General features: G+C 41.9%; 1 long non-coding RNA gene across 1 annotated transcript; it reads right to left on the bottom strand.

Annotated features, from left to right (window-relative positions):
• Positions 1–930: 930 nt before the first annotated feature.
• On the bottom strand, positions 931–126100 carry LOC141573706 (uncharacterized). Its single transcript, XR_012499727.1, has 4 exons — positions 125682–126100; positions 116532–116753; positions 92204–92251; positions 931–1063 (listed from the first exon to the last, which is right to left on the bottom strand). It is a non-coding gene; the product is annotated as an uncharacterized LOC141573706 (long non-coding RNA).
• Between the last annotated feature and the right edge of the window lie 117693 nt (positions 126101–243793).

The raw sequence follows: 243793 nt of genomic DNA, 5'->3' as shown, positions 1-243793 counted from the left end.
TGCTGCCCATGAGATTTGGTCAAATCCTCTCTTGCCGTTCGACTCTCTTTTTCTTTGAGATGCATTCAGGCTAATAAGAAGCAGTTGAGAATTTTATGGCCTGTTGTATTTGTTTCCAAAAGGACAGTTGGCTTTTTGACACGTTTCGAATTTATCATCAACGTATAGCCAGACACATATTATACGCTTTTCACAGGCACTCTGATCCATGAGCTACATTCTTTAGGTAATCATTTAAATATCCTTATTTCCCTGAGGGAGTTCTGACACTCTTCTTGAACTTAGATGATATAAATCAAAGAAAAGACTTTATCTTGTCACCAGCCCCCCTCACCCTCACCCCCACAACAACACTACTTTTGCTTATTTGAAGTATATTAACTAAGATGCAGAGAAAGCAAGTATATAGATGACATCTCCTGCAAAGACGGCCGGCCACCAATACTTTCTTCCATCAAGATGTGGGGTATGTGTCCCCTCCCTCCTTGAACTGGGATGCTGTGACTTGCTTTGACCAACAGAATTGGTGCAAGTGACATTGTGACAGTGCTGGCATGCATGCAAGCACCACGTGAACGGAGAAGAGCCACCCTACTGACCCCTGCCCAAAGTCCTGCCCCACAAATTGGGAACCAATAAAAATAGACCTTGTGCTAAGCCATGAATTTTGGGGTGATTTGTTATGCAGCCATAGATATGTGAAGCAGCAAATGTGGCTAGGGGGACATGCCATAAAACGTGAGTAGATTTGGGGGTGGGGTATAGTTTCTCATCAAATAAACCTGTCATTAGGAGTGCCAGAAAAATTAGTGTTATCAGTTGACCTTCCTGGCATGTCTGTCAGGGCCCTTGATTGAATGCAACACACCAACGGGCTGATGCGGTTGAACAAAACTTCTTGGGTGATAAATATCCTACCAGATGAGCTCCCTTCCTCCTGGCTCGGAAACAGGTATGAGAGAAATGCAGAGCATCTGCTTCTTTATAAAAGGTAGGCTCTCCCATGTGGCCGGCAGCAAAATAACCAAAAGGATGACATCTCTGAAGTCCTGTTACATTCTTCCTGAAAAAAAAAATCAGGTAAGGCTTCAAAGTGTTTTCCTTATTTTTCATAAGAGACCAATGGATGAATCTCAAAAAATGGAGTCCTGGCCATAGAGTTGACACTTTGGGTGAGATAGGGAGTTTGGGTGTGGGGTTCGGTAGGGGTAAGGGGCGGGGACTGTATCTCTTGGGCACAGACTAGCTCACCCCACCCCCCAGCCCCACCAGCAGCGGTATCCACACTATGCATCGCAAGAGCCTTCGCTGTGCATGACATTGGGGAGGGGCAGGGCAGTGCAGGGTTCAAAGCCCCAGTGAGCCGAGTCCTTGGCATCACAATCTTCAGGATCTGTGGGCTGCTAGAGACTTGGCCTCGAGAACAGTATCCAATAGACGACAGGCCTTCGAGAAATAGTGTTGAATGAATGACTGAAGGAACAAATGGTTTTCAGCCCATGAACCTCTTTTTCCCATAAAGAGCAGGTCACAGGAAGGAGTCCCAGAGTCACTGACTGGTAGAAGACAACCAGACGTCTGTGTGGCCATCTAGTGCAGGGGGTTGGGCCCCATCCCAGACCTGCTGGATCAGAAACTCTGGGGTGGGGCCCAGAAGTCCACGTGCTAACAACAGGAGACTTTCACTCATGATAAAGTTTGAGAACCACCCATCTAGTCTCAACTCCTCATTTTATAGATCCAGACAAGGGATAAGGCGGCCTCAAAGTCACACGGCTAGTTAGAAGCTGGCAGTAGACCTAAGGTGACCAACCAGCTAGATGTGCCCAGATCTGCGGGGTTGCCCAGGTCACATGACTTCCAGCACTAATGCAAGGAACCTTCTGGGCGAGTCAGGACAAGCTGGTCACCTTATTAGAACCCTAGTTTCCAAGTTCCCATCCAGAACTCATTGCTGCCATGTAGCTAATCTAAGTGACCAGGGCCCATGTGCCAGAGAATGGCTTGAGAGCTTTGAATGTATTAACTCAATCCTCTCAACAGTCCTACGAGGTAGGAACTATTATTATCTCCATTTTATAAAATACAGGCATATCTGGGAGATAATGCAGGTTCAGCTTCTGACCATCGCAGTAAAGCAAGTCATGTGAATTTTTGGTTTCCCAGTGCATATAAAAGGGATGTTTCCCTATCCTGTAGTCTATTAAATGTGTAATAGCTTTATGTTTTTAAAACATAAAGGACATACCTTCATTAAAAAACCCTTTGTTGCAAAAAAACACTATCATCTGAGCCTTCTGAGAGTCACAGTAGTAACACCAAAGATCACTGATCATAGATTACCGTAACAAATACAGTAATCATGAAAAAGTTTGAAATACTGCGAGAATTACCAAAATAGGACACGGAGACACGGTGTGAGCAAATACTGTTGGAAAAATGGCACCAACAGACTTGCTCAAGGCTGGGTTGATACAATCTTCAATTTACAAAAAACATAGTATTTGTGAAGTGCAATAAAGCAACATTCAATGAAATGAGGTCTGTCTGTAGAATAGGAAGGCCTGGAAAGGAGAGGAAACTTGCCTAAGGTCACACAGCCAGGAAATGAGGCTCCAGAATCCCAGCTCTTAGCCATCAGTCTCATATACTCTCTTTTTATTAGAGAGGATTCCCAGCTCCTCTTCCACTTTTTTCTTTTTAATCCCATCCCTTTGTTGTCATAACACTTTTCACAGTTTGCAATTATTTTCACAATTTGTCAGTCAGCCTCTCTACCAGTAGAACTGGAGCCTGAGAGAAGGGTCCACCACGTGACCTTCCTTGCACAGAGCCAGGCATGGAGGGGCTGAGAGCAGATGTGTTGAATGAATGTCACGGGCATGAAATGCATTAGGCTGACCGAATGATCAAGGTGAATTCCCAAAAGAAAGAGAATAAATATCTACCATGTCTCAGCCACTAGCCCCGTAAAAAAGTGGGCCAAACTTGACTTTCAGGAGGGATTTTTTTTGACCTGATGTGTTTATTTTCAAAATGTAAATCTGATCCACCTCTAGGGGGTAGGCATCTGCTGCCTGTCTTAATTTATATTTCCTGCCCACCCACTCTGGCAGGCATTTGAGTTTGTAATTAGGATCCAAGGCTTCCTCCAACACAAATTCATTTACTCTCTGTAATAAGCCTACACAGTAGGTGTTTCCATCTACACTTTATCAAGAAAAAACTGGGGCTTAAGACATAGAAACAACCTAAAAGTCCATCGAAAGATGACTGTATAAAGAAGTTATGGTATATTAATACAAGGGAATATTACTCAACCATAAAAAAGAATAAAATAATGCCATGCGCAGCAACATGGATTGACCTGGAGATCGTCAGAAAGTAAGCCAGAAAGAGAAAGACAAATACCATATGATATCACTTATATGTGGAATCTTAAAAAATGAGCCAAATGAACTTATTTACCAAACAGAAACAGACTCACGGATAGAAAACAGACTTATGGTTACCAGGGGAGAAAGGGGGTGGGACGGGATAAAATGGGAGCTCAAGATTTGCAGGTATTACCTACCACATATAAAATAGATGAACAACAAGTTTCTATTGTATAGCACAGGGAACTATATTTAATATCTTGCAGTAACCAATAATGAAAAAGAATATGAAAAGGCATATATGTATGTTTGTGTATGACTAAAACGTTATGCTGTTCACCAGAAACTGACACAGCATTGTAAACTGACTATACTTGAATTTAAATCGATCAATCAGCTATGAGTTTCAGGGCTGTAAGAATTTGGGGTTGGAGAGGAAGGAGAATGGTCTGGAAATGACAACTAGGATCAGGAAAAACACCAACCCCCACCTCCTGGCCCAGAAATGTAAGAGGTGTGAGAGAGAGAAAAACAAACAAACAAACAAACAAGCATCAGCCATTAACTTTCCCTGGAATTAAGATAAACGGATACTTGGCTAGACAGTCCTCCACACCAGGGGTCAATGAACTTTCCCAGTAAAGGGCTAAAGAGTAAGTATTTTCAGCTTTGTGGGCCACTGAGTTCTTCTTGCAACTACTCTCCTGGGCCACTGCAGCTTAAAAGCAGCTGTAGACGGTATGTAAACGAACAGGTAGAACTATAGTCCAACACAACGTGATAAACAAGAACCAGCTGCAGGAGGCCTGCAGGTAGAAATGTGCTAACCTCTCACAAACACTGCTGAAGAAGGTCCAGCTGGGAGAAGATCTAGTGAACAAAAACAGGGCATGTTTATCTAAAGACCAAAGATTAAAAAGGATTTAAATTTAGGATCCTGGTTGCAAGCAGAGCCCCCATGTAGAGTTGGAAAGGTTGCACACTGCACAACCCCAGGGAGCACTATTCACATAGACCTCAATGTCAATGACTACCCTAGAAGCTGGGCAGGGCATAATATGAACAGCCACATGAGACAGTCCTCATTGTTACAACAGTAACTACGAGGATTGTATTCTAAAGAAACGCTTGAGAAGATATCCCAGCTTGAGACAGCCCTCCCCACTACTTCTAGAAAAACAGTAACTACTTTTATTGAGCATCTGCTTTGCATCATGTATAATACTTGGGAATATATAAATATTATCTCAGTGAAACTCCAGCAACCCTGTAAGGTGTATATCTTCCTCATTTAGCTTTGAAATTCAAAAAAGGCTAAGCAGTTTGCCCAAAGTACTCAGCTAGTAAATACCTAAACTGAGGTTTGCCTGACATCCAACTCCTTCTATTCCTCCCTCTCTCCTTTCATATTGGTTACAGGGCTCTTGAAGGACGACCTAGTAAAGCATGGATTAAGAAATTTTCTTCTGGAGTCCTAATTAAAAATAATTACGTATCTTAAAAGACACTGAAAATATGGTGGGCACGCCAACAAGTAAGAGAGTTCTTATTATATCAATGTCTTTATGGATTTGGATTCTGTTCAGAAAAGCTCAGACTCAGAAGGTAATTGCTGGCAGCCTGCAAAATCCATCAGCCCATAATTAACATACAACAATTACTCTAATTGCCTCAAACAACATTTCTATGTTTTTAATTGTAGAGCAATTTGCCAATCTCATCAATTGACAATTCATATTTTAAACATGTAAAAGACAATGGGTCTTTATTTCCTTTGAGGCAACTGAACGCGTTAATCGAAATTTTAAAACACGTTTTCTTCTCTCTGACCACAGGACCCCCTTCAGATGGTTCTGATTGCAGTTTCTTCTGACCAAAGTGTATTTTCTCTGGGTAACTTAATCTTACTTTAGCACTTTAATGCATTTCCCTAACAATTCACTTAGACCAGATCCTTGTTTCTCTCTAGACACCCTGAGCAGGGCTCCTGTTGACTTCAAAGGGAAAAGAGTGGGTGCAGGGGAAACTGGGAATCTGGTTCCTGGTTCAAAACCCCTCCACATGCTATAAAAACTCACTGGTGTCTTCCTGTGCGTTAAGGGCCAATTAATATATGTGAGGGAAGCCTTTGTGTGAAACCACCCTGGCAACTCGTGAACTTGCTGGAAAGCCCAGCAGCTAACGGAAAACAAAGTTTAGTGGACCCGGTTCCCATACAGACCCCCCTCTTTGCTCATGGGGAGGGAGGGGGAAGAGTAAGGATTGCCTCAAAAGGCAGAAAGGCAGTACAAACTGCCATCGATTTTCTCTCTCTCTCTCCTTCTCTCACTCTAGGTCTCAGTCTCTATCTCCACTGCATCCATAAGCATTTATAACCCACCATGCACCAAACATTGAGCTAGGTGTCAAAGATTAAAGAAGAGTTCATCACTCAAGCATCCACCCCCAACCCCAACTGTGGCAGTCACCTTCTCCTGGAGTATTGGGGAAGGAGGTGGTATGCCTTAACTCTGCAGCTCAGGCAGCTGACTCAGCTCCCACAGTGTTACAGAATATTCCCTCCCTCTGGGCAGCTGACTGTCACCCGAAGCTCCAGGGCTTCAGCCCCACCAGGGGGGTGCCGCTTCTCTGCATGGGCATTAGTGGAGGAGAGCAGCAGGAGCAAGATGCCTTTACCTCATCCCTTATCCCCTCATCGCACACACAAAACCGCCTCCACCATCTGTACTAGGCTCTGAAAATTTAGTGGTGGCCCGCACGTATCTGATGGAAATTGGACAAAGTGTTTAATAACGTCAAACTCTTCATAGCTATTTACATGACTGTTATATAGAGCAGGGGGAAGCAGAGAAAGTTCACACCTTGGCAGGGGTTTCCAGCCTGGCCTTATCTTTCAGACTTCTGGGCACTCTTTTCCCAAGACCATGTCCTCCAGACACGCCCCTTAGCTTTTGCCCCTGCCCAGAGGAGCTCAGCTCTGGCTGCATATTCCCTGCAGAGCTCCCCTTGGACCAATCAAATCAGAACCTCTGGATATAGAGCCTGGGCATCAGTATATAATTTTTCTCTTCCCAAGTGACTTAACTGTGTAGCTACGGTTGAGAACTGCTGCCCTAGGAGAGGTCCTGTCTCTCCATCATGCTGCGGGGCAGGATGGGAATGGGGGTGCAGTTCCCAGAGCTTGAATTATTCAGTCTAGACCAGAGTTTGCAAATTGGAGGCCCACCCACAGGCTGGGTCCAGCCAGCAGATGTGTTTTGTTTGGCCTGCATGGGGTTTAAGAAAAAATGGAATTACTTGCCAACATTTATTAATGGGAATATATTGCATAAAAACCTGGATAGCTGGCTTCTTTTGGAAAACAGGACTCTCTGGCCATTCTGGGTCTGCATTCCTGTGTGACCACGATTGGCTGGAGAGGAGGAGACGCCAGGCTCCAACATGCAGGATGCACTCTCTACCTCACCAACATCCTCACCATGGTCCTCACCACTCCCTAACGCCTCTCTCTCTCATTTCCCCTCCTGGCCTCTGTGGCTCTGACTAATGCAGGAGGGAAGGAAGCCCTGTCTCTCTTTGGAATATCTCCCCTGTGAAATACAATAGAAAGACTGTCATCCACGAGATAAGGGTGGTGATAAATCCACAGAGATTCCTGGATTCACAGAGAATTAAGGAAGAGAGTTTTTTCTATACATAACTTAATCTACACAGGCCCCTGCCTACAATGGGAGAGTGCTTAATATTATTTTCACAGAGTGGGGATGGTTTGAGGCCCACCCCACCTCCACCCTTACCTCCACCTCCATTTCTTTGTTTAATCACAGGCTTGGGCTTGCATAGAAAAAAAAATCCCACCCCCAGACTCCCTACCCATTCAATGATACATACTTACTGTTTATCAATGCCCTAGGCAGGGCCAGGTGGCCCCACACCTGTCTTCCTGGGGCAGTATTTCTCAATGTGTAGCAGATTCCTGTGCCCCACCCTAGGCTCACTGAATCGAATCTCTGGGGGTGGGGCCAGGTATCCACATTTGTCAAGTGACATTTTTACTCAGTAAGAATCTTAGTAGCACCTAAGGGCGGCACTTACTAAGTGCTTTATTTATATTCTCTCTTCTAATCTTCACAGACAACCTTAGGTGGAGTAGTAATAGCCCCACCTTTACAATGAGGAAACTGGCACAGAGAAGTTAAGTAACTTGCTAAAGGTCACACAGTCAGTAAGTAGAACTGGGATTCAGATCTTCCATTCTAGTTGATAAACCACTGAGTTTTGAAAGGCAGGCAAGAGGAAGATTTATGGGCTCCCAGCCCAAGCAGGTCAAGGAGCAGGGGCAGAATTTTGTCCATTTACAAATAGAAAGCACTGGCCTTGCTTTCAGGAACTTGCAAGTGTTTGGGGGTAGAGACTAGATAAAAGTGTATTACTCGTAAGAAATGATAGCATATGATGAGATGACAAAATTCCGTGTCCACAGGATCTGGTCTCTGCCCCTCCGACAGCATCCTCCCCCCTGTCCAGCCTCCCCGCTGTCCCCTAGTCTTTGCACTGGGACTTGGTCTGTGTTGTTCCCTATCTGAATGCTCTCCTCTTACATCAAGGTCAGCTCGCTTTCTCCTTAACAGGCTAGAGAGTAACTATTTTAGGCTTTGGGCACCACCCATCCTCCCTTGTAACTACTCACCTCTGTCATGGCAGCACAGAAGTGGCTGTGACAATATGTAAGTGAATGGACATGATTTTGCTCCAGGAAGCCCTTATGGACTCTGAAATGTGAATTTCCTATGATTTTTTTATGCATCACAGAGTATTTTCTACTTTAAATTTGTTTCAACCATTTCAAACATAAACCTGTTCTCAGCTAGCAGGCTGCAGCAAAGCAGGTAGCAGGTGGGGGCTGGCCACGGGCCTTTGCCTGCCACCCGCCTTTGCCTGCCACCCCCTCCCTTAGATCTGCTCACGGGGACTGCCTTCTCTTGCCTCAAACTCAGCTTCTCAGAGAGGCTTTTCCTGATGCCTCCAGCTCAAGGTGCCCCCTCCCTCCTCTGTTCATACCTCCTCCATCACCTTTTAAAATGACTCAATAACACTTACTACTATTTTAAGATTTTCTCATTCATACATTAGTTTATGTGCTCACTGGGGGAGGTCTCCCTCTCCTAGAATACACATTCCGTGAGGGCAGGGGGCTGGTCTGTGCTGTTGGCTGTTTCTTCACTGTCTTAACAGCACCCGTTGGCACTCACAGGGTGAGAACTTGGAGTAACAACAACTAGACAGAACTCTGCAGGAGTACAACGCATAGCTCCTTCGATGGGTCTCCTGCAAACCTTTCATTATGCTGGGCTCAGAGGCTACAGAGATAAAATATCACCCGGCCACTGCCCACAGGAGTGGTATCTCACAGAAACAACAACAACAACAACAACAATAACAACCTGATTTCTCTTATCTAGAATAGAACAGAGTTTCCTAAATACCAAGGATTTGAATGGGATGTGAATTAGGATGGCTTCCATTGAATAATGTCCATAATTCTTGGAGTTGGGCACACTTATTTTTTTCAGAGAGCAAAAATTTCATCTTGAGCTAAACTAAAGGTTTCTACATTTCCTTATGAAAAGCTGAAACAACCAGGGCTCATGATTTTCTCTTATGTAAATAAAAATAAGAAGCTCTTAAATGTTACGCCTTGTCAGGGTGTGCAGGAAACGGCTCCTTTCGCACTGGCCCTGGCACGTACATGAGAAAACAAATTTGAGCCGTTAAGAAGTTTGTAAGCAGGGGCCACCAGGCCCTGGGATCGCAGGAGAGGTTTCCCCGGAGCCTCTGAGGGTCAGCCAAGCAGCACAGATGGGCGAGCACTGTGACGTTCATCTGCTTGAGGGAAGTTTTCCTTAAGCCACAATCTTTCAATTTTAAGCAGCAAATTTTCCTTCCCACTGAGGACCCACGGGAGGGGCCTCTGTCTGCCCAACTGCAGATTGAAGGTTGGATGAGAGTGGACTTTAGCATCTCGGGGTGTGTGACCTGGCAAAGACTAAACACACGATGGTCGCCAGGCCCCAGGTGCTGCTAGTCCCCTGTGGACTCCACCACACGGCATTTTCAGGCTGAAGGGAGTTTTGTAAAGAAAAATCATAGCCAGGTTCCACCCCCGAGGCCCAAAGCTGAGGCGGAGTGCTGGATGCTGTCTCCTCTGAGGGTCTATTTCAGACAACGAAGTCCCAGAGGACCGTGTGGGCACTAGGACAAAGGCAGCAATGCCCAAATGCAGGATTGCAAAGTTAAGATCTGCCGTCTGCTTGACAGAGAGCCCTGTAGCATTAACTCAAAGCACTAACTGTGCTTCATTCATTACATTAATCATAAGTCATTAAAATGATTCAAGGATCACCTTCTTGTTCCTTAGCACCTAGAGCTTTAATAGAGCTTCTGCTTTAATAGAGCTTTTGCTACAGACAAGGCACTAGGCTGATGGATGAGGGAGTGGGTGAGAATGTAATACAGATGAAGACAGGAGGGTCCCCCCAGGTTGGAGTTCCCCACTGAGTGAAAGGCTCTACGTGTTGGACAAAATATTTAGGTAGATACTTAAAATTGGGGATTTTTAAATGTGAGTTTCATCATCATTGGAAAATAATCAAGGAAACTTCTCTGACTGGCTACCAAGGGTTATTGCTTATCCAGTGTATAATTTGCCTTACCTTGTCTAATTCTCACAGGCAATGGATAGGTTCTTTTTTGGCCCTATTTTATAGATGAGACAACCAAGAATCAGAGATGTTAAAGAAACAGGTGCTGGTTCACACAGCTGGAAAATTGCTAAGTTGGAGATGGAACTGAGGGCTGTCTAAAGGCCATCTGCCTGACCACTAAGCCTCTTTTGATAGTGCCCTCCTGGTTTGGCCTAACCCTTAGGTAAGGATAAAGGTCTTTACTCACTGTAATCTTCTTCCTTAACTCCACCCCTTAGCCTTACTTCCAAGAGCTGTGATTTTACCATTAGGGAGATTCACTCCTTTGGGGGAAATCTAGGTCTCCTGGTAAACTATAAATATCTCCCCAGAGGAACCATCCTTCATGAACTGCTCAGCGTCATATTGGTAAGAGAAACATGGAAAAGATGGGCTGGGATGTAGGCACAGCTTAGAGAACGGCCTTCAGAGGAGTCTCTTGTGAAGTTTGCAGTTTGGGGTTCCTGGTGCATTTGACCGTAAGGGAAGGGAGGGGAGTGTGAGCAGAGATGAGCCTTTGCCTTCTCCACACTGGGCTTCAGGCCACCACCAGCATGTTCTCTTCTTCTTCCCGGAACTCAGCTACGCTATGTTTCCCTGCGCCCCTTAGAACAGGTATGGTCTTACTTACTGAGTGCAGGTCAACGAACTATAAGCAGAAATGAAATGAGTCTAACATGGAAAAGTTTGGCCCTAAGCAAGTCACTGCCTGGACCCTTGCCCCACTCCCCGTCCAATGAACAGGAATGATATGAACAAGGAATAAACTTAGTGTATTAAGCCACTAAACATTGGGACTGTTTGTTACAGCAGACAGTTACCACAGTGCATGCCCTATGCGTTCCCTACCATCTTGCCCCTTCAGCCTGCCAACCCTTAGCTATTGTCCTCACACATCATGTGGAAATAGATGTCTATTTAGAGTTGGCTATAACAAGGTGGACTGGGTTGGATAGTGTCCCACCCCCAGTCCTTCAATTCACATCTATCCAGGAACCTCAGAATATGACCTTATTTGGAAACAGAGTCACTGCAGATGTAATTTGTTAAGATGAGATCATACTGGCGTAGGGCGGGCCCTTAACCCAGCGTGACTGGTGTCCTGACAAGATGAGAAGAGACACAGCCCGAGACACACAGGGAGAACACCACGTCTCCATGGGCACAGAGGCTGGAGAGATCCATGTACAGGCCGAGGGGTGGCAAGGATTGCCTTCAACCCCAGAGGCTAACACAAGGCATGAAACAGATTCTCCCCTAGAGCTGTTGGAGAGAGCGTGGCCCTGCTGGTACCTTGATTTATGACTTCCAGCCTCCAGAGATGTGAGGGAATAAACTTCTGCTGTTGTAAGCCACCACATTTGTGGTAATTTGCTATGGCAGTCCTAGGAAACCAGTGCACAAGGGAGTCAGCCACCACCACCTGCATTTGGCAGTGCTCTCAGGGGAGTGGGACATTTTTACAGGGAGAAAAAGGGATGGCTTTAAGTGTGCCCTGATGGGAGGCTGTTGGCGCAGGAAAGGGGGGCTGTTTAACCACATGTGGGCAGTTTACGTGGTTTGAAAGCATATTTGGGCTTTCCCTACTTAGCCCTGAGCTGAGAGTGTGGGCAAAAAATAGAGAGGCTGGAAGGCACCGACCGAGCCTTGGCTGCCCTGGGCCGCTGACTGCAGAGGCTGTGTTGTGGCTTCTGGAACTGGTCGTACAGTTAGAGGCTGTGATTCGGCTTCCTAGAGTGGTGGCTGCAGACGCTGCGGGTCAGAAGTCTATTGACATGTATGGTCTTGTCACTGTCCATTTGTACATTCAGTCCTTAAGGTGAAACCCTTCCAGCCCGGCATCCTCTGAGAAGACATCACTGATTCCCATCAGTGCCCCCTGAAGCATCCCCACTGAAGTCCTCTTCTGTGTCGAATCTTTCATCACTTTATGCCTTCTTTCTTTTCTTCCTCTCTCTCTTCATCCTTCTTTCTCTCTCCCCCTCCTGTTCCTTCTTCTTTTTCTTCATGCATTTGTTTTTTCTTTACTCCCGGAAAGGAAGTTCTTTAGGGAAAGTATCCTAACTAAGAAACTATAGAAACAAATTTAAATGATAATAATAGCTAACATTTACTGAACACTCACTAGGTGCCAGAAATGTACATTCGCATTGAATCCTTTCAACAATGCCATGAGTTAGATATTATTAGCTCTGATTTGCAGATGAGGAGAAAAAAGCCCAGAGCAATTAGACAACTGGAGTGCTCTTTGTCAAGCCTCCGCTTTTTTCTTCTTCACATTGCCTTCTAATAATTTTCTCTTTATAAAATGATAATTGCTATCTTATGATTATCTTATTCCTATTATTAAATGTATTTTAAAAAATTTCTGCAAAATATTTTCAGCACGTTTCTTACATAAGAGGAAGGTCGTATTTTTTTCATGATACGACATTAGTTAAAATGGGAACGGATGCTACTAAATGCATTCTGGAAGGAAAACGGTATTTAAACAAGGAACTTTAATTTGTAAAAGCTGATCTGAGGAAATCTCGGAGAAGAAAGCTGATAAAAAGCAGTTTTACGGCAAGCACTTTATTTGGTCATTCCAGATTTACATTCTGATTGAATCAGCACAACAAACTATTAAGCAGCATTGAAAATCGATGTGAAGTGGGTTTCTTTGTGGCTTGCCCACTTGTGAGCTGGAGTTTGACAGAAAGCAGGTACTTCATTGGAATCCAATTAGAAAGACTGGTTCCATACGACCCCAAGTTGATGACTCATAATTCACGTCCCTAATACTATCCAGTCAGGCCCACAGTCTGCCCGCTAAGGAACACAGTCATCTATTTCATATATGTACATTTTCACAGTCTTTCAGGTGACTTAAAAAAAAAAAAAGAGTTCTAGCCACTTCTCTTTCACCAGTCTTTTTTCACTGTATAGAATGTAAAATTAGGTGTGTCTACCTTTGGCAAGGAGAATCTACTAAACACATCTATCCATTAACACAACAAAAACTGCTGAGTGTATGTTATGGGCCAAGCTATGTGCTAGACACCATGGGAGCCACTAAATGGATCACACTCTGAACTCACAGTCTTGGAGAAAAGATCAAACATGTACCAAAGTCCCTAGAAGATCGTGTATGTCATTTCAAAGATGTCCTCAAATTCTTTGACATTCTTTCTATAGACTGGTGGAGGTCCCCTTCCCCTTCCCTTGAACCCAGCGTGTGACTGCTTTGGGCGATAAAGTAAGGCAGAAGCGTTGCTCTGTCAGGTCCAGCCCTGCCTTTGTAGGGCCTGGGAGCCTCCCTTTTGCTCTCTGGGAGTCCTGTGCTGCCATGGAGTTGCCCTGCCAACTACCCAGAGGCCCCCACGCTGTGAGGAGGCCCAAGGCAGGCAGTGGAGAAGCTGTGGGCAGAGAGTGAGCAAGAGGAATAGCTGGGTCGACCCAGCCGAGGTTCCAGAAACCACTGAACCAAGACAGGCCATCCCTGCCATGCCCTGACCACATTTTGGACCTAGAGACTGACGAAATATAGTAATAAATCATAGTTATAAGGCACTAAGTTTTGGTGTGGTAGCAACAGATCAGCAGAAATGCTTCATGTCAATACAAAGGGATACCTAAGAACCATGAGAAATCAGAAGAAACACTTACTTCTCGTCTTAATGACAGTGGGAGAGAACAGGGATGACTTCAAGACAGTAGTGACATTTGAATTGAGTTTGGAAAACCTTAGGATTAGGAAATTCAGAGATGAGAGGATAAGGGCAGTCCAGGCAGAGAAAATAATGCGGGTAAAGCTATGAAGATGAGAAAGTGTCTGATGCATGTGGGGAAGACTGAGTGGTCCACTCTGACAGAAGAAAAGTGGTTGTAGGAGAGGTGTGTTGGGATGTGAAGAAAAGAAAGGCTGGAATCAAATACCACATCACCAAAAGCCTTAAGGCCAGGGTGAGGAGTTAGAGGCAATTAAGTGGACAAGGTGGAGCCATCCAGGATTTGGAATAGAGAACCGATGTTGGAGGAAGTTAACCCACTGGGACTGGAAGTGGGAGATAATGAAACGAAGGAGGCCAGTTATGAAGGTCCCGCAGACGGAGAGCTGGAGGTTCATCCTGACATCTCTTTGGGGTAGAGGTGGGGTAGAAGAAGGTGTGGACTAGCAGGAAGAATAATGGCCCCCAGAAATACCCACTTCATAATCCCTAAAATCTATGAATATGCTACCTTCTGTGGCAAAAGAGACTGCAGATGTGATTAGTGGTAAGGACTTCGAGATGGGAAGATTACCTTGGATTATCCAAATGGGCCCAATTTAATCACATGCATCTTTAACGTGGTCAGACAGAGATGTGATGGTGGAAGAAGGACAAGACAGGACAAGAACTGGACCTGCCATGGCTTTGAAGATGGAGAAAGGGGGACTGTGAGCCAAGGAATGCGGCATCTTTAGGAGCTGGGTAGGGCCATCAGCACGCAGTCACCAAAAATCTGAAACTTTTGTCCTAAAACCACCAAGAACTGAGTTTTGCCAACAAGCCAGAAAAGCAAGGAAACAAATCCTCCCCTAGCACCTGCAGAAAGGAACGCAGCCCTGCCGACACCTTAATTTTAGCCTCCCGAGACTCATGTCAGACTTCTAAACTCCCAAACTGTGAAGCAATATATTTGTATTGTTTAGGCTGCTAAGTTTGTGGCAATTTGTTCCAGGCAATGATAGAAAATGAGCACAGATCTCACTTAGTGACTGATATGTGTTGAGCACCAGGAGTTGGCAGGCCTCTCACCAAACTTCACATCCCCTTACACCAAGGTTCTATTTTCCTGCTACAGGAAAACACTGGCTGCTTGTCCTGGTTTGGTCCCCCTCTACCTAAGGGATCTTCAGCAAGTTAACTAACTTCTCTGAGCTTTGGTTTCCTCCTGTTAAGTGAGGGGACTGAGCAAGAACAGTTGCTCCAAACTTTATACATACATTTTTTTCACCATGACATGTTCGATAGAGGATGTTCCCATCTGCCAGGCCTGGATAGGCATAAATTAAGTTTGAGGAAATTTCCAAAGTTCTAGAGATCACATTCTTTCCTCTCCCCATCAAGAAAACATCTCAGTGGGGCAGGGAAGGTATAGCTCAGAGGTAGAGCACGTGCTTAGCATGCACGAGGTCCTGGGTTCAATCCCCAGTACCTCCATTAAAAAGAATAAATAAATCAATCTAATTACCTACCCCTCCAGAAGAAAAAACAAAAAAAGAAATCATCTCAGAATATAAGTGATGTTTTGATACGAATAACCTTACACTTACTCCAATTTATTGAGCTTAGATGCAGGACATGACATTTTATGTATATATGTTCTCATATTTTACAACAGAGGCACAGAATTTCATCCGTACAACACAAGACATATGTCATATATTATAAATATCAGTAAGAATGATTGCTGTTAGTGTCACACTACAAATAGTAGCAGGGACGCTGGGTTAGATGCTGGTCCCCCTCTTCCTAGTACTGACATGGCACAGTTTTAGAAATGGAAGAGCAGCCTGAATTAGTTGAGGGTGAACCACTTGCAGCTGACAAGTTGGGCGGATGGTGAAGGGGAAAAGAAAGTTTTCTAAACCTTTAAAACAAAAATCAACCTCCACTCCGCCCCCTGTGCCCCACCGTCAGACCAAACCACCTAAATAAATCCTTAATATGGTAATATCTTCTTGGACTGATAATTATTTTGTTAGAAAAATGACACCCAAAACAGCATGCTAAATTTGTGAAGGGAGCAAGGGTCAAGCATCTCCTAGTAACTCTTAATGAATTTCCTACTGAAAGAGAAAGAGCCAGGTAGGGGCGGCAGGGAGCCCATCAGTACCGACACGAGGCTGGCCTGAGTCGCAGACTGTTTAATGACCCAGGAGCTGCTTATGCGGAAGAGCTGTGCCAGGAAAAGTTCTAAATCTGAACATTTCAATATTTTGAAGGCAGTTCAATCTGAGTTAGGCATCCGGACACAAAGCACATGAGTTTCTCGAAAAAGAGACATTAAGCTGTTGGCGGAAGGAAGCTCTCGTGCGGGGCGGTGTAATAGTGTGGCTAAGGGCGTGCGTCCTGGTGTCAGACATCCCAGTGTAGACGACCCCGTTCCGCCCCTAACTAGAGTCTGGCCCTGGCTAAGTTATTTACCTCTCTCAGCTTTTCAGGGGCCTCATCTGTAAGATGAGAATCACACTGCTTTCTTCACATTCTGACGGTGCAGACTGATGTCTGGTGGGGACGAAGGACGCAGTGTCAGCTCGCACTGTTGTTAATAAGACCACAGATACCTTAAGGGAGAACCTGCCTAGTGGACGAGACTGTTTCTTGCTATGCTTTATAGTAATGCAATTCCTTGCCTGTTCTGTAAACGACTAGGGCCTTTCTATGTGAAATTTCAAAACCTGCGTCTATGCTCTTAGTTTTTTCGAATGCTCTATAGTTTGGCTTTCATGTCATTTCCATCTTTAAATTCTAATCTGTGGAATGTATGAATTGAGCAGACTCTTTGAGGACAGGATTACATTGGGCACTCTTGGCCCAGCACTCAGAGTGAGGGATGTGTTCGTCATTGGAACTCTGAGGTGTCCAGGTTGGAAGACCTTCCCTCCCACTCCATAGTGATCTGGGGTAGAGAATGAAGATAAATACACCAGGGAAAGTGCTTTTGTTTTTCAGGCACACGGCATTGGTAGTTCTGAACAGATGATTGGGACAGGAGACAATCAGAATAACGCAAGGAGTCGCTGGTAGAAGTAACTCAGAGTGACAGCCTTGCTTTCTGTTAGCACCAGTGAGACTGGAATTGTGCAGAGGGAAAATGCACTGGGATGGAAAGTCAAGGGCGATGGGTTCGAATCCTTGCTTTGCCAGTCATGGGACCTTGGGCAAATCACTTGCCCTTCCTGGGCTTCCTATTTCTTTCTGTAAAATGAGGAAGTTGAACTAGATCCGTACTTCCCATTCTAGGGCACTTGAAACACCGGTGGCGTGCAGCATGGTTTAGGTAATTTTGTTAAGTGCCGACTTTAGTATTTACCCAGGAAACATACTACGTATATCAACCCCATGATTTCATGGGGTTACTGCTTAAGAAAAAGCTAAAAACATTTAAGTTTAGGAAGAAGATGCAAAAATAGACGATAATGTTTCATACTAGACACTGGTCTGATTTCCTAAGGTGCGTATCCCTGCTGATGACCAGCTGTGTGCATTCATCGTGTTATTTTCTACATGTTTATGAGGCTTTGACATCTTGGCGCCTTGCAGAGCCAGGAAAGGGCTGCCCCTATGGAGTTAGCCAATTCCTAGAGAGGGTGAACAACTTCCCTGAGAGCACACCTTTGATAATAAGCAAACCAACCAACCCTTAGTCCAAACCCTCCAGTTGTTCCCTCTTATCAGTCTTTTGCAGGCCGGGACACTATCCCCCTGCCCTAAATCACCCCGGGGCCACACACTGGACAACTAGGGACCACCCTCCATAGCCCAGAGCTCACTGAAATTACTCAGACTATCCAATCCTAAGCCTGCTCAGTTTGTCTACCCTGACTTGCCCATTCCTTCTCGGGAAAAAACCCCACAATCAAGGCTCTGGCCGCCGGTTTCCCCTCATTCTGCCTCCTGACCCACGCTCGTGTTCCCCTGCATGGTGTGCTGTGCCCCTTCCTCTCGGGAACTGTATCAAACTACTTTTCAATGGCAGTTTTCTCCTGATCTGTTGGCCTCACCATGCCTGAATATAAACAAAATCCCAGGATGTTTGAAAAACTTGTGAAAGGACACTGGTAGTTTAACTAGTTTAGAAAAACTTTTCCTTGCATCCTGCATGCCAGTTCTTTCTCTTTCTTAAATATTGTCTTACTACAGAAAGTAGGTTGGTTGCCAGGGTTCAAGGGGAGGAGGGAATGGGGAGTGACTGCTAATGGGTACTGGGATTCTTTTTGGGGTGATGAATGTTCTGGAATTAGATAGTGATGGTTGCACAACTTTGAAAATGTGCTAAAAAAACACTGCACTGTCTACTTTTAACAGGGGTACTTTCATGGTATGTGAATTATAGCTCAGGTTTTAACTTTGTCCTCTTGACCATATTTCCTCTCCTCCGTTCCTCTAATTCATATCTCTCCTGCAAGATTCCATTCAGATGCCTTCTCCACCAGCAAAGCTTCTCTGTGCATCGCCTATAGTCACTATAGTTCCTCCTGCTGTGATTTAAACACTGGTTTAAATTGGGGCAGGGAGTTAAGGAAAAGAAACCCTTGGAGAGACCCTGCTCTACTGTCCGTGAAACTTGCCACTTCATGCTTCCTCCCCTTCTCCTCCTCTGCCCCTTGATCTGAGCACTGATAGACAAATCACAGTTAGACTTCAGCAAAACAGAATCCTCAACATGTGATTTTCTGCTGCGATTTTCCCCATAGTTTTCCCTAGGGCTTCTAAATTAAAATGAAAACAAAACATAAACAAACAAACAAACAAAAAAACAACAGGAACTCTTTGTTTTCCAGCTGGAGGCGCCGTGTCTCAAAGATGTGGGGACAGATGAGTTTGGCAGTCAAGTGCGGTCCAAGTCTTATCTTTTCAATTAATTTATGCTAGAAAAGATGACTTTTTCGTGGCAAAGCTTGTGACTTTGAGAAAAGCCCGAATCCACAAATGCCCCTCTTCAGGGCCATGGTTTAAGAAGTTTCAGCAGATGTTGACTCTTTAAAAGATTAACTGAGAGCTTTGATAGCTGGTTTTGTCAGCCTGTTAATTGGCTCTTGGGGGAGAAGAAAACCAACCCCACTCCTTCTACTTATCTGTCCACATCTTGTCTACACTAATTGTCTGCTATCTTTTTCTTTGAAAGGGTACAGTAACCCCACTCATGAAAGAGGTTCCTAGAAACAGTGATTAACTGTAATTGTGCATCTAAGATAAGAAAGGACTCTCCCTAAACCTCCTTCACTCCAGTAAAGAAAGCCACAGCCAAACCATGATCTCCTTGGGGAGCCCCTTATAAGTGGAGGGAGGACTGTTTAGTGGTCATACAGTGGGTGGAGCTAAAGGAGGCAAGGAGTAGGCCAGGGTGTTCAACTCCTCCTTCCATGTGGAAGATTCTAGTGCTTCTCAAACGGTGACGTGTACACAGATCACCTGGCCGCCTTGTGAAAATGCGGATTCCAGGTCAGCAGAGCTGGGTGGAGCCTGAGATCCTGCATTTCTAACACACTTCCAGGTGATGCTGACAATGCTGGCCCAGGGACCACACTGACTAGTGAGGAGTATCTCTGGTTCCCTAAGTATCTTGAAAACTTAGATTCAAAATAAGTTTCTGTAAGTTGACACTTTGGGGTTCTTTCCTGCTGGTCCAGGTTAAATAGTAATGACCGCAATAATGATTGCAATGATGATGACTGACATCGATGGAAGGCTTCGCCTCGCCTAACTGCAACTGTTACCCTCTTATAAAAGGACCACCTGTGGATTGAAGACACTATAAAGAACTTGCTCCGGGTGTCTGCTAGTTAAGTGACAGAGCATTAACTCACACACTATCTGGCTCTACAGGTGAGCTCTTAAACATGACTGTCTCTCATTTTCTGTTGTCTTATTTTAGATTCAGTGAAGCTGGGTATGTGAAGCTTGACTTTTGTTTTCAAAAAGCAGCGTTCTCCTTGTGCTACAGGACTAAGCCAGTGGTGTAAAGATATCCATGAAATCAGACGAAAAGGACAGGCAGACAATGACACACAGGCAAAAACTCGACCGATACTGAACTGCAGGCTTAGGCTGCACTGATAACAGAATCTTTCCCTCGGTGACTTAATTTTTTTACCCTACAAGGCAGAGTCTAGATTAGGAGAGTACTGTCACCATACTGTGAGGCTTATTCAAAATTGGTGAAGAGGTAAGGAAAACATATCTATTAAAAATTTTTATGTCAAAATTGTTATCTTCCTTGAACAAAAATGAAAATGCTCAGAAAGGATAACAAAATATAATTGATAGAAGAAGAAATTTGACAAATTGAACTTCAACAAAATAAAAAAAATGTATATACTTCAAACGGCACCATTAAGAAAGCAAACAGATGAGCCACACACTTTGGGAACATATTTGAAAATCATCTATCTTCTAAAGGACTTGTATCCTTACAACTCAGTAATAACCCAATTCAGTAATGGCCAAATGATTTGAATAGACATTCCACCAAATAAGATATACGGATGACCAATAAGCACATGACAAGATGTTAATATCATTTGGCATTAGGGAGATGCAGATTAAAACCACAATGAAATACCACTTTCGCACTCACTAGAGTGGCTGTAATAAAAAAAGATAGACAATCACAACGGTTGACAAGGATGTCGAGAAACTCCCGAGAATTGTAGGTGGGAATGTAAAATGGATCAATTACTTTGGAAAACAGTATCATTTAATATCTTTCTAAAATAAAATGCATGGCTATTTCTATATGCTTCTATTTGTTAATTTCCCTTCTCTTTCTTCTTTCTTTCCCATACTATTTTATATAGGATGTGTGATGGTGATTAACTTTACAATTGAATGCAAAGATTTCTTATATTGAGATGGAGCCCAAAAGAGTTAGAGAAGTCCTGGACTTTTGAGCTGGAGATACAGGAACAGAAAAGACTATGTGATGCTTTCAATGAATATATATGGCTCTATGGGATTTGGCTGCACAATGTTAGCTGGAAATTAAAAAGAAAAAAAAAAAGAGTGTGGAAAGGTATGTTGGATATCTAAAGGGGTAAACCCAAGTAGACGTTGTTATTTGACCAGCAGTTAGCTCTCTTTCTAATTTGGGAGAAATGCCATTTGCGAGAGTTCCATCTCCTACGATAGAAGCCAGAGAGAGATGACAGATTGTCCTGCTTTCTTCTTCCCTCTGGATGCCAGGGTGAGAGCTTCTGAGCCAGAAGCAGCCACTCAGCCTCTTCTGCCCAGGGCTTTGAATTTTGATTGCGCATCACAAGAGGAATATTAACGTTCATTCCAGAGGGAGCACATTCACATCTCAGGGCCCCGGTACTAGTGCCCTCCACCTGGCTCATTGTGCTCCCAGCATTCCCCTCCCTCCTTTAGATCTTTTAGGTCTCCCCTCAGATGCCAGCTAGGGAAAAGACAGCCTCATGGGAAAGAGCTACCGCATCTGCCTGTCATTCTCTATTCTCTCTTTTTCTATATAGCACACATCACTCCTCAGAATTATGTATTTATTTTAATTGGCTATTGTTCACATTTTTCTATTAAAAATGTGTTCTCCACAAGGGTACAAACATTCTGTCTTGTTCTCCACTTTATCTCCAGAGCCCAGAACAGTGCCCAGCATATGTAACTGCTCAGTACACTTTTTTTAAGTGAATAAATAAATAGAAATAGCCCAGTGCTTGGCAGGCCAATAAAAACCCATTAAGCAGCAGTGAATTCATATTACTTCTATATTAGGTTTCCATAGGGGGAAAATTGAGTCTTGAGTGAGTGACACAAAGCATGATTTTAGAGTTCACTCCCAGCTGCGCCTTGATTCCTGTGTTAAGTTATGAAGTTATTTATTTATGAAGTTATTAGGTTATTATCTTATGAAGCATGAACATCTGGCCATGCAGGCACTAATTAAAAATGGCATCTGCCTGTAGGCCCTGACACGGTATCTGCCAACCGCCAACCTCCGCTCATATGCACGTGAAAACTAAGAAAAAGACAGAACCAGCCCTGGGGGAGGACCGAGTGGCGAGTATTAGGGGAATTTTCATCAATCCCCAGTCAAATGGTAGCGTGCTAGGAAAACAACCCTAGGTTCCACGAAAGCAAGCAGCCTCCTTCCTCAAAGAAAGTAAAAAGCACTTCCCTCAGAAATCACCGACAGGTTAAAGGAGCAAAAGCAAGGTATGCACCTAAAAGGAATGAAAGAGAGAAGGTTAGAAATAAAAGGATGAGTAAGATTTTCCTGGAAAATGCCAACAGAAAAATCACACAAAGAGGTGGCACAATGATGTTCTGACAATTTAGAATCCGAGACAAAAATCATTAACGAAACAAAAGAGACAATTTTATATGGGTAAGTGTTACAATCCACAGCAAAGACCGAACAGTCAACATGCTAAATGCATCATTTATCACAGATCCCCCCAAAAAGTGAAATGGATAGGATGGCAAGTGTCATGGGAGGTTTTAAACATTCTACATATGCTTTCACAAATCTGGTTGTTAAAAAATATAAACAGGTGGAGGGGAGAATTTGAACAATAAAGTTAGCAAGAATCAATATGTATATTTGTACACAGAAACTGTATCTTCCTCTTGGGCACCCATTAATGTTTATAAAAATTGCCTATGTGTTGGCACACTGAGAAAATGACTCCCTGAACTGAAAATACACAGGTCAAATATCCTTGACATAGTGCCATAAAGTTAGAAATGCGTAAGAAAAGTGTAAGATAGAACTCTTAGAAATTAATAAAAATACTTTCCTCTGAAATATTGAGGTAAAGGAGAAATAAAAAGTATACTTACTGACAATTTGGAAATTTAATGAAAAGAGTATTTTCATAAAACCACCAAACCCAGACTCTGACCAAAATTGCTGGCTTAAATGTTTTCATTATTAAATAAGAAAGAATGAAAATAAGTAAGGTGAGGGTTCAACACAAACCCTTAATCAAAATGACAAAACATACACATTGAAAATAAAGGAAAAAATAATAAATATTAGAGCAAAAATGAGTAGCTCTGAAGAAGAACCACCAGACAACTAATATACTACTCTGCGAGCTTAAAATGAAAAAGGTAAAAAAGAAAAATCTCGGTAAATTTTCATTCAGAAAAAAAGAGAGAAAATACAATCAACGAAATTTCAAGTGGAGACGAGCAAGGGAAAAGCAGATGCCCTGTTCTCTGTTAGTTTGAAGATTTCAAAGAAGTGAATGATTATCTGAGAGGATGTACAACTAACAAATAATCGTGGAGGAAAACTGAACGGTGTGCTAACAAATGATCTCTAAAGTAGCTTCTGAGGCCAAGTAAGTGAGGTTTCCAAACCTTTAAAAATTAGGTATTACCTGTGTTTAAGACATAAACTTTTTCAGAGTAGGATACCCTAGGGCTGCCATCGTAAAATACTACAGAGTGGGTGGTTTAAACAACAAAAATTGATTTTCTCACGGTTCTGGAGACTGGAAGTCCAAGGCCAAGGTGCTGGCAGGACCGGTTTTTGGTGAGGCCTCTCTCCTTAGCTTGCAGACGGCCCCCTTCTTGCTGTGTCCTGTCCTCACAAGGCCTTTTCTCTGGGGGCCACCTTCCTGGTGTCTCTTCCTCTTACAAGGACACCAGTCCTATTGCATTATGGCCTCCTTTAACCTTAATTACCTCCCAAAGGCCCTATCTCTGTATAGTCCCAGTGGGGTTAGAGCTTCAACTTACGAATTTGGGGTGGTGGTGACAATTCAATTCGTAACAGACATGATTGTGGACAAAGAGAGAAATCTGAAATTTAGTTATGTCTTGCAGAGAACGTACACGTGGGGTTAAGTCATCTGTAGCAGCAATAATAAATCTTTAGTACTTTGCAGTTTATAAAGCATGCTCATTTGCATTATTTCTCAGATCACTCAAATGCCACCCTCACCACTGAGGCTTCTCTGAATAGCACCCCCATGTATCACATGCTATGATGTACGTGTAGAAGTTCCCCAGTCATTGCTCTCTGACTTTATCACCTGCCTTTATTTTTCTCTTTAACACTTGTCCTCATTGCTGATTTATTTATTTAGCTGTTGCTGGTCTCCTTCATGAGAAAAGGCTTCCTGAGAGACTATGTCTGTTTTGTGCAACATTGTATCCCAGCCCCTAGAACAATGCCTGGTGCATAGCAGGTGATCAGTAAATTGTTAACACAGAAAAGGGAGTTATCATGGGATCATCTCCATTAACCCCCTGGAGGTGCTTTTAATAAATGAGGATTCAGAAGCTCCCATGGCTGCTGTCCCCAGTCTAGAGAACTATTTTCAAACACAGAAAAATGTTCCTGAACTGCTAAAAAAAAAAAAAAAAGAGAGAGAGAGAGAGATTGTAAATAATTATGCAGTGTCCCATTTCGGTTAAAAAAAGTAAACCTTTGTGCATATGTATATAAATCCACAAGCCTGCAAGGACCTACTAAAATCAAGCATGATTATTTCTGGGTGATAGGAATATGAACAATCTTTATTATTTTTCTATATTCTCTCATTTTTTTCAGTCAGCAAGTCATTTATGATTTTTGATTTTTTGTTTTGTTTTTGTCCCATCCTAAACTTCCTGTCAGCAGCCCCACTGCAGTACATCTCAGAACATCCCTCCTGCCCTGGGGCCTTCGTCTCTCCCTGAGCCTGACCCACTGCCCCTCCCGCGGCAGGGCTTTCTCTGAGGCTCGGGGTCACCCTGAAGCAGAGGCTACCACGGGGAGACTATAAAAAAAGGAGAGGCTGCCTTTTCCTGTCAGCCTCACTTCGCCCTTGAGGCTCCCTCTCCCACCTCTTGCCTAAGTCCCCTGACTGGGAGCTGAGGGTGTGCAACAGTTTTATAATCATCAAAATACGACTTAAGACGAGTCAGCTGGAGGGGTCTTTCAAGGTCCAGACTCAGATGGAGCAGAAATTCCCCTTCAGATCCCCACAACCACTCCCATCTACGTCTCTGGTGAGAAGGAACTCACTGGCATTTTTCAAATCTCGAGACAAGTGTAGTATGGATATGCCATTTCATGCAGCTCAAGACAGTGCCCTGAGAAGAGACCCATCTGGCTTCTCCAGAATGCCACAGGGGCCCCCGGAACAAGAAAAAGTGACTCTGTCTCCTATAGGGTTCACCCCACAGATCCTGGTTATAACCCTCTTAGAGGTACACGGTTCAAGCTTACCCCTCGCTGTAGCACTCTAAGGATTAAAAGCAAAATTCACATCAAGGGTCCAGCACAAGACTGGCAACTGGAGATTCCCGGTAACGTTCACTCCATCTTCCCATCTGTAGATCAGTGTGACCAAAATATCATCAGTTCCCAGTCTCTTCTCTGAAATCTTCTCACTTCCAGAATGGGGCCCTTCAGCTCTTTTATCAGTTCCTGACCTGCGTCAGACCCAAGAGTCACCTCCACTGTGCCTCTCAAGCCCTCTGCTTTACCTCCTTGCTGGCGGGCCCTGATGGTGTCAGGTATCAGCTTTGCTGTGTGATTCTGGAAGGTGATCCTTCTCCAACTCCAGGGAGGATGGAGTGCTGATTATTATGAATCAGCGGTTTTCCACCTGGGGCCATTTTGCCATGTAAGAGACATTCGCCAATTACCGAATACATTTTTGATTATCAAGACAAGGAAGTTGCTACTGGCTGGGTCTCAACTTTGAATAATATGTCAGACAGCCCCCCTAATAATGAATTATCTTGTCCAAAATATCAGTAGTACCATGGATGAGAAATCTTGCTCTAAACAAATCATGGTAATTCCATCTCCTTTGTCAGGTGGTAAAACTATGGCCTATGAGCTCAAGAGGAGGCCTGGGAGAAAAGAAGTTTTATCCCTGATATAAAAATCATGCAACAGGAAGCACTGCTATTCCTGTGGTCTCTGGACATCCTCAGGGAAAGGCGTGGTGGTTGGAGCTGCCAAGCTTTGTATCATTAATACAGAGAGGACAGCAGAGATATGGTATGAGAAACACCTAGGCACTCAGTGATTGCTGTGTCTTGGAAACAACTCTGAAACCTCCTTAAATGCTCCTGACTTATTAGTGAGAATTTTATTGTAAAACTTACTCTTAGTTCATTTCCTGTTAATGGTAGCCTAACATACCCTACTGGATGCATCACCCTGCCTGGCTGTGAGCCCCATCACTGGCCTTCCTAGTGTGTAATTCTTTGCTCTGAAGAGAAATCTGAAGATAAGAACCCATCGAATTGTCGGGCAGCCTCTCTCTCGTCTCCTGAGACCAGCACCTGGTGGGAAGAACACTTTCGCTGCGCAGCCCTGGCCCCGCTTCCTGCCAGCCTCATCAGCATGTTCTGCAGGCTCTCATTTCCAGGCTGGGTACTGACTCAGGGGTGGTAACTGGCAGCTGTCTCTCTGGGCATTTGGTAGTGAGTCCTACAAGCCGAAACCCAGAATGTAGCAGCTAGCTTTCAAAGCTGGTACATTTCAGGTTGGGGAAGCCCTCAGAACCATGTGTACCCATTCTTTCAAAGGTCAAGAATAAGCCCTCCACCCCGTGTTTGGAGAGGGTGACCGTGGACAGAGTCAGTGGAGTGAAGAAAGGACTTTCTGACTGTAGGATGTCCTCTAATTGTGAACCCAGCTCACTCCTATGACTTTAGATACTTTTTTTTTACACAATCGTGACAGGGGATAGTGATACTTTGGGTTACAATGATAAAACCCACTTAGTGTAGCTTAAGAACAAAAGGGAGTTACTGGGAAGACAAGGAGAGAGGAAGTTACACGAGAGTTACAGACGGCACAGACTGGGGAGAGGGTGATGACCAAGAGCCTCCTGGCCAAGCGGCTGAGAAGATGAAGGCCAACAGGACAGCACTACTGGTTCAGCTGCAGGATGGCCACCCTTCTGCTGGGGCCCTGCCTGGAGGGGCTGACCTTTCATCCACTGACTCAAACCCCTTCCAGTACTATTTGAGTGCTGTCATTAAAACAGCCACCTTTATTTTATAATTTATGACAGAATGAAATTAAACCTTCAAAAACAAACGAACAAAAAACCCACCGCCTCCCCTCCGAAGCATCAAAGGCTCTTTACTAATGACGGGGGCAGACGTAAAGTGGGGGCACCTAGGGGCATCTAAGGGAAGACTTTTGTCTTCATACATTTTGCCTAATGGATGCTGCTTATTGGCAGTGACTTTAAGAACAGCTTAAAGAGGAAAGTTGAGGAAGATAGTTCAGATGGAATAAAAAAAAACTGCCCCCTGCAGTTGAGGAGAAGGGAGGTTTGGGCAGAGTTAAGGGAGTATGGCATAAGGATGGAGATCTTGCTGACTCCCAGATCAGAGCCCCTGGGGACACGCTCCATTCTCCCCTCTGAGCTCCCCTCCAGCGCGCTAACCACCAACCACGTGACGATCAGAGCACAAGAGTGATCCCTGTTTATGGGGTTGCAGGTGTCAGTACAGTGCTATTCGTCCTCATGAGGATGAATCAACTACAATGAACTGAGTGTAGGGGATCTCCTTTAGTCCTCTCAAAACCTAGTGACGTTGAGAGCTTCCAAGACTCAGCAAGGCGAAGACCTTGGCTCAAGGCAACACAGCTGAGCAGTCATTTCCTATTACACCTCCGGGTCTCTCTCTTGTCCATCCTCACCTCATCCCCATCTGGCTCCCTGCCTTTGCTCCAGCCGAGCCCCTGCCCAGAATGCCATCATCACCACCCCTCTTCACAGTCATCCACCAAGGCTCAGATGAGATCCCACATCCTTGGGGGAAACACATCCGTGACCACTTTACTTTGTAGAACTTTTTCCCTCCTCTGATGCCTTAAAAAAAAAATCCTCTGAACTTTATTTTGAACATCTTATTACATATATCTTGATTTATTTAAGTTACCACTTCACATTAAAAAAAATACACACAATTCGTAAATATGTCTCAAAATAGCTCTCAGAAGGCCACCACTTGCTAGTTATGCAACTTTGTTCAATCACTCTCGGAGCATCAATTTCCTCAGCCTCCAAAATGGGGACAATCTTATCCAACCCTCCATGGCTCGCCGGGTTCTTGTGAAGATTAACTCAAATATTGTCTGGGAAAATGTTTACTGTAATTCTCTAGACAAGGGACTGGGAAGCCAAATGCCCACAGGAGTTAGGCAGCTGATATAAATAAGAGAAGGACCAGAGCAAGGCAATAGGGATTAGTGGGGACTGTGGTACCTGGAGACCACATATTTCATCTAAAGGGCACAGGTGTTGCCAAGTTCCGGCCAACTTTTGGCATGCAGGAATGAGGAACCAGTGTTGCTGAAGCTTACTTTTTGAAGAGAAATCAGATATATAAACATTTTATAACATTTCTTGATTTTTGAAACACTGTTTATGCCAAACAAAACCCTTAATTTTTCCTATCAGACAGAAGACAATATGCAACTCTGCTCTGTGTATGTGTGTATTGTTCCAAACTAGAACAGGCATCTGGATTGGACCCCTCAGTTATTTTCTCTACAGTGCTTTTCTTCAATATGTGCTTTGTGAGTCTATGTTTTTGTTGGTGTTTTGGTTTTTGGTTTTTTCTTAATAAGGCTGTAAAGTTTTTGTGGGCAATTCACATTTTCTGTAGTGAAGTACAATTCCAACCTGATTAATCTTAATAAATGGTACTTCCATGTTTGTCTAGTTGCATGATTCCTAAATTTCAGCATGAGTCAGTGTTACCAGAGTTGCTTATTAAAAATGACTTGCCCCAGCAATTCCACTCCAAGGTATATATCCAACAGAAACATGTACATATAGTCATCAGAAGATCTCTACAAGAATGTTCATAGCAGCATCATTCATGATAGCTACAAACTGAAATCAATGCAACTGTCCATCATCAGTCTTAATGAATCTAAAAATTATGGTATTATCACAATATAAAACCCCATAGCAATGAAAATTAATAAACAGCAGCTACATGCAGCAACAGGGATGAAACTCACAAATCGTAACGTCGAGCATAAGAAGCCAGACACCAGAATGTATCTAATGTTTCCACTTATATAAACACAGAAACAGGCAAAACCTAATCTAAGGGCTATAAGTCAGATAAGAGAAACTGTTGGAGAGGGGCAGTGACAAAAGCAAACAAGGCACTTCTGGGTACCGGCAACGTGGCTCATTACATGGATGTGTGGAAACTCATGGAGCTAGACACTTACCCATACTTTACTGCACGTTAACACTGCAGTGAAAAGTTAAAAGGCTAATTCCAGAGCCCCACCTCAGACTGACAGAATCACTCCCCAGTCACTACCAATGTGGATAATTAGAGGATTCCCCCTTCGAGAAAGACGCTGCATTTGAAGCAGCATGTATTTCTTCCTCCAAAGGGTTTCTCCAAGCACCCTTGGCTAACCCGCCCCGCACCTGCCTTTCCTCCTCTCTCGTATATCACCACGTTTTACTGGAAGCAAAGAGTGATAGAAAATCAAGAGGCATTATGGGTACATTCAAACAGTGGCACTTGAGGCAACAGATAGAGACAGCTCTGATAATGTGCCAGCCTGTAAAACAGAGCTAAATAAAATTAAATGTTTATGGGGTGACTAATGCGCCATATTCCCAGGGGAAAAAGTCAAGTGTGCACCGTTGCCGAATGTCAGCTGAATCTTGGTTTCTCTGGGGGAGGAGAGCTGGGTGGAGGCTAAAAGGATTTGGGACTTTTCCTGGAAGGAGAAGGGGGAGATTCTGTGACTGAGGTAGGGACAGGGAGTGACCAGCTCTATAGAAGTTTTGGGAGCTGTGCTTCCAAGCTTTGTTTTTGTCGATGCAAGAAATTTGAAGCCAAGAGATGTATTCAGGTGACAGATATTTACATTCTGTGCTCTAGAATTTAAGAATTCAGAAATAAACTGAATATTAAAGGGAAACCGGGAATGGATTCTTTAATAAGCTACAGGAAGGCTAAGATTGCATCCATCAGCTACATCTTTGAATCCCTAGTTCCTGGCACCATGTCTGGCACACAAAGATGCTCAATAAATTCATTCATTCAACACCTATTTACTGAATACCTATTCCAGCTTAGGTACCATTCTAAATAGTTGAGATAAAACAGACAGAAGTCCCTTCCAGTGGCTCTTGTCTCTCTGAGTTTAAGCCATAGTCCTCATAGGGGAGTGACCACTGTTGGCCAGTACTGGTTATAATCATATATTTAACCTGAATATCTCTAGAATATTCAGAATATCTCTGTTTTATGCACCATTCTCAAACTTGAAATAAAATTTCTTAAAAAAAAGTTTCTGAAAATTACATTATTTTTAAATGAATTCATCATGAAAAAATAACATACATTTGCGTTACTTTGACAATTTTTTTAATTAAAAAATCTAAACTTTAATTTAAAAGGAACTTCAGATGAAAAGATTATCTAGGTACCATGCAGAGTCATCCTGCAGGTTCGCCAGTGCCGCAGGTGCTCCTTACCCGGCGAAACACTAGAAAGAGGGCACCAGGGATGGAGAGGATATTTTTAGGATGGTGTCTCTCACTGGCACTTTGGTCTCAAAGCTGGGGCAAGTATGTAGCCTGTCGCCTGGGGCAGAGGGGGCAGACAGAGAAAGGGACTGGTTCCTTTCAGGAAGGCTGAAAATAGATACGTTGGTGCCAAGCTCTGGAACATTTACACGAGACAGGAAGCCTCATCTTGCAGAGGATGACTTTTGCCTGTGGAGACCTGGCAACCAATTAAAGTGGTTTTCAAGCTCTGGGGCTCGGAGTCTTCAAAAAAGAGCAGCTCAACAGACTTTAAGATTTCTGCACCAGGACTGTAGGAGCACCACTCCAAATACACAGTTCGCAGGAGTTTTGGCCGACTCCTCCTGGGTCCTAGTGCTCTTCCTCTGCCTTCTTGAGTTAAAGTGTTACTCAGGTATTTACAAAAAGGGAGCGTGATACTTGGCTGAGATCCATCAAAGTTCAGCATAATCAACTTGCACCAAGCCCTGAAACAGGCTGGAATACTGATTTAGTTAAGTCAGTGAACAGGGATTAGAGAGAACCAAGCAGAATTACAACCAGCAGCCACTTTTTATCGAGCACCTACCTATGCCAAGAGCCTTATTAGAGGCTTCCTACCATTAGCTTATGCCCATAACTCTATAAAAGGGGGTCTCATGAGCGCCCCTTTAATGATGAGGAAATGTTAAGTAGCTTGCCCGAGGTCACACAGCTACTAAACTCAAAGCCTGCTTGCCTCAGTCCAAAGCCCCATTATACAGATGTTCAGACAACAGACAGGGTGTTTCAAAGACAAGGAGGAAGACAGCAAGGCTCTGAGAAAGGCTGCTCTATCCAGGGAGTACGTAGAAACAGAATTTAAGGGTTTTTGTCTGGGATTAATTTGAGTGAGTTAAGGATGTACGTGAAACAGAGCTGTGCACAAAGCCAGACTGGCCATCGAGGTCTACATCTAACAGTGTGGGGGAATCATCAACATGGGAGACAAGAAGGCATGTTTGTAATTAGCTTCTCTGTCAGCCAGTGACATACCTGCAGTGGGCCTGCTAGCATCAGGCCACTGTTGTCCTGGGAAGAGTGTGTGCCAGCCACCTGGCGGTGCCCTGCACAAGGGCGGAATTTGGTAAGCATGGGTAGACTGTTGCTAATCCATTTCCCCTTTGTCGCTCATACAGAATGCCCATTTGGCTGTCAGTTTTAGCTCTGAAGGATGGTCACATGTTCAGGTAAGATTCAGATGTGAAAACTGTTCATCAGAGCCTTGGCTTTTCCAGATGTAACATTGAATAATGATGACGATATGAACGTAGTGCTTAATATGTGCCAGACACTATTCTAGGCACTTTTCCATGTGTCAACTCATTTAACCTCTGAGGACACCGCTATTATCCTCATTTTACAGATGAAGAAGGTGAAGCAGAGAAGTAAATGCATCCAGGACCACACATTTACCAGGTGGCAGAGCTTGAATTTAAACCAAGACAGGATGTCTTCACAATTTCAGTCTTCATGAGTCATTGAAGATCCATGATGTAGAGTCATTTGTCATTCTTCAGAGGCATGAATTGAAATTCACTTGCTAGGAGGGGCTTTGTGCCAGAAGTAAGACCCTTAGGTAGTAACTGAGCCCTGCTCAGTTGAGGAATATCTGAATCTCAGAAAAGTTCTGCTGTTTTCTAGGTAACCAAATGTGGGCCTTTTGTGGGAAAATTATATGATGCAATAGGTATGATAATTATCCCTTAAACTATAAGTAACAAAAATACCAAGTAACAGCAGTTTTTAAAGTAAAGACAATTTTCTCATAGGACAAGAAGTCTGGAGACAGGTGTTTCTAGGTTGGTACAGTGGCTCAGAGGTCCTTAGCCTGCGGTGATGTCTGTTCTCATGGCCCCACGATGGCTGTAGCAGTTCCAAGCATCATATCTTGACACCCCAGCATTCCAGAAAGAAAAGAAGGATGGGGCAAAAAATACTTCCTCTTTTTAAGAGGAAAATTATTTTCTAGAGGTTCCCCCACCTCCTTCCTGTCACATTTCATTTTCCAGAACTGTGTCATATTTCACCTCCCAGAACAACATGTCTCAACATCAGTCTTGGTGACATTTTGGACCAGATAATTCTCTGTGGTGGGGGCTGTCCTGGGCATTGCGGGAGGCTTAACAGCATCCGTTCACTAGACGCGAATAGCATACACCCAGTTACAATTATCCAAAATGTCTCCAGATGTTGCCAGTGTCCTATGGGTGTGTATGTGTGTTCAAAATTGCCTGAGTTGAAAACCACTGCCTTAGACCAATGACTGGCGAAAAGAAACGGATAGTCCTAAGGGGTTTAGACCAACCATGGTGTACGCCCTGAAAGAGCTCTGTTTAAAGGAGGAGAGGTAGTGGCTCTGGGTTTGGCAATCATTCCCCACGTTGCTTTCTTGTCATCCAAAAAAAAAAAAAAAAAGCTCCTATCAAAAGTCCAAGGGGAGAAGTGAGGAGGAGATCTCTCTCCTCCCACATCCAAGAAAGCATTCAGGGGGCATATCAGGAAGAATCCGGTCACAAACATGGGAATCTCAATGATATCTAATCTGCATCTTTGGTGGCCATGGGAAAACAATCAGGAATCAGGGTGTCCAGTCCTCTTTTTCTTTAGAAAATCTACACCAAGCTACCTTTCTTTAAGGGCATTCCTTTCTTTTCTTCTTGCCCTACCTCCCTTTCAAAAGAAGACAAACATGAATTTGTCCAGGGATATCTGGTAAATCAGGACTTCAAGAGGAAAATTCCTGTATTTGTTCCTCAGTTACATGCCTTGGACATTTAAAAATACATGTTGGTTAAACTACAGTTGACCATTTCACTCCTAATGTGAGGACAGTCATCTCATTGTAAATATGATTATTGGAGGGTGCAAGTTTTAAGAATAACAGTCAGCTTGTTTTGAGCATTTGCTATGTTCTGGGTGGCGCTCATCTCTGGACTCAGAACTTGAATCATCATCCTTTCTTGTTTTAAAGCCACTTTCAGAATTTAAAATTATGTATCAAACCAAAGTCCAAAAAAAAAGAGTCCATTTTATGACTAAACACACATATACAAACACTAAACAAAAACTACCCCAAACTTTTAAATTGGATGTTTAAAAACCATCGGTAAATTCTGTCAATTGGCTACTCAAGGTCATTTCAATCTTACACAATCTATTTTTAAAATGTCAATAGTCTTAACGTGGTAGATGGGATTCAGAACTTCCAGCTCGAAAACGCTGCTTGGATTTAAAGGGTTACAGGTGTGATTTCTCTGGGCTTTAAGAACAATTCTTCAGACCATGGTTTTCATCAAAGTCATTTACTACATTTTTGTAAACATGTTTAATAAGAAAAAATTTAAATAGTAAAAACAGTATGAAAGATTGCTCTAAACATGGAAACAGTGGAATGAATGTTATGTTTTAAAGGTTCTAACTTACGAAAACACTAATCTAAAAACACACACTGTGTATCTTACGGAAGGGAGACACTTTATTGTTTTCTTAAAAAAAATTTTTCTTCCCCCACTATCCTTTAGCAGTAAGAATGAAAGAATATTGAGAATTCTCAAGTGGGAACCCAAATTTTATTACTGAAGAGAAAACCCAGAGTCAATATGAAATTAGTTACATTAAGGGTTACAGACTCCAATGAAGGCTGAAAACTAATTATAATAAAAGAAAATTCTGTTAGTTTAATCCCCTCAAAACCCTGGAGGCATTAAAAACTTCAGGAACTGATTAATTTTCTTTTGCTCAGATACTTTATAATGATTCAGCAAAACAAAGTTATAAATACTTCAGCACTGAGTAACATTAAATTGGGAGCAGATTTGAACCTATCCCCTGAAGCCAGCTTGCCTGAGAAGAGTCAGTGATATCAGGGTATGCTTCAGTGGAAAAGTTTATCCTGAATTGATTGGAGCAGAGAAAACAAAATCATATATATATATATTTTTTTCCTACTTCTCATCATGTGCTAAGTGCATTTTCCCCCTCCTTGCAATTAAAAAAAATCTGATCCATAATATTTAATTTGAAAATAAAGTTAATCAGATTTTGTAGAACTAAAAAAAAGAACAACCCTAGGGCGAGTGCATATGTATAGACAGTCGACTCTCATTACTTGCGGTAGTTTTGTTCTATAAAGTCATAGCAAACACTGAATTAGTGAACAGCCAAAGCATTGTTCCTAGGGGAAATCCTCCCTGCGAGTCTTTGGCCATAATATTTTCATTAACCGGTCAACGCATAACCATGTTTTATGTATTTCTGTTTAAAGACATCTTATTTAATATATATTGTTGATTTATAAAATTGAACTTGCAGCCAACAGCACTGTAACTCATGTCAGAACAAACCTTATCTAACACACATATTTTTCCCTGTAGGGCACATCAGATAACACTTCGGCACTCTGCTCGGGGGCCACTTTAAACAGCAAAACCACCAATGAAAAGCACAAAAACGTGAAAAACATGGTGCTAAATGGACTGTGAAAAGAACACTTATTCGGAAGGTGGAGCGTCTCTTTCCTTAACCTCAGCTGGGACTGTGCCTGATGGCGATGCCCATTTGTCACCGCTCTGCACACGTCTGCAAATGATGGCAAGTGTGCCCCAGGTACTGATGTTGGGGTTACAGGTAGTTTATTGAGTGGGTGAGTTTACAAATACAGAATGCGTGAATAAAGAGGACTGCCTTCATGTATAGATGTAAACAAAAAAGTCTGTTCTCTGCTTCCTACAGATGGAGGAAGAGAAGCATCATCTCCATCAGTCTTTCATACAAAACCCTTGAGGTGGGAGCAGGTGGATCCTTAGGCATGAGAATGGTTGCAAGCAAGGCTGTGGAACATGAAGAAAAGGAAAGGCCAGGACCGACCAGGTGCCTAAGATACAGGGTCCTCAGGGACTGGCAAATACAAACTACCATCCTGTCCATTTTTCAGGCACATCTAAGGCTTTCAAGTCAAAGAGCTACTTACTAGATGTATGAAATTAATCAAAGCATGTAACTGCTCTGGGCCTCAGTTTTCTTACCTAAAAAATGGGACTAATTCTGGAACACACTCCTTGGAGTTGCTGTGAGGATTAAATGAGATAATTCACAAGATGACTTAAAAGCACAAATCTTTTCTGGGACAACTGGACATGTGCTAATCCCTGATGAGACGTGATATGATATACGAAACACCCAAGCCAATTATGAAGTATTATTGCCAAAAAGTGAACGCTGATTAAGCCTCCAGAGCCAACCAGGGAGGAAAGAGCAACAAAATCAACAGCTCCAGGCTTTGGAAGCAACTGGAAAAATTCAGAAAGTAGAACAGCTGATTTTTTTTTTTTTTTTTGCAATGAGGGCATGAAGAAAAGAAAGGGAAGGGGAGACCGTACTAGATTATGAATTGGAAGGGACATAACAATCAAGTGCAATACACGGAGAAACCAATTGTAAAAAGACACTTTTGAAATAATTGGGCCATCTGAATACCGACTGGCTAGTAAATGATATTAAATGATTATAGCTAATTTATTGAGTGTGATAATGATACTGCAGTTTTGTATGAAAATGTCTTTATATTTTAGAGACTCATTCAGAAGTGTTAAAGGGTAAATGACATGTTCTGAATGACAGGGATTCACTTTAAAATATCACAGAAAGAAAAAAAAAACAAGAAAGGATGGGAAAAACTACTGTTATTTGTTTTGTTAGTTACTTGACTACAATTAGTAAATCCCTCCTGAGTGATTGCTGTCTAAAGTACTTTTGGAGCCAAAGAGGGAGTTTAGCTCAATTATTCTACGTAGTTGTCATTACTTAGAGTGAACATTTTCATTTGAAAGAGAGAGATAGGTAGAAATGCGTTAAGAAACAGTTGGTAAGTAATAGCTCTGTCCCAAACCTCTGGGGCCCCTGAGATCTTTGAAGTGATTTGTCAGTTCAAACCTCATCCCGACAACACTAACCAGCTGATGTAAGCGGAGACCTACACGCTAAGGAAGAAGGAGTGTTCCAGGCAGAGGGAACAGCATGTGCGAAGGCTCTACAGAGCGCTGTGCATATGGCGGTCTGACTCTAAGTGGTTCTGAGTGACAGGAACGTGCACTTCACAGCACATACACTGATGAGAGCAGTTGCTGATGGGTTTGTTTGTTGGGGGGATGCCTTTGACTTACAGTTGCTTTTTGGCATGGGGTTGACGCTTGGAGACTGGGCTCCAAACCTCTTGCAAAGTAGGGGGCAACCTACCAAGGTTTAGAGGCCAACCTCAAAGGTATCAGATGCTCTACATCTTCTCTCCCTGCTGTACATCTAAAAATACTGTTCTTAGAGATACCCAGGTTTGGTAAAGTAGTAGTAACCAACCCAGTCCACCCTCTAAGGCTCTTGTGAGTTTATATATGAAGCTCTTCCTTAGAAGCATTTCTGCATTTTGATCTGGAGCCTACAAGGTGTGCACAGTAGGCATTTCTACTCCCAATTTCCACAGCAGGAAACTAACGTTCTGAAACAGCAAGCATCTTGACCTGAGTCACTTGGTTAATGAGTGGCCAAGCCAGGACATGAAGCTTGGTCTCTGGCCACCAGATCATTCATAAATTAATAAGCTCATAAAAACGCTTGTTGATCTCGTATGATTCTGTTTCGGTGAAAGCTGAGGTTGTAAGGTGAGTGAGACCCAGTCTTTCCCCTACAGCCTCAGCCCAGCGGTTCTCCACGTGTTGAAACACAGTGTCCAGCACGCAGTAGGCAACTGCAGACCAGCAGAGGCCCACGTTCTCCACTGCTCGTGCTTCGCCTTCATGTGTGGTTGCTAGGTTCCGCCAGGTGGTTCTGATAGTGCATATTAACAGTGAAAGCTCAGGGGTGATAAGAGAGAATTGCTTACTGGCATTTCATAATAATCCATTCTTAGAATTGCTTTAAGTAACATGTTCCAGGCCTCCTGTCTTGCTCCTTTCTTTTTTGAAAAGATTTTTCATTGAAGGGTAGTTGATTTATAACATTAGTTTCAGGTGTCCAGCAAAGTGATTCAGTTACACGTATACATACATTTATATTTTTTCTTTTCAGATTCTTTTCCATTATGTTATTACAAGAAATTGAATATACAGTAGGTATACTGTGCTACACAGCAGGTCCCCGTGCTAAACAACAGGTCCTTGTTGTTTATCTATTTTATATATAGTAACACGTGTCTGTTAATCTCCAATCCCTAATTTATCCCTCTGCTTGCCCTTTCCCCTTTGGTAACCAGAGTTTATGTCCGTGAACCTGTTTTTGGTTTGTAAATAGAATTCGCATTTTTTTTTAAGATTCCACATATAAGTGATATCATGATATTTGTCTTTCTCTGTCTGACTTACTTCACTTAGTATGGTAATCTTTAGGTTTATCCAGTCTTGACCCTTTCTAGTCCACATTTCCTACCATTGTACACAGGGTGGGGAAAAAAGGGCAAGTCTATGTTTGTCCACTATCTCAGAGCTGTCAACACCTCCCTACTTTCTAAGGCGGTGGTGGCAACGTGTTGGGTTTACAGGTCAAATCTGGCCCTCAGGTTAAATTGGGCTCACTGACACAGGATTAGGGCCGTCCCCTTTACTGGGTCTTCACTGTGTTTTAAATCTGAATTAGTCAGCAACATTGACAAACAGACAGAATTGTACACAGGGGTCCGGTTCTTGGCTTCTCTTGAACCATGGGAAGATCTGGCAATGTTAGTCCTGTATTCTCCCACAGTAACAACTGGCTGGAGTACTGAGTGGCCTCTTAGGGGACTTAAGTGCACTCCTATTTGCCACAGTCCCCACCATTCCCTGTTGCCTCCAATAGATTTTCAGGCCTAAAGGATCAAAGCCTATTTCTTTAGTGCTACATCCCTGGCCCTCCACCACTAACCCCAACCCATTTCTCGTGCCTCGTCTCCATCCCATTCTGAGCTGTATGTATGCTCTGGCAATAAGAAGATGTTTTGAGTTTCCAGAAAACAACATGATTCCTTGCAATGACCTTTACTCTTTCCTCAGTTCTGTGAAGCCATATTGATCCTTCCAGTCGCAGTTCAGGTATGGGCTCCTCCAGGAGGCCTTCCCTGATGCTTATGGTTGGATAAGGATCTCTTGATGTTCCTTAGTTGCTTGTGCCTCCTTTAACCTATGATCTGACATGATGTGCTTGGTCAGCTGTCTCCCCAGTTGGGGGAAGCTCCCTCACCTGCCCACACTCACTTTTGCACCCCTGCACCTGGTGCAGAGCCAAGCACATATAGGGCTGGGTGTCGTAGGACGTCAGCCCAAGGCCCTGAGCCCAGATGCTTCCAATGGAGGAGGCCTTGGGGTCCCAGACTGAGGAAGTGTCTTGGTGTCCAAATCCCCCTGTGAAGCCTTTCCTTTCTTTTCTCTGTGTCCCTTCTGAGAGCCCCTGGCTGTAAAGGGGAAAAAAAATCACTAGTTTGGTTGTACTGAGTACCCTGGGCTTTAGATAGGCGATAACTTTTTAACCATCAAGCTTTCTGCCTTCCTGTCTTTGCACACCTGGCTGAGGTCAAGGTGGGAGTGTAGGTCAGTCACTGGGGTGCCTTTAGGCCCTGCTGGACACAAAGCCAAGGGGAACTCTCCCTGGAAATGGTGCTCCTGGCAATTTTGGGGAGGGAATCAATTCAGACATACTAGCCAGAGGCCAAGATAGGTTAATAATTCTAATTGCTCCTTGCAGCTATTAATAATCACCAGTTATTTAGATGTGAAGTAATTAATTCAGCACCAGTTAGTGGAGGTACTTAGTGAGGAATTAAATGACTGCTGAAGGCCAGCCTTAGAATAAAGGCAGGAAACACGGAAGTCTGATTTAGAGACTGCTCTGGGGATCTCACCTGGGTGACAGGACGTTGTTCATTACTTTACAGAACGTCCTTGTAGGGCTCTGAGGGAGAAACTGACAGGGTCCTGCATACCATGAAGATCAGAGTTTTTCTCAGGCCGTGTGAGTTATGCAGCTGATCACTCTTCCCTTTGTGTGTGAATTGCTGGAAAGCTCGGAGGCAAACCTGTGACTTGCCTGCTTTAAGTCTTCACAGTATTCATTTTTGGAATAAGCCTCATTCTTATCTCCCTACTTCTATTTTTCTTTCCTTTGGTTTACCTATTTTTTTAAAAAGAGATAACTTTCCCACCCTGTTTTTTTTTTTTTTTTTACAAAAGTAATATAAGCTCTTTTTTTTTTTTTTTTAAGAAAATGTAGAAAACAGAAATACAAACTTGAAATTAGTAAAAATCATTCATAGTCACACCTGGAGAGAAACACATTTGTGTTCTAACATATTCCCTCTCCTGTCCCCATGGTACACATATTTTACAGAATGAAATCATGCCATATAGTGTTGTATAACACCGCCCACGACCTTATGCACATCTTTGGTCTTGCAGATGTCCTGTAATGTATTCAACCAACATAGGATTGTTGAATTTTAGGCTGTTTCTAAACTTCTCCTTTTATAAAAAGAAACATTTCGATAAACACTCTTTTAGCCGAATCTTTATGGACATAGTGACCGCTCTTGTAGCTCTGAGTTTTCTGGCGATTTGCCTTTGAGCTTTCCAGCAATTCACACAACAGGGAAATCAGATCAGCTGCATAATTCACATTGCCTAGGGAAAACTCTGACAAAAATTCTTAGAAGTTCTTACTGGCTTCGAATTTATGTCATCTTGCTTTCCTTAAGGTACCCCGTGGAGCACCCTTACTTTCTAGGACAAGCTGAGACATAATTAAAGAGAGAAAGTCAGACACACCTAATCTCCAGTCCTCTGCTCAGCATAACCTCCCATCAGTCAACTGGGATTAACAACGCACCTGCCTCTGCATTCAGTTTTCCCCCAGGACACCAGATACAAAGAGCAAGAGACGTTCTCTGCCCTCAAGGGGCTTACTTTCTACTAAGGGAACAGATGAGTGATAAAAACGTGCACCAAGCTACCGAATGGAAGACTGGAGACAATTTCTATCAGCAACAACATAAGGTGGTATCTGAAAAGTGCCAAGGGCAACAACTCAAGAAGGCAGGTTGGGACAGGCAGCAAGTGTTTCCTGTGCCAAGTGCTGGGTGCGAATTTGAGGATACAACGGAGGTTAAGACAATGAAGATGAAGATATTTAAGAAGCTCAAGGTCTAAAGTGGGTGAGTGAGTGAAAGAGGAGGGGGAGTCAGAGAACTTAGATCATTGCGGAAGGAATGAGTCAAGGGTACTTAGATGCAGGCACAGGATCTTCTAGAAGCTTGGAGGCCAGGTTCTTAAAGGGGAAGAGAAGACCAAAATAGCCTTCCAAGAGTGCAGCCTAAAGAATGTGGAGGAGAACACAAAAAAAGAGGGAAGAGTGTCTTAGTAACAAGCAGACCTTCCGCAGAGAGCAGTGGACTCAAAGCTTCGGCTGTGACCCACGCTTAAGAAATGCACCGAAACTCTTGACCCAGTAGACACCATGTACATCTGGCAGATAGCAGGTATGTAAGTGAAATACAAGTTTATGTATTAATTCTTTTTCTAAAACATGCAAAATACTCTTTCACCGTCTATCTGAATGTAGTAAAAGAGAGCAGGTTGTCACCCACCACGTTGTAGTTACCGCCCGCTGGAGTACACTGACCGCTGGAGTACACTGACCATTATGGGCCTAAACACTCAAGGTGCGCTTTAGTGTTTGATAAAGAAAAATTAAAAGGAGGAGTGGCTCAGACTCTTAAGTTTCTGAAACAGATCAACCCTGTCAGGGAAAGGCCCTCTTAGGGGTGTAAATGAAAGCATAGACTTCACTGTCTTGGAGAAGAGAATGAAGAGCACCTTTTTATTCTCAGCAGTTTACGAAAAGCTGCCTTGTCCTTTGTTATGGAGATCTAGTGCCTGGGGACAACTGACCGGTTTTCTGTAGTTGGCTCCCAATCTCTTTTAGAGAAGAGCTGGGCCTTTCAGAATGGCCCCTAGCAATGGCAGGACTGGGCCACGGAGTCCCTAAACTAGTCACCTTCAGGAGACTCATACTAATGATCACATCCAACCCAAAGGGCTCAGAATCCACACAGGTGGGCTGCTTGGCACAGGGTATGGCTGATGAAGTGAACTCCCCAGGACCCAGTCATCTCGGCACAGTGGGTGGACTTTGGTGAAAGAAGGCTGCTTGTGGAAATGTAAATGGAACAAAGCAGTAATAAAGCCCCAAAGGAGACTTCCATGCCCTTTCAGCAGGTGCTTGGACAGGTCAGGACAACCCAGTAATTAACATGCCACCCATAAGTCATGGTGCAGGAGCAGTCTTCAACAGCGCCCCCGTGTGTTCATGAGAAGCAATGGCAGTAAGTGATCAGCGTAGTTTCTCTGCCTGTGAAAGAGGAGTAACTCCTAGACTCAGGAAGATGTTGGGGTTCTCGGTCAGTTGTGCACATGGGGACATGTCACAAAAGAATGATACAGAACATCCTGCTATCATGGCAAGATTCATTTAAACAAAGTATAGATTTGACCAGATTTGAACTCTGAGTTTGGAGCCATTCCAGGAGCCTGAAAATGCTGATTTACAAAGAAAAGGCCAACTGATGTGAAACAGCAAGAATCTAACAGAGGATAGATAGCATTTAAACATGTGATTTTTGGGGAGCTGGCGAAAAGTGTTATGGTCATGCATTTGGATGAAAGAGAGTAAATAGAGAGAGAGACAGGAAGGGAGGGAGAGAAGGAAACTGGAAGAGGTGTAGTCATCCTCAAAGACGTCAAGGGAGAGAAGGAAGACATAATTCTAAACCTTGAGAATAAAATGAAATAAGAGAAGAAAAATCAGGGATGAACATATCCACAAAATACTCCAACAATCCCCAGGCCCTGAGGGATTAGAGTCCAAACTATGAACTCTCAGTATTATCATCAGTAAAGTGGGGCAACAACTGTCCTTATTGAAGAGGTTACTGTGATGCTAAAAGGAAGTAATGCATGTATTACTTTATACTGAGTTACTGTTCACTAGAGATTTAATGAGAACTACATAAATACTTGAAAATTTTCTGGCAGCCACATTAAAAAGGTAAAAACAGATGAAATTAATTTTAATAATATATTTTATCCAACTCAATATACCTAAAATATCATTTCAAAATGCAATCCATGTAAAAATTATTAATAAGGTAGTTTACATTTTTTATACTATATTTTGATTTTATTTTTGAGTGGGGAGGTAATCAGGCTTATTTTTTTTTTAATGGAGGTACTGGGGCTTGAACCCAGGATCTTGTGTATGTTAAGCACACCCTCTACCACTGAGCTATACCCTTGACTTTCCATACTATATTTTGAGATGTAGTGTATATGTTAATAGTTAGAGCACATCTCAATTTTGATTGGCCACCTTTCAGGTGTTGAACTGCCCCGTGTGGCTAGTGGCCACTCCAGTGGACAGCGTGGACTTAGCACATAAGAAGTATTATTATTAAGTATTACTATTGTAATTATGATCATCAGTGTTGAGTAACGGGATCAGGACTTCTCTGCAGGAGGGGCTGGCTGTGTGGGTTAGAACAGAGAAGCACCTTATTATTCTGCCTTCCAAATGTCTCCTTGCTGGGATTTCAGTGCAGTGAAGGTCCCGAGCCAGTTAAACTCATGGGTTCCAGAGTGTGGCCCATTAGGGCCCTTGGTGTGAGGCACAGTCTGTGTGAGTATCAGTGTTTACGTCATGTTTAGACATTCGTTTCTGGTATGAATTATAATTTACTTGTGATATTTAATAAAAACCAGACATCACCTCATCAGTGTTTAAACAAAAAACGGTGCTATTCATCTTACTAGTTCTGCTGAGGTCGTCTTCTGCTTTTGGGTTCAGAGGGTGCTGGTCAGGGGTGGACAGGCAGCCTACAGGGTCTTGCGCCAAATGGTCCTTGGGCCTCAACGTGTTGGCTTCTCCTTCAAGTGGGTCTCGGATGGGTCACTAGTGCAGGCAGGATAATGGACTGGGGCTGTGGAACCAGGGCCTGAGCTGGGTAGAGGGAGCCACGGAGCCAGTTGGTGTACACGCCCAGGAAAGCCAATGCTGGTGCACAGCTCGCCGTGACAGCCTGGGAGGTGCTTAGCACTTGATAAGTGTGACTGCATCTGTCCCTTCCAGCTCCCCTCTGAGGTACCCATTTCACAGAGGGGAAAACTGGACCTCAGAGAAGTTACACATCAGCTCCCTGATGGCTGAACCCGTCTCTCCCCAAGAGGATCTACTCCAGAGTCCATGCTCCTGACCACTTAGCTGTGCTGGAACTTCCTCACTGGAGCCGTGTTCTCCTTGGCATGGTCTTCTCCTGAGTTGGAAACTGACCACAAGTCTGGCTGTTATGTCTGGTCAAACTCTTTCCTCCTTCGTGAACGAAAACTACTTTCACAAGTGACAGTAACAGGCGTGTGTGTGGGGGTGGATCCAGGTTCCCCAGGTCTCAGGGGAGAGTGGGTTGGAGGCTGGTTCCAGCCCCTCCTTATTCCACCCAAGGCCACTGGCATCCCTGCTGGGAGGAGCATGATGGTGAACGCTGTTCTGTTCCACTTTCAGGATGTGGATGTCCCGTCACCCTTGAGTGCCAGCGACACTCTTGTCCTTTTGCTTTCTATTAAAAATTTTTTTTTATTGAGGTTCAGTCAATGTACAATATAAGTTTCAGGTGTACAACAGTGATTCACAATTTTTAAAGGTTATACTCCATTTATAGTTATTATAAAGCACTGGCTACATTCCCTGTGCTGTACAATAGATCCTTGTAGCTTATTTATTTTATACATAGTAGCTTGTACCTCTTAATCTCCTAGCTTACCCTCTTCCATTCTCCTCACTGGTAACCACTAGTTTGCTCTCTATTTGTGTCTGCTTTTTTCTTGTTATAGTCACTAGTCTTTTATTTTTTAGATCCCACATATAGGTGCTATCATACAGTATTTGTCTTTCTCTGTCTGATTTATTTCACTTAGCATAACGCCCTCCAAGTCCATCCATGTTGTTGCAAATGGCAAGATTTCATTTTTTTCATGGCTGAGTGTTTCACTGTGTTCTTGAATTTGCCAAGCTCCTCCCCTATCCCAGGGTCCCTGAGCTAGCCCTCTTTCCCTGGTCTCAGCTGACAATGACTCCTCCCCAGAGTAGCCTCTCCTGACACCCCAAATAAGTAGCTCTCTACCACTGTGCTCTGATTAGCTCTGGCCGTTTGTCACAAATCCATGTATTGGTTTACTTGACTGACGGCCTCCCTGGTAGAATGTAAGCTCTATGAGGGCAGAGAAGGAGCCGGTTTGCCTTATTCATGCACTTCCCATGCTCAGCACAGTGCCGGCCCCAAACAGACTCTCAGCAAGTATTTCTTGCACGGTTGAACTCATCAGGCTGGAGATCCTTGAAAATTATCTTGAAGAAGGTAAACTCTTACCTGTCTGGGTCTCAGTTATCTCATCTGTGAAATGGCCTCCAGTTGACCTCGAAGCCTCGTCCAGCTCTGAAATTCCACAGCTCTCTGATCTGACATTGGAAACGGCTGCGCCCCACCCCGTTCAGTTATTTTGCCTTTATCGCCTGAGTACTTCTTCAGAAAAGGGGGTGGGGATGTGCTAGGAGAACCTTCATTCCTTTTTGAGCATTTGGGCAGTTTTCCAATTCTTGTAATTGGGTTAGAAACCGGTAGAGTTAACTGAGTTATTGATTCTGGAGTTTCGAGTCTCTGTTGGCGAGACCAAACCCCCGAGCTGGCAGCTTGGTATTCTTTTTCTCTTTTCTGTCTTTCACTCTCTCTCTCTTTTTTTTGTCATGTTGTGAGATTACAGGCCAGTCCCTGAAACAACAATTCTTTCAGCCTATAATAAAGTTGTATTTTTAAATTTTGCTCTTGACTTTAATTGCAGCCAGGCATGAAACAAGAGAATGAGGGTGCCGTTCCAGATGAGCGTACATTCAAAATCATTCAAACTCTGCTCGGACGAGGAGAGGCAAATTAATAATGAGAACAAACAGGCCTTTGGAACCAGGCTCCCTCCTCCTCCCTTCTTTGTAAAATGGAATCCTTCTCCTACCAGTGGCAATGGAAAAAACACCAAACACAGTGTGGAAGGCGCTGGCACAGCTGGTTCTTTTGGTCTATGTGGAGCCCAATAAAGTGAGGGCTGAACTGTGTACATACTAAAACCAGACAGTTCAGCATTCATTCATTCCTTCTTTCTTTTTTCCTTTTATCCAACAAGTGTTTGTTGAACATCTATCCTGTGCCAGATTTTGGACTGGTATGGGGATAAGCCAGGGAATGAGACAGATAAAATGTCCATCCTAATACAACACATACGACTCATGATAACAACACCTCTTCTCCATACTTACTAGGTGCTTGACCCACTAGAAGTGTCTTGGATGAATTTTCTCATGTAGTCCTCACAATATCTCTAGGAAGCAGGCACTATTGTAAGTCCTATTTTAGAGATGGGGAAACTGAGGCCCAGGGGGATGGAAGCGAGTTGTCTAGGATCACGTGGCTGGAAAGGGAAGCGGCAGGGATGGCTCAGGAGGCTGAGCTCTTAAGAAACGGAGCTTAGAGCCTAGTGGAGCAAGTAGGTGAGCAGATAGGTGGTTCTAACATGGTTTGAGAAGTGATGAGATGGGAGATAGAGACAGAGCTGGCTGGAGAGGCCGGGGAAGAATGTGGTCAAAATGTGATGTCTAAGCTGAGATTGGAAAGGTGAGGAGGAATAGGCAGGCACAGGTTGTGGGGCATCGGGAAGAGCTGGAGATGCTTCAGATGAGAGAGACATGGAGGCGTGGGATAGGAGAGGGATGGAAGCTGAGTCCAGCAGGGTGGATGGGGCCACATCATGAAGGGCTGGAGGCACGGAGGGGGTGGTGCCAGGCCAAGACCTCTGTGTCCTGGAGGCAGTGAGAAAGCCCTCAACAGCCCCATCAGGTTCACTTCTTAGAATGTTCACATCTCTTATGTGGAATCATAAAAGACCCAGAATTGCTAAAGCAATATTGAAGAAGAAGAATGAAGCTGGAGGACTAACCCTCCCAGACTTCACACAATACTACAGAGCTACAGTAATCAGAATAGTGTGGCACTGGCATAAAAAAAGACATATGGATCAATGGAACAGAACAGAGAGCCCAGAAATAAACCCACAGACCTATGGTCAATTAATCTTCAACAAGGGAGGCAAAAATATACAATGGAGTAAAGACAGTCTCTTCAACAAGTGGTGTTCGGAAAACTGGACAGCAGCATGTAGAAGTTAGAACAGCCCCTCACTCCATACACAGAAATAAACTCAAAATGGCTTAAAGACTTAAATATAAGACAAGACATGATAAATCTCCTACAAGAAAACACAGGCAAAACATTCTTTCACATAAATCTTAGCAATGTTCTTCTAGGGCAGTCTACCCAGGCAATAGAAATAAGAGCAAAAATAAACAAAGGGGACCCAATTAAACTTACCAGCAAAAAACAAAAAAAACAAACAACAAAACACAAAAAAACCATAAGCAAAACAAAATGACAAGCTATGGTATGAGAGAAAATATTTGCAAATGATGCAACTAACAAAGACTTAATTTCCAGAATATATAAACAGCTCATACAACTTAACAAAAAAACCATACAACACAATCCAAAAATGGGCAGAAGACCTAAACCAGCGATTCTCCAATAAAGACATGCAAATGGCCGAGAGGCACATGAAAAAACGCTCAATATCACTAATTATCAGAGAAATGCAAATCAAAACTACAATGAGGTATTACCTCACACCAGTGAGAATGGCCATCATTCAAAAGTCCATGAATGACAAATGCTGGAGAGGGTGTGAAGAAAAGGGAACCCTCCTACACTGCTGGTGGGAATGTACTTTTGTGCAGCCATTATGGAAAACAGTATGGAGATTCCCCAAAAAACTAAAAATAGACTTACCATATGATCCAGCAATCCCCTAGGTATATATCCGGAGGGAACTCTAATTTGAAAAGACACATGCAACCCAATGTTCACAGCAGCACTATTTACAATAGCCAAGACATGGAAACAAGCTAAATGTCCAACGACAGATGACTGGATAAAGAAGTTGTGGTATATTTATACAGTGGAATACTACTCAGTCATAAAAAAAGAATAAAATAATGCCATTTGCAGCAACATGGACGGACCTAGAGACCATCATTCTAAGTGAAGTAAGCCAGAAAGAGAAAGTAAATACTGTATGATATCACTAAAAAAGAATCTAAAAAGAAAAAAGAAAAAAAGGATACTATGAACTCATCTATAAAACAGAAACACACTCGCAGACTTAGTAAACAATCTTATTGTTACTGGGGAAAGGTAGTGGGAAGGGATAAATTTGGGAGTTTGAGATTTACAAATGTTAGCCACTATATATAAAAACAGACTAAAACTTTCTGCTGTATAGCACTGGGAACTATGTTCAATATCTTGTAATAACCTTTAATGAAAAAAATATGAAAACGAATATATGTATGTATATGCATGACTGGGACACGGTGATGTACTCCAGAAATTGACACATTGTAACTGATGGTACTTCAATTAAAAAAAAAAAAAAGAAAGAAAGTTCATGTCTGTGCACAGAAAGGACTGGAGGGCTGGCAACAGAGAGACAAGTGAGGCCCAGGGAGAGGTGATGGTGGTCTGTCATAAGGCTGAGGCTGATGATGGAAAGCAGGAGGCTATTGGTTTGAGAGCATTTAGGATGGAGAAATTGTAGGACTTGGTGATAATTCGAATCTCCATTCTTCAAATCAGGCAGGAGACCAAATTTAACAGCTTTGCTGGCCTGTGATAGCTTAATAACACTCCACTTCACTTTGGGCTGTGCAGACGGGGCTACACGTGAGAAAACTAGGGAGCCCTCTCCCCTGCCAGGTCGCCTTTTCTCGAAGACCCCAACAAAGTTGATATGAAGAATAAATCTCCATCCATGTTTCAGTCTTTGCCATTGTTCCTTACACCATTTTCAATGTCCCTCCTATGAATTTCTCTGCTCATTTATAAAAAGGATCTAGCTTTTTTTTTGTTTTCCTTTTAACTGGTGGCTGAAAGGGCTTCTGCTTTGGCAGTCGAGAAGTTCAGGGTGAATTTTTGTATGCACAGTGTATGTATTAGCCTAGGGGCTTGATCTATACATTTTCCCCTTTAAATTTAGTTTTTCTCATTTCTTTCATAGGCATACATACTTTTATAGGCCCCCAATACTGTTGGGAAGAAGGGCTATATAAAATGATGAATGTGAAGGTCACAAGGTCTGCATTCTAAACCAACTCCATCTTCACCCATCATAGGTCCTCAGATTCCCTCATGAGACCCACTCTCTTGTGTTTGGGCGTCTTCTTCACAAGATCCATGAGAAGCATGAGTATGTTGTTTTGGAAGATGACTTTTTCACACTTCATAGTAAGTCACATTCATTTATTGAATGTGACGTGTCACTCAGCGGAGCACAGAACTTGGAAGTGATGGGAAATAGGACAGGAAAGGTTTGGTGGAGACCTGGAAATTAGGGATACCTTGGAAGTTAGAGCTTTGTGAAGGCCACCATGATGGCCCTGATGGGAGGCCATGGTGGGACTGGCCAGATCACCCCAAAAGAAGACAAAAGTTATTGGCAGGAGAAATGGAAAACCAGATATCTGGTCACCCAGCTTTGTTTTCTGCCATTCTGACCAAGGCTGACCAAGCCACACTTTTGACTGACTTGAATGGCAAATCCAAAATACCATGATTAGGTGAAACTGCCCACGTGAAATCACATTTAGGAGGCTTGGAAAGAGATTCCAGCTCTCTTTGGTCCAAGTATCTTCTGTTACATTTCCACTGTTGGTGGTTTATTCACTGCATCAGTTCACTGTCATTTCAGTAAGTTTGTGCTAAAATGTGAATATCCCCAGTGGTATCATACAGACAGAGGCCTTTGGGCTGGAAGGGATCTTGGAGACAACTGATGGCCACACTTGGGTATGTGATAGCCGGGGAAACTTAACCACAGGGAGGTTAAACCAATCGGGCCTGAATCACTAAGCCCGTGAGTGGCAAAACTTGGATTAGAATGCAGGTCTCTGGCTGCAAGTAGAAGCTTCCAACCACATGATTAGAGGTTACTGTACATCTGATTCCTTTGTAAAGTAACAGCTAAATAAAAGGAAACTGGAGCTCCCGAGTGAGCAGGTTTTGACAGGAAGAGACATAAGAGAGCCCAATAGTACTTGGACTTGCTTATGGAGACCCGAACCATTTTTATGAATCTGTGTTGTATTTGCGGAGAACTCTTCTTGGACTACCCCATACAATTCTGGTGGGGCCATCAGTCAAAGAGCCTACAGTTGGCCAACGCCCTACCCCTGAGGGCACATGACTAAGCCTGGCCAGTCACGTTCACCATGCCTATTTTGTAGCTATTGGTACAAGCAAGGGGTGGGTTCCAGGTCCAATCAGAGTCCCTCCACAAAATGGGATAGGGGAAGTCTTACTTCCTCTGTAAGGACTACTTGGCCTGGAACTGCAAGAAGCCCTCTTTGTCACCTTATTAGAGAGGGCCTGTCTCACTATGTCATCCACAAAAAAAAGCAGAGCCCAAAACAAGAAAGAAAGAGCAAGAATGAGAGGAAGGTAGGGAGAGCAGGAAAAAAGGAGTGAGAAACAGGCTGAGAGGGAGAGATGAAGAGATTGAGAAAAAGAATACAAGAGCAAGCAAGCATCTGGAAGAAATAATTTGAGTAACTGGATCCAGCTATGCCTGAAGCCAGTAGCACTCCAAGACTTTTCAGTTGATGGGAGCCAATAAGTACCTTTTATTTTTCCTACTTGAACTAGTTGAAGTTGAGGTTCTCCTCCTTTTAACTGTAAAGAGCCTGTTAATAATAAACTTTTTATATAAATTAACCGACTCGATTCTCTCAGTGGCCCTGCAAGGTAGACAGTACGGTGATCACCATTTTATGAATGTGAAAATTGTGGCTCAGGGATGATGAGCGATTGGCCTAAGGTTATAGAGCTTTATGAAAGCAGCCTGTGTTACTCTTTATAAGATCCTTTCTTTTTATCTGTTAAACCCTGACTATTCAAGGTTAGGGAGAAGCCTAAACACCAGCTCTGTCCTTCTGTAGCGTGGTGAGGGGCTCGCCATCCTCTTTGCTGGCTGTCCTTCCTAAGCTGGTGTGTTCATGCACCATCAGCTCCTAAGATAATGCTAAGGAGACAAGCTAACTACACGTGGCCCCGAGAAGTGGATTAGCTGAGTGGCTGAGTCTGGGCATGGAACCCTCCCCAACAGTCGGGGCAGCCTTGTCTCCAGCTTTGTGTGGGTGGATGCTGCACCAGGCGCCCAGGCCACCGTCGCCTCCTCCAGGACCACAGCAGGCCTCGGTGGGAAGCACAACCTCTGAGGTCAGCACGTGGTGCGACGAGGAGCCTGTGGTCGGCATGCGGCAACTCAAATAATAGGTTCCACCAGGGTGAGAAAGCCACAACCCGGCACGGAGGAAATGGTTTGCCAGAACTTTTTGCCTGATGTCTGCTCAGCGAGATGGCCTCTGTGGCTGGAGTGGGAGCAACAATGCCTCTGAGGTCACCAATCCATACTCTCCAGAGAATCGTGTTAAAAGCCGGGGGGGGGGGTGCTATGGCAGGGGAGAGCGCCTCGAAACCCAAGCTGATGAGGCCAGTCTCTCTTCATCTGGTTCATTTCTCCCAGCACTGCAGCGGGATCAGGACACACAGACACATCTCCCTGCTTCCGGGGCGTCGCTCCATTTGCTCAGAGAACACACCCAGGTCTGCATCTCCCTCATGAAGACACCCAGCCATGCGGACCAGCTCCTTGGAGAGCTTGGTGTGTCTCGTCTGCCTCACTTTTTCTTCCATGTTCCTGTGAACCACATGGTCCAGCGCCACAGGAAGAGAAGTCTGGGAGTCACCGTTCCTCTGACTTGAGAGCACATTTCGCCTCTGATGTCTTTTTCCTGAATGTGTTTCAGCTTTACTCTTCTGATTCTTTCCCTCCCATCTGGTTTCTATCTGACCCGAGCAGCTGTTTTTCTCATTTAGAATAACACACTTACCTCTTTCTTCTTTACATGCCGTGTTTCGGTTTTGAAATGCTTTTTCATACAGACTGAAACACATTGGGGTGTTGTTTTTCTTTTTCTTCTTCTTCAAGAAAAGAAGTACCTGTCTTTTGATTTCGCTGTGTGTAAATTCTTTCAGCAGACCCACAGAAGAACTGCAGTGAATGTCTTTCTTCCCTGCCTAGGATGCACCCCACACACCCACAATTGGCATGCTCTGTGTGCAGACAGACTCTAAGCCGTGACTAATATTAGCAAAGAACAGTATACATAACACGGTCAGCCATGTATCAAATATTTATAAAGACCCCAGGAACCTTTCTCATAATGCAAAGGGATGTGGCCAATGAGAGTTGAGCAGTTTGTGTTGGAAGTTTTTGGAAAATGAAGAATAGATGACCTTTTTCCCAAATGACAAATGCCTCCCCCTTGTCACCACCCCCTTCTCTGCCCACCTCCTGGGTTTTAAAGATAGCTGGGAAAGTGAAGCCCTGGAATTTTCTCGGCTGATTGAAGACTGGGGCGGAACACTTTGCCATCAGTGGTGGAAGAACTTATTGCCATTTTAAGTAATGTTTACATGATCCGCTACACCATAGGGAAAGGAAGATGGGGAGAATCTGAAAAAGAGTGAGGACCATATTCAAGACAGTGGCCGATTAAACAAGAGGCAGAGGGTAAGGCACGTGGATTAGAAGGAGAGTTGACTCCTAAGTCCACGAATTGTCAGCTGTGTGACCTATTTGTGCCCCTAAATTTCCCTTCCTTCTCTGAGTCTTTGCATATGCTGTTCCCTCCACATGTAACTCTCTTCCCACATTTTGTATGGTGGTTCCCTCAGGTCTCTGCTTTGATGTCACCTCCTCAAGAGGGTCCATCCCTGACCACCTATCAACGCAGGCCCACCATTTGCCTTGTTTGTTTCCATCATTACACAGGGCACCAGCTCTTGGTATGTCCTTGTCTCCTTGTTTTGTATCTGTCTCACCCTCTACAGGTCTTCATAATGGTAGGAGCTGTGGTCCTCCCTTCCCATTTAAAAAAAAAAGGCTTTTTTTCTTTGAGCAGCTTTAGATTTACAGAAAAATTGAGTGGAAAGTACAGAGAACTCCCTTTTTTCCCATCACACCTGTATCTACCCCAAGTCCCCCATTTTTCACATCTAGTCTTAGTGTGGTGCATTTGCAACAACTGATGAGCCAATATTGATACGAGATGATTAACCACAGTTCACAGTTTACACTAGAGTTCACTCTTGGTGTTGCACACTCCATGGGTTTTTTCAAATGATCAGTGACATGTGTCCGTTATTACAGGATCAAGCAGCACAGCTTCACAGCCCTAAAAATCCCGTGCTCCACCTTTTCATCCCTCTCTTCCTTGAACACCTGGCAACCACTGACCTTTTCCCTGTCTCCCTAGGTTTGCCTTTTCCAGAATGTCACATACAGTTGACTCTCAAACAACGTGGTTTTGAACTGCGTGGGTCCACTTATATGTGGATTTGTTCCCATAGTAAATACCGGAGCACTACAAGCTCCGTGATTGGTTGCATCCCCAGATGTGGTACCGTGCAGACAGAGGGACCGTGGATGCAGAGGGCTAGACCCCAAGCCCTGCATCACTCAAGCATCAACCCTGGTCTACCGCTGAAATCATACAGTATGTAGCCTTTTCAGATTGGCTTCTTCCCCTTAGCAATTTTTTCTCCCTGCTTCATTTTTAACCACTATATTCCAGGGTCTCTGACATGGGAAGTGCTCAGTGAATATTTATGGAGTGAGTACATGAATGAGACTTAAGTTGCCCTAATTTGTAAAATGGGTCTAACTTAAATGACGGTGAGGATTCACGAAAGTAACACAAGGGAAAAGCCTGCCAAGCTGACGACCCCTGGTGAGCCCTCCAGTGTGGTGGCTGCTATTTTTCACATTCTGGGGGCATAATCTGGGTCTTGGTGATGCTGGTGTGTGGATGGGGAGAGTTTCAGAGCTGACAATGTGTTTTTGAAACTCAGGCTTTTTTTCCCCCAAAGCACTGGCAGGTAAAACTACGATTTCTCCATCAGCTTCTCTATCTCAGGACAGCCACTCCTAAAATTATGGGGCCCTTGGGAAGTCTTGGGGAGTTGCCGATAGGATGTCTCTGGTCATTGTTTTCAGTGCAAGATATTTCCATGATTTGCAATTATTCTGAGAGATGTTCTTGCAAAATGGTCCTGAGGCTCTGGATTTGAAATGTTATTTCTCTTCTAGTGCATGCTATTTGGTAACGCCAGGTTTTCCTGAAGAAAATCTTCACACAGTGGTCCAATTCCGCTTCCTGTCGCCGTGGAGTGGACATTCTGATGGCTCTCCCAGTGGGAACTTGATGAGACTGGCCTGGTTGTGAAAGTGTGGCCTGCATGCGTGAAGTCTCTATATTCTCAAATGCTTCAATCATCTGCAAATTCCAGATTGCTGAAACAGCTTCTGAAATGTACAATGTGAAAAGCATCTCATAAAAGCTCTGATCCTTTTTTAAAATGCTTTTGAGAAATGAAATGTTTCTGTGGCTCTTTTAGGCCAAGACAGAAGTTGTGTCTTCAATTGCGGTGTTTTATCTATTGAATGCCATCCACTGGATGCTTGGGGACGGCCAGGTGACTATTGCACGAGTGCTCTGGCATTTTTGGGAGTGTGAGAATCATTCTTCACAAAAATGTAAAGTCCTTGTCATTTTAACCAGAGGGGGAAAAAATCCATCTTTTTGCTCTGGTAAGAAGAAAGTGATTATCCAAATTAACAGGGGGAAAACTTTAAAAACAAATTTCCTTCAGGGAATAATCTTATAATCTTTATAGGCTATTAGTTCTAATAATTTAAAATTCCAGTTTTAATTTTCCCACTTCAGACATAAATGGGATCTCTTCTTGGGACCTGATCTGCTTGAAGGTCAAATGAACTGCAAAATGAGAGTAGCTGTCTGTGGGTTAGAGCAGAGGCTGTCGAACACTATTGCCTGGAGGAATTGTCTGGTCACTGGGTGTGCATTAAAAATGCAGATGCCATTCTCCTCCAAGATTCTGACTTCCTTGCCTAAGGTATGAGATGAGGTCCAAAAATCTTCATGCATATGAAGTCCAGAAATTTCCTGGATTAGCACTGTTTGAACTAATATTTACAGAGCACTGTTCTAAGAGCTGAATGTATTCATTTACTTAATCCTCACAGCAATCCTTGGAGGTGAGTTCATTTATTATCCACACTTCATCAAGGAAGAAACTGAGGCAAAGGAGTTACACAGTTATGACCTCATTCAAGGTCACCCAGACCCAGGTGGCTAGAGCAGATCTGGGGTTCAAACTCTGACACTCTGGTGCCAGAGTCCAAGCTTTCAGCTACGTTGCTACACTGCCTCTTGTGGGTAATCACTGCTTCCTTACTGGGAATGTGGATGAAAGATTTTCTTTTCACTTCCTGCCTGAATGAAAATTTGCATGTACCTGTGAAATAGTTCAGCCATGTTGTATGTGGTGATCAGTTGACTCAAGATAACCAGGCATATAGACATAAGACCAATGAGAAAGAAATGGACACACCTATGAGTGTGTGCTAATAACAAGCACAGGTGAGGATGTGGAGAGACTGGAACCCCGGTGCACTGCTGGTGGGAATGTAAGATGGTACCGCCACCGTGGAGAGCTGTTTGGCAGGTCCTCAAAAAGTTAAACATAGAATTACCCTATGATCCAGCAATGCCATTCCTACATATATATCCAAAATAACTGAAAGTAGGGATGCACGCAGATTCTTGTATGCCAACATTCATAGCAGCATGAGTCACAGGAGCTAAAAGGTCCACCAATGGATGAATAGGTAAATGAAATGTGGTCTATGCATACAATGGAATATCATTTAGCCACAAAAAAGGAAAGGGAGATTCTGATACATGCCACAACATGGATGAACCTTGAAAACATAGGCTAAGTGAAATAAGGCAATTACAAAAGGACCAATATTGTATGAGTCAACTTACATGAAGTACCTAGGATAGGAAAATTCATAGAGACAGGAAGTTCAGAGGAGGCTACCAGGAGCTTGGTGGGTGGCAGGAGAGGATAATGGGGAGTTAGTGTTTAACTGGTTCAGAGTTTCTGTGTGGGTTGATGAAAAAGTCCTGGAAATGTAGACATTAGTGACTATACTTAATGCTATTGAACTGTATACTTTAAAATGGTTAAAATGCAAAACGAAAAGAGACAGTGAGGTAAAGGGATTCTGGATTTGATTCAGGTCCTTATTTCAGCTCTTGGCATTTTATCCAGATAACTGTCCCCATTGTCATCCACTGCACAGGCATAGCTGGGCTGACTTGAGAGAGACATCACTGAAATCCATCCAGTGTTTATCTGCCTGTATAGAATAAAAGTCATTAATGTTTAAAAACATTAAAACTATTTTAAAATCATTAAACTTTGAACAAATCCTAAGGGATACACTACATTCAGATGAAGAAAGTCCCTCTGATTCTTGTAGAGGGGTTTACCCCAGTGTTGCCATGACTACAGTGGGTTTGGTAATGACCCATTCACAAACACAGGCACCCTAGTTATTGGCTCATCCCAGGCACGTGTTATTGGAAACAGAATGTGCAACCTTGACCTCCGAAATGATGAACCCTTGCCAACCCAACTGAAAGAGCAACTTGTAGACTGTATCCAGCAAAGGGCTGTGGTTTGAGCAAAGACAAACATTACATAAAGCAGAGTTTGTTGTTCAATCCTGCTGAGGAAGAGTAAAGTTCACAAGAGCTCAGTTCAACACGTGTAACCAGATACGGACACCAAAGAATTAATCAACGTGGGCCAGGCAACAGAATGTGACTGTGCATGGGGACCAAATACAACACAAACCACGATGTTCGGGAGACGGACTGCATGACTCAGGAATGAAGGAGTGGCCTCTGGCTGATAAAGGGAGTGATCACACTTGAGAAAGATGAAAATCATATCCTGGTAGGGCTACCATGAAGGATAATAAAGCTTACGGTGAATTCTCATGAGTACTTTCTAGCACATGGTAGGTCAATAAACTCACAGTGTCTCTATCCTCTTACATAGGGCACTTGCAGTCTTTTTCAACAGTTCAATTGAAGGAGCGATGCGCTAATCTGTGAGTCAGCTTGTGTCAGTTTATGACTTGTTAATGCGAGTGTCAACATCTAGACAGTTAGCATATGCCAACCAACAGCATTGATGAGAATAGCTAATCAGAATAATTTAGGAGACCCTTCCCCCTAAAAAAAGAAACTATATAGATGTGACTTACTTTTATTTGGCTAACTACATGGACAACCCAAAAGCTGTTATTTACTTTTGCTCTGTAGCTGTGCATATGGTTTTTTTGTTGTTTAGGATATAGGGAAAGTGCCACAATGTGTCTCAAACCTCTCAAAATAGTCAGATCTCTCTAACCACCCTCAACTTCCACCTGGGCTACTGCAGTTGCCTCCTAGCTGGTCTCCCCAGGTCCAAGCCTGCTCCCCTCAATCCAGTCTGCAGTCCCGAAACTGAGTGATTTTTTTTAAAGCTTTTTTTTTTGGCGGGGTGGGGCGGGGTGGAGGTAATTAGGTTTATTTATTTATTTATCTCTTTATTCTTAACAGAGGTACTGGGGATTGAACCCAGGACCTCATGCACGCTGACACGCACTCTACCACTGAGCTATACTGTCCTCCCTTCTGGGTGATCTTTTTAAAACGGAGATCTCATCCTCACTCCCCTACTGAAAACTATCCAATGGCATCTCAGTCCTTGCTCTCATAAAGCTTTAAACATTCACTAGGTCCTGCTGGCTTTAGCTCCTCCCTGCCCTTCTTGTGCCTGGTCTTGCCCCTGACCCTGTACCACACTGCCCGCCCCCCGCCCCGGCCCCCAGCCTGCTAGCATATAGTCCCACCAGCCTTCTGTTATTCTCTGAACTCACCTAACACCTTCCAGCCTCAGAGCTTTTGCCAGTGCTAGTCCCTCTTCCTGGGATATCCTTGCCATCAGGTTTGAGTTGGCCACTTCTAACTTCACACCCCCACTGTTAGCTTACTTTCTCAGAGAGGTCTTTCTGGGGCATCTAAATTCAATACTCTCTGTACTCTTTCTCTCAGATCCCTTTCTTCCCTAGCACCTATTAGAGTTGGTAACTCTACTTTTATCTGAGTGATTATATGCTTAATGTCAGCTCTCTGCTTCAGTATAAGCAGAAAGGGGGCGATGTCTATCTTACTTATTAATGTATCTTCAGAATCTGGCAGGTAGGTAGCCTGGTGCATAGAAGTTCCTCAATAAATACTTGTTGAATGAGAAATATGTAATCATAATAAGCTTGCTGCGGTCAAAAAGAAGGCGTAGGTGGAGACATTTCATAAATGTGCCACATGCATGTTTTAGAACTCTGGGTTAGTTTTATTAGTGTCCAGATACCTTGTTAAACTAAAAAATCATGACATTGGGGGAGAAATATGATTAATTACTTAATCTTCATTCATATTTAATGTGACTTTTCCAAACAGATAGGGAGCTCTGCCAGCCTTGTGAATTAGATTTATAAAATTTGCACAGTCAAAATGTGCACAAAGCAATTCCATCATTTCTCCTGCTTTTTTCTGTTTTTATAATTCGTCAACTCATCATGACCAAGAATCAGTCCAGTCCTTGGCAACAGGAGGTGTGGGAATGAACTGAGGACGTGGGTAGCAATTGACATGGAATCCCTCAGAGCTCCCATTAGACCCATATTCTCAGGAAAGTCAATGCAAGAAGCGTAGCAAGGAAAGACGGAGGATAATAAATGTCTTTTCTGACCATTGCTTAATGTTTTTAGATCCACCTTGAGCAGGGCAGCCAGAGCTGTTATAAAAAATGACCCTCTTTATTCTTAAAGCTCTCCAAGAGAAAGAAATGCCACAATCTCCACAGGGATGAGGTAGAGATTAAATCAGATAATACAGGGAAAGGATTTAGCCAAGTGATCTCCATCTAGTACTCAATCACGCTGTCGGCAAGGATTATTACTGTTCAGCAATGCTGCGAGAGCCTCTTTCAAATCCTTAGTCTTGGAATCTTTGCTGATTATCTTAGAACTCTTGTGGCCAAAAAGTTTTTGATAAATCAAACCTAGATTCTCCTCTTTGCCATTCAGCAGTGTTTGGTACCCTTTAATACTTTCCTTACAATATCAGCTCGGAAAGTAATAAGCACCCACTTCACGCTGACTACGTCTAAGAGCACTGGAGTAAACTGCAGGGTCCCAGCAAGCAGCCAACAGCGAAGCCCAGATTTCCCCCCGTTTCCTATCCCAGCTTCGGTGTTCGGGTAATTGCATCAATCCTACACTCTGTTTCGCATCTCTCCCCAGAGCCTTAGCTGTGCAGAAAGGGATGTCCTTTAATGATTTCCTTTGAATGGCTTTCCATCTGGGGAGGAAGAGGGCCCCTCTTGTTCAAATACAAAGGAACCATCCATCCACCAAGACCTTTCTTCTCTGTTAAGCATCTCTTGAATTTCAAAGGAGGACTTGGAATTTCTCAGTCCCAATCTTAAAACTGCAACTCAAGGATTGCAGTTTATTTTCTTCGCCCTTTAAGACCAGAAAACACTACAGGCCATGAAATGAAGTGTCCCCCCCCCCCCCCCCCCCCGGTTCAAAACAAGACCAAATTCCAACCTGCTAATGCTTCCCTTTCACAGTAACCAAGCAGCGAAGGATAATCAGCTCAAGAATACACTTTCTTCCAGACAAGGGATATGGTGACGAACAGCAGCAACAGCTGTATTTTGCCAGTCAATCCTCATGTTAAAGATTTACAGTTTTCAATTCTGTCACTTGGTTTTGCCAACTGCTCCTCTTCCTGGAGCTGCCCAGTTGCTTTCCAGGCTCCCTTGAAGTGGTTTCCTAGCTATTTCAACTCCCCCTGAATGACAATGCGTCTTTAGAGACGGGACTGAAGAATGGAATTCCCTGTTTATATCCCCAAGACTTCTCTGCTCTCCCTCTTTTAAACATATGCAGAGTCACCGCAGAAACTGGAACCAGATGAAAAGAAATGCTGGCTTTTAAGGCGAGTTTGAAAAACGGTAGAGCTGGGAGCCGGCTTCGCGCTCTCGCCCCCTTCCCTTTCCGCGTTATGTGATTCATTTGCTCTAATCCATCACCGATTCATCATGCTCGTCCGTCAGAACCTTCAAAGCAAAGCCCACAGCTGCTTTTGCCATTTATCAGTGGGAAATAAAAGAGAAAGGGGGGAAAGTAAGGAAAACACATCACCAGTTCCAGGGCCTGGGATAATGGGTGTGAAAAAAGGGTGGAGGGTAAGCTTATCTAATGAAACCCAGAGCCTTTCTAGGATGTGAATTCTTGGACAAAGGATTATAGCCGAGAGCATGCCCAGCAGCCAGTGTGCAGTGAAGTTTCAGGGAGCAAGCCCCGCGGCAACAAAAGGTTTAGTGGGAAACTGGAGGAATGTGTACAGGATGATCTCCACGCTCTAGAGGGGTTAATACTCACACATATTTGTAGAAATGTGTTCCCTGGGACTAGTCTCTCAGCTTCCTTTCAGCTGTGCCACAGAACCTAGGCGGTGGGCCTGGGAAGCAAACTTTTGACCTTAATGCCCCTCCTTGCTGGCGGGGGATGGACCTCTAGTAACTCACAGTCATCATGTTCGTAAGATGTCTGGCAAGTCACCTGCCACTGAAACACGGCTGTTGAGTGTCTCAGTCTTGAACTGGTGATGCTTTCAGATTTGAGAATCGAAAAGCGAGGGCGATAGGTGTCGGTGATTTCACTTCTAGGGGTACAGTCTACGTATTTACAATCTGTGTGGGGAGAGGTTAATCTCTTTATGAGAGTAGAAGGGAGAAACAGCCTAACTGTTCACCATCAATGGCCTAAGATGTAGTTATGAGGCTGCAATGAGGAAGGTGTGCCAACTGGGGGTAGGGTCTTCCATGGAATCTCCTCCTTCTTGTGGGAAGACTTAGCAACAAAAAGGAACAGAGCACTGAGACGTGCAACAGATGGATGAATCCCAAACAGAGAAGAGTACATACTGTATGGTTTCACTTATAGTAAATTTGAGAATAGGCCAAGGTATTTTATGGTAGAAAAAAATAATCATTCTTTCTGAGGCTATAAGAGTGGGAACTGACTGGTAAAAGACGCTAGAAGGGATGACATTAATATTCTGCATCCTGATAAGAGTTTGGGTTTCACAGATGTATTCATTTGCAAAACTCAGGGAATATACACTGAAGATTTGTGCATTTGTCGAAACTCAGAATATTTACTTAAGATTAGCGCATTTTATTATATGTATATTTTACATAAAAAACTGTAAAGAAATACTGAACCCTAGGTAACAATACACTTGCTGATGTCTTTGGGTGAAAGTGTACTGACATCATCAATTTGTCTTGAAATGCATTAAAAAATACTGTGGTTTGATGGCTGGATAGAAGGATGGCAGATGGGCGGATATTTGATAAAGCGGGCACAATAAAATGTTAATGGGAAAACCTAGCTAGTGAGTATTCACAGGTAATCACAGTAAACTTAAACTCCGCTCTATTTTGAAAATGTTTATGAAGTGTTGGGGCCAAAAAGAATGATGAAGCTTTTTATGTCCTGGTAAGGTCTTATCTCCACTTTTATGGTTAATGAAAAAAAATAACAGTACTCACAGCACTCTACCAACTGCAGAGAGAAAGAAGAACAAATGCATCTGAGCGTCTGTTGCTACGTGTAAATAGAGGGGAGACGTAGAAATGGATATCATAGAGGCAGTAATCCTAGAAACACTGTCCTTAGAGAAGGTGAGGCAGGGGTGACAGGGCATATTTAAAACAAAAGGTAAATCATTTTATATATATGGATGGATTACCTATTAAAAGAAAAAAGAACCATGCACAAGGATGTCTGAAGTGTCTCAAATATTAAGGTGGACACTTGGAATTTATTTATTTTTTTTAACATCTATTCATTCACTTGATATTCACCAATCTCTCTTGTGCCAGGCCCTGAACCAGACCCTGGGGACAGGGTCAGGAACAAAAGCCAGAGGTGGTCCTTGCTCTCATGGAGCTTACGGACTAGGGGGCCTCATTAAAGGGCACGTCCATGTCCTACGGGGACCCAACCTAGCCTGCGGTGGGGTGGGATGGCTCGTGGAGGGCATTCTGCGCAGGGAGAACAGCCTGTGCCAAGACTCTGCAGTGGGAGGGAGCAAGGTGGTTCACGTCCCAGAAGGAAGATGGGAATGGAGAATCCCAGAGAACACAGATGGCAGGGGTAGGAGACAAGGAGATACCAGTGGGGACCAAGCATTCATGAACCTGATCTTTATCCTGTTATTTAACATCTTCACTTAACTTTCTGAACATCCTATGAATGCCAAGATACATTTTTTAAACTGAGTATAATTGATTTACAGAATTGTGTTAGTTTCAGGTATATAGCAAAGTGATTGTTTTACTTATACGTGTATATATCTCTACTCTTTTTCCAATTCTTTTCCATTATAGTTTATTACAGGATATCGAATATGGTTCCCTGCGCCATAGAGTACATCCTTGTTGTTTATCTTTTTTATACATAGTAGTGCACATCTGCTAATCCCATGCTCCTAATTTATCCCTCCCCACTTCCGCTTTGGTCACCATAAATTTGTTTTTTTTTGTCTGTGAGTCTGTTTCTGTTTTGTAAATAAGTTCATTTGAAGATACATGTTTTTTCTATCTGTACTTGCAATTTTTTCCCCCAAAAGTTCTAAGAGGATGTCACGGCAGAATTTGTTACAGTGATCCCCAGGAGAAATGGAGCATCACACTAAATCTCCTGGCATATCAGACGCTCACATCAACTTGTCCTTTGCACCTCAGAACACATTGGTCTGATTTGCCAGAGCCAGAGCCTGCATTTCTTTGCCTGAAGGTTTTTTCTGGCTGCCTGAGTCCTCTTTGCCCGTGAGGCAAGCAGATGGGTGTCGCAGACAGTGAATGCCCCGGAGAGCAGCCCTCGACCAATGACTGAGGAGAGCTGGGATATTCGTACCCCAGCCTCTCCACTTTGGCTCTCACCAGCCTCTCTCCCTCTCCTCAGTGGGAACTGGGGAGAGCTGCTTTTGGTGAGTTCAGTTACAGAATTTGAACTCGGTTAAGAGCCCAAGGTCTTTTGAGCTCATCTTGAGTCTCAGCAGAGGAGGGCATATTACTTGTCACATTTTCTTCTCAAGAACACAGCTGCTGTTCCTTTGATCTTTCATCTCAAAAATAGAATCGCAGAAGATACACTCCTTTAAAAATGGTCTTGGCTTCCGTTTTCTATCAGGATGGCCGACTAACACACTTCTAGCAAACGGTCCCTTTATACTATTCTCGGCACTAACACCAGTATTAAAATTATCAAGAACCAAATAAACAAACAGGTGCCAAGTAGTCTAGTGGGAATAAAAATATGACTTTATTTGACTAATGATTTCTGAAGGACTTTTCCCTTTAAATTTTTTAAACTAAAATACATGTTTGGAACAGCTAATTCTCCCCACCCTGTCTTTTACACTCTTCCCTTGTTGCTTTTGAAAAATCAGTGAAATTTTTCATGGAGATCAGATGTGAAGAAATCCATGGCAAGGTGAAATTTTATAGTCTGGACGCTGCCTTTTTATTAAGGTGTCATTTCCTTTCCTTAAGAAGAATGAGGCTGTTTTAGGGTGGGTCTCTGTGAATGACTCAAACCCAAACCCTTCTAGTTTGGGAAGTCCAAGTACCAAGATAATTTTCACGCTGGGATTACTTGTCCAGATGGTTTGAGTGCAGTTTTCTTGGCATGCTTGTAAGAGCACAGGAATTTTCAGGGGAAACCAGAGAACAGAGGAGGGAGGAGAAGAGGTGGGGAGGAGAAGCCATGGCCGAGAAGTCAGAAAAAAGTCTTGGATTCCACAAAATGGCACCGGCCAGTTGAACTGGAATCAGTCCTAGTTACATTTGGCAATGGTATCCCTCTTCCTTTTCCAAGAGCACAGACTTTCCCTCGTCACAGTGGGAATTACCTGGCTCTACTAACAGAGGACAGAGGAGGAAAGAACCAGAGGGAAATTCACAGTCTTGGTGGAGGCAATAACGGAGGTGCAGCACAGAACACCACCACCAGGAACCCTGGGGTAAACTCCTGTACACCTGGGTGGGGCACTGAGCTGGTGAGGAAGGAGGGTTGTTAAGGGAGATGTCATTGCAAAGAGCTGTGTTAGATCTGGAAACACAGTGCGAGCAGGCAACGTTCTCTGACAGCCTTAGCAGCCACTATTCAAAAACAGAAATAAGATGTGGTGGTAGCAAGAACTCTGAGATGGCCCACAAGACTCTCCTGGTGGACACACACTTTCTCCCACTCATTCAGTCAACCACTATACTAGACACCACTGTGAAAGAACTTCACAGACATAATTAAGGTCTCAAATCAGTTGACTTGGAGATAGTGTGTTGATTCAACCAGACCTGACCTAGTCACACAAGTCCCTTGAAGACAGACAGTGGCATAGATGAAAGTCAGAGAGACAGGTTTCTGCTGACCTGAGGGAAAGCAAATGTCCATGTTTGTGAAAAGCCCAAGGAGGCCATGTGGCAAAGACCGTGGGCTAGAGTGGCCCCTGGCTGACAGCTAGCAGAAAAATGGGGGCGTCAGTCCTACAACCAAGTGGGAATGAATCCTGCCAGTAACTAGTGTGCTCTGCAGAGGAACCAAAGCCCCAGATGAGAACTGCAGTCTTGACTGATGTCTCGATTTCAACCTGGTGAGACCCTGAACAGAGAATCTAGCCAGGCTGTGCCCAGACATCCCACCTACAGAAACTGGGACATAATAAACTTGTGTTGTTTTAAACTGTTAAATTTGTGGAGACTGATTACTCAGTAAGTCACTGTGGTTTGGTGTTGAAGAGGTGTTCTTCAAACATCTCTGATTAGGGGGTTGAGCCAAGATGGCAGAGTAGAGAGACTCACAGCTCACTCTCTCCCACAAATACATCAAGAATCACATCTACAAACCCACTGAATCGTACAGAACACCTACTGAACTCTGGCAGATTGTCTCTCATTTCGAAATACAAGAGAATTCTCACAAAAATCCGATAAACAACAAGTTTAGACTGTATATAGCACAGGGAAGTATATTCAATATCTTATAGTAACTTACAGTGAAAAAGAATATGAAAATGAATATATGTACGTTCCTATATTACTGAAGTACTGTGCTGTACATCAGAAATTGACACAACATTGTAAACTGACTATACTTCAATAAAAATATGTATTAAACAAACAAAAAGCCCCTAAAACACCTCTGATCAAAATGCTGGCTCCACCATTTACTTTAGTTGTATGATGTGCGACACATTAGAACACACTACCTAACTCCTCTAAATCTCTGTTTCCTCGTGTAAATCAAGATTAAAATAATGGATAAGATTAAAAGAATGTCATGAAGATTAAATGAAACAATATGTATCAAGTTCTAAATACGATGCACAGTACTTCACGAATGCTCCAAAGGCAAGCGTTATCATCAGTAGCCATGATGTGTGCAACATACAGCACATGTTGGGTCCTGTGCAAAGGGCTTTATACAATTCATCTTCACAGAAACCCCGTGAGGTTGGAATTATTACATCTATTTTAAAGATGGGGAAGCTGAGACTCAGAGAGGTTCAATAGCTTGCATAAGTTATACAACTAGTAAGCGGAGAAGTCAGGATTCAAATACAGGGCTCTTTGATTCCAAATACCATCTGCTGAACCTCTAAATATTTAAAGCTCTATTCACAGTGAAGAGGTCATAACTCTTGAGATTCTTCTTTGGAGGAGCACCAGGGTGACAGTTTGAGATTCTGGCCTGCCAAGGCTCTCAAAATAGAGCCAAAACGACTTGCAGCGCTCCAGCCGTGGTCTCTGATCTATGGGCTGCTGTCCCCGGTGTCCCCCTGCCCGCTGGGTGGGTACCTCCTGCTCACCGTCAGCCCGCAGCTCAAGTATCATTTCCCCAAGAAGGCCTTCCCTGACCCCACAGGCCAAACCGGATGTGCTTCAACACATTCTCATAAAGTTCTTCTCCTTCGTAATAGTTCTCACATGTTATCATTACATGCTATAGGAGTGGTTCTCATCAGGGGGCAATTTTGCCTTCCAGGGGACATGTGTCTGTGTCTGGAGACACATTTTGTCATCACAACTGGAGGGGGTGCTAATACCCTGAATAGGTCAGGGATGTTGCTGAACATCCTACAACATACAGCTTAGAGCTGTCCAAAAAAACTGTCTGGCCCCCAGTGTCCGCTGGGCCAAGCTTAAGAAGTTCTGTCCTGTATTTATTTATATTTTTAAAATAAAAATGAGATCACAATTACATATCACTTGCTTTTACACATTAAAAGTAACTCCCCCACATTTATTAATTCATTTATCTAATATTACTAGTTTCCTTCCTGTGTGCCAGTACATGCAGCAGAGGAAAAATCATGTCATGCCATCGTTTAACTTTCCAAACCATCATTTTTTTTTTTCAGGACTGCATATCATTAATATCAGTCAGTTCTCTATTACTGGACACGTAGGTTGCTCCTTTTCTCCCTTTCTCTTTTCTTTTTCCTTTTTCCTCCTCCTCCTCCCCCTCCTCCTCCCCCTCCTTCTTCTTTTGCTATTATAAACACCACTATCATGAACATCTTTGTTGTTTAACTTTGACACACATCCCCAATGACTTCTTCAGAATCAATATGACCCTAACTGCTTTGGAAATCACTTTGTATCCCTGAATTTAACCAAGATCACATGGCCAACGGCAAAGCCACAAACATTGCAAGCGAAAAGTGCAAGTGTTTGCTCCCTCCTAATAACACTGACGGGAGAGCCAACGCTGTAAGAGAAGAGAGACGGGACAGCCGATTCTCACTCAAGACGTGGTTCTCACATCGTCTGAACCTGCTGGGGCAGGCCAACCTTTGGCAGGGACTAACTTTATAGTCTCTTCTGCCAGAGGCTTCCCATAATTCTCAACTTCTTTCTGAGTTCCCAGCAAAGATTCTTGACATTCACAGAGAGTTAAAGAAGAGAAAGACGTGCTCACAGGCAAATTAAAACAGCAAATGCCAACTGGCTGGAAGTCATTTCTGTGTATGGAAGGTGGGGAGCCCAGTCCAAGCCCTAAGTAAACAGCTTACAGAGACAAAAGGCGAGGTTTTTTTTTTTTTTTTTTTTCCCCTGAGCACTGGAAATTCAGGAACAACTTGCATCAGATTTTGCAACCTTTGCAAGAGTTTGGCTATCACAACATAATGATTGTACTCCTGGAACGGTCTCAGGACCAATTACCAGGTTCTGTGGCCTGAAAGCCAAAGATGGCCATGAAACCAGTCCAAACCAGGTTAGATTTGGGGAATGGTTGGGAGAGAAACAGGGTAGGAATGAAGGGAATGGGGACAACACAGTATGTTTGTAAAGTTACCAGAATCCTTCCCACTCTCAGCTCTAACGATTGCCTGACTCTATGTCAACACCTTGAACTTGAAGCATTCTTTAGGTGAGCACAGGACAAAGGGACAAAGGATGTGTTCTGGTCAAACAAAGAACATACCTTGTGAATGTGGGAGGTGACTTGGGGGATCATGTTCTCAAGACACAAGGGACTGAGATGCAGGAAGAAGCCACCCAACCCCAAAGTACTTAAGTTGTGTGGTCTTCCTGGTCATAAAGCACAGGAAAGAGTCCACGGGAAGGGAAGAATGTTTTGTTCATAAAACCTAAAGCTAAGCAAACAGTGGAAAAGAATTGTAGTGTTTTAATATTTGTGCAAAAGAGGAGATGATAAATCCATTTAGAATTGACAGGAGCAGCCATGTGAAAAATCCAAAAAGCATTGCTCCAAGTCCTGAGGATAAATAATGTGATGTCTTGCCCTAGCATATTTCTCTTTCTAACTATGTTTCCTGTAATTTACTGTTAAAGTGAATGAACATTCCCTGAGTGGCTGGAGGAAAGGTGACCTGTACTTTGCGCCGCACAAAGAGACACGCCTAGGGTCAAAGCATTCCTGAAGATAACTTACACAGGCATCCGTGAGAGCTGACTGGATATGCTCTTGTCTAGGACTTTTTTGAGTCAAAAACCCCTTGAATCCACTGTTGCCCATCCCTAGTTTTGCTGTGGCTATTCCAGGGCCCTGAACCCTATTAATGGCTCAGCTTGCATTCCCTGACCTAGAAGACATTCCCAGCATCTTGTCAGTTTTATTTTCTCACTTTATGATTACTAGTTGAAATTATTTTATTTTTTTAACCCAAACTGGAACATCAGTTGTGAGATTCAAAGGAAGAAGAACTCCTCTGTTCTGCTGGCTGAAGTGTTCTCTTTGCCTAGGATACTACTTGGCACAGACTAGGGCCTCAGTAGAGATTTGTTGAGTAAATCGACACATTTCCAACCGACGTACTTTCTAGGAAGGAAGTCAGGGCTCCCTGAAGGCTGAATGCCACCTGAGCTCCTTCAGATCATCTCCCACCTTCATGTCTTCTTTCTTTTCTTTCCTTTTTACAAGTTCAGATATAAATTACAAACAGCAAACTCCAAGTTTCTTCAAGTTTTGACAAATGCTTGCAGTCATGTAAGCACTGCGGTGAACATATGGACGAGTTCCACTGCTTAGCATAATGCTTTTGAGATTCAACCTGCGGTATCATTAATTCATTCCCTTCAATTGCTGAGTTGTCTCTCCTTGTATGGAGGCACCAGAATGTGTTTAGCCATTCCCTCCATGAGGGATGTCACCTCATCTCTTCTTATATGGAAAAGTTATGCTCTCACAGTGGCTCAGAGCAGAGGCTTTGGGGTCAGTTCAACAGGGGACTGAATTCTAGGCCCAATACTTCCTCGCTGTGTGACCTTCGAGCAAGTCAGTGAAATACACTGACTCAGCTTCCGCAGAAGAATACTGGAGATAATTTATAAAAGGCATTGAGCAAAAGGATTGGCAACTAATAAATGTACAATAAATAGGAGCTCCGATCATTTTCGGGGAGGAAAGGGGAGAGGTTCTGCTCCAACTTCCCTCCCTCTGATCACCTCACCGATCTTTAGTCATTGAGTCATTACTTAATCGGTCTCAATCTCAGTGTCTGTAACTGAAAAGATGGGGGTAATAATACCAACTTCATAGAGTTGCTTTGTAGACTGAATGGGCTAACGTATATAAATCTCTTAATATACATAACTCTCCTAGCGAGGTGGTGCCTGGCCCAGAGGAGGTCATCAAGAAATGGCAGCTAGCAAATGGGTGCTGAGAGCACTTAGTTAATATGATTTCTACCCTCTTCAGGGCCTCCATGAATGAGAAAGCAGGGTGGTATAGACGGGAGAGGGAGCACGGGCTGCCTGGGTTTGATTCACTGCTCTGCCCCTTCCTAGCTGAGTGACCCTGGACAAGTGACTTAACCTCCCTGTGTCTCAGTTTCCTACTCTGAAAGTTGAGGATAATAATACCCACCTAGAGTGCTGTTCTGGGAGTTACATGAGATAACGCATGTCAAGTGCCTAGAAGAACGCCTAGTATGTCAAGTTCAATAAACGTCAGCTGCGAAGATAACCGCTCTGATGGTTAGACCTGGCCCGTGTCTCATTCTTCTAGGTCACCTGAGCTTTAGGTGTCTGTGCACCAACGCACAACAGCACAGCTTCAAGCACAATGTAGGACTTCAACACGTGCTTGTTGATCTGAATTAATCCAAATAACTTAAGTCCCATTGGGTCACGTTATGATATCAAATTTAATATGTACATTGAAATGCAACGCAAAGCTATTTTTCAAAGGAAACTATCAGAGATGAGATTCAGAAAAGCAGTTGATGTATAATTTCATTTATATCACATTATAGGACATGCTACATGAATTTATAGTGACAGTAAATCAGTGGTTGCCAGGGGCCAGAGTCAGGTTGAATAGACAGAAAACAGTCAGAGGAACATGTGGTGATACAAGTATCCCATGTCTTGATTATGATTGTGGTTACATGGGTAATTATACTTGTAGAAACAAATTAACTTTATACTTAAAATGAGTCTACTTATTGTATGTAAAAAATCATCTCTCAATAAAATTAACTAAAACTGTCAAAAAAAAAAAAAAAGGGAAAGCAGTTGAGGACAAAATTACCCATTTAAGAGGCCTTTCATTAAGAAGATAGTGTAAAATGTTTCACCTTGGCACTTCTTTTAGAGTATCTTGTCCTTGATTTTTCTGAAAGCTCTTTGACAGCTCCCTTGTTTTTTCCTCCACAGAACACACTGAATTTTTGTAATGGCATGGTTGCCGTGGAAATCAGACTTGTCTGTTTTCTGGCTCCAGGACTGGCCTGCTGTGTGACTCCAGATAAAGTGACTGCCTTCTCTGTGCAAGAGGTGGTCCATCAGCCACTTTTGCACACTGCACAGTTAAATCAACAATTCCTGCTTAGTTGCTTGATATCCATAAATGTGGGAGGTATGTGTTGGGGTGGGGGAAGGCGCTACGAAAGTTACTAATAAATTATAAAAAAGTAAGGGTTTTTAGACATTATTCAGTAAGAAGACAGGCTTATGCAGACTATGCATTCATGCATGTCAAGTTACTAAGCCCACACTGAGGTCTGTTTATTTATTCATTCATCCATTTTATACTTGTCGAGCACCTACCATGTTGCCTAGTTTTAAGACAGTCTGGGGCGTACACCCTGGGGTGGGCCATAAGGTGGGTTTCACATCACATTCTGCTGGCCACTGCGAATGGTCAGAGATGCTTGGGATCAAAACTGGTTCAACTGCAGTGAATCTCTAAACTTTGGTGGGAACAGCCAGAAAAGAGGCTCACTGTTTCTTCTTGGACTTGACATTGGAAGCAGCAGCTGGTGGCCCCCCTGCCACCCAGGGGAGACTGTCCAAGAATGGAACCAAACAGAGGACGCTGGCTCAGGAACAGAGAGGGAGAGAGAAATGAGGTCCTAGTGACAGCATCCGAGGCCTGACTCCAAGTGTAACTGAAGGCCACACTTTCTATCCATGGATTTTCCTACTGCTGTGTCCATCCATGACCTTGACAATTTTGTAAGCCATTCCATCTCCCCTCTCACCTTTTTTGGCCTATGCCAGCTTTGGTTGAGTTTTCTTATAATAAACAGAGTTCTATTTAATATTATAACCACTTAGTGGTTATGAAATCTTGGCATTACTTAACTACCCTGAGCTTCAATTTCTGTATTTGTAAAATGGGGATAAAAATTTATAACGTGTGGTTTTACTGTGAGAATTAGAAATGGTATATATAGCAATACACAAAGAAGCAAACCTTTCCCACATGTCACTTCCTGGGGCGGACTGCCTCGAGCTTCCTATGGAAACGTTCTAGGCCTCAGCACTCTCCAGCTCTCCAGCCCTGCTTCATTTCTGCAGCACTTATGGCAAAGTGATTTATACAACTGTCCCAACAAATGGCTTCCCCGAATCTGCATCTTTTGCCCTGTCATTTTTGCAGATCTCCACTGAGTCTGGGCTCTGTCATAGACTTTCTTTGGCCACTGGGATATTAGTAACTAGGATGCAGGCAGAGACTTGAGAAGTGTGTGTACACTTTAATTTTTCCTTCTGCAGAAGTGGACTGTTCCCTTTTCCACGTCTGCCTAGCCATGAGAACTTGCTGAGGCTAGTCTGCTGGAGGGATGGGAGAGACACATGGGCCAGAATGGCCTAGTTTGTTCCAACTGACCCAAGATGACTGAGCCCTTAGCTGCAAGGCAACCATAACTGTGAGTAAACCCAGCCGAGATTGGAAGAAGCAACCAGCCTACATCACTGATCTGCAGAATCAGGAGCAAAAGAAATGGTTATAATTTTAAGCAACTGAGATTAGGGATGGTTCGTTATGCAGCAAAAGCTACCTGATACACTAATATACCATTAATTGCCATATTTGCTATGTGTACCATCTCTGTCCCCCAACTAGACTGTGAGCCCCAAGAGCGTAGGGATTTTTATTTGATCTGTTCAGAGCCAGGTCCTGTGTCTAGAGTTCAATGTGAAATGAATAACATATAAAGCACCTGATGAAGTGGCACATGAGTTGATGTTGAACAAATGGGAACTATTGTAATGATCATGTTAAATATTTTTATGACTGAGCAACACAGTTTTCCTCAGTCTCTTCTGTTATTTTTCCTGCTGATATTGCCCCCAAAAAGGAAAAAAAGGCAAGCAACTCTCTTTCGGGTATAGGGTGGAAGATGAGGGCTGGCAATTATGTCAGATAACAAGCGTAATTCTTTTTCTTACCAAACTGACTTGGGACTGTGGGCATTACAGCTTTTCATTTTCTAGTTGGGGTCACCCCAGCAGCCTTTGGGGATGTAGCTGGGTTGAAATTTATGTGTGTCGGTGGAGCAAAGGGGTGTCCAGAAGGTAGACTTATGGTGGAGATAATATTCTTTTAAAACTACCATCATATTTGAAGTAATTCACTAGTTACTGGGTTATCTGTTGAATTCCTCTCTTCTCTACCAGGCTGGATGCTCCACAAAGGAAGGAACCACTCCAACTTTACTCACTGTTCTACCTGCTCTAACCATCACAGTGCCGGGGTTCAAATCTACTTGTTAGGGAACAAATCATGACCTTGTTCATCTTAAGAATGTAATTAAGCTTCCTGAACAGAGGGACTACGTCTTTCCACCAACATGGGGTGACCATGGCACTAGTGGAGCACATCGTATGTGTGCAATCACTCTCAGTTTTGTGCAGATTTTATTGAGCCATTACTCTGTGCTAGGCACTGTTCTAAGCACATGCTACATGCAGTCACTGTGGAGGAAGGGGCTATAAAAAGTCCTAGTTTATAGATGAGGAATCCAAAACACAGTAAGCCTCTCTTGGAATAGTATGACATACACTGGGCAAGTCACGCTCCGTCTGAATCTCTGTCCCTCACTTGTCATTTAAGTGGGTCAGGTTAGAGCAAGCTTCCCTTCTGTGTGTTCTAAGGAGAACTATACATCTGAGTTGTTCTAGAAGGAAAAGTAAGACTTTTGTGGTGAGCAGACTTGTGTGTCCTACCACATCCCTTTGGTCCATCTGAGCTCAGGGCAGCTGTGTGGAAAGTTCCATGCACGTTGCCAGAGTTCCGTGTCAAGTGTTTCTCTCGGTGTCTCTTTGCTTGGTTGCTTTGGAACTTTCCCTAAAGCACACAGATGCAACCCAGAAGTGCAGGGCACCTCACCTGCCAGGGACAAGCTTCAGCCAATGGGGAGCAGGAGCCCAGATAGCCTTCATCTTTACTGGGGCCACCGTGAGGCAAGTGTTCTCCAGCAATACTGAGTTCCACTGCTCACATCTGTAATTGGTTCATTAACGCATCTTGTGTTCTTTCCACCCTTTGTTTCCTGTTCCCCAGTCCCTCATTTTAATCATTGGAATCAACTCAGAAATCAGCTATACCTGAACCCAAGTCTTTATCTTTGCTTTTGGGAGAATTCAAACAAAGACGTATGGTCAAATAATACGAGAAAACACGGCACGCTACGGTCCACTGTCAGACATTCAAAATGCACATTAACGTATTCAAAGCTCTGAGAAGTCCTTCAGCAAAGTCACTGTTCCAGCTTTCTTTCCGTCGGGGATTCCCAAACTCATCTGCGCATGCAAAATTTTACTCTTAAGATCTTTAACATTTCCCAGAACGAGTGATCCACGGAATACACTTTGAGAAACGCTGCTTGTCAGCATCATCTCCAGGATCCTCGTCCTCACTTGTGTTCTTCAAGTTGTGGGGTGGACCCAGCCTTGGCTGCCAGTTCTTGGCCTGGAGCCAACAGCCAAACAGAACTCCCTGGATGAGAGATTGCTCTCAGGGTCAGGGAGCAGAACCTTCAGACAAGGCCTTTCCGGAAACTGTCTCTTCCCCTTTTCCTTATAACTGGGATGGTCAGTCTGCTGCTGGGGCCAGGAATGTTTGGCTGACTGGGCTGGGAATGCAACCGTGGGCATCCTGAGAAAACGCTCTATTTGCTGATGACGCAGGAACCCAGATGAGATGAACAGGAGATGGACGCCAATCAGCCTGCCTCCCCGCGTTCTCCCGCTAATGAGCAGCCATGGGAGAACGTAACTGGTGTGGGTCCAAGGGGGATAATTATCTCTGAAGGTGGTGCACAGAAAGGTCCTCGGGAGACCAGGCGGGTGCAGGATCCGGAAGATGTGTGTGGAAACTTGGGACGCAGTCTCCCAGTGGGGGCTGGTTGGTGGGAATGGAGAGGGCTGACCAGGAGCTAATCCATCTTCTTCTGCTGCTCAACGTCTTACATCTAACCAACAGCATTTGGGCTCTTGGATTACGGGGGATCAGGTTACAAGTATGTGAGAGACACGCTTGAAAATTTTCTCCTTTCGTTTAATAAAAATGATACCAACAAAAACAGGAACAATAATGGTAATATCAATTTCTGAATTCTCGGCTGAAGGATGCACACATACAGCTTTTTATCAGATCCTTTATGTTCTGTGATTAGTCTCTGTTCAGGTTTCTCAAGCTCAGCATTATTGATGCTCTGGGGCAGGATCATTCTTTGCTGTGGGGACTGTCCTGTGTGGATGTTCAGCAGCAGCCCTGGCCTCTATTCAGCGACAGCAGTACCCTTCTCTTCCCAAACCGTTCCATCCATGGTACTTTCAGACATCGCCAAATGTTCCTTGGGGTAGTAAAATCAGTCACAGATGGGAGCTACTGGTCTACGTTAAAGGGGCAGTGGGTGAAATGGATAAAGCACAGGTTTCCAGTTAGTCTGCCTTGGTCCAAATTCTGGTTCTACCATTTATTTAGCTTCGTGACTTTAGGTACATACTTTAACCTCTCTGTACCTCAGTTTTCTCTTCTGTACAGCAGAGGTAATAAAATTACCTATCTGATGGGGTTATGGTGAAGATTAAAGAGGTTAAGATGTGTATGTATATCAGTATTTATAAAGTGTTTAGCACAATCTGGTACATAGAAATCTCTCAAGAAATGGAAATCATCATCTTTTTTTCTTTTACTTTTTCTTCCCAGTCTGTAAACTCTTTGAGTGCAGAGACCAAGCCTTTTTATTTTTTAATTCATGATGTCCACCACAGGTATATAATAAAGACTGAAAGGAGGGAAGGGAGGAAGGAAAGAGAGGTAGCAGTTAGCAATGGAACCTCCGGTGTGAAGACAGGAGAGAGGAAGGTCGAGAACCTTTCCCAGTCAGCTGGAGCTCTCACAATTTTCGACCAGACCAGGGAAGACTCATACCAAACGCCAGTGGATGCATAAAGGCACAAATGTGGACTGACACATGCACAGGGACATGGGTGAAACTTCCTGGGGCTGGAGGTTGCCAGTGGGCTTGGAGCTAAGACATGTGACTGCCAGAAGAAGAGTAGGAACGTACTTTGTCTATTTGTGCTTCAAGAAGGACAGAAATATGACTGACTGCACATTATTTACTCCTGTATTCTAAATCTTGCGAAGTCCATTCACAGACTTGGGGTAGAACTCCCATAGAGAGGTTGAAACAGTACAGCTGAAGGGGCAAGTCTTCCACTTGCCACCCAGAACAGTGTCTCTTTTTAAGTACTAGGATGAGGGAAGAGCAGTGTCTGGCTGAACTTTCTGCAGCAATGGAAATGTTTGGTATCTGTGCTATCCAACATGGTAGACACTAGCCACGTGTAGTGATGGAGCACTTGAAATGTGGCTGGTGTGACTGAGAAAATGACATTTAATTAAGTTTAAATTTAAATAGCCACATGTGGCTAGTGCCTACCATACTGGACAGCCCAGGTCTAGAAGAAGCCACATGTGTCTAGACAGTCAGGCTCTCCTAGGACACCCTGAGAGATGGTGGGCTCACTGCTCTCAATGGAGAAGGATGTAGCATTAATTCCTATGACTCCCCACTCCTATCCACCTGCCAGACAGGCTGAACACAGTCCTACTCTGGCCCATTTTCCTCCCCTGGGCCATGAGCTCCCTGCTGTGAGGGGAGAGAAAGAGAGACACACAACAGCAACAGCGATGCCCACGACTACATTGCTACTACTCCGGCAGTCATTACAACATTCACAGAGCATTCAGCACTTTCCTAAGCAGGTCACACAGACCATCTCTTCGGGTAGGTTTACCAATAATCCCTGTTTTATAGATGCAGAAACTAAAGTACGGAGAAGTCACCCATCATCAACCAACCAGTGCACCGTGGAGCTGGGTTACTAAGTGGCTGTAAGCATAGACTTTGGGATTAAGCAAACAGTGTGAGACTGATTCAGAATCTCTTTGGGGAAGGGGTCTATAAGAAAGCATTCATGCTGGCTCCTCTGCAAAGAAGGCCTGGGGTTGAGGTTGGACGTGGAGGAGATTTTTTTTTTTCCTTTCTCTGGTTGTTGGCCTTTTAATTTTTCTTACTCTTTTGTATTAAAGGAGTCAAATTATTTTGGGATGGAAAGAGGAGTCACTTAGTGCATGAGTGGAAGAGGGGGTAAAACTCAGTGCTGCTGATCATTTTTCTAGGTTTGCATTTTCCTCCTTCTGAAGATGGGGCTCAAAGGGGACCCCACTTATGCCAGAAGTTTCCTGGGGGCTGTCAACCTTGGAATCAGGGTGACAAGCAATCTTGGTTTGCGCAGGACTGAAGGGTTTCCTGGGACACAGGACTTTCAGTGCTCACTGGGTAAGTCCCAGGCAGACCGGGAAAATTTGACAGCCCTACTCAGAAGAGGGGAAAAGATGAGCCTTTTTGGCGACTATGCGTACAGCTCCAGCAGGGAAAAAACAGCTCCCCGGCAGGCGCTATTCAGGTGGATGAGAGGGTTGCCAAAACAAGGATATGACTTATCTCCCCGGGGGTGGCTTGTTTTAAACTTAGAGGTTCAAGGACAGGGTGTCCCAAAGAAACACTACCAGTTCCAGGAAGGGCTGCATTATGATTTCCACGAGCTCTAGGCATTTCTGCTTCTGCAGGCCCCCTCCTCCTTAAAAAATATATATATATTAAAGATTACCCTTAAGGCTGCATTTGTATAAAGAGAATCCAGGCTGGATTCATCATCACACATCCACTCTTATTACATTTTTTTTCCTACTGATTTTAAGAGAAATGAAAACTAAACCACTTTCAGGAGCCCTCAAAAAAAAAAAAAAATCACGGCCCTTAGGCATTGTGTCTACTGTGTCTGATGGGCAGGTCGGCCCTGGTTCCAAGGCTTGAAAGGGAAGGAAGTTTGGAAGCACCTCGGTCAGGGATGCCTAATGTGGATGAACCTGGGTGGGAAAACCTGTGTATTCATTTCCCACCCGCTCTGACTGCAATGTACCATTTCCTCTTGCTAGGACATAGGCAGTAAACCACACCCACACGGCAGTGCCTGCTACTCTGCCACCGGGAGATGTGGCAGGTCTTTTCAGATCCTATCACAGTTGTGGCGGGGCACTGAAGTAGCATTTCCCTCATCACATCTTCAAAATTTTGGTGGTCGTGAGACTGGCTGCTTGATCATGTTACTCACTGTGTCACTAAAGAAGCTCACGTAGGATTTTGTCACAACTTTTAAATGTAAACACTGTGTCTTCATAAAATCTTTTATCATCCAACGTACTTTGTTTTATGTGTTGCAAAACCTTATTCTGAGAAGGGGTGGGCAGCCTTCGGCAGACTGCCAAAAGGTCCACGTCAAAGGAAATGTGGGGGACTCAACGTGTTCTCAAGTTCACAAATCTGGCCCTTTCCTGAGTTTCATCCCTCCAGCGAGGAAACTCTTACTCAGCTTTGCCCACGTGGCAGAGAAGTCCAGGACAGGGTTAAAGGCTGGCTGGTAGAGGGGAGACTCACACCCCAGGTGTGCAGCCTAATAAGGTGTTAATTGGGAGCCAGCTGAGCTGGGAGAGGAAGCCCAGGCAGGTTGCACTGGGCGCTTCTTTTCTTGGGCTTTGATTGCTGACAGAACACCATCAGCCCCACCTCCCGGATGCAAACAGGCTGGGTGCCTCCCTTGGCCATACTTCTTTTGCAGAAAATTCCACTGCCAGTAGTCCTGGGGTAGACTCTGAATTTCAGTTTAACGTACCTCATTGATTGATTTGTTGTAAAACTTCATCAAGGACTTCCTGTGCGCCTCGCCATTTGCCAAGTGCTTTACGTGATGATCTCATCCAGCCTCAAGACAGCTCCTTGGGGAAGGTCCTCTTATTAGTTCTATTTTTATATATGAGGCCATAGAGGGAGGCTCAAAAGAGCAAGTGACTTGCCTAAATCCACATAGGCAGCAAGTGGTGGGTGGGGATCTGAACTCAGTCTGACTCTTGTGAAAGTCTCTTCCCTTTGAATTTTTGGGTTATTTGGTTTTTTGTTTTCACTCGATAGGACTTTCTCAGTTTTAAGGATACAGCACACCTTAGCCACATCGGCTGATAAGCAGTGAGCAGAGGCAGCCTGTGAACCAGAGGCCCAAGACAGTGTCAATAATGTGACCCCACAAACACAGTGGGGGCTTTCTTTGAATTCCAAGCCCCCCAGAGTGGAGGACAACCTGTGTCACCCCCAAACCTTACTGCCCTATAATAATCACAGAGGCTGATACTAGAGATGCTGTGTGTGTGTGTGTATACTACTTATACATATACATATATACCACTTCTTTATCCGGTTATATGTCTTGGCTATTGTAAATAATAGTGCTGCTATGAACATTAGAGTGCGTGTATCTTTTCAAATTAGAGTTCCCTCCAGATATATGCCCATTAGTGGGATTGCTGAATCACATGGGAAGTCTATTTTTAGTTCTTTAAGGAATCTCTATACTGTTTTCCATAGTGGCTGTACCAAACTACATTCCCACCAACAGTGTAGGAGGGGTTCCTTTTAAGAAAGTAGATCTTAAAAGTCCTTAAGAAGAAACAATCCTGTAACTACGCATAGTGGTGGGTGTTAATTAGACTTACTGCAGTGATTATTTTGTAATACCTACAAATAGTGAATCATTATGTTGGACACTTGAAACTAATATAATGTTGTATGTCATTATACCTCAATTAAAAAAAAAAAAAAAGTCCAGGGAAAAATGTTCTCTCTGTTCCCTAGAATGGCCTAGTCAAGTTCAAGTCTTGCGCTGCTGGAACTTCTAAAGAAGTGGCTGGTTTTTCTCTGGGACACTGGAGGTTGGATGGGTTCACCGTCAGAGTTGCCCTATCCTGAGTCTGGGGTCAGCTTTCCTCTGCCCTACCTTCAATCACCCAGAAACGTCAATGCTCAGATGTAATTTCTCCTCAAGGCACCTACCCTTTGTCACCATCTGTTTATATCCCAAAGAAAGACTTGATGTTGCAAAACACTGAAATTTAGACTAAGTGGAGTAAGGAACAATCCATTCCTTGTTTTAAATCAAGTTGTCATAATCCAAAGGCAAGTTCCAACTTTAATAACAAACACCCAATGTTATGACATTTTACCTTTTCCAACTATTTATGTAGGCACAAATATTGTGTTTAAATTTTAAACTATACAGTTAACATAAAACAGTCCACTCACTTACATAGAGTAAAAATAAAGCGAGTTATGCCAACTTTGTTTCCCTTTTAGGCCTCATTCTTTAAATAGATCATTCATTCAACATGCAAGGCGCTCAATGTCAGACACTGAGTTTGGCGTGGCACACCCTAAAATGAACCAGAAACCGTCCTTGTGCTCTGAGCCCCAGAGGGAAACAGCCAGAAAAACCTGGGAGCCACTTTTACACTGACCTACGCTCTTCCATCTCTAACATCTTGAAAGAGAGCTCTCAGGAATGATGGGCTTTCCCTCTTCCTTCTCCACCAAGCCCTGTTCCTTCAAATCAAACTGTAACCAGGTCTAGACACTGTACCTTTAGAATACAATTTTTTAGCAGCTTCAGGAACTTCGGCTGTGAATCGCACAAATGGAAGTGGTGGAGACGACAGTATTTCACCCAAAGAAAGACAGCATGTGTGATGCTCAGGGCTTGGCATCCTAACTCTCCATCCCACACTCAGATGGCAATTGGATTTTAACAAGGAGTGGGGTTTGTGGTTTGGGAAATACGGCATTTTTACTGCCTTGGGTCATATTTGAAATATTTGCAGGCGTTTAAAATAGCGTAATGTTATTTTTTCCCTTGTCTTCAAAACAAACCCAGTAAGCTTTTATAAGTCATAATAACAAGCATAAAATTGGGACATTGGAAAACTCATGGGCAGAGATTCAGAAAATCCATTTTCCCCCAGGAGGAGTGTTTAGATTTGGGTGTGGAGGATCATGGGGGTCCTTCTAGGGGGCCCACCTGACCTTGAATGACTTTGGGATCCTGAAGAAAGGGGGAAGGGCTCCAGGGGCAAAAGAACCAGGATTCCACCCCCCCCGCCCCCGCCAGCAACTATTCTTCAGCGCAATGATAGAAATATGTACAGGGGCTTTGGGATTTTCTTCCTAGCCAGTTTTACTCTGGAAATTTCTTTGAAAGAAAAAATAAAAATAATCCAGAGACTTATATTTATTTAAGTGACCAATTCCCAAAACCCACTGCCCCAGAATTCTGTCCCGCGAGCCTCGCTGTCTGGGGCCTTTTCCTGCCAAAGGGCTGCAGGTGGGGACAAACACTAAAATGACCATGTGAACTGGCCTTGGATGCAATGGTACCCAGCCTTCTGTCTGTTCAAAAATTATTGTTAGAAAAATGAAGGGTAATCAGTCATTGCCCAGAAGGAAATATGTAAGTTCATATATGTGTATCTATTAATAATAGCAAAGGTATAGTAATCTGATAAACATAGAATTTAATATTTCTTGAGCATTTAGTAGGTTATACCTCCAATTAATCCACATAACACTTTTATGAAATGTGTGCTATTATGATCCCAGTTTTACTGATGGAGAAATCAGGAAGGTGAAGTAACTTGCCCAAGGTCACACAGCCGGGAGGCAGCAAAGCTGGGAGTTGGATTTAGGCAGCTGGATGCAGGGCAGGAGTTTATATTGCCTTTACTCACCCTGGACTTGTTTGTCAACCCCAAATTTCATAAATCCGTATCTCGGGTATCAGAAATTCTAAACACCTGATGGCAAAGGAAAGTGTTCAATGGGTTCCCCTTTGATGTTTGGTATTAAAAAAAAAAGATAAGTCTAATTCTCAGATGTGGAATATATAAAGAAGAGAAAATAAATGAAGAATGAATGGAACCAAGTTTTTCCTATCTCAACTCTACTGTATTCTTTCTGCAAAGAACAACAGAAGAAAGAGAAGGGGGGGAAAGCCCTTTATATGTCCCTACTTTTTGAGATAATCTTTTCAAACTTTTAAATTCTAGATCTGAGGAATCGAAGAAGCAGCAGCAACACAAAAATGTTTTCGAGGCCGGGTAGAGAGCAGATCCCAGCAGCTGTGGACCGCTCAGGGCAGGCGGAGGGCGGCTGGGCGGGAGTGTGGGAGAATCCTCTTTGGAAGAAGGACACGGGAATGCTCTCAGCATCCTGGGATAAAAGACTTGAGAAGAAAGGGGCCTCTCAATGAATGGTGCTCAAAATGGGCTGGAAAACAGGGGAAACGGGCCCTTGCAATGAAAAGCAGAGAAAGTGCCTTTTTTGTTGCTTCCCTCACCATGAAGTGCGGCTGCCCCCTCCCACTAACTTCCTCCCTGACCCCTTCCCCAGCCCATCTCACGGGGCTCAGAAAAAAGGCTTCTTGTTATGCTCCCATCTGCCTGCTGCTCATCCACATTCTTTTATCTCTGCCCAGGGCCTGGCAGTCGGGCCGGGGCTTCAGCTGCCAGAAATGTTGGATCTCACATCGAATCTTCCCAAGATGGGCATCTGAGAAACGTCAGTTTACAACAAAACTGCCTTCTCTAGCAAATACCAGAAAGCTTTCTTTGCCTGGCAAGGTCGGGAAATAATTCTCTTTTCAACTTCGGGCCAATACAAACTCTAGTCCCTGTTGGGGATGATTGATCTGACTTAAAGGGACAGAAGCCACTTTGGTTTTACACTTGGAAAAAAAAAGATTTAATTTTAAAACTGACTTAAAGATGGAAAATTAGTAATGTTTCCTTTTTATTTTTAAAATTTTCTTTTTTTGAGGGGGGAGGAGGTAATTAGGTTTATTTATTTATTTTTATTTTTAATTTTCTTTTTTTAAAATGGGGGATACTTGGGATTGAACCCTGGACCTCATGCACGCTAAGCACGCACTCTACCACTGAGCTATTACCTTCCTGCAATGTTGCCTTTTTATAGTGCTTGGTATAATAAGGAATATTGTACTGTAAGAAATTCTTAAGAACAGGGTTTGTGAATATGGTTAGAGAGAGCAATTTGAAGGGAACTTAAAAAATCACCAATAGATAACAGCTCTTGTGGTGGGTAAGTAAAAGACAATGGGTTGGGGATTAACAGATACACACTACTATATATAAAACAGACAAATAACAAAGACCTACTGTATAGCACAGCAAACTACATTCAATTACTTGTAATAACATATAATGGAAAAGAATCTGAAAATAAAATATATATGTACATATATGTAAAACTGAATCACTGCTGTACACTGGAAACTAACACTGTAAATCAACTACCCTTCAATAAAAATTAAAAAAAAAAAAATCTCTAAAAAAAAGATTATGAGGGTGGGGATGGAGCTAAGAGCATAACGGAGTGAAAGAAGAATCTCTTCAAGAAATCTCACCGATCTTTAGAACGTTCTGGAACACAGGGAGGAAAGCATTCTCCGAGACAGCCGATGGGGCCCTCACACTAAGTAGTGTTAGACAGCACAGAAGAAATTGGGAGAAAGTCTGATTTTTTTTTTTTAACTCTGCAGGAAATCTCTGCTCAAAATGATCATTTCAAGCATTGGTACATTTATCCTAAAGACTGGATCCTGGCTGTCTTGCAGAGGGAAATTCAGGCGTAGTGATGGACAGAGCTGTAAGGGTGTCCACACTGAAGGCTGCCAGTTCCTCAGTTCCAGGTCTGAAGACAGAGGAAGGCATCCAAGGGCAGTAAAGGACCTGGTCCCACTGGAAAGCCCTGTTTGCTTCGTGCCCACTCTTCTGTGGCTGTCCTTTGTTGGCTAGATTTTTATCTGGGGGTGGGTGTGGGAGGGTCAGAAGAAGAGGGGAGTTAGGAGATGGGGGTGGGAGGTTGGGGGGTGGTAAGTAGACAACAAAACCAATGCAGTGGTTGGGTGAGGCCATTCTAACTGCAAACTTAAGGTGATGGGTTTGAAGTTTAGCACAAAGATTGTTAGGTTTTGAAGCCCCTGACAGCCCTCTGCCCACCCCCATTTTTTTCTCTCCCTTTGTGAAGAATAAAGCACATACCCTTAGGTCAGCTTATTTTTCCTTTTAGCATTAGCTCTAATTCCTGAAGCCAGCGGTCTTTTAGAGGTCTTTCTAAAATAAAAATGAGACCCCAACACTCTGGCTAAAACTTCTGCAAAGGATTGGCCATCATCCTCGGGATATGGTGCAATTTTCACCATGACTCAGACACAGAGGGACCATTTAAGTTATCATCCAAACAAGGACATTTCCAAAAGTGAAAGGGAGTGTGGTGGAAATGATGCCCGGGCAACAGATAAACGCAGAGGCTGTCCCAAGCAAATCAAGACGGGGAGTCATAAATCCTGGGCCATCTGGCCCCTGCCTGCCTACCTTCTTGGCCTCTTCTCATCTCCCTCAACCCTCTGCTCGACTGTCTGCTCCATCTGGGCTGGATTCCTTCTGTTCCATGTGCCTTGTCTCCCTTCAGGGCTCTGACCCACCCTGCCTGGCACACACTTCCTTATCCATCTCACCTGGCTAATGTCTGTTCATCTTTCCCTGAGAGTCCTGCTCTGCCCATGGAGGGTAGCTCTCCGCAGCTAACATGACTCTTACTGGACCTGTTGTTTTATGTCCCATAGACCAGGGGTGATAGTCAAAATCTACAATCATTGCTGGGTAATGAATCAATGAACAAATGGATGCAAGAATGAATAATAATCTCCCCCTGTCTTAGTCAGCTAGGGATGCTGTAACAAAATAGCATATTGGGTGGCTTAAATAACAGAAATTAATTTTCTCACAGTTCTGGAGGCTAGAAGTCCAAGATCAGGGAGCCAGGATGGTTGTGTTCTGGTGAGAGCCCTCTTCCTGGCTTGCAGAGACAGCTGCCTTCTTGCTGCAGCAAGAATTGAGTTCTCTGGTCTCTTCTTATAAGGGCACTAATCCCATCATGGGGGCTCTACCCTTACCATCTCATCACAGCCTAGTGCCCTTCCAAGGGCCTTCTCTCTGAATACCCTTAGGGCTTCAACATTTTGAGGGGGACACAATTCAGTCCATAGCACACTTTCTTTCTCTATATAAATTAAACTATGCATTGAACAAATCTGCTTACTGCGTGATACGTTGCAGTGTAAATTGCTACAACAATTTCCAAGTTACTTATTAAAACCTATTTTGAAATAATTATCGTTCATAGGAAGCAGCAAAAATAACAGAGGAGCCCTATACACCTTTCACAGAATTTCCTCCAATGGTAACATTTTACAAAACTCCAGTACAAAAAAACCAAAGCTAGGATGCTGGTAGTGCTGCAATCTGCAGACCTAATTCAGACCTCACCAGTGGAGAATGTAGTATCAACGGAATCAAATAGTGTGTAACCTATTTTAAAATCACATAGCAGGTGACCTGAATTTTACAAAGAGTTGGCATGATGTTTTCTTAGATGTTGCTGCCACTAGCTAAGTGTGTCCCGTCTGGGTCATGACTGGACATAGGAATCTGTATTGACATCTTCAACAACTTCCTCATTAAATCAGTTGTGGTGCGGCACCCGGTACAGTCTGTTGCGGGGAGGGGTGCTACCTGCACATTCAGGTGGAGATGTATGTGGACACCAGAGCTTCCCATGTGGTCAGGAGAACCTCTGACAACAGCGACACCTCCGAAGTCCACTGTGTTGCTATATGCTCCCCGTCCCCAGAGACAGAGGCCGTCCTGGATAAGTAGGTGGGAGCTGTCCTGTTTAGGCCCTGGATATTCCGGATTACAGAAAAATAAAACTTATACCATTCACCAGTCAGTACGGAAATACTTCAACATTTTAACAATCTTCTCTTGTACTGGTATGTACTTATTAAGTGTCACCTTTTCAATGTCCTGTACCGAGCCTGTCCCCTAATCTCCCAGAAGTCAGGTGCCTCCTTGCACATGTCACATCCCCAGCACCAGGCTCCGGGTCGGCACAGAGTAGGCACACAAGAGTATCTGTGATGAGTAAGTGGGAATCTGTTTCGTGGAGAGCTTGCTGAATCGACACCGATTTCTCTTAAGAAGAGACTATTCATTTCTTTCCCAAAAGATGCTTTCCCCTCAAATTCCACTGGAATTTTTTTTTTTTTTTTTAAATCAAGAAAGAGGGGAATGTGCCAGCAACTGCTAGTCTAAATGGCCTAGTTATGGTGCTCACAATGCCTCCTGCCCTCCTGATTGTTTTGAAATAAGCACAGGAAATTACGTAAATTGGTAATAAGAGTCCAGCAGTTGGGATCAGGGAGGTATGCATATTTGCTTTTCCAATTTTCTGCTCCCCTACCAAGCGAACACATGGAGCTTTGACCTCCCATATGTTTTTAATGCGTGTCAGAGATAAACGTTCCAACAAGTTGGAAGCAACAGGTTGAGGGCTCCCCCTTCCCCACTTCCTCTATCTAAAGCTGCCTCAAGCAGCCTGGGGACCGGAGGGAGAGACAGCACAACCTTCTGCCTTGGAAAGTTCTGGACTCCTATCCTCTTGAGTTGATTGTTCTGGAAGTCTTCCCTGACTCGCAGGGTTGGATGAGTGGACCCTTGCCCCCAGCACCCTGTGTTGACCTCGCGGGGCACTGGCTATGCTGTCTTAGAAATCACTGTTTTCTGGTCTGTCACACACATCAGACTGTAAACCCAAGGGAGACCAGGGCCGTCCTGACCTTGTCCCCAGCATCTGGCTTCTAATCTGATCCAGGGTAGAAGCTCAGTAAGTATCTGTTCGATGAATGAATGAACGATGAGAAAGAAACCAAGGGCATTAATCAGAGCTTTAGGACAGTCAGTCACCTGGACTTCTGGCCCTCATGGGTTCCAATTCTTATTTCAAGAATCTGCAGAGATTACTGTCGCTGATCCTGTAATTCAGTGGTTCTCAGCTGGGAGTGTGCATTAGAGTCACCTGGAGGGTTTGTTCCAGTGCAGATTGATGGGCCCTATTCCCAGAGCTTCTGATTCAGTTTGTCAGGGGTGGGCTTTGAGATCTGCATTTGTAACCCATTTCCAGGTGACACTGGTGTTGCCGCTCTGTGACCCCAGTCTGAGAACCGCTGCCATAATACACAGAGAAACTGTGCTGTCACTGCATTTCTTTTAACAACTAGATTTACATTGCAGGATTTAAAAAAAAATGGCAGCATTACTACTTACAACGTAAAATCAGCATTATTCAAGTGTGATTTAAATAACTTACGAATGTGTATCTTTGATCCTGTGGTAGACAGACAGGTGGGCTTTCCAACAATGCCGATTCCATATGGAAAAGGCATGTAGAAAAAGGAGCATGGACTTTGGAGCCAGCGGGCCCTGACTTTGAATCTCACTTCACTGCTGACTGGCAAAGAGACCTCAAGCAAGTTACATGCTGTTTCAGGGTCTCAGAATAGCCGTCCATAAGGTAGGGACAGTAAAAGACTCTTTCCAAAGTTGCTAGAAAAGTAAAGACCAGAAAGTATTCCTTCCTAGCCTAAGATTAACTAGCTTATGAGACTAATAATAGTGAATTTGTACAAGCAAGGGATACTGTGCTTTTTGAAGCTGTTCAGCTCCTGAGTTTTAGGTAATGAGGATTTTATCAGAAAATTTCTCTCAATTCATTTGGTCATTGAACTTAGTAAGAGTTTAGATAAAGAAGGATATTTGTACAAGTAGAAAGGCTGTTTTATCTTACAGAGTAGATATTCAAAAAACGGCAGCTGTACAGGCAGACCTCAGAGATATTGTGGATTTGGTTCCAGACCACCGCAATAAAATGAACATCACGATAAAGCAGTCACAGATTTTTTGGTTTCCCAATGCATATGAAAGTTGTATTTACACTATCCTGCACTCTACTAAGTGTGCAATAGCTGTATGTCTAAAAAATGCAGGTACCTTAATTAAAAAGTACTTTATTGCTAAAAAATGCTAACCATCCTCCGAACCTTCAGTGAGTCACTAATAATAACATCAAAGATCACAGAACACCATAACCACCATAACAAATACAATAATGATAAAGTTTGAAATACGGCAAGAATCAAAACGTGAAACCAAGACCGGGAATTAGCAAATGCTGTTGGAAAAACTGTGCCAAGAGACTTGCTCAATATGGTGTTGCCATAAACCTTGAATTTGTAAAAAACGCAGTCACTGCGAAGTGCAATGAAGCAAAGTGCAATGAAACGACATGGTTCTGTTACAGAGAACTGAATGCAAGAGAATGAGGTACGCACAAGGAAGGTGGGTAAATCATGTGGGGGAGGGCTTCATCATCTGAGCATTCATTACTTGAGAACCTGCAGGGAGCAAGTTGTGAAGGGAAGCCGAGATCGCAGTAAGATGGAAAATTTCCACCAATGACACAACGATTTTGAAGTTAGTTCCTACTCAAATCTTTCCTTGCTTCGCATCTACTTCGCTCATCAGGTCGCGGTCTCGGTATGTTTCCCTCTCTTGCTGTCCTCTGGGTGCCCACCCAGCAAACAGGCAAACACAGTGAGAATCTACTGGAGACTGAACAGCCAATCTCACAACTAGCACAAGATTTCACAAAGTTGATGAAAAGACGTTAGAGAACTGGTCAAGATATCTAGAAATCGGGATCTGGCAGAGCTAGACAAATTTATACCCCAAGAAGAGAAAATCCGGAAGCACAATGTCTTAATGTTTTCCAAAGATAAGTATTTGGCTATCAGGGATCGGGAGAGACCTTGAGAAAATGAAGAGGCCCTCAATTAGTTTTACACAATGGACATTTTTTTGGATAAAACTGAAGTCAAACAGGAAGGGATGATTTATATTATGTTGGCATATATCTTACCAGAAATATTATGTTTAAAAAAACCCACACGATTCTTGCCTTTTCTAAGACTCAGTACACATTACAATTATGACCTAAGTCAAGGGTCCACAAACTGGAGCTCAAGGGCTAAGTCTGGCCCACCACTTGCTTTTGTAAATAAATACTGGAACACAAAAATGCCCATTTGTTTACTTACTGCCCATGGCGGCTTGTACACATGACATGCTTATACACAGTCGAAGCCTTGGGTAGCTACAGCACACATCTCTTTGCCCACAAAGCCAAAAAATACTTACTATCTGACCCTTTACAGAAAAAATTTGCTGACTCTTGATTGAACTTTTTTTAAAGTAAACTTTCCTTCTTTATTTTTACTTTTATTTTTTTAAATATATTTTTTTCTAATAAAAATGGTTTCCCTACATTCTTTGTGCTCGCATTTTGATTTCTGTTTTTGGTTGATTTTATTCTAGGTGAGGCCGGTGCCCCTTCCCCTCCCCAAATTATCCTTGGCTGATGAGGACTCTCTGTAATTCAGGACAAAACATGACTGCCCATAAAGACAATTAATTTCTGGTTTCCTAATTTAAGAGTGCAGGGAAACCAATATGAAAAGAAATATATCTATGTATATGTATGACTAAAACAATACACTGTATACCAGAAATTGACAGAACAATGTAAACTGACTATACTTCAAAAAAAAAAAAAAAAAAGAAAGAAAGAAAGAAACAGGGGATGGGATATTTCTTTCTCAAGAGATTAGCAAATAAATAGTTTTGGGGAAAAAAAAACAACCCAGGGAACCAGACTGACAGGGTTTGAGTCGCAGGACTCTTCTGCGTAGCTATGAGTGTGAGCGAGCTTTGTACCCTCTGGGTCTCAGGCTCCTTCTCTGTCAAATGGGGATAACAGCATTAACCTGGCCCAGTCAGGGAACTGAAACGAGATCACAGAGGTCAGGTTCTGACCCCGTCGCTGGCTGGCACACAGTATACACACACAGTAGTAGTTCTTGTGATTTCCATTTGCCTAATTTCTCCTTGGTTTGGAACGGCAGTTTACACAGCCTGGATTCGGAGCTCTAACTTTCTGCAGCCATTTTCTGAGCTGCCTGTGTAAGTAAGGCATTCCTCTGGCACTCTGGTTTATGAAGCCCTACTAGGAGTGGAGGCAAGTCCTTGACCTGCTCTGTTTGCAAGAGTGAGGGAGGAGTTAAGAATTCACCTTCACTTTTACAGTTGTTTCCTGCAGGCAGCTGATGTCACTGACATCCACAGCACCCGCGAGGAGACGTCTCACAACACAACAATCCATCTCCGGCAGGGAGGGTCAGCCCAACACAGCTTGTATATAAATACTCCCAGATGCTCTGACTTCGAGAGGGGCAGCGTTCGTCACCAGGAAAAGTGGACAAACCATGACAGCGGTACGGCAGGCAGTGATGGTAATGAGGGCGGTAATCGGCAGGCCAGGAGAGAGCAAGATGATTTCCCAACTAGATCACGGGTGAGGAACAATACCGGCTTTAACCCCCCAGACCTTGTCCTCACTTGCAACACACCCAGGAACGATCCTCATTAAGCTCCCCTGGTGGGCAGCTTCTAACTCAGTGCCCAGTGATCCCACCTCTGTGTATTGATGCCTTTGTGTGATCCCTTGCCCCAGAGAGTGGCCTGGACCTAGCGACTCACTTCTAACCCACAAAAGTGGCAACGGTGATGGGACATCACTTCCACGATGAGGTTACAAATGTGTCTAACACCCATCTTGCTAGCAGACTGCCTTCTAAACTCGCTCATTTTCATGAAACAAGCTGCCATCAGGAGAGACCCACATGTCAAGCAACTGAAGCCCAACAACCCCAATGAACTGAATCCTGCCAACAACCATGGAAGCGAGTGTGGAAGTCAATCAGTTACCAGTTGAACCTTCAGATGAAGTCCCAATCCTGCCTGATATGTTGATTCTAGTTTGCGAGCGACCTTGAAGCAGAAGATCCAATTAACGCACGCCCAGGTTCCTGAGCCACTCCAACTGTGCGATAATAAACGTGGGTTGTTTTAACCCTACGTTTTAAGGTAGTCTGTTACACAGCAAGAGATTACTCACACGTACTTCTGTCTTAAAACTTAAAAAGTCAGTGAAAGTACATTTCTGCTGAGGGATGGTGACAAATGAGATTGTCACTTTCTCTTTAATTCATCTAACACTGTGCCGACAGATTAATCTGCCTAAACCATGCCTCTGATAGTGTCCTTCTCCTACTGAAAACCCTTCACTAACTTTCAATGACTGAAGGAAAGAAGGTCTATTTTCCCATTTAACATTCAATGCTCACTTGGGTATCAATTTTCTACCAGGTGCTAGAACAATCTTCCTAAAACACCAATTAGCCCAAGTCAGCCTTGCACTTAAAAGTCTTTGTTGGAGTCCTGCTACCAACTAGATCACACCTGTGTCCCACAGCGCGACAATCGAGGTGTGCCATTACCTGGCTCCCCTACCTCTCTGCTTCACACTTAATGCTTCAGCAACAGAGAATGGATTGTCCTATGCAGCCAACCCGTGCACTGGACCATCTCCTGTCCCCTCCTCTCTCCACCCTCACCTTTAAGACACTGGCAAAAGGCTGCCCACTTCTTCTCAGAGCCCGCTGAGGATCGTCCCGTGGAGACGCCCCCTACTCCCAGGGCTCTCGCATTCTCTCTTGTCTCAGTTTGGAATTTGCCCTCCTTCCCCACCTGGAACTCAACCCTCTCTGGCTGGTTTCTTCTTGTTCCGCTCACACCTGAGTCCTCTGCTCAGAGAGGCCCTCCGGGACCACCTCAACTACGCGGTACCACTGCTAGTCTCTGCTGCAACACTGGGCACTCTCCCCAGGCAGTACTGCGAATGGTGATTATTTTTATTTCCTTGTTGACTTTTCTCTCTCTCCTACTGGGCCTTGAGCTCTTTGAGGGTGGGCTCCATATCTGTCTGATTTCCCACGGTATTGGCAGTGTCTAGAGCAGCTTCCATCACACACCGGGTGAGTACTGTAGGAAATACTATTTACTGACTGACTCAACAGATGGATACATGAATACATCTTCGTCTCCGTTCAAGTGACTATCTGAGTGTCTAACAGGCACTTAAAACTATTTGCTGAATGAATGAATAATGCAAGAGAGGACATTTAATCATGGTAATACTGATAAATGAAAGAAACTCACTGCATGGTTCTCCTGACCCTTTAATATCAACTCATGGTAAAGAATAGCTTCCTTCAGCTCCATTTAAATCATTCAGGGTAAAGGAAAAGAAGCAGGCTCTCGAGGGACATGCTAGAATATCCTCCGAGTGTGTGTGTATGTGTGAAAGACAGATGGAGAGATGGAGAGAGATGCATCAGCCTGTAGGTCTAACTCTCTGTCAAGGTGCCACCTGCCCACAGGCTGGGGACCAGGGGAACAGACTGGTTCTCTGGCACTCTGCAAATACACTGGTTTCCTCAAAACCAGCAGTTCAGAAGTTGGAATACCCATTTAATATGGCTTTGAAAGCAATACTGTTTTGGATTATAAAACTGATGTATGCATTGCAAAGAATTTAAAAGCTAAAGAAAATGTAAACAAGAAAATAAAAAATTATCTTTAGTGTCACCATCACGGTTGTCTAATTTTTTCCTACTTACTGTATGTGTGTTTTAGATTCCTTCCCTTTGCCGTTCTTCTTTCTCTCTGTCTTGGTCTCTCTGTCTTGTCTGTCTCTCTCTCTCTCACACACACACACACACACAAACCTGGGATCCATGTAGCATTCTATCCTGAACATTATCTCCTAACATTAAATGTGCTTTGTACATCAGCTCAATATATACCTCAATAAAAAACAAAACAAACAAAAAACATTAAATGTGTTTTGACAACAATGTTTTACAGAAGTGGATACTATGCCAAGCCCTTGTGCCAGCTGCTTCTGCTTACTGCCACTATCATTCTATAATTAATATACAATTCTACAATGAACAGATTTTGCAATCTTGCATTTCCTCAAAGTAGGCTGACAGAGGTAACATTATCAGCTAAAGGAGTATAGAATTTTAGAACACTGCGTACAGGTACGGACACGTTAATAGTGCGAGGATGAACGAGTCACGGTCCCGACCCCGTTCATGTGCGTTTTACCACCCCTCCCCGTGGATTTTCATCAATATAATTACAATGTTATTGCATAATACTTCTATAACTTCATTAGAGAAAGTCAATTAAAATCTGTTCACCATTTACATCTCTTTTCCTATAAATTTATTTTCCCTATCCATGTATGTCTTTCGGAGCATCAATATTCTAAATTAAATTAAACTTAAACAACTTGAACAACTATTGATATCATGTATGCACTTGACTGTACTTCCAATTAGAAGCAGTATTTTAAATATAATAGGCAGAGTCATTTGAGATAAATAATCAGGCTGGAATAAACTGTAGAAATCAAAATTTGTACACGAACAGCTCACTTACCCTTGGCTGATTTGCTGATCCATTTGAACTCTTTGGAACACTGAGTACCTGGATAGAAACAAAAAGATGGATGTGAGAAGCCTACATCAGGATTAAGGACTGTGCTCTAAGGCAGCGATCCTCAAGGTATGGTACAGGGACAAACCGCAACAAGGTGCCCTGTGCCTTACCCCACACCCGCCAAATCAGGTGATCTTGTCAAAGTCCAGGAGTCCACATTTTAACAAGGATCCGGCAATTTAGGAATGGCCATCAGTTTTCCTCTTTTCTCTGACTGTGTTGTGTTTTACCCACAGCAGATGGGCCTGATACGGTACACATAATCTGGGCAAGGTGGCCCTCATTCAAACAGCATCTTGACAAGGGGGACTTGCCACAGGGACACGTTTTTTCCTCTTTGGACATGAGATCTTGACTATACTCAGAAAGGGACCACGTGTTCTAGGAATCTAGGTATAATAAATATAATACCCAAATGGATAATCTTTAATTTGAGAAGATGATCCTTTCCGGTCCATGGGCAAGGCTGGTCTTTGACCTGGGGGTGATGCCCCACTGGGACAGGGGTAGGAATTGGGTGTGATGGGTGAGGAGGGCTCATGAAGGAAGGTGGAGACAAACCCTAGATGAGAAGTTAAAGGTAGAAAACAGGAGGTAAAGCCCCAGAGAAATTCTGTAACACATGCAGAGGGAAAGTGTCTTTCTAAGCAATATTCTTGTTGCTCATGTGACCCTTAAAATGTCTTTGAAAATTATTTTCCCCTCACATATTAAAAGTGAGAGACAAAATATGTCATCATAAGGGGTTAAACAGTCCTGTACTTCCTAGCGTACTTTAAGTGCTGATGCTGGTAAAAATAAAATTGGTTTTTTCACTTTTTTTTTTAAATTGGAGTATAGTTGATTTACAACACTGTGTTAGTTTGGGGTGTACAGCAAAGTGATTTAGTTATACATACATATATATTTTTTTTGGATTATTTTCCATTAGAGGTTATTATAAGATACTGAATATATTTCCCCGCGTTACATAGGAAATCCTTGTTACTTATCTATTTCATGTATAGGAGTTTGTTAATTCCATCCTCCTAATTTGTCCCTACCCATCTCTCTCTCTCCCTTTTGTAACCATAAATTTGTTTTCTGTAAGAATGGAGTACTACTCAGCTGTAAGAAAGAATGAAATATTGCCATTTATAGCAACATGGAGGGACCTAGAGAATATTACACTTAGTGAAGTCAGTCAGGCAGAGAAAGACAAGTATCACATGATATCACTCCTACGTGGAATCTAAAAAATAATACAAGTGAATTTATACCAAACAGCAACAGATTCACAGGTACAGAAAACAACTTATTCATTTTAAAATTCATCAGGCAAAGCTAAATATCACAGGGGTTTCACACATTGTTCCTTTTCTGATTCCATTCCAGTCCCTGCACAGAATTTACTATAATGTAATATATTTTAATGCTTAAAAGACTTTTTTATTAATCACTCCATCAGTTTTCTGTCTCAAGATTTTGAACCAAGTTGAAATGTAAAATCTTCGTATCTTCTGTGAATCTGGTGCTCTAAGTGTTAAACAATTTCATCTGTGTTATTATTAGAATTTTTGTACTGAATCGGTCAAAACACCAAATATGTTATAAACTTTGGTAAATGATTACAAAACAGAAGTCAAATTTTAATGCGTCTATCTTAATTAAATAAGATGGAATGAGCTTTTCCTTCCTATTAACTCTTGAATATTTCTTATTGTCCAAGTGAGACAGGATTCAGCATCAATTTAATTCCTTTTATTTTCCTCTTAATCATAATTGTAAGGACTGAAAAACTCTGTTCACTTAAGTGGGTAGGAATGGAAAGAGTTCTGTTATAGCAACATCACTCAATTCTTTAAACTCTTCCAAGTCATTTGCCAAAAATTATATGGCGATCTATCATCAAAAATTATTCTTAATGATCTACTAACTGACAACTCCATCAGATCTTTCTTCAATTTTGTTGAAAGCAAAGAACTGAGAAGGATTTGTAACCCAATCATTAGAATTACTCACTTTCTCAACACTAACAGCTAGATTTTGAATCACTCCTTTGTTTGGAGTCTTGGATTTTTTTTACCCTGGGGGAATGCACCACAGTAAGGTTCAGATGGGTGAGAGGTGGGCCTTTCTTTTGTAAAAGGGGAAAAAGGGAGTGAGAGATGGGACCTGGGGCCCCTGGTACAAGCCTAGGTGCATTCTTCACTTTGTGTCTGGTGGTCCTGCACGAGGTGTCCCCAGGAGTTTGCAGTTTGAGTGAGGCTCTGGAAGGGGAACCAGCATGTCACACATACATTCTCAGACACAGCAGTTTCAGAGGCATCTAGAGAGGAGCTGACAACCTGGAAATTATTCCTTTAAAACCATTCATGCAAGGTCGTCCTTAAAAATCTTTGTGGCAAGTATCAGAGAAATTCCAGATTCAGGCAAGAATCATCAGCGGAAGCTAGAACTGGTGGGGGAAAGTCTGATGAGGAAAAGGACAGTCACAGAGTCTCACAAAGTATTCCCCTAAAAAACATCAATTATCACTAAATACAAAAGACTTATAAAATCAGAGTAGAGAAACTGGCAAACACTGTACATGGACAAACAGGGGTCCCTACTGGTAGGATGCACTGAGAAAAACACAGCATCATTTCTCTGATATTTCCACCTGAAAAGTATACCCTGAATCTCATCTTGGGGGGACATTTAGACAAACTCAAACTGAGGGATGTTCTACAGAGTAATTGGCCTGTACTCTTAAAAAATGTCCAGACACAGAAGGTAAGGGGATACTGAGGAACTGTCCCAAGTGGGAGGAAGTCAGAGATTTGAAAGCTAAATGCAGCACGTGATCATGACTGGATCTGGATCTGTAAAGGACATTATTGGGATAATGGCTGAAATGCAAAAGAAGTCTGTGGATTAAAGCATTATTCTTTCATGGTTGTACTATGACTACATGGGAGAGTGCCCAAAAAGTTGACTATTTTTATGGCTCTGGAAAACAAACGTGAGGAATCTGAGTGAGGAGCATGCAGGAACTTGAACTGTTACTGAAGTTTTTTCTGAAAGTTTGAAATTATTTTAAAATAAATCATTAAAATATCTTATTCTTCTGGGGGACTGCAATCCCCCCAGTTTAAGGATCACTATTTTTATTTTTTTCAAGAAGCCCTGTGGACAAAGATGAAGCCTTTAGGAGACCTAAGCTGGTGTGGACACACACAAAAGGATTAAAAGTGAGAAGGTACTACGGTGTGGTAGGAATAAAATATGCAGAGACATGAGATTTTTTTAACATCTTTTTTTTTTTTTTTTGAAAAATGAAGTATAGGTGATTTCTAGAGTTTCAGGTGTACAGCAAAGTGATTCAGTTATACATATATATATTCTTTTTCATATTCTTTTCCATTATAGGTTGTTACCAGATACTGAATATGGTTCCCTGTGCCATACAGTAGATCCTTGTTATTTACTTATTTTATATTTAGTAATGTGTATCTGTTAATTCCCAATTCCTATTTTGTCCCTCCCCAACCCATGAGTGATTCTTCAAGAAGAAGGAGTGGAGAAGTTCCTTTGCACATGAGTAAGGAGATTTTTATGTTTATGCGAAGAGAGGGTAGGTAAAGAAAAGGTGAGAAACTCTGCTACAGACATTAGCAGGACATCCCCAAATCTGAGACAAAGGACATGTCACAGCATCTGGGGGAGGCTATAGCTCAAGAGATAGAGTGCAGGATTAGCATATGCAAGGTCCTGGGTTCAATCCCCAGTACCTCCTCCAAAAATAAAATAAATAAGCAAGCCTAATCACCTCCCCCAACAAAGGACAGGTCATGGCATCTGATGTTCTCATCTCATTGATTAAAATGATGATAAATAAATAAGTAAAACTACTCTTCTTCAGTGTAGTCAAAGGAATAACCTCTGTCCTGGTCAGGACTGGATTCTTCTAGTGCATGTCTAATCATAATATGGTCTGATCTCATCTGGGCTCTTGCACACTGGGATGTGCATTTCTTGATTCTTGGTCCTTTCTGTGAAGTACTTGTCTCTAACACAGTCAGTCAATTTCTGCCCCCAGCTGTGCTTCCTCTTCACTGACTTTTCAGACAATGGCCATCACGCCATGTTGCAGTTCTGCTTCCAAATACAGTTCCCTGTTTCTGTCTAGATTCTCAGCCTAAGTATTTCCTCCATAGCAATTACTTGGAATGGTTGCTGATAAATAAGAGAAGACAAGTTGGCTTTATCTCACCAACCGATTGGAAATAGGCCTCTTGGAGTCCTCTACTAGGAAAGATTTTGAAGCTTTTTCTGGGTTCAGTGGGAGAGCGAGACATGATTGATTGATGGTGCTTCTATGGCCTCTGGAAGAAAGATAATGATATGCTTGGTGTGTGGGGTGAGCCACCTCTGTGCAGGCCCCCAGGGATCCCCTCTCCTGGTATTCTTCCCCTTGAAAGTAGGCAGGACCTGGTGACTTGCTTGGAACCAACAGAATACAGCAAAGCAGCAAAGGTGATGGAATGTCACTTCAATGATTAGGTGACTGAAGACTGTGCTTCCATCTTGCTAGAAGATGCTCTCTTATTGGCTTTGATGAAGCAAGAGAGCCGCCTTGTTGGAAAGAACTGTAGCAAGAAACTGAGGGTGGCCTGTAGACAATAGCCAGCAGAGAACTGAGGATCTTAGCCCAATAGCCCTTGAGGAATGGAATCCTGCCTTCAGAAGAGACCCCAGTGTTGGTCGACACCTTGATTACATACAGGTGTGCCAGGTACCCTGAAGGAGAGGATCCAGCTAAGCATGCTGGATTCCCAACCCACAGAAACCGTGGGATAATACATGTGTGTTCTCTTAAGCTGGTAAGTTTTGGGGTTACTTGTTATGCAGCCATGGATAACTAATATATCATCTATCTGTCAGTTTTAATTTAATCACTTTAGTACATTATTCACAGAAAAATAGTAGGGGCAGCACCACACACTTAGCAAGCAGCAAGAGACGGCAGCTGAAATTAAGGGAGGAAGTACAAAAATTACCACGATCCATCACAAGAACTCAAGACACAGAGATCAGAGGCCATTGAGCAAAGAGGCAAACAGTTCTGGAGAATTCAGCCAACTTTGAATTCAACTGTTTTGCTACTCAGCTCAACGAAGTTCACAATGGTCTTGATTTCTATGATCCTAGCACTTTGGTGTGATTCCCTGTTTTTCTCTCTTCTCCACCAGAACAGAGGTTTTATAGGGACAGGCAGTGTCCCATTCACTGTTCTATTGCCTGCACCTGGCATAGTGCCTGGCACAGATGAGGCTTTGATAACTATTTATTAAATACATAAATGTTTATGTTTCACTGAATGTTGATAAATCGCAAAATACTGCCACACATTTTAGAAAAGCAAGCACCAGAAATGGTTATAATCAAGATTTTTTTTTCAGCCCATAAAGGGAGCCAGTCTTAGTATCTGGCCAACTCACTCATTTAAGGCATCTAATTCCCTGATAATGTCAGTTAAATGGGACTTTACTGTAATAAGTACCATTAATTATTCATGGCTAACATAGTGTTCAAGGTCAAGTGAGATCTGATGGAAAATCTCTTCACTGTGGAAAAATCACTTGCTGGTTGTTATCACACAACTTCCACTGCTGATATACAGAGCTTATCTCCTTCCACTATGTTCAACAGGGACCAGAGCTACTAACTTCATTTTATGGAAAATAAGGCAATTTCGTTTATCTGACTGTGTGTCCTTCTGCTGTTAGGACTCTCCTTGTTTTTGTAAAGGATATTATTTTTGTTTTTGAACTACTATTAAGAGAGAGAAGGAAATCAGTTATGGTAGGACAGAGGCAGAATAAATGAAAAATAGATTATCTGTGAAAAAGAGACATAAAAAGCAACCAAGCTTTTCTGAGATACAGCCCTGAACTGCCAATATAAGGTAACTAATACCAAATCCAGAATCTGCACTAAGGGGATGAGTTTAGCATGAGCTTGGCTGGCAAAAATGGCAAATGGTAGTGATGTCTTTATTCACTGAGAACCAGAAGTGACATTTAAGCTTCTTCTGTTGCTCTGTGTTGAGAAGGATTCTGAGGCCCAGTGGAGAAGCACTATCACTGATTAGTGACGGTACAGAGTCTAGAGCAGACCTATTAATCAGTGTATTTACAAGTCTTAGATTTCTCTAACGCAGTGCAGTTAGTCAATTTCAGGGTAAATTGCGACTCAGTGAAATCCAATTACAGTGTCTTGTTTTTATTGCAGTAGTATGATCAGACATGTTTCCAAATTCAAAAACTTTGCTCTTCTACCTTAGACTTGGTTTAAACTTACTTTCAACAGGTTATTTTAGCTTAGGGAAGGACTTCAGGCTCTGAAATGTTATCAGGTTTCCCATGAGTGAAAAACAAAGCCGACAAAAGAATGAATCATTTTTCAAAGGTGACAGAATCCACTGGGTCTGGCTTACATGTTTGCATTTCACCATAAAGCAGTACTATATGTCCACTGGTGAGCTGCTTTAATCTTAGGATAAATAAAACCTGTTGGAGCAGAAACTGGGAGCAGAGTGGTCAAAGGGTAAACAGTATTGTGAATATTATGTTCTCATATCGCACACAATTTCCTTGGGGCATCCAGCCCTTCACGGACCTAAATTAGTGCATCAAGCTTTTAGAAGACAAAATGAGCTGAAAATGCTTCACAACATTCATCAAACTTGTAATATGTAGACTGCATAAAGATTGCGTATTTTTAGACAATCTTTGCCTGTAAAACCCTTTCCCCTCACTCCACTGTGAAACATGAGGTGATCTGACAGCTTGAGAGCAGGACCACAGGTTCCCTCCATTTGGCAACTCTATGCACTACCTGGACTTTCCTTCAGTTTCCACTAAATGCATCAGCTGGGTGCAGCCTCCTGCTCCTTCCTCTCAAATGTAAGGTGTGCAGTAAATACCTCCTCCAAGGACCTGCCTGCTCTTTACCACTATGTACTAGTCACCCAGCTTGCTGAACTTCATTCATTCTTTCACATACAAATTTAACAGAACAGACAAATCCAATCATACATAATCTCCTCGAAAATAGAAAATGAGAGACTACTCCATAACTCATTTTTATGAGGCTAGTAAAACCTGGACACTAAAACTAAACATAAACAGTATGAGAGAAGACAATAATAGCCCAAATGCACTGAGGATCATAAACAGAAAGTTCTAAGCAAAATTAAAGGAGATAAAAATCTATCATTGTATAAAGAGAACACGTCATAACCCAGAAAGGCTCATTTCAGTACAGCAAGGTTGGTTTAACTTTGGAAAATCTATTAATTCACTGCATTAACAAAATAAAGGAAGTAAATTAACTCAGATGAGGAGAAAAATTACATAAAATTCAACAAATACTACTGGTAAAAATTCAAGGTTAAATTAAGAAGAGAAAGAAACTTTCTCAATTGAAAAAAAAATACCGGTATCTACAAAAAGCCTTTAACCAAACAGCAGACTCAATGTTGAAATGCTAAACACCCTTCGTTTGAAATCAGAATCAAGAAAAGAATTTTAATTGTTTTCTTCCACATTGTTTTGGAGGTTCGAGCTTATGCAGCAAAAAAAGGAAAGTAAATACATGTATAAATATTAGAAAGGAATAAACCAAACTCTCATTATCTTCAGGTGATACATGTGTCTATATAGAAAACAAACCCATATAGTCCATAAATAACTAGATAAGAGAATTCAGCAAGTTTGTGGAATATATATTATCTATACACAATTGGTGACATTTCTCTGCACTAGCAATAAACAGAAAATTTAAATAAGATTCTGTTACAATAGCAAGGTTATCTATTTTATAAAGAAATATAATGAAATAGGCGTAAGATCTGATAGAGAAAATTATAAATCGAAAGCATTTGACTGAATGATCCGGATAAAAGCACTGAATGATCCAAATAAAAGCAGAATTAATCCTCATTTATGGACAGAAAGAAGAAACAGTTTAAAGATGTCAATTCTTCTCAAATTAACGTGCAGATATAAAGTAGCTGGGGGGGTATAGCTCAAAGTGGCAGAGCACATGCTTAGCGTGCATGAGGTTCTGGGTTCACTCCCCAGTACCTCCTCTAAAAAGTAAATACATAAATAAACCTAATTACTTCCTCCCACCAAAAAAAAAAAAAAAAAAAAACAACACTTTAAAAAACTAAAGTAATTGTAAGGAAAATCTCAAAATGGGTTTTTGTTTTTGTTTTGGGAGTTTTTTTGGTAGAACTTGACAGGCTATTTAGAAATTTACATAGAAAAGGAAGAATTTACAACTCACTCCTTAAGAAGAAAGTTAACAAAGGCAGCTTCCCATAACATATATAAAGCTATCTTAAACAAGGCAGTGTAGTAGACGCCCAGAGATTGGCTCACAGAACAGAGGAAAGAAAGTCCATTTGGGATCAGTAGGGGAAAATCAGACAACTCAGTAACCGACGTTAGGATACCTAGTTATCCACATGGGAAAAAAAAAAAGTTGAATCCTTACTTCACAGCTTTCACCAAAGTCAATTTCAGATGCATCAAGGGCTTCACTGTAAAACGCAAAACTTCAAAACGTTTAGGAAGAAATACAAAAGTATATCTCCATGACCTTGGAGGTGAGGAGTGATTTCTTAAGCAAGAAACAAAAAGCACAGACTATCAAGGAAAAGATTGATCCACTTGACTCAAAATTAAGAATTTTGTTCACTGAATGACTCTCTCAAGAAGATGAAAAGATAAGCCCCAAACTGGGAGGCGATATTTGAAATAACTAGAACCAAGAAAGGATTAATAAACAAAATATATAAAGAAACACAGAGAGAACTTACCGTGATGAGTTAATCCCAGAAGCCCCTCTGAGACGCAGCGGCGGGAAAGCGGAGATCCCAGGACGAGAAGGAAGAGAAGGACTAGCATCCCAGTGAAAGGAAAGACAAGTTCAAAGGCTGTGAGGCGGAGAAAGGAGACCAGCGTGGCTGGAAAACAGAGAAGGAGAGAGAGGAAGGAGATGAACTCGGAGAGGAGGTGAAGGCCAGAACCAGCAGGATGGTACAAGGAGACGCCAATAAGGATTTAACTGAGCACACCTGGCGGCTGTGGGCAGCGTGCGTGCGCAGCTGAGATTACTTATGACCATGGGGCACCTGGAGTCTCATAGAGGAGCTTTCACAGAATCTCACGGAGGAGCCACGCAGCCTTGGTGAAGGGCATGCACTTTGGAGCCCCATCATGTGGCTTCCTATCCCATCTGTGCTCCTTCTAACCTCTTTGACCTTGCGTGAATTACTGAGGTTTCTGTGCCTCAGTCTCCCAGTCGGTGAAAACGGGTAATAACAGTGCCCACGAGGTGTTCTTAATCTTTTGTATGTCTTGACCTCCTAGGCAGTCTGGTAGAGCCTGTGGAAAATAAATTTTTGTGGGGGAGGGGAGGTTATTTTTTATTTGTTTATTTAAATGGAGGCACTGGGAATTGAACCCAGGACCTTATGCATGCTAAGCACATACTCTACCACTGAGCTATAGCCTCCCACCTTGGAAAAAATATTTTTAAATGGATAAAATAAATTACATAGGACTCCCAAGGAAACCAAATATATGAAAATACAGTTTCAAAGTATTATATTTAAATAGATATAGATAAATCCTGCTCCTGGACATATATCCAGAAGGAACCCTACTTCAAAAAGACACCTGCATCCCAATGTTCATAGCAGCACCATTTACAATAGCCAAGACATGGAACAGCCTAAATGTCCATCAACAGATGACTGGATAGAGAAGATGTGGTATATTTATACAATGGAATATTATTCACCCATAAAAACCAACATAACACTGTTTGCAGCAACATGAATGTCCCTAGAGAATGTAATTCTAAGTGAAGTCAGAAAAAGAAAGAAAAATACCATATGAGATCGCTCATATGTGGAATCTAAAAAGAAAAAGAAAAAAAAAAAAGAATGTAACTACAAAACAGAAACAGACTCATAGACATAGAATACAAACTTGTGGTTGCCAAGGGGGAGGGGGGTGGGAAGGGATAGACTGGGAGTTCAAAATCTGTAGATACTGACAAGCATATGTAGAATAGATAAACAAGATTATACTGTATAGCACAGGGAAATATATACAAGACCTTGTGGTAGCTCACAGCAAAAAAAATGTGACAATGAATATATGTATATTCATGTATAACTGAAAAATTGTGCTCTACACTGGAAATTGACACAACATTGTAAAATGACTATAACTTAATAAAAAAAGTTTAAAAAATACGAGGACAGAGAAAAAATCATCAGCATAAACACTGATAAATCTGATTTTAGGAAATGTACGTAAATATTTTGTATTAAAAAACATATAGAGACACTGTATTACTTATCAAATTGCAAGAGCTATTAAGGGTATAAGAGCTACTATAACTTGGAAGTTGTGGTAAGTGAAAATAGTATTTCAAGACATCTAGAACTGAAATGTGATACAAAAAACACAATTTCTGCAGGTAATAAAGTCACAGGTACTGCCAATTCTACTGTCTGGTTTGTTGCCTATATTCATAATTCACTTAGAGGTTACTGAAGATAAAAAAAAAAGTCTACTCTCCTCATCCGAGTTAATGTCCGAAATATATAAACTCTGTTCAGGCTGCTAGAATAGGATAGCATACACTGAATGGCTTATGAGCAACAGGAATTGGTTTCTCACAGTTCTGGAGGCTGGGAAGTCCAAGATCAAGGCATCACAGATTTGGTGTCTGGTGAGGACCAGCTTCCTGGTTCACAGACAGTCTCCTTCTCAATACCCTCACATGGAGGAAGGGGTGAAGGGTCGCTCTGGGATCTCCTTTATGAGGATACTAATTCCATCCATGAAGGCACCACCATCATGACCTAATTGTCTCCTAAAGGCCTCACCTCCTAACACCATCACACTGGGGATCAGGTTTCCACATGTGAATTCTAAGGGACACAAACATTCCGTCTATAGCATCACTGTTCTTGAAAAAGCACTACTTTTTAATAATCATGTTTACTAAAACTTTTAAAGACATTAAAAAAAAAACCAAATATATCCTGTGGTAGAAAAACATTTGCTTGACATAAGCAGCTCCTTTAGTTCAGTTTCTTTTTTCCTCTGTTAAATTCAAGTATCATTTAACTGAATGCATTCATTTAAAAAATAGAATGGAATAGTTATTTCATGTTTTTGTAGAATTCTATCAGATGCTCAGACTGTCTCCCCATCCATCCCTACGAGATAAAATGGATTATTGTCCCAATTATTCACTCCCCTATAAAAAGAGTTATATATCCATACCTTTGCCTTGGCCCTCAGGGTGAGTAAAGGGTACATCTCTGATTCCTGACTGTGGATTTAGCCACATGCCTTGCTTTGCCCAGTGGGATACAAGTGAAGGCTTGAAATGTGTCCGCATGGTTTGGCTTGGCTCTTTTGTACTTCTGCTAGTACCATGAGAGAAACATACCTTTGAAGCCACTGTCCCTCCAGTCTGGGCACCAAAATGAAATATAAGAAGCAACACCAGCAGATAGACCTGCAGGCTTGGAAGAACTTCCCCAGCTAACGCATAGAAGCGTGAATGAGAAATAAATCCTCATTTTTGAATACCACTGATACTCTGTGGTTATCTGTTATGCAGCAACAGGTAATGGATACAGTGCCCATCCAGCCATCCATTCAGCCATTCTTCTATCAGTATATGCACCTCGTAAGGTGTCTGGACCGAGGTCTATCAAATGTTAACAGTGGCTGTCAGGGAAGCACTTCTAACGATGCTGGGCACAAAGAAACTTTGGTTCTTCTTGTTGCTGTGGCTGTGGCCATTCTATTGAGAGCAGGCAGGGGTAGGAGTGAAGGGTTTCTGTTACACCAAGGCAGATAGCTTCCCCACACACCAGCCCTGTGACCTGGGCCTCTCGCCCCGCCCCCTCGGTGCCGCTCCTGGAAATCTTGAGACAGAGCGAAGGAAGGGGGGAGGGAAGAGGAGGAAACAGCTCCAGGACAGGTTCTGCCAGTTCCCGCTTGAGCCTAACGATGATCATTATTCATAAACTATAACTGCTCATTCTCTGGATTTTATTGCTCGTTAAGAGCTGAGTGTAACATCCTTAATTAGAGTCAGGACTTGGACGCCTGGGAGAGACATGGAGAACATCTGAAATCCTGAACCTAAAATAAAACTCTTCAAACAGATTATTTTTGAAAGAATAAAGCTGTATATGCTCATTGGAGAAAAATCTTTTTTAAAAAAAATTTGAGCCTGGGAGTTTGTTCTGAAACCAGTGGTTCCATAATTCAGTTTTCCTGCTTCCCTGCAAAACGCAGCCTTAGTGGGTTCGACCACATACTTGTACTCATACCCTCAACATTTAAATATACTTTTAGACCTGCTAGTGTCCTATCTCGCTTCTTCCCCAAGCACCTGCAGGGTAGGTATGATCACCTCTCACTCGAGTTAGCCAGGAGGTCTCTGCCGCAGGCCTTCTCAGAGCCGCCATGTGCTATTGCACACTGGGAACCCCAGAAAGGGAAGACAAGGCAGCATAACTTGTGGGACCCACTTTTTAAACTGTAGCATTTCTCATAGGGCTAGTAGGGGACTGCAGCCTTAGACATTCTAAAAAAACAGAACTGTTTTTCTTAGGGAGTGCTGGCAGTCACCCTACTCAGAAGGAAACCAAACAAAAGGAAAGCTGGGAAAGTCGGGTGTGTGACAGGGCTGAACCCACAGTGGGGACACAGCTGCCTTAGGGAGACACCCCTGGGGCTTTTTAAAAGATTTTCTTATTTGTCTTTTTCGTCTTGTGGTTCTTATTAAGACACAAATATTCCCGAGTAGCTGGTGCTTGCTTCTTCTGGTTTCAAAGCCGTCGGCTAGGTAGGCCCTGCGTTCTCTCAAACAGCTCAGAACAGCTTTCTCTCATCTGAGGTCTGTTGAGATACTCGCTCTTTCTTCTTCCTCGCCACCTCTCTTCCACCCCACTGTGCCCCCTCCCACAGAGACGGTGTTTGCCGAGACTGTATGCCCAAACCAGGTGGTCTCAAGGAAAAGCTGGCCAGCTGGCTTTGTGGGACGGGGCACGGGGGTGTCGCCGCCCTGAGTCCTGCTGAGCTGTGGCGCCCGGGCTGTCAGCCACCTCAGGCTCTATCTCTGCCCAGCATGAAAGGAAGCAGCCGCAGAATATTTCCCAGGTGGGGAGCTGACCCGGTGGATTACACAGGGGATTCAAAGAATGAGTTTTCGGTTTCCCCTGGAGGAGGAGTGTAAACTTGCTTCTCACTTGCTGCGAGGAAGAAGTCACTATGTTTGCTGAGGCATTTCTCCATCCATGTGACCAACCTGAAATGACCACCTGAGAGCCCTGGGTCTCCATGGGCGAGGAGGTTGCCTCCAGGGGACATCTGGCCACATCTGAAGATATTTATGGCTGTCACACGGGCGGTCGGTAGGTGGGTAATGCTACTGGCATGTGGCGCATCAAGGCCAGGGATGCTGCTAAACATCCTATGATGCACAGGGCAGCCCCCAACAAAGACTCATCCAGCCTCAAGTCATCAGGATTGTCAATACCGTGGAGGCTGAGAATTCCTGTTCCAGACCACAGTGGTTAAGTTATGTGGGCACTGGAGCCAGAAACACCAGGGTTCCAATCCTGCTCTCATCACCCACTGCCCCTGTGACCGAGGCAGACCACATCACTTGCTTCTTTCATTTGTAAAATGAAACTACTGACACCTACCTCATAAAGTGTTCAGGCTAGTACAAGGAGCAACAATGAGAAGATTTTGCCATCGTTGCTCTGTTAGAGGTGCTGAACTGGCCCCACAAAAGACAGGAAGTTGACAGGTGTGGATGGAACCTCACACACCAGGCACTGTGGCAGGTATGGCCGATGTTGGGGGAGTTTGTAGAAGAGGCAGAGGAGGAAGATGCTGCCCTACGTCTTGTTGACTCTAGAACTGTGTGGTTCAGCAGAACCTTCTACTTGATGGAAAACTTCCCTACTTGCGCTGTCAGCTGGGATGGCTCTTGGTCACACGTGGGTACTGAGCACGTGAAATGTGGCTACTGTAATCAAGGAACTGAATTTGAAATTGTATTAAGTTTAATTACCTAACATTAAGATGCTGTACCTGGCTGGTGGCTCTCGCACTGGACAGAACAGGTTTAGAAGAGGAGATGAGACAGATGTAGACCAAATACTGACAATCGATGACACCATGTGGGAGGGCACAGAGGGGGCACAGCAACGGAGGGGAGGGAGGGACCCCTCTGGAGCAGATGCTTTCATGGAAGAGACTCCTGGAAAGGTGGGCCTGAAGGGTAGATAGGCTTTTTGACTGTAGGGATTAAGGCCAATGAGGGGGGGACAAATTCCGGGCAGAGGAGGCATGAGGGCAAAGATGTAAGCATGGGGAGAAAAGCTCAGTCTGTCTGTACAGATGAAAGTCAGGTCCTAGGACAAGAATACAGCACGAAGGTGACATTTACCCGTACAGTGCCCAAAATAGGCAACATCCAAGCTAATTATTTGACAGAACATCTTCTTTTAAATCCAGGACACCTAAACATAAAACAAAGAGGAGTGACTTGGAAAATTTTAAAATACATGTTTTATGGGGCAAATTTTTACCGAATCCATCATAAACTGGGTGTCAAACCCATAGCTGTGTGACTCCAAGTCCAATGTTTTCCAGTCCACCCCACAAGAGCACCAGGGCACAGAAATTGTAGAAATAATATGAGATCCTGGAAGAATGCCAACAAATTTTGACAATTTGACAATTTGCCTCAGGCTGCTCTGGTTTTCCGGAACCCAGTTAAGGATGGATGATACGGAGGGGCAGGGGATAACTGGTACTAGGAAACTCTGTCTCAATCCAATTTCTCACAGATACCCAGACACTGCCAAAAACTTTTCCTAGAAATTAATATCGGGACGCTACCAAGCAGGACTGGCAGCGAGGGCTGGACCAAGGGCAGCAAGTGCTTTGAGGATTTCACCACCAAGGGAGGGGAAAAGAATCTTTGCAGGTGCAACCAGAGGTTTGCTGCTGGAGAGGGGAAAACTGATCTCCTAAGATAAGGAGCATTTGTAAAAGATGCCAGGCTGCAATGTTCACTAAAGGCAAATAAAGGGCTGTTAGTAAGGCAGAAATTTCTCAGGACAAGAGGAAATCACCTGTGCAAACCAAAACTAACAAAGTTTGGTTTTGTCAGCTGTGGTTACTGGCTTGGACCAAGGATTCTTATATAACTGGAAAACAACTACGGATCCCCAAACCAGGGAGATTTTTAAAGTTGCGTATCTTAAAATATTTGACTTCAGTCAACAACCAAAATTTTTGATAAATAAATTGGAAGCAAAAATTTCATATTCTGTGGACTGCCTATTAATCTTGGAAGAAAAAAAAACCATGAGATGTCTCAAAATAAATATTTGAATGTTTAAAAAGAGACAGAGATAAACCTGGAAAACATCTTTAAAACCTGAGCATATTTCTCCTAAAAGCAATCCCACAGAAGAGTTAAAATCATATTAGAAAAACAGAAACTCTATGCTTTTATCAATCTGATGAGAGCTTAATTCATGATTTTAGTCATCTGGTATTAATACAATAATTTCATAATTTAAAGGGAAATTTCCAATAACTTACAGGTCTCCACGCATTTAGGAATTAGTTTGTAGCATTTTTCTCCGTCTGGAACCTACGATAAGAACTCCAGGTAACAAGATTACCATTTTTTTACCTCCCTAGTTTACAAAGCCCTAGTCCCTTGCTGTGGTAAGACACTGGATGAAGTCAGATGTGTTTTCAAACTACTTTGCCTCTTAATTTTTAAAGCCTTGTTTATTTTAAATACAATTGAATCCATATGTCTCTGATTCATTTACACTTAACTCATCAAAATGCTGTTTCATAAAAAGCTCTTTGATGTTCAAATTGCCTTTGGAGCTATTTTTAATAAGTTGTTGTTTTTTTTAAGCTTCCCTACTTGGAAATAGAAAGTTTCCTTTCATTATTATTTAACAACTTGGGGTCCAAAGGGTTGGGTTCAGTTTGTTATTTAAATGAAATAATGTATGTAAAATGCTTCGTAAACTCTAAAGCAATTGACGCCTGCTAGTGATGAGTTGCTATTGTTATTATGACCATGCAGAAGACAGAAGATTTGAGGTTTCTCTTTCCCACAGTTGGCTGGACTAGATCATCTTGTGGCTCCCTCTTATGTATAACATTTTCTTATTCTATGACTCTCTCATTCTCAGTAACACATACAATAAACACATCAAATGACTGGTAAAGGAAGAATGGAGTCTGTCAGACAGCAAGCCACTCACACACACTGGACGTCTTTTAGTTGAGGCCTCCCTTAGACCTACTGTGTGTAATGCGCTGATCTTCACTGAGGTTCAGGATCTGGTTGGGTATCATTGACTTAAGGGTCAGGGTCTTCTGGTGTATTATTTGCACGCATTGATAGACTATGTCAGGGAAATAATTCACTGAGAAGGAAGTTTTGTGAGTAGGCACCTGGAGGCAGGCGGGGGACAGCCAACACAAGGCAGGGTCCGTTCCCCCACCCTGCGGAGGCATTCCAAGCCTTGAGGAGACTTACACGGAAAAGTTGTGGTTGTTTTCAAGAGGGGGCTCTGGGAACGTGGTCACACCATGTATTGCTCAGGGTCACATGGCAAAATGTGAGATAGAATGTGCCCCCACTTCAGGGTGGAATCCCGCTCTGCCCTGGCCTCATGGGAGTCCTCACACGATGATGAAACTGTCTGGATCACTGGGACAGTAGCGGCTCGGATTCTTTTGTCTAGTATGGGATGGCGGAGACGTTTTGGCAACACACAGCAGTCGCCTGGAGCAGCGGCATCCAGTTAAATTTGGCTTAACAGCAGCACTATTTACAATAGCCAAGACGTGGAAGCAACCTAAATGTCCATCGACAGATGACTGGATAAAGAAGTTGAGGTATATGTACACAATGGAATACGACAGGCATAAAAAAGGCAATAAAATCATGCAATTTGCAGCAACATGGATCAACCTGGAGATTGTCATACTAAGTGAAGTAAGCCAGAATGAGAAAGAAAAATATCATATGATACCACTTATATGTGGAATCTAAAAAAAATGACACAAATGAACTTATTTACAAAACAGAAACAGACTCACAGACATAGAAAACAAACTCATGGTTACTAGAGGTAAGAGGGGGTGGGGGGATAAATTGGGAGTTCAGGATTTGCAGATACCAACTACTGTATATAAAATAGATGAACAAGAAGGTCCTACTATACAGCACAGGGAACTATACTCAATATTTTCTAATAGCCTATAATGAAAAAGAATATGAAAAGGAATATATACGTATATAACTGAATCACTATGCTGTACACCAGAAATTAACAAAACGCTGTAAAACGACTATACTTCGATAAAAAAGAAAGAAAGAAAAAAGTAAAGTTGGCTTAAGCACATGTGAGCCTCCCCTGGGGTCCTCAGAAACACTCTGGGGTATGTGTGTGGCTGTCCCAGGGGTCTCTGGGACCTTATTCCTAAAGTCTAAGGAGGCCTGGGGCCATTCAGATTTCATGTGAAAATGGCAAAAACTGCCATTTTGCTTCTCCCGTCTTGACAATCATGCAAAAGGTCCTGACCACGCTAACAAAAGTGAACAGGAAACCTCTGTCTGCTGGAAGTTGACCCTGAGCCCGTGTGCGGGGCGTAGACCCAGCTTCCCCCTGCTCTCTCCACGCCTCAGCCCGGTTGCACACCAGGCTGCCTTTAGGAATTTGGAACCAAACATGAAACTCTTTACTACACAATGGAGGGACCAAGACTCTGCCCTTTCGCACATCAGTCTTTCCCGGTGAATGGCTCCCTAGCCTCGTGATTCTTGCCGTATGGAACAATTGGCCCCTTCAGTTAACTTGCCAGCCGTAATCAGTTATTTCTCCTCGCCATAAATTTTAACCATTCTTTTTTGAGGGGGAAGAAATTAAAGTAACAAAGGGAGGTGGCTATAAAGAACAGCACTGTCAGAACAGCAAATGTTTGAGTAATTTGTTGGGTCCTTGGTTTAGGGTTGACTGATTTCAGCACTAATTTTGGTTTGGAGTATTTCTTGGGACCAAGAGGACTTCTTTTAATCTGCAGTTCCAGTGAAGATTGTGACTACATGGGTGGAAGGCTGGGAAGAGAGATTTTATTATAATTCAACAACTTCACTGATTTTTGGGGGGTGGGGTGGGTGGGAGGGGGAAATCTGATATCCGCCAGCCTATCTCCTCTGTCATAAAACAAACCAGATTTCTGACAGTACCCACTGAACTTGGCCCATTATGGATGTCACCCAAGAAACCACCTGGTCCATCTAAATTGGAATAACTGCTCTGAGCATCTAATTCCACAAGGTCTCATTTGAAAAAGAAGGAAAAATTCCCCAAATGACTAATGCTTTTGGGTCTGGCAGCCGTTTTTCATTGTCCTCAAGGCACCTGGTGTCACCTGCTTGCTTTCAATTCTTCTGAGAGCCAGTGGATTTGAAATGAAAAAAGAAAATAGGGTCCCCTAAGTCCACAGGGCAAGGCAATCTACTTTCATAAAGAAAACACTGAACGTTTTCAAACATGTGGCCCACTAAGCGCCCCCTGTCAGGGTCAGATTTATGTATTTGCTCTGGAACCAAGATTTTTGTACACCAGGCACAATACTTTGGAGTATTTACAGTGTCAGCTATTTTCCCAAAGCAAACAGCTGCATCGCCGGGCTGGGTAAACCCCCCAGTCCCCAGACACAGGAGTCAGAGCCTTCTCGGGGAGCAGGTGTGCCTTAACCAGGAGGAAACCATCCTTGGGCCCAACTCCCTGAGCGTCTGAACATTTTCCCCTCCCAGAGATGCAATCTGATGACTTCTGAAGACTTTGAAAAGGCAATTCTTTTCTTATTTCCCTCTTGATAAGAAAAACTAAAAAAGGGTCCAGTTATTACAATCTAAAGGGAAGGGATGGGTGGCTTCCAGAGGAAGCCGTAGATAACGCGTGAGCTATTACAAAGGCACTTTATCGTCGTCTTCTTCTTTAAAAAAAAAAAAAAAAATTCCCCTCCCTCTTTTCTGGCAGGGAGGGTGGAGGCCTCAGTCTGGAGCAGGAATTTGAAAGGGAAACAAAAGGCAAATCATGAGGCTGCTTTCCCGCCTGGAATCCCAAAGGCTCTCTTTGCCTGTGGGAAACTCCTAGCTGGTCTCCATCAGTAGGGGTGCAACACTGTTCACGTTCCAACAGATGGGACTTTCAAAAGATAAGCAGAGGTGGCAGGAGGGGATGGAGTGATCCATTTACTTATTTATGCCACAGGTATTTACTAAGTGCCCACTTGGTATTGGGGACTGAGGTTACTTTCGTAACGGAGTCGGACATCATCCCTGTGAGGGAGCACAGGTGCCTCCTTGGATCAACCATTCCTTATCCTTTCGGGAAACAGACACTGAAAGGCAGCTGTCAAAGTGGAAATGCTAGTTGAGGACAGTTGCTGCTTTTCTACTCTGTTTACAAATCTTTGCTTGAGTGATGGGATCCAACGTAACATGGTATCATGGGAGAATCACAGTTCAATCCTCAGGGGAGCCGAGTCCGTATTCTGGCTTTGCTAGCAACTACCTGTGTTAATCATGTACAAGTGGCATTTATCCTCTGGGCCACAGTTTCTCCACAGGAACAAGGCGGGGGGGGGGGGGGGGGAGGGGAGGGAGGGGAGGATTTTGAATTGCCTTCCAGCTTCATGATTCTACAAACTGTTAAGTTTAAAAGTGAATATTCGAATAAAATGTAATGAGAGGGCTGAAGCGCTTGGCATGTGGTCTAAGCTGGATGAGGAAAAGGCAGAAAGGAGCGAGTCCTATGCACATGGGTTAATGATGCCCATTAAGAGTATGTCAGGATAGTTGCGGACCATGGAGAGGTGGGGGAACATCACAGGCAGTAGAGTCAGGCTGCCTGGGTTTGAATTCTGGCTCTATCGCTATGTAGCCTGAGACAAGCTATTTACTTTTTCCAAATCTCAGTGTCCTCATCTGGAAAATGGGTTAATTTTAGTGCCTACCGTATGGAACTGTTGTGAGGATTAAGTAAGACTGCCCATCCAGCACAGAGCACCTGAGACATAGAAATTCTCTGTACCAAGGGTCCTCACCGTGTGGTCTGGAGACCACTGAAGAGTCTTGCAGGGGGGTCTGTGAGATCAAAACTGTTTTCATGATAATACTAAGATACTATTTGCCCTTTTATTCATATTCTCTCATGAGTATACAGCGGAGTTTTCCAGAGGCTACACGACATGTGATACTATCACAGATTGAAGGAAGAAGTTAGGAGAACCCAGCTGTCTTCCTTTAAGCTAGTGATTTCAAAAAATTGCAAAAATGTAAAATAATGCCACTCTTCTAATTTTTTTGGAAAATATAGTTTAAAAAAAACAAAAACACGTAGTTTTTGTTAACATGGAATGAGCTTATTATTGCTACTTTAAACACATTAATAATTATTTAACACAATCTTAGTTTGAATTTCTCATAGCAAATATTGGTGGCTCTAACTCAACACAAACAAAAGCTATTTGGAGTTGCTATTTATTTTTAAGGGTATGGTTTTAAAAATAAATAAAAAATATATTCCTGCCTTAGTTTGCTATTGCTACACAACTGCTGTAACAAAACACCACAAACTTAGTGGATTAAAAATGCAAATGAATTATCTTCCTGTGCTGGAGGTCAGAAGTCTGAAATAGGGGAGAATCTACTTCATTGTCCTTTGCAGCTTCAGAACCTGCCTACACCCCTTGTTTTTGTGTCTTCCTTCCTCCATCCTCAAAGCCAGCCATGCAGCCTCTTCAAATCTTTCCCTCCTTTTTGTGCTCACTTTGACTTTTGTCTCTCTGATCTTCTGTCTCCTTCGTATAAGGACATTTGTGGTTATACTGGGCTCACCTGGATCATCCATAACAATCTTCCCACCTCAAGATCCTTAACTCAATCACACCTGCAAAGTCCCTTCTGCCATATTAGACAACATATTTATGGCTTCTGGGGATTAGGACATGGACATCTTGGGGGTCATTATTCAGACTAGCACAATTCCATTTTGAGTTATTTACAAATTGGATCCTGAACATAGAAACAAAAAAAGCCATTACAATTTATGATTATAGTATATATCAAATTGAATGCAGATATATCTTTTAAACTCATTTTCTCAACAGTCTTAAAGCTCTCTATAATAAAGTCTTTGCTCAATCTTTCAATCAGCAGCTTAAGAGCCCCCTCCTGGTGATGTCCTCTTGCCCTCTCTCAGGAGGGTTCCCTTTTCTCAGCATCTGCACAGAGCCTGGCCCAGAGTAAGAATTCCATAATCGTCAGCTGATATTATTTCAATTGCTTTTCCATGTCTCTCCCCCTGTCTCTAAGCCACCATTCCCTAAAGCAAGTTTCATAAAACACTTGTCCCATGAGATGACACCCCATAAAAACAGTTCTATGGTCAAAACACTTCAGGAAACACTACATATTTTATCCTCCCTTGTGGAGCTTCACGGTGTACATTAGCATATTAAAGTCTCTGAGAAAGCCTGCAGTGTTCAGGGGTGAAGGTCGTGTTAATTTAATACCGTGTTTTTCACATTTATTTGCCCAAGGAATCCCTTTTTCCTATAAAATTGATTCCATTTTAAGAAACACTACTCTAAGCTCCTTGGGGTAAGGACCAAATTGTGTCTTTCTTTGTATCTTCTGAGGCTGGCCTGTCCCTGGGAGGGGCTTGATAACTATATATATGTATGTATGTATGTGTATGTGTGTGTGTGTGTGTGTGTATAGATATAGATATAGATATAGATAAAGATATATGAATAGATTTTTTGTAGGGGGAGGTAATTAGGTTTATTTAGTTAGTTTTTTCTTTCTTTTTTTTTTTTAATGGAGGTTCTGGGTGGGGATTGAACCCAGGACTTCATGCATGCTAGGCATGCACTCTACCACTGAGCTGTACCCTCCCCCAGATAACTATATGTTATATGACGGGTGTTGAGAAAAGGAAAACAAAGTTGCTAAGATAAGATCTCTTCCCTTAAGTTGCTAAAAATGAGTAAGATATACAAATAATCATTTATATAGTAGTATGTAAATGAAAAAGTGATCTAACCCAAGATTGTTAATAAGGAGAAAATCAAATCCAAATGCTGGAAACTAACCCAAGAGTTAAACAAAAGCAAAGCAAGTAGTTGAAGCAGCCCTTTGAACTTGGTGGACTGCCCTCTCTAAAAAAGGAAATAAGAAAACTCGATCTGTGTAGCACAGACTGGAATAGAAAGAAATAGCTGTCTTCAGATAAAGAATGAAAATTATTATAGAAAAGATTAAGGCAGGATTAAAACCCCAAGTCAGGTCTCTATTGCGCCCTGAGTGATGGCTGAGAACCCAGTGCTCACATCCAATTGTGCCCGTGAACTGTAGGCAGTCAGTTTGAGGCAGGGAACCTGCAGCTTGCTGCCAAGGGCTGGACAGGAATTTTTCAATCCCAACCACCGTCATTTATCAGAAATGAAGGTTCTCTTGACATGGGAGGCAGTGGTGGCCCTGCTCTGAGATGGTGGCAAAGGCCAGGGCAAGCATGGGTGGAACCAGCCATTCTGACAGCTGCTCCGTGGCTTGCTGGGTTTGCTGGTTGTTGACTCTGAGAGTTAATTCAACCAAAGTCACAAAGGGGCAGAAGGCAGTCTTTAGTCCTACATGCTCTACGAAAGTCATGATGTGGGGGAGAAACAAACAAAGCTAGCTCAAGCAAGAAGAGAAAGAAGTTGATATGGCTCAGTGGGAGAGACAAAGGATTTGGGGGCCACCAGGAAGATATGGGTTTGAAATGCTGTCTCCATCAACCCTATGTTCAAGTTACTTAACATCTATAAGCCTGTGTCTTCAGTTGATAAATCTGAATATACCTTCTGTGTAGGGTTGATGAAAGTCCTAGAAATAAGGTTTATAAAGTGCACATAGTAGGCACTCAATAAATAATAGGATGACGTAAGTGTTTACTAGTTAATATACAGTAATATGTACTATATCAATGTAACAATAAAATATAGTAAAATATAATAAGTAATAAATGTTAAGTTTACTATAAATAAATTATCAATAATTTATCAATAAACAATGGCAGGATAACATCTACGAGTTACTACTCTTTGTTCCTCCATCCCTCTCGAAGTGTTTCTTTTTATCCCAGAACCACATTTCCCATTTGGGAAGTTGTCTGTTCTGGGTTCACTGCCTCAGGGAATAAGTGAACTGACAGAAAAGCAGATTTAAAAAATTGCACTCCTAAAGTCAGACAACAAAGAAATAGAAAGGAAGACTCACAGCATAGACTTGTGCTGACTAGCATGGCAGCTAACAGCCTTAAGTGGCTACTCAGTGCCTGAAATGTGGCCAGGCTGTGTGCTGTATGTACACACTACACACTGGACTTTAAAGACTTAGTACAAAAAAGGGATGTAAAATACTTTACCATTAAGTTTTAGAATTGATTACATGTCAAAATGATATTTTATTGGGTTAAGTAAAATATACTCTTAGTATTAATTTCACTTGTTTCCTTCGAAAAAAACGTAGCTACTAGAAAATTACATGCGTGGCTTCACATTGTATCTCAATTGAACAGCACTGGCCAAGACAATGAAGGAAGAGAAAAGATGCATGGTATAGACAACAAATTCAGGAGAAAACGTATTCCAGTAGAGCAAGGTTTTTGCCCCTGAAATTAGGAAAGAATTTCGGGAGAGGTCAGAAGTGTCAAAGGTGTGCCGTGAACGCTAAGATGCAGGTTCATTCCTTTGACCTGTATGACCTCCAACTCTAGCTTGACCCCTGGAGAGGGGATGACACTTTCCCCAGATAGGGTTTTGGGACCATGAGGCAAGGTTCCCCCAACTTTGCTAGGCAGAGTTCCGATGCAGAAGCAAGATTCCAGAAAGGGTCGTCTCAGCAAACCGGGTCTTAGCAGCTTCATCAGGTTCACCACACTCCAGGAGGAGTGCCCCTGGCACCCAGAGTGGCACAGAACCAGGACAGCATCTGCCAGATCAGAAGATGCTTTACGAGCAGAAGCAGAGGCTGGCGCAGCAGTGACCTGAACAGATAGTTAGCAAGCAGGTTCTCTTACCTGGCTACTGCTCCCATATAGCTGCTGAAAGCTCACACTTGGATCCTTCTCAGGAGGACTTCCCTTCACTGATGAACCACTCTTCCCAGAGAAGCCTGGACAGTTAGGGAGGAGACACCCACAGCATCTGCTATGTGGACAGGAGGCAATGTGGGAGCAGATGAACCTCCTCTTATGGCCTTGACACTGTATAACTCTCATCCTTAGAATTTAGCAGCAACCCTGGGGAAAGAGGGAAGATCCTAAATTGGTGGAGATTAAGCTTCTTCCACCCTTGTGGAAAGAAGACTCAAAATGGTAACCAAGGCAATATACAGAAAAATAAAATGATATTCCTTGCATATCTGGGTCATTGATGGAGACTCTGTCTTTGTTATAATGATTACTAGGGCACAGAAGGCTAATATAAATGTGGGACAAGTGAGGTGCATGTGAAAAATGTACATCTGATGACAAATATATATGATTTTCTTATAAAATGAAAAAAGAAATTACAAGGTATTGCTGCCTTATGAGCTATTGGTAATGCTGGTGAGAAATATTTACATATTCCAGGGGTTACATGATGCAATGTCCAGGTGGATATTAAATGTTCTGTAACGAATATGGCACTGACACCATAAATATCTCGTTAACAGAGTACCACAACCTATAAAAAGAATGCTGTTACTGACTTTATTCATGTGGTCACCATATTGTCTCAAGAATTTTACAAACATTTACACTTGTTTAATTCAAGGGGAAAACAATCTGTCCTGGAGGAAGTTGCCAAGAGCTCACGGGGCTTTCAGTTCTTCATGTGTGTCATTTAATGAGTCCAAGTAACAGATTTTTCTGATTGTGTTTTGTTCCCCCAATTAATTAAATCAATTCCAGTTGACACTTTTGTCCCATCCTAATTTACAAAGCATCAAGTAAGAACTTAAAAACTCCATATTCAAAATCAAAAAAGTGTCAAACTCCCAAGGTTGTTTAAAAAAAAAATCACCATTTTGCCAAAAATTTGCCAGCATCAAGTGTGCTAATGAGCTCTTCTCCCCATCCCCACCAAACTCTCTGGATCACTTAACCATTTTCTGCAAAATTTATCAGATCCCTTTGGGTCATTCACTCATTTAGTACAAGAAATGTTTCCTGAATACCTATCACATGTCAGATGCTGTACCAGGCACCAAGGGTCCAATGGGGGAACAAAAAGGTCCTGCTTCTGCCTTCGTGAAGCTAACCACAAGCAACTGTCATCAACTGGGCTAATGGAACACTGGAACTACATTAAGAACCTGGTTTCTTTCTGGTGACTTTTGCTCGAGCTAATATTTGTAGCTAGTCATAGAAACATTGAGTAATGTCTGCTATCCACCAGGGCAAGGTACTCAGGGTTTTAAAACATGCTCATGATTTTATAGCCCAATTATCCCCCTTTTACAGATGAGGAAAAATGACTCCAAGTCCACACAGCTGACCAAGATTGGTCCAAGCTTCTCTGTTTTGTAGCTTTCCTCCCTGAAATTATTAAGTGAATGGTATCTATGTGATGTCTTACTCCTCTGGTTTTATAACTCTTCTCTTATTGGTAACCTTCCCTCTTGCCTTAATGTCCCCTTGATCCTGATGTTAAATGGATGAGACAAACCAATATCTGCTGAGGAATCATGATGGTACCTAATACAGTTGGGTCTGTTGCTGAAAATCTTTCAGAACCAAAGGTCTGCATCTCTAACAAAAGACTTTTCAGATGCTGCAGCAAAAGCTGATAGTATTCTCATAGGTGAACTTGCCTCTTCTTCCTTAATTATGGAATACCTCTTCTTTAGCTGAGATGATGACTGCCCAAAAGAAAGATTACATCTGCCTTATATGGTGTAGCTATAGTGATTATGACACAGAGCTTTGACCAATGGTATCCAAAGAGAGTGCTCTGTGCCACTTCCAGGAAGTGTCCTTAATGGAAGGTGGTTTGAACTTTTATGTCCTTCCTTATTGCCTGGAATACAGACATGGAGGCTGGGGCTCAGGTAATCAGGTAGGATCATGAGGCCGAAGTAGTGTGTTGATGGTGATGGATCAGGAAGCCAGAAGTAGCCCGTGTCTGATGACCAGGGAGCATCCCAGCAGCCCTGGGCGGCTTACCTTTAGACTTTGTTTATGTAAGAGAGAATTCAGCTTCCACCTAGGTTCCTGTTACCTTGGGTTTGGTGTCACATTAATCTAGTCCTAATGAAGCAGGCACTGGGATAGGCTGGTGGTAAAATGAAAATATGGGCCAATGATTTCCCTGGTATCCTTGAATCTGGTGATTACTGATTCTCCCTACTTGTAGTATTTGTCCAAATACCGTTTTTAAGCCAGAATGAAACTTGACAAGAAACAGTTTATTAATGATTAGAATGCATTTTGACAGTCATAGTTCAGGAAAAACTCCTGCTCCTGGAAGATGCTGGGGGAGCCACCCTTTCCCCTGCCTGGCCTTGGCATGGCTTTGCCCCGGGAAGCAAGCCTACATTTGTGACAGCAGCCATCGCCTCCATTACCGCAACCTCTGGAGTGACTTACTCAGGCCCGATGAGTTATCAACTACCCTAACTGCCTCATACTCAAGATGACTTTGTGAAAAGAAGCCTAGAGGACAGAAAACAAAGAACAAATGCGGTCAAACCTGCAATTTGGAAATACTGGCACAGAACAAATTGAAGGGGGTGGGGGATGTCATCTAGGAAGAAGGAGAAAACTTAGGAAGGCGTAGAAATAATGCAGGAGACAAGTGACAGGAGCTGAGGCAAAGTCATTGCCAGTGAGAATGTAAAGGAAACAACAGTTCCATTTTAATTATTATGGGTATGAGAGTTTGTGGTGATTATTCAAGGAGGGGAAAATGTGGCTGATCCCTAATGACGTCCCACGTCAAGTGGGCGGGAGAAGGAAAGTGGGCAAAGGAAATGGACAAGGAGTACCACAAGGCAAGCAGGAAAACCAGGAGAGTGGGCATCACAGAACAGGGTGTGCTTTTAAAGAGGAGGTGGTAAACAGAGTAAAAATACTAAAGAAGTCAAGAAGGATAAGGAGGAAAGTACGTCTATTGGATTTGGCAACATGGTGGTCATTGGAAGCTCTATCCTGAGCAGATCTGGTAGACTGATGGGCTTGGAAGCCAGACTGCAGCCAACAGAGGAACTCGGCCTCTTTTTCATTCTAGAGCAATGGAAAGTGTGGGGCGAAGGGTTGTTTCTATGGAATTACGGAAACCGCTGGAACACAAACATCAGATGAAGGCAATTCTTATAAGAAGCTTGGCTTGATAACATAGAACACTTCCAATTCATACTCATGTTGTCTTTGGCTCGTTGGAAATGGTATGGATACAAAACTTCAGCATTGTGACTGCCCTCAACTGTTTGGACATCTTGACTACTACCCAGCCAGCTGGGCCAAAATCAACTGAGAAATTATGCACATGGGTGTGATAGCAACATACCAAATGTTGACTGTCCGCAGCCAAGAGACAATAATGAAAAGTTCTGCTAATTAGGCTCTGTTTATATTTCCATTATAATAGTTAATTACCTGTTTTATTCGATGATATGCTTTATTAATTATCACTGGTGCATTTGTTTCTCAACGTATTTTAAGCATCTTACAATGCTTTCTCTATTTTCTGGGTGTTCTTACCAGCCAAGAGATTTTGTTTGTATTAAAAAAGCAACAGATACCTGGAACATGATGTGTAAATTACAGAAACTACACCCCCTACCCCCCGCCCCCGGGGATCTTTCTCTGAGAAACACGGTCATAGGCTGGTCGAATTTTAGTGTCAGAAGAGATGAAATTAAAAATTTTATTAAGTGGAGCAGTTCTCACCCCAGGAGTGGGGAGAAGATATCTTGGTGGAACATGAGAACTTTATGCTAGTTACAAGACAAAATTGGACATCAGCATCTGAGGCATTTGTGTAAGGCCACTACAGTTCAGGTCCTTAAAACTTATCATATGTGGCTGTTATGACAACAGAATGCCTAGAAAATTGTATTTCTCAGAAAAAAAAAAAAAAAAAGACACTGTTGGTTTCTATTGTGATAAGTTCCAGGTTTTTGAAAGGGTGGTCGGTGGTTTGTAAGAGAATTAGGGCAATACCTCCAGCTCTGAATGGGAGAGACTGAAGTCCAGATGCAGACAAGGAATGATCATAGGATTCCCAAGTGTGGAAACGGTGAAGTTAGAACTGGAATTCCCGTCTCCTGCTTCTTCCCACTGACCTCTACCCCATCTAGTCCATGCTGGAAAAGCAGGTGTGATGGTTACTTTTACGTGTCAACTTGACTGGGCCAAACGATGCCATGATGGCTGGGAAAACATTATTTCTGGGTGTGTTTGAGAGGGTGTCACAGGAAGAGATTAGTAGTTGAATCTGTAAATGGACTGAAGGTTGTCCTCACCATTGCTGGTGAGCACAATCTGATCTGCTGAGGGCCTGAGCAGAACTAAAAAGCAGAGGAAGGACAAATGTGCTCTTTTTGCTTGAGCCCTGGGACACTGGTGAACTTATACCATCGGCTTCCCTGGTTCTTGGGCCTTTGAACTCGGAGTGAATTACACCAGCAGCTGTTCTGATTCTCTGCTGCAGACAGCAGATCATGGGACTTCTCAGCCTCTGTAACCACACGGGCCAATTCCTATAAGAAATCTCATATATACTTATATATATCCTATTGGTTCTGTTTCTCTGGAGAACCCTGATGAATACAGCAGGATATCCTAGGCTCTGGGGTCACACAGACTTCACTTTGAAGCCTGAATCCACTTTATACTTCGTTTGCCTCATCTGGGGAATGGATCACTGTACTGGGCTTGTTTTGATGGTTAAATGAGGAAGTGTACAGGAATTTTCCACTCAGTGCTTGGCACATGGTGATCACCCAACAAATGTCAGCTGCTTTTAACAACACAGATCCAAGGCTGGCTGTGACTTTGGTGGTTTGTCCCAATCCCGGGAAAAAAGGCACAGAATCCCTATAAACTGAAATACAATCCGTTTTCACCAGATTGTGATCTGTTTGCCCTTCAGACACTTGCTGCTGCTCAGTTTCAACTTAGACCCAGTCACAGCCAAATTCAAACATCACAGGCATGTGGATAATAACATACTCCCTTTTTGGTTGTTTTCCACATATGTGTATCTGACTGAATTAACTGATTGGTTACTACCATATGGGATCCTGAGACTAATTGGGGTCAAACCTCTGAGGCTGTCCAGCAGAGCAATTAGGATACAGCACTGCACTTCCATCCCATTGTGTGAATACTCTGGGCAAATCACTCAACCTCTCTGTGCCTCTGTTTCCTCATCTACAAAATGGGAATAAAAGAAGACCTACCTCTTATGTTGGGAGGATAAAATGAGATGCTGCACATAAAGTGCTTAGCCAAAGAAAACCCATCACGAGTCTTCAATGCTCGGGCCGTAAGTATGATTTGTATTTCCCATGCCAATCCTACCATCTCATTGTGGAGCTTGGTTCTAATCAGGAACAGGATATACAAATGTCACCTGCAGTTTATGGAGTCATAAAGTTGTATTAACAGCATTAGGCAGGCTGAAAGGAGGCCCAGGCTTTCTTCTCTCCTGTAGCCTGACCATTTGTAGCCAAGCAGGTTGGGATGGGATGCGGGAAAAGACCTGTATCTAGGAGTCTCTGAGACACTGAGTTTATAGGCTTGGATTTCTTACATAAACCAAGCTCTAGAGGATTAGAGCCTGAGGAAGAAGCGGTCTCTCTGGACTGTAATTTCCCATTCTCTCTGCTCTCAACCTTTCCTGGACTGGTGGTAAGAGATTTCCTGTTGTCTGACTGCTTAAGGGTAAAGATCTCCATTCTTCTTCGAGGTGCCTGTTCTAAAGATGAGGAGGATGAGAAAGAGTCAGATGTGTAAAGCAAAAAGTTCCAACCTATACTGTGTCTAAGGATCACAAAGTGAACTTGTTACGGTGTGGAAGCCTGGCTCTTACCTCCAAATGTCTAGATTCAGTCAGCCCCACCCAGCAATCTGCACCTTTTCTAACCATTAGCCAAGGGGATTTGATGCAGAATCATTCCTGAACCTCACTGTAAGAAACATTGTTCTTACCTGTGCTCACATCACTATTCTGATCAATATTCTGTTGCTCTGAAGCTTGTTGCTCAAGCAAGAAAATATTGGCTCTGGGTTTGCAGGGACTGCCTATGTTCAACCCATATTCAGTGCACCATCCATCCTCCCCAGCCAGGTCATTTCCTGAGATAGGCTTTAATATCAAGAAACACTTTCAAATCCCACTTTTAAAATCACTAACTTTTCAACCAAGAGAAGAAACAGAAAAAAAGCATCACATTTGAGAAAAAAGATACCGTTTAAGAAATGAAAAAGATTGTGATCTTCAGATGCCAAACTTACTGAGTTGGTCAGCTGAAGAACAAAAGGTATTTAAAACCTAGTGGCCAATTTGGAGAAAATTCAATTTAGAATTGATTTCTACTATGTAGACCAAACATGGAAGGAGGTAGCCTGGTGTAACAGAGAGAAGAGATATTTCTATTGGAAGACTTTGGTTTGAATCCTGGCTCCATCAGTCCAGCTATGTGATCTTAACCTCTTTGAGGCTGGTTTCCCGATGGGAATAAGGGTGTGGTCAACATTAGTGATACTGTATATAACCTGCTTAGCCCACTTATTAGTACTAGTCATGATCACTGCTACTGTCATTTATCTTTTCTCACCTTCAATCAATAAGATGGGGAACATGATGGTACTACAACTTTGTTGTAAGGGTTATTCAGTTACATAATTCATAGGCTAAACATTTAGTACATACGATATACCAGGTACTGCTCTAGGTACTTTACATGTATTAACTTATTTAATCTCCACAACAACCCTATGAGGTTCTCCCCATTTTACAGATGAGGAAACTGAGGCTTAGAAGGATCAAGTATATTACTCAAGCTATAAGGGGGTGAAGCTGGCCTATTAAAGGTGAAGAGCTCAGCTCAGTACCTGGCCCACAGTAGAGTCTCAATAATGGGTAGGATTCGTGGTGTTGTATGCAGAGAGGACCTTTCCTAAGGGCTGCCTTGGGAGTATCAGAATCATGCCTGGCTGGAGATTCCACCCTGGTCACCATGTTAGTACTGATGGAAGTTCATTCTTTCATGGAGATGGGTTCAGGGTTGCCCTGGCAGACAAAAAGAAATATCTCTGAGCTACAAGCTGCAAACAGGAGTGGACATATATTTAAATAGGGGTTGAGTCACATTCATCCCATGTGGTCCCCAAATTAATGATACCTGTCCACAAAGAAACTGAATTAACTGTCATACTTAGAAAATCTCCTTTTTAGTCCTGAGAGAATGATTATGCTGCAAAGAAGCAGTTCTTAAGTCTGGCTGGGAAAAAAGAAATCTTTTGTAAGTTATATTTTGATGGGCCAGCATGAGACACAATAAAGGCAGTGATATTTAAATTGATCAGGGACAGATGTTTAACATATTTTATGTAAGAGTTGTAGACACAGTTAACTGCCAAAACAGACTGTTTCCTGAAACATTGGACAGATGGAACTAAGAAGATGTACTCCTGAGGAGTTTAAACTCCTCAAAGTGACCCTAATTAAAAAAAAAAGTTAGCTTTGATCAAAGCACTTCAGTGATTTTTAATTCTTTTGTTTCTGTACTTGGTTCACTTTGTCACGGCTACAAAGGTATTCGGGATGCAAAATTTCTCTCTTCCTCTCCTTCTCTCTCTCTGTATGTGTTACACATGTGTGAGTATTCCTAGTTTCAAAAGCATGCTTTGTTTTATTTTCTTTCTATCATTCACTGTGGGAAAATTGAGTGTGCTGTACACATTGTTGGCTGTCTCCCCAGCATGTGCTCCCCTCCCCTCTCCTCAACAGTCCCTGATTTCCATTTAGGGATGTGGGGATCCAGGGATGTCGATTCCACTTTCAGCGCCAAATCTTGTCACTATTCTGCTGGAAAGCCTTTGATTGTTCCTTTTCTTATTCAGAGCAAAAACCCCCAAAGTCTTTCCATTGGGCTGCAAGACTTGATACAGTCCCACCCTGTTACCTCAACCTCATCTCCTACAGCTACCCGCCGCCCTCTCTCTGCCCCTTAACACTGACCCCTTGGTCTTCCTTAAACACACCAGGCACTTCTATGTCTCCAATAAACTCCCACCTCTAGGTCTTCTTTAACTCTCTGATCTATTACAATAAAGCAAGTGAAGATCGACTGAGTTGAACAATTTCTCCCCAATCCTGCGTTTTTGTTCACATTAAAAAAAAAAAAAAACTCCAAAAAATAAGATTAATTTTAAGCATTCACCATTAAATGCTTCAAGAGGAGCGTTCACCAACATTCTGCCCTGGTAAGAATTTAAGAGGATGTGTATGAAGTCTTTCTTCTTGTTTTCCTAAAGAACAATATGCAATTCAGTTGCGGAGAGAAGGCTTTGTTGAAAGCAATTGAAAAAGTTATTTACTGGGCGGGGTTTCGGTCTTGCTGCATTTACATGGCATTGGCTATTCAGCGGATATTCACTTAATGAAACTTAAAAATAAAAACATCTGGAAAGGGTGCCCACCAATGCCTGCTTCACCATTTCAGCTTTCTGGCTTGGCTCAAGTAATTTTAATGTTATGTTAACTCTACTTGGGTCTTGAAAGAATTCATATTCTATAATCTGGCCCTCTCAACTGCTCCAAGTTTTGGAAATAAGCCCATGAATTTAATGAAATACTTAAAATAATACTCCAAGAGACTTACATCTTGATAATTATGCAAGGAGCTGTACTTCAGGTATATGACATGTTTCTAAAATGACGCATTTTGCCTAGAGTCCTGATTGTTGCACTTGAAATGAGCTATGGTTACCAGGATCAAATTTAAACAGAGTTCGCAATTCACAGATGACCCAAAGTGAAATTCATGCAACTAACAGGGGGGAGGGATGGTGCTACCACTCTCTTGAGTTTGCCTTATAATGACTCTGTTTAATTTCCTGTTTTAAAGAGAGAACTTAAATGGAATTTCTTCTTAAGGGATGGTTTGGTTTAAACCTGATCCTCTCAAATGCTTCCCTAAATCCCTCCTTTGAGGATTTGGACTCCGGACTCACCTGAAGGTATCATTTCAGTTCTTGGATGAGGGACACGCTCTTCATCATTCCAGAGCAACCCGAGAAAGTCCTTCTCTGCCACAAATGGCACCAGCAAGTGTACAAAGCTCACTTTGTTCTGTGGGAAATGAAAATGTATTTTTAACAGTGCATCTTTGGACTGAGATAGGGAGAGCCTCCACCTGGACATTAACGCAAGTCAGAATCACTAACGTTCACAATAGCAGTCAGCATTGCTGTTAACGCAGTTGGTGTTCAATGTCTCTGGGCCTTGTTTCATTCAATAACACAGTATCTGCATTTGCTAGCACTCCTCATCTGGACTTTTTGCTATTAAACTCAGTTAGGAAAACTAGAGTCAAATCAGAGAGTCTAAAGTCAAGGCTTTCATACTTCTTTCGCCATGGGAGGTTAGTGGAGCAAAAGATCTCCCAGCCAATCCAACCAGGCTCTTAACCCACCTTCCACTGAAAAGACGGTTCAGTGATAACAATGAAGGGTCAGTATCTAAGCAAATTCTTTGGGATTGTGTACGTGTTGGTTTTAGCAATTCAGTAAGGAAGACTCATTTTGAACCACAACACAAAAGATACGTACAAGTGGAGTTACTGGAAAGTTACAGGCTAGACATACTGCTTATACTATTAGGAATTCCTAAACAATGTCAAATTAAGCCAGCAACCCCCACAAACTCAATTAATCTTGTGAGGCTAAACCAAGAGTAATTTAAGATAAAAAAACACCACTAGGAGAAATTGAAAATTATAGGCAGGTAAGATAACACAGTATCATGTATTCTATTCCCACAGCTCAGGGGTTCCACGATCAGAACTGCAAGTGAAACCCTGCATGGCAGGCAGCTTTCCTAGAATTCAGAATTAAAAGCCAGAGTAATCTAGTTCTAATGAATGAATATCAAGTTTTAAGAAGTCTGAATAACTAACTTCTTAAGTTACTATGAAGTAGCCCTTAACCATACATTAAAATAACAGTCCATGGAATTACAAATCATTTGGCCAGAAGCATCCTTCACTGCCCACCCCCAAATATATTAAAAGAATTTAACTTTCTATTTTGTGATAACTGTAGATTTGCATGCAGCTGAAAGAAATAGCATGGAGAGGTCCAATGAACCCTTTACTCAGTTTCTCCCAGCGGTAATATGTTGTAAAACAATAGTGCAATGTCACAACCACAATTTTGACACTGATACAATCAACGTACAGTGCATTTCCATCAACACAAGAATCTCTCATGTTGTCCTTTTATAGCCATATCCACTTGTCTCCCACCTCCATCCTCTCCTTCCACCTGGGCAACCAATAACCTGGTCTCCATTTCTACAATTTTCTCATTTCAAGAATGTTAATCAGTAGAATAATGCAGTATGTAACCTTTTGGGAAACTGCCAAATTGTTATCCAGAATGACACTGTACCATTTTACATTCTCACCAGAAATGTATGAATGGTCCATTTTCTTTACACCCTCTGCAGTATTTGGTCTCTCTCTCTCTTTTTTTTTTTTTTTAACATTTTTTATTGATTTATAATCATTTTACAATGTTGTGTCAAATTCCAGTTTGGTCTCTATTTTTAATTGTAGCCATTCTGATAGGTGTATAGTGATACTTTATCATGGTTTTAATTTGCATTTTTCTAATGGTCGATGACTTGAACATCTTTTCATGCATTTGTTGCCATCAATATATCCTCTTCAGGGAAATGTCTTTTGCTCATTTTCTAATTGGCTTTTTTTTACTACAGAGTTTGAGAATTCTTTTATAGTCCAGAAACTATTACTTTTAATTGGTGGATATAGACAATTTATATTTAAAGAAATTATATGTTAGGGCTTAAGTCTGTCATTTAAATTTTTTTCTGTGATTTTGATATCTTCATTTTCTTTTTCTTGACTTTTATGAGTTACTTGAATATTTTTCAGAATTTCATTTTGATTTTAATAGCTATTTAAACTGCTGCCTTAGGTATTACAATTATATATACACAACTTCCCATTCTACTGGTGTCATCATTATACCAGTTTAAGTGGAGTGCAGGAACCTTCTCTCTCTTTACGTCCTGTTAGCCTGTTCCCTTTTTACAATATACGTGTCTTAAAATAGTTCCTCTCCATACACTTAGAACTCCATCAGACATTATTGTAGTTTTTTTGTTTGTTTCTATCATTAAACATAATTTAGAAAACTCAAAAAAAGGAAAGTCTTTTATATTTACCTATATTTTTGCTTATAGTCTTTTCTTTCCTGATGTTCTGAGTTTATTATTTTCTTTCTCTTTAGAGAACTTTACTTAGCCATTATTTTAGTCACAAATTCTCTTTGTTAAGAGAATTGTCTTGATGTCCTTTTTATTGCTGAATAGATATAAGATTCTGAGTAAACAGTTCTTTTCTTTCAGTACTTGAAAAATGTTGTTTCACTTCCTTCTTGTCTCTGTGGTTTCTGATGAGAAATACAGTGTCATTCAAATTGTTTTTCCCCCATAGGTATCATTTCTCTCTTGTTAATTTCATGACTATTTGAGTTTAATTGTTAGAAGTTGGACCATTGTGTATCTTGTGAATTGTGGGGGGTTTATCTTGTTCAGAGTTTGCTTAGGTTCTTGAGTCTGTAGGTTTATTTGTTTAGCCAGTTTGGGAAGTTTTCAGCCATTAATTCTTCCAAGTACTTTTTAGCCCTGTACTTTTCCTTTGATGAAATGAATGTTGTATTACCATAGATTTCTGAAGCTCTGCTCATTTTTGTCAGTCTATTTTCTCTCATTTGTTCAGATTGGTTAATTTCTATTATTCCATCTTCCAGTTCATGGATTCTTTCCTCTGTCCCTTCCATTCTGCTGTTGAGTTTTAAATATCTGATTAATGTGTTTTGCAGTTCAAAAATTTCCATTTGACCCTTCGTGTGTGTGTGTGTGTGTGTGTGTGTGTGTGTGTGTGTGTGTGTGTGTGTATTTTTTTTTTTGCTGAGACTTTTATTTATAAAATTTGTTTTAATTTTGTTCATGATTGCTCACTGAAGCATTTTTATGATGGTTGCTTTAAATGCTTTATCAGATAAATCCAACACCACTACCATCTTTGTATTAACATATATTGAGTGTCTTCATTGTTTGAGATCTCCCTGGTTCTTGGTATGATGACTGGTTTATGATTAGACATGGGTATTTGGGTATTATGAGACTCCGAATCTTATTTAAAGCTTCCGTTTTGGCTGGCTTCTTCTGACAGTATAGCGCTTCCCCTTTATCTGCCACAAAGCCTTTGAGATTCATCCATGCTATTCTATATACAAACAGTTCATTCTTTAAGTAAAAATCACTGAGTAGTATTTCACTCTAGATATATATCTCAGTTTATTTACTCATTCCTTGTTGAAGGAAACCTAGTTTCTAGTTTTTTGGTGATTATGAATAGAGCTCCTATAAACATGAGTAGTTTATGATTTTCAACAAGCAGACCCCATTCATATTTTATTAAATAACATCTATATTTGGAGCCACTGTAAATGGTACTTAATTTTTTTTTTTAGTTTCAATTTTGCATTGCCAGTATATAGTTTGATTTTCTTATATTGTTACACTGCAATGTTGTTAAACTCATTTATTAGGTGCAGGAGTTTTTGTATAGATTTTTTTGTAACTTTCTACATAGACAATCATGTCATTTGCATATAGGGACAGTTTTATTTTTTCCTTTCCAATGTGCATGCCTTTTCCCTTTTATTGTCTTCTTGTATTGGGTAGGGCTTTCAGTATGATGTTGCAAAGGGGTGGTAAGAGTGGACATTCTTGCCCTGTTTCTGATCTTAGAGGAAATATTCAGTCTTTCACCAGTAAATGTGATGTTGGCTGAAGGTGTTTTTTGTAGATGCCTTTATAATGTTGAGAAAGTTCCATTTTATTCCTAGATTGTTTTATAATGTTGAACTTTTTGTATCAATTAAAATGATTATGTCATTTTTCTTCATTAGACTGCTAACATGGTAGGTTACAGTGACTCACATTCAAATACTAAACCAGTGTTGTATTCCTGAGATAAATCCCATTTGTTCATGGCATGTTATCATTTTATACAGCGTTGGATTCAATTTGCTAATATTTTGTTGAGGATTTTTATCTATGTCCTTGATATTGGCCTACAGTTTTCTGTTTTGAGAATTGCCTGTTTGGTTTTGCCACCAGGTTGACACTGGTCTGATTAAATGAGTGAGGAAGTGTTCTCTCCTCCTCTATTTTTCTGGAAGAGATTGTGTGGAATTGGTGTTAAATCTTCAAATGTTTGGTGGAATTTGCCAGTCAAACAGATGAGCCTGGAGATTTCTTTTTTATAATCTATTTTAAATACAAATTCAATTTCTTTAATAGTTTTAGGACTGCTCACATTATCTATTTCATCTTGGTAAGTTTGATAGCTTATGGTTTTCAAGGAATTGGTCCATTACTTCTAAGTTGCTGAATTTATATGTAAAGATTTTTGGTGCCATTCTATTATCCTTTCAGTGTTTGTGGAGTCCGCACTGATAATCCTCCTCTCATTCCTGATATTGCTGGTCTGTTCTCATTTTTTTTTTCTTTGTCAGTCTTGCTAGAGAATGATTAATTTTTACTGCTCTTTAGAAAGAAACAGCATTTGGTTTTATCGTTTTTCTGTATTGTTTTTCCATTTTCTATTTTATCAATTTCTGCTCTTACGTTTATAACTTATTTCCTTTTCCTTGCTTTGGATTTGTTTTGCCTTTCTAGTTTTAGTTTCTTATTGTGGAAACTTAGAGTATTGGTTAAAAACTTCTCTTCTTCCCTAATATAAGTATTTAATGCTACAGGTTTCCCTTTAAGGACCACTTTAACTGCATTCCACAATTTTTAAAATGTTTTATTTCATTTGCTTTCAGTTTGAAATATTTTCTAATTTCCCTTGAGACTTCCTTTTTGACTTATGGATTATTTAGAATAGAGTGGTTTAATTTCCAAATACTTGGAGAGTTTTTCTGCTGTTTTTCTTTTAATGATTTCTAGTTTAATTTCATCATCTATTTCCCTACCTTTTTTGGGGGGGGGTTATCTAAACATCTTCAGCATTCCACTTAAGTTTATCTCTGTGATTCTGATTTTATCTCTTAACATAAAGTGATAGCTCTAATGATTAAAGTATATGCATACTTGATGTCCCACACTTTATTTAGAAGTAATATTTTAATACTTCTTGAAGTGAAATGTGGAAACTTTACAACTATGTAGGTGTTATTATATCCACCCTTTATATTATAGTTGTGTTATTTATCATATCATATACATTAAAAACCCTACGTATGATGTTGCAACTTTTGCTTTCAGTCATCAAGTATATTTTAAAGAACCCAGTTGAGAGTTCTTTATATTTACCAGATACTTACTATTTTTTATTGCTTTTCCTTCACTCCTGATGTTTCAATTTTTTCTTCTAGTGTCATTTCCCCTCTGGTGAAGAATCTCCTTTGGCAATTATTTTAGGGCAGATGTGCTGGCAATGGATCCTTTTACTTTTCCTTCACTGAGAATATTTTTATGTTACCCTCATTCCTCAAGGATTTTTTCCCACTGGATACAGAATTCTCGGTTAGCAGTTCTTTACTTTCAGCACTTTAAAAACATGTTACTTTCTTCTTGCCTCCATGGTATTCTGATGAGAAATCAGCAGTCATGTGACTCATTGTTGTCCTCTAGGTAATGTACTGTTTTTCTCTGGCTGCCTTCAAGAAATTTTCATTGTCTTCAATGTAGTAATTTGGTTACGTTTAGTCTTGAATTTCTTTGGCTTTCTCTAGTTTGAGTCTTGACAAGCTTCTTGAATCTGTAGATAAATGTCTTTTGCCAAACTTGGGAAGTTTTCAGCTACTGTTTCTTCAAATATTTATTCAGCACTGTACTCCTCCTTCTCTTCTCCTGGGACTCTGATGACATAAATGTTAGACCTTTTTTGTTAGTGATCCAAATGTCCCTGAAGTGTTGTTCATTTTTAAAAAATTTTTTTCTATTGTTCCTCATAATTTCTATTGACCTATCTTCAAGTTCACTGTTTTTTCTGTCATTGTCAATCTGCTATTGATCTATATAAGGAGGTTTTTTTTTTTTTCTTGGTTATTGCATGTTTCAGTTCTTAAATTTCTATTTGGTTCTTTTTTATACTTTCTATTTCTTTGCTGAGACATTGTATTTCTTAAATTTATTTCAAAAGTGTTTGCGATTGCTTGTTGGAATATTTATATAATAGCCTCTACTGAAGTCTTAGCCAGATAATTCCAATATCTGTGTCATTGTGGTGTTGATGTCTGTTGATTGCCTTTTCCATGCAGTTTGAGGTTTTTCTCATTTCTTGTACGTACAGTAATTTGAATGTATTTCGAGCATTTTGAATATTATACTATAAGACTGTGTCATTTAAACTGTTAATATTTTTCTTTTAGTAGGCAATAATCAAAGTGGTTAGGTTCAGACCACTAGTTCCAATCTATGATACTGTTTCCAATATTAGTTCATCTTTTAAAGCCTTTGCAGTGCTGTTAGGATCTGTCCGACATTCATGTTACTCAGTGGTTAATTTTAGACCTTGGCCATGGTCTATCTGTTAGTTCAATTATCACAGTCTTTGGTTTGCTCAGAATCAGAATCCGCACACATAGCTCAGGGTGAGTCCATGTGTTCATAAATCACTTTATGGGGATTCTTTATTGAGTTTCTCCTCTGCAATCTCTCTGGGTGCTTTCATTTCCCTTGGGTACCTCTTTTTGGCCCTCTAGTCTGATGGTTGGGCTTTAGTTACTCTTTCTGTCACGCATATCTATGACTACACCCATGTCTGGGCTCAAGCAGCAGAGGACAGAGAAAGAATCAAATGCTACAACTTAATAGTAAAAAAAGAAAACAAACAACCCAATCCAAAAATGGGCAGAAGACCTAAACAAGCAATTCTCCAATGAAGACATACAAATGGCTAAAAAGCACATGAAAAAAGGCTGAATATCACTAATTATCAGAGAAATGCAAATCAAAACTACAACGAAGGATCACCTCACACCAGTCAGAATGGCCACCATTCAAAAGTCCACAAATAATAAATGCTGGAGAGGGTGTGGAAAAAAGGGAACCCTCCTACACTGTTGGTGAGAATGTAGTTTGGTGCAGCCATGATGGAAAACAGTATGGAGATTCCTCAAAAGACTAAACATAGACTTATCCTATGATCCAGAAATCGCACTCCTGGGCGTATTTCCAGAGGGACTCTTAATTAAAAAAGATACATGCACCCCAATGTTCATAGCAGCACTATTTACAATAGCCGAAACATGGAAACAACCAACATATCCACTGACAGATGACTGGATAAAGAAGTTGTGATATATTTATACAATGGAATACTACTTGGCCATAAAAATAATAAATTGATGCCATTTGCAGCAACACGGATGGACCTGGAGATTGTCATTCTAAGTGAAGTAAGCCAGAAAGAGAGAGGAAAAATACCATATGATATCACTTATATGTGGAATCTAAAAAAAAAGAGAAAGAACTTATTTACAAAACAGAAAATGACCAACAGATATACAGAACAAACTTATGTTCACCAGGGCGGGAAGAGGAATGGAAGGAAAAATTGGGAGTTCAAAATTTGCAGATACTAACTAATACATATAAAATAGATAAACAACAAGTTCATATTGTATAGCACAGGGAACTATATTCAGTATCTTGTAGTAACCTATAATGAAAAAGAATATGAAAATGAATATATGTATGTTGATATATGACTGAAGCATTATGCTGTACATTTTGACATGACATTGTAAACCAACTATACTTCAGTAAGAATACACACACACACACACAAACACACACACACACACACACAAAATAATCAAAAGCAATGGAGAGGGCACTTCACTGTCTTAGCATCACATCTCCAACTGTTGAAGAGAAAGGTGCCCTTCCTCAGAGTTTTGGCTTCTGCTAGCTCCAGCTACAGTTTCTGTCATTGCCATATGGGATTGCCTAGGGAACACGGTGGGAGAGAACCAAGGGAAGAAAGAAAAGAAGGTAAAACAAGATTTCCACACTGTGTCCAAGCATTAGGAGGCCCCTTTTCCTTCTCAAGCCGGGACTAGAAGGCTGCTCCTGAAGCTCTGTCTGCACCTTAGTGCTCTCTTTGGGGTTTTAGGCTGCACTGTGTTCAGGCCAGGGGATGCTGAAAGGGAAAAATTAATAAAGCCACAGCCATTTTGGTGGCACTTCAAATTCTAGTCTTCTTTCCTAGTCCACCTGTTACTAATCAGTTTTCAGAGTCCTCAAATAGCTGCTCTATGCATTCTGTCCAGATTCTACAGCTGTGTTAGACAGAAGATACAGGGTAGGGTGTGCTTATTCCATCTTATCTGGAGCAAGAACTTTAATACATGCATTTTTTGATTCATTGAACAGCTACATAAAAAGTCCGACACCACATTTGAGTATCACTGGTCAAAAGCAAGGTGGCTCAATCTCCCATTTTTTCTAAGAAAAGGACAATGATATGTTTATCAGTCTTTTTGCCATGACACAGGTACCATTAATTAAAAACTTCTGGCTTAAGATCTTAGATTCAGTAAGCATCTTAAAAACAAAACAAAACAACTACATACCTGGATGATATTACTTTAGCTCTTAGTTGAAATGTACTCAAGACAGTGATTAAAAACAGACTTTGGTTTTTATCCAAAGTTGAGAAGAGAAAAAGTAATCTAAAGTTTGCTTTGTTATCTTTTGCAACTCTGCTTTGGAGGACGTTGCTCATTTTGTTCCACGTTGTTTAAATAAAACATTCCTCTTTGAATTTCATGTAAAGAAAAGGTTCATCACATCTTATGAACTCACATGCTTCTTATATGACTTAGGCTTTCTTTGTGTCCTGCCTTTCAGGAATAGCAGAACCTCATGTACTCTTTGTTCTGGCTCTCCTTAGCTAGTATTCCTGAAACAACTGTCTTTCCTCTATTATGTTACATGGGTCTTATTATTTTATACTTATTTTATTGATAGAGACTAAGTCATAAATGACTAAGAGGCAATGGTAGGATTGTTAGCCTCCTCTCTCCTTTTTCTTTGCCATTTCTTCTGTGCTTTTTTATTATGTTCTTGAAAAACATGTAGTGTTGACTCTGGGTGATGAACACATAGGATTTTACAATATAATCATATCTATCTTGTATATTCTTGAAATTCTCCATAATAAAAAATAAAAGTTAAAAATCAATGAAATGATAACAGTGTGGCACTGGTACAAGAATAGAAAGATAATTATTGAAACACAACAGGTGGTCTTGCAACAGACCTAGCTAGCACACTGCACTCTGACACACATGTTGAAGATGCAATCATACATCAGTGGCGAATATTTTTAACAAACAGATATCTGGCAATGGGTTAGTTATTTGAGGGTAAAAAGTTTACTTTTCACTAAATATAAAATCTCAAAATCAATTCTAGATACCTCTAAGAGTTAAATGGAAAAAAGTTAAATCATAAATATCTAAAAAAGGAAGTGATTATTGACTATTTGGAAAACTTTTTAAGAACAAAAGTCAACAATCCTGAACGTTAAAGATTTTAATCACTTATTTAAACGTGTCACATTTTGTATTTTGAAAATAAAAAATACAATTAATAATCTGACAAGAAACTAGGAATAATATTTGCAGCAAATATCACTGGCAAAAGGTAAGTATTCTATATTACTGTTAAATAAATGAATAAAGTGAATAAGACTCAGGTAGATAAACAAGTATCTTGACAATTTATAAAATAAAAATGGCTAACAAACATGTAAAAGAAACATATTCTTTATTAATAAGCTACTTAAGAGAAATCAGAATTACTAGATATAATTATCTATCCAAGGACAGAAATTTAACCAAGTTATTTTGTTAAGAGTGTTAAGCTTTAAAATACTGCAAGTATGAGTCAGTAAATTCACTTCTATGAGTTTATTTCAAGGATATAATAATATAGAGGTGAATTATATACTGTACAATTATATACAGTTTATTATATATTGTATATGTAGTATACATACTATGTATACATACTATACAATTATATAAAACATATGTATTTATATACTATATATAACTATATATCATATATGAATTATGTTATATAATATATATGAATTATAGATATATGAATATAAGTATGCAATTACATGATAAAGACTTTAGAGCAGCTATTACACACAAGATCCAACAAGCAACTGCGCACACTTGAAACAAACAAAAAATAGAACATTTCAGCATAGAAATAGAAAATACAAAGAACCAAACAGAAACACACACACAACACATACACCAACATTTACTGAAGTCTTAGAAAAATCTGGAAACAACATAACTGTCCAAAGCTATAATAATGGATCAGTAAATAATAGCATATCCATATAAATCTATTTTGTAGTTAACATGAAATAATGTTTCAAAGCATTATTTTTCTCCCGGGGTTTGGAATATGCAAGGCACGGTTATAAAGTTTCTTTTTGGAGTGGTGAAAAAAGTTCTGGAAATAGATAGTGGTAATGGTTACACAACACTGTGAATGTACTTAATGTCACTAAGTTGTACACTTAAAAATGGTTAAAATGATATATTTTATGTTATATATATTTCACAATGATAAAAAGGAATTGTTTGGTGATAAAGGAAAATATTTACAATAAAAAAAATCCAGATGCTGTTTTAAAAATGAAGATGTTTGTATTCATATTGTAGGGAATCCATTGCTATTTTTCCTTTCCATTAAAATGTACTGATTCACAATCAGTGATATAGATCCAAATCATCTCAGGTGGTTAAAAAAATCTACAGATGCCCAGGGTCCATTCACTTCATATATACTAAGTCATTTTCAAGGAAAAGCTTGTTTTTACTTTATTTTAAAATTACGTTAAAAAAATAAAATCTACAATTGACTTTAATGTATGTCCCTGAGTATGAACTATTCTTTTATTTTTTCCTTTTTCAGTTTCATTAGGTAGAATTATTACAGTTTGACTGCACATACACATTATATTGTATGAACGAACGATTCTTTTAGATTATAGGTTTTTAAGACAGGAATTGAGAGGAAATGATAATTATAGTATAATTATAAATATATCCAAGGGGGAAAAAAGGCACACAAACCAAATATATATACAGATTTACCGAAAAGTCATCTGCAGAAATCCTTGTGAGATTGGGTAAAAGATGTCTCACATTTCACTAGTTACCTATTTTGTGTGTGTGTGTTTCTTCAGGTTTCCTACAGAAGTATTAGATATATAAACGGCAAAAAATTTACAGTAGGTAAATCAGTCAATGAATTCCTTTTGAAGAAGAGAGGTTTCCCAATTTAAAACCAGGAGAGTTCCCTAAATCCCAACTTCTACTACACCGAGTGTTCTTGCCTCTGCAGCCAAATGTCTTCTGTCTGTGACCAGTCAGCTAAAAAGTGAAAAAGACTATCTCTGTTGGGGTTATAAGATGACAAGTGACTGATTACCACCCCCTGCCTTGTCCTTTTCCTTCTCTGCTTTGCCCACTACTACCACTGAGTCTGCAGGCTATTTTGGTGTCAGTCTTCTGTTTAGATTCAGGGGTACACCTACACAGGTCCTTGGGGCTGCTTCTGTGGGGGTGGCTTCTTTATTTTGATTTCACCTCTTCCTTACCTTACGGGCTTAAAATTAGTCAGGCAGAGCCTCAAAACAACCAAATCCAGAGACTCAGACATCTGGCCAACACTTTGGTTTGTGTAAAATACGTTCTTTCCTCTCGTTCACTATAAAAGACCATGCCCACCTCCCTCCGACTGTCATTATACCACATCCTTTTTCTTGGTGTAAATGACTTTTTTCAGATGAGGGTTAACCATTTCCCAACTTTAATAATGCAAAGCCTAACCTGGTTTTCCATGATAATGTATCACTGTAATATTTATGGTTACATTGAAAATGATGAACTTCAAGTTTAGTTTTCTCCTTTCCTATTAGAGGACAGAGCCTCGGGTGCACAATCTGAGGGTTAACCTGTGTTCACTGCCTAGCAGCATGGCTTGCTTATTGCAAGGTGTTGGTTAGCGTTCTTGTATGGGTTTCTTAACTCCCACACATTTTTATAGAGCTGTTATAAGATGCGGGTTGGAGAAATGTCACAGCGAAAGAAAGACATTTAGGAAGGAGGAGGACTTTGTAATATTTGAGTTTATGAGTGTAGAATTTGAAGGGCAACAGGTTGGTCATGTCTCTTCCAAAACACCTTCCAAATTTAGGAGCCGGAGAGGCAGTCATTTAGGAAAGGTTTTGAGATCCAAACCAAGTGATTTTTTCGTGCTGGATATTTTCCATTTGCTCTCCAGATCGACTCTGTCTACTTCTTTACCAACCTCTGTGGTCCCAGGAGGCTGACCCTCATGGCCTCTACCCAGAGGCTCCCTTGCTCTCTGACTTTCTATTGAATGAAGCCAATCACGGATGTCATCAAGAGATCTGAGAGTGAAGTCACAGTGCTTATTTTCCTTCTTCTATCCTTGTCCCCTCCTTGTTCCTTCTTCTTCTTCAGTGGGTTTCCACTGAAGGCCCCATCTCCCATCAGGAAGCCCTGAAGTGCAGCTTGCACGCTCCTCTCCAGGTCCAGTGATTCTCAGGTTCTGCCTCCTGGCTCCTTCAAGTTTGGCCTGATACAGCCCCTCTGTAGCTAAGCACAAGGTTCTACAACACCCCTTACTGGTTTCCCTTAACCCTACCCACAGTTTTATAAACAACTCTGCATTTTTATTAAATGTTCCTCCACTGTCCCATGAGAGGGAGCCGTGTGTGTCCTGCCAAGACTCTGAGCCACACTTCTCTTGAAGTGAAGCAATCTTTTTCCCATTAAGGCTTGACTGAGGAGTGAAGCACGCCATCAGCCCACCGACTGGCAGTGATGGCTGCAAGATGAGGCCTTGCTCCAGGATCCTGTGGGATGAGGAATGCTTCACAGCAAACAAAAACCATGGGAAGCCAGATGTCAGTCAACATGCACAAAGGGCATGATGCCAGGGTTCACCCCCACCCCTCCATGATTCTTCAGATCCAAGTAGGCACAGCTTGAAAACTACTCACTCCTGAGAGTTTCCATCCAAAGCTCATACCAACATCAAATCAACCCAACATCCACCTTGAGAATATGGTAGGAGTTTTGGCTTAGGCAACCAACACAAGAGTGCGTGTTGACTATTTGTTGAACACTCTGTTACTCAAGTCTACAAACCCACCACATTTAATCTCCCCAATTCCCCATAGGGCCTATAGTATTACCACTTTACAGATGAAGAAAGCAAAGTCAGAGACTCTGCCTAGAATGACCACCAGAACCAGCATATTCACATGCAGGACTGAGGCTCAGAAGATTTAGAGACTGTTATCAGAGATCCGGCTTTGGAGATGAAAACCTTATAGTTAAGTTCTGGCTCTCCTGTTCCAACTGAGTGACCTTAACCCAACTTTCCCAAGCCTAAGTTTGCTCACCCACAAAGAAGATAAAACATTTTCTACATTTCAGGTTGATTGTGACTATTATAACAAAGTAACATGGAGGAAAGAATTCTTTACACTCTCATAAGCTATAAAAATATGATTTATTCCTGTGGTTGCCTTCTTCCTAATTCTCCTCCACCTTGAAGGTAACAAATCTGATTCCAGCCTCCATTTCCATGAGAAATCCAAAGATCGACAAGTGAGGTTTGACTTTCTCAACAGAAATGATCACAGTAATAACGGTATCAGTAAAAACAATAAAAATTATGCTTCCAATAACAACTCACATTCATTGACCACTTACTACAGGCCAGGCAGTTCACTTGGACTATCTCATTTAATCCTCAAACCCATTGTCTTTTTCTTGAATGAGAAAACCAAGATGCAGAGAGTTTAGATAACTTGCTCACAGTCACACTGCTGTGAAGACGCCTGGTCAGGATTTGAATTTACCTCTTCCTGGAAAGCTACACTTGATCTTAGCCAAAAGGCCGAGAATTGATAAAACAACATTCACTAACAGTAATCACTAATTACATGTCACAGAGCACTCAGGTCGTCTGAGATGAGATGTGTTGACTGTGAAATACACCCTGGATTTTGAAGACTTGATATGAAAAAGAAAAGGAAAATATCTCATTACTAATTGTATATGGATTACATGTTTTGGATATGCTGGTTTAAAAATAAAGAGGTTGAGAAGGGATGAATTGGGAGTTCTAAAAATTTGCAGATACTGATTACTATAGATACAATATATAAACAACAAGTTTATACCGTACAGCAAGGAGAACTGTTCAACATCTTGTAGTAATCTATAATGAAAAAGAACATGAAAAAGAATACATGTATGTATATGTATGACTGAAACACTATGCCGCACACCAGAAAGTGACACAACATTGTAAACTGACTACACATCAATAAAAAGAAGGATGCCAACAAAATTATTATTATTACTGTTTTTTACTTGTTAATTGAAGTGTAGTTAATTTACAATGTTAGTTTCAGGTGTACAGCAAAGTGATTCAGTTATACACATACATACATATACAACACATATATTTTCAGATTCTTTTCCAAGAATAGTTAGTTTATAGTTAATAGTCAGTACTTTGTTACAAGAAATTGAATACAATTCCAAGTGCTATACAGTGGGTCCTTGTTGTTTATCTGTTTTGTATATACTAGTGTTAATCCTAGACTCCTAATTTACCCCTCCCCTCCCCCCTTTCTCCTTTGGTAACCATAGTTTGCTTTTTCTATGTCTGTGAGTCTATTTCTGGTTTGTAAATAAAACTTGTATCTTTTTTTAGATTCCACATATAAGTGATGTCATATAATATTTTTTTCTCTGCCTAACTTACTTCACTTATAAAAATATATTAGTAAAACGAATTTCAACTCTTTTTACTGTTTAAAATATGTCTACTAAAAAAATTTTAAATAGCATATATGGTTTGCGTTAACCATCTACTGGACAGCACTGGAGTAGAGCAGGTCCAAGGTAGGTCACGACTCTCTGTGGGACTTTCCCTGTCACTGCAACCCCGATAGCAGTAACCAAGGAGAGGAGACTTCGGCTTTCAGTAACATTTACGGGAAGCAGCAGTAGAAGAAGGAACCACACTCATACTTGTGTGGCTTCAAGAAAGCTACAGCTTTGCAGGTTTATCTCCACCAAGAGAGAGATCTGTTTTGTGGGGCTACGGCATGTGCTTCGCTAAATGTTCTGATGGTTGATTCCAGCCTGAAGGCAAACATTTCAAAGCCTTTGGCAAAAGTAGTTTGGAGACAGGCCTCCAAGCCATCAGGCCAGCAGATGATGTTTACTTCTTGTGACATAATAGTCAAGTCAGATTTCATTTCATAGCACTTACTTTCATGTCCTGAGAACAGAAAAATCCCTTCAGAGGACCAAAACACCCCTGTACAACCCAAATCCCATTAAATAAATCTCTGGCTTTGTCTCTTTTGTGGAGAACAGTGATTCTTTTTTTTTTTCTTTTTTTTTCGTTTTTTTCTCGACAAGTCCTTTAACCTCCTGAGATGCTTCTGCATTAGCAGAAGCGCGTGTGCGTGTGTGCGTGCATGTGTGTGTTTAAACAGATTGATTATGGCCAGGTTCAAAGGTGGGCCACCAAGCTCAGTAGGATGATTTGGAGGGCCCAATGCCCTCCTGCAGCACATCTGGCAAGGGACAAAGATGGGTAGAAACATTAAGCAATGTGTGCTTTCACAAAGGGCTTTACACTTTCCAAAGTCCTTCTGCATCCAAGTTTCACTGTCACCTCCCTCCCGCTGCTGCCCCAACTCAGTGAGGGAGATCAAGAAACCGAGGCCCGGCAGTGTTCTAACTCAGTACCGGGGAGAAAGATCAGATTTGGAATCGGGGGGCTTGCACTTTAATTTTTGCTGTGCTTTTCTAGCTGTGTGACCCGGGCAAGTTACTATAGTTCTCTGAGCTTGTCCTGACTTATTCATAAAATCTGGCTAATGTAAGACTCAAAAGGCTAGATGCTGTATGAGTTCATTTATATGGCATTTTAGGAGAGACAAAACTGCAGGGACAGAGGAACAGTGGTTTCCAGGGGATAGGGCTGGACTGGGGGGAGAGTTGACTACCAAGTTTTTGCCCAAGGGAAAGTTTGAGGTGACAAAAGTCTTCGTTGTGGTGGTTACACAGCTTGGTGCGTTTATGAAAACCCCTAGACCTAACTGTACAGAAAAAAAGTGAAGTTTACCAAATGGAAATTTGAAAAGATTTAGGTGATAAACAGATCACCAGGCTAGTAAAGGTGCTTCTCCCACGGGGCTGCTCCGGTGTCTGTGTGTGCAGAGTCAACAGCAGTCACAACCTGAACTACTTCTTGATATCCCTAACTCGATAATTCTAGGTTTGCAACTGCCAAGTAGAAGTTGGAGAAATGAACCGAATTTAATTTCAACTCTCAAAAATGGTGAAATGGAAGTCGGACAAAATCCTGGGCTCTAAATGGAATGCTGGTGCGGTGACAGCTGACAATAGGCAGGAGATGGGAATCGGGGAGCGAATCCACGTGGACTTCCACACAGCGACTTCACCAGCAAGAGAACTCGAGAACCTCTTTGTCCTCCCTGCTGGCCCATTTCATCTTCCGCTGGTGCCCCCCCTTCCCTGCGCCACCACCTCTAAACTTTCTCACCAAGTTTCACACACATCTAGTTGTTTCTTGGTTATTTGTTTCGGGCACGTTGCCAGCTGGCGTGATCTACTGACTGCTACAGAAAACAAACCTCTCCTCCATTTCTCATGTGTTACCAGCCTAACAAATAAACTACTGTCTAAATTTTACACTGATTCCTGCAAACGACCCGGCCCTTTCCACACGGAATGCTTTCTGCAGGCTGGGATTTTTAAAAAGATGAAATATAACTGCCAGGCAGCAGTAGGGTCCTCTGAGCTGGCAAAGGGTATTTTTAGTCGCTAGGTTTTCATTAATTACACTGAACACTGTGGGCTATGGCTCTTGGTTTTTTCTGTCTTGCTGAGACCGAGAGCGTGTGGTTTTGAATATCATTAAATCTGTCTGAAGGGTCCCAGCGCCAGTGCTCAGGGATTTCATTGTCACGTCTTCGTTTTTAGGATGCTCTGAATTTTAGACGTGTTTGCGGTGGGATGCAGAGAGAGAATGGTTTCCCTTTCTTCCCCACAGCTTGAGTTCTCTTCTGCCTTTGCCTGGGAGATTGGATCAAGCTTTGTAGCTTCACCCCATCTACCCTACTTCATTTTAAGGGTGTGATTATCCATGCACAAAATGTAGAGTTTTAAGGTTCAAGTATCCCCCTTTGTGAATGGGAGTTGGGGATTTAAACTTGTTCTGGTGATGGTAGGGGACAGAACTAGGAACTTAAGGGAGTTGGGTTGTGGAGGCTTCTAATTGGGAAGTGACATCAAAGGCTGGAACATGTAGTGATCTCCCCATCACAAGAGGCATTCAAGAAGAGGCTGGCTGGCCACTGGCTGAGGATCCTTGAGAGACATTTTATGCATCCTCAAGAGGTTGTTGTTTTCAAAGTTCCCCCAAGCCCAGGAGTCTGTGAGTCCACATGACTGCTTCACTTGAAAAGTAAGAGGCTGGTTCATGGTGGGTGTGGAATCAACCCTTCCTGGAAATTAGTTAACACTGTACTGTGCTGAATAACTTCTGTCTATCCCTCCAGCTCTACTTTCCACCCTTCTAGATTCTTCTGTGTTCCAGGAGGCTGAAAATATCAGTTACATCCACAGGTGTCTGTGCTCTCTGGTTTCCAGGTAAGTCAAGCAATTAGGGAACCCCGGAAGGGGATTAGAGGAGGAAGGAGAGTGAGGCTGGGGTTTCGCTATGGATTTGACACACAATGGATGTATTCCCTGGACAAAGGTAGCTCTTCTCTCTCTCCCTCTGTCCCAGTCCACTCTACTTAGTCCTCATGTCTTTCAGGCTTAACAAAGAGTTCTCCTGTCTCTACCCTGAGGTACTGTCCTGCCCCCTACAGTTTCTCTACCCATGTCCCCACCTTTGCAAACTGTCCCTCTGCTAGACTCTCCTCCAGGGATTTGAGGTGGCCACCTCTCTCCTGGCAAGACCCTGAACGACACAAACATTAAACACCTACTCTATGCAGTGGAGAAGATGACACAGTCTTGCCCTCAAGTGCTTCCCGGGGTAGTTATGGAGATCACATGAAGATCTTGGGGGAAAAAGACCCATTTTGACTATGGTGGTGGCTGTTGCTAAGTGAGGTCTTGTAACCCAAGGAGATGAGAACTATGCTGAGATCCGTGAACTAACAAGACCACATCCTGCTCACAATAAGACCAACCAAGTATTCCACAAATTCAAACAAATGTCTCCATTTCTGGCTTTCTGACAAACCAGACTGACCAAATGTTCCTTCTGGACTAGTTGTTTTGGCATGGTGTTCAGACACGGCCTCTGACAGCATCGGTGTAATGACAGGGTTAACTCTGGAGGAATGACACACACTGGGGACTAGTGGTTTCTGGCAGCTGCCGGGTGACCTGGGAGGGTGGGGATCAGAATGCACGTGTTGGGGCTGGATCCCAGGATAAGGTGAGGCTCCCGACCTGTGGGACCCCCACAGCTGCCTGATCACGAAGCGGAACGAGGCTGAATTCCCTCAGGAGGGAAGCACCTGCAGGGTCGTTAATAGGAACAGAAAGTCAGGGCTCCTTCTGGGAGGAGTGCAGAGGGGAAGAAAAGTGGACTCGTGTTCAGAAGGAGACACATGATGCAGCACAAGAGGTTTCCCACCAACACCCCACTTTACGGAATCGGGCAAAGCGCTTTGCCTGTAGTCCGAGTGCAAAGACTTGTGCATGGGCAGCTTTGATTTTCCTGCTGAGCTCTTTCGCTCTTCCTCTAGACTGAAATCTGTATCAAGTCATGGATTGTGTCACATGTGGTCACTTTTTTTTTTAAACTCCAGATCTTTACAGTTTCCAATACAAAGAAGGTGTTTAATAAATAATTATGGCGTGAAGATACGCCTTCCTTGTGAGGTCACAACCCCCTTATGAGTCAAATTGCACAATTCAAGAATGAAATAATGCCACTTATAGCAACACACATGGACTTCAAGATTATCATACTAAGTGAAGTCATAAAGAAAAAGACAAGTACCATATGATATCACTTCTATGTAGAATCTAGAATATGGCACAAATGAACTTATTTACGAAACAGAAACGGACTCACAGACATAGAAAACAAACTTATGGTTACCAAAGAAGAAAGGGGATAGGGGAGAGATAAATTAGGAGTTTGAGATTAGCAGATACCACTACTATATATAAAACAGATAAGCAACAAGGTCTTACTGTATAGCACGGGGAATTATATTCAATACCCTCTAATAAATCATAATGGAAAAGAGTAAGAAAAAGAATATGTATGTATATGTACAACTGAATCACTGTGCTGTACACCAGAAACTAACATAATATTGTAAATCAATCATACTTCAATTTTAAAAAATTAAAAATTGCACAATTCTGACACCCCTTCCCTCATCCAAGTATTTTTAAGGAGTTCTACCTCCTGGGGTGAGTCTGAGAATCCTAAGGGTGTTCATTAGCAAGAGGGGACATTTTTGGTTGCTGCCCCCTACAGGGAAAACCCTGGAACATATCATCAGTCTGTTCACGGAGCTCATATTGTGCTACTGTTTTTGTCACCATCACCATGGAGCATGGCTCTTGAAAGCAAGAGGTCCAGAAATGTGGAGCAGACTTGAACCACTGAAGAAAATATTTTGGTTACCAGGAAACATGCCATGGTTAGCCCAGGAGCAGTCTCACTGGGTCTCAGAACTGAAGAAATAAAGCCTTTCTCTCCCTGACTGAAGTTCATTGCATCCTGTTCTGTCCAACATAGAAGAGCGCCAGCCCCTCCTCTTGTAGTCACTTCCCATCCCCTAACCTTGCAACCAAATACTGTTTTCTTCACAGCACTTAAGACAACTCAAACTCATTTATTTATTATCTTCTCTTTCTCTGGAATCTAAGCTTCATGGCAGGGACAGCTGTATCCCCAGCACCTAGAATGTGTTTGGTACATGGTCGGTACTCAGTAAACTTTGTGGAATGAATGAATAAATGAGTGGGTCACTTTATGGTGTTCTGGTATTATTTTGGCATATGGGTTCCCAGTAATATATACAATTCTTTACTACAGGGCTCTTTTAATATATGGGCATTCACTCATTTGGTTAAGGAGGGATCTCTCACTTTAGCCATGTGTTTGATCCATGTTTGGAACTAATCTCCCGTGAAGAACACGATCTTGGCTTTGAGGTCAATCAGCAAGCAAGTCCATCTCATTCTTTATGGTGAATTCTCCTCTGGGCTTTCCAGCCTCCTCTGATCTACCCTAGTTCTTCAGAAATACTGTGTCACATAGAACTTCAGAAGGAAAGGGGTATCACCACTTTTTTCTTCAAATTCACCTTGGTCCCTATGTCAGAAATGACTGCTTGTCTACCGAGCTCATTAAGCGATCCTTCTGGGCAGTACAGGCGCAGCACTTCCCATCCTCACGTGCAGGTCGGTGTGGTCACATGACTGAGGCCTGCCAGTGTAACGTGGGCAGAAGCGAAGTCTGTGAAAGCTCCCCTCTCTTTTCCTCTGTCTGTCTGCTAGACTCAGACCACCTGGCAGGGGTTACAGGGGAAGGTGGACCCACAGAGAGAGAGTCTGGGTCTCTGAGGCTGTCCTCCTGAAAACCAGTTTTTATAGAAGTGAGACATATAATTATTGAGTTGGCCTACTGAGATGTTCAGGTTTATCTTCCGGGGCAGGTAGTTAGCTACCCTGACTATACAGTTCCTGCATACATTTGTCCTCCAGCCCTGAGTAATCTACGAGCCTTGCAGACCAAGAGACGGGGGGAGCTCTAGCTTTTCCCAAATCACAACAAAGAGGCCTCACTCGCCTTACATCTGCTAATTCCAGAAGGCCACCCTGAGTTCTCCCCAAGAAAAGAAAGTGTGACTGGATGTTTCCACTACTACAAAGCTTCTGGCAAAGACTACGTGGAAAACTTTTTTTTTAAAGTTTCATCAAACTGAGACCTCATGGCAAATGAATCAATGCACAAACCTTCAGCGATGGAAACGCTTGTTGTGGGGAAAACTATGATAGAGTGAAAAGCATTTTTGGACCAAGAGCGAAACTACCTGGTTCCAGCCCTTATGGGTCTGCTGTAGCCAACCTCTTTCACTCTCTCTAGGTTTCCTGCGGGTACTGGAAGGATCAAGCAAGACAGAGAACTTTAAAATAGGTTCTTGTTCTCTAAACTGTGATGGGATAGGTAATTTGATTTAGCAAATCCTTTATTATGATCTGTTGGAGGGGGTTGGATAAATGAGATAAAACATACCCTCTGCCCTCGAGTGTCTTTCAGTCTACTGGAGGAAACAGATAATTGAATAACCAACTTAAACCCTAATGGGACCACATAACAGCAGACTATCAGTGATGTAATCTGGGTGTGTGAAAAATGATTAACTTTGACCTTGAGAATGAGAACAGCTCCAATAGTGTTCCTAAGAAAAAGGGCAAGATTTCTTTTCTTTTTTTTTTTTTTTTAACATTTTTTATTGAAAGATTTCTTAACATGACTTCAAAGTCATGTAAGATTTGTACACGCCCCCTGCCCCCACCACTACACACACTTCTTTGGCTTCATCTCTTGCCACTCTTTAAGCAATATTCCTGCTCCAGCCATGGCCACTTATTTTGAATTCTTAAACTTGCCATATTCTCTCCTCCAAGTCTTTATCACCCTCCTTTACCACCACTCCTTCAATTACATAATGTGTACATATCTTTCATACTTTTGCTCATGAGTCCCCTCCTCCAGGGAGCTTTCCTTGATTGCCTCACCCTAGGTTAGACACTCACTGTACCGTTTAGCATGCTGCTGGCTAAAAGTAGTAGGTAATGAAATACAATGGTATTATCACCTAACTGGCTCTCACGTATCTGGAGAGATACAGATCTAAGGTTAGTTCTGTGCAATGACAATGTCGAGCATTGGATTCAACTTTTCTTCAAGTCTCTTAGCTTTTGCCTCACGGTTATCAGATGGCTGCTGTAGTCTCACATCATGCCCTGTCACAGAAAAGCCAAGAGCAGGAAGGGAAGAAGACACCTCTCTGTGATGATCTTACTCTTCAAGGAAGATCCTTCCTATAAGTCCTCTGAAGAGCTCCCCTTCCATCTCCCTGGTCAGAAGGGCCCGTATGTACATGCCCTGGCTGCAAAGGGGGCTAGAAAGTGAGAGGATGGCATCTTCAGAGAAAGAGTCTCTGTAACTGTGGAAGCACTGTTTAGGGTTGACTACTGAGTCAGCCAAAACAGCGCCTCCCTCTGGACTTCCACAGCCCTCATCTCCCCTATGGCCCATCATTATACTGTATGTAATTGCTTACTTGGCTGTATCCACTAGCCCACAATGTTTATTAGGGAAGGACAATTTAATTGAAAGAATGAAAAAGAAACATAGCATTATTATTACCAATACTTTTAATAACACAACAAACTGAAATTACTTGTCTGTGAGGAGCTATTTTTTTTTTTTTACAACTCTGTACTGACCAGTGGCTCCCTGGTGAAATCCTAACAGACCTCCCACTTATGAAAAAAAACAAAATAAAGTACAATTCCCAAGTCTCTACCAGGTGGGAACTTGAGGTGGGGACAGAGAAGGCAGAGACCTTGAGAGCTGGTGGGAGCAGAGAGACCTGAACTGGCCTGGTGGAGACTAAACCAGACCGTGTATCATTTGGGATTCTACTGACCGTAAGAAACCGAAAACCCGGGTTAGTTTATATGATAAAGAACACTTATTTCCTCAATAACAAGAAGTCTCAAGGCAAGGTAGGTCCAGGGTTAATTCTGCTTCTTTATCCATCACTTGGCTTCTCCTAGGGTTGCAAGATGGCCACCACAGTTCCAAGCTCTATATCTCAGTGCCCACAGAAGGACATATTTTCCCCTGTGTCTCTTTTTCAGGGAAAATATACCATTTCCAGAAGCTTCCCAGCAGACTTTTCTTTATTTTTCATTAGGCAGAATGGAGTTACACACTCATCCATAAACCAGTCACTGGTATGGACGATGAGATGATGGTGATTGAATTAAACCAAGTAAGATTTATCTCTGCTACATGTAGACACCCCAGCATAATTAGGGGCTCTTCTTCAATTAAAAAAAAAAAAAAGGAAGAACTGGAACAGCTATCGGACATGCAACCAATGACATTTGTTACAAATGGCAACCTTGCAAACTCCAACTTTGGAATGAGTAAGTTTCACGAGGCTGAGTCTCAAATCACACCTGGCACCATAAAACCCTTCAAAAGAAAAGGACAGCCCAGGCCACAGTGTGTGTCAACTGGTTTCTTCCTTTGCAGTCTCATGCAGAGATTCACAGCATTGCTTTAGAATTCCTAGGCCATGGACACAGAACAATTTGTTACGTTCATAACCTCTGCGTTACTTCTTTGCAGAGGGGACAGCGGTTCTGCTAAACACCAGCAGTTATGTGCCGTCAACTATTTCAGAAAAGTAAGGCCCTGATACGCACTCTTTACTCTCATGGTTTTAGTCTGGGGCTTGGCCTCCTGCTTCATGAGTATCTGAACAGCATCTCCATTTCCATCTCATCGCTTAGAGGAAGACTTCCTAGTTCCAGATCTGGGCCTTGCTTTGCTTGGACCCAAACTGTGAGGCAACACCTTCATTAAAACTTTCTGAACCATAAGGGTGTTTTCATAACAGCTGGAAGTAAAACAGTTTCAGAATGGGTCTTGGTGCAGCTGGTCTGGAGGGACAATTAGTGTTGTTTATCTTTCCATCACCAAGGAATGGCCCAGCTCAGGCCAGGAGCTACTTCTAAGCCAGAACTTTACCTGTGGACGGACACTGAATTCTTCTCCCTGCTCATCTGGGTCCTTTTCATTAGATGTTTTGAGATTCTAAGTTAGAGGTTAGTAAATCACATCTTATGGGCCAAATCTGGCCCACCACTTGTTTTTTTGTAAATAAAGTTTTGTTGGGACACAGCCACACTCATTCAGTCATGCACTATGACTGCTTTTGAGTTACAGGGGCAGAACTGAGTAAATGCTTACAATGGAGACCCTGTGGCCTCCAAGCTTGAAATATTTACTCTCAGGCCCTTTACTGAAAAGTTTGCTGCCCTTTGAGAGGAAAAGAGCAAGTAGGAATTCTATTAGCAAGGCAGATGCCCAAACTCACATAAATAAATAGTGAACAAAAGCTGCAGAGAAGTTAACATAGATTCAGACGGTTTGGAACCAGCCACAGTGGGTCAAGCCAGGCCTTCCTGGGGCTCTGTCCAGCCCCTGATATATGTGCGCACTTCACGGGGAGCGGACATGGTGCCATGTCTCCCTGGGAAGAAGCGTTTCACTTCATGAGTGTTTGTGTTCCCGAATGTGAAACCTGGAGGTGGTTTTCTAAACCGTCCAGAGTAACTGCTGCAGGCAGGGGTGTTCTGCAATCTGACACACACATCCATCAGAGCGGTTGCTCTGGAGCCTCTGGACAGGCTGTAAAACACTCAGCCACAGACCTCCTTGGTTTTCAAACAGGAGCCCAAGAAAGACCACAGCAGAAACCTGTTTATACAGCTCCGGTTTTCTTAGTAACACAAGGCGGACATCAGACAAGTCTTCATCACTAACTGTAAGAACTGATTTCTGCAGTAACTGAGGGCAGACAGAGTTAGCGCCTTAGGGTTCTGGTTTCTTACCTTTTCTTAACCCCAAATCAAGAAATAAAACGAAGTCATGGAAGATATTAATTAGGAAGCGTGCTCATTTTAGACACAGTATTAAGTACTTTATGTATCTTATCTCATGTCATCTTCCTAAGGATACTGTGAAAAGGGTATGATTACTTTGTTATCTCCTTTTTATGGATGTGGAAAGTGTGGTCCAGCATGGTGTTTCTGAAACCTGGAAAGGTTGTTAAAACACAGATTCCAGATCCCCATCCCTAGAGATTCCTACTCAGTCAGCCCGGGGTGGGGCCTGAGAGTCTGCATTTCTAGCGAGTCCCCAGGTGGTGCTGATGATACTGGCCAGGGCCACACTGTGATGACACTGACCAAGTGTTCAAGGGAACAACCAAGTCTCATCACCACTGTGGCAGGGCCAGTTCTCAAACCCAGGTCTGAGCGTGTGATTCTCCATCCATTCTTTTAGTCATTACTAATAAACTACCTCCCATGAGCTCCAAAAAGAAGTGAGTGAAAGATACTCCAACACACAGCCAGAAAACCTCTCAAAAGTTCAACGGATACTCTTTCCTAAATGACCCAAGTCTTTCTCAATTGGGGTCTTGCATTTTTGGCCACTTTGGGAAGGGATGTTTGGATACTATACAACCACATGGCCATATAAATAATCTAATGGGCACAATCCTTTGGCCTAGAATAGGAGATCCCTCAAAATGATCAGTTCTAAGAAGTCCTTCCCAAATAACCTCACCTCCAAGCCTTTTTAATATACTTTTAGGGTTTGAGAAAGAGGTTATCACCATACATTCTTGCTCCAATTGTCTCAGCTCTATCTGTCATCCCCTCTCCTCCCATACAGAACAGAAATTGCTTAGAAGGATTAGTTTTTCCTGTCCTGATGTTCTAATGTTACACTGTGCCTGAGTCTACAACATTCAAGGTCCAATAGCATGCAGAGTATCTGGATAGTACAGTATAGTGTTAAGAATGTGGATTTTGCCTTCAAATTTTGTGTCTGTGTACATTCAGTGCTATTCACTATGTGACTTTGCTCAATTTCCTAAGTTGTCTGTTTCCCTATCAATAAAATGAGACCAAAATACTCCCAATGTCCATTGACAGGTGATTGGATAAAGAAGATGTGGTATATTTATACAATAGAATACTACTCAGTCATAAAAAACGACAATACCATTTGCAGTAACATGGATGTCCCTGGAGAATGTCATTCTAAGTGAAGTAAGTCAGAAAGAGAAAGAAAAATACCATATGAGATTGCGTACGTGTAATCTTAAAAAAAAAAAAAAGAACATAAATACAAAACAAAAACAGACTTATAGACAGAATATAAACTTATGGTTGCCAGGGGGGAGCCGGGTGGGAAGGGACAGACTGGGAGTTCGAAATTTGTAGATACTGACAGGTATATATAGAATAGATAAACAAGATTATACTGTATAGCACAGGGAAATATATGTAAGATCTTGTGGTAGCTCATGGTGAAAAAGTATGTGATAATGAATATATGTATGTTCATGTATAACTGAAAAATTGTGTTCTACACTGGAAACTGACACAACATTGTAAACTGACTGTAACTCAATAAAAAAAAAAATACTCCCATAAAGTTGCTGTGGGTATTAAATGTGTAGCCCTCAGATGTGGCATATGGAAAGACATAAAAAAAACCCTAGTTATAAATTATTACAGACATATCACATAATTACATGAGAATTATATGAGAATACAATTATATGAGAATTATAATATATATTATGTATCTCATATAATTATATGATGTAGTTATGTATTAATATTAACCAATACATCATAAATATTATGAAACATATTTCTAATTATTATGTAGCATAAATAATAATTATGAATTATAATATCAATAAATCTATTGTATAATACAATGTATACTACTTAATATACAATTATATAATTATAAGGTATATTTAAAGCTCTAGAGAATGTGTTACCTAAATGCAACTTTTAATTTAGTGTTTTAGCAGAAGGAACACACAGCAGCCCTGGCTGCATTAGTCAATATTTGTTCGCTTCTGGCGGGGATGTAGTGAGCAAGGTTTCATGCTCATTAGTCCTTCTTCTTGGCTCATATTATTTTCCTTCTGGAACAACCCCTTTTTCACTCTTCGCCTACCATGTCTCCAAATTTCTGCTTGGCTATGAGACCTTCCCAGACAATGGCCATACTCTTGTCTCCCTGAACCTACTACCTTTTGGATAAACTGTACAAATTAATATAAATGGGGGGAGGGTATAGCTCAAGTGGCAGAGCGTGTGCTTAGCTTGTACAAGGTCCTGGGTTCAGTCCCCAGTATCTCCATTAAGAAAATAAATAAATAAATAAATAAATAAATAAATAAATAAATAAATACAACTAATTACCTCCCTCCACAAAAAATCAAAAACCCAAATTAATATATACTTTCCTATTTTTTTCTATGTACAATCTTGCCCCTCCAATCAGAATATAATCTCCTTGAGAGCAATTATTCATGTCTGACTTGTTTGGTACCTTTCACACCACTTGATAAATACTTGAATATAAGCAGGGAGAAATACAATAAATTCAAATGTATTCTTTGAAAAGAAGCAGAGTCTAAATTGTGACACAGAACATGTTGAGTCCTTGCAGAATGATCACTGGCCCCATTGTACAGAGTAACCCTGCCTTCAGACCAGCGCAAGCACAAAGCGCGTTTAGGCTGCATAGCTCTAAACAGGGTAGAGAGAGAAATAATGAGGCCATTCTCCTCTCCTGCCCACAGCAACAACACAATCTGGCACACGCTGGAGACTGCTGGGATAAACGTGTCTGAATGCAGATCTTGAAAGGGGCTGTAATTCTAAACTCACCTCTTCTTTAACAAAGTTATTCTGTTTTGACATTAGGCTAGATTAAAATGTCACACGAATTTAGTGGCTGAACTCTGGATATTATAGAGATGGGCATTAGGGACAGGCTCTAGAAAGCACAATGAATTTTCAAACTATTCTTAGACGAGGCTTTATATTTTAATCCTAATGTATGACTCTCTATCTAGAAAATTTCTGACTCACTTGGAAGAGGGATGTTGAGACAGAGGATGGGAACACTGGAGGCAGTGATGGTGGGCACATGGTGATGTGCCTCTGATGCACCTGAATCCGACTCTGACCCATCTCGACTTCTTTACTAACAGTCGCAGGAGAGAGAAGTTCCGCATACGTGACAACTGACAAGCAGGGCGGTGCTTCTCAAACTTTGATGTGCACACAAATCACATGGGGATACAGTTTAAATGCAGATTCAGATTCAGCAAGTCTCAGGGAACCTGTGATTCTGCATTTCTAACATCTCAGATGATGCCCATTCTCCTGATCCAGGGACCACATTTTGAGATGCAAGTATAGGTAAAGGATGGTGGACTAGTTAATAAACGGCTGCACTGACCGACCAGCCGGTGTGCGACAGTGACGGCTATGCACTGTTCTAACGGGGACAGAAACAGGGACCCTCTAGAAATGAAGACCAGAGAAGGGATTCAGTCGACTTTATAAGAAGCATCTTGCTCAGGGTCTCTCATCAGAAATATCAGATTCACTAGTGCACTTTCCTTTCTAAGTTTGCAAGGCAATGTCTCCCAAGAAGTGGCGAGGGAAAAGGACAGAAAATGAATGTGATTCCAGGTAGTCATGGATTCTAGGGACAGATAGCCCATGTCTGACTCTCAGCTCTGCCACTCACGCATGGCCCATAATAATCAACAAATCTTTAATCTTCTATTTCAATCTTTTAATTTAATTTTTATCTTTTATTTTATTTCTTTTTTCCTTTTTCTTGGGGTGGGGAGAGGTGATTAGCTATTTATTTATTTGATGGAGGTACTGAGGGTTGAACCTCAGACCTCATGCATGCTAAGCACGAGCTCTACCACTGAGCTATACCCTACCCTCGGAATTTTAGTTTTTTAATTAGGAAATCATTCGGCCAAGAATGATTGAGAACTTGCTCAGCAAGCACCTTGGAGGCATTTCTAGGGAAAAGAAAGTGAAAAAGAGGAGAGGAGGACAAGGAGACACAATCACAGTACTTAAGAAAATTCCAAAATATACCTGGAGAGGCAAACACACACACCATGTGGAATGATTTTGTATTTCCACAGTTACATGCCAAAAAGCATCGCAAATAGAGTTATATAGAACACATAAGCTATTTGGAGAAAGCAAATGTTTAAAATGCTATCACTGGAGACAGGAAAACAGGAGGCGTCCCTAGACAAAGTCAGGGCTGCATAAACTTTTAAGAAAAGTTTCACATCTTTAGCAGGATATTGACAAGAGCTGCTGTCATATGGAAACTATGTTTTAGAAACATCTGGCAGGACTAATTTGGAGAACTGATGTGTTTTTTTTTTTTTCCCCCTCACAAATTTAACACCCAACAAAATACAATGTGTGTCTGAAATGCACGCAGGTCAGAGATTAGATCACTAAAGATAAATTACTGTCATTCCCATATGATCTCTGATGATGGTTTTAATGGGCCTTTTGGGTCATAAGCCACCATTCGCAAAGAACCCAAAGAAATTTTCATAAAGCTCACAACAGTCTGAAGGTTCTCTGTTCTGATATTTTTCTCTTAAAGGCAACTCTACAGAAGAAAACTAAGAAAAGCTTATGACTTTCATAAAATTCCTCCGTTATTTTATTTTGTGATTAAAGGTGACTGTTTTTGTGGTCCCACAGACTGGCCTGTTTCCTGCGACAGTGAGACAGACTCATGGATGCGGAAGAAGAGGGAAACAGGAGACTCAGGGAACAAGCCCTGTAGATGTGACTACTCTGGTTGCTGTGCCTGAGCCTGCAGGTGTACGTGTTCACTATTCCCTGGAGAAAAGGGCCAGAGAAGAATCACGCTTGTAGTTGATTCTCAATTTGAGTCCATCTACTGGATGGGAACATTCAATGCTATTTCATGTAAGTTTTTCAGGTTAGTGGCTTAGAGTCATTTTTTTAGTTTTATGAAGGAGAATGTCAAATTTTAATCTTAAAAAAGATTTTCACTACCTCTTCTCTTTCTAAGGTCCTGTCTTTAGCTTCTCTCTTCTCCTTCATTTGGCAATTGCCTATAGCTTCACCTGGATAGTCAACGGTACTGCAAACTTAGTTAAGCTCAACCAACATATATTGACTGAGATTCTACTGGGCGGTGAAGTGGCACAGATGACTTTGAGGTCCTTGCCCTCAAAGAGCTGATTTTTAGAAAAGCAGACAAACAACAAACAAACAAACAAACAAACAAAACCCCATTTATTTTATTTCAAAACAATATGGTAAGTACTAAGTTAGAGTTATACCCAGGACGTGATGGGCGGCATGGAGGAGGGCACCTGTCTTTGGAAGTATGAAGTTCAGTGGCGGAGACAGTATCTCGATTTAGTCCTGAACAAGCTATAATTGCAACCATTTTCACAGCTCTTACCCTACATGCCTTAGTTTCCTCATTTGTGCAAAGCTGATGATAATAATCATCTACCTTTAGGTTGTGGTGGGGATAATAGATGCATATAAGTAATTTGATCAACATTCAGAATATAGTTTAAATAACTGAGTCATACAGTGAGTGAGTGGCAGAGCTGGGGTTTGAACCAGGTGGTGGGGCTCCTGAGTCCACACTGTGAATCATGATGCTATCCTGTGACAGTGGGGAGAGACGACAGGTATGACAGCCGGAGGGAAGAGAGTGGTAAAGGCATGGATGGGTGAAATCACACAGATAGGGCTGGAGACACAGTCCCAACTTACTAGAGTGTGAAGTTCAAGGCAGAGGGTGTCAGGGGATGAGGCTGGAGCATTAGGAGGGACTGGGATACAGAGAGACTCAAACCATGCTAAGGAGCTTGACAGACATCATCCGGGCAACGGGTTCCAAGCAGAGGGTGCAGGAGGTGTGTGTGTTGATGGGGAATAGGCAGATCTCCAGTTTTGAGAGATGACTCTTGCAGTGAGGCCCGGGCAGAAAAGATGAGAACAGTATGACCTGTCAGACTGAAATTGCATCAGACTAAACAGGAGATAAATACACTGCACTAGAGCAGGGGAATAGAGATGCAGAACAGGGGCCAGCTTTGACAAATATGGAGGCTGACTGGCAGGGCTTTATGGCTGTGACAGCAGCCTTGGAGATGGCCCCTGATGCTGCCTGCCTCCTGATACTCCTGCTCTTCTGTAGTTTCCTCTTACACTGTGCCAGGGGTGGTCAGTGTGACCAACAGCATATGGTAGAAGTGGTGACAGGTCACTCTTGAGATTAGGTTACAGGAGACTGGGCCTTCTATTCTGAGCTCTTTCTCTTGGATCACTTGCTATGGGGAAAACTAGCTGCCGTGATGGGAGCTACCCTATAGAGAGACCGACATGGCAGAGGACTGAAGCCTCCAGCCAACAACCGGCAAGGAACTGAGGCCTGCCAATAACATGAGTGAGCTGGGATGTGTGTTCTCCAGTTCTAGTTGAGCCTTGAGACACCTGTACCCCCAGCTACAGCTTGACAGCTGCCTCATGAAAGGCTGAGTCAGAACTACTCTGATAAGTCTTGATTGGATGCCTGACCCTCAGAAATTGTGTGAGATAATAAATGGCGGTTGTTTCATGATGCTTAAATTTTGGGACAATTTGTTATGCAGCAATAGCTGCCTAATACAGTAACTTAAGGAATGGAAGAAACATCTGTGATGGCACAAGGCTTGGATGGCTGAGCAAACAGCAGTATCAAGAACTGAACCAGGCCCAGGGCTCATAATCTTCCTCCTCTGATGGGCTCTTCCCCATGACTTCTCCATCCTACTAATGGTACCACTGTTCTCCCACTGACCTAGGCTCATCACTGCAGAGCCAGCAGTGCCTTTTATGTAGCTGATACCAAGGTCTGAAGATACCATTTTCAAATAGTTTCCACTTCTGTCTCTCCCATTTTCTACCATTCCAACTGTACTTCCCATCTTCATTACATTTTTTTAACTACATTTTAGCTGTAAAATTATGAAGCTTCTTAATCTCCTGCCCTGAGTTTCTCCTTGCTTGATATCGATAAAAGATATCTTCCTAAAGTACCACCTATCACTGCCTTAGCAAATAAAGCCCAAATAAAGTCCAACAAAGTCCAAGCTCCTTAAGAATGTGTTTAAATCTCCCCCTTCCATCCCTAATCTCAGCCTCTCTCCGCATCTTCCCAGCATCTTATTCAAATCACAACAATGGACAAAACCTTTGCTCTTATGGTTTCTGCCTCTTGCAATGCTCTCTCCTTCTTTTCAATTTTTTAGTTCCCTGTCATAGGCCGCCTTGAAATTTACCTCTTTCATGAAAACTTTTTCTATCTAAATAACTAAGTATGACTTAGCTTTCCTCGGGGGTCCTCATGCAACTTTTGTATCTCTTTGGTGCCACCTGTATCACTTGTGCATGTATATATTCTTGCCTTTTCTCTCTTACTAGATCTTGAACAGACTGAGGTTGGGGTTATGTCATATTCATTTTTGCCTGGCATGTGGAAGAGTGCTTAATAAATTTTTGATGAGTGAATAAATTCGCTTTCATGGCTGAGCCTCCCTAAACTACCTAAACATAAGGCAATTTACCAAGATTTGTTATGCTGTTTCTTACCACCTCTTTGGTCAAAATTTTATCATCCAACTACACAAATAAACTATACGGATAGTCAAATAAATGCAAGTCACTGTATTTCACTAAGCTTAGTGCCATAATGATTTATACCAAATAGAAAGAAAAATAAAACCAATTTAGTATTTATAGGTCTAGAAAAATCAAATCTGTTGACACACATGGGTAAAATAGTTTTCCATGACTCAAAGCTGCCCTTTATAGACTCTTTCCTATGTTCCTGGCCTATGTGGGGACTTACAATTTTCATAAATCCCTCATTTTTCAATAAAAGTCCTAAGACACAGGGACTGCTATCATTTCCATTTTATGGATGGAGAACTCGAAGCTTAGAGAAGTTGAGTAATTCACCTAAAGTTGCACAGCTAGGAAGAGGGGTAGCTGGAATCTGAACTTATGATCAATGCTCTTAAAGGCTGCCCTCTGTACTTCCATTTCTGCAGGGCAGCAAATCAATTTGTACATGTTTTGGGGGTGGACGGTTGTATGCTTTTATTTTTCCAAGCATTTGCTCTAATCAGAGACAGGATCCATGAAAGAAGAGGCAGGTTTATATCTTCCTGGGCTTGCTGGGCATGTAAGAAGGCTCTTCCAGCTCTGGTGTGTCTTTACGTATTCCCCTTGATGCGCTGCTCCCAACGCAAACTCCTTTTTGCTTCTGTCCCTGCCACCCAGACTTTCCCAGAGAACAACCTAGTGTGTCAGCATCGCAGAAGACCTGGTGTCAGGACACTTGGAGCCACCTTATTTTCCTCTCTCTAGTAAAAGGCCTGAGTGTCGATGTGGAGGAGGAGACAGAGTGAGCAGGGTTCTGGCCCTTGGCTGTACTAACAGAATGTTGTTAAATCAACCACAGCCTCCAAGATTTGTCACCTTCCATAGGAAATGACCATGCCTTTTTCATCACTGTACCTTCTAGCACAGTGCCTGGCAGAGGGCTCAGAAACTGCTGAACTGTAGCTCAGAGTTCTAGGGCGGTGCTGGTCATTAGAACTGTCTGCGGAGATGGAAATGTTCATTATGTGTGCTGTCAGAGATGGCGACTGAGCACCTGGAAGCTGGCTAGGGTGCCCAAGGAGCTGATTTTTTAATTTTATTTAATTTCAATGCATTTAAATTTAAGTAGCCACATAGGGCTAGTGGCTGTGTATTGGACAGCACATTTCTTGACTATAAAACTGGAAAATAATTCACAATCTGTTTATCTTATAGGGCTGTGGTAAGGGATAAAGGAAATGATGGAAATAAAAGGCAGTATCATGTAATGAAATCAGATGACCTGGTTTAAATACCAGCACCAACCCTCTGCTATCTCTGTGACTTTCGGGTAAGTTTATGCAGCCTCCCTGAGTGTCAATTTCCTCATCTGAAAAATGGGTTTAATGACAACTATCTCTTACAGAGGGGTCAAGTGGATTAAATAAGATAATAGATAGAAATTGCCTAGCACATTACTTGGCACACAGTAAGTGCTCAACAAATGGTACCCTTTAAAAAAAAAAAAACCAGTGTTCTTGAAAGCACAGAGCTTGCATAGGGGCAATATACGATCACTGTGGGGAGGACCCTGTGGAGCCTTCCAGGGCTCCACAGTCAGGCCGCTCCCCCATATCCTCTGCTGCAGCTCCTCTCTGAAGTACCCAGGTGATAGTATCTCCTGTATATTTCCTGAGTTTTTCAGCTCTACAAACCACCACCAAAGGGAAGAAACGAACTACTTAGTGATCGAGAGCACGTGCCACCCCCCCGCCCCCAGACCTTCTGGCGCCTAGGGCTTGACAGTATTGACGGCCCTGTCACCTCAACATCCACCCATCAGAGAATTGCGCACAAGCTGATCATGTACCATGTGACCCCCTTCCTTTACCTGGCCTTTAAATATGCTTTGCTGAAACCCTTGGGGGAGTTCGGGGTTTTCTTGGGCGTGAGCCACCCCATCCTCCTTGCTTGGCCCTGCAGTAAACTTTTCTCTGCTCCAAACTCTGATGTTTCCATTTGTTTGGCCTTGTGGTGCAGCGGGCACATGAACTTGCCTCTGGTAACATTACCAGCAGGAACTGAAATGGCCCACGAATGCTCCCCTGCACTGTGCCTTCTCTGCAGAGGACGTGGCTGTGTCGGACTCTTCCCCTTTCATCGCCCCATTGTGGTCATATATTACTAGACAGCTCATGAATATGTGATACTTCAGGTGCCTCCCTGAAGGATTTCTCAGCTCCTGGTACTAGCTTGGCTTCCCTGGGTGACAGGCGTGCTGTCCCTGCCCGTGCTAGAGGCTGGGATGAGGTCTGCTCCCTAGGTCTTCTCCTGCTGGCCTCCCGACACTGGTAGTTTTCCTTGGAGGCTTTGCAGCTGAGACAGGCTCTGTCTGGACAAGCAGCGGCTGGTCTGGCTAGTGCAGCAGCAAACATCCTTGATTGTTTCTCTTGGTTTTGGCTGCTAATCCCCTTTTCTGTTTATCCCCTCAGGAGCCCAGGCTCTAGGCGTGGGCTCTAGACCCTGGAACTTTGGGAGAGGAAAAGCAGATGTTCCCGGACTGTCACTGCCACGGGCACCGGCCATGTTTGTGGTGGTGTTACTGATACAGCCCTGAGATGGCACGAGCTTCAAGTCGTCAAGGACAGGCCCTGGCCCTAGTTACTGAAGCTGTCGCCAACGTTTTACAGCTCCCCGCCGGCTGCCAGCCTGGGAAAGTTCAAATCGCTGGAAAGAAGCACCTCCTTCCTCCCAGCCTGATGCCAGAGCGAGAGAGCTGTTCGCAGTGTCTGGGAACCTCTCCCAGTTGTCACTGCTTTATGGTCTCAACTTTACCCTGTGACATCGTGCAGATCCATCTGCAGGGGGGAAGCTCTGATTTCTTCTTCAGCAAATAATTGGTGAGGAAGAAGCATCGGCAAGTGCTAACAGTTGTGGAGCGAGCCTGGAAGCCAATCGTGGCACCTTATTATATACTGACTCGTTTGTTTATTGGCTGCCTTTACTGACAGAAAGTAAGGCCCACGATGGCAGGGGTATTGTCTAGTGTGTTCATCACTGTGTCCCCAAGTCATGGCACAGTGACACTCCTTAATGGATATGTGATGAGTAAATGAATGATTCTCTCTTTACTGATGAAACTTATTAAAAATTGAAGTACAGTTGATTTATAAGATTTCAGGTTTACAGCAAAGCGGTTCAGTTATATATATGTGTGTATATAGACACGCACACACACATACACATATAATTTTAGATTCTTTTCCATTGTAGGTTATTACAGGATATTGAATACAGTTCCCTGTGCTATACAGTAGGTCCTTGTTGCTTATCTATTTCACGTATAGTAGTGTATATCTGCTAATCCCAAGTTCATAGTTTGTCCCTCTCCCATTTCTCCTTTGGTAACCATCAGTTTGTTTTCTATGTCTGTGAGTCTCTCTCTGATGAATTTTTTAAACCAAACATATAGCCAGAAAGCCCTTGACTACAAATTTGTCTGCAAAAGAACCAGAAATATTGATCTGGCAAACTCACGAAATCACTGACTCAATGATGCTCCATAACTCTTCCCCTCCCCCTCCTTCCCTCTCTCCTTCCTTATCTTCCTTCACCTGCTCACTTTTTCATTCATCTAATATTCACTGGACACATGAATAGCAAGGCTTGTAGTATACACATTGAAAAACTCATCCTGTGTATGTGAAAAAAAACCAGGGGCCTCTCTACTGTGTGAGAGATGAAGGTTTATTGGCGCTTGGAGAATCTGTTGAAAGATAGGATTAAAACTAGAGATAAAACTTGAACCAGGCAGTTTACAGCAATGTCCTAAAGATCTCCTGGGGGAAGCAAATGTCAGCAAGGAAGCAAGAACCTTGCTCAGATATTTTTATGGTAGGAATATTTCCTGGACTTAAGTCACAGATTCAAAACATGCAGCACAAACCTATTCTACTGAAAAGACAAACAAAATTCTTCTTAAATGTGAACAATACGATGCCAGCTGGTAATATAAGTAGTTGGGGGTCTGGGCTGACCAAAATAGAGAATATTGGTCCAAAGCAGGAGTCAGCAAACTACCGCCCATAGACTAAGTATGGCCCACAACCTGTTTTTATAAATAAGTTTTATTGGAAAGCAGTCAGGCTCACTTGTTTACGAATGGTCTCCGGCTGCGCTCATACTATGCAAGCACAGTTGAGAAGTTTTGACGGAGACCGTATGGCCTGCCAAGCTGAGAACATCTACTCTCTGGCTTTTGACAGAAAAAGTCTGCTGATCTCTGGTCTAAAGGAAAAGATGTTCTGATGCCAAATGAGAGCCTTTTAAAAGAAAACACTCTCCACATTGAGTTGGGTTCAGGGATGTTTATACACCTGCTTTCCCTATTGATGAAAAGTGGCCAACAGTTCATATCATGACATCATCAACCCCCAATATGTTACTGCTCTGTGTAACTCTTTCTGTAGTGTGGCCACTAAGTTAATGACCTGAAATCATTTTCTATAAACCAAACTGTTGACAGATCCAAGTATTCTTCCTGCAGGCTTCCCACTGCACTGCCCTTTTGCCCTCTCAGGCCAGAGCTGTATCAGACAATCACACACCGCCTCAAGTTCATTCTGAGGTTTGATTTGGCGTTCAGGAGCTTTAGAACCGAAGATTTCTTCACCTGTGCTTTTTTGTGATTACAGGTCTCCAAATGCCCATGAACTTGATTAAACTTGTCCCTTCTCTGCCTTCTCATTTCGCATGTGGCTTGCTTATGATTTGGAGTTACATAATTCTTGGTTTCCCAATAAAGAAATCCGCAGGTGGTATGCCTTTTTTGTTTTGCAAGTCACCTCCCTGTGTAAAAATTTGGAGCCAGGTGTCTCTCACTGAGCTCATCAGACCCAAGTGTCAAGATCTCCGAGGCCTTCCTTAAAACCCAGCCCTGACTTTTAAAATCCTAAAATAAATATTTTCAAAGAAGGGCTACAGCTTTTGGCCATTCTCTCTTCTCTTCAGAAAGTGAAAAATGGGGTCCTCCTCCACTGGTTTGGTGATAAAGCCTTGCTGGAAAGGCAATAATTTAAACAGCAGTTTCCAGACATCCATTTAATACAATTCTCACAATCCAACAGGGTTCTTGTCACCCTTCTATGAATGAGGAAATGGACACTCAGCGAGTTCCAATAACTTACCCAGGGACACACAGCTATTGAGATGCACAGACAGGATTCAAACCCATGCTCTTGCCACTCTGCTGTTCTTCCCAACAAAAGCACTGGAATGAGGACCACAGAGTTCTCGGAGATCAATACCTAGAAAAAGAGTTGATATCCTGTAGTCAGGAGGTTAGAGAATACTATTATAAATGGAAGTCGGTTTATATAGTCTTAACCAGTGTGCAATGAACAGTGATTTGGGTTGTTATTTCAAATGGAAATGGAGTTGGTGGGCATCTGGAAGGTGGTGGAAGGCCAGGGAGGGGGGACTACATTAAATTTCATTTTCATTGGAGAACCATGTATAGGAAGAAGCCAAATGTGGATGACATGGTGAGGTGGGGTCCAAGTCAGCTTTAAGAAAACAAACACTCTTTCAGTCATGGAGAGTTTGTTAAAAAATAATGGATCTCACCCAAAGATGAGGGCTAAACTGTCCTACGACACAAATCCCCCTGTCCTTGGCCCCCTTCTCCTCTCCCCTCCACTCACATGTTTACTGAGTGCTGACTCAAGGCTAGGCTTCAAGTGAGATCTTGAGGATATAAGGATAATATGACATGTATCTTGCTCTCCAAAATCTTAAGTTTAGGGCTTCCATGTTGAATCTGTTCTTCCCACTTCCCCACCTGTGGGGATGGAGAATGCTGGGGATACCAATGACATACAACCCAAGCTATTTTTAGGGTTCACAACATCACAGCATATGCCACAATGTTTTTGCCTACAATTTGCGGTTTCGTCCTAGGAAGTGCCTTCCAGGCATCTCTCTCCTGCCTCATCGTTGCTCCTTCTTACCTTCCTAACCCCTAAAACCACAACTCCACATTCAGCTTCTTTTGATCCATGGGGATACAGGCTAAGGGAAAGAGGAAGAATAATTGGCTTATTTCGGCTTTCCAAGCAACCCAAAAGCAGGGAGAAGATGCATAAATAAAATACTGCTGTAGTTAAACGCACACTCTCCCTTCAAATTACTCATCCTCATTTAGGGACCCCAAGGAGACAGGGGTAGGTGGAGACAGGTTGACATCATAAACACCTGTTTTCTAGCAGTAACTCAGAATATTTCATTAACTGTTAAAACCTTTAAAATATCTCTACTTTAAAAAAAAAATCACATCCATAGAATGTGCAACACCAAGAGTGAACCCTAAGGTGAACTATGAACTTTGGGTAATAATGGTGTGTCCTCATAGGTTCATTGATTTTAACAAATGTATTACTCTGGAGGGGAATGTAGATAGTGGGAGAGCTGCCTGTGTAGGGGTGGGGGATATATGAGAACTCAGCTCAATTGAGCTGTCAACCTAAACTTCACTAAAAAATAAAGTCTATATTAAAAAGTCATACACATTCACAAAGTCATTGGAAAAACTTGTCAAAACTGTAGAAAAGTCAAAGAAGAAGGTGAAAACCACACAGCATCCTCTGCTCCTAATGTGAGATGAGTAGGGTTAATAATTTAGTTACCATCCCTCAAGGCATTTTTCTGGCCACACTTGTCTGTGCACACATCTCCGTAAACAGGGATAGAGGTGTATGTCTATGTATGTGTGTGTCTGAATGTGTGTATATCTGTGTTTCACCCAACATGTCTCAATTAATATTGACTTACATAACTTTTAGTAGCTGCATAGTACTGCATATATGAATATGTCATCATTTACCCAACCAGCCTCTTATTTGAGAATCAGTTCGGATTTTTTTTTTTTTCTCATATAAATAATGCTGTAGTGAACATATCTTTTTTTTTTTTTTAATGGAGATACTGGGGATTCAACCTAGGACCTCCTGCATGCTAAGCACGTGCTCTACCACTGAGCTCTACCCCTCACACCCCAACCACAGTGAACATTTCTGAATGTATATCCTTTGCCTATTATGATCTTTGTCAAATCTGTGCATCTTTGCAGTCCACACCACATTTCAGGGGAAGTTACGAGTTACATATACTTCATACATACTGTGTGAGTAGTTCTTCTTTTTACAAAGTAAACTTCTAGGCAGAGAACCTTGAATAATTCTAGGTCTAACACTTCTATTAGAAAAAAAGAAGGTTTGACTATGAGATCACATATGTAATGCCTGTAGCTCGGGGCACTGAACATAGTACGTGCTCTAGATGTAATAGCTAACAGGACCATTGTTGTCGTTTCTTTTGTTTTGGTCCCAGTGTCTCTGCAGAAGACTGGAGCATGGCACAAAGTGGCCTGAACCACAGAACAGGCAAAGGGAGCCCCATTTCTATTCCTTAAAAGTTTCTGACTCTGGCTGTAATCAAGTGTGAGTTTTAGAAACATACTGGTCAACCCAAGAATGCAGCCCACCTAACTATCCTCTCCAGACCCTCAGTAAAATAGCAGTGAAACAGCAACATGCAGACTACATACTCTGTTGCTGCCATAATAACAGTCATATGTGTTTTCTCATTTGTTATAAAAGAAGGGGGCACATTTTTTCTGGCTTTTTATGCATTATTATCGCTGTTCTGACTTTCTTATTCAAAGGAAATAATAAGGCATGTTGGACTTTATACATATCATTCCCTGTCAGATTCTGAGGGCTATCACTCTGTCTTAGAGCTCAAGCTAAGCCCCAGATTAGTCCCAGAGCCTTCAACAAATGCCTTCTAGTACTGTCTGCTTTATCCTCTTTATAATGTGGTTGCAAAAAAAAAAAAAAAAAAAAAAAAAAACAAAAAACCCTGAAATAAAAAACACCTGACTGCTTCCACTCAAATCTACCATGCTTTTTATGAGATTGTACATGGCTCACACTTATGCTATGATCTGGAACATCAACTTCAGGAAAACAAAGCTTGCTATTGGTCAAGGCTCAGAATTAAGGGTCTGTTCTTTGCCCTGAGGTGAGATGGAAGCAAAATTAATGAGCTTAGTTTTAGGGCTGCTAGAGCAAGCAACATTAGCCAATTATCAGTAACCCGAGATCAGTAAAGCAGGAAAAAAAAAGTTGGCTGGAGAGAGACAACATCAAGAAGGCACACTACCATGAGCCTATGATAGGATTCATTTAAAAACTGTACGTCATGTTTTATCAGCACTAGAGAAAACAGAGTTGGTAGCATTAAATTTGATCCTAGAAAAAATGTAAAACACACTTTGCCCTGGTGCCTCCCTGATCCGTAATCAGTAACTAGTCTCACAGTCGCAGTATTTCCCACGTGAAGTCTCTACCACCTCCTGAGTGAACACAGGAAGACTTTCTGAATCAAAATCTTCTTTCATCTCAAAAGAAATTTAATTAGAAGTAATGAGCATGACTACCATTTATTAAGCACCTACTGAGTGCTGCCTGGCAATGTAACTAGGTCTTTGGCACATGAGTCAGTCAACATCTCTTGAGAGTCTACTGTGTGCCAGGAATTATTCTAGGTGCTAAAAATACAGGAGTTAACCAGATACCCAGAGTCCCTGCTTCCTTAAAGCTTCTCTTCTAGAAAAAGGAGACAACCAACAAGTTCGTAAGTGAACAAACAAGAGGGTCAGCACCACGCAGAGAATTAAAATACAGTAATGTGACAGAGAAGCACCGGGTTGTCAAGAAAACCCCAAGGAGGGGGTATATTTAAGCAGAAACTTTAATGAAAGGAAGATTCAACTCATAGAAGGTGAGGGGGAAGAACTGAATCCTCATATAAACACGGACCCCAGCATCCCTGTTGCAAAGAGGAGGCAAATGAAGCTCAGAGAGGCTAGGCAACTTCCTTACGGTTGCGCTGGGACTCAAGTATTACTCCCGTGCCTGCTAAGCCCCACTGTGTTGGGAATAATGATGGCGTGGTCTGTTCACCAATGTCTCTCTCAAGAGATCACAGTGAGTGTGACTGTCACAAAGTGGGAGAAAAGAGAAAAGACAGTGATTTGGGACGTGGACTCTCAAGAGTTTATTGTTGCAGGTGTGACCAAATTGAGTGACAGAAACTTGAGAAGGGAGAGTGAATGGGTGTTATCTAAAGAGCCTGTCCAGTCAGAGAACAGGGGACAGCCAGAACCCATGCATGTCCTTTGGGCTTCTGACCCTCATATTTAATATCAACCTTTTTAAGAGGAACAGTCCCTAAAAAGAATGGTTGTCTTTTGGGAGTTTCATGACCTGCCTTCTTTAACTCATTCACTTACTGTCCCAAAGAGTAAAATCTGAAAGAAAAAAAAATCTCATTAGGCTCGAATTTTCACATATTCTGGACCATTGGTCATTTCTATCTTCCTTCAGGGACGTCTTCCTATTTTCTGCAAGCTTGTGACCAGGGATTTGTGATGTGCTTAGACAACTTTTTGGAGGAGGGACCTGTTCTGTCACTCTTTGCATCATTGTGGGCTTGTGTCAACACAGTCAAGTTTGAGACTCTGGCTTAGGCCAGTGGTTCTCAACCTTGGAAACATTTCAGAGCCACCCAATGAGATTTTCAACATATTGGTGCCCAGGCCATATCCCAGTCTGATCAAACTAGACTCTCCAGGTGTGAAGCTCGTGCATCCCTGGTTTTTAAGGCTCCTCATGGGGTTCCAATGTACTGTCAAGATGGAAATGGAGTGGCCTGGAGCCTCTCTCTGGTATAACTTGACATAGGGCAAGATTCAGTATAGGAAAATTAGCCCTGAATTGCGTCTATAGAAATACACTCTTCCAAGTTCCCAAGAGCTGCCCTTAAACGTTAGTCAAACTCTGTCCTTTGATCGGAAAGGCACCTTTACCAAATACGTATATTTATGTCTGTGGTTGTCTTAAAAGCTGTGTGAGTATAAGAAATACTTGGGAGAACTTGTAAAAGGCAGATTTCTGGGTCTTACTTCTAGGTAGTCACTGATTCAGCAGGGTCAGGGCAAGGCCAGGGAAACTGTATTTTTAACATGTACACCCAGGTGATTTCTGATGCAATTTGCCTTTGGTGCAACTTTAAGGAACAATGCCTTAGGAGAATGCTCTCAACTAAGGGTGATTTTCTTTTTTCCTTCAGGGGACATTTGACAATGTCTGGATCTTCAGTTGTCACAGCTGGTGCGTGTGCGTGTGTGTTACAGGGATCAAGTGAGTAGAGGTCAGGGACACTGCTCAACATCTTATAATGCAGCCCCCCACAGTGAAGAGCTCTCTGGCCCCAAGTTTCAATAGTGCTGAGGTTGAGAAACCCCATCTTAGATTAACAACTCTTCTGAGTCAGTCTCCTTCTCTGCTCACCTCAAAGAAAACTGTTTAGAACCCTCTTTAGAACTTCCTTAGCTCTTCTCGCGTTAAAAATCCTTTTTGTGTGTGTTTCATCTCCCCGATAAAAGAAAACTTTCTTTAGGCCCGGATCCTTCCTTCATTCATTTTTGCGTCTGGCTCATCCCTTTTCCAGCATATGGTTTTCACTCCACAAGTGTTTATGCTGTTTTAAACAAAAGTCATTCAAAATCCCTTTGGGATGAACCACAGAATGGTTTTGTGAGTAGTAACCATGACTAGTGTTTACAGGGAGAAGGAAAACTCAGGGGCTTAATTTTCAATCTAAAAGTTTAATACAAATCCTCCAGGTTCCATCTAAGACAATGGCTCTCCAAGTATTTTTTTTTAAACATTCACCAAATATTACAATTGCTTCTGGACCTGCCCGGGGTGTCTGCAGGTAAGTCAGCTACGTGAACACAAGGACCACCCAAGGCACTCCACCATCACCGTCACTGAGGATCCTGGCTGGCTGTGTCTCCTGTGGTATCTCGCTACCAGTTGGCAACTCTGAGCAAACTAACTCGGTCCCTGAGCCAACCCTGAAATCCAGGGAATCAAAAGCCAGCAAATAACTCTACAGATCTGTGAGGAAACTGAGCAAGGAAACAATGCCCTCAATGGCTCTAAAAATAGCTGGGTAATAACCTTTGAAGATCTTTCAAGAAGATGCACTTAACTGCACAAAGTGAAGCAGCAAAGGGCTCATTTGTTTGTTGACAGGATCTGTCTCTATGTAGTCAGCAGACTTCAGAGTGTTGGATACCCAATCAATATTTGGGTACCGTGGAGTTACTACGCTCCTGGGTTGACCATAGTTAAAAACAAGAAACTATCCTTAGTGAGACTGACCTGACTTCATTTTTGACTAAATTGATCATATTAAGTTTTCTTGACTTTGATTTTTATTCCAACATTAACACTTGGCATGAATATTGTGGTGAAATTCATTCACTGGTCTTTCAATTTTATGTGTTGGAGCAATCTATCAGCACCATCACCTCTTTAAATGCTTCTTTAAAAAGTATTCCACCTCCAGCAAGATTACTGAATAGAGAAATGACTATCACAGATTGGTTATGAAGTTTGAGCAATTTAGCCATTTTCCTCCTGTGGTTAATCACCCACAGAATACTTTGTTTGCTCTTTTTCTTCTTCGTGGTTTAATTTTCAGGCTTGGCAACCTGTGCGAAAGTGACTTGGAGTTATGAAAAGTATGAAAATGTGTTTGTTTCAAATAGTTGGCTGGGTTCTTCATCTGCCGGAGGCCCAGCACAGGTGTGGATATTTGTTTATAATCCAAGCCCAGCAAAGTAAACAGTACCATTTTGCACCCCCTTTTTTTCACTCCCATACAATGCTTTGGGTATTTTCTTTGTGATGGTCAGTGACTTTGTTTAACTCGAAAAAAGCCTGAATAGAAAGGAAAGGCCTGGAGACACGTAACTGTTTGTACAAGGGCCTGAAGTGACTGACGGCTCAACTAAGCTGGGCGCAGAGCCCCGACATTTTGTCAGCTCCCCCGAGGAGCCAGACGTGCTGTCCACGACACACCTGTCAAGTGCTGAGAGAAAAACAGCTCTGTCATACGTTGCCTTTAAGGCTACATACGTGCCCTTTAACCCTAGAACCCCTTCTGGAGTTTTCCACTGGGTATCCAAATCCTTTCAAATATTTCCAGCTGGACATCTGCGCTGTAACGGCAGCTCAGCATCTTAGCACTGGTGGTCATTTTTCAGGGAATTCCCCTTCCCCCCATTTTTTTCCTCCCCCTTGGCAAGGACCAGTTCTGAAATCTCCTTGGTAGCAAGAGAGAGGGGGCAGCCCTCATTGTCTAAAACTCAGCCTTCACCTCCCCGTTGAATCCAAGTGTACTCCTGAAAGTAGAATATTTTTGAGGCCACTCAGATTCCTGTCATCATCTCCAAGGTCTGAAACCCTTGAAGGATCCTGCAAGACGATAAACTCTTCCAGGCCATGACGACCAGTGTCATCCAAGGGCTTGTTTTGGTTTCCCTTCTTGCACAAGAGACAACAACAAGGAGGAAGAAACTCAGACGCCCCTGACGCCAAGGGTTGGTGTTAAAAAAACTTAGTACTGAATTTAAGACAATTTGCAAGTCTTTTCTACTACCATGGTAAACACCAGCAAATATCATGGGGAGAATAGAATAGAAAAGAAAAAGAGGAAAAAACCCAACATGCGAGGTATCACTGGGTGAAAAGAACTCATGCCTAAAGCAATAAATATCCTACAAATGGAAAGGTGCCTCTTCAGTCGGCAGAGCAAGAAAATCAGACAGTTAATTAATTGAGTCCATTGAGGGTAATAATGAATTTCATAGAGGAAAACAAAATCGCCTTAAAACTATGTCAGTTGAATTCCAACAGAGTTCTAGGAACCCTTGGGTCAGTTACGGCGTTTCTCAAGATAAACTAAAACGGCCTTGGACCGAGTGACCATAAACCAACAGATCAGCAACAAGCTAGTTTTGGCCAGAATACTTCCACTGCCTCTTCCAGAGATGGTTCCTTTTTCCTCTGGTTTCCCAGATTGTCAGACTCAAGGACCCCAGCCTTTGCGGAGCACATGAAAGGTCATACTCGTAGTTCCTCTACAGACATTTCCGTTGAAATGAGCTAAAAATAACCAAATGAAAGGAAAATCATCGACTGGATCTTCAGACAGTATTAACATCCTTTCCCCCATTTGACGGCTGAAGAAACTGAGATCCAAAGAAGTGCAGGTGGCTTTGCCCCCCCGGTTGTAGAACTAGCAAATGACAAACTTTCTATGAAAAGTTCAACTTCTTCGATTCTTTAAAGCCTTGTGCTTAAAGGGCATTGCTTATTCCTAAAGCTGAATGTACACATCATTATGTGTTGAATGTATTGGATATATACATATCCTATGTATATATCCAAGTTTAAAAAGCTTGGTTTTTTTTTTAATTTATTATTTCTATTTTTTTGTAGGGAGGCAGGAAGTAATTAGGCTCATTTATTTATTTTTAATGGAAGTACCAGGGATTGAACCCAGGACCTCATGCATGCTAAGCAAGCACTTTACCACTGAGCTATATCCTCCACCCCTAAAAAGCTTGGCTTTTGTTCAGCTAGCTGGCCGTACTGCCACTGTATCTCCTTCCCTTCAGCATGGTTTTCAGGTGCAGTTCAATCATTAGACTTTCATTGTCCACTCATTCAATACATGTCCTCACTGTGTGAAAGGTGTTATAGTTGCTAAAGAATCTTCGTGAACCTGAAGATAATTTCTTGTCAACTTTAATGCAAATGTACTGTCATTCATAGTGTTTATATAAAAAATGCCAGGAAGCTTCACTTTTGCTACCTTGATATAGCATTAGGCTATCACATTAACAACACTGAAGTACATCACAATTTATTAAGAAAGATTATATATTATAAAATTATATACTATAAAATACAACCTATTTTATAACATCTGATTGTTTAGAAGCAAACTAGTGGCTCATCATAACTACAATCCTAGGAAAAATTAACTATGAAAGATGATTATCGTTCTCATGATTTTTTTTTTTTTGGTGCCATTCGTGATAACATCTCCATAGGATAGGAATATTAATTCAGCCAGTCCAGGTGCTTGAACTAGCTGCAGTCACTGCTCTATCAAATACCTGGAAAGTCGTATTTTTCTAACTGTCTGTTCCAGGGACAACTCTGCATGTAAGAAGCTTTGTGATCTGTCCAGTTTCCTTGGAAAGTCAGCTTATTTCCTCCACCTTCCCTGTTGGAGCCTTGGCTTACTTTTTAGGCATTTTCCTCACACTTCCTTTTAAGAGGCTTGTTGTGTACTACCTACCTGAGATGGCTAAGCATACTCCATCGCCAAAGCCCTAGACAGGTCAGCCTAGATCATTTTTTTTTAATTGAAGTATAGTCGGTTTACGATGTGTGTTAATTTCTGGTGCACACCAGTGATTCAGTTATACATATATATATATATATTCCTTTTTATATTCATTTTCATTATAGGCATGTAAGTTATATCATACGGTATTTTTCTTTCTCTTCCTGCAGATAAGCCTAGTTCTCACCTCTTTGCCCAGGCACTTGCTTGGGCTCAAAGCCAATCCAACTCTCGCATATCAGAGCAGTGGTCCCCGACCTTGTTATTCAGATGCTTGAGTCTCGTGATCTGGGAAGTTGCAAAGGAAGGGGAGGATCAATCTCTGGAAGGAACAATAGAAATGTTCAGGGTCCAGAAAAATTTTTGTAGATCTGTTGGTTTGTGAACACTCCTTCTGAGACGACTTAGTTTATCCTGAGAAATGCTGTTCAAATATTGACTGCTAAGGATGGTGCACTGTCTCTCTGTTTCCTGCACCACCAGCAGTAGCATCACTCAGGCGCTGGTTAGGGATGCAGTATCTTGGGCCCCAGACCCACTGATTTAGAGCATGAATTTCAGCAAGATCCCCAGGTGATTCATGTGCACATTAAAGTTTGACAAGACCCCTGGGGTGAGGAGGTCCACACGGGTCCCTCTTCAGTTCTGCCTCCCTTATTCCTGGGATTCACGGTCACTGGCTAAGAGGTAATCACCTTCTAGCCATTTCTTTTTCTTCTCCACCTGCACCTGGCTCATTCTTACCCTTCTCTTTAAGTCTCCTTGTCCTGCATGTCCACTGCCAACCCCCTTCGACTTGACTCCTTTGAGTCCTACTTTTTGACATGAAATATCACTATATACTGTAGACTTTTCCCTGGAAACCTCTCCTGCCTTAATAGAAGTCTCCTTTCCAAACACAGGCCACTCATTCATCCTTATTTTCTCTGACCCAGAGCAACAAGTAAGAGTCAGATTTCACCTCACTTATCATGGATGCTTCCAGATCACATTCATTCTAGAACTTTTCCTTGGAGGATTTCTGAACGACGGCACAGAAAAGCTTGATAAATCTAAGTTAAAATTAAGAACAGAGGTTCAACCAAAGACAGTGAAAACGAAAGAAAAAAGCAGACTCTGTAAGTGCGTATATCACTCAGGATGAGTGTCTAGGCAGTATAATAAAATCCTATATATTCATTAAAAATCATACAATATAAGGAAAATGGGAACACGATGATTGAGGCAATCCACAGACCATGAAATGTGAATGTTGCACAAAACATGAGAATGCTCAACTACATTTTTAATTAGGGAAATACATGCCAAAACCTTAGTAAATACCACCTCACACTCAATTAAGAATTTGGACAATACCAAGTGGGGATGATGATATGAAGTAATGGAAACTTACACTCCTGGATGGAGTATAAATGTTTATGATCACATCGTAGAACAAGCTGGCAGTGTCTAGTCAGTTAAAAAAGCCCTTATCCTAGGACGCTAGGTGAGTCCAGAGCAACTCTCACTGAGATGCACAACACAGATGTGTACAAAAACGTTCACTAGAGCAACGTCTGACATGACAAAAACTGAAAATAATTTAATGTTCACTAAGGAGAAGGATAAATTATTTATAGAGTGAAAAACTATGCAGTAGTTATATGTGAATGAACCTGAGGTAGATATATGCATGTATATAGACAGATATTTATCTATCTATATACATGCATATATATACAGATACAATATAAATATACATATTTATATTTCTACAGCTCAACTTGAATGAATTTCACAATTTAATGCTGAAGAATAAAAGGAAATTGGATAGCACAGGGAACTATATCCAGTATCTTGTAATAACCTTTAATGAAAAAGAGTATGAAAACAAATATATTTACGTATATGCATGACTGGGACATTGTGGTGTACACCAGAAACTGACACATTGTAACTGACTGTACTTCAATAAACTAAATAAGTAAATAAAAAGGAAACTGTAGAAAAATGTATAATATATCATTACAAATTTTAAAGACACGGAAAACCAAGGTTTAAGGATACATGTCTATGTGGCAAAACATAAAGCAATGATTGGTGATTATGGGCATCCTGTCTAACAGGAGGTATTTTGGTGGGGGTAGGAGCGGGGGTGAATCTATAAGGATTTACCCAGGGGGCTACAACAATGTTGGTATAGAGCTTTACTTCTTAAGCTGACACAAAGGCACTGATTACATTTTCTTTGTACACTTTTTTTTGGGGGGGGGGTCTGAAATACTGATCAAAGTAAATTAAAACAAAGTAGTTTCTCCCTTTAAGACCACATAACTCAGTCATGTCACCCTCTCCCCACTGTCACCACTGCAGACTGATGAACCATCACCAGTACCTAGCCGACAATTTTCCTCTCCATCCTTCCCGCCATCACCTGCCTGCTTTCAGCAGCCCTATTGCTCCTGGTCCTCCCATGCCCCAGCAACCCTGAACATCATTTGCCCTAGGAACTTACAAGCTGCATTTCAGAGTTTGTGGGATGTAGCTCTGTCCCACCTCCAAACTCAGCTAGTGCTACTCAGCCCTGGTTTTCCAGGCTGTGGTCTGACGGTCCTTCTGCTCCCACCTCTAGACTCACGAACGGCTCCACCTGCCGACATACCTGATCCTTTGTCCCTAGGGTGCCTGACTCCTCGTTTTCAAATTCCATCTTAAATATCACCTCCACTAATATTCCTTGTTACTCTTTATCACGCTCCTTCATAGCACTTCTTGCTGTCTTTATCCAATGTTGTGTCTGCTTCCTCATTTAACGTCTGTTTCTCCCACCACTAGACTGTATTCCCTTGCAGGGAGGCATCTTGAGTGTCATGTTTAATATTTAGGGGCAGAGTCAAAGTTCTCAGAGTAGAACCTTCACCTGAAACCACTCCCCATAAGCAAGCAAGTAAAGGAAAAACGCTGGCTGTGCACCTGTGGCTTTGCAGCAAGTACCCCAGCTCTCCCTCAACCAGCCAGACGCTTAGCCTGGACCTTTGCCGCAGAGAAATGAGGGAGCTGCCCTGGGACCAGTATCTCCCTAGCGGATCCTCTTCCTGTGCATAGGAAGCACATAGGAAGTATTTCTTGATGAATCAATGTATTTGTGAAAGTTTGAAAATCATCAGGCTGGGAAATAAACTGCAGCTCCCCTAGATCAATAGGAGCAAGAAAAGTGGTTGGAGGTCAGCCTTCCCCGCCCTCTTCATCATCCACTACTTGCCCATGTCAGTCTCTTCCAGGACAAAGGGCAACCAAACCAAAACAGCCAACCAGCCAACCAAACAAGCCTGCCTTTTGATGTGTGCGCTACACAGAATCTTCAGATCTGCAGAATTAGGGACTGGTGGAGTAAGTGCTGAAGGAGCGTAACTGATTTTGAAATAAAATCGTTAATTACTAAAGTGTTTCTGGACACAACTTAAGCATCCTCTCAGTCCATCTAAAAATAAGTGGCCAGCCTTTCAAAAGGTTGGGATTGCGGTCATTACAGCAGTAAGCAATGGCACCGCAGGACAGACAACAGCAGTTAGTGACCTCTAATATGTGAGACAGGTTAGACACGATTAGGAGTTAAGAAAGCCAAACCCAAACAGAAACCTCTCAGTTGCCCCGCTGCGGGTACACGGGTTGTCATGGCTGCACCTTCACTGGGCAGGTGCGTCCAAGCACATTTTCTCTCGAGGCTCCCTTTCTCACTGCCTATTTTGACTGTCCACAGGCTTAAAATGAAACAAGGAGGGACAGCAAACCATGTGGTCTGTGTGGGCGTATTTGTGTTTCTGTGCAAACAAGATTGAGTTCTTTAGAAGAACTACACAGCAGGAACTGGCTTCAGGCAAAGCACAGGGTAGTACTGTACGGGGGAGAGAAGGGGAGTGAAGGCGGGGGGTGGGCGCCGGATATTCGGGCATGTGAGTTGGCCGTCTGGGTCAGCACAGGGACTGAGACTGAAATGGAGGTGAGGTGGAGGTGACTGTCGCAGGGCAGGTGAGTATGAAGATTAGGTAGCTGCTCTTTCTGAATAACCATCATAAACCAGGTACTGCTCCCCGTCACTTAGAATTGCTTATTACTTTCAGAGACGCTCCAAGATACTCTTGTTTTCCCTCTTTAACACGTGAAGCCATGGAGGCTTAGAGAAATTAAGCAATTTGTGTAAGGTCACAGAGTTAGTGCCAGAGCTAAGATGGTAATCTAGAATTGTCTATCTCTAAAGTTTGGGGTCATGACCACCATTTCACGCTCTGCCTCCGGTTGGCAGAATAGTCTGGAGCCCAAGAGAGAGATTAAGCTTAGAGTTGTAATCACAGAGGAACCTTCTTAGACGATAACAGAGAGAAGAAGGAGAGAGCCAACCTCCAGGAGCTTCACTAAGGTGTGTCATAAAGCAAAGTCCTGAGGAGCATCCAGACTTCGTGTGCAAGAAATATGTTCCGTCGTTCCTTAATTTGGGGATAGACTAAAAGAAAAAAAAAGTCAATATGAAGTTGAGGTGAAGGAAAGAGGAGTAAAAGGAATAGGAAAATAGACCAGAAAAAAAACCCACTAAAAATTACTGACCAGTTACCAAATGCTTACATTGCTGATGCTGGGTTTTGAAGTGAACTAGATCTTACATGGACAACTCCACGGTCCAGGGTGGGATGCGTAAGGGATGTATTTATTTAATGATAGTTAAAGACATTCCTGGGCAGAAGGAAGGAGGTCAGTAAACACCAACATAATGTGTAATGCATGCCTCACTATGGGTAGAAGAGAAACCTTGTCTGACACGTTATAACCGATGCTATTTCTATCTCTAGAGCTTTGCTACTCAAAGTGTGATCCATAGGCCATCACCTAAGAGCATCACCTTGATTCACTGAAATAGAACTTGCATTTTATTAATAGGATCCCCAAGTGATTCAAACATGCAAGAAAGCCTGAGAAGTGCTGCCCTAGAATTGTACTGTGCCATCCTGGCAACTTGGTGAACTCCTATTCATCCTTCAACACCTGGCTCAGGTATCACTTTTTTTTTTTTTTTTTTAAAGACTCCTCTAGCAATGCCTGCTAGAGTTAATCCCTCCTTCCTCTCTGCTATTTCTCTGGACCTCCTACTTATCTCTGTCCTGTGCTCATCACACTGTGTTGCTGACATGAGGAAAGGGACAGTGCTGTGTTCTCACTTTGGTATTCTAGTGTCAGTCAGCCATGTCACTTCTACAAGGTAGATTCTAAAAAGCATTCAGTGACTCACGTTAGCTATTGTTAATCAATGTAAGTCACTCAGCGACAAAAGCTTTTAAATTTTTCTATGCACAAAAATCACCCAATAAGCTTGTTAAATTGGAGTACTGTGGACTCCACTCCCAGAAATTCTGATTCTGCATTTTTATTTGGGCCCCAGGAATTTGCATTTTTAACCAGTAGCCCTATGTATTTCTGACGCATATGGTCAACATAAGATTCTAGTTTAGATGTGTATCTAAATCGGAGTCTGGGATGCTGAGCTCTTGGTCTGGCAGGCCACTACCGTCCTGCTGATTGTATTCATCTTTACGCACTCCACATATGAAAAATGACCAAATCCACCAGCAAAGGAGCCACCCAAGTAGGTCTGGTCTATGTGTCAGTAAGGGTACTATTATAGAGGAATGACAACGTGCTCGATTTCAGGCCATATCAGTCTGAGTTATTCAATACTAACGGGCAACTCCACTATCATTAAAGGCCTCCCTTTTGACATGAACCCACTGGCTCTTAGGACCTATTCCAGTATTTCAGAAACACATGAATAGTTTCCACATGCACAGCTCTGATTGTGTGAGTCCTGCTATGTGAACTAATTGAAATATTTTATATTTCACTTAATTCACACAATGCTAGGAGGCAAGGGACACTATCACCCTTCAATGATAAGGTAAGTGAGCCTCAGGGACATTTTGTAACTGACTTGGAGTCACAGAATTAGGAGGAGGCTGAGCCAGGAGTCAAACCCTGATTTGTCTGCTTTCAAAGTTATTGCTTCTTTCCTGTTTGCCAAACTGTCCCTCTGTTTCTCCTGCTACACTTGCCACACAATAATCCCCCCCCGGGACTGGCACAGCTGGGGATGGTTAGACCCCTTCACAATGTCCATTCATGGTGCTTCTGTTCTAAGCTGTGCCCGGGACCATTTCTCTCCAGCTGGAGAGCACATCTGTACTAACAGAATGTCTGGAAACACAAAGAAGTGACTTCTCTCCCATCCTAAGAGAATGTTTTAACTAGTTCGACTTTTCCTGTAACTGGTCCTCTGAGACCATGCACGTTCCTCTGTAGCGTAACATAAACATGGACACATAGTTTTGAGTTGTTATAACAACTGAAGGAAATCACAACACAGTGGAGACAATCAATTTTAGACATTGATTGGGAAGACAAGAAGTCTGATGGGAGGAGGTGCTGTAGCTAATTTAGTTAACTATCTAAAGTTTTCAGAGAACAATGCAAAGTTATTTTTTCTTGGGGGGTTGTTTTTGGGGGGTAGGAGGAAAGAATGGGTTAACTAAATTGTGGTATATCCATAAAAGGAAACAACACGCTCCTGACTTTTTTCATTTTCTACTATATGAAAGACAGAAAGAGGAATACAGCAAACAGTTCCTGACCTCAAAGAATTCATTGTACATTGGATAAAGCAGAATGCTCTAGATCTATACAGTAAATCAATGAAAGCCACCCAAGATATGTTATAAACGTGCAAAATGTGATTTGCAGAGGATACACAAAAATTAAAATGTAAAAAAAAGTCTGTATGTTTGTATACAAATGAATTTGCCAGAGGGTTATACAGAGGGTTATTAATGGTAGTTATTTTTGAAGACTAGGAATGAGTCTGGGTTGGGAATGGAGGAATGGATTGGAATGGTAGACTTTACACATTCTTATGGCAGGGACTACCAACTGCCTGCCCTCAAATCCCTTCTTCGGTCAAAAAACAAAACAGAATCTTTCCCAGACTCCTAGTAGCTTGGTGTAGCCATGTGACTACATTCTGGGCAAGCTGAAGGCTACCGGTGTTGTGTAGGACAGCTAGGAAGGTTTGTCAAAAGGAAAGGGACTATTAGCCCTTTTGTCTATATTTCTTCCTGCTGCCTGGAATGTAGATTCATGGTGTGGCTCCAGCAGCCATCTTAGACAATGAGGATCCTGAGTACAGAAGCCACAAACAGGAGCATACGAGGAGGAAAGAGCATGAGTCTTCTCCATGCTAACCCATGACTGCTCTGCCGTCTGTTATGGGAGCCATGAGCCACATATGGATGTCTTAGTTTAGCTTAATTAAAATTACATAAAATAAAAAAGTCGGTCCCTCAGCCCCACCAGCTACATTCCAAGGACTCAACAACCTGGCAGTGGCTAGTGGCTATCAAATTGGATGACGCAGATAATAGGACGTTTCCATCATACTAGAAAGTTCTGTTGGACAATGCTGCTCGACTGCTTGCTTCTAGACTCAAGAGAGAATAAATCCCCATTAATTTACGCCTTTGTTACTTGTAGCTAAGTTCCTATTCACACACTATACAAATTCTTTTTTTCAAAAGAACATATATCAGTTTGATGATATAAAATGAACAGAGTTTTAAATACACAACTGAACATCAAACACAGATTAAAACATATACTATAAATAATCTGGTTTGATTATTTAAAAAATAGAAGAATATTTTATCAAAAATAGATTTTTTACAACACTAGGTATATGAGAGAGCTGGAAAATTATAACCTTTTAGATTTGTTTCCTGGTTCAAAAGCAAAAGGCTGGGCCCTCCAAGTTTACACAACCTTCCCTTTGAGTTGACAAAGACCACACACCAGGTAGGCATATACATTTCTATAGAGTTGCTGTCTATACACTCGGCCATGGAGCGTATTAAAAATTTTCTGAGAGATACAGTTAACATTCACGGGAGACACTTTTATAAGGATAAGATATGGTCTGGTGCTCTTTAGCTATTCATCAAGCTCTCTGCTGTTTGCATTTTGAAAATATACACTGACATTACATTTTAAATACACTGAGTTATATTGTGCTCTCTTTGAACCTGCAGCAAAATTATGATTCCATTGTGTATTTTTAAAGATTAAATATTTCTCATATTTTTGCACTCCAGCTAGCAAACCAAAGGCTTTTAGCATTCCAGGTCATGTAGATGATTTCAACAAGGTTGTTGATTCTTCGTGTGCGGGATTCAGGAGAATCATTTCCATTCTTAGAAGAAGGTGCCACCCAGGTAATCTTTGGCAAATGAATGTCAACACGTATTCTGATCTGCCTGGAAAAGACAGCATATAAAACCCATTTGCTAGGCAGAGGGAACCAAGGGCAGAGACAGCAAGATTCTGTACGGGATGCTTATAATAAAGCAGAAAAACCTTAAACTTTCTTTCAACAGGGTACCAAATGTATTAAGTCCCCAAGCCTCCCATCCAGGACTCTGTCAGGACAAACCAAGGACATGTGTCTTTTTGCCCCTTCCCCTTTGTCCTGTGTGTGTGTGTGTGTGTGTGTGTGTGTGTGTGTGTGTGTGTACATGCGCGTGCATGTTAATGTGTGTGTATTTCATCCTTTAGGTCACGATGATTTGACATATATGCTGTTTCTGCACATTTTACTTTTCTAATTCCACTGAAAGTTGTAGAGGTTCACTGAGATGAAAACTGAAAGCCAAGCTAGGGTGTTCTTGGTCGGCAATTGTGCTCTTATAAAATCCTTTTCCACCAGTCTGGGAAAGGAAGTGGTTTCAGTGGTGGGCATTCTGTGATCGCCCCCTCCTTTTTACCTTTGTCTGAGAAACAGAGGGATGAGAGGGAAGAGTGAAGATGGCTGAGGGGCAGTTTGGAGAGCGGGCTCCAGGTTCCACACCTGATGCTGACTCAACATTTCAGAGTCTTGTGTGTCTCCCTCCAGCTCTATCAGCAGTGGTCATACTTAGCACGGACTTTCGGAACTTGGGCTACAGTTCACTCAACACAAAACCAAGTCTTACTTCCAGAATATGTTAGTAAATGATTTAAATTTTTACTGAAGTCTCTTGAAATGTCACGCCAAGAGGATTATAGTCCCAGCCCGTGGAAACCTGACACAATCCTCATTTCCCTCTTGGCCTCAGGGTCTCTGGAGTGCAGCCAACTCTTGCTACACCCTCCATCCCCCCAAGCTTCCAAACTCCCTCTCGCCTGGCTCCCCTCTGAATCTTACCCCTCAATACTCAGAATCTGTTATTTTCTTTCATGAGGGTCTTAGTCTTTTCTAATGTAAAGATTTCTAGATTTTAGAGCTATCTTTCAATTCTTCTTTTGCTATTAATAGCATCAATACACCCAAAGGCCCTAGACGGTGAGCAGGCAAACTCAGAAGCCCCCAGACAAGTAGTGGGAAGGGGGAAGCCTGAGGAACTTGCATGAGGATTGGGATTTGTGTGGCTCTCTACTACAAAACCTCTGAAGTTCCTTCTAACTCATCCCCCTTCTTCCAGCCTCCTTGCCCCTTAATCTTAGCTGATCTATGACTTTGCTAGTTCCTTTCCATCTCCTTGTCTCCATTCCGACACTGGCCACTTGCTCCTCCCTCTCTCCTGCTTCCCCTGCTACACGACCTTGAGCTTGTCACCTCCCACCCTAAATCCTGGGTTCCCTCCGCTGGAGATGAGGCACCTGTTCTGGGAGGTCTCTGAGGGCCCTCCTATTCTCAGACTGCAAACTCAGGTCACGCCTGCTCAAAAAACGCATGCTTGACTTGATTAAAAGTGAGCACCTGAGCATGGCTGACTCCTTCTCCTTTAAACTATTTTTTTTAAAGGCACAAATAACACATGAGTATTTATTCCCGCACAAAATCAAAACATTAGAGATAAGACTCCCATTGTTCCTACCTCTAACCCAAATCTGTATCACCTCCATTTTTTTGAGATCAAAGAAGCACAAAAACCCCCAAACTTTATGCACCTCACTTCTTCAGGAGTTCAATCTGTACTTTTTTCTGACAGGTTTCCATTTTTATACACCGAAGTATATCCAAAGAAACTGTATAATATTGACTGTGAGGTTTTAAAAAATGTGATGTTTCTGCACATTTCTACTTTCCAGTTCTACTGAAAGTCTGAGATGCTCATCAAAATGAGAGTTGAAAGCCAGAAAAGTGTGTTCTTGGTGGGCAATGTGGTGCTGCACTGAATATACAAATAAAAATTTAAAATTTAAATGATACGCTATGCTTAGTGTTTTTCACCTTTTTTTGTCCTTAATATAGTTGTTGCAGAAGAACATAGATCATTATAACAGCTGCACAGCATTCCATGTCATCATCACCATCACAATCACTATCATCACCATCATCATTATCACAACAATTTATTGACTGCTGACTATCTACCAAGAACTGCTCTTACTTCATCCTCACGGAATTCCATGAAATAAGCAGCCAGTATTGGTCCCATTTCACAAACAAGAAATCTTAGAACCAATATGGAAACACCATGCTTTATTTCATCCACTGCTGGACATTTACGACATTCCCAATTGCTCGCTATGACAAACGCGCTACCAAATCTTGCCCAGCTGTCGGTAGGATGAGCATGAGCAGGGGAATGCAGAAGGATAAGGGATGTGCATTTTTAGGTTAAAGACAGCCTTCCAGAGTGCCCTGGAGGATCTTATCAAGTGAAACTGTGAACTCAGAGAAGAAAGAGGATGGGATATGGAGTGGGGAGTGGGCAGGCAAGATGGCCAGAAAGGGGGTGGGTAAAGGGGGTGGGGCACCCTGAACTCCCAACTACATTCTCAGTTGTGCTTAAGGACAATCCCGGGTAAAAGCAGGAATTTTCCACTATTTCTCCTAACTCCCCTAAACCCCAAGGCATCCGCTCACTTCTGCTCTTTCTCCCCAGCCCCTAGGACCTTCCAGCCACCCAGCGGTGCATCTGGGCGCCAGCTGTGCCAGCTTTGTTAGGCTTAGGAAAGACGTCAAGCCCTTCAGTATTTACTTTATCCCCCGAGAACACTGAAGAAGGGAGACAGGCCTCCATCCCTATGCACCATTTACACAGATGTCAGGCTGGGGATGTGGGTTCATTTTTCATTCCTTAATCCACAGGTATGAATTAAACCATAACCTGCCTTGCCGACACCCCGGCATCAATATTTTCTCAGACTGGAACATGGTCTCCCTGTTCTTACCCACCCTTTAAAAATAAACTTAACATATGGCGTTTGTCTTACGGCAAAGGAATGCAATGTGTTTTCCTTGACATATGACTCAATTCAAACACTAGGCAATAACTTTGATATTTCAGAGGAGTCTGCACTTGGAGGGAACATGCCCGTTACCTTCCCCATTAAGCAGGCTAATTCCTCTAGGCGTATTTCTAGAACCCAAGATGTCCCAAGATTCTCAGATAATTGAGTTCCTTAAATCACAATCTGTCACACAGACCGTAAAATAGTGCTGGATACAGCATGGGGCATCTTAAAATAGTCAAAAACTAACAGGTAAAACACATACAAGTTGAGAAGACCCGTGATGATATTTACACAGTTTTCTTAATGACCGCACAATGATTAATCAAACACTCAAACACACCCCAAGGTCACAACACGAACGGATGCAAAAGGAAGAGGACTGTGGACACACAGTAAAAGCTTGCAAACCAGGAAGACATTCAAATGCAAGCAGAATGACAATTTTTAAAAGTAACTACTGCTTACTAGGTATTTATAATATTCCAGGCACAATGCTTAGTTGCTTTGCCTACATGACCATACTCAGTACTCAACGGTCCTCTGAAGTTGCTACTACAACTACTACATTCATTTCCTATCAAAGGAAATGGAGATTTAGAAGGCACAGTATGTTCCCCAAATTAATACAACTATTAAAGGCTAGAACTAGGATTCAAATCCACTTCTAAATGATTCCAGAACCTGGTCCCACTCTGCTAATATATGACGAAGGCTTATTATGATATGTCATCAGAGAGAGGAGATTTTAAATCCCATCTCTCAAAATATGACTACAATTCTGTGAATTTTAAGTCTAAGTAACTTCTCAATTTTCTAACCTGCCTGAGTTCAGGTCTTCCTACGTACCTTGGGCACTGACAAATCCTCTCAGCTGCTCACTCCAAATCTTGATTTATTCGCCAAGGCTCCCGGGAGCATAATCATTCAGGGGAAAAAGTAGCACTGGGGGCTCACTTGCTCCAAAAACTTCAGTGGTTCTTATAAATCTTCAGTGGCTCCTACAATGGCTTACATAGCACTCTATGGACAATGAGCACTCAGCGGACACCTACTGAATGACGAGACACTTTCCAACCATCTCCTTCTTTTTCCTGACACAGTTCCTGAACTGAAGTATCCAAGGTCACACCTATAGATCAGGTGATGTGAAATACAGGCAAAGTTACTGTCTTTAGAGTCTGAAAGATTCAAGCTCTATCCTTATTAGCTCTGTGACTTCACCCCTCTTATTCTCTTTCCTCCTGCGTCCCCCCTTACCTGGTCAGTGTGAGGTTACAGGTGGTGTATGCCTGTGGTACACACAATTCTGAGATCATTATTTGTAAACATTGTGAATTTTCCATCAGTCATTCACACCTGGGTAAATCAACAGATCTGGACCATTTTCCATGTGACAGTGAGGTGAGAACAGGGTATTTAGGGAAGAAAAGTTTTTGTGGGTGGGAAGGAGGAGGAGGCCTTCTTGGCGCCTAGAGAAAGCTGGTAGTGACAAGATTCCCCCAAGGGGGCCCTGGCACCTTGGGAGTATCTGTGAGAGAACAGAAGCTCCTAGAAGAAGACAGAAGAAAGGGCCACAGCCACACCTCATTGACTTCACCATTTTCCTTAGGGCCAGCCTGGGATCCAGATGGCGCTGTTGTGGGCCCAGAAGGAGAGGAAACACAATGAGGGGCATTCAACTACTTTGGCCTGTGGCATAAGCCCCCCTTCCCAAAAGCCTGTTTAATCCTAGGGACTTTGGGGAAATTTTCAGGTTCCTTTTCTTAAGAAACAAACCATCCCCAAACATCAATGATTTACTATTTCTCCCAATATGGTGGGTTGGCACTCTAAGTGGCTCTTCCACTGGTCTTGCCTGGGACCACTCCTGTAGCTACAGTTATCTGACAGCTTGACTGGGGCTGGGAGGTCCAGATGACTTCATTGACATTTGCCTCAGCTCTGTACTCTGGGCCTCCCATCCTCCAGTGGACAACATGGGCTTCTTCACAACATGGAGGTCTCAGGGTTTCAAAAGGGTGAGAGCTGAAGCCTCATGGCCTCTTGTGGCCCAGGTGTCAGAACGTGTACACGACATTCTGTTGGTCAAACCAGTCACCAGGCCGGCACAGATCACAGTGGGTGGAGCAACAGACCTCGCCTCCTGGGGGGAGGGGTGGCAATGTGATATCACTGAGATACACGGACAAGGGGGCACGATTTGGGGCCATTGTGGTAACAACCTACAACAGGTGTTGCAGTCACTATTTCCAGAAGGTCTGTCCCCATTAGCCTAAGAATTTCACTGACAAATTATATGGTTATTCAGTTTTCTGGGGTCAACAAGATAGTTAATGGCCTTTAGTCAGTGTGGTCAGTTACTGACCAAACAAGGAGAAAAGCCAAGCCAGACATTTGATACTAGAGCCTTTCTGGGTCTTTGAATCAGCTTCTCCAACCTCCCTGTTCCTTCTCACTGAAAAGTATACGTACTATAGATGGTACATGCGTATGATGTTGACCTGAGGCTTAAATAAGGAAAAAGTAAAATTATTTTTGACACTTTAAGATGCTTTTTATCATCTCGAGGAAGGGGAATCCAATTCTAAAGACTGTTCTGTAACCATAATATAACCCAGCACTCCATGGGCTCAGTCTTGGAGTAGTATCACATTGAAAAATACCGAAAATATAAATCATTCTAATCTTAACTTGCATCTCTGGAGGAACCTTAAAGAAGATCCACTTTCTAAGCCAAAGCACCATTTCCCCTCAGTTGCCAGCTCCCTCACAACTTGAAGCTGGCTCACCAGCTCTTTGTCCCTCACCCGACTCTCCACTGTCTCCCCAGGTTCCCTCTGACACTCCCCAATGGTAGGAGTTCTCTGCCCTCACTCTTTCCTCTTCCACATGAGCTTTTCCCTCTAGAAGTGGCTCTCAGAGCTCTCTGAAACAAATCCCCATTCTGAGTCCTTCTTCCTGCTGATTAGCTTACGGTTCCTTCACTTTGGTACTAATGATCACTGTGGCCATATAATTCCTTGTTAGGGGCTGTTTTGTGCACTGAAGGATGTTCTGCAGCATCCTTGGCCTCCATCCAATGGCAGCCAGTAGCGCTGCCTCTTAGTTGTGACAACCAAAAATGTCTTCAGACGTTGCTCAGTGTTTCCTGGATGGCCAAAGAAACCCCAGTTAGAACCACTGGATTACCCCAACCTGTATTTCAAGGCCCTAGGAGACTGGGGAGGAGTAACAAAATGCTTTGCCAGGGCAGTGGCTCTAATGCCAGCATTTTTCCATGGTGGGAGGGGAAGGGAAGTAAACTAAAATATGCATTTACATTTAACAATGTGTGTCTTTATTACAGGACCAAGATCCAGCAGTGTGGTCAGGAAATGAAAAGGATTCACATATGAGTGAAATCACATGTTCTGAGCTGCAGCCTGAGAAGAGCATGAGAAACTAACACAAGGTTATCACCTGGCCCTAGAAGGCAACCAGAGACTGCTGGGTTCAGGTCTGAGACCTGCCACTTTTTATCAGATAGAGCAGGTGTGGGCTGGGCCATGGGCATGAGTATTTGAAAAGGCCCTTTGGGTGTTTCTGAAGTTCACTTCTGGTTGAGAACTTCATTTTTTAAAAGACTCAATAAATGGAGGCGGCTACAGTGGCGAACACGTTAGAATGCTGGATAAGAAACCTGGGATCTCTGTCAGATGGATCACTAACTAACTGTGTGATCCTGACAAAGGGATTTCACCCTCTGGGACTCATTTTCCTCATCTTCTAAACAAGGATGTTGGACCAAGTAAGTGTTTCAAGTGTGGTTCAGAACTACCTTGGATGTGAGTCAAAATGCAGACATCTGGACCTGAATTAACATTGAATGAATTGGATAAGCAACAAGGTCCTACAGTATAGCACAGGGATCTACATTCAATATCCTGCAATGGCCCATAACGAAAAAGGGTATAAAAAATATATATATATATGAAACTGAATCACTATGCTGTATACCAGAAATTAACACAACGCTGTAAATTGACTATACCTCAATTAAAAAAAATTTTTTTTAAATAAAAAAAATTGAATGAATTGAAATCTCTCAAGGTGAGAACCTGGAGATCTACATTTAAAAAAACGCACCCTGAATTTTTCCTACGATAATGCATTTAGGGGTTATTTCCCTGTATCGGATTCTGTGATAAGCTTTCCTTGTTGTCATAATACATACCTATGATGTAAGTGTTATTATTATTATGCCCACCTGACAGATGAAGAAGCTGAGAGTCACAGTGATTAAGTGACTCTCTCAAGGTCGCAGGCACAGTAAGTTTGGGGAGCCAGGTTCCAAACCAAGCAGTCTGGCTGCAGAATCCCAGCCCCTACACTGTACACTCTGCCTTTCTTGAGTACTAATTTTTCAGAGCCACTGGATTCTAATGGTTCCTAAGGCTCCTGACACCTTTCAGATTTTAAGACTAATCAAAGTTCTTCCAAACTGCCTCTACTGTAAGCAGGGATGGCTTTACGGAAAGGCAATTTCTGAGCGGAGTAGGGGAAGGAAAAGGATTCACTAAAATAAATAAGGAAAGAACTTAGCTTCTAAATAAGAGCAGTTTTTCTTATTAAGCCCCTTTCTCCAGGCTAATCATGGTTAATTCACTGCCATCTTTCATTACAGAAACTAACTGAAAGACTATAAGTAAATACCTTTTAGTCAGAGGTTGCAGTTAATTTCAGCTTCGATACTTATTAATGTTTCTGACTTAATATTGATTGATCATGGAATTCCAAGAAGTCACATGGAGACTGGTCTGCAGTTTTATACTCACTCTCATCCTCTCTCTTAGATAGACTATTTCAAACAGCGTTATTGGACAGTCCAGGAGAGGCATCTGTTTTGATTTCCTTCATTAATGTTTTATCCTTTCAGCACAAATCACGGAGAATGCATAACAGGCTGAACACTTGCAAGCAGAATCTGCAAAATAAAGTCAAATTCAGGAATAATTGGGTTATACCTATTCATCATGTCTACTATTACTGACAATATTCAGACAATGTAATTCCTATTACACCTGCTTTCCGAAAAAAAAAAAAATCTAGTCAGTAACCCTAAATTAAATCAACATTTTTAGTGTATATAATTTGTAGTTCAGAATGAGCTATAATTATCATTTAGGGAAACCATATGGAAAGCATTACCAGACTTCACTAAGTCTTTGGTTTTAACAGTGATCCATGACTCAAAATGCTTTATCCAAACAGGTTGTAAATTCTGAGACAAGCAGGATGCATTTCAGTCATTTTTATATTAATTCCAAATGAAGAACTCATTGTCTTTTCAAATTATAATAAGTTGGAGAGCAATTTCCCGCTAAGCAAATCAAGGAAATTGAAAAATTACTTCTCTGGGAGCTGTTTTCTACATCCTTTTTTAGAAAGGCTTTTAAAAAAAGACATACTTTTATTATTCTTCATGTGTATACTAACAGACATCTGCATTGCCAAAACAATTTTCTTCCCCTTCCTTACAGTAGAAGGTGAACTCTGAAGAATGTTTAATATTCAATGTAATTTCATTCTGAGGCAAGTCTGGAGCCTGCAATGAAAGCTCACATTTAAGAACCTCAATTAATATTTAGAAGATTAGCTCCCAAAGTTATTGTTCTCTCTCAATGATGCACTTCACTTCCCAGGGAACCACAGAACTGTTAGTGTCACAGTGAGGCCAAGGATTCACCAAAGCTGTGCCCTGGGGGCACTCAGGAGTCCTCAAAATTCTTGAGATTGTTAAATTAATCTGAGATTTAGAAGGGTGTACATAATAATCCTGAAAAAAAGAGAGGAAATGGTAACAAATAAAGGACGATACTGAAAACCAAAATGAGGAGAAGAAATAAAATCCAAGAAATAGTGTGGCATAGAAGATAACCCAAAGCAACAAGAGTAAGTCTTAAAAACAATGTTTGTTTTGGCTTTTGAAACTCTATTCCTGCCCAGCACCCGCTCTATGTAGAGATGTGGGAAGATTCTCTTATGAGAAGACGAGGGGCATATCTGTGCCCCAGTAGTTCTTGCTCCACCAGTTCAGGAAACATTGTGATTTACCCGAGAGGCTGACTTGATCTCTGTTTAGGTCATCTGGGCCCAGAGCTCTCTGGGCAAGGCCTATTTTTATGGATATTGACACTATGGAAGTTTCTGACTTCATTTCAGAGACTTCTGAAAAAGAGTCAGGAGCTTTCCATCCTACACGTTGCAGCTTCTGCAAAGAGACTGGTTGGTGAGCATTAGGACCAGAGCACTCTGGGTTTGAAGGTTTGTCTCATGTGATGGGAGAAGTTTATTGAATTTTAAAGGTCTTTTCTGAGGGTGCCATGGGGTTTGTCTGAAGGCCGCCCTGTTGGCAGGATTTGGGCTTGGGTCGGTCACTGGAGATTGGGATTTTTTTTTTTTAACTTGGTGTTTTCCAACTTGGGACAAATCAAGTGACAGACATATGACATCACACTACTGACTGAATGAATGGCCCATGGGATTGTCCTGTTTCTGTAGCATGAAGCAGTCTTATTTCACTTTGTTTCTATACCATGGAGCTGGATGAAGAAGAGAGGAACTAAGAAGTATGGTTTTTATACAATAAACAAGTAAATGTCACCATGTGAAAAATTTTCCCCACTGTTTCATCCTTCCAATCAATGCTCCCAATTTGGGTCAATACAGATGCAAAGACTTACTAGATTTAATGGTGAAAATCACCAGGACAACTAAGTCCAAAGGCATGTCACAGACTGTCTTGGAGATGAGCTGAAGAACTATGTTGCCTCCCAAGCTCAATTTCTGAAGGAAACCAGAGGGTTGGCTTTAGCTAAGCACAAATATGGCCTCATGCTAGTGGACCCTGCATAGGAGGATTCTATGTAGTTTGGATAAAGATCATGAGAAAGCTCATTTTAGACTTTGATCAAGCACAAGTCAGAGAACAACTTTTCCTTTTCTTCTTCCTCTTCCCCTTCTTCCTCCCTCCTTCTTTCTTCCTGCCTCACTTCCTTCCTTCCTTCTTTCCTCCCTCCCTCTCTTTTTTCTCTTCCATATATTAAGCATGGTTCAGACATAGTAAAAACTTAGAACCACTAGAAAAGTATTTAATATTTTCCTCTTAATGATTCCTAAAGTAGTGATCCAGAGTTGTGAAAAGAAGTTCAAATATCTCATGCCATTTCTTCTGTGTATATATATATATATATATATATATATATATATATATATATGTTTAGATCAGTGCTTGTTACATAGCAAGTATCAGAAATATGTTTACTACTCTTCTAATGATTACTTTGAAAAATAAATGAGATGATGTATGCAAAACCTTCAGCAGTGCCAGCCCCATATATCCAATACTATGCTCAATAAATGGTACTGGATATAGCTATACATTATTATAAATTATATAGTAAAAATATAAATAAATATTGTTACTGTGATCATCTTTGCTTGGCAAACTTCTGTTTATCCCCTAAAACCCCACTAGAATTCAGCCTTTTCAGTCACTCCCAAATAGAATTGATCACTGTCTTCTACAGAGGGAATGGTAACAAATAAAGGATGAAATTGAAAACTGAAACGGGGAGAAGAAATAAAACTTCTCCTGGGTACTTATAGGAACTTATATTGTGTTATAATGAGTTGTTCACTGGTATGTCCCCTTTGATGGGTCACGAGGTCCTTGAAGGGAAGGATTCTGTCGTATTCAGCATCAGACTTCCTGCAACCCACAGGGCAGGGTCTGGCCATGTGGTAGGTGCTCAATGACATCTGTTAAACTGTACAACAACACTGGACTAGAGACAAAGGGAACCAAGGTTCCCATCTTCATGCCCAAATGAAGATGGGAATGTAAAGAATGTTTTTCTTTGAAGAAAGAAATCTCAGGGGCTTACTTGAAAATGGCTGAGTGCTTACAGAAATGAGTGCCAAAAGCAACGTATAAGCAACTTAGGCCTGGTGCAGCCCTGGTGCTAGAAAGTGTCCCAGCCTCCTTCTTTGCCTCAGCAGCTGCAAAACAGATGGGGATGAGTGTGGCTCAGTCACGCTGCCACTGGCCTGGGCAGAAGGGGCCAGGCTCCAAAAGGAAAAGAATGTTTTCTCCCACGTGTTTGTCTGAAAATGAAATTTTCTTTAAAGATCACCACCACGATCCCAACATGACTGGATGTGAGTTTTGGTGCTCTTGGTAGGGGGGAAAAGAAAAGTCTACCAAGCTCTGAAAATGATCTCCATGTCCCCTCACAGCAGTTGTGGGGCTGCCATGGGACCCATCTTGCCTAAAGATGTCCTTTCATCTTCCCCAAGGCTCTGCATTTTCTTCAGCCCACAGAGTGATGTGATGGGGACAAATGTAGTCAGAGACGCGGGAAGGATCTCAGCTGTGATCCAGAAAATGTCTGTTTTGGGGGCTGAGTCTGCAAAACGTGCAATAGTTTGGCCCCAAACGATGGGCACACAAGCAAAATTCTGAGCAGCTGTGAGCAGTGCCCCCTGCGCCCACTGCACCCTGCCCCCGCGTCCCAGGCTGACAAAATGGTCTCTGGGTCTACTGCTTGGCTGCAAAAAATTCTCCAAGCTAGCTGGCTGAGGTTACCTGCATCATCATGAGCCCCACTCCCAGTCCACAAGACAAAGGGCAGCTTGTCTTCTTTCACGGATTAATGAACTACTTTGATGCCTCCATTCAACGTCAGCAGAGGGTGTATCAGACACAGCGGGAGGTGAGGTGACAGAGGAAGAAGTGATAGTCCTCCAGGAACTCCCAATCTTGCTGGTGACGAGGATTGTAAACATGGGATTCTAACAGTTTTGACAAGTCCCCAAAGAAAAATATGTTCAAATAATTATTAACAGGGGCACAAGAAGAATCATTCTGTTTAACTGCCCTGGAAAACTGGTAAGACAAGGGTCTTTCACCCACGAGGGTAGTAACCTAACGGAGATTAGTACCAATGATGGATTCCAGAAGAATTCAGTATCACTAGAGCCAATGTTCATACTGTTCAAAGGGCCTATAATTATATGATAGGTCTCAGGGTAATAGCTTGCTTACTCTGAGCCTATCCTCATAAAAACGGGTAGTTTACTAGATTTTAACGGCAATGCCTAGCACCATCACAGTCGTAACTCCTCCAGGGATTAGGCTCCTGCACACATGGTTCCAATCCAGAAATTTTTGTCTGCACCAAAACCATGTTCCTGAGCCTCCCATTCCTTGCATTGTTCAGCAGAAAGCACATCTAAGCTTGACACTCCATTTCCACACATTCTGGATGGCCTTCGTGTTCCAGGTTTGGTGAGAGATCTTTATGTTTCCCTTGGGCAGCTGGTGGTCAGGGAAGAGGACATTCAAGACAGTTGATAGGAATAATGTATTTTCTTGAATCTCCAAACACACACTGCTAGCATCACAAGGGGAGAGGGGGAATGGAAAATGGTCTGTGGACAGAAGACTTTGGGAACCTAGTCTAACCTTTGGGGTGGTCTCAAACTAAAATGGGTTTATGAAAACTGCAGTCTTGCATCTCTGAGAAGTTCTGATTTGTGTCCTTCAGAGTCTTTATATTGAAGCATCCTAAAAGGACAAATATATCAATGGGAAATATGGATCATCTATTACAGAAATATATGAATGTAGTATGGTATTACCATGTCTTTGTTTTGTTTCTGTCTTGTCAAAAAACCTGTTCTCAAAAGGGAACCCTCCTATACTGCTAGTGGGAATGCAGGTTGGTGCAGCCACTGTGGGAAACAGTGTGGAGATTCCTCAAAAGACTAGGAATAGATTTACCATATGACCCAGGAATCCCGCTCCTGGGCATCTATCCAGAAGGAACTCTACTTCAAAATGACACCTGTACCCCAATGTTCATAGCAGCACTATTTACAATAGCCAAGACATGGAAACAGCCTAAATGTCCAACAACAGATGACTGAATAAAGAAGATGTGGTATATTTATACAATGGAATACTATTCAGCCACAAAACCCGACAACATAATGTCATTTGCAGCAACATGGATGTTCCTGGAGAATATCATTCTAAGTGAAGTAAGCGAGAAGGAGAAAGAAAAATACCGTAAGAGATCGCTCATATGTGGAATCCAAAAAAAAAAAAAAAAAAAAAGAAAGAAAATAAATACAAAACAGAAACAGACTCATAGACATAGAATACAAACTTGTGGTTGTCAGAGGGGAGAGGGGTGGGAAGGGATAAACTGGGAGTTTCAAATTTGTAGATGCTGACAGGCATATGTAGAATAGATAAACAAGATTATACTGTATAGCACAGGGAAACATATACAAGATCTTGTGGTAGCTCACAGTGAAAAAGAATGCTACAATGAATATATGTATGTTCATGTATAACTGAAAAATTGACACAATATTGTAAAATAACTATAACTCAATTAAAAAAATGTTTAAAAAAAACCTGTTCTCAGATACACAATATTGTCAATTATCAGCGAAATGCAAATCAAAACCACAGTGAGGTACCATCTCATACCTGTCAGAATGGCTATCATCAAAAAGAATACAAATAACAAACACTGGCGAGGATGTGGAGAAAATGGAATCCTCGTACACTGTTGGTGGGAATGTAAATTGTTGCAGCCACTGTGGAAAGCATCATAGAGGTTTCTAAAAAAAATAAAACTAGGACTATCGTATGACCCAGCAATTCCACTCCTGGGTATATATCCAAAAAAAACCCAAAAACACTAATTCGAAAAGACACATGCACCCCAATGTTCTTAGCAGCATTATTTATAATTGCCAAGATATGGAAGTGACCTAAGTGTCCATCAACAGATGAATGGATAAAGGAGATGTGGTGTATGTGTATATACATACATACACATACACATATATAATACAATGGACTATTACTCAGCCATAAAATAGAATGAAAATTTGCCATTTGCAGGATTGACTTGGAGGGCATTATGCTAAGTGACATAAGCCAGGCAGAGGAAGATAAATACTACATGGTATCACTTATGTGTGGAATCTAAAAAATACCACAAACTAGCGAATTTAACAACAAAAAAAGCAGACTCACAGATACAGAGTAAAACACTGGTTACCAGTGGGGATGGGAGGGACAAACTATTAGCCGTAAGATAAGCTACAAGGATGTATAACGTGGGGGAATACTGCATAATAACTGTAAATGGAAAGTAACCTTTAAAAATTATATTAAAAAAACCATATCCCTTTACCAGGGATATAGGGAGATGGGTAGGAAGGAGCAGGACAGCTGGAAAGAAAAAGGAGGGGAGGGACAAGAAAAAGATTCGGGGAAGAGAGAGCCGGGACGTGGTGAGAAGAGACAAAAATTCCAAGTTGCCACAAATGTATCACATGGGAACCTTATCAGCATGTATCTCAGGAGGATTTACTCTTTAAGAATAAAACTAAAAATGAGAACAAAATAATTCTGACAATTAAAAATGAATATAATCATAGATAAAATAGCACAGTGTTGGCAATTTTTTTCTGTAAAGGACACAGAGTAAATATTTCTGGCATTTGGTAGCCCTGCGGTCTCTGTCACAACTGCTCTACTGTGACGTCGTATCTTGAAAGCAACCACGGACAAGACCTAAATGAACCAGCGTGGCTGGACCTGGCCCTCCGGCAATCATCTGAGAACCCATGCTAGCAGATAAAATAGTAACTGCGACCTCGCTAGTTCAATACATCTTTGGATTCAAAAGAAGTGGTCTTGGGACACATTTCCACCAAGTTTCCAATGTTAAATAGGTTACACGTTTGCATTAAGTCAGGAAATGACATGTTTTCTCTTTGAGATGGGAAACTCTGGGCCAACTTGGCACTAGTTCTGCACATTTGGATCTTGTATGTCTTTAAAAGGGAGGCAACTTTGTGTCTCAAGAGAGCAAGAGATCAGTGGATTGTGTGCCATGTCCTAGAAGCCCAGCACAAAGATAGTCTAGCCACATGGATGGTCCTTTTCCAGAAACACAGCTCAGAACCTGAGGGAAATGAGATATAATTTGCCCAGAGGACACATGGTCTAGTTTCTGTTCCTGCAAGAGTATCTCATACTGTGGCTAATCATTATCTCACTAGAAATCTTAACCTTCAAAGAATACTTGGTTTATACATTTGTTCCTGTCTGTGTATTTTAGCTTGGTGAAATTCTAGATCAGTCCACCAAGTTACAGAACCTAATTTGCCAAAGTAAAATACAGGGTGGGAAAGTTGAGAGAATTTCCCGTTCGGAGATTCCAGAAAAATAGTGTCCTGAGTGTATTCCAAACCACTCATGCACCGTCTCTCTGGTCTTTGCTTTTTCCTGAGCAGAGATGTTAAAACAGAATGACCTCGAAGTCAGATAGGTTACATTCAAGTCACCACATTGCAGAGATAATCCCTAAAGAGGAAAAAAAAAAAATCCAAGCTCTAGCCATGAGTCTATTTATTTAAAACAGTATTAGATAAAGCCAAATTCTCACCTAAGAAAGGGATCCGACAAGAACCTTGGAGGTCATTTCAATAGGATTTCTGGGCCCTGACAAGTTTAAAGGGTCCCAGTGTTTCAGGAGAGACATTTCAAGGAAGGATTTTATTTCAGGCACAGCAATGACTCACTGTGAGAGCAAGCGGGAGTAACGGCAGCCCAAGAACCTGGCAGTTATCAGAGCAAGGAAGGGACATTTGACAGACGGAACCCTTTCATGATAATCTCAACAATGTAATCTGTCCATGTGTGTGAAACTCCACCTCAGGGACAGAGGGCCAAGTTTGGGGGCTGCTCAGAGGACGTGCTGGCCCCAGGACTCTGTAGGTCACACACTTTTGTTTTTCCACTAGCTTTCTGCCTCCAAAGATGAGTGGGGGAATTTCTCGTCCAGATTACATTTTGTAAAACCTTCTCTAAACTTCAGAAATAGCAACAAATGCTGGAAAATAAGCCCATATCATCGGAAAGTGTTAGAACGTTGTACAGATTCTTCCACCAGCCTGAACTCTGCCCGATTCCGTGGTTGACATTTCTTTTCTCTATTCTTACAGCCGTGTTCATTTTTTCCCAAGCAAACTTTATACACAGAGAGATGTGCACGAAATATAATTGTCTGACTTGAAGGATTTTTAACAAAGTGAAATCATAAAATTAGCCAGTATCAAGATTATTACTAGCACTCCAGAAATCACCCTTGGAGTCCCCCTCCCTGGTGCCACCGACTCCTCTAATGCCCTAGATTGCTATGTCTCAGGATGCTCAACCCAGGGTTTGGCAGTGCCTGTTTGGCACAACTGGCTGTCAAAACTGGGGACTGGGTGTGACTGGCATCTAGTAAGCCCCGGAATGTTGCTCCCCATCCTACAGGGCACAGCACAGCCTTCAACAACAGAGAATTACCTGGTCCCAAATGTCACTATAGCCAAGATTGAGAAACCTCGCTTTACAAATGGAATCGCACAATGTGTTTTCATTGGTATCTAGCTTCTATTGTCCACCATGATTTCTGTGAAACTCATACACTTGGTTGTAAATATCACGAGGAGGGTGCATTAGCTCTCACTGCTGAGAGGTAGTCCCTCACTCACGTCTTAAAAATAATTTTTTTCCCCCAGATTTTCAGTTGAAGATCATTTTTGAAATATGCCAGTTTTTTAAAAAATTTCAAATCTTAATTCTAAGCTTTGGTTTTAGGCACCTTAAAAAATTAAGTGCTGGTTTATTGTGACAAAATTTAATGCACTGCTTGCTGGCTTGTTTGGCTGAGTGACTGGTTCATTTGTTCTTTTGTTTTTTCTTTCAATCAATAACCAGTAAGCAGCCGTTTCATGCCAGGCTTTCATAGGTGCAGGAGAATGTAGAGATGAGTTGGGAATTTACACCCTGATACTTTTCCTTTTGGGCCAATGGAAGTAAATTCAGGATCCTGAGGATAGGGGAGGTCGTGCTTGAGAGCAGGGTGGGGCTGGGTTGGTGGGCATTAAGTATGTAAAACTAATGCTACCCTTGGCTTCCTTCTCAGGGTAACATGAGTATTTTCACTGTTTCCTTTTATATCTTTTCATTACCATCTTACAGACCCCCTTAAAATTGTCGAAAAGACAACACCTTTGGAGTACGTGTCATCACTTCCCACAACATACCTCCTACCGCCTGGCCACATTCTTCTGAATCCATACAGTGGCTTTGACCTGATAGGCAAATAATATAGTCCATTTGGTCCTTCAGTCACTAAATGGGATTCCAAGGTAGCCTGTGCCCATGCAAATTTTATATGAGTTCTTGCAGCAAATCGCATTGCTGTGATGTCCTAGACCAAGGTTTCTCAACCTCAGCACCACTGACACTTTGGGCCACTGACTTATCTGCTGTGGGGGAGTGCTCTGTGCACTACAGGATGTTTGACAGTATCGCTGGCCTCTACCCACTAGATACGAGTAATAATACCACCCCTTCTCCCCCGTTGTGACAAACAAAAATGTCTCCAAACACTGCCAAATGGCCCCTGAGCGGGTGGAGCAAAATCACACCCAGTTGAAAGCTACTGTCCCAGGGTAGAGGACACACTTCTCCAGCAAGCAAAAATTTCCATTATGCTTCTATTAGTAAACAGCCCAGCTTAATATAATTACTGGGCTTTGAATGCAAGCAGAGGGAATATCTTCGATATTCATTCTGTTTAAGACACAAAGCAGACTGAGCAACTGGAGTAAACACATCAATCGATGAACTTCTCATTTGAACATATGACTCAAAACAGCTACGAGCAGGCTCCGTGCTTGCTTTCCTACACAGGCCTTCGGGAGGTTTAGAGGTCAGCTTGTGAGGATAAATCTTTCAGTTCACAGCCTCTGCTTTGGCGTGGACACAGGTTGTCTGGGATGGCTGGAAGAATGACATCTGAGGACATTTCTCTTCCACTTCACATTTCGGTAGATAGTGTTTCTATTATGCCTGAATAGTCCATCCCAGGACCGGGAATCTCACCGTGGAGGTCACTGACCTTCGGAACACTGGAGGAAAATCAGCTCTCGGTGGAGGGGGGAGGAAATAGCTACAGTTTGTTGGGCACTTACTGTCTTCTTGGCACTGTGCTCATCACTTTATGTGCTTAACTTATTTAATCCTCACAGCAACCTAGTGGGGTAAATATCATTATCTGTGCATTATTCCGAATGAAGGAACGGAGGTTAAATAATTTGCCCAAGGAGCAATAAGCTAGCACGTGGTGGGACTGGAGTGTGAACCCCAGTGTGGTGGATCTGAGAAGAGGGCAGATTCTTTGCCACTTCTCCCTTTGAGAGGTAAGGTTGATCTCCCCTGATCGTGAACCTTAGCTGCCTCTGTGCTAGTTCTGAACAACAAGAATGAGGCAGGTCTAAAGAGATCTGCGGGCTCTACCTTTGTTTGTCTTGGGTTCTTCCCTCACATTCATGGCAGCAAGATGTCTTGAAAGAAGTTTCATTATTCTGAGGCTTCCATAGAGTGAGGAAGCCCAAGCTAGCCCTGCAGAGAGAGACCACGTGGAGAGGCAGCAAAGTGCCAAGAATGTGAGTCAAGGGTTGTTGGACCTCTTAGCCCAAGATGGTTTCTAGCTGAATGAATGATCCCAGAAGACGCCACTGGGGCAGTAGTTTCATCCTGCCAAGACTCACTGTCCACATTCCTCACCCACAGAATTGTGAGGCATTAAATGGTTGCCATTCCAAGCCACTAAATCTGGGGTAGTTTGTTACACAGCAATTGATAAGTAAGACACTAGGCAGGCATGACTCCAAAACCTGGTAGTTTACAGGAAGCCTAGAGGATAGAGCTCAGGGGAAATGACTTTGTCCTACTGCCACTTACCTACAGGAGGGACAGTCCGTGTTCTCTCTCCACACCCTGTTTCTGTGGCTGAGGTTGGAGTAAGTTCTGCTCCCAGTTCTAAGATGTTATGAGTCTAAACGTATACACACCTCAATCTACAGACTATGAGACACTGTCAGTGCACTTGATTGATTTCTCTGATTCACCAAATTTTTATTCAGGAAGACAAAGGCTGTATTTGTGATAACTTTCTTTAAAGCTTGTTTTTCTTATGGATATCTCCATAATGGAGAGACCCCCTTAATAACTTAATGCTGGGGGTCTCTAAGTAGACAATGAAAGCAATACTTCCCTAATGGAGGAAAAGATGTAAGGTGAATCCACTTCAATAATTAATTGTTACATATTCATTTTATGGTTACCTTTCACTTACGGCAAGCGAAAGTGGCCTTCCCTTTGTGTCAATGATAGAAGTTTTAAGGCAACTTTAAATTAAAACAGTGAATTGATTAAGAGACTATTAAGTAAACAATAGCACCAATGGCACGTAAACATGGCTAAAGTAGTGGAGGTGGGAGATGAGCAACCCAAGTTTTGGAAATAGTCGAGGAAGCCAAGAAAAGATAAAATGTTACTGCAACATGTGTCTTTCTGTTTCTTTCTTTTTCACCTGGTTATTCATACCTGGGGCTGGCTGTTCTCGCTAATCACGCAAGACGACTACTCTCGGTGTACAAATCATTACTTGCCACGGCAGTGATACCATCACTGAGTGTGGCTCACGACAAAATCCAGAGAAAGAGAAGGCAGCATACAAGGACAGAGAGAGAGAACAAAAATATTGTGGAAATTAGGATATGTATGTATGTATGTGTATAAATGCACACATGCACATGCATACACACACACACCCCCATTGGTTCCATTTCACTGCAAAACCCTGACAAATATGACAATCAATTGGTCAATGTAAAAAACAAACAAACCAATGCTAAGTCTCTTACTGCATTTGTCCTCTGCAACAGTCTTCCAAGTTAGACAGAATCAGCAATATTATTCCCTCTCCTGAGTGAGGAAGCTGAGGCCAAGCGCTCCCCTGACCCCTCTCCACACCCTCCATGGCCGAAGAGGCTATTCATAACACAGTGGGGCAAGAATCCTCCTGCAGCCAGTTCTTGCTCCTGGGGAACTGATAACATGGTACCAGACACCTCACCCTTTCGCTTGCTAGTATCTAACTCTGGATGTGTTATGAAATGGACCTCACGCAGAAGACTCCCACGTGCACCACTGAGACCTCCCCACCACTGATAACACAGGTGTGACCTGTGTATCTCCTCTCCTTCTGCATGGAAGCTGACCCTGGCTCTCTGTGCAAAGCTGGCCAAGTTACACTGAGCACACACATCTACTTCAAGGCATCTGTCCCTCATTATCTTACAACAGGTTTGCCAGTCATGAACTTTGTCCTCCAGCAAAACCAGCTGCTTAGGGGAAGAAATGAATATTTAGACAAATTTTATCTTATACAGGTATAAAAACATAAAATTGTTTCAGTTGACTTGCCTATAAAGTAGGGGAGAATGGGGAAATCACTTCTAGTGTAAAGGCTTCTAAAGGTCCTAATTCCTAATGGTACTGCACCTTCTTCAGAACACACTGTTGGCCTTTAGCACCTGGGTTGCGGCAGAACAACCTGTGCTGGGTAAAGAAGCCACAAGCAGGCACTGTTCTCCTTGTGCTTGAATCATCTGTCTGGTTTTCTGGAGCTGCTCCAACCGGCTCCATTTCCTGTCTCTATTCTTACCTTACCTCACAGCCGAACAGGGTCTAGCTTGGAGCTCTTGGTTCCTGGGTAAGCAAGAACCATTATTCTAGGTTGATCTGGGTTTTTCTCTGGAGTTCAGCATCTACTTCAAGGCATTTGTCTCTTATTCTGCATTAGATATGAAGGCCATCTCACAGGTTACAAACATCTTTGCACAAATGATTGGGTTTGAAATTCACAAGACAGTGGAGTCAAGGTAATTATTTCCTGCAATACACAATATGAGCCTAGGATTCAAAGAGATGAAATGATACAGACAAATGGCATGGCTAGGTAGTGGTAGATCGATGTTTGAATATTCTGTACCTAAGGCTCTCTCTTTCACACTACATGTGTCTTTCATTCAATCAACAGATTTTTTTAAACACCTGTTACGTGCATAATACAGTGATGAACAAAACAGACACAGTTCCTGCTCTGGTGGAGCATACCTTCTACTGGGATCTCCTTCTGAAACAAGTTATAACAGCAGTTCTCAACCAGCACTGATTTTGTCCCCAGGAGACATTTGGAGTGCCTAGAGACATTTCTAACTGTCACAACTGTGAAGGGGAGGTGCTCCTGGCATCTAGTGAGTAGAGGTCAGGGATGTTGCTAAACATCCTACAGTCCACCTGATAGCCCCCTCAACAAAGAGTTACCCAGCCCAAATGTCCACAGTGCCGCGGATGAGAAACTCTGATGAAGATCCACTATTTTCTTTTCTCTTTATATTGAATAGAACGTAAAATTCACTTTAAACGAGGAGCCCAGAATACACATGATGGAGGTTCTATCATGCATTTAACTCTTCAGTGAATTGGAATAGGAAGTTGAAGAGATTTTGCCAAAAGAAAAATGTTAAGTAAAATGACTAATTCAGACAATGTGAGGGAAGATGTGTCCAGCTATACACAATCATGACAAACTGCTATAATAATAACCATGCTATGTGTGAGTAGTGTTTTCACATTATGTGCCCCTGATTTCCCAATAATCCAATCACAAGGAAAATGAGAACCACCAATTCAAACAACTAAAGACCTACTCTTTCCACAAAACTGGAGAACCACCATTGCGTATTCTGGGAAATAAATTTTAAAAAATGTTTTTATTGAAGTGTAGTTAATTTACAATGTTAGTTTCAGGTATACAGCAAAGTGATTCAGGTATACATTACTATATTACGTACACACATACTATATAAATAAAATAGATAAACAACAAGGGCCTACTGTAAAGCACTGGGAACTACATTCAATTTCTTGAGAAATGAATTTTTAATTTAAAAGTCTAATTTCTGCAAATGCAAGGGAATCCTTGTAGGCAAAATTGATGTCTTAGTAAGACAGGGGCATAGCTGATTCTAGTTTTCTTTTCCAAGCAAAGAGACAAAAGTGGAAGTGAGGTTATCATTCTGAGCCCTGCAATTCTGACCCCCAGGGCCATCTGGTTACCCAAGGATGGGGTTGTTTACCAAGGCTGTGCGCAACAGCTTTCTCAGGCCCCTGGTTAAATGACTGGTCCAGTTGAATTCCCCTCCTTTTTGACTATAACATGTCAGGCTTTCTCTTAATCACAAATTTTGGGATGCTCATCAACTCCCATGGAAAGAATGAGCAGGATATTAAATTACAATAAGCAAAAACCAGTAGCTGGGAATAAATTTTAACATTGTTTACACTCATAATCATGTGACTTTGGACAAGTTACTTTCTCTCTTTGGTCCCTAGTCTCCTCATATGTAAAATGAGAAGGGTGGATCAGATGACTTATGAAATCCTAGGAGTCATATATTGACAGAATAAATTATGCTGATTGTGATTTAGAACTGTGCACAGTGATCTCTTCTTCTCGTCTTCCTCCTCCTCTCGCTCTTTCTCTCTCTTCTCTGCTTGATTTTAAAGACAATGTTTGGGTTTTTTTGTGTTTTTTTTAGAAAACCAGGTAAATTTTATTTTTAAATTTTTAAAATTGAAATATAATTGATTTACAATGTTGTGTTAGTTTCAGGTGTACATCAAAGTGATTCCATTATTTATATATATATATATTTTCAGATTATTTTTCATTATAGATTATTACACAATACTGAATATAGTTCCCTGTGCTACACAGTAGGTCCTGTTGTTTATTTTACATATGGTAGTGTGTATCTGTTAATCAGGAACTCCCAATTTATACCTCTCCCCTTCCCCTCTAGTAATCATCGTTTGTTTTCTGTATCTGTGAGTCTGTTTCTGCTTTACAAGCAAGTTCATATTTCTATCATTTTTTTAGATTCCACATGTTAAGTGATATCATATGGTATTTATCTTTCTCTGTCTGACCTACCTACTTAGTATGATAACATCTAGATGGATATCTCTAATAAAATGAACAGCATGCCCTTTGTTTTTGGAAAAGCAGACTGACAACAGACAACACTAGGCTACAGGAGCTCTTATTTTTGGGTAACGTGCTAAAAATCCAAATCAACAAAAATGCATAATGAAAAAAGCTGGGAGTTTACAGAACAAGACCAGAGGTTTTGCCCCTATCTTATTTTTACTCTGCTTATGGTCAAGGTTGTTCTTTGTTACAAGTGAGGCCTAATAAAATTGCATTGAAGGTGCTGTGAAACCCCCTTCTCATGTCTAGAAAGTCACCTGAAGCCCCTTCTGAGTGGAGCCATGTTCATTATCCAACAGGCATAGAGGTCACAGGTCACCATGGAGGTGCATTCAGGTTTTATCTAGAATCTTTGTGTTCTCTTGGATGGTGTGTTTTGGGTTTGTGGCTGGGTTGATTCTGTCAGTTTGTGAGGGTATGTGTTTGGCACCGATTTCAAATCCAAACCAACAACTTCTGTTCATTCAGACTCTCAGTCTGCAAGATTTTTCTAGGAACACTCAGTTCTCCAACTCATTGAAGTCCTAGGGGGATTCCAAAAAGTGACTACCAAGTCCAAGAGGAAAGGTCCTGTCACTACATCTCTGCTGGAGGTGACAGAGGGGGGCCCTCCTTGAGTATAGGGATGTATTTTGGCCAGTAACAGCCTCCCTGGACCCTGACTCTCTCCTACCAATGTGAGTAAAGGAGGTAATTTGGGGAGATCCTGGGTGCTCAGGCAGCTGGGGTATTACGCCTCAGCTGGTTTCTAGAGCCTTGCTTCTCACATCCTCACTCTGCTCTGGAGAGCTCCCTGGAGGGGTTCTGCCAGCAGAACAAAGCTGCTTGTTTGTCCAGACAGTGCTTCTATCAGTTTCTAGACCAAATCAGTATGGAGGCAATTCTCATTTTGGGAATTAAAGAGGAAAGTGAAGCTTTCCTTTCCCAGGGCAGGAATAAAATAGGCAATTGAACATCCAACAATAAGGCCCAGGTAAGTGGATGCCAATAATTTTCTTACGGCTCTTAAAGAACCAGGTCAAGTGAATGCTATGCCCCCAAGTAACCCTGAAACCAGGTGGTTCCAGCTCTTTAGGCAACTTTCCCCCCCAAATGGTTCAGCAGCTTCTTGGAGCTGGAGGGAGTTGAGACTATCGGAATTTGGCCTGGCTTTGTAAATCTTTAGCTAAGAGGGAACTATTTCAACGTTTCTTTTAAAAATTGGAAAGATAATGAGTGTTCTTTTAAATTTCCCTGGAGTTTGCAACCTTTTTGATTTCTCATTCTCCTTGTAGGTGGCCTTCATTTTCCTCACCTGTAGAAGGCGCCATGCCTACTAAAAAGTGCCCCGTTGTTGGAGTCTCTCATACTTGTCTTTTAGCACGCTGACTTGCTCTGGCTACACTTTTGGAAACTGGCAGCCTTAGGGAGGTTTCTGTGACCTGTATTATGATTTTTTGCTGTGAGTCTGCCAGTCCTCCCCTGATTCTGGTTGAGTCAGTCCTGTTGGGTCTTGATGCTTATTCTTTTTGTTTACTCCACTGGGGATTTCGTCACAGGGCCTCAGGGAATGGACTGCATACAATGGTTGTATATATAGTGGGATTCAGTCTCAAAGTGTATTCCAAGTATTGGGCAATCTCTCTGCAACCGCCTTCCAAAATGGTAATTTTATTCTATTTTTTACCTGCTTTCAATGGTAGGTTTTGCCTCTCTTGCACATAAAAGAAGTTTATGTTGGATTTTTCTAGCCCTGAATTGAGAATGCTGTAATGGAGGGAAGTGGGAGGTGACTTTCTGGGGAGGTTTATTTCTTTCTGCAGAACATCTTTTGGGTTGGTTTGATCATGAAGAATCTAGTATAGTAACCAATTTGAGATGCAACCACTGTAATTTAATAGTTGGACTCAAACATTACAGACTTGCGGAATGAGTACCATAGGCTGACTCTTGGGTTAGATCCATCCAATCTGGTCATCACAAGAGCTGGTATCTTTTTCTGTTTGAGCTTCGCCTTTATGACAAAGGACTTTTCCAACTTGCAGATCATATGACCTAGAGATGGAGGAAGTGGGCTCCTTTTACTCAAAGGAACAGAACAGGGAAGCCTTTTATCATTAATCAACATCAAGTGCACCCTGGGAAGTCCCAGTTAGTTTTTCTGGGCTCACAGAAAAGTCAAGTCTAGGCTAATTCCAAACCCCAAGGGATCTTGCAGTAAGGATGCTTCAGTCCATTTGAAATCCTTTCCAACCACGTGAGAAATGCCCTCAGGTGAGTCCAGTCTTCATTTCCTGAACATGACACAGTCATTAAGGGTGATATTGTGGACCTGACTCATGGTCTGATTCTTCCTTTTCAATTCTTACTATTCCTTTTGGAGAGATTCAAATCTTCTTATCTGGTTTTGGAAACAATAATGAGCTCAGGCAAACTCTGCATTTTAGTCCCCAAACAGAATACATGAAAGTTAATTCATAAGGTGAAAAATTCCTAAAACATGTCAACAGTCTGATGTCCTGTTACTTCTCAGCTCTAAATTCTTCAACACTTCTCGATTTCACTCAGGGTCAAAGCTACAGTCCTTACAGGGGCTTCAAAGGCTCAAAGCTCCTGGCTCCATTGTGACTTCTGACCTTGTCTCCTATGAGTTTCTTTCCTTGTTCACTCCTTGCTGTTTCTTGAACATGCCAGGCAGGTGCCCGCCTTAGAGCCTACGCTTCAGCTGCTCCTTCTGTTCTGGTCACATGGCTCACTTCTTTTCTCCTCCAAGGCTCTGCTCACATCTCATTTTCTCAAGGAGACCCTCCCTGACCACGCTATTTAATCCTGCACTGTCTCCCTAACCTTCCTCAGGACTCCTGGTGGCTCCACTCTGCTTTCTTTATTTTGTCCAAAGCACTCAGAAATACTGTGTAACAATTATTTTTATGTCACTGTCTCTCCCACTAGAACGCTCGCTCCATAAGGGCAGCAATTTTTGTCTACTTTTTTCAAGGTAAATACCACAGGGATAGAGATGCAGTCGAGGAATAAAGATCAGATAAGTTCAAATACATGTGATCGCTGAGATAATGACTGAATTGTGTCATTTAAAGTAGCTTATGGCTAATAGAGTGTGCAGTAACAGGGGTCAAGCACAGTGTTGCAAGTGACTGAATTTCAATGTAACTGCTTTTCTTTGAATTCTGTGTATTTTAGTTTACTTATTGGAAAATACTGTTTTGAGAAAGGGTCCACAGACTTTACCGAACTGCCACAGGATCTAGGGCACAAGAAAGGGTTAAAATCCTGTGCTAGAATGTGTCACAGGAGGATATAGACTTTCTCTCTTCATTTCTTTTGTGCAGGAATCTACCATTTGAAGGGATATGATTGATTTCAAGAACAACCTAAGGCCAGATAGGACTGTGTTGTTTATATCCTCTTCTCACTTGGGATCCACCCCCCTAACTCTCCCCAGGGCCACGCTTTCCTTTATTCACTACAGGTGGCATATTCACGAGAGGAACTGCGTCCCTTGGAAGTGACTGGAGACAACATTCCTGAAGATCCTCCTGACAGGTAAGGGCTTTCCAGGACACAATGCTAAACCTATTTTTTAAAAAAACTTAAAATATCCTAATAACAAGAAAGAAACCCTGGAATAATTCATACTTTAGGGATTTCCATGTTGCTCTTCCCCCCACTCTCCATGAAAGAAACGACACTATTCAGAACTGGCACTTTTACTATTTTAAGACCAACTCACTACCTCCTCTCCTATAGATTTCAGGAATTCCGAGATGATGGATTTTTCTCCACTGAAAATCTCTGGCACCAGAGGAAGGCTCTCAGGGCACCCATTGCTCTACTATTTGGAAGTGAAACTTGTGAACACTTTCCATATTTAGAGAAAAAGCCATAGGAAAAAAATGCAGTGTTTAGCACTGCAATTCATTCCAATGAATGCAACCAAGATGTACAAATCAATGAACACAGCTACAGTGGGACATAAGTGATAACCCCATCACCACTCCAACTGTGTGCAAACTTTCCAATGTACTTCCACCTCTGCTACCTCATTTGATCTTCTCAACATCCAGAAAAGGTGGACTGAGTAGTTCCAAACATCAAAAGGACCCAGTTTCTTATGATGGGACAAAGTGATAGGAAAGGCAATTTGCTAAAGAAAATTACACTAAATTTGATTAATACCCAATTGGTTGTGTCCTGACATCTGATTAATAGTTTTCCAAAGGTCCATTAAAAATCTGTATTTTCTTATAAATATTTCAAGGGGAGAGAACCAACATTTACCAATTTTTTTTATTAATTCTAGGTAGAGAGCTTGTTGCTTGACAAATACCCCATTTGAACTTCCCAGCTACCCTATGAAGTTAACATTAGGGGAATTGAAGCTCAGAGAGGTTAGGTGATTTTCCCAAGGTCACACCCTTTCCGTCCATCCTAACATGTTGCTCCAGAGCTCACAGAATTTCCCAGACTCGAGCCAATTCATACTATCTTTATGGTTCTATTATTTGCTTAATGTTGTTCTTTACATTGGCTGGCTTCAAAGATTAAATATGGTATTTAAAAAGGAAACTTTGCATTGTTGCTGATAATCAATACACAGTACCATGTGCCATAGATTGAGGGTAACTGAAAAATAAAATAAATCAACGGAAACAGGACAATGTGGCCACATTTTAGCCAACTGTGATCATCAGTAAACGTTATGAGCCTGAGGCTGACTCTCCTCAGTGGGTAGCGAGCAAATAAATCCATAGTTAGTGGGTTAGTTTGGGAGGGCTGTCATAACGAAGTATCAAAGCCTGGGGGCCTTAAACAACAGAAATTTATTTTCTCACAATTCTGGAGTCTAGAAGTCCAAGATCAAGGTGTTGGCAGATTGATTCCTTCCGAGGCCTATCTTGGCTTGTACGTGGCTCCTCTTTGTGTCTCTACATGGTCGCCTGTTGGTATCTGTGTGTCCAAATTCCCTCCTGTTATAAGGACACTCGTCCTATTGCATTAGGGCCCACCCTAATGACCTCATTTTAACGTAATTACTTCTTTGAAGACCTTATTTCTAAGTCAAACTCTGAGGTACTGAGGGTTAGGACTTCAAATCATGAATTTTGAAGGGACACAATTCAGCCTATAACAATCAGTTCCAAAACGAGACATTCCCCTTAGATAATTAGAAAAGCTGAAACAAAAGTGAAAAGGGCACAACTCCCTCATCATGTGAGTCAATATTATTTAATGTCTTGACTCTGAACCATTGGTGATACTCATCCTATGCTTTGGAAAGCATGATAGCTGTCGGCTGTATGATACATATCTTTGTCAGGTGCTGTTGAGAGGTCCTTTTGGCCCATGGCAGATGTCACCTGGAATTTTCCTAAGTTCCTTTGCATGCAGTTGGATTCTGACGTCAGCTTGAGGGCTTCAGTGGCCTGTAAGAGTCTGCTTGGCTACCATGCAGGGGGGACAGACCAGCATGCAAGGAGTTAATTTTCCCAAGAACAATCCTTAAATAAGGAGTTGATGAATAAATCCTACTGCTCCCTTATGCTTGAAGGGCCAGCTTCAAGGGTTTTCTATTCAGTACCTCAAAGAGTCTCCAGCAATATGTAGCCCCAGTTGTTCAGGTCAGCAACCTGCTCGTTAATCCACCTTCGATGACCTTCCCTCCGTCTCTGTCTCATCCCTACTCCCTCACTGTGGTAAACTACTCTCACCTAAATCCTTTTCCTAGGATCTACTTTCAGAGAATACAATCAAAGAGTATGTCTATGACTTCCCTTCTAAAAGCGAATAAACAAACAAATAAATAAGACAAAGCAAAACTATTTACCTATTATTACCAGATAATCAAGGCCAGCCCTGTATCCCCTAGAACCATGAAGTGAATACAGGTGTAGAGGCCGACATGAAGACAGAATGAACTCGCAGACACTTTTCAATGACCAAGAGTTTCCAGAGCCCTAACTCGAGCCTGGATCACCCTCTTTGATGATTTAATCTCCCTCTTCATGCTGCAAAACTGAAATTTGATATTCAACCTGGCCTTAGTAACCCCAGTGGGTATGCTTGAGTATTTCTTTTCTTTCTGGTCTTTAGGTAATTTTGGGAGGATGATTTATTTACATCTTATCTTTTCTCTGCAGAAAGAAGATTCTTTGGGAGTGGATTTTCTGATGATAAATTTAAAAGAAACCCCTCTGCCTGGAAAGGGAGAGTAACCTAATTGCTCATTTTACTTAAAACTGAAGAGGTCTGCTGATGATGTGAAGATGTGACTTCAGGGGAAAATAAGAGCAGAATTCCGTGCATACCTTTAGAATATTCTCAGCAGAAGTTGTGTACCAAGTGTATTACTAGATCCACAAATAAGGCAACAAACCATATGGACTCACTGAGGCTTATGATTCTCATTAAGCTTAAAAAAAAGTATGTTGACAGAAAAGGACAGAGAATGATGTATCGAGCTCCCACTCACCCACAGCAAAACTTAATGAAAACTTAACAATTTGCAATAGCCTTCTTTTTCCTTTTAAAGAAATGAAACATCACAAATATGCTTAAGACTCCTTAGTACCTCTTTCCTATTCCCCTCCTCCCCAGATGGATTTTGCTTTTATCATTCCCAAGTCTGTATTAATATTTTTACTACACATGCAACATCATAAACCACAGTATTGTTCTGCATGTTTTAAAACTTTCCATAAGTGGATCATTCTGTTTGCATCATTTTACAACGTGATTTTTTTTATACTCAGTATCTTATTTTAGAAATGTATTTACGTATATGTGTCTAATTTATTTAACTCATTTTAGCTGCTATAAAACATTCCATTGTATGAATAAACCACAATTTGCTTTTCCATTTTCCAACTGATAAACATTTAGATTGTTCCCAGTGCTTTCATATAATGAACAATACCTCTGCAAATATTCCTGGATGTGGTTCTCTGTGTATATATGCCTAGAAGTGAAAATGCCGATTATATATGATGTGTGGATTCATCATTACTACATACTGCCAAATTGTTCTGCAGAGACCAGTTTATAATCCTATCAGCATGTTTGAAAATTTTCTTTCCCTCACATTCTCACCCATATTTGATATTAACAGATTAAAAAAAATTTTTTTTTGCCAACTTGAGGTCTGTGAATAGTATTTCACTCTGGTTTTAATTTGCATTTTCCTAATTACTACTGACGATGGGAAGGGGCTATTTATATATTTTCAACGCTAATCCTTTGTGGGTTTGTATGAATCTAAGTATCTTCTCCCAGTGGGTAAGTTTCTTTGCATCTTGTTTTTGGTGTGCTTGAACAAAGAGAAGTTCTGAATTTTAATGTAGTCAATTTTACCCATCTTTTCCCTCACAGTTAGTGCTTTCTGTGTGTTGTTTAGGAAATCCTTCCCTACCCTAGGTTGTTCAGACATCCTATTCTGGAAGTTTTATAGTTTCACCTACACAATTAGGTCTAAAATCCACCTGGAATTAAAATGGGGGAGAACTCTGATTTAATTTTTTCCTTTATGGATACCTAAACATCCCACTACCATTTCTTGAAAACACATTCATTTTCCCCACTGCTCTGTATGGCTACCTTTATCATAAATCAAGTACCACATGTATGTGAGGCTCTCTCTTGATTCTCTATAGTCTGTTTCGTTGGTCTACCCATCTATCTGTGCACCAATTCTACAATATTTTAGTCGTTATAGCTTTATAATGCTGACATACACCAGTGCAAATACTTCCCTCCATATCCTACTCAACTCTTATTCACAATTGCCTTGGTTTTTTATAGCTGTTTCCTCTTCTATATGAATTTTAGGACCAGCTTGGCCAGTTCCATGAAAAGTCCTGCCTGTTAAAATGGTAATGAGAATTTTTTGAGTTATACATTAATTTAGGGATAATTAATATTTTTATGAAATCGAGTCTTCCTATCCATAAATATATCCCCATTTATTTTGGTTTTCCTTTCAATGTTTCAGCAAGACTTCATAGGTGCTTTTATATGGATGCCTCATTTCTAGGTTCTGCCTAAAGGAAGGATAAATAGACTCTAGCTCTTAATGGGAAGTGGCAAGGTTATGGAAGAGTATGTGGGACTGAAAATACTACTATGGCCATTTTTGGAAAATATACTTTTCCAGAGCCTACCCTCTAGCTACAGTAATTCACATCCCTCTCATTAGTAAAAAGAGAGAGTCTACCCTTTCCCCCGGCGTCTAACCCCATTATGGCCTAGAGCTCACAGTCCAGGACCTTGTCATCTAGATCATGTTCACATGCAAATGAGGTTCCTCAAATAGACCTTCTAGAGACAGTTCCCTTTGATCGTAAGACTTGTGAACTCAAGAAGCAGTTTGGCGCACACACACACACACACACACACACACTACAATGGGGGAAAAGGTACACAGCAAAAGCTACAGAGTAAGTGCTACAGAGCCTTGTCTTCAAAAAGGGGGAAAACTGGAAGCACACAGGAATCCATCACAATTTTGAAATCCAGCAGATCCAGTGGGTGTATGCTATCGCTTACTTGATTCGGGTGTCATGCTACTGCCTGGCAATGATTCGCCATGCCTCTCGGCTACGCCCCCTAAACCTTCTTCCTTTTCACAAAAAGCGGCCTAACGTTTCAGCTGAATCATTTTCTCAGCCTGCTTTCTGCATGAAAATGTTGAGCAAATCTCCATTTCCTCCCAAGCTAATACAAGTATTTTAAAAAACCTCGTGGATTTCTTATGAATCAGTTTAATACTACCTTCCATTAGACAAATGCTTCAGACACAAATCTTGTCGAAATAAGCCCGTCTCTACTTGGGGCTTACTGTACAACTGCTGACAGACGACACTCTGGATTCTTAAGAGTTCTCCTGATTAGCAGGCAGGACCTGAGATGCACTCCCTTCACTTGAGCAGGCGGCCTTTCGTCTTGAGTCACTGCCTTAGGTATGCCTGAGGTTTTAACAAAAATCTTATGATTGCATTCTGGGTTTTATCTTTCCTTTGTAGCTGTCTCTTCATTTGAGAGTACTGGAGAGGCCAGGAGTCAGAATTAATTCTATTTTCGAAGACATCAAGTCCTGGCTCTTTATAATTCCTCTACATTGTACTTGAAAAGCGAGTAATTCCTATTTGCAAAAAGTCATCTCTCCCCTTTCTCACTTTATCATAGACAATGGGAAGAAGTCAGAAGACGCTATTAATATTCTACCTGACACCTCCTTAGTTAGATCATTCAGTTAATTACGTATCTCCTTAGTTTTCCACATTATTGCAGGAACAGTGTTGCTAAACTTTCTCCCACTATGTAGCAAGGATTTCCTCTCCTTCAGCTTCTTTAAACATTTTCTGCACCTTCTTGAAGTCCTCACTGACAGATTCATTGAGGGACATTAGGCTTCCTTTGCTGGTCTCCTCAAGATCCTTTAGGCTTTCACTAAGTTCATCCTTAACGTTTTTCTAGTTTCTACCCACTGCCTTGTTCCAAAGCCATTCCCACATTTTTTTTTCTCTTTTTACTATTGTTTTATTTTGAAATAATTATAGATTCCCAGTAAGTTTTTTTGTTTTCTTTTTAAGTACGAAGAGGTCCATATGCTCTTCAACCAGTTTCCTCCAACGGTAGTGTCTTAATAACTGTAACAAAACCATGAACTTGACACTGGTGCCATCCACGAATCTTACTCAGATTCTGCCAGTTTTATATGCACTTGTGTCTGTCTAAAGTTCTGTGCAACTTTATCATGTGTAGATTGGTATATCAACTCTGTAATCTGGATACAGTCCTGCCCCATCCCCCTTGCGTCTCTCTTACAGTCACACACTCCTTCTCTCTCCACACCCTCCACCTCAGTTCCCAACTCCTGATTACCACTAAACTGTTCTCCATCTCTGTCATTTTGTCATTTTGACAATGCTATATAAATGGAATCATATGCTTTGCAGCATTTCGAGTTTAACTTTTTTCACTCAGTATAATTTCAGATGTTCCTATTTTAGTATATATATGTTAGTGATTATGATTTTGTATTTGGTCAGGGGATAAAATGGTATTAAAATGCCCACCTCCCAGATTCATCTAATGGCTGGTCTTCTTTCTCTTTCTCTCTTTCCTTCTCTCTTTCTGTCTTTCCTTCCTTCTTTCTTTTGATGATGTGGTTTTATATTTATTGGGGGAAGGATGAAAGATGTGATGGCATACTATTGATTTTTTTTAACTTAAACATTTTTAAATTATTTATTTATTTATTTTTAATTGAAGTGCAGTCGATTTACAACTAACGTGTGTTACTCTGGTGTACAGCAGCATGATTCAGTTATCACGCACACGCACATCTACATATTTTTTTTCATTATAGGTTACTACAAGATACTGAATATAGTTCCCTGTGCTATACAGTAGGACCCTGTTGCTCATCTATTTTATATATAGCAGTCAGTATCTGCAGATCCAGAACCCCCAATTTATCCCACCAACCCCCCTACCTGTCCCCCTGGTAACCACAAGTTTGTTTTCTAGGTCAGTGAGTCTGTTTCTGTTTTGTAAGTAAGTTCATTGGTGTCATTTTTTTTAGATTCCACGTATAAGGGTCTGTACATTTTAAACATCCTGAATCTCTCCCACAGTCAAACTTCACATTAGCAGATTTTCCTCACCTAGTATTTAGGCCTTTATAGTTTTCTCTTGGTGTGCTGATTCCACCCCACTTACTTTCTTTTTCTTTTTCTGGAGAAGAGCATTACAGAGAGGATCAAATGCTTAAGATTTTAAGCACATGGTATATTTCTTTTCTTTTATTTTTTTTTCTTAGAAAATTATTGTACAGCATCTTTTAACTGAGAAAACTCACTTGGACAAAGCCCAGTACTGGTCTGAGTAACTCCTTAGTCAATAGTTGTTGGAGGACTGGCTACATCTTTCCTGAAAGAGGCCAATTTAACACCTGGCTTACAATAGCATTTGGCCTGCGGTCTCTGAGGCAGCCTCTTACTCCCCAACAAAAGACCTGTGAAAACTGAGGAAAAAGCAAAAACTTAAACAATCATAGAAAGCCTAATGGGAATAGTTCTCCTGATGGAGCTGGACCAAGAAAAATCCGTGCTGGATTCTCTTCACAGCAAACTCAAGCTTGCTGATGTACCAGAGTGGACCAGAATGAAGGTAGGGATGGAGAGGTCTTGGGAGCTTGTCCCAGGCTTGCTGCAATAATTAAGAGCAATATTCTGGTCACATACTAAATTATCTAAAAACTTGGTGGCATCAAGCAATGGTGACCATTTATTATCTCTAACAACTTTTGAGGGCAGAGTTAGAACAGCTTGTTTCTGCTCTCCGTGGTCTAGAATCTCAGAAAGAAGGGACTGGGGCTGGCAGCATCTAAAGGCCCAGTCCCCCACGTGTCTCGTGGCCGATGCTGGCTCTTGGCCAAGGCCTCATGGGGACTGCCAGTCAGAATACCTTACGAGGCCTCTCCTCGCAGCAAGGGTTTGTTTCTACAACATGGTGGCTGGATTCTAAAAGGAAATGTCCCCAGAGAGAAAGAGAGCTGGGCAAAAATTGTACTGCTTTGTATAACCTGGCCTTGAAAATCACACAACGTCATTTCCAGCACATTCTATTCATCAAGACAGTACAAGAGTTCACTCAGGTCCAAACAGAGGAACACAGATCCCCACTGCCTGATGAAGCCACTTGGGATGAGATATACATTGGTGCTGCCACCTTTGGGGAATACAACCCGCCAAGATGGGGGCTCCCAGGTTAGATGGCCTGGGTTAGAGTTCATGCTCTGTTCTTACTAACAGTATGACCTTGGGCTAGAAAAGGTCTGGATTATCTTTACTCTGTACCTCCGTATCCTCGTATGGTTGGGCATAAAGATTCAATGAGTTATACGTTAAACAACTAGAAGAGTACGTGTACTTGCATATAGACTGTAACAGTACATATGTTTTGCATATGTTAAGTGCTGGAAAATGTTAGGTCTTGACATATAATGTAACGGGAGGGGTCCTCTGTCCTTCCCAATCATGTCCAGCCCTCCCGTTCTCTAAGAGGGAGAGTCTTTGAATCCAGTAACAAGTTACACCATGAGAGATGATCGATATGGGCAAAAGGAGGAAGGAGTCGTTAGTCTCGTGTACTTTCTTTTCTTAAAGAATCTGAAACCCTTAGCCTGGTCCACATCCCTTGGAAGTTTGTAGGAAACTGCTGACTGTAGGGTCACACAATCTGCTACAAGTAAGAACTCCCAAATTAGACGTTCTGGGTTAGAACTCACGTTCCACCATGTACTAAGTGTACGACAGTAGAAATCTGCAGGATAAAAGATGAAGCTGAGATTCCGTGAGGAAGAGGGCAGAGGAAGGGAAAGAAAACGGAAAGAAGGAAGACTTTTCACATTTCTGATTTTATACGTCCTGAAAGACAACCTGGTAGGTCTCTGTGTTCATAATATCCTACTAATGAGACTGGGTTTTTATGGACTCAGTGGTCATACTTGCATCCTTTCTAGACTTTATGGACAAGGGAAATTGCCTGTTTGTCTAACTTTCTATCCAGAGGGAAAAGAACCAAAATATTAATACTGGTTTTACTGGGTGGTGAGTTAAAAGTGATTCTTGTTTTATTTTTTTTAAAACTTTTCCAAATCTTTCATCATTTCATAATTCAAGTAAGTGGTAGGGGAAAAAATGACCTCCTGACACACAACAGCTATGCTTCCATGTCAGTAAAAGCTTCTGAGCATCAGTTACCAACACACTCTCACCAGCATTTCAGTTGGAAGAAAAGGGGTGAACCAATCTCTGGAGCTTTCTTTCCTCAAGAGAGAGAAGAGTTTGATGAGTTTTTCTTGAATCTAAATCTGCAGAATCACCAAGATGCGGTGACTTATAAAAGGGTGAAGAGGCCAGCTTCATGACTTAGACTGGAGTGACCCCGGGGGATGACCCCCTCAAAGACCCAAAGCCTCACTGGGTGCACCTGTTGATGTTTGCTCAAGTTTCCCAGTTACCCAGCTCCCTGTGACTTGAACATGGCTTCTGCAATTTCAACAGAAACCACTGTAGCCCATAAAAAACTCAGGGCTGGGGGAAGGGATGTGTGAAAGATTGCAGAGCACAGCCAAGCTGTACCCTCACCCCTCCTTTCTTCTGTGAACAGCACACCCAGAGGTCCTTGGGGAGGGGAAAGCACAGTAAGAAAACACCTGTGAATTCCTTGCAGCACTCCCCTGATGGCTACATTCCACCCTTTCCTCTTTTATAAAAGATTCCATTTGCTCCATCTCTGACCCCAGGGCCTGGACAAATGGATGGAAGCCTGGTGTGGCTTCTCTGCTCTTGGCTGTGTTCCCTGCACCAATTAATCACTGGACCCCAGCTCGACAGGCCCAGCTCTTTGCTTCTGCTCATCCTCTGGCTGTTCTGGTGATTATTCCAAGGCCTTCCCCAGATGGAATAATTTCTCAATGTTTTTTTCTTCCCCACTGCTTGATCTCATGTGCCGGCTACTGCAGAGACAGGGGCCACGGTTCCCTCCCACACTGACAACTGTAGTCAGTGAGGAACCCGGAGCGTCCCATGTGAGTTCAGGCTGTGTTACCCACTGTTGCCACCCTGGACGTGTCACTTGACTTCCCTAAGCTTCCTTAACCTTGGAAAGAGGATAATAATGACTACCTGCCATCTTTTAAGGAATCATTTTGATAATCTGATCAGGGATTCGTTAACTTTTTGGGGTTTTTTGGCCACAGATACCTTTGATAGTCCAGGAAACCTAGAAATCCCTTCTCAGAATTGTGTTTTTATTTTATTTTTTAAAATTTTATTGAGGTATAGTTGATGTAGAGTATTGTATGTTTCAGGTGCACAACACAGTGATTCATAATTTTTAAAGGTTGTACTCCATTTATAGTCATTATAAAATATTGGCTATTTTCCCTGTCCTGTAGACTATATCCTTGTAGCTTATTTATTTTATACATGGTAGTTCATACCTCCTAATTCCCTCCTGCTACCTTGCCCCTCCCCCTTCCCACTGGTAACCACTAGTTTGTTCTCTGTATCTGTTGAGTCTGTTTTGTTATATTCACTAGTTTGTTTTATTTTTTAGATTTCACATATAAGTGATATTGTACAGTATTTCTTTCTCTGTCTGACTTATTTCACTAAGAATAATACCCTCCAAGTCTAACTATGTGGCAAAATTTCATTCTTTTATATGAATAGTATTCCACTAAGTGTATATATACATATATTACACCATATTTTCTTTATCCGTTCATCTGTTGATGGACACTTAGGCTGCATCCATATCTTGGCTATTGTAAATAATGCCGCTATGAACATTGGAGTGCATGTATCTTTTCAAACTAGTGTTTGTGTTTCCTTTAGATACGTACCCAGGAGTGGAATCAGAATTGTTTTTAAATGCATAAAATACACAGGACTGCAAACAAAACCAATCATATCAAAGTACAACTGTCAAAGTATTAAAAACAATTATTCAGAAATAAGTATGCTTCAATAATGCATCAAATAACAAGACTTAGCAGTTGGTCTAAAGACTACTGTGATTTCAAATTAGTGATGAGACTAAGTGATACGTTCAGATGTCTACAATAGCAGTGAAGTGATATAAAAATATCTGTGATTTCATCTGGTGATGAATTCACAAGTAACTTTGGGACTGTGGTTTGTTGCCTGAATTCATAATTGAACAAAATGCTAAATTTTATTAACAGGCTAGGGAAAAAAATGCTTCCTCAAACTCATAGTCCCCCCAAAATTTATCTACATACTTCGGAGGGTCCATGGACTTCAGAGCAGGAAGGTCTGATAAAAATAAGTGAGATTTGTATGTGAAAATGCTTTGTAAACTGTGTGGTTTAATGCATTTGACAGATGGAGAATGATATCCCCAACCCCCACCCAAACCCATGAAGTTCAAGTTTCCTTCAATCTGTAGATTTCTTCTCCATTGGTTTCCCTTAAGAAGTTTTCAGAGGTTGCTTGGTTGGGGAAGAGCAATCCTTACCACACTGCTCATTAATATTCACCTAAAGACTAAGGAATCATGGCTCAGAGTTAGTCTGTTATATTCCTTATCCTCAGGTTAAGTAAGTATGTCTCTGCTGTGGTTCCTAACTCATTCACATTAGATGAGTAACGGAGAGGGTGAAGACTGGGCAGTGGACATGGTAAAGACAGAGCTTCTGAGGACATGTCCCAGCCCTACTGAACTGGAGTTGGCCCTAGATGATCTATCTTCCTTCCTTCCTTCCTTCCTTCCTTCCTTCCTTCCTTCCTACCTACCTACCTACCTACCTACCTTACTTCCTACCTTTCTTTTCAGATGCATTCTGGAGGATTCTAATGCACACTCAAGTCTATAACCTCTTGATTAAGGGACACTGCATCAATTATTAACCATCTTGTTTGAAGAAGCAGAGATGTTCTCTGGGCAGCACAGAAAATGGGCAGATGATTTTTCTGGACACTTTTTAGCTTGATTATTACCTGAGCCCACATCAAATAAACCAGAATCCATGCTCCAAGGTGTCCCTGTAATCTTTTCCTCAGACATCTACCTCAATTAGAATGGCTGGGAAAGAAACATCTCCACTCAAGATGGAATCCCAGTTCCACTATCACCTTGACACTGCATAAACCCTTTCAAGAGGCAAAAAGAAAAAGCCCTGGCATTTAGGTAGGCAAACCACCAAGAGCTTATTCCAGCATCCTACCACAGAGTTATATTTTGGAGTATCAGGAGAGTGACACCCCAAAACTGAGATATGTCACATGCTGAGTACTGACTGGGGGAAGGCAATGGGATGAAGGGTAGAAGTGAGATGACCTCACCATGAAAAGCCTCAATCCATTTTGGTGACCTTTTCCTGGACACAAAGAGCCCAATTCAGGGACTTCTCTACATCAGACACTCAGAGCTCCCTGATGTTTTCCTGGTCTCAGAAACAGGGCAGAGGAAGCAGAAAAGAAGAACATTATAAGTAGAGTGCTTCCTAGGAAGGAGCCGCCGTGGCTCATTCTGTGAAAGTTTTTCTTTCTCCACTCAAGAACTTGATGGGGGGTAAAAGAGGATGTCTCCAGAGAAAGATGGAGACAGAGAGAGGAGACATAAATGATCTCCGTCAGGAAGAACTGATGATTTGAGAAGATACTTTCCCCATGCAGGAGACGTTGAATAAATTGATATTAATGAACTGCCCTACAAAACAGAAACAGGCTCACAGACATAGTAAACAAACTTATGGTTACCAAGGGGAAAGGGGGTGGGAAGGGATAACCTGGGAGTTCGAGATTTGCAACTACTACTACATATAAAATAGATAAAATCAAATTTCTTCTGTATAACACAAGAAACTATATTCAGTATTTTGTAGTAACCTATAATGAAAAAGAATATGAAAATGATTATATGTATATGTATGACTGAAACATTATGCTGTTCACCAGAAATTGACACACTGTAACTGACTATAATTCAATTTTTTAAAAAAGAAATTGAATGTGTATGGTTGGTAGAGAGGGACACACAAAAATGCTACTAAGTATTTTTCTCAGATGTCCCTTTCTTGAAGATTTCAGCAAGCTTCTGGGAATGTTTGGTGCTCTCTCCATACGGCATAACCAATGATGGAAACATTTCAAAGCGAGCAAACATTTGGAGGCTGCCAGGGATTTGGAGTTCTGGGAAACAGCAACAATCAGCAAAAGTGAGCAGCTGTGTGAGCAGAGCACCCTTACGCATGTGATGCTGCAACGAACACTGGTTCCACTTCCCTCTCCCCACCACAACAGCACTGTTCCTTCTACTTTGAGACTGCCCTGTTCTGCAAAGAGAAGCTAGAGAGGGGGCTCAATTTCTCCCATTTCCCTTGAATCCACACAAGCCCAGGCTCCTTTTCCTGGTTCCTTCCAAAGAACATATGCTAAACACTTGTTTCTCCCAAGTGGCCTCCTGCCTGCTTTGTGCACATTTTGGGGAGAATCAGAGCCTAAACCCGAGGGCAGCAAACTCTGGCCTGTGGGCCAAATTCTGCTGGTGCCTATCTTTGTAAGTAAAGTTTTACTGGAGCACAGCCACGCCCATTTACTGACGTATCATCGTCTACGGCTGCTTTCTAGCTACAGAGGGAGAGTTGAGCAATGGTGATGGAGAATTTACAGCCTACAAAAATGAACTATCTGGCCCTTTACAGAAAAAGGTTTCCCACTCCTGACTTAAGTAATGGAGACATGGGTCAAAAATAAGGGATTCAAAGAGTTACAGGAGGACATCTACATTTCTGATTTTGAGAGCAGAAAAGCAAGATACATAGCTTGCTGTTTGCAATACAGTAAGTAACTGGACAGTCCCTGCGTGCCTAACCACTGTGCCAAGCACTGTATAAGCATTTCCTCTTCTTAGCTCTACGAGGGAGGTGGTGTTATTCCCACTTTATAGTGGAGGAAACTGAGGCCCAGGGATGTTGAGTCACATGCTGCAGACATCCAGCTAGTAAGTGGTAGTGTGGGAACTGGAACCCAGGGGTGATCCCAGAGCCCACAGTTTTGAGCAGTCTGTCCTACTGACTGGGTCCACATTATAAGAGAGCATGGGAATGGCTGCTTCATTTGCACAGATCAATGATGCCTACAGGCTTAGCTCTGGCTGGCAGGGGTAGCACTATTACAAAAAATCTGGATTCCTTAGGTCTTTAATGGGCCCCTGAAGCCACACTTGAAATGTCCTGGTGGAGGGTGGGGTAGGGAGGATCTTCATGCCCAGTTGTACTAGGCTGCCTTACTAGATTTTAAGAGAAGAATCAATTATTATTAGTGATGTTGCTTTTCACTGTTTTGAAAATTTGTTACAGGATGAAGCTGAAACTGGAAAATTAATCCCCAAATCGGCATAATAAATTAAACTTTCAAAAAATCTGTGTCGCCTTTCATCTAAAAATCTCAGATGACTTCACACACAGTTACTCGTTACTGTTTTACTACTCCCTTGGGGACTATAATGGAGTGTGGCTGCTTCGAGACTTCAAGAGTCCCTTCAAAGTTGTTTAATTTTTTTCCCAACTCTTTCTGGCTAAAGCAAGCACTTCACCAATATTTAGGGAAAAAAAATGCCGTGCACCGATTTCTCTTTGTACCAACTGGCATTTACCTAAATTAGTATTTCAGGCAGAGCCTGGGTTCCAAAGACTATTGTTTATGCTACTGGGCATAGTTAAAAGAAAGAAAAAAACAAGCCTCAAGGGCCAAGTAGAAGCAAAATAGTGCTTAGTTCACAATCTCCTTTTACAAATTGAGGGGTTCAGGTACACAAGACAAAGATGGCGGCTCCACGTTTAGCTTTTCTTTAACAAGGAAGTTGGACATCCTCACACCCCATCAACCAGTAACTACATGTAAGAATTTTAAGCCCTGAGCCCCGAGCAGGTGCCAGTTCTGTAGGACGAGTTGTGTCAGTGGCCTCCACAGAGTGAAGGGAGAGGAGTGAAACTCTGGATTTATATTTATTTTTCATCTCAGCTAGTTATATTACGATTGGTTTATGCTTTTTAGCATACACATCATGTCATTCAGTAATGCATATGAGTAATAAACAGATATTCAGCAATTTTTAAATGAAGGGGCATGTAGACAAAACTCACCATTTTACATTCCTTATCTCAGCATTTGAGAAGCAATAGGCTTTCAGGGGTCACAAACTGGAATCCCGCAGGGCCAAGGACACACACTCCACCCAAAATAGGCAGCCGCCCACGCCATTTCCCACCAAGTGTCTCCATGTGGAAATGACCCAGCTGGATAGCTGGATCTGATTTTTCGAATTTTCAAGAGAAGTTGAAAAGGTAATTTTTATGTGAAATCTTATGATTTCTGTGTGAAATTTCACTATACTTAAATACAGGAAACTTTTAAAAGCAACACTGGGCTAGCCAAAAAAAAACCCCCCCAAAAAAACAAAAAACCCAAAAAACAAAAAACAAAAAAAATTACATCTGTTAGCCAGATTTGACCCATGGACCGCCAGTTTGCAACCTCTTCCCTAATGTTAGATCCAAAAACTGTTGTAGTTAAATAAGGGTGCAAAATGCAACAGAAAGGGGTTCTTCTTAGATAGTCCTAATGCAGGTCAGTATATTAAACGTTCTGAAAAGTAGTTCAAGAATGGAACCTGTCAGCTTTGTTTCAACCACTGCTCCCCCCAGATTATCAGCCTGTCTGCTTCCACATTCCAATAACCTGCAGAAGCGTGGCTGCTAAGAATATCTGCTGGCAAATACTGCACATTATCATTTAATCCTGCCAATAACTGTGCAAGGAAGGTCTTGCTGTTATTATTCCCATTTTATACATGAAAACAAGTGAGGCTCCGAAAGTGAGGAAAATTGTTTAGGGTCGTAGAGCTATGGAGGGCCAGATTCTGACTCTGACTTTAAAGCTGAAACTGTTTCACTACGTTTCATAACTAAGCTCCCTGCAAAAGAGCCTGTGGATTTTGTTTTTCTGGTAACTGGTACAGTAACAATTTCAGAATTTGTGATCTGTTCTTTGGTAGGATTGTTTAAGAAGAAAACCCATATGCTGTAGAAATATTTCAAATGACACTGGTTCCATAAATCGCACAGGCACAGAGGTCTCATTTCATGGCCACGTGTTCCAAGTACCATCACCTCCCTTGGGGACACTGTGTGGATCCTGTCCTCCACACCCTGCCCTGCCCTGCCCTGGGTGTTCTGAAGCAGCTCCTTTGGCCCTCCCTCCTCCCTCCTTCCCTGAACTCTATCACCTTGCTCCCCACCCAACGCCAGCCCTGGTTCCACTGGCCTTGACTAACTCCCTCTGCAGACACCCAAGTGAGAGCCAGAGGGAGAGGTAGGTCAAGGCCTGGGATGATCAAGGAGGAGATCTGGGAGGTCCTGCTCTGTGGGACGGGGGTTTCTAAACAGACTAGGGTGGCTGGGGCAAGGCCAGGGCTGAGAAGGGGTAAGGAAGCCCTGAACTGTGACCTGGCCCCTCTCACACCATTTGGACTCTAGATGTAGAGTGAGGGCTGCCATTGGGACAGCCTCGAGCCAGCTCCATTCCCAGGAGTGAGGCATCCAGTCCTGTTATGTCTTAAAGGTCCCCATGAGGATCCTTCATCTCAAAGGGGGAATTCACCCCTCCCTTGGCAAGCACTCTCGGGCTTAACTAACCAGCCTTAATGGGAGAAAGGTCATCCCCGGCCTGCACAGAAACTCATTCTGCTATGTTTCTCTTCACTGTCTCTCCAGAGGCCCTGAGGGACATGAGTCCCCACCCTCCACGTATTAACCTTTGATAAACTTGAGGACAACAGAGCAGAGGAGCTAAGAACATCAGAGAGAACTGAGTTTGAGTCTCAGAGCATTAATAAGCTGTGTAACCTCGGACAAGTTACTTAACATTTCTGAACCTCAGTTTCTTTATCTGTGAAATGGGGTAAAGACAGAGAAACGAAAGCATACATCCATACAAAAACTTCCCCATGCATACATTCACTACAGCCCCAAAGTAGAAACAGCCCAAGTGTCTATCAACCGATGAAGGGATAGACAAAAGGTGATGTACCCATTACCACGGAATACTACTCAGTCATGAAAAGGAATAAAGCACTGATACATGCTCCAGCACAGATGAACTTTGAAAACATTATGCTCAGTGAAAAAAGCCAGTCACAAAAGATCATATATGATTCAATTTATAAGAAAAGTCCAGAAAAGGCAAATTCATAGAGACAGAAAGTAGATTAGTGGTTGCCTAGGGCTGGTGGAGGGGGAATGGGGAGTGAGTTTTAATGGGTATGGAGTTTCCTTTAGGGATGATGAACATGTTCTAATGTTGACTGTGGTTATGGTTGCAAACTCTGAATATACGAAAAACCACGGACTTATATATTTTAAATGGGTGAATGTATGGCATGTGAATTATATCTCAATAAAACTGTAATTTAAAAAAAAGTAAAAATACCACAGTATCTATATAATAGGGTTATTGTAAACTTTAAGTCATATAAGGCCTGTAATGTGTTCAGCACAGTGCCTAGTAAACAATCAACAAATATTCTTTTAAATTAGCATAACAATGTTAATAATAATCAATATATAGTTATGTTTATATCATATAGGATCATTTAAAACAATAATTATGATACAGAATATATATGTAACTATATGTTAAGGATGAATTATCATAAGAAAAATTATAAAATAGTTATTACTTCACTGTTTTTCCTTCCTCTTAAAATTTTCTGATTTTGGAATAGTCCTTCAATTTCTTAACATTATTAAATTATTTCTGATTATTTTGAATATTATCATGTTACATTATATATATATGATATATATATATCTCATATATATGCCATACTATCACAACTACCATAACATATAACACATCCATAAGATCATTACTATATATTATCATATATATATAAGAATACTTATTTCATGCTACATGAAGGTATATAATACATTACATTGCATATGATACATTCTAATTATTACAAAAGATGACATTAGTAGTAGTAGTCACCCTGTGACTGCTCTTCCTCTTTAACCTTTGTAAATGTGGAATGGTTTCCCCAGTTCTTTGAATGTTTCCTGGCCCCTGATATATTTGGAAAGAAAATAGCTCTGAGTTCAGAGAAATTAAATTACAATCATGACTCTAATTCAACTGCCTCATGTAGCTGTAGTCAGAAAACAGAAAAAAATACCCCGCGGCCTGCACCCCTATATCTGGGGAGAGTGAAGGGGACCCTTGGGTGTCCCGACTGTCCCACACAGTGGCCCCGGAGAAGGGCCCTTTCCTCCCAGCCCCCTGCTGAGTCCCCATGTGCCTTCCCTAAAGGGATCCTGGCAGCTTCAGGTCCCAGATTCCAGGCTGCACTCTCCTGGCCTTGGAGATGGGGGCACAGAGATGTTGCAGCCTAGCTGTCCCATTTTTCTTAAAACGGCAAACCAGAGCTCCTGCTTGAGCTGGTAACAAAGACATCATTGAAGCTGGGTGTCCATCTTCCATGAACAAGCAGGGGACAAGACAATGATCTGCACAGGAGGTGTTTGCTGCCTGCCTTCCCCACTGAGAGCTTGGGAAAGACTCGGTCATGGGTGAATGCAGGACTTCTGACAAACCACAGCTGGGCTGAGATGCTGCAACTTCAGAACTGTTTCCCCAAGCCAGGCAGGAGGCCTTCTGGAGGGAGGCAACAACAGCCCCTCCTCCCCTCCAAGCCCCACAGTTCCAGACAGTCAGTGTGGTTTTCAGAAACAGAACCACCATGACATCTTCCTGGAGAAATGTTAGTTGGACTGAAATTCCCCTGCCAACTAGGTTTCCCTTAAGCCCTGCTAACCAGAGACCTGAACAAGGATTACCTTCCTTTCTACCTTCCTTCCTTCCTCTCTTTCTTTCCTCCTTTCCTCCCTTCCTTCCTTTCTTCTTTCTTCCTTCCTTCCTTCCTCTTTTTGTTATTTTTTCTTTTTTAAAATATTATTATTTAGTTCCTTTTAAGGATTCCTGGACAAATTCTCCCTTTACTTGTCATTTCAATTAATTTGGGTGAAAAAAACCCTAATTTTTCAGGTATTTCTGGGGATCCCTGGAGGTTGTGCCTGACATGGTAACAACTTTCTTATTATTAGATATAAATCTATCTATATATCTACACAGACACATATATTTAATAAGTGCTTTTGAGGGGAAAAGGAATTTATTCATTAAAGCAACCCCCCCAACTCCTGCCCCGAAAGACTGCTAAAAGCAAAATCATTTAGAGGAAGAGGCTTATTAGCAAATTGGAATCACAAAATATCCGAGCTGGACTATGCAGCTATAATGAGGGCCGGGGTAGCTCATGTTGCTTCCCTATGTGGATGAGGAAAAGGCAGATATAACCACGTCCCAGAGCACCTGGCACAGGGCTGATAAGTGGATGGTGGGAATGCACTTAGTTCCTTACTTGCCCCCTAGGCTGGGCATCCTTGAGGAAGGAGCAGTCTGCCCAGCCAGCCATTCATTGGAGCCCGGGATCTGGTTCACCCGTCCTTCCCCCTAAAATTAATTCTAAAAATGGACGTTCAGAGACACAAACTGACTTTGTCCAAGGTCACACAGCCAGACAGTCACAAAGCTTTTCTGGATGAATGGAGCCCTAACAGCTCTCTCTAATGGTGCCCCTTCAACCCAATACCTCCCAGACCGCAGCATCTACTGGGGCCCCAGAGTGTTTTGTAAACTCTTGAGTTCTCAGATAAAGAGAAAAAGACAGGCCCTGGAGGGGATCATTTCAACACCGTTTCATGCAACATGGATGGTTTTGAAAGGAGGAAAAATAAAAGGGTAGGACGAAAATGGAGGGAAATTTTACAGAGATTTAGAAGGAACGAGGGACTGCAAATATTGTGATATAGACACACAGTTGAGTATGGATTCAATCCTTATATATGGTATTCCTCAAACATCACATTTCTTAATATAACCACCAAGCCAGTTTAATTTTGATTTTGAGCCCTGATCCTGGCACAGTGGTAGGAATCTTAGCCTAAGTCATTGTGGGGATTCCTCACTCTTAATCTCTAGGGTTGAATTCTGTGCCAGGGGTGGTATGGTGGGGGTGCCTTCTGGCTGTCAGAACACAGAGGTGGCTTTGGGGACACCACTGCCACCATCTACAGAAGCTGGTTCTAATGCCTGTGACTGCTTCAGCACGAAGTTTGAGAAATAAGGCTTATTTGCTGGGCTGCCTAAAATGCTTCGTGGAGCCATTTCTCTGGAGATCTTGCCATTTCCTCGGGCATTGCTAGGAAGCTGAGCCCTGGTCCATGTTCCTGTTGGCGCCAGCCTCTTCCCTCTATGCCTCTCCATGCTCATTCTCAACCCCATCCTCTTTGCCTCTGCCCTCAGAATGACAGGATCTCTCTGCCTTCTGGCTTGCCACCGAATTTTGTTGGATGCTCAGAAGCCCAGAACCTGCTATCTGCTCAAATGAGGGAAAGGGTAAAGGAAAAATGTGTATACTGAGAACAAAATGAATTCATACGTCAAACTACTCTCCAGCCCAACAGAGGATTTTGCTCCCAGATGAGACTCTGAAATTATTCATCCTAAACCCTGTATTTTGCAAACTAGGACACAACATTCAGAGAGAAAAGGTGATTGCAGTGTAAAAGGTAAGATGCACAGGGGAAATTTTCATATGAAACAGGCAACATTTTATATCTGTTTCAGTAGTGCATATGTTAAATTCCAGGAAAAAGTTGGCTTTGAAGCTAAAACAATACTTTCGTCAAGTGAATAAACACCCTCCATCTTTACACGTTTTAAGTGCTTGTTTTCAGATACAGAGGATTTTTCTTAGGAGTCAGTTCACCTGCCTCCTAAAGGCTTACTTTTGTTGGGATATAGCATGCTCTTTGAGATCCTTTTCCTCAGAATGTTGCTATAAAGAAGAATTTATGGCCTGCTCATTTGTGCAAGCAAAATGCTGAGATAGGTCTCCTAGGGGAGGTGTTTTCTTTGGTGATTTCACCATCCAGAAGCCAGCATCTCTCAGTAATAAGACCAACAGCCCTGTAAACCCCACTCTCTGTCCTCGCTTGGTATTTAATATCTGAATATTCTTCAGTTAGGCTCATTCAATTCACATATGAATTTGGTGAACTGACTGGAGGTTATGGACTTGTTTGATGCGTGGAGTAGCAGTCAGCTTACAAATTCTTGAAGCCAAGATGGAATCTAAGCAAGGGCCACAACAGGCCTGAGAGATCTTGTGACAATCATTCAATAACTCCACATGTACACTTGTTCATTGGTCTTGTGAAGGGGGAAGGATTCCATGACAGGACTTCTGAAGACAAGGGAAGAAGGAGAGTGGTGACAGATGGTATGAAGAACAATCTCACAGATCCTCCCGCATGCTCACAGGTGGCCTGTGAGGACCAGGGCAAATTCTAGGCAAGGAACTTAGTCTGTGGCTATGGACAGTTCGAGTGGCCCTGATATGACTAGCTTTTTCCCAAGTGAGACTTAGATATAAAAACAATGGATGCCAACTTTTATTTGGCACTTTACTCATTCAGGTTCTGGTAAACTCATTCACTTTTCAGCCATCACAATCATCCTATGAAACAGGCACTGTTATGGTCCCCATCTCACAGGTGAGGAGTTAAGCACAGAGAAGTTTAGTTACTTGTTTTAGGCCACAGAGCAGAGCCATTATGTGAATGCATGTCTCTCTGACCAGCCAGGCAGCAGCCTTAAATTAACCAAATTGCTAGATTACCTCCGCTGGATGTACTGAGTCCCTTAGCATGAGATGGTACCCCTGCACGTTGTGCCCTTCAGGTTAGAGACTATCTGGGTGACAGATTCAGTTGGCAATAGAGACGATGTGAATTTGGTACAACGTGGCCTCCTTGGTGTTCAGACTTAGCCATGTGCACCAGTTTGCTCGGGGCATTGCAAAAGAGTATGTCTCAGCTCTACTTAATAATAGTTTAAGTCTTAAAAACACCTCCCAGGAATTATTTTAATGGCTTCCAACATCAACAAATGAGACGATGTCCAGAAGAATTGAGGGAAAATTAAAATTCATGAGGAGAATGGAGGAAAGCAAACAGGTAATTTGTACCTGGCACGCTCAAGAGGCCACCCCGTACAAAAATAAACAGAAGACATGTGTAGGAACCCACATTTATAGACCTGTCCTTCCATTTACCCACTCATTCATTCATCGATTCAACAATTCTTTACTGAGGACCTATCATGTGCTTAATCCTAGAAAAGACAGCAAAGCATGACAATCAACAGCATGGACTCAAGCCAGGCTGTTTGGGTTAGAAACCCAGCTCTGCAACTTACTATCTTGGGCATATTACTTAACCTGTTAGTGCCTTGGTTTTCTCATCTGTAAAATGGGGATAACTCTCTCTGCAACTTTCAAGTACCTAAATCATAGCGAGGATTAAATGAGTTAATATATGTAAAGTGCTTAGAAGTGACAACGGCCCATTGGCAACACTACTTAAGTCTTTCCTATCATTAGATAGTAGAGAATTTGCCCAGTTGCTGAGGGAAAATCCTGGGAACAGCCTTCATTTTCCTTCTTTCCCCTTCCCTCCACACAAAATCTATACACAAGTCCTATCTCTTTCTCTGTCTCCAAAGTATATCTCCCCAATCTGTCTACTTTTCTCAGTCTCCACTGCTCCCTAGACAAGGCCACCATCTTCTCTTCCTTGGACCACTGCAATGGCCATGTCTTTGCCTCTTTATAACCCGTTCTCCACAGTGATCACAACAATCTTGGTAAAACACAGATCATTCCATTGTGTCTCTTACAACTCTACCCTTGGTTTCTCACTCTACACAGAAGAATATCCAAACTTCTTACCATATCCCAGGTGAAGAGTTGCCAGATGAGAAACAGGACTCCCAGTTAAATCTGAATTTCAGGAAACAGAACTTCTTTTGTACAAATATTGCATGTGATATATTAAAAATGACTTACTGCTTACCTGAAATTCCAATTTAATTGAGTATCCAGTAATTCACTTATTTATTTATTTAGCCCAACCCGGTAGCCCTACTGAAGGCGGCCTCTGAGGTGGAGCTCTTTTCACTGGACGTCACCTCATCTTCATTTTGCTAGTGCCTAATGGTCATCTTTTCATCTTGAGTATCTTTGCATGCCCTTATTTGCCATCTATATAACTACTTTGATATACTGTACAAATCTTTTGCCCATTTTGAAAATGGGTGACTTGTCTTGTGGTTGCATTTTGAGGGTTCTTTCTCTATTCTGGATACAAATTCTTTATCAGATATGAGTTTTGTAAATAATTTCTCCCTGTCTGTGTCTTGTCCTTTCATTTTCTTAGCACTGATCATTGAATCTTAGTTGTCTTCTTCCCTGTAACTCTCCACTACAGGACTATCTTTTCTTTTCTTTCTTTTTTCAATGGACATACTGGGGATTGAACCCAGGACCTCGTACATGCAAAGCACACATTCTACCACTGAGCTCTACCCTCTCCCCTGTAACTACAGGACTGTCTTTATCTCTACACCAGGTGCCACTTTCTGAAATGCTCTTATTTACTATAGGCCAGTGCTCACTACGATGTGAATGCCCCAGGGACAGGGATTTTGTCTATCTGAGTCATCACTGTATTTTCAAACCTAAGATCTATGCCTGCAGATAATAAGTACACAACAAATACTTGTTTAAAAAGTAGTAATAACATCCACTAATACTTCCTAAGTGCTCTACTAGGCTCTAGGCACCCTGCTAATTACCTCTCAGGATCTACCTCATTTAAAACTCAAAATAATACTATAAGGTAGGTTCTATTATTACTTCCATTTAATAAGTTAGTACTAAAAATATTATAATATAATGATGTGCTGGTTATTAAGCTATTTTAGCTTCATATTTTCTATGCTCTGCTATCCGATGCTGGGATTGGAACTCTAGAAGCCCCACCTCTGTTTTGCCAGCAGCTTTCTCTCAGGCTCACCAACAGGGGATGCTAGAGTGAGCTGGAAGGTTGGAGGAGGGAGAAGGGAGTTGCTCCTCCTGGCTTTGCTTGCTGTTGCCTTCAGCAACTCTCCAGCAATAAGCTTTAAATGTGGCAGAGTCTGTTGGCTCCAGTAGCAAGAGATGGTTCCAGGTTGTAGTTTTCGTCTATTACCAGAACCAGGTGCTTCAAACTCTCTCAGAGATACCAACAGGTTCCCCAATTTTTTGTTCCCCTAATACTTGAGATGGTGGCAAGTTTCCTGCAGTTACCACCTCTGTGATACCCTAGTGTCCTTGTTTTGCCTTTCTGGTTTTCTTATACATGGCTAACAATACTTTCTGTTAAATTCTTTCTGATAAAATCATTGCGATCCTGACTGACACCGGAAACTGAGCACAGAGAAGTAATGACCATCAAACTAATAGCCACGCAGGAGTACAATGCTTATACAATTAGCTTCAACAAAAGGAAGAAAGTCAGAAATGCCCCTTGAGAGGAAAAACCAAAACAAAGACCAACTTGGCAGTATCTGTGAACATCTATTACAGTGCATTCCCAGAAGATGGGAACACACTGTATGAGCTTGGTAACTCCCACTTGGAGCTGGGGAGGGACAATTCTTAGAAAAGTGATGTTGGATAGACAATCTAATAAATACTCTTTTCATCCTTGTTTCAGATCCAACCCAAGTACTGCTTCCTCCCTGAAACCTGCTGTGGCAGATATTCTCAGATGCTCCTCGGTCCCATAAAGCTTTTTATTTCTAGCCAGGGTTCCATGATAGAGAATGCAAAAGTCAGAGTCATACTCTCACATCATCCAGTGAGCCAAGGGAGTGGGGGACTTATGACCCAATTCTCGCCAATGAACTATAAGAAGAAATCTCTGGAGGAGGCATCTCGGGAGAAGTTTGTTCAGAGATGCGAAGAGACTGTCCCTCGTTAAAAGTCCCTCTCTTTTCTTTGCTGCTCTGGCTACCTCCTGCCTCCTGCCTTGTCCTGTGGTTGAGATGCTTGGAGCTGTGGCTGCCATATTGGGCAATGATGCGACAACCCCAAAGATGCAGAATTACTGAAGAGGACAGGAAGAACCTATGTCCTTGATATCTTACTGAGGCAGCTTCAGACTGCTTACTAAGAAATTAAACTTTATGGTTTATGTCACTGTTAATTCAGTTTTCTGCTTCTTGTGTCTTAACACGTTTTACTCGGTACATCTTCCAGCCTCCAAAGTTGCAAGTATCTTTCTTTCCTCTTGGCTCCTAAATCCTTCTTCTGATTTTCCCTGTAGTTTTTTTTTCTTTTTTTTGGGGGGGGGGGGCGGTTAACTTTTATATATTTAAAAGATTTATAAATACATCTTCTTTCCCCTACTAGACCTCAAGCTATTAAGGCAATAATCCACACAACCTCTAGTAGAGTACCTGACACAAGGGAAAAATTTAATGAAAGAACATGCATATCCTCTACCTATATGTATGCATTTCACGTACATTTATATTCACTGCTCAGCATTTATACTGTGAGAGGAATCTTAGCTAAAAGCAGCAGCTCTGGACTCAGAACTAGGTCCATATCTTGGCTCAACCCCCTTGTTTAAATCCTTATATCTCTGCATTTCACCATGCTCCGAGTTTCAGTTCCAATATCACCTCCCCCAGAAGCAATCCATGCATGCTCTCCCAAGTTTAGAAGTATTGTTTTCTTCTCCTTAACTCATCACTCCCTTTTCTGAAATACAGAATTTTAATTTTTTACATACATGTGATCATTCTACCTGCATGTTCCTACCACTTGGTTTTTTGTTCACTTAATGTATCCCAGAAAATCTTTTTAGTTCTACATGGATAGATTGACCTTATCTGCATAGCATTTAATAGTATAGATTTGGCAGAATCTAATTATTCTGTTATCAATGAACATTTGTGTTGTTTTCAATTTCTTCGCATTCCATGAAATTCCACAATTAATGTGCATGCTTCTTTCCACCAATGTGCAGGTAATCCTCTAGGGTCTAGGGTAGATACCAAGATGTAGGCTGGTTGGGTAGATGGATAGACAGATTTTGAAATTTAACAGACTGCACCGAACAACCTCAAATTAAGTAGTAACAATTAATAGGAGTTAAAATCAGCCAACTGCTCTTTCCTTGACTTTACTTATCTTCTCAAATTCTGGAACACTGGCCATGAGGGGCCTTTCAACTAGTCAGAACAGCATGTTGTCCTGGTGCATCACCTATCACCCTCGATTCTCTGTTTGTGGGGCAGTGTGGCTGATGAAGGGGAGAGTACAGGTTTCCCAGTTGTTAGAGAGCTCATAAATCAGGAATCAAATTGATGTATGGGCCCTGCTGCAGAAAGGCAGACAGTCCTTCAGAAATGCAAGAACAATGGAATGATCTCAGTGTCGGGTGCCATCCTAAGATCAAGTAAAAGGGGTCTGGATAAAGAGGTGACTTCACCGCTCTTACAACTGCATGGAAAATGCAGCTGGTCCAGGGAAGCATTACTTTCAGGCAGATGAGATGCACAGGTTCTTCATGAAAAACACCATGACATTAAAGATAAAATTCAACACCATCTCAATTAGGTGAAGACTGCTTGGGTAGAGGATGAGAAATTCAGCATGTTACGAAAAATTCCCTGCTGGTATTTTAATAACCTGCTTATTAAAAATTACTATTTCCCTCAAAGGGAAACCTTTTAGCATAGATTTAAAACATCTAGGTAGGACAAGGGTAGGACACCTTTTCTTAAGAACAAATGAATAGCCTCAAAGTGTCCACTGGAAGTGAGCTTAGTTTGAGAAATAACTAAATTCAATTATACATTTATTTTCATGAATACTTACAATAATAATAACTATATTATAACATAATATGAATGTATAATATATAATTTATAGAACATAATGTATAATAAAGTATATATCATAGCTATAAAATATATAAAACATGAAAACAACATGAAGTAATAAGAAATAAAATAATAACATTTAATATTGTTATACTAATAATAGCTAATACTCATGAAATGCTTTCCATGTGCCAGGCCCTGTTTTAAGTATTAAAATAGGTAATTTCTGTTAAGTTTACACAAAGAAACCAAGACTTAGAAAGGATGTTAACATACCAAAGGTGACAAGAGTTTATAAAAGGAGAAGCTAGAAGTTTAACCAGGGTGATATGGCTCCAGAATCCACACTTTTAACTGTCCTAGTATGCAGCATTCTATGCTGGGCATTATTACATATGCTAGAGATAAAGTTAACTCATCCTGAAAGATGTTACAGTCTCCCTGGGGAGAAACACATCAACACAAACAACTCCAATACCAGGCAGAATAGATAATGTACCAAGCAGAAGTTCTGGTGGCAAGCAACAGAAACTAACCATCTGATTTAAGCAAATAAAGGAAGTTACTGTAAGGATGTTAGTAACATCACAATCACTGGAAAGACTAATAACTAGTATTAGGAAATGGGCAGAGACAAAGTAAGACTATCAAAAAGCAAGTTATTCATCGTGGAATCTTCTTTTAACCAGATAATAACTATGATTAATATTGAAAGAAGAAAAAAAGTTGAAAATCTAAGGAAAGTCTTACTTAGTTTGATAAACACACAGTATCCAGTGTTAACCTCACTGAATATGGCTTTAGAGTTTTCTTAACTGTCTAGTATGATTGAGAATAAAAATGAATTGTAAAGGTCTGGCTGATTTTCACTTGAGGGTGTTATGAGGTTGTATCTGAGATGCCTTATTATCATGGAGTTTTCTGGATGTTGGAAAGAGGCAAAACAAAGCATAGGTGAAAGGGATCATCACAGTCCCCTGAAGAATTTAAGTGCCTAAGTAAGCCCCTTGACTTTACTAAACATCTAACAAACAACTCTCAATGTTGATAATAAGAAGTCACAGAACAAATGTGTGATCTTTGGGAGAAAAGAATTTTTCTTTTCAGAGATGATTTTGGCACTGGACTGATGCTCATGAAACTTTAGAAGATGACCCAGGCAGAATGATGCCATTGGGGGAATAATTCTCTCCCTGACTTTGAGTTTCTGCCGCCCTGGCCATCATACATTTATGGACCCACCAATAGCACCTTCTTCCTTTTTCAAATAGTGTAAAATTAAATTCACTTCTCTTACCTTGAGCACACACAGATGGTTGGTTTATTTGCTCTGGGGTTTTGATTGTGTTTTCAAGTCCCTACTTGAAACCTCTAAGAACTTATCTAAAAATCATCACCAAAGTTGCAAATCCAGATTTTCAGATCAGGAAATATTCTCTGATTTATGAACTGTACATGCTGGGTGTAACTGATAAAGCCTCATCACTCATCACAGACAATTTTCCCCAGTTCACTTCTCCTTCCCTCCCTCTTTACGGCTCAGAACCCTTGTTGAGATGAGATCATGACAACATAGCCTGATTAACCTTGGCAGTCAGGCAGCTAACACTGGCTTCAGTCCCTCAGACCGGCCAGGGACCCCCAACGTCCAGCTGTATACACTGACATGATGTTCTTCTGAACTCAAATCTGCAGCCTGCCAGGCAAACACCTGGATCCACTCCACTGATACGACCTGTGCAGACATTTGTCTGTCTTCTGAGAATTATTCTTCATATTCTGGAAGACATCAGAGTTCATGTAGTTCCAAATCCAAAATGAAAAATGACATCTGGTTTACGTGCTACAAATTGAAAGGGCCTTATTACTTCTCATACCTGGGGGTCCCTAATCAGAATAATCCACTTTCCTCCTTCCCTTTCTCTTCTTCTTGACCTCACATTCTGTTTCAAAGTTTCCAAGTCAAAAGTATAACCAACTTAACTTAGAATAACTTCCTGCTCTTTGTCTGAAGAGAAAAACCTCTCTCCTCTTTTCCAGTGGTGGGAGGAAGAGATTAATCTCCCAGGGAAAGAAAATCCTCTGCCTGGCTTGAGAAAGACCAGAACTAGAACACGCGTCTTCTGACTTTGCATCCATTACATATGCTAGAGTCATAAATCCAATTGTCTAGGTAGCCAGATGAGTAAATGTAAAAGGGGGAAGTGTCCACATGAGTTTTATAATGGTACCTGTGGCCACGACAGTTACTACTTACCAAATGTTCTACGTATTCCCTTCTGGCCAATGGACTATGCATGAAATCTGCTTGTATCACTTGTGGGTCTAGGTTGTTAACAGCTGGTGAGCCTCCTTGTCCTTCCTCCTCAGCTGTGGGGACTCTGGAGCTCACTGTGTAAGAGGGAAATGATTCCTGACCTGCACTCTAAATTAGGTAGAAATAAGTCTTTATGGTTAGGCCAATGAGATCTTCAAGTTTTGTCCAGAGCGGTAGTTCATGTTAATTACCCAAACACAGCATCTTAACTTGGGTATTTGAACACAGACATATTTCGTTTCTCAAACTTATAGACATGTTCTTCACTGCCCCGATGGCACATACTGTCTTCTTTCTTTCTAAAAAAATCGCTATTTGCAAATTTTATGTTGGATAAGGAACTACTATCTGAAATTTATAAAGATCTCAGACAACACAACAACAACAACAACAAAACCCTCAAACAATCTAATTTAAAAATAGACATGTTTCCAAAGAAGACATCCAAAAGGCCAATAGATACACGAAAAGATGCTAATACCACTAATCATCACAGGAGTGCAAAGCAAAACAACAAGATACCACTTCTCACCTCTGAGTGACCATCATCAAGAAGATGAGATAACAAGTGTTGGAGAAAAGAGGACCCTTCTACACTGTTTGTAGGAACGTAAATAGGTTCAGCCATTACAGAAACAGAAGGGAATTTCCTAAAAAAAATTAAACAAAGAACTACCTTAAGATCCAGCAGCTCAAATTCTCGGTATATATCCAAAGGAAATGAAAACAGGATATTGAAGAGGTAACTGTAACCCTATGCTCACTGCAGCATTATTCACAAAAGCCAAGGAAGAGAAACAATCTAAGTGTCCATCAATGGATGAATGAATAAAAAAGATGCGGTACATATATATAGTGGAGTATTATTCAGCCAAGAGAAAGAAGGAAATCCTGTCATTTGTAACATGGATGGACCTTGAGGGCATTATTCTAGATGAGGTAAGTCAGACAGAGAAAGACAAATACTGTATGATCTCATGCATATATGGAATCTAAAAAAGCTGAACTCCCCAAAGCAGAGTAGAATGGTGGTTACTGGGAATTGGGGATGGGGAAATTGGGGACCTGTTATTTAAGGGTACAAACTTACAACTTATAGGTAAGTAAGTCCTGGAGAGGTAATGCACAGCACAGTGATCATCGGCAATAATACTGAATGATAAACTTCAAAGTTGCTAAGAGAATAGATCTTTATTGTTCTCACTACAAGAGAGACATTATAATTATGTGGTAGAGGTGTTAGCAAATGCTATAATGGTAGTCATTTTGCAGTGTATAAATATATCATGTCAACATGTTATACATTAAACTTACATTACATGTCAACTACATCTCAATTTTTAAAAAATTTTAAAAACTAATGACAGTGGCTAATATTTGTCATCACAGTGTTCCTTTATATAGGCATGGTTTACAAATGAGGAAAGCAAAGCACAGAGAAGCTAAGTAACTTGCCCAAGGTCACACAGCAAGTAGAAGTAGCGTTGGCAGATTTAACAAATAAAAGTACATGGGACATGCTTATACTAAAAATTATTCAATGTTTATCTAAAATACAGATTTAGTAGGGTTTCCTGTATTTTACCTGGTAACCCTCAGTAGGAGGGGCTACCCAAATTTGAACTCAGGCAGTCTGACTCCTGAATCCATGATATTACTTACATGCTACTCTACTTTTCAGGCTATTTTAAGTTCTACACTTTTGTTAAAAACACGAGGAAAAGAAATATTTCATTTTCCAACTCTATTTGTGACAAAAGATAGATAGAAGTGGACGAGCGCAATTATAAATGGCCAATGTGTTGAAGCCACAACACCAGACAGGCAACAGGGAGTCTAGTGGGGACTATGGCAAGTTTGAAACCATATGCTCCATCTGAAGATAACAGTCTCTACTAAGTATTATAGATGACTGCCATGTGGGAATGCAGGCTTCTTTTAAAAGAAAGCAGAAATCCCAATTTTAGGCGGGGGGGGGGGGGTGTCCCATTTTTTTTTCCTTTTCCTTTCTTTAAAAAAAATTTCATTGAAGTATAGTTGATTTAATGTGTTAGTTTCAGGTGTACAGCAAAATGATTCAGTTACACTTATACGTATATATATCTACACATATATTCTTACACATACACATATATATATCTACACATATATTCTTTTTCAAATTATTTGTTAATTATAGCACAGGGAACTATATTCAGTATCTTCTAATACGCTATAATGGAAATTTTCCCATTTTAAGAGGTTGGTAACTCAATGAAAATAATTATAACCCTATGTGGGTCCACACAGTTCAAGTCAAAAAGCACAGGTCTGTAGGCTGGAATCAACCATCACTGCATTTGTCTTTAGATTGCTGGGAAGTCTCGCCTTCCACTCAGCCTTCTTCCTACTGAGAAGCTAGTTTTAAGATCACCATCAAAAACTTGAAGTCATTATGAGGTGTGTATTTAATTTAAGTCAGTAGCTAGTCCTGAGTCTCTACTGGGACAAGGCGCTGTGCTGAGCACTGCAGGGTTGCAGACATGAGCATGTGCCAGCGTTCATCTTCCCTCCTATCTCATAGGTCATAACCAGACAAATCAAAGGAGCACCAGGGCAGACTAGGGGAAGACTGCTAAGACAGGGAGAGACCTAGTGTCAAGTGTGTTCAAATAAAGAGAGGCATCTGGCTGATTCACTTCGAAAAAATTTCACTAAGAAGGTGAAACTTTTGCAAGACTACAGACAAGGCACGGTTTCAGCAAAATTAAAGAGAGTTCAAGAAAAAGGGAACAGCATCAACAGGGTGTAGATTTGAGAAACTTTTCAGTTTGGCTGGAGGAGAAAATGCTTTTAGGAGTTGGAGCTAGATTAGGTTGGAAAAGGAGACCAGGGACCAGGCAAAGGACGATGAGAATCAAAATGGCACATTCTCATGACAGACCAATTTTCATAGCAGCATTATTTACAATACCTAACATATGGCAGCAACCTAAGTACCCATTAACAGATGAATGGACAAAGAAGATGTGGTGTATACATACACACACACACACAGTGGAATATTACTCATCCGTAGAAAAGAATGAAATTCTGCCATTTGCAATAACATGAATGGACCTAGAGGGTATTATGCTTAGTGAAATAACTCAGAGAAAGACAAATACTCTATGTTACCATTTAAATGTAGAACCTAAAAAAAATAAAACAAATGAATGTATCTAACAAAACAGAAACAGACTCAACAAATATAGAGAACAAACTAGTGGTTACCAGTGGGCAGAGGGGAGAGGGGTGAGGCAAGATAGGGGTATGGGATTAAGTGGTATAAACTACTATGTATAAAATAAATAAGTTACAGGATATATTGTACAGCACAGGGAAATATAGCCATTATTTTGCAATAACTTTAAATGGAGTACAATCTATAAAAATATTGTATCACTATGTTGTACACCTGAAACATAATATTGTAAATCAACTACACTTCAATTTAAAAAAAAGTCCCTTAGGAAAAAAAAACCGGAATGGAATCTCACTCAATTTTGAATAAAACTAAACAGTTAGCCTAAAGAGTCCACTCCTAATCCAGAGGCCCCTGACAACTCTCTAACCTCATCTGTGACACCCACTGTACCCACAACCGTTCCATTCACTGTGCTCTCTTCTCAGGTGACATGGGGCTGTTTTCTGCCACAGGGACTTTGCACAGATCCCTCTTCTCCATCCCCTTTCTTCCATTTGTCTAGTTTGAAGCCCTTTCAGGGTTAAAGCTAGTTTCCTGGCTCTCTACACTAGATCAGATACCCTGCCTGCTCTCTCACAACAACCTCATAGTCCTTATTACGTTTGTAATCAAGTAATAAATTATCTGATTTATTGTTTTAATGCCTGTCTCCCTGCTTCACTGCTCATCATTGTATATCCTAGTACCCAGCACAGTGTCATCCATGTACTAGGTACTCATAAGCATGTGTTGAAGGAATGCATAACAACACAGAATCAATTTTGGAAAGCACCTTAGAAGTTTACCTAGTTAAATCTTCTGCCTATTGCATTCTCAACCATTTAAGTGGATTTATAAGGTGCTAAGTTTGCTCCTTGGCTTCTGCAATCTAAAGTAGCCTTATTTTATTTATTTGATACAGACTAACACATACTTTTGTGGAAAATGCCAATCATAAGCTTCAAAACTGTTAAGGCTCATGGCAACTGTGGATCACTCCCCTACAGCCGGTGATATACCTGCTTCATTTCCACTTTTCATCATTTTCAATTTTTTGTATAATTACCAGGTATCAGTCTTATGATGGGTGAAAGTTTTATAAAGTTATCTTAAATTTACATATTACCTTTCCTTCCCAACACAGTGGTGCTTATTAAAAATAAATTATTTAATGTTTAGTAGTGAAATACTTCAAATGTGAAAAACAGAATGAAAAATAAAACTGCATCTACAACTCAAACCTGGGGCTTTAAAACCATCTGGCTTCTTGTTTAACCTTAAGGAATAAAGGAGCGGAAGTTATTATGTTCAACTCCATTTTACAGATGGATTCACAAGCAAAGAGTTTAAATGACTCCTCTGTGATGATACAGACAAAAAAGGGAAGGAACTGGAATTACATTCAACACAAGTCAATTACCCGCAGAGGGGCTCGCCCTGTATTCTCCCAGATTTGGTGATACACACAGAGTAGCTCTAATTGTCCATTTAGAACATTGCTGGAAAATGGTGTAATTAAAGTCCTCTTGAGGGCATAATATAAACTGACCTTGAATGGAGAACAACCTCTTCTCTTAGGTTGTTCAGATCATCAAATACAATGATTCTTTGGGAGAAACTGCGGGGAGCTCTATCTCATGACTAGAAAAGCTGAACAGTAGCAACAGGCGGGGCTTCTTCCAGGTGTTCACGCCACGCCTGCATTTCAAGTAGGTGACTCGCAGGCCTGTTAGACTTGTGCTGCTTCTTTGGTATCCAGTTATACATGAAAGAAAACTTTCACTCCTAGAGTTTGAATTCCAGATATTAATATTACCTCAAATGAACTAAAGGACAAAAGGAATACCCTTCGTTGGTGATCTCTCTTTCTTCTATCCCTTATGAAAAGGTGAGGGCCAGTTTCTGAGATTCTGGTTTGGGTATCTTGCCTCCTGGTTTGAGGTGCTGAGAAGTCAAGACAACTTCTCAGAGTCAGAGAAACTTGTTGAGATGTGGTAAGAACAGCTATTTTGACCTGTACTTTCCCCCCGCCCCGAATGGGGATATATTAACTCTAGCTAAACACATCAGTGCCACCTATTGGAAAAATATATTTTAATAAAAATCAAATTGCAGGCTTAGAGTTGCCCTATTGGAAAACGTCTCCCTGATGGCAATTTTTCCTGCCAAAGATGAGCAAAGTGAAGCCAGCTCACTGAAAGAACCGGAGGTGAGCTCTACATTAGTATTTTGTTTTGGAAAAACAAGCTTTCATTTTTCAACTTGATACAAACAAAATACTACAAAAGCATGAAATATGAGACCAACAAACATTGTAGTTGAGGAACGGGCTTTTCTACAAGCCATGGGTGCCTCTAATAGGGGCTGAGTTTCCTGGGACATAAGCACAGTAGGCTCTTCTCATGAGCTGGGGGCTTTCTTTTTTGAGCTCTGTTGTTGAAGGACCCAGAACTCTGGGGAGGAGGCAAGAATGACCACAGGAGACTTTAGTATACCTTTTTACAGAAAGAAAAAAGTACCCTTTCTTCCCCTCTTCTTCCTGCTAATCAAGAACAGATTTCCTCTGGTTACCAATTACAAAATGTCTCTTCTCACCCTCCTCCCCATGCCCCCTTCCACCTAAGTACTTTTAATACTGTAGTATGAAATCTGTATGAACATCCATTTCAGGGAAAAAATAGTACAAAGAAAGTAAGCAACAAACAGGACAATATGTGTCTATAATCTCTTGCGTGTAAATTAAAAGAAAGGTAAGAGGAGAAGGGGGAAGAAGGGGGAGGAAAGAGGAGGGGGAAGGAGGAGGAAAGGGGGAGGGGAGTGGAAGGAGGCAGTGGAGGTGAAGGAGGAGGGGGAGGGAAAGGAGGAGAGGGGGAGGAGGAGAAAGGGGGAGGGGAAGGGGAGGAAAGAGAGAGGGGGGAAAGGGGAGAAGTAATTCTGGCAAATGGTATAAATATTTTCCTGAAATAACTCAAAAACAAAACAAACAACAAAACCGAAAATCTACTAATGGAAGTTTAGGGAATACAGGGCAGGGAGAGACGATTTTGCTTTCCGGTTTATGTTTCTGCACTTAAAAGTTTTTCTGAACATACACCTAATTACTTGTTTTAAAAGAAAACAAAAATGCCATGGCAAAGCTAATATATGCTGTTAAGAAGTCCATATCAAGCTTGCCCTTGGGGTGGGTAGTGCCCTAGAAGGGGCAAGGAGACTCCGAGAGGTTGATGATGTTTCCCTGTGGTCTGCAAACTGGTGCCAGTAACCAAAGTGTGTTCAGTGTGTGAGCATTCAAGCTGTCTAGTTCTGATTTGGACACTTTACTGCAGGGGGGTTCAGTGGAAATAAAAGTTTCAAGAATGATGTCAAGAGGAATCCTCCGGGAGTGAGATTATAAACCATTTGTTTTCTATTTCTCTGTATTAAAAACTAAACTAACAAATGTTATAAGAACCAATGAAAATAAACTCAGTTTTGAAATTTTGTTTCCCAAATATATGTTTCAAATATGTCTGTTTACACATTGCTGTGGTCTAATGGAGTTAGAAAAAATTCAGTATCACCTGTGGTGAGAGTTTCCTTTGCAAAAGCAGGGGTGGGGCTCTCTGGGGCAGCCTGGTCTCAGGTGTCCTGGCAGGGAGACATGGCAGGGCCCTCTGCCCACAGGCCCAGGTTGTGCTACCCAGTGCAAAAGCTCCGGTGTTCTTTCACGAGAGGCTGTTCAGCGGCCAGGAGGCCCAGCAGCTGCACTCTGAATCAGGCAAACCCTCCTCTCCCTCCCTGGCAAGGGAACCTCGATCGCTCATTGTCTGCAGGAATCCACCAGTTCAGATTACCTGTTTACCAGTGAACATTCGATGGGCTTGCAGATATCCCAGCAGATAAGTTTTCAAATGACTATGCCTGCATGTCCTCTATTTGGAAAAGCCACCGTACACCCCTGCAGCTGGCGAGCA

This window comes from Camelus bactrianus, chromosome 17, assembly GCF_048773025.1.
Source record: "Camelus bactrianus isolate YW-2024 breed Bactrian camel chromosome 17, ASM4877302v1, whole genome shotgun sequence".
NCBI lineage: Eukaryota > Metazoa > Chordata > Mammalia > Artiodactyla > Camelidae > Camelus > Camelus bactrianus.
The sequence above is the reverse complement of the archived record's forward strand: the minus strand, read 5'-3'. Positions and strand labels throughout refer to the sequence as shown.